General features: G+C 41.4%; 1 protein-coding gene across 5 annotated transcripts; it reads left to right on the top strand.

Moving 5' to 3' along the window:
- Window positions 1-76,410: 76,410 nt before the first annotated feature.
- pik3cb (phosphatidylinositol-4,5-bisphosphate 3-kinase, catalytic subunit beta) lies at window positions 76,411-287,609 on the top strand. 5 transcript variants are annotated; one of them, XM_063045913.1, is made up of 24 exons: window positions 105,398-106,243; window positions 177,434-177,613; window positions 192,646-192,832; window positions 193,562-193,790; window positions 195,429-195,652; window positions 199,807-199,989; window positions 203,995-204,162; window positions 209,065-209,154; window positions 217,764-218,009; window positions 222,219-222,315; window positions 222,414-222,544; window positions 224,090-224,143; window positions 227,011-227,199; window positions 241,144-241,265; window positions 243,868-244,011; window positions 249,109-249,208; window positions 261,814-261,992; window positions 262,896-263,005; window positions 274,200-274,278; window positions 276,628-276,795; window positions 280,387-280,510; window positions 281,819-281,964; window positions 283,093-283,225; window positions 283,771-287,609. In XM_063045913.1, exons 3-24 carry the CDS (start codon window positions 192,677-192,679, stop codon window positions 283,906-283,908), a joined length of 3,210 nt encoding a protein of 1,069 aa, XP_062901983.1. In that variant the 5' UTR covers window positions 105,398-106,243; window positions 177,434-177,613; window positions 192,646-192,676; the 3' UTR covers window positions 283,909-287,609. The 5 variants fall into 5 exon arrangements, with proteins under 5 accessions (XP_062901984.1, XP_062901983.1, XP_062901982.1 ...); XM_063045914.1 differs by lacking the exons at window positions 105,398-106,243; window positions 177,434-177,613 and adding an exon at window positions 76,411-76,427; XM_063045912.1 differs by lacking the exon at window positions 177,434-177,613.
- The last annotated feature ends 749 nt before the right edge of the window (window positions 287,610-288,358 follow it).

Here is a 288,358-nt window from a genome sequence, read left to right as displayed (position 1 = left end):
TCTGTTATGATTGCACTGCTCCTGGGAAACGCTGTCTCATTCTGCCCTGCAGAGCTGATGTACGGTTAGAATGACAATAAAGTTTTTGAATCTTTGAATCTTGAATCTTTGAATCTAAATCAAAAAGAGGTCTATCAGGTTGGATGAGCAAAGAGCTTTGATAAGGAAGTAGGTTTTGAGAAGCTTAATGAAGGAAGCAGAAATTTGTAGGAAGAGAATTCCAGAGCTCATAACCACAAAGCTGAAAGCATGGTTGTCAGTGGTAAATCGTCATGTTCAACATTCTAAAGATTTATAGGATGCTGCAGAGTTAGAAACAGATAACCTATCATTTATCCCCTAGACTACTAAAACTTTTTATTCTACAAATAACTCACCTAGGTACTAAATGCCACTATAGTCAATTACATTTGTTAATTGGAAATGTTGAAATTATAAATAAAAGAACAACTAATTATTAGCATTCTGATCATTTAGAAAAGAAGTACATAAATCTATATTCCATGCAATCAGGAAAGCTCACCAAGCCTCTACTTTCTGCAGAGGCTAAAGAGAGTTGGACTATGCACATGTATACTCACTTCATTCACTTCATGGCAGTAGAGACTATGTTGACAGGCTGCTTCACTGCATAGTCTGGAAACTGCACTGTGGCTGCAAGTTCTCTACAAAGGGTAGTCAAAACGGCCCACTGCATCACTGGCAGCAGCCTACCTGCCGTCAAGGACATATATACAGAAAGGTGCTAGAAGAGGGGCAGTAACTTTAATAAGGATCCCACCCACTGTGCTCATCAATAGTTTGTCTCACTCCCATTAGGGAGGAATATATTAGCAATGGCTACAGGACCACCAGACTCAAGAACAGATATTTTGGCCACACCCCCAACCACCGCTACTTTATTATTTCCTGTCAGTCACCTTATGTACAGATATTCCTGTGCCTAGAGTCACTTTATAGAGATGCAGTCAATCTATGCATAGAAGATACCTTAAGTATTTATACTTATTGTTTTTTTCTTTATTATTGTGCTCTTCTTCTTATTGTGTTTTTTTGGTGCCACATCAGATCTGAAGAAAAAATTATTAGATTATGAGGACACACAGTCCTCTTTTATTGTCATTTATAATGCATGCATTAAGAAATGATACAATGTTCCTCCAGAATGATATCACAGAAACACAAGACAAACCAAGACTAAAAAAACTGACAAAAACCTCATAATTATAACATATAGTTACAACTGTGCAAAGCAATACCGTAATTTGATGAAGAACAGACCATGGGCACGGAAAAAAAAGTCTCAAAGTCTCTCAAAAGTCCCATCATCTCATGCAGATGGTAGAAGGAAGAGAAACTCTCTTCCTGCCATGAGCCTCCAGCACCACAAACTTGCCGATGCAGCATCCTGGAAGCACCCGACCACAGCCAACTCTTGAGTCTGTCCGAAAACTTTGAGCCTCCGACCAGCCCTCTGACACCGAGCACCATCTCTTCCGAGAACTTTGACCCTGGCCCTGGCAACAGGCAATAGGCAAAGCCGAGGATTTGGGGCTTTCCCCTCTGGAGATTCTCGATCGCACAGTAGCAACGGCAGCAAAGTAGGCATTTCAGAAGTTTCTCCAGATGTTCCTCCATGCTTCTCACATCCGTCTCCATCAAATCAGGCATCCTACTTCAGAAATACGATATCATTTCGGAGCAGCCGCGCGCACTGCATCGCGCCGCCATCTTCTTCTCCCATTATTTAGTTCTCCTTGCACTTCTGTACTGAAAGGACATTACACAATCTTGTTTAATGTCAAATCCTCACAGCAGTCTTCGAGGAGAGTCTTTTAGACTCAGTAGAAGAATAATACAACTATTAATAATTTTTATAATGATGCTGTTTCTGAAAAAGGTGGCATTATCAGCAGAAAAGGAACTGCCAGGAACAATTTCAGTAAAATTGAAAGAATAAGAAACAGAAACATAGAACTGGCAATCTGCCATGGAGCACCAGTTCAAACTCCAGATGTGGGTGCTGCACTCTTTGTGCATAAAGGAATTGTAGTTTAGTAAGCATTGTAGAAATATTGTTATTTCAATCATCTTCAGTGCAGAGTCAGGGCACTCCTGAAAGTAGGAGGCTTCTGGAAGAACAAATACTCAAATAACTGTATTTAGATACTGAAATTGCAGAATATTTTATCAGCAGCACAACAGTAAATTATACCTTTGAAGCAGCAAATCGTCCCAAGGAGCATTACCAAACAAAATTTGTAACGAAGACTTGAAAGAATACATCATTGTATATAGCCACAAGTTAAGATTTTAAGGAACTCCTTAAAGGGGGAAGAAGTGGGGAGAGGTGTAGTGATCTTAGGGAATAGCAATTGAAGGCACAACCATTATCAGAGGAGTGATTAAATTTAGACGTGGTTAAGCACCTTTGTTGCAGAAGTGCATATCACAGAAGATTGTATTTCTTCTGAAGACTAAGGGGACTGAAATCATGAAGGGATTCGGAAACAAGGATGAAAATTAAAAAAGCTTGCTAAACAGTTCACTTTTGCTCAGCTAGCATGGAGTTGGAGCTGATTTGGGTTATGATATGGGGAACAAAGTTTATAGAAAACTGAGCAAGATTGCCATTTGGAGGTGTGCATTGCAATGGTGTAGAGGTAGCAAAAATATGAATGAGGATTTCAGCAGCAGATGAGTAATGCACCACATTTGTTATGAATATCACATTGCACACTTTCAAAGCATTGATTTTTACCATTTACCAGAAATGATCTGTAAATTAGAGACAGCTGAACAACCAGGTTTCAGTAACCATCATGCAACTAAACTCAATCTTGTTGTGGCTAAGTCAAAGCAAGAATACATACTTGCAAAATATTTTCAAACAATAGAGTTGTGCAAGCAGAATCTGAAATGTTTAAGTGCTGAATCTGATTAAAAGATAATATGACAGAGAACATAATTTTGTAAAATGTAACTGATGTGTTACAGTAGATTTGTTTCTCATGAAAAAGAATTGCTACATGAAGACTTCAAGAAGGCATTGCCTTCTCGCTGTGTATTTGTTAAAAGTCTAAGACAAAGTTTGCACAGTGAATGGCAGGACCCTTAGGAGCAATGATGGACAGCAATGGGAGACAAAGGAATCTCAGGATTCAAATCCGTAGATCCCTGAAAGTGGAAACACAAGTAGATAGGATGGTAAATAAGTCATGTAGCAATGTGTCTTCATCAGTCAAGGTATTGAGTATAGTGGATGGAAGTCATTTTCCATTTGAATAAAATTTTGGTGAGGCATTTCCAGTTGTTAAATTGCAAAAAAGTTGAAATTTAAAATTATGGAGTTTTTGTAGAAAGTACAGGGGTGTTGCTGAGCCCTCACCTGGGTTACCTGCATACTTTTAGATCCCTTTACCTAATCAAAAGGTAAAATCACATTGGAGAATGCCCAGGCTAATTCCTGGGTTGTGGAGTTTGTTATATCAAGAGAGATTAAATAGTTTGGGCCTGTATTCCTTGTAGGATAGAAGAATGATATGTGATATTCACAAAGGCGTTCTAAAGGCAATGCCCCAGGAAGGTGGCATCTATCATTAAGTACCCTCACCATCTAAGATATGCCCTCTTCTCATTATTACCAGGGCAGATGTACAAGAGCCTAAAGACACATGCTCAACATTTTAGAAACAGCTTTACCCTTCATCATCAGATTTCAGAACTGTTCATGAAGCAGCAAACACCACTGCACCTCAGTAGCCCTCTTCTGTATTATTTATTTATTTATTATTGTAGCTTAATGGAAATTTTTCAATATCTTTCACCATATTGCTCTCACAAAACAACAAATTTCATGACATACGTCAATGCAATAATAAACCTGATTCTGATTCTGACATATAAAATCCAATGAGACTTGCGAGGATAGGTGCTGGGATGTTTTTTTAACCAGTGGTCGAATCTCAAACATAGCTCCAAGATAAGGGATTGGTTATTTAAAACACAGGTATGGTGAAATCTCTTCTCTCTGAGGGTAGTGAAGCTTTGGAATTCTCTGCAGCAGTTAATGTTGGAAGGTAGATCATTATAAGTATTTAATGTGGAGGGGGTAAATATTTAATAAATCAAGGAATGAAATGGTACAGAAAAGAAACTGATGCCTGCTCAGATTAGCCATGATGATATTAAATAGGGAGGTGGGCTTGAAGGCCCCAATGGCCAACTCCTGCTCCTATTTTCTTCAGTCCTTGTGTTCTGGTGCAAAACATTCCCGGTATATCCCACAGACCCAGCTTTGTGCCAACTCTTAATGTCAGTAATGGCTGCATATGTTAATTCAAGTGAAAGGTGTCTTTGCCTGCACTGACTTCTTCTCACTCAGGCTAGTCAATGCTTGGTTATTGAGAATTAAAAACCTTCAAAGTCAGGTTGTGGTGAAGAGAAAAAGGAAGTCAGAAATTGCCTGCTGCCACAAATCACTTTCTCATCTTCCTTCTTCTCTTCACCACAACCTGACCTTGAAGGTTTCTATTTTCGATAACCAAGCATTGACTAGGCTATGCCGGAAGAAGTCGTTGCAAGCAAAGACACTTGAGGACATTTACCTTTCAGAAGACATACATTTAGTTTCTGAAAGCTTGACTCCTGGCACTGACTGCTACAGCTATCGATTTTCAATGCATTTAGATTGGTTCCTTGTTGATAGATCACACATCTCTTTTAATTTCCATTTCTGCACCAAGGCCTACAGGAGAAAATCAGTAAATCTTGGAATCCAATCCTTTCTTATTATGCCACCATTTAAATGGGTACAGAAATAAGACCATAAGACATAGGAGCAGACTAAGGCCATTCAGTCCATCAAGTATGCTCTGCCATTCGATCATGGCTGGTTTAGAAATAGAAACATAGAAATCTACAGCACATACAGGCCCTTTGGCCCACAATGTTGTACCGACCATGTAACCTACTCTCGAAGCTGCCTGGAATTTCCCTACTGCATAGCCCTCTATTTTCCTGATTGATTTTCAACCCCATTCTCCTGCCTTTTTCCTGTAACCCTTGACACCCTTACTAATCAAGAACCTATCAACTTCCACTTTAATTATACCCAATGACTTGGCCTCCACAGCCATCTGTGGCAATGAATTCCATCGATTTCACCACTTTCTGGTTAAAGAAATTCCTCCTCATCTCTGTTCTAAAGGAAAGTCTACAAAAAGTGGTGAATACAGCCCAGACAATCACTGGAAGAGCCCACTCCACCACTGAGCGCATCTACAAGGAACACTTGCAAAAAAAAACAGCATCCATCATCAAGAACCCCCACACCCCACCATCTAGGCATCTCATTTTTTTTTGCTGCTGCAATTGGGAAGGAGGTCCAGGAGCCTTAGGTCACACACCACCAGGTTCAGGAATAGTTAATTACCCTTCAACCACCAGGCTCCTGAACCAGTGTGGATATCTTCACTCACCTCAACATTGAACTAATCACTAAACACAATGCATGTTTTCACTTTCAAAGTTCTACAACTCATGTTATCAGTATCATATATTTACTTATTCATTATTATTATTATTATTATTAGTTTTTGTATTTGCACATTGGTTGCTTTTCAGTCGTAGTTTTGCATTTATTCTATTGTATTTCTTTGTTCTATTGTGAATGACTGAAAGAAATTGAATCTCAGGGTAGTATATGGTGACATATACATACTTTGATACATTTACCTTGAACTTTGAACTTTGAACTTGAAATGGTAAATGGTAAGGCCTAATGCACAAATGGTTTAAATTAATCCCAAATTAAAACCTCTACACATATTTAAAGATGCAAATCCACTTCAGTTCTCATAAATTCTGATGACTGAGGTAAAATAGAGGTCAGTTATGGAGCTCTAAAGTTATGTTTGAAATGCTTAAAACAAAAAAGGGGGATGATTCATTCTAAAACAATGATCAATTGTTTTGAGTTCTCTATGAAATACCTAGAGTGTTAAACATCACAAGACTCTAAGAATTACTTTAGGTGAAAATATCATGGAAGATCAGGAAGTACCAGATGTGTTAAATAAATTCCTCACATCAAACTAGATCTGGAATCTAAATCAGATGTTGAGTTTAGCAAAGCATGTGGAGGCAAAAATCTCAAAAACATTGAATTGTTCACAGGGCACTGAACCAGATGGAATACAACACAAAATTCTTATGGAAATAGGTGAGACTCGACTAATACTTCCCGCTGACTTTTAAATATAAATGTTAGGTTGTATGCATATGAAATTGATAACAATTATTGTAATGTTATCAACCCTTTAGGGATCATGTCATGTGATGATCTCCTCTCTGAGATGTGTGCAGAATGCTCCAGAGGTATCCATATAAAAGGAAGCCACGTAGGAAAGCTGTCTACTTAGTTTAAGTTACTTTTATAAATCAAGTACCTTTGTTCATAATTTGAATTACTGACTATTTTCCAGAACCTTAGAGAACGAACAAGTAAAATGGTGTGATGGGTTAGTGTATCCAAATAGCAAAGGGCAACTCATATGGCTTTTGTAGTTGAAAATGGAATGAAATATCACAAGAACTTAGAGACATATGTTTCAAGATTCAATTCCATAGTGGCTTTGCATAGGTGCTGTGGGTGTGTGGGACCTGGTACACACATGTCGCGTGCAATTTTAGGAGCATAAAGACATAAGGAATGGTAGCAAGAGTAGTCCACACAGCTCCTTGAACCAGCTCTGCCATCAAGTCACTGAGCTGCAAAGTAAAGCTGGTTTCACTGAATAAACTTGAAAAAGGAAGCCCTATTTGCCTGTACACTGCCCCACCTACCACTGCAGTTTTTCTAACATATATTTCATATTTCAATAATATTTGAGTAAATATATTGTTTGATTACACATTCTTTGTTTACATAACTCATTATGGCTTATTTGTAAGAAGTACATGAATGGCCTACAATAAGTCATTACACCACCACATTGTATGTGAGCACCTCACTAATGTAAAACTAAGTAGACTTGTTACCCCGCGCTCCCGTGATTTTCTTATGAGTAGTTTCTGGGGTTACAAAACATAACAATGGCAATGAGGATGTTTGAAAATGAACCCGAGATGATTACCTACCAGTTGAAATGCAGCACATTTTTCTTTTGAAAGGGAGAGATTGATTCAATTGCACAACAGGTAAATGGATGATGTATACTAAACAAATTAAGCAGTATTTTGAAGCCAATAAAATAGCCAATGAAAAATGAATCCCAGTGTGGCTGAGTGCAATAGGGCAATAGGTGTAAAAGCATACGGTTTACATAGAATTTTAACTACACCAACCAAACTGGCCGAAATGAGCTTTGCTGATATCATGAACTTAACGTAGGAACATTTAGAACCAAAACTATTGTTGATTGCAGAACGCTTTAGGTTTCATAAGTGGAATCAAAAGGAAAAGGAGTCCATACTGGTTTATGTGGCTGAATGAAAGAAATTGTCTGAGCATTGTCAGTTCATTAATGGGCTTAATGATGCACTGAGAGATCATTCAGTTTCTGGAATCTTACAAGAAAGCATTCAACAACAGGTCCTAACTCAAGCACAGCTCACATTTGAAAGAGCAGTTGAAATCACTGGAAACAAAAGCCAGAAATATAATCGAGTTGCACTCAGGAATGAAAATCAGCATAAAAAAATAGCAACGTCTAAATAGAAGCCTGCCTGTCAGAAAAAAATGTGTTACTGTTGTGGCAGGGACTGACACAACCTAGTCCAATGCAGATTTAAAGGCGAAACTTGCACAAAAGGCAACAAGGGAGGACACATAGAAAGAACGTGTTGGGTAGCCAAAAATAAATGGACTGCACAGGAAAGAGAAAAAGATAAAAAGACAAGTTGCAGTTTCTAAAAGAGAACTAATCTGCATGCTGTTGATAAAAAATCTAATAATGATGACAGTGACACAGAACAGGGTAGCCTTGAGATTTAAAGTGTAAAAACTAACACTAGACAAGCAACACACAAAATGCTGAAGGAACTGGCAGCATCAATGGAAAAGAGTACCATTGACATTTCAGGCTGAGACCCTTCATCAGGATTGGAAAGGGAGGGGAGAAAGAAGTACAGGTTTGCAGGTGATAGGTGAAACCAGGAGAGGGGGAGGGGCTGAAGTTAAGAGCTAGGAAGTTGATTGGTGAAAGAGATAAAGGGCTAGAGAAGGGGGAATCTGAGAGGACAGAAGTCCACGGAAGAAAGGGAAGTGGGAGGAGCACCAGAGGGAGGTGATGGGCAGGTATGGAGATAAGATGAGAGAGTGAAACAGGAATGGGGGCTGGTGAAGGAGAGGGGAGTGGCAATTACCAGAAGTTAGAGAAATTGATGTTCATGCCATCAGGTTGGAGGCTACCCAGATGATATATAAGATTTTGCTCTTCCAGCCTGAAAGTGGCCCCATCATAGCAGTAGAGGAGGCCATGGACTGACATGTCGGAATGAAAATAGGAAGTATTCCCATTCTTTGCTGAATATCTTTGCTCCATCCACCAGGAAATCTCTCTATTTGTGGTGGGTGGAGCAAAGGTGCTCAGCAAAGCGGTCTCCCAATCTACGTTGGGTCTAAACAATATACTGGAGGCCACATCGGGAGCAGCAGATACAGTAGATGACCCCAACAGATTCACAGGTGAAGTGTTGACTTGCTTGTAAGGACTGTTTGGGCCCTGAATGGCTGTGAGGGAGGAGGTGTAGGGGCAGGTACGCCACTTGTTCCCGCTGTAAGGATAAGTACCAGGAGGGAAATCAGTGGGGAGGGATGAGTGGACAAGGAAGTCACGTAAAGAGCAATCCCTATGGATCGCAGAAAGTGGGGGGAGGGAAAGATGTGCTTGGTGGTGGGATCCCACTGGAGATGGCAGAAGTAATGGAGAATTATGTGCTGGATGCAGAGGCTAGTGGGGTGGTAGGTGACTGATGAGGGCAGATGTGTGTGAAATGGAAGAGATGCAGGTGCGGGTGGCGTTGTTGGTGGAGGAAGGGAAGCATCTTTCTTTGATGAAGGAGGACATCTCCTTAGTTCTGGAATGAAAAGCCTCATCTGGAGAGCAGATCAGGCAAAGATGGAGGAACTGAGAGAAGGGGATGGCATTTTTATAAGTGACAGGGTGGAAAGAGATATAGTTCAGATAGCTGTGAGAGTCAATGGGTTTGTAAAAGGTATCAGTAGATAGACTGTTTACAGAGATGGAGACAGAGAGATCGAGAAAGGGAAGAGAGGTTTCAGAAGTAGACCGAAGGACCAAGTAAGTTTGAGGGCAGGGCGAAAACTGGAGGCAAAGTTGACAAAACTGACGAGCTCAGCATGGATGCAGGAAGCAGCACCAATGCAGTCATCAATGTAGCATAGGAAGAATTGAGGAGTGATGTCGGTGTAAGCTTGAGACATGGACTGTTCCACATAGCCGATGAAAAGGCAGGCATAGCTGACCCCCATGCAAGTGCCCATGGATGCATATTTGGTTTGAAGGAAGTGGAAGAAGCCGAAAGAGAAATTACTGAGGGTGAGGACCAGTTCCACCAGAGGAGAGTATTGGTGGAGGAGAACTGGATGGGTCTGTTAGAATGGAATTGGATACTGACTCAGCAGTTACAGTCATTCCACAAAATGAGTTTGAATGACATCTCAAAGATACTGAACTTATACTGGAGAAAAGATAACTCCTGTGGGAATGACATTCTTAACAGCGAAATACAACCAACAAGCCACATTGGGCTTATATGTGGTAAAAACAGGAGGGCTAGTAATGTGGCATCATGATTGGAGATTCATGCAGCATTTGCATGCCACACCCCTGCAATAGAGTCAACTGAAAGCAAATTACAAGAAGTACTTGTCACAATGGCAGGGCATAGGGAGCAAGGGTGGACCCAAATGCAAGACATATCTTTGAGGTTAATTAAATTTAGTTTATTGTTCGATATCAGGAGAGCTAGGCAGGAGCAGGAGTAGTGAACTGGACAAGGACTGAGGACTACGACTAGGCTGGGACTGAGGGTCTGAGCTAGGACTCAGAATTGGCTCCCAGAACTAGAGGAGACACTTAAAGGATTGATGGTGGATATGCAATGGCAAGCATTTAAGGATTGCATGGATGAACTACAACAATTGTTCATCCCAGTTTGGCAAAAGAATAAATCAAGGAAGGTAGTGCACCCGTGGCTGACAAGAGAAATTAGGGATAATATCAATTCCAAAGAAGAAGCATACAAATTAGCCAGAAAAAGTGGCTCAGCTGAGGACTGGGAGAAATTCAGAGTTCAGCAGAGGAGGACAAAGGGCTTAATTAGGAAGGGGAAAAAATATTATGAGAGAAAACTGGCAGGGAACATAAAAACAGACTGTAAAAGTTTTTATAGATATGTGAAAAGGAAAAGACTGGTAAAGGCAAATGTAGGTCCCCTACAGACAGAAACAGGTGAATTGATTATGGGGAGCAAGGACATGGCAGACCAATTGAATAATTACTTTGGTTCTGTCTTCACTAAGGAGGACATAAATAATCTTCCAGAAATAGTAGGGGACAGAGGGTCCAGTGAAATGGAGGAACTGAGCGAAATACATATTAGTAGGGAAGTAGTGTTAGGTAATTTGAAGGGATTAAAGGCAGATAAATCCCCAGGGCCAGATGGTCTGCATCCCAGAGTGCTTAAGGAAGTAGCCCAAGAAATAGTGGATGCATTAGTGATAATTTTTCAAAACTCGTTAGATTCTGGACTAGTTCCTGAGGATTGGAGGGTGGCGAATGTAACCCCACTTTTTAAAAAAGGAGGGAGAGAGAAACCGGGGAATTATAGACCGGTTAGCCTAACGTCGGTGGTGGGGAAACTGCTGGAGTCAGTTATCAAAGATGTGATAACAGCACATTTGGAAAGCAGTGAAATCATCAGACAAAGTCAGCATGGATTTGTGAAAGGAAAATCATGTCTGACGAATCTCATAGAATTTTTTGAGGATGTAACTAGTAGAGTGGATAGGGGAGAACCAGTGGATGTGGTATATTTGGATTTTCAAAAGGCTTTTGACAAGTCCCACACAGGAGATTAGTGTGCAAACTTAAAGCACACGGTATTGGGGGTAAGGTATTGATGTGGATAGAGAATTGGTTAGCAGACAGGAAGCAAAGAGTGGGAATAAACGGGACCTTTTCAGAATGCCAGGCAGTGACTAGTGGGGTACCACCAGGCTCAGTGCTGGGACCCCAGTTGTTTACAATATATATTAATGACTTGGATGAGGGAATTAAATGCAGCATCTCCAAGTTTGCGGATGACACGAAGCTGGGCGGCAGTGTTAGCTGTGAGGAGGATGCTAAGAGGCTGCAGGGTGACTTGGATAGGTTGGGTGAGTGGGCAAATTCATGGCAGATGCAATTTAATGTGGATAGATGTGAAGTTATCCACTTTGGTGGCAAAAATAGGAAAACAGATTATTATCTGAATGGTGGCCGATTAGGAAAAGGAGCAACGAGACCTGGGTGTCATTATACACCAGTCATTGAAAGTGGGCATGCAGGTACAGCAGGCGGTGAAAAAGGCGAATGGTATGCTGGCATTTATAGCAAGAAGATTCGAGTACAGGAGCAGGGAGGCACTACTGCAGTTGTACAAGGCCTTGGTGAGACCACACCTGGAGTATTGTGTGCAGTTTTGGTCCCCTAATCTGAGGAAAGACATCCTTGCCATAGAGGGAGTACAAAGAAGGTTCACCAGATTGATTCCTGGGATGGCAGGACTTTCATATGAAGAAAGACTGGATGAACTGGGCTTGTACTCGTTGGAATTTAGAAGATTGAGGGGGGATCTGATTGAAACGTATAAAATCCTAAAGGGATTGGACAGGCTAGATGCGGGAAGATTGTTCCCGATGTTGGGGAAGTCCAGAACGGGGAGTCACAGTTTGAGGATAAAGGGGAAGCCTTTTAGGACTGAGATGAGGAAATACTTCTTCACACAGAGAGTGGTGAATCTGTGGAATTCTCTGCCACAGGAAACAGTTGAGGCCAGTTCATTGGCTATATTTAAGAGGGAGTTAGATATGGCCTTTGTGGCTACGGGGATCAGGGGGTATGGAGGGAAGGCTGGGGCAGGGTTCTGAGTTGGATGATCAGCCATGATCATAATAAATGGCGGTGCAGGCTCGAAGGGCCGAATGGCCTACTCCTGCACCTATTTTCTATGTTTCTATGTTTCTATGAAGAGGCTAGGGTATGGACTCCGAGCCCAAGACTGGGCAAGGACCCAGTACCTGGGTCTTGCCTCGGGCTCAGACCCCAGAACCAGGCATGGACATGACATGGGCTAGGGAGAGGAGGAACATGGGAACACAGAGCCTCGGTCTCGGGAGAGCAGGTACATGGAACCATGGACACATACACAGAACACAGAGTCAGGATCCCCCCCTTGGGTACGGGACATAGGGCCGGGACTCGCACACAGAACACAGAGCCGGGACTCCTCCTTGGGTACAAGACATAGGGCCGGGACTCATGACCCTCCACGGGGCAACGGCAAGACGGCCTGACTTACCCCCCGGAGGCGAGGACAAGACAAGACAAGACATAAACCCCCGCGGGCAATGGCAAGATGGCCAGACTTACCACACAGAGGCGAGGACAAGACAAGACCAACACAAATGAACACCAGAGAGTACCTATCTAGCTCCGGTGATGGAACTAGACCGAAGTGCAGGTGGGAGCTGCAGATGACGGCTAGAGGCGAGAGGGGCAGAGAAAGGATTCAGACAAGGGGGTAGGACAGGAATCACAGACCACCAGGGCCAGGACTTGACTCAGAACTGGGAAGCTGCCGGGGCCAGGGCCAGGACGTGGACGTGATACTTAGGCGCCACTGGAGCCAGGACGTGGACATGGTACTTGGATGCCGCCAGGGCCAGGACGTGGACGTGGCACTTGGACGCCGCCAGGGCCAGGACGTGGACGTGGTACATGGATGCCGCCAGGGCCAGGACGTGGTGCTTGGAACCTCTGGGTAGTGCCGGGCTCTAGACTCAGCCCAAGAACAGTAGACAGCGGCTCCTGATTCTCTCCGGCAGGTTAACTGACGGACCCACCTTAATGAGGAAACTTTGCAGGCTCGCTTCGGCGAGGTAACTGGACAGGATTGCTCCGGTGAGGAAAGGTGAATTACTGGAACTCGCTTCGGGCAGAGACAAAGCTCGCTTCGGCCAGATGACATTGGCACGCCGTGACTTTGCAGGCCTTGCAGACGCTCCCGCACCGAATGGCTGAAAGCCAGAGACTATAAACTACCGGTTCAGCCAAGTGTTAATTGCCTCTAATCACCAAAGTCGAGGGACACGGGAAAACAGGGAATCAACGGTCCGGATCGTAACATAAACAAGCTAAATTTAAAGGGACCCCGATCCGGACCATGACAGTACTGGATGAAGTCACAGAAGTGTTCAAGGATGGCACTGGAAAACTCAGACATACCAAAGATAAAGTAGTGTCAAGTTTTTACTGGTGAAGATGACAAGGAAAATCTCCAAAATATCAAGACAGTGTTCAAAAGGTTAGACTATGGCTCAGAGCATGACACAACAAGCATGAATTTTTTAAATCGAGCATCACTTACTGTTGTCACATCATTGACACAAAGGATTATACAAGTGTGCTGAGAAAATTCAAGCAGTGGTGGGTGCCCCAATAGCAAAGGACATGTCATAGTTACGGTCCTTTTTAGGATTTGCCAATTCCTATTACAGGTTCCTGCCAAACCTTGATACTTTGCTCCACCTCTTGAACTCATTATTACAGATTGGGAAGAATTGGCCATGCGCAAAGCAGTGTGAGGTGGCTTTCCAAAAGGTAAAGGAAATGATGATGTCAGATACTGTACTCGCACATTATGATCCACATCATCCAGTGAAGCTTTCCCTGTGATGCCTCACCTTATAATATAGGTGCTGTCAGGTCACATGTTATGCATGGTACATGTGGCGCTCACAGACTTGGCATCATGTTCTCTGATCACTGCAGAGAAAAAATGTAGATTGACAGAAGGGCGTTGAGCCTGGTTTGGGGTGTAAAGTGTTTCAAACAGCAACTGTATGGGATAGTGTTTGCCTTCATTACTGATCATCAAACACTGTTGTCTATTTTCAATCCACAGAAGGATGCTCCACTAACAGCAGCAGCAAGAATGCAGAGATTGGCACTGTTTCTTAGAGGACACAGTTACAAGACCAAATGCAAGAGGACAACTAATCATGGAAATGCTGATGGTTTGTCCTGTTTACCCTTAGAAAAGAAACAGCTGAAAAATTTACAAAAGAGGACACTCCTCTAGATGTGTTCTCCCTACAACGGTAAAGATGATGTAAAGGGAAACCAGAAAAGACCCTACATTGTCTCAGATCTACATGGCAACCCAAAATAGTTGGAATGTGCAGCAGAAATTCACGATCCCCCATCTTTACCAGTGCTGGGATTAACTTGCCCTTGGCGGGCAGGTGAGGGTGTTGCCTTATGTGGGAATTGAGAGTTGTACCATCCAAGCTGAGAGCTAAAGTGTTGGAGGAGTTATATGCCAATCATCTAGGCATTGTCAAAACGAAAGTGTTGGGTCAAAGCTTTGTCTGGTGGTTGGGAGATATCCACAGATCGAGCAGCTTACCTTGCATTTTTTGGATTGCCAATACGTCCAGAAGTTGCCAAGAGCAGCATCTCTCCATCCCTGGGAATGGCCTGCATTGCCCTGATGGGGGATTTATGTGAATCTTGCTGGACCATTCACAGGCACAAACATCTTGGTAGCAGTGGATGCAGCTACAAAATGGCCAGAAGTGTTCCTAATAGCCTCCACTACAGTCTTTCACACTGCTGATGTGTTGAGAAGCCTCTTCTCAAGGACTGGTGTTCCAGAACACTTAGTCAGTGACAATGGACCACAGTTTGTTGTGAAACAGTTTCAGTCATTCCTGAAAATGAATGGAATAAGACATTTTACATCTGGACTACACCACCCAGCTGCAAACGGCTTGGTGGAAAGGTTTTGTCCAGAATCGAAAGAACACACTGCAAGCGTTGACACGGAATCAGAAGCTCACTGATTTCCTCCTTGCAGCACACTCCGCAACTAACAACTTACTAGCTATGCTGATCTTGAGTCGTTCCTGCATTCACGCTTAGATCTCCTCAAACCCAGTCTCAGAAGGAATATGCAGGACAAACAGCTGAGACAAACTGAGGGCTCCTCAAACAACTGAGGTTCGATATTTCACTCCTAGACATGCAGTCCTGGTGAAGAACGACAGAAGTGATCAAAAATGGAAAGATTAAGGACAGAACTGGACCACTCTCCTACACAGTAGAGATTGTGTCTGATGTTATCTGAAGTTGACACATCAAACATTTGAGGAGAGGAGAGTCAATTATTAGAGAGCAAGATGGCCAGAGCTATCAAAATCATTCCTGCAATCCCAGAGTCAACTCCTACAACTACTACTATAGAGGAGCCAGAAGCAGAGATTGTTTCACAGTCACAAGTCTCACCCCCAAGCAGAGTGACTCCCTTTGTCAGGAAAGATATCATCCCACAAAATAAGAAATCCTCCACAGCAATTAAATCTTTTGTCCTGAATGGGACAATTTAAAAACTACTATGCTGTGGATGTCTATATTGAGTTGGAGTTTATAACTAAGCAGGAATGAGTGTAGTGTATTTAATTTTTTTCAGTAATATTTAAGTAATATTGTAAATATATTGTTTAATTCAGCATTCTTTGTTTACATAATTCATTATGGGTTATATGTAAGAAGTATGTGAATGGCACACGTCATTACACCACCACGTCATATGTGAGCACTGCTCTAAAGATAAAAACTAAGTATCCCAACTTGTGTGTTTTTCTTTTGATTAGTTTCTGGGGTTACCGTTCTGTTCTGAGCTGGCCGCAGTAGGATTCTCATGCACCCTTTTGCACAAGCAAGCGAGCAACTCTCCTTTTCCTACTCTGAAAGCAGACCACTCCTGGCATCTCAAAGATCTGCATCTGAGCTTCATCCTAATTTACACACACCATCTTCATCGGAGCTGGTGACTGTGTTAAAGCAAGTGACAATATTCCTTTCACTGCAATAATTCTTTGCTCTGCTAGCACTGGCAGTTCTTGACTATCTGAAAAGAAATCGGTAAAGGTCTAACCTTGATTTCAAAAGCAAGGAAAGTGAGAGGCACTAGGCTACGTAATCTGTGACTTAACTATATTAGGTGGCCTAGGGAGAAGGTGAGGTGCAATGTGAGAGGAGGTCAATGTATGAGAAAACTGCTATTTTTTAATATTTTAGCCACACCTGCAACCAGAGACCTTATCATGTGGTTGTTATTATGGTTCCCATAAGTACATAGTCCAACCATTATCTATATATTTTCAATGATTAATCCCCTACAGATCCCTAGGGCAGAGGGTTCCAAAGATTCATCCCAATTGAGAGAAATCCTTTTGAAGTAGCTCATTCTCCATAATTACCTCACAATCAAACCCACTCAATCTTCAGTAAACTCATATTTCATTCTCAATTCCACTGACTGCAGGCCCAGCCTACTCTTTTGGTTCCATAAGACAAACTTATCAACATAGTGCAGCTTGTTTGAATGGCCCTAATGCAAGAGCATCCTTCCTCATATCAGCATGTGTGCAGCACATATTTGTGATCTTGTCCAAGTCCTATACAACCCTAACAGGATTTCCCTACTTTTACATTTCATCCTCTTGTAATTAACATGCAGAATGATAACAAACCTCGGAAGTATGCAAATCAATATAAAACTGATTCAATTATAGTGCTAGCAAATTGGACCTCAATTCTTAACCAGATGTTAGATTTACACACAGTTTATGTGCTCAACAGAGGACTAATGTAGTTTAAGAGAATAATAAGCCACAAGCTAAAGAAACTTGTTCGGACTTTGAGGATCCTGTTATGGTTGCATTAGTAGGGATTCCTATTGAAGAGCAGAACAACTGGGAGTATGAGCACTGGTCAGGGAGTTTAAAACCATTTTTTGAAGAGGAAGGAATAGGAATGAGAGAAAAATACCAGGTGGAGGCCATACTTATTTAGCTTCTTCAAGGAGGGCTTTTGTTTTACTCTGACTAACACAGGGCCCTGATGAAGGGTCTTATCCCAGTACGTCAACTCCATAGATGCTGCCTGACCTACTGAGTTCCTCCAGTATTTTGTGTGTGTTGCTCTAGATCTTCACCATCTGCAGAATCTCCTGCATCTCTTACTCTGACCCATGTGATCACAAGGCACCTGCACTTGGGTATAGATTTCTCATGGAATTGTGTGACTTCTTCCAGCCATAGATCTAATCTTCGAGCAGCATTATGGACCACTGACAGTTTCACATGTGTAGCTAGATGTAACCACCAGTCTGTCATTTGATGCTGAAATCAACTTGCACATTACAAGTACTGCAGATGTTCTAAGCATGGTGACAAGAGGACACTATACTGGAGACTACCTATTTTCTGAGGTCTAGCCGACACTTACCAGGGTAGATAAAGGTCAGCAATTTCTACTTGCCCTGCCGTAGAGGAATCCTACTTAATCCCTGGCTGGACATGGGAACAATGCCCACAAACTAAGGGTTCTTGAAGCATGGCTAAGTCTATTCATAAATCATTGATGGATTGATCATGTTCACTGGCCTCACAACTCCAATAGCAAGGTTCATTTCTGACCTTCGATGCCATCTGTGCGGAACTTACACTTACACATTCTTTCTTGACAGTGTGGATTTCCCCCAAGTGCACCAGTTTCCATGTGGGGAGGAGTTGGCCAGGAACCAACCCCAGCCTGGGATAGTTGAAGGGGGAATGGAGGGAGAATAATATAGGATGTATAGAAATGGTATATTTATATATTTCAGAAATAAATAATACTGGCACTTTTTAATTCATTAACTACTAGTTGTGGGCACCACTGGTAAGGCTGAAAATGATTGTGTTTCCTAATTGCCCCGAGGAAATATTAAGGAGCAGAACAGCTACAAGTAGATTAGACAGAGGAAGGATATCAGATTTCTATCCCTGAAGGTCATTGTGTCAAAAACAGGTTTTAATAATCACTTGGTAGTTTGATGGTTACCATTACTGATGCAGCATGTTTATTTAATTTCAGAATCATTTAATTCTCCAGCACTGTGGGTTTCGACCCATGTCACTACGTCTATGGTCTAATCTAGTAACCGAAGATATTGTGCAGAACAAGCTTTACTTAGTTTAAACATTTTAAGACTATCAGTTAACGTATATGCCTTTATATTCACTAATCCTCACTGAATTTAGTTGCTGACCCCCAACATGACACATCAGCATCAGACTTGCTTCCTGTATCAATTCCAGCAGCCCTCAGACTTGCTTCCTGTGCATCTGACCAGTAAGTCGTTATGTCAATTGCATCACTGCTTTAAAATATTGACTTCCAGAAGCTCAAAATACCACTGACAGGGCATGAAATATCACAAAGTCTAGAAGTGCTTCACAGCTTCCAATAACATAAAAACATCCTCCTCCTCGGAAATAATAACTGCAACAATAAAGCAACTTAATGAGAGAGAATAAAGATAGAATTTCTAAGAATGAGGTCAGGGCAAGAGATCAGCTTGATTCATCACAGGGCTGACTTGTAAGATATTGAGCTGAAATTTACATGACTGCAGAATGCAGAAGGCAGCAATTTGATTCTTGTGTGGCCAATCGGTAGTCAATAGCTCATCCTCGTCACTGGTCATAGAAGTGGGACTGCTTCCCAGAAAGTCATGCACTCAGCAATGAAGTTCATTGCATTATTTTGGTAAATGTCAGCATAACCACGTGGCCGTTATCTCCTTCAAGACAAAATCTAACATCATAAATGGCAGTGATGCTTTACTACACAATGAGCTGATAACACCTTCTTATGCGTGCTTTGTAAGGGAAAATAAAACTACACCTTACGAATCTCTGCAGCACCCAGCAACCCTGTGATATCTGTCTCAGAAGTTGACGTCAGAACATCTTTCAAGAGGGTGAAAACTCACAAGGCATCAGGCCCTGATTGTGTACCTGGCTGGGCACTGAAAACCTCTGTAACTCACCGGCTGGATGTTCATGGACATCTTTAGTACCTCATTGTTGCAGTCCAAAGTTCTCGCCTGCTTCATATTGGTGCCCAAGAAAAGCAGGGTGAGCTGTTTCAGTGACTTTCAGGCAGCAGCATTCACATCTACTATGATAAAGTGTTTCAGAGGGTGGTCATGGCTAGGATTAACTCTTGCCTGAGCAAGGTCCTGTCTGTACCACTGCAATTTGTCTACCAGCTCAACAACTTCATTGGCTTCTCCACTCAACTTTGGACCATCTGGACCACCTCCACTATCATATTTCTGAATAGTCTGTGAATTCACAAACACATTCTCACTGTTTTGCTTTCTTTATATATATATATATATATACACACATACATGGAAAATTCAAGATTCAAGTTTATTTATCACATGTACATTGTAGCATACAGTGAAATGCATTGTTTGCATTAACAACTAACATACTGAACTGTGCGCTGGACACAGCCCTCAGGGGTCGTCACACATTCTGGTGCCAACACGACATGCCCAGAACACTTGGCAGAACAACACAAAAAACAACAGCACAAAACAAGTACTATTCCTACTTCCCAGCCACACACATACCCAGACCTCTATCCCTTGGACAGGCCATATTCTTTGGCTTCCAGCCTCCAACAGACTCAGAATTGGACACAGACACATAGAAATTGGACCTCCGGCTACCCCAGTGGACTCACCGAGATTTGCAGACTTAGGCGTCTGGCCAACAGACCTCAATTTGACTTCCAATTCGATCCTTGGGCCTTGATCATCAGTCACAGGACCCCAAGGCTCATACTACGGATTCACCAACGATGGGATCCCAATTACTAGGCCTCAAAGTCTGATCTTATTGGTTTGCGAATCCAGGTATTCACTGAACTTTGTTCCTCCTGCTCACATGGAACTTTAATTCCAGAATTCTGCCGAAAACTCACTGCTACTAGGGAAGGCATCTGTGCTAGTCTGTTGGCTGGACATCCCAGTCCGGTCCATGGATATCCCCCATCTTCAAACACAGAGTGGAAACGTAAGACTTAGAACTCCTTTCTGTCCTCTAATTCCTATAATTCCCAAATAACCTTTTACCTAACCCTTTCCTGACCCCTAACTCCCCTCTCTGTCCCCAAAACATCCCCACGAACCCAAAAAAATACTAAGAAACCAGTAAAACGAATCCGTAATCTTAACTGAGGTCACAGCTCAGTGCCACCTTGAGCATAAAAACTAGATGACAATTATCCTAATGCCTTATCACACGTGGTACCTAGATTCAACTGTACAATATAAACAATATAAATGCAGATTCTGCTGCTAAAAGTCTCATGTGCAATGTGTTAGTACGTTCATGTACATAACTTAGGTGTCAATCTTATGCCCAAAATCTATCCACTAATTGAAAAGCTATTTCAAAAGAGACAGAAGTGTCTATTTGAACTTTCTGAGTACTTAATGGTTAATGGGATCAAAGTACAAATTTATTATCGTTATGAATACTTTAAACCATGATTTCATTTTTTTCTAAACAGTAGCATCAGTGTAAGAAAATGCAATATGCAGCTTTAAAACATTTTTCTGTTGAATCGCCACAGTCATTTAGAAGTGGGTCAGACTTGTGACATCATACAAGTATAGATCTAAGCAAATCATTGTCTTGGCAGAAATGGCACATTTGCTATTTCATTGGTTGCATGCACTGCCAAAGTATTTACATTGGAAAATGAAAGCAGAAATCCAAATCCCCATGTGAAGAGCAAATGCACAATGCTGGCTTTCAACAAGTGTCAAGGCACCAGGCAACTTAAACACCCTGAGGTCACAGGTCACTATTTGACCAAGTCTCCCATAGCCTTTTAGTAAATATAACATGCCAAAATCTATGTACACAATCTAAACAGCCAAGGCCACTAAATCACACTAAGTACACGCACACACAAAGTACAACCTGTAAAAGAAAACCAAATCCAGACAACCATCTTTGCAAGTGTCAATGAATTATTTGTTGGCAATGTTTTACTTTTTGTTAATAATTAATATAAAAAGGGTAGTAAGAACCAATAGAAAGTGCAGCTTAGAATCAGATGTTACATAGCCATCTTGCTGCTGCCTCCTGAGAGACAATAAGCAATACTCATATGTCCAAGTTCTACTTACTTGAGTAATACAGAAAAGAATGTTTGTTCTTATATTCACTGAAATACTTTTCAAAATTCTAAAGCTAAGGGAAATGATTTGTTAATATTCATGAGCTTAATAGTATCATGAGTATTTTGAATCACAACAAGTTGGACGTTAATTTTGTGTAAAGACCATCCCGGTTATGAATGCCCATTTTTATGCACACTTACACCTCTATATACAAATGAGTTCCCACAATATTAAATTCAAAAGTTTGGCATGTATGCAGCACTCACGACATGCTGGAGGAACTCAGCAGGTCGGGCAGCACCCGTGGAAATGATCAGTCAACGTTTCGGGCCAGAACCCTTTGTCAGGACTGAAGAGGGAAGGGGCAGAGGCCCTATAAAGAAGGTGGGGGGAAGGCTGGTAGGTTCCAGATGAAAAACCAGTAAGGGGAAAGATAAAGGGGTGGGAGATGGAAAGCAGGAATAGGCAGGAAAGGTGAAGAAGGAATAGGGGAAAACATGATGAGTAGTAGAAGGAGCCGGAACCATGAGGGAGGTGATAGGCAGCTGGGGGAGGGGCAGAGTGAAATAGGGATAGGGGAAGGGAGAGGGAGGGAATTAACGGAAGTTGGAGAATTCTATGTTCATACCAAGGGGCTGGAGACTACCTAGATGGTATATGAGGTGTTGCTCCTCCAGCCTGAGTTTAGCCTCATCATGGCAGTAAAGGAGGCCATGTATGGACATATCCAAATGGGAATGGGAATGGGAAGCAGAGTTGAAGTGGGTGGCTACTGGGAGATCCTGTCTGTTGTGGCAGATGGAGTGGAGGTGCTCGACGAAGCGGTCCCCCAATCTGCGTCGGGTTTCACCGATGTAGAGGAGACCGCACCGGGATCACCGGATGCAATAGATGACCCCAACAGACTCACAAGTGAAGTGTTGCCTCACCTGGAAGGACTGTCTGGGGCCCTGAATGTTGGCAAGAGAGGAGGTGTAGGGACAGGTGTAGCACTTATGCTTACAGGGATAAGTACCGGGTGGGAGATCTGTGGGGAGGGACGTGTGGATCAGGGAGTTGCGGAGGGACCGATCCCTGCGGAAAGTGGAGAGGGGTGGAGAGGGAAAGATGTGCTTAGTGGTGGGGTCCTGTTGAAGGTAGCGCAAGTTGCGGAGGATAATGTGCTGGATCCATTGGCTGGTGAGGTGGTAGGTGAGGAGAAGGGGAACTCTGTCCCTGTTGTGGTGACGGGAGGATGGGGTGAGGGCCGAAGTGCGGGAAATGGAGGAGATGCAGGTGAGGACGTCATTGATGACAGCAGAAGGGAAACCACGATCCTTAAAGAAAGAGGAGATTTGAGATGTCCTGGAACGAAAAGCCTCATCCTCGGAGCAGATGCAGCAGAGACAGAGGAACTGGGAATAGGGAATGGCATTTTTGCATGTGGCGGGGTGGGAAGAGGCATAGTTGAGGTAGTTATGAGAGTCAGTGGGCTCGTAGAAGATGTCAGTGGACAGCCTGTCTCCAGAGATGGAGACCGAGAGGTCGAGAAAGGGGTGAGAAGTGTCCGAGATAGACCAAGTGAATTTGAGGGCTGGGTGGAAGTTTAAAGTAAAGTCGATGAAATTGACGAGCTCAGCATGGGTGCAGGAAGCAGTACCAATGTAGTCCTCAATGTACCGAAGGAAAAGTTGGGGAGCAGTACCAGAATAGGTTTGGAGCACAGACTGTTCCACATAACCAACGAGGAAGCAGACATAGCTGGGGCTTATGCAAGTGCCCATAGCTACACCCTTAGTCTGAAGAAAGTGACATATATGCATTCGTTCATTTGCACGAAGAGCAGTATTCTCTCTCCCTTCGCTTTTAGTAATTTCTCTTTCCTGTAAGCCTCATGTGCTGCTGATGCCATTCATTACAATCCTTTGGAGATATGGTTACCATATTGAGTGACCTGTGTATTTTCGAAGTTGAGCATAAAATCAATCTATGGGTGTCTGTAAAAATGGAACCCATTTGTTTCCCAGGGATCACCTTTAAACACATTTAGCTTTGGGCTGAGATAAAAATTGGCAGTAAAAGAAATGTGCAGTGGTTTCTATGTGAAGAAAACTTGTCTCTGTACCTGGGAGAATGCTTGTTTTTTGCCCTCCAAAGTTACTTTTCACTTCTTCAAAGGCTAGGTAAAATATTATTTCTTCTCATAAACTGTGAAATTCTAGTAAAATAAGACAAGTAAAAAGGCCACTAAAGCCAGCTTACATAATAAGTTCCACCAACCTCAACTTTGTTCCTGTTTGTCATTCTCTTGAGCAATAAATCCAAGACATAAACACAGAGTGCATTTTTAAACTCCTTACAAGGAATCAGTAATCTTATTGCACAACTTTAGTTCCCTGTTCCCCGGGTCGGACAGAGAAGTATCCCCAAAGTAGCAGCATAGAAATAGAGGAACTATTTCCAATCGATTGCCGTGGGAACGATAAAATATTGAATCATCTTCCACTTGCCAGTGAATAGTGGGGGCAACAATTTTTCAGAAAAAATCTCAACTTCTATAGTCTGCTAAATTAAACAATCTGAGTCAGAAGACAACAGGGACATTTTGGTCACAATGGTTTTGACTTCCTCAGAAAAATAATCAACAATGATTTCAATATTTGATCACTTTATTAAAGAAATGCACTTAAATGGGAATAGTATTCAAGGTCAAAAATCATGGAAATTTGTGATTCACTTTGAGCTGAAAGCCTGTCTAACCTCAAATGTGAAGTATGGTTACTTCAGTGCAACATTGCAGTTATAATGTAACCTTGTGGAAGTGTCAGTACCAATGAATTACAAGTCCGTTGGAGTCAGTAGGAGGTTTTATGTACATACATAAAGTACTCTTCTCATATACAGCACGTATGCAATGCAGGATTATACGCATGCAAATATTAAATGAGGCGGAACTGTGCACTTTAAGAATTTATGGCTAATGTTATATATTCTGCAGTCATTGGAAGGGATTATATTCCTTTTAGGTTTTCTCAGTTCTTTCCACAGACTATGGCCAAATCAGGATTTGTGGATTTCATTCAAGTGTTTTATTCCATTATTAGTAAATAGTGCAGGAATGATGTCCCAGTCTCTAAACGTAATGAGTTTGAGACCATCAGTCACAATATTCCTGTCACTGAAAGGGGGTTGATTTAAGTTTGCAGCGTTATCTGGCTGATGTATACGACAAACATAGTTTATCCCATTAAATGTTAATAATATAAATCAAAGAGATGCTATACCTGTCAAGTTAGTCATAGTCATAGTCATTCTTTATTGATCCCGAGGGAAATTGATTTTCGTTACAGTTGCACTATAAATAATTAAATAGTAATATGTAAATTATGCCAGGAAATAAGTCCAGCACCAGCCTATTGGCTCAGGGTGTCTGACCCTCCAAGGGAGAAGTTGTAAAGTTTGATGGCCACGGGCAGGAATGACTTCCTATGATGCTCAGTGTTGCATCTCGGTGGAATGAGTCTCTGGCTGAATGTACTCCTGTGCCCAACCAGTCCATTATGTAGTGGATGGGAGACATTGTCCAAGATGGCATGCAACTTAGACAGCATCCTCTTTTCAGACACCACCGTCAGAGAGTCAGAGTTAGAACACTATTCTGTCATCCAAATGTCCAGACCTCTAAGACTAATCTTGACATTTACATTTGCAACCAGAGCCTGTACCAATTGACAAAAAAAAGCTGGAATAAACTGGTTCCATAGTTCCCTCTCCCTGATAACTTTTATAGAAATACCCATGATTTTGACTGGTATATCTCATTTAAGAGATTTTCATTTAGGGGGGAAGGTGTTTCAGTGAGGAGGCATTATAACCAGAACAATAAAGGTCTTGGGAAGATAAATACGTGTATTACAGAAAATTATCTCAATGAAGACTAATTGAAAAGTTAATTTTATGTTTAACTACAGTTTTCCTGAACTGCAAGATTTCAAACATCCAACTGTAATTTGATTCGAGTTCCTCACTGGAAGACCATTGTCAGTGCAGGTCAGAAAAAGCATCTCCTTTTCACTGACAAAAAGACTGGTGCACTTCAAGGATGCATGCTTAGCCCACTGTTCTACTCTCTCTACACCCACAACTGTGTGGCTAGGCACAGCTCAAATGCCATCTATAAATTTGCCGACAACACAACTACTGTTGGCAGAGTTTCAGATGGTGGAGAGGAGGTATACAGGAGTAAGATAGATTCGCTGGTTGAGTGGTGTCACAACAATAGCTTTGCACTCAACATCAGTAAGACCAAAGAATTGATTGCGGACTTCTAGAAAGGGGAGTTGATGAAATACACACCAGTCCACATTGAGGGATCAGTAATGGAATGAGTGAACAGTTTCATGGGTGTCAACATCTCCGAAGATCTATTCTGGGTCAAACAAATTGATGTGATTGCAAAGGACACTCATCAGCAGCTGTATTTCATTAGAGGTTTAAGAACACTTGATGTGTCACCAAAGGCTCTTGCAAATTTCTACAAGTGTACCGTACAGAGTATTCTAACTGGTTGCACCACTATCTGGTATTGAGGGGCCACTGTACAGGATGGAAAAAAAGCTGCTGAATGTTGTAAAATCAGCCATCTCCATCAAGGGCACAAGACTCACCAGCATCAAGGACTCCTTCAAAAGTTCATGCCTCAAGAAGGTGACATCAACCATTAAGGATCCCCATGACACAGGATACATCCACTTCTCATTGCTACTATCAAGGAAGAGGTATGGAAACCTGAAGACATGCACTCAATATTTCACAAACAAGGTCTTCTCTTCTGCCATCAGTTTTCTAAATGGACAATGAACCCATGAACACTACATCACTGTTTTTTTCTCTCCCTTTTGCGCTACTTAATTATATACAGTGGCATGCAAAAGTTTGGGCACCCTGGTCAAAATTTTTGTTACTGTGAATAGTTAAGTGAGTAGGGGAGGTCTTGGAGCTGCAAACCGGAGACGGCAGTTCTGTAACTAGGGATCTCATCATCTGTCTGCTGTGCCTCTGCCAGCGCTGCATAGTCCACCCCCTGGGACAGGGCCTGTATGGTCGGTCTGGATAGTGCGTCCGCCACGACATTGTCCTTTCCCAAGACATGCCGGATGTCCGTCGTGTATTCGGAAATGTAGGACAGATGTCGCTGCTGGCGAGACAACCAGGGATCGGACACCTTAGCAAACGCAAAGGTAAGCGGTTTGTGGTCTGTGAACGCAGTGAAGGGCCTACCTTCTAAGAAGAACCTGAAATGCCGGATTGCCAGGTATAGTGCCAATAGCTCCCGGTCGAAAGCACTGTATTTGAGTTCAGGAGGTCGTAGGTGTTTGCTGAAGAATGTCAGGGGTTGCCAGCAACCCTCGATGAGTTGTTCCAGCACTCCACCGACTGCCGTGTTGGATGCGTCCACCGTGAGGGCAGTAGGAACGTCCATTCTGGGGTGCACTAGCATCGCGGTGTTTGCCAAGGCTTCTTTGGTTTTAACGAAAGCGGCTGCGGCCTCTTCGTCCCAGGTAATGTCTTTGTCCTTACCTGACATCAGGGTGAACAGGGGGCGCATGATTCGGGCTGCTGAGGGGCGGAAACGGTTGTAGAAATTCACCATACCCACAAATTCCTGCAGGCCTTTGATTGTGTTGGGTCGGGGGAAGTGGCGGACCGTGTCTACCTTGGCGGGCAGAGGGGTTTCCCCGTCTTTAGTAATCCTGTGGCCCAGGAAGTCGATGGCGTCGAGTCCGAACTGGCATTTGGCTGGGTTGATTGTAAGGCCGAATTCGCTCAGTGGGGCGTAGAGTTGACGGAGGTGGGACAGATGCTCCTGATGACTGCTGCTGGCTATGAGGATGTCGTCCAAATAGATGAATGCAAAGTCCAGGTCACGTCCCACCACGTTCATTAGCTGCTGGAACGTCTGTGCGGCATTCTTTAGGCCGAACGGCATTCGGAGGAATTCGAAAAGGTTGAGCGGGGTGATGAGTGCTGTTATGGAGATGTCCTCCGGATGTACCGGGATTTGATGGTATCCACGGACGAGGTCTACCTTGGAAAAGATCCTTGCGCCGTGTAGGTTTGCTGCGAAGTCTTGAATGTGCGGCACAGGGTAGCGGTCTGGTGTTGTAGCCTCATTCAGTCTGCGGTAATCACCGCATGGTCTCCAGCCCCCCCGTTACCTTGGGCACCATGTGCAGGGGGGAGGCCCATAGGCTGTCGGACCATGGTATGATCCCCAATTCCTCCATCTTCTTGAATTCCTCCTTCGCCAGTTGGAGCTTGTCCAGGGGAAGCCTTCGAGCACGGGCGTGGAGGGGTGGTCCCTGGGTTGGGATGTGGTGCTGTACTCCGTGTCTGGGCATGGCTGCCGTGAACTGCAGTGTCAAAGCTGATAGGAAATCCGCCAGGACCCTGGTGAATTCGTTGTTGGACAACGTGATGGATTCCAGGTGTGGGGCTGGCAACTTGGCTTCACCCAGGGAGAATGTTTGAAAAGTCTTGGCGTGGACTAGTCGCTTCCCTTGCAAGTCGACCAGCAGGCTGTGAGCTCACAGAAAATCCGCCCCCAGGAGTGGTTGGGCCACAGCGGCCAGTGTGAAGTCCCACGTGAACCGGCTGGAGCTGAACTGTAGCCGCACCGTGCGGGTGCCATAGGTCCGTATTGTGCTGCCATTTGCGGCCCTCAGGGTGGGTCCCGGTTCTCTGTTGCGGGTGTCGTAACTCGTTGGAGGTAAAACACTGATCTCCGCTCCGGTGTCGACCAAAAAGCGGCGTCCCGACTGCTTGTCCCAGACATACAGGAGGCTGCCCTGATGGCCAGCCGCCGTAGCCATCAGCTGCGGCTGGTCCTGGCGTTTCCCGGGAATTTGCAGGGTGGTCTGCAGCGGCGGGCCTCTGTGCCCCACCGCTGGTGGTAGAAGCACCATTGTTTGTTAGGCTCCTCACTCCCTTCGCCGGGTTTTGTAGGCTCTGCTGTCGGTCCTGGTCTGGTCTGCCGTTGGGTACGCGGCTTGGTGATCTGTGCGATGGACGCCCCTCTCTCCTTCTTTGCATTCCACAGCACATCTGCCAGGGCCGTCACCTTCCGGGGGTTGCTGAAATCTGCGTCAAACAGCCACAGGCATATGTCCTCGGGCAGTTGCTCTAGGAACGCCTGCTCAAACATGAGGCAGGGTTTGTGTCCTTCAGCCAGGGCCAGCATTTCGTTCATTATTGGCAACGGTGGCCTGTCTCCCAAACCATCCAGGTGCAGTAAGCGGGCAGCTCGCTCGCACCGTGAGAGTCCAAAAGTCCTTATGAGCAGGGCTTTGAATGCTGTGTATCTGCCGTCCTCCGGGGGCGACTGTATAAACTCCTCAACTTGTGCAGCAGTCTCCTGGTCGACGGAGCTCACCATGTAGTAGTAACGAGTGGAATCTGAGGCTTTTCCCCCTGTTGGTGAAGATGGCCTGGTGCCCTTTTTGGGGCCGGCCTCTCTGCCGGCGCACGCCGTTTTGTGGGCCGATTTGAGTGCGCTGAAAAGTGGGTCGCCACAGAACCACTGATTTTGGAAACAAGTCCTGTGGACTGATGAAGTTACAATAGAATTTTTTGGCCGCAATGAACAAAGGTATGTTTGGAGAAAAAAGGGTGCAGAATTTCATGAAAAGAACACCTCTCCAACTGTTAAGCACGGGGGTGGTTCGATCATGCTTTGGGCTTGTGTTGCAGCCACTGGCACGGGGAACATTTCACTGGTAGAGGGAAGAATGAATTCAATTAAATACCAGCAAATTCTGGAAGCAAACATCACATTTTTACAGATGCTGAAGATGAAAAGAGGATGGCTTCTACAACAGAATAATGATTAAACACACCTCAAAATCCACAATGGACTACCTCAAGAGGCGCAAGCTGAAGGTTTTGCCATGGCCCTCACAGTCCCCTGACCTAAACATCATCGAAAATCTGTGGATAGACCTCAAAAGAGCAGTGCATGCAAGACGCCCCAAGAATCTCACAGAACTAGAAGCCTTTTGCAAGGAAGAATGTGTGAAAATCCCCCAAACAATAATTGAAAGACTCTTAGCTGGCTACAGAAAGTTTTTACAAGTTTTACCAAAGTGGGTGTTACTAAGTACTGACCATGCAGGGTGCCCAAACTTTTGCTTCAGGCCCTTTTCCTTTTTTGTTATTTTGAAACTGTAAAGGATGGAAATAAAAAAGTAATCTTGCTTAAAATATTAAAGAAATGTGTCGTCTTTAATTTTATGCCTTTTGGAACTCAGGTCATCTTTTACTTGCTTAGCTATTCACAGTAACAGAAGTTTTGACCAGGGTGCCTAAACTTTTCTTTTGCATGCCACTGTGTGTGTGTGTGTGTATATATGTATATATGTATGTATGTGTGTATGTGAGTGTGTATATATATATCTTTTGTAATTTATGGTTGTTTCTATTATTATGTATTGCAATGTACAGCTGCTAGAAAACAATAAACTTCACAACATATGCCAATGATATTAAACCAGATGCTGATTCTGGCTGAATTGTAACTGTATTGCTGGTTGGTCCATGTACCACTTGCAGATACATGATATGAGCAGCAGAGGGAGTGGGAAACGTTCAAATAATTGCTGATAACATCAGCACAATTCAACATTACAGCCAAGCAAAAAATGGAGAACTTAAAGTAAATGGAAATCAGTAGGACAGTCACAAGCTAAAATGACATACGTATTCAATTTGAGCCAAATATTCTATGTGGCTCGAACTCTATTGCTGTCCATATGAAGTTTGCATGCTTTCCCCTCAGTACAGATTGTACTGACTCACTGAGTTTCTCCAACAGTTTGTTTTTTGCTCCAAGTGATGACAAGATATTTCCTTAACTAGTGAAACTTAGTGATTGGGAAATAAACAGAAGGACTTAGAATGCTGATGGGTTGAAGTGGTAAATTCAATGGTAAATTAGGTATAAATAGAGGGATGAACTTAGAGAAACATCAGATGATGTGGAAGAGAAAACTAAAGCTATTTTTGTTATCCAAGAGCTTGGTTGATAACTTACAAGCATTTCATAGAAGGGTATTTCCATTTGTAATGACTAGCCCCAAATGTCAGTGGGAGGTTTAGTTGTATCCATTATGCAAAGGTAGCAACAACAGTACATGAGATGCCACCCCTGGGAGTCAGTCAGAGATAAGTATTGAGAGCTCAGGGCAACATGTTGCCATCATGGTAAAAGGTAAGACCAACAAGTTTAAGGAACCCTGGCAGTCTATGGATATTGATGGTAGGATAAAACGACACTTAAGGAAGGTCAGGAGGACTGTAAAGAAGAGAAGGTGATTAATTAAAAATACTCAAGTACCTGCAGACATTGGACTGGAGACTAGCAAATATGCTTTGTTCAAGAAAACAAATAGTTGTAATCCAGGAAATTATAGGTCAGAAAATCTCATGTCGGTTGTAAGAAAGCTATTGGATACTGAGGATAGGATTTATGTACATATGGAAAGGTGTGGCCTCCTCAGGGACAGTCAGCATGGCTTTATGCAGGGCAGGTCATTCCTTAAAAAACTTAAATGAGATTTCCGAGGAAGTAACAAAGGAGCTTGATGAGGGTAAAGCAGTGGACATTTTCTACATAAATTTTGGTAAGGCATTTGATGAGGCCCCTCCAGGTGGGTTGATTCAGATGATATACCTGTATATGTATGAATCCAAGATAAATTGCAAGTTTATATTCAGAATTGGCTTGCCCATAAAAGACAGGGAGTAGGAGCAGAAGTTTGCTATTCTGGCTGGTGGTCCGTGACAAGTGGCACTCTGCAAGGTTTGGTGCTGGGAACCCTGTTGTTTATGCAATAGAGTATATTAATAATTTGGATGAAAATGTAAACGAGATTAACAAACTTGCAGATGACACAAAGATAGGTAGATGTGTGAAGGACTAGATGTGCAAAGGACTATCAAAAGATACAGTGAGATATAGATCAGTAACAGATATAGACCGAGAAGTAGTAGATGGAGCTTAATCCGGGCATGTGTGAGATGTTACACTTAGAGAAGTGAAAGGAAAGGAGAAAGTAGGCAGTTAATGATAGACCCCTTATAGCAATAAGGTACTGAGTGATCTTGGGACCCAGGTCCACAGTTCACTGATAATGGTGACACAAGTGAATATGGTGGTAAACAAAGCATACAGATGGTACACAGGAAGAGGAAATTTAGTATAAATTGGCATCAAGATTGGCACAACATTATGGGCTGGATGCTGTAATGCTCTACATTTTGTATTCTAATGATACTCGGATGCCAACATGGAGATAGTGGCCGAAGTGCCTGATTCTGTGCTGATCGATTCCTTGACCTTGCACATTTTAATGGTGTAGCAGCTCGCAAACCCACACTTGCAAAACTAAAGCTCCACAAGCAGCAGATAAAAAGCAGCTTTGGAGGCATAAACTAAATTGATATATGCCCTACTCTTCAAGTTACTGTTATGTTTAAAATACAAGATGTTAATATTAAATATATTTCTGGATGAATTTTATGATATCACTTTGATACATCCTTATTCAGGTATATGTAATTCAGTAATTAAAAAGGTTAAATTTTCATTTTCTTTAAGTTGCACACCATGTGTTTTCAAGCCATGCCAAAGTGACTCAGAACCATAAGACATCAGAGCAGAATTAGGCAATTTGACCCATCGGGTCTGCTCCATCATTCAATCATGGCTGATCCTTTTCCTCCCCCTCCTCAGCCCCACTCCCCGGCCTTCTCTCCGTACCTTTGATGCCATGTCCAATCAAGAACCTATCAAACTTGCGCTTAAATATACCCAATGACCTGGCCTTCCCAGCTGCCTGTGGTAATAAATTCCACACGTTCACCACCCTCTGGCAAAAGAAATTTCTCCACATCTCTGTTTTAAATGGATGCCCTCTATCCTGAGGCTGTGTCCTCTTGTCCTAGATTCCCCTACCATGGGAAACATCCTTTCCACATCTACTATGTCTAGGCCTTTCAACATTCAAAAGGTTTCAATGAGATTCCTCCCTCATCCTTCTGAATTCCAGCGAGTACAGATCCTGAGCTATAAAATGTTCTTCATATGATAACCCTTTCATTCACGGAATCACTCTTGTGAACCTCCACTGAACACTCTCCAATGCCAGCACATGTTTTCTTAGACCAGGAGCCCAAAGCTGTTCATAATACTCAAGGTGCAGCATCACCAGTACTTTATAAAGCCCCAGCATCACATCCCTGCTCTTGTGCTCAAGACTTTTTGATATTAATGCTTACATTGCACTTGTCTGCCTCACCACTAACTCAACCTGCAACTTACCCTTTAGGTTGTTGTGCATAAGGATTCGCAAGTCCCTTTGCATCTCAGATTTTTGACTTTCTCCCCAATTAGAAAATAGTCTGCACATTCATTTCTTCTACCAAAGTGCATGACAGTGCATTTTCCAACTTTGTATTTCATTCTCCAATTTCTTGCCCATTTTTCTAATCTAAGTCCTTCTGCAACTTACCTGTTTCCTCAACACTACCTGCCCCTCCACCAATCCTCGTATCATCTGTAAACTTGGCAAAAAAGTCATCTAAATCATTGACATACACCATAAAAAGGAGAGGTCCCAACACCAGCTCCTGTGGAACATCACTGGTCACTGGCAGCCAACCAGAAAAGGATCCTTTTATTCCCACTTGCTGCCTCCTACCAATCAGCAATGCTCTAACCATGCCAGTACCTTTCCTGTAATATCATGGGTTCTTAAATTGGTAAGCAGCCTTATGTGCGTCACCTTGTCAAAGGCCTTTTGAAAGTCCAAATATACAGCATCCACCGCATCCGCTTTATCTATCCTACTTTTAATCTCCTCAAAGAATTTCAACAAGTTTTTCAGGCAAGATTTTCCATTAAGGAAACCACGCTGACTTTGTCCTATCTTGTCCTGTGTCACCAAGTATTCCATAACCTCATCCTTAACAATTGACTCCAACATCTTCCCAACCACTGAGGTCAGGCTAACTGGTCTATAATTTCCTTTCTGCTGCCTTCCTCCTTTCTTAAAGATAGGAGTAATAGTTGCAATTTTCCAGTCCTCTGGCACCATGCCAGAGTCCAATGATTTTTGAAAGATCATTGCTAATGCCTCCACAACCTCTACCACTACCTCTTTTAGAACCTTAGGGTGCAGTTCATCTGGTGACTTGTATATGCTTAGGTCTTTCAGCATCTTCTCTTTTGTAATAGTAACTGCACTCACTTCTCTTCCCTCACACCCTTCAACATCTGGCACACTGCTAGTGTCTTCCACAGTGAAAACTGATGCAAAATACTCATTTAGTTCATCTGCCATCCCCTTGTCCCCTATTATTTCTCCAGCCTCATTTTCTAATGGTCCTATATCCACTCTCATCTCTGTTTTATTTTTTGCATACTTGAAAAAGCTTTTACTATCCATTTTGATATTGTTTGCGAACTTGCATTCATATTTCATCTTTTCCCTCCTAATGGTTCTTTCAGTTGCTTTCTGTACATTTTTAAAAGCTTCCAATCCTTTGCTTTTCCACAAATTTTTGCTTTGTTGTGTGCCCTCTCTTTTGCCTTTACCTTTGATTTCTCTTGTCAGCCATGGTTGTACTATTTTGCCATTTGAGTCTTTCTTTGTTTTTGGAATACATCTATCCTGTACCTTCCTTATTTTTTTCCAGAAGCTCACGCCATTGTTGCTCTGCTGTCATCCCTGCCAGCATCTCCTTCCAAGTTACTTTGGCCAACTCCTGCCTCATGCCACCGTAATTTCCTTTACTTCACTGAAATACTGCTACGCCTGAATTTACTTTCTCCCTTTCAAATTTCAAGTTGAACTCAATCATAAAGTTCTTTTACCTTAATCTCCCTAATCACTTCTGGTTCATTACATAACACCTAATCCAATATAGATGATCCCCTAGTCGGCTCAACAACAAACTGCTCTGAAAAGCCATCTCATAGGCATTCAGCAAACTCGCTCTTTTGAGATCCATTACCAACTTGATTTTCCCAATCGACATGCCGTTGAAATTTCCCATGACGATCATAACATTGCCCTTTTGACACGCTTTTTCTATTTCCCACTGTAATCTGTGGTCCACATCCTAGTTACTGTTGGGAGGCCTGAATATAACTGCCGCCAGGGTTCTTTTACCCTTGCAGTTTCTTAACTCAACCCACAAGGATTCTGATCCTGTGTCACATCTTTCCACTGATTTGAAGCCATTCTTTACCAACTGAGCCACACCACCCCCTCTGCCTATCTTTGTATCTCTCTGATACAATATGTAACCTTGGACATTCAGCTCCCAACTACAATGATCCTTCAGCCATGATTCAGTGATTGCCACAACATCATACCTGACAATCTGTAATAATGTCAACATGATCGTCTATCTTATTTCTTATACTCCATGCATAGTGATGTAACACTTAGAGTATTGTATTTGCTATTGTATTTGCCTTTTTGATTAAGCATTCCTAATGCACTGATACTCACCCTGCTGGCTGCAATTTTGTCCTATCATTTGCCTGCACTTCCTGACAGTCTGACCGCACTCTATTGTTGTTTTAACCATCCGTAACTCAAAGGGATTTCAACGATCCAAGAACCTGAAGCCCTGCCCCTGCACCAGCCTCTCAGCCAGGCATTAATCTGCCATTTCGTCCTGTTTCTACCCTCACTGGCATGTGGAACAGGCAGCAATCCAGAAATTTCTACCCTGGAAGTTCTGCTTCTCAGCTTTCTACCAAGATTAAGATTAAAGATTAAAGTCTGTCATGAGCCTTGTGGCCCATCAGGCCGGTGCTTATGCCAGTTTCCGTGGCGTGAAGCGACTGAGAGTACGAGACTCCCCCCAGGATAGGATGCCAGTCTATCGCGAGGTTAACCCCCAGCATTTTTGCCGGTACCCATTCTCAGCTGGGTAGCTTTCTACCTAGCTCTCTAAAATGTCTTTTCAGGACCTCTTTGCTTCTCATTCCTACATCACTGGTACCAATATGTACCAAGACATCTGGCTGCTCTCCCTCCCTCTCCAAAATGTTGTGGACGTGATCTGAGACATTCCTGACCCTGGCACCTGGGAGGCAACGTACCATTTGGGTGTCCCATTCATGCCCACAGAATCTTCTGTCTGTTCCCTTGACTATTGAGTCTCCCTCATTTCATTCTGCACCAGGACCTATGCTCAGTGCCGGTAACCTGGTCTCCGTGGCATTCTCCGTGGAGGTCATCCCCCGCAACAGTATACAACGTGGTACACTTGTCATTGAGCAGAATGGCCACAGTGGTGCTCTGCGCTAACTGCCTATTTACGTTTCCCTTTCTCCTGGCAGTCACCCAGCTACCCATCTCCTGCAACTTAGAGATGACTCCTTCTCTGTAACTCTGATCGGTGATCTCCTCACTCTCCTGTACAAGCGGAAGGTCATCCAGCTGCTGCTCCAGATCCCTAACACGGTCTTCAAGGGGCTGCAGCTGGATGCAGTTCACACAGATATAGTTCCCTGGGAGACTCTCGGTGTCCCAGGACTCCAATATCCGGCATGAAGAACACACAACAGCCATTTTCTACACTACGTAAAGTAAGAGAAAAAGACAAGGAACCTTACCAGAAGCTTAACAGAACATATGATATCATTCAAACTACCGCAGAGGGTTTGCTCAAACCACTTGGCATTTCTTGCAAAACCAACAAAATGCTTAGAATTCTTTTATCCTTTTATTAGATGTGGAAAAACATTTCCCATCATCTTTCCATATTGAGAAGCAATCATTGCAGACATGGTTCACTCCCTGTGCAATACATGCAGCTGAAATAACCTGCCATGACCCTACAAAAGGGGGAAGAGTGGCCCATGGCCAGAGGCAACAGATTCCAGGGCTCCACTCCTGGACAGCTCCTTCTGCAAAAGGCTTTTTCACCTGTTTCAAATGTGTCTGATAATAGAGACTTTAAAACAATTTAACAGATCAATTTAACTAATAAATGATTAATGAAAATATATAAATATAAAAATAAATGTATTTAGAGCATGTTTGATATATACTAATACATCTGAACAGCAATTACAATTAATATTAAAAAGATGCACCATTCGAATGGAAATTCTCTGGCTGGCATAAGGCTGTGAGATCTCACGCAGTGTGTCCCGCTGGCAGCTTAGCTCTGTATCCAGTGGCAGACAGAGTGGGAGCCCTATGCATTGGGATCCAGTTCAAAGTGCAACCCCAACTTCCATGTTACTATTGCCAGCTGAAAAACATGGATTAGTCCTTAGAATTACGTTGCACTTCAATCACAGACATGTGGTGAAGGGAAGGGCAGGACTGGCAACTCAGTGTTCCAGGTTATAGAAGTTTCAGACAGAGAAGGATGCAGTACAGAAGGAGGAATTGCACGACTGATGAGGGAAAACATAATGATCATATGTAGAGAGGATAGCCTGGAGGGATAGATTGTCTAATATGACCACAGGAGGAGAACAAAGGAATAAGGGAGCAGTAATCACTTCACTGGGGTTGTACTACAGGCCCATCAATAGTCAGCAGGAATTAAAGGAACAAATTTGAATGAAACCCCTCTTTACCAGTCGTCTCTAGAAACACGCTGGTTAGCCCCTTACTAACAAGGCAATGGACTCAGTGGTGAGAAAACCACCTTTCTCGAATTCCGTACATCTAGGGTCAATATGACTTGGGTCCCACCGGACTGGGAGAGCTGGGATGTTTCGACCACCCGCACCCCAATCTGAGTGAATACAGTGGAAGTGCTGCCCACTTGCAATTACCCGTTGGCAAGAAATAACGGATGGTATACGGAATACAATTATAAGGAAAGTATATTTACCAATTTCAGCTTTATTGAACAGTTAGTAGGAAAAGAAAAAGAAAAAAAAAATAAAGGGCCCACTACAGTTAAGGCAGTCCAAATGTGCACATAAGTCGAAGCTCATCTTGAAGTTGTCCTTAACTCATGTACTGGACCCACGGTCTGCTTGAAAGCACACACCACGTTCCAAATGTTGCTCGAAATCCATTTCATACAAATAGACTCCCCCACAGAAGTATTGGTCCTTCCTCCTTGAAGCCATTCATCTGCACAAAGCACCTTGTGCAACAGGGTCGGCATCCTCAGCCATCTTCCCGCTTCTTCCAGAAGACTTCTCAGTCTTCTTCCAGCTCCCGTCAAAAAGACCTGGACCCACGCCAGTTTCTGTCACAAAAACTTTCTCTGCCCAGGGTTCTCTAGAACTTTCTCCCAATTCCATCATCCTGATTGGATGACACAACAGAATCAGAATCAAGTTTATTATCACTGGCATGTGACGTGAAATTTGTTAACTTAGCAGCAGCAGTTCAATGCAATATATAATCTAGCAGAGAGAAAAAATAATAATAAATAAAATAAAATATAATAATATTAAATAAACAAGTAAATCAGTTATGAATACTGAACATTCCTAAACATAAACATCTCAACCCCTTATCTTTAGCTCAAACCCAAACACGCTGAAAGCAGAACAGACTGTTCTTACAAAACTGCTAAAATGAAATACCTACAGCATAGCAGTAAAAAACCTTAACCAGGGCATTACAAATATATAAATCAGAAAAAGATGTAAGGGCCACAGGGATTTAGTAGTGGGGGATTTAACTTTCCCAGTACCAACTGGGATTGCCTTTATGGAAGGAGTTTAGATGATGGTGGTGGGGAGTGGAATGTTTTTAAGTGCATCCATGAAAGCTTTTTGAGGTAACATGTCAAGAATTATACTACAGCCACGACTACTCCATTTTAGGCAATGAAACTGGGCAGCTGGTGGAAGTGTCACTGAGAAACTACTTTGGGAACAGTAATCATAGTTCTAGCACATCATTCTCCACAGTTCCACCATCTGCAATGCGATCCTACCACCAAGCACATCTTTACCTCTCCCTTCCCCCACTCTCCGCTCTCCTTCCGTGATTACTTTGTCCACTCATCTCTCCCCACTGATCTCTCATCTGGCACTTATCTATGCAAAGTGGTACAAGTCTACACCTGCTCGTTCACCTCCTCCCTTACTACAATTCAGGATCCCAAACAATCCTTCCAGGTGAGTTAACAGTTCACCTGCGTGTCTGTCAGAATCATCCACTGTATCTGATGCTCCTGGTACAGACTCCCCCAAAATCATTCAGAGTCTTCCCCAACCAGAAGCCATGGATGAACCATGAAATCCATAGTATGCTGAGAGCCAGATCAGAGACATTCAAGTCTGGGGACCAAGAAAGTTAGAAGAGGTCCGGGTACGATCTCCGGAAAGCTATCTCATGAGCAAAGTAGAAATTCCAGACTAAACGTGAATCTACAAAGGATGCTCAACAGTTGTGGCAGGGCTTGAATACTATCACCTCTTATAAATTAAAATCAAGAGACATAGGTGACTACACTTCCATATGAGCTGAATACCTTCTATGTTCACTTTGACCTTCAAAACATAGAGGAATGATCATCATCTCACACAGCCCTCGAGGATGGTGTGATTTGAGTCTCTGAGGCCAATGTGCAAGCAGCTTTCAGGAGGGTGAACCTATGAAAAGCTTTCGGCCCATATGGGCTAACTGGCCAAGTACTAAAGAGCTGTGCTGATCAGCTGGCCGGAATATTCACTGAGATCTTTAACCTCTCTTTTCAGCAGTCAGACATATCCAACTGCTTCAAGCAGGCCTCACTTAGGCTGGTGTTCAAAAGGAATATGCTAACCTGCTTCAATGATTATCATCCAGTAGCACTTACATCCACATTGATGAAGTGTATTGAGAGGTTGGTGATGAAACATATCAACTCCTGCCTCAGAAATGACAGATTCACTCCAATTTGCCTACCAAAGTAACAGGTCCACAGCAGATGTCATCTCATTGGACTTTCACTCAACCCTGGAGCAGGAAACCAGAGGTCCATGAACCAGTCCTCATCGGAAGGATCAGAGGTGGAGAGGGTCAACAACTTAAAATTCCTCTGCATTATCATTTACGAGGACTTGTCCTGGGACCCGCACGTTAAGTCCAATTAAGAAGAAAGCATCACAGCACCTCTGCTTCCTCAGAGTTTACAAAGATTTAGCATGACATCTAAAACTTTGGCAAACTTCAATAGATGAGTGGTGGTAAGTATATTGACTGGCTTCATCACAGCCTGGTATAGAAAAACCAATGCCCTTGATCAAAAAATCCTACAAATGGTAGTGGATACAGCCCAATCCATCATGGGTAAAGCCCTCCACACTATCGAGCACACCTACATCTACAGGAAAGTGGCATCTGTCATCAGGGACCCCCACCACCATGGTCTCTTCCCACTGCTGCCATCAGGAAGAAGGTACACGACTCACGCTACCAGGTCCAGGAACAGTTACTACCCCTCAATCATCAGGCTCTTGAACCAAAGGGGATAATTTCATTCAACTTCACTTGCCCCATTATTGAAATATTCCACAACCAATGGACTCACTTTCAAGGACTCTTCATGACATTTTCTTTAAATTTGTATGTCTTTTATTACTTGTTCCTTTTTGTGATGGCACAGTTTGATGTCTTTTGCAAACTTGTTGAAAGCCCAGTTGGTGCAGTCTCTCAGTGATTCTATTATGGTTATTATTCTATTATGGATCCCTTTAGAATGCCTGCAAGAAAATGAATCTCAGGATTGAATATGGTGATGTATATGTACTTCATTAATAAATTTACTTTGAACTTCAAAGTTGGGAGGATTTCCTGGTGGCCAACTATTTTAATTCCACTCCCTGTTCCTATTTCGATACGTTGGTCCACGGCTCATCTACTCTCACAATGAGGCCACTCTAAGGCTATAGGAGCAACACCTTGTACTCTGTCTGGATAGCCTCCAACATGATGGCATGAACATTGATTTTTCCAGCTTCTGGTATTTTCTTCCACTTCCCACTTCTCTCATTTTCCATTCCCCACTCTGGATCCTTTCTCACCCCTTCCCTTTTCCTCACCTGCCTATCATCTCCCTCTGGTGCCCTTTATCTTTCCCTTTCTTCCATGGTCCTCTCTTCTCTCCTATCAGCTTCCTTCTTTTTCTGTGTTTCTTCTTCTCTAACCAATTCACTTTATAACTATATTAAAAACAACAGGGTATTCACCCTGGTAAAATGACATCAATTACCTACGGTGCACCAGTACAGACTTTGGCCAACAGAAAAAAAGAGTGTTTGAAGATCATAACCTCTAAACCAGCACAAATCCCATGGTCAACCAGGCAGAAGTGAACACATTTCTCCTACATGCTTCTGTGACTGGGGAAGACAGCAGATACCCCAAAGCACTTTACAGATGACAATAACATTGTTACTGAATAATTCTCCATATCCACTGGGAAGAGAAACAAACAAACATCTGTTTCTCTTCTCTGGCTAATGCTCAGACCATTGAGGCCTTAGTTACATTCAGTCATCTCTGCTGGGTAGGCCATATGGTCACTAGGCTCAGAAAAACACAGACCACTTCTGTGCATTGTCATGGGGGCATAGAAAAAAAGATTCAAGGATGTTATCAAATCCACCTTGAGAAGTGTAACACCTGAGGAATCTGTGGCCCAAGACCCAAAGTACCAAAGGAATATTCATAATGCCACTGACTATCTTAGTGCATTGAGGTCTGCGCATTGGGAATGCACAGAATCTCAGAATAATTGGCCGGAGATTGACCACACTTTATAATCTATCTATCCGCCTGCCCCATTTAGCCCTATCTGTATTTAAACAGACCTCATCAGACACCTCATGATCCACAGAATCAGACTCATAGTAGGTCATCCTTGATTCCAAAGGGCCAGCTAAAAGGCAGAAAATGACAAGGTAGCTGATCCTAATTATATGGCAATGTTACAATTATTTCTGGGATAGGAAGAAGAGAAAATAACAAGAGTTCCAATTTTTTGACGATTATATCAAATATCATCTGATCTTAAAAATGGGGAGAGGAGAGTGATCCTTCTGTTTGGATGCACGATAGGTGATTCTGTGGCCGGTGGAATGCACCCAACTCCCAGTCTTTGTTATGACTATTGTGGAGCAAGGGAATCAGCCACACAGGCTGTTGTCTGGTCAAACAGAAATCTATTTACTTCATCAAGCTTTCACCTCGGGGAGAGGCAGAGAGCGATTTATTCCCCTTACTGATGTGGTCTACACTACTTCTCTCCAATTAGACAAAGCATGGCATTCTTAAGCATATGTGGAAGTACAGTCAAACTTCTCCAGCAATGCACAGACACTCAGCTATATCTTCTTGACTAATCCATGATGAGAGCGTATGTGATCAGTTACTTCTGACATTATCATTCTTGCATGACTATCTTGTTACAGACCCCTGGTTCAATGGCTTAGTGCATAAAAGTACCACTTTTTCAGTTCAGACACTGTTACCAGGATTGAACCTCCTATCTTCAATTACATTCCTCATGGGGACTTTCTGATAACTCTTATCTTGTACTCTGTTGCAGATATCAAGTCTGATTTTATTTAAAATGCAGAGATTCTCTGCATGTAACAACATATACCACTCTTGTAACGGCCAGGACAGCCTTTTTTTTGCATTCTGAATCCACAAAGAAATGGAAGTTAAAGATATCCCTGGGCAATTTTTTTCATCAACCTCCAGTGAATCATTTTAAGGATCAGATTAGGGTGCTTAGTAATAGCACAAAAAATAAACATCTGTGAAGCACGGTTCATCCACTTATTCTTGCTTTTAGTCAAGGTCTCATCTGTAAATAGTTCAATTCAACCATGATTTGAACTTTACCAAGGTGGACAAGGACCAGAGCATCATGTGCTGTTGGATCTATGATCCAAGTGCCTCAGTACCAGCAGGCTATGCAAAGGTTGGTATTTTAATTAAATATACTCCAGGCAAGATGGCAGGGTGTCAGGACCAGATGCAAGAGTCGGGCCGGTTCCGTTCGTGTGTCGCGAAGTTTACTTGGCTCTGCACTGAACTGAGACTGAACCTGGGGCCAGGTTTCGTGTCTGTGGACTCACTTTCATTCTGAATGCTAGTTACTTACTTTTATTGTTTGCACGATTTTCTTGTGTCTCTGCACCTTTGATGGTCTTTTTATAATGGGTTCTTTGGGGTTTCTTTGTTTTGTGGCTGCCTGTAAGGAGACAAATCTCAAGGTTGTATAATGTATACATACTTTGATAATAAATGTATTGTGTGAATGAAGCAACTGGAGAAAGGTACTAGCAGAAATGAATCAGCCTCTTTATTCGACAAAACAAGATATGTCAGGCATCATATTGAGACGCTTCAGTGGAAAGGTCTGGTTGGCCCATGCTACCCAATATTTTATGTGCTAAACATCAAAGGACAATTCCATATTTACAATGTATCCACAATGCTTTCTTTGAAACTACATACTAACTTCACACCTCTTCATTCACACCAACACATTTAAATGAATTTTAAACAGTATTGTCTGGCCTGTGATTCAAGGCTTTTAGGAACCTATTGTTTAAATTAAATTTACAGTCAGTCAGTCAGTCAGTGGGTGCCGTCCCGAATCCGGGGTTGGCGGTTATGCACTCCAACTTCTTCGATCTTGCGACAGCACAAGTACAGCCTCTCCTCCAGTTTGTTCTCGCTGGCCGCCTTGGCACTGCCTGCTGCCATCCCCGCCGAACTCGAGCCCATGGCTGTGTTGGCCTCCAGCTGCGGCTGCTTCTTCAAGCTCGGCCCTTCCTTAGGCGGAGGCCTTGGGCAGGTCCAGGCACACGGTGCAGCGCCCAAGTTCATCATATCTCTTCTAACTAGGTGTATAGTGTACGATTCTTAGATACATGGTGAGGCTTTAATCTCTTCCACAGAAGATGGCCGTTGGCTCACAAGGAGCTCATCCGCCCTTTGTCAGGTCTTGTTCTTTTTGGTCCTGCTGGGTGTCCTCACACCCTCCTCACGAGACTAAGTCCGGTGGGGGAGCCAGCCCAAGTCACTGACTACTCAACCACAGCCCCAGCCGAGCGCCGTGTGCCAGCCCCCTGCCGAATCTCTCCGAGCGTCCGGCACCTGACCGAAAACCATAAATTTACAACCTATATTTGAATCTGAAGGCTAGTGGCCAAAGCCAGTTAAGTTAATTTCTACAGGCACTAAACCCAAAATTGCACTAACAAATGTACTTTGAACTTTGTAATATACATAAATTGCTGGACACTAGAGCCAAAAGTCTGTTACTAGTGACATAGTTCTATACCATTTGGTAGAATTTGCTTTTCCCTCTGATTTTGGATCAACTGTCCTGAGGCCAGATGTTTTCACTCCAAACAAGTGAAATGATACATCATCCTATGCTACTGTTATGCTGTTACAGTTGTTGGATGGATAGAGCTTTTCCAGATGATCAGCCAAAACAAAATGCTGAGAGTTCTTTTAAAATAAAAAGGATAAAGAGAAAATGCTAAATATTTGACCTCCAAAATATGAATTCAGCTTATGATTCTGATAACCCTAGTGCACAGAAAAATATATCGTTCAATTGATCTCTAGCCTTTTCCAGTAAATTATTAAGTAGAATTTCTGTTAAAAAAGAAGGTTGGTATAGAAATGTCCCAGGAGTCTGAAAATACCATTGATTCATATTTTTATCACTTTGCTTGGAAAACATGGTTTCAAATTTAATGCATTCAATAAGTGCATTAAATTGTATTTCTACTACTGAAGATGTTTTCATAAGTGTGCTGTTGTTAGCTACCTACAAGCATTTATTATACTTTTAATGGCTTTTACTTCTAACTGTTCAAAAATTTATATATATATAAAACATACAGGAAATGTATTCGATGAACAAATCACGCAGATGATCCATAAGCCTCATTAAAGGAATGGAAGTGAAGAAGGTCAGTAGCTTTAAGTTCCCTGGCATTAACGTATCAGAAGATCTGTCCTGGGACTAGCACATAATTGTCATCTCAAAGCAATAACAACAGTACTTCGACGTTCTTTGAAGTTTGCATTCACTCGGCATGTTACCAAAAACTTCGACCAACTTCTAGAAGCACAGTAGAGAGTAATCTAACTGGTTGCATCACAAACTAGTATGGAAACACCAATGTCCAGGAACAGTAAAGGCTATAGAAAGTGATGGATACAGCCCAGTCCATCACAGGCAAAGCCCTCCCCATCATTGAGCACATTCACAAGGAGTGCTGCCACAAGAAAGCAATATCCGTCATCAGTCACTCTCACCATCTAGACCATGCCCTCTTCTCATTACAAACACTGGGCAGGAAGTATGAGTGTTTAGTCCCACACCACCAGGTTCAGGAACAGTTATTACCTTACAACCATCAGGCTTCAATCACTGCTTCTAAGAACTGATACCATGACCCTAAGACTCACTTTCAAAGACTCTTTACAACACATGTACTCAGTTTTTTTTATTTGCACTGTTTGTTTTCTTCTGCACATTGGTTTCTTGTCAGTCTTGTCTGTTTATACTGTATATAGTTTTCATAAATTCTATTGTATTTCTTCTTGTCCCTGTGAATATCTGCAAGAAAATGAATTTCAATATGGTAACTTATATGTACATTAATAAATTTACTTTGAATGATCCGTACCCTTTATTATATACTTATATGCATCTTCAATTATTGGAAGATGTTTTGCACAGCTGGCATTGCATAAGAAAATGGCTGGTTCAGCAACTTATTTGCAGCCTATTTTTATCCTACTTAGTAATCAGTACTGTATCTAAAGGACATGCTTAACTTTCACTTCCTCTGTTGGATCACTGGTATAATTCAGAATCAGGTTTAATATCACCAGCATACAACATATGTAGTGAAATTTGTTAACAGTGGCAGCAGTACAATGCATTACATGATAATATAGAAAAAAGTATATAAGTAAATCAATTACCTTAAGTATATATATGTAGTTAAATTCAAAATAGTGCAAAAAAATTAATTTTTAAAAGTGAGGTAGTTCTCATGGATTCAAATCTGTTTAGGAATCAGATGGCAGAGGGGAAAAAGCTGTTCCTGAATTGCTGAGTGTGTGCCTTCAGGCTACTGTACCTCTTTCTTGACGGTAACAATGAGAAGACGACAGGTCCTGGGTGATGGGAGTCCTTAATAATGGACACCGCTCTTCTGAGGCACTGCTCATTAAAGATGTCTTGGATACCTCGGAGTCAGGTACCCAAGATGGAGCTGACTAATTTTATAACTTTCTGTAGCTTCTCTTGATTCTGTGCAGTCACCACCTGCCACCCCACCCTCCCCGCCATCCTATACCAGACAGCGAGGTAGCCTGTCAGAATGCTCTTCCAGGTACATCTGTAGAAGATTTTGAATGTTTTAGATGACAAACCAAATTTCCTCAAATTCCTTATGAAATATAGTCACTGTCTTGCCCTTGTTATAGCTGCATCAATATGTTGGGACCAGGTTATATCCTCAGAGATCTTGACACCAGGAACCTGAAGTTGCTCAATCTCTCCACTTCTGATCCCTCTATGAGGACTGGTTTGTGTTCCCTCATCCAACCCTTTCTGAAGTCCACAATCATCTCTTTGGTCTTACCGATACTGAGTACAAGGTTGTTGCTGCGACATCACTCAACTAGCTGGTATATCTTACACCCTCTCATCTCCATCTGAAATTCTGCCAACCATGGTTGTATCATCAGCAAATTTATAGATGGCATTTGAGCTTTACCTAGCCATACAGTTGTGGGTATTGAGAGGGTAGAGCAGGGGGCTAAGCACTCATCCCTCTGGTGCATCAGTATTGATTGTCAGTGAGGAGAAGATATTATTACTAATCCCCACAGATTGTGGTCTTACGGTTAGGAAGTCAAGGATCCAATTGCAGAGGGAGGTACAGAGGCCCAAGTTCTGTAACTTATTGATCGGGACTGTGGAAATGATGGTGCTAAACACTGAGCTATAGTCAAGAAACAGCATCCTGACAAAGGTGTTTGTATTGTACAGGTGATCTAATGCAATGTGAGAGCCATTGAGACTGTGTCTGCCATAGACCTATTGTGGTGATAGGCAAGTCGCAGTGGTCCTTGCTGAGGAAGGAGTTCAGTCTAGTGACAACCAACCTCTTAAAGCATTTCATCACTGTAGATGTGAGTGCTACCAGACAATAGTCGTTAAGATAGATCACCCAGCTCTTCTTGGGCACTGGTATAAATGTTGCCCATTTTCCAACCGTAGCAGTGAGAGGTTGAAAATGTCCATGAACACACCTGCTAGTTGGTTGGCACAAGTTTTCGGAGCCTTACCAGGTACTACATTGGAGCCTGACACCTTGTTAGGGTTCACCCTCCTGAAAGACACCATGACATCAGCCTTCAAGACAGAGATCACAGGGTCACCAGGAGCAGCAGGGATCTTTACAGCTGTAGTTATATTCTCCCTTTCAAAGCAGGCATCAAAGGCATTAAACTCGTCTAGTAGTGAAGGATCACTGCCATTCATGATATTGGGCTTTGCTTCGGAATCCCAGTAGCGTGATTCAGAATCACTTCTAACATTTCCTTTTCAGCATAAAGTCAAACATCAGAGCTAAACTTCAGCATTCAACCTTAGGGTTCCTTAACATTGACACTCTGATCAGAAGTTTCAATTTCTCCCAGTGGATCCAACAAAAATGCTCATAATTTTGATCACTTGTTCAATCTCCTTTTACTCTCCTCCAATGTAAAGTATTTACCTTATTTCAACTTCTAATTCTCCTCTTTGCTGCTATGCTACCTGAAATTGGCATCCACTTCTCATAGTCAAGGTATGGGTAATCATAAATCTTAAAGACAGGAAAATTTTATTCCTTAATTCAGGCCATCTTCTGCTAAAATAATGTTCAGAAGGGCTGAGAAATTTGGTTTATTCAGGAGAAATTGGAATGGGGTGCAAAAAGTAAAAAAAAGGCTTTTGTTCCAAATGGAGATTGCATGTGAAAAAACGTGGAAGAGAGCAATTCTGTAAAAGGTAGATATTCAGGTTTTCCTGAAGTTTTTACTACTTGTTTTGATCTATACTGTTTGTAATGATATTATATTCATGCATTTGAGGAAAAAAGGATTCAGAATTTAGAAATGTCCAATAAAGCCCTAAGTCGTCTATAACACATTAGATTTTCATCTGGCTTTGCAATAATGTCCCATCTGTTACTAGTTTGTATACTCAATTTCCAAGGAATATACAGACAGTCTTTTAGGAGCAGAGTTATATTTCAAGTGCAAGTCTGTCAGTGGGAACAGATAATGAAGAGGAACAAGTAAACTGAAAAAAACGGTTCCATTCTGTGAGAAATAGCTTAAATAGACAAAAATGTTGTATACAGCTAAAAAATTAATTACCGAATGGAAAATTCAAGCAAACATTGGTTTTGATGTGATATTGTCTGATACTGGCTAACGAATGTTATTGAGTTATTCAGCTGTATTGCTACTTCTCTGCTGAAGACTATTGGGTTCCGCAGGGATCAGTCCTTCCGCGACTCCCTGATCCACACGCTCCTCCCTACAGATCTCCCACCCGGCACTTATCCCTGTAAGCGTAAGTGCTACACCTGTCCCTACACCTCCTCCCTTGCCACCATTCAGGTCCCCAAACAGTCCTTCCAGGTGAGGCAACACTTCACTTGTGAGACTGTTGGGGTCATCTATTGCATCCGGTGCTCCCGTTGCAGCCTCCTCTACATCGGTGAAACCCAACGCAGATTGGGGGACCGCTTCGTCGAGCACCTCCGCTCCATCCACCACAACAGACAGGATCTCCCAGTAGCCACCCACTTCAACTCTGCTTCACATTCCCATTCAGATATGTCCATACATGGCCTCCTCGACTGCCATGAAGAGGCTAAACTCAAGTCAGAGGAGCAACACCTCATATACCATCTAGGTAGTCTCCAGCCCCTTGGTATGAACATTGAATTCTCCAACTTCCAGTAATTCCCTCCCCCTCCCTTCCTCTATCCCTATTTCACTCTGCCCCCTCCCCCAGCTGCCTATCACCTCCCTCATGGTTCCGCCTCCTTCTACTACCCATTGTGTTTTCCCCTATTCCTTCTTCACCTTTCCTGCCTATCCCCTCCCTGCTTCCCCTCTCCCACCCCTTTATCTTTCCCCTTACTGGTTTTTCACCTGGAACCTACCAGACTTCTCCTTCCCACCCTCCCCCCACCTTCTTTATAGGGCGTCTGCCCCTTCCCTCTACAGTCCTGATGAAGGGTTCCGGCCCGAAACGTCGACTCATCGTTTCCACGGATGCTGCCCGACCTGCTGAGTTCCTCCAGCGTGTTGTGAGTGTCGCTTTGACCCCAGCATCTGCAGATTATTTTAGGTTTTTTAAAAAATTTTTCTCCTCCCATGCCAAAGATATAAAGACCAGTTGTAGTTCATTTAGTGGAGTTAATCCTTTGTCAAGGTATGCAAAGTCAACATAGATCAGCAACAGATATGCTGATAATTGGGCCATTCCCAAGTGGAAGTTAAGTTTGCTATGCAGACTGCCAGGTTTATGACACCTGTAATGTGTTTCAGGATTCCTTGTGAAATCCAACAGGACAGTGAACACAAAAATATCCTGCTCACCGGCTGGGAAAGATACTAACCAAGTCCTCGCTAGATAAGCCTGCTACAAGTAAGGCAGTCCAGTTTAAATGCTGGAAGAAAGATAAGTTAATCATGTGCACAAGAGATTCTGCGGATGCTGGAAATCCTGAGCAACACACACAAAATGCTGGAGGAACTCAGCAGGTCAGACAGCATCTGTGGAGGGGAACAAACAGTCAATGTTTCAGGCTGAGACCCTTTATCAGGACTGGAAAAAGGGAGCAGAAGCCAAATAAGATGGAGGTGAGGTGAAGGAGTACAGGGTAGCGGGTGATAGATCAGACAATGTGAGAGGGAAAGTGGGTGGGGGAGAGAGAGGAGGTGAAGTAAGAATCTGGGAAATGATGGCTGGAAGAAGTAAAGGACCAAAGAAGAAGGACAATGGACCATGGAGGAAAGGGAAGAAGCAGGGGAACCAGAGGGAGTTGGTGGGCAGGAAAGGAGAAGAGAAAGGGCAACCAGAATGAGGAATAGGAAAATAGAGCAGAAGAGAGGAGGAAGAAATTAACGTAAATTGGGGAAATGAATGTTCATACCATCAGGTTGGAGGCTACCCAAACCGAATATTAGGCATCGCTCCTCCAAATGGAGTTTCTCCTCATCATGGCAGCACAGGAAGCCAGGGACAGAGATGTCAGAATGGGTATAGGAAGTCAAATTAAAATGGGTAACCACTGGGTGGTCCTGCCTCTTAGAGCATACAGAGCAAAGGTGCTTGACAAAGTGGTCCCCCAATCTGAAATAAGTTAATCATTTTATTTGATTTAAGCTAATTAGTTTAAATTTTGAAAATTAATTTTAATTATGTGTGCATTTTTAAACTTCTTTTAAAAAATAACCTCTTTATTTTTTAAGGCCCTACTGGTTTGTAATCACAAAAGTATTTGCAAAGGTCTAATTAAAATAGCAGTTTTAGCCGCTTTTGAGTCTGGGAGTGGGACCTCACTGTCAGATGTTGCTCTTCTGTAAGCATAGTTGCTGCTGTTCAGGAGAAATTCAGTTGTACAGTTGTGGTAATCTTTGTTTCAATATTAAGACAGGGAAATTGAACTTTATAATTAAAATTGAACACTGTACTGCTGTTACAAAACAATAAATTTCAGTGATAATAAACCTGATTCTGAGACTCTTCTCCTGAATGAACCATCGATGCAGCTTCCATATCAGGTGCCCATGAAGCACCCACAGAAATTAGTTCACATTTTCCCAGCAATACTTGTCATCAACTTAATCTTCAGAATAGTCACAATGAAACTTCATTCAACTAAAGCAGTAGCTCCACAGATGCTGCATGACCTGTTAAACATCTTCTGGTTTTATTATGTAACCAACCTTGTTCATCTTAATGTTGTTTGTGGGACTTTACTGTGCAGAAAGCATTTACAGCAATCAAGAATGCAATTGTTAGTAGACTTCAATTTCAATAAATCTACATTGTTTAGAGATGATTTTGAAAGAAGTAGCAATGTACTTTATGCATGGAAATATTTCCTTCTTGCTATTACGGATATTGGAATAACAATTGCAACTAACAACATTACAAATTTTGTATACATTTGTAATGCTTTCATTAGTTTAATTTGATGATTGTAGAGCTAAGTCTACCATGGAATCAAGTCCATTCTGTACGTGAAAGGGCTATGAAGTATATTTTCTAGACCACTTGGAGACTATCAAAAATTACACAAAACATTAGGAAATCTTAGGAGACATTAGGGGTGGCAAGGTAGCATCGTGGTTAGTGCAATGACTTTACAACACCAGCGATCACTGATTGGGGTTCAATTCCTAGCATTGTCTATAAGGAATTTGTACGTTCTCTCTGTGACCATGTGGGTTACCTCTGGGTCTCCGGTTTCCTCCTACATTCTAAAGACATACGTTTAGGGTTAGTAAGTAGTAGACATGCCTTATAGTAAGCACATATAAAATAGCAGTAAAATACAGTATTAAAAAAAAAGTATAGTCAAGTCCCTGAATCCATGAGCATTGCAGCAGTCTGTAAATTAGAGTGGAGTTAGGGGATGGGGAAACTTTTAAAAAAGCAACGGAAGGAAACAAAAAAAGGATAAGGAAAGAAAAGATTAAATATGAAGCTAAACTAGCTAATAACAAAATAATATAAAAGAAGATTCCAATTTTTTTCAGATATATAGAGAGTAAAAGAGGGGCAAGAGTGGATATCATACTGCTAGAAAATGACACTGGAGACATAGTAATAGGGAACAAAGAGATGGCAGATGAACTTAGTAAGTATTTTGCATCAGTTTTCACTCTGAAAGACACTAATAGTGTGCCGGAAATTCAAAGGTGTCAGGGGGCAGAGGTGAGTGTAGTTGCTATTTATAAGGAGAATGTACTGTTGGTGCTGAGAATGTTGTTTACTTGGATGTTCAAAAGACCTTTGACAAGGTGCTGTACATCAGGCTGCTTAGCAAGATAAGAGCCCATGACATTACAGGAAAGATACTAGCATAGATAGAAGATTAGCTGACTGGCAGGAGGAATAGTGTGGAAATAAAAGGGGCCTTTTACAGTTGGCTGCCAGTGAAGTGTTGAACCACAGGGCCCAATGTTAGCACCGCTTCTTTTCACATTATATGTAAATGATTTGGATGTTGGAATTGATGACTGTGTGGCAAAGTTTGCAGGTGATAGGTGGAGGGGCAGGTAGGGTTGAGGAAGCAGGGAGTTAGTCAGGTTAGTCAGAAGGCTTAGTCAGAGAATGGACAAAGAAGTGGCAGATGAAATATAGTGCAGGGAAGTATGTGGTCAATCACTCTGGCAGAAGGAATAAAGGCATGGACTATTTTCTAAATAGGGAGAAAATTCAAAAATCAGAGGTACAAAAAGACCTGGGAGTCCTTGTGCAGGATTCCCTAAAGGTTAACTTGCGGTTGATAATAAAGGCATAAATCGCTGGTAATAAAGGCATATGTAATGTTAGCACTCTTTTTGCAAGACTAGAATGTAAAAGCAAGGATATAAAGCTGAGGCTTAATAAGGCATTGGTCATACCGCACTTTGAGTATTATAAGCAGTTTCGGGCCTCTTATCTAAGAACTGATGTGCTGGCATTGGAGTGGGTACAGCAGAAATTCACAAGAATGATTCTGGGAATGAAAGGGTTAACATATGAGGAGTGTTTGATTGCTCTGGGCCTGTACTCACTGGAGTTTAGAAGAATAAGGGGGAATGTCATTGAAACTTATCAAATATTGAAAGGCCTAGATAGAGTGGAGGTAGAGAGGATATTGTCTGTAATGAGTGAGTCTAGGACCAGAGGGCACACTTGGAAAAGAGATAGGGAGGAATTTTCTTTAGCCAGAGGCTGATAGATCTATGAAATTCATTGCCACAGATGGCTTGTAGGCCAAGTCATTGAATATGTTTAAAGTGATGGTTGATAGGTTCTTGATTAGTAGGGCATCAAAGGTTACGGGGAGAAGGTGGAGAATGGGCTTTCAAATCTCTTACTAGCTCTTCCTTCAGTTAGTCCTGACGAAGGGTCTCGGCCCAAAACATCGACTGTACCTCTTCCTAGAGATGCTGCCTGGCCTGCTGCGTTCACCAGCAACTTTGATGTGTGTTGCTTGAATTTCCAGCATCTGCAGAATTCCTCGAGAATGGGGTTCAGATGGAATGGCGGAGCAAACTCAGCCAAATGGCCTATTTCTACTCCTATGTCTAATGGTCTTATGGTCTATGTTTCTTCCTCTCTTAAACTCTGAGTCACTGAACCTGACTTAAGAACCTTGAATCTCCCCTAAAGCTGCACCAACTATATTTACAGAGGCCCCGAACTTCCTTATCTGCCAGCACAACATCATATATCAAAATCATGTTTCTTTTCTGAGATGAATATACCACTGTTTCCAAAAGTACTTTCCTGAAAACCTAAAACTCATTTTCTCATAAATCCTTAACAGTACATTTTCTATTCAAATAGAGTTACCTCTGGTAATTTAATGCACTTTAGATCTTTGGTGTTTGTCTTTTACATTTACATGCAGGAGATATCATTTAAGTACACTAATATAATTAGGCTTGCTTTTGTTTCAAATCACAGTCAGTCTGAATGTCTCCACTGAGATTCACTTTGGCTTCATGTTACCAAGTCTTCGAAGTAAACATTCCTTTCTATTTTTTTCTTACCTCCAAATTGCTGATGTTAACACTCGCTTTTCCATATTTCTAGATATATTACAAAGTGGTCAAACTACCCGTAAAACAAAACAATGAATATGGGCAGTTCTCTTTATCAAAGTGTAAACAATACAATCATATCCTATGACTGCCGCATAATGGCATGAATCTATGGAAATGATATCAAAGTTATTAATTAATGAATTAAATGTCTTCCTACCTATGGAACGTCAAAACAAAAATAACGTAATCAATATCGGGTATGTGAAAAATGGATCAGACAGCTGCATGCGCACAGTCTGACTGCTTAGATAATATACTTAGAAATGTAGATAAGCAAAAGTCAGCATCTTCAGCGATCAAGATAAGAAGGAAAAAATTGAGAACGGAATGTTTGTTTTACTTTCAACTAAAACTAGTTTGCTTCTTTGTTTGATAATGTGTTTCTTTTGAGACAGAAGATGGCAAATTCAGTTCTCATTCCTGTATCTTAATCCATCTCAACATGTCAGAGCATTGATGAGGGAGCACTGCATTGTTAGCAGTCTTTCTCACTGGTAAGGTAATAACTTATCTGGTACAACGCATATCACTATTGGAAGAAGTGTGCTGGAGCCAGGGGGTGGGGTTGGTTCCAATGTGCTAATCAGCACCATCACTAAAAATATAAACAATACTAATCTCATTAACATTTTTAGAATCTAAGTACACATTTGCTGCCACATCTATCTACACAAGTCATAGAGAGGCAGAGTCAATGGAATAATACAGCACATAAACAAACCTCTTTGTTCAACAAATAAAAATAAATCACTGGAAGGTATCATCTTTGAAAATGATTTTAATTTGGAAATACATATCCAATTGTAGACTTCTTCAGCTGTATCACAGAGTTCATAAAGAAAGAAATAACTATGAAATTTCTGTTTGGAACATTATCAGGATGTCTCCGAAAACTTCATATTGATTAACTTACTTTATGGAATGCAGTTATTGTCCATTGCAGGAATGTGGAAAGAATAGTATGGATTAGGGTGGGATTTGTGAAAGCAGGCGTTCTTGAAATGCTGTTTTTCTTTTACCGTTACTGAGCTTCTGGCTTTTCAAATCCAAGTTATGATGAAGAGGCGAGGGTGTCTGACAATAGAGCAATAATGATGTCAGTGACATGTGATGTCCCACATCCACTTGCCTTTCTGGGGTTTATTTGAATGCTGTCAGCAAGCAGTGGGTGTCAACCATGTGCTAGATCGTCATTCCACTACAGCTCACCAGTTTTGGGAAAGCTGAAATTCTCCCTGATCCTAATTTGAGTTGAATGGTTTGCCAGACCTATTTAGTGAAAGGTATGCTTAGAGGTGAGGGACTACAGCCAAATCATGTGATTTCAGAAAATTAAGGAACATGGTGATGAAGGCCCCAAATGTGAAGTGATCACTAAGTAGGCTTCCAGCTAACTAGACAAATGGGTAGAACTTGCATGGTGAAACCTGTTAAAGTTATAATTCTAGATTACAATAAGGTCCTGCAACATCTCAGGTGTCAACTGGACATTCATCCATGAAAATTGGTTGGCATGCACTGTATTGTACCTGACAGGTCTTGGACATCTAAGAATCACATCAGTTGTATCCTTTCCTGAGCATACCTTAGCATGTTATTAGTTGCAGAAAACAGATCACATTAATTGTGTTCAGTATATATCAAAAATAGTCCGGTTGGTGGCGCGGCGACTTCAGCGCCGTACTCTGGATCGAAGGTTCCCAAGTTCGAATCCAGTGGGGCCACTCCTGGGCACACTTTCCATCCGTGCCGGGTTGACTATCGAACTCGCAACTCGGCCTCGTAAACAAAAACTGCGCTGTGAGAAGGACGTGGGGGGGCCACTTACAGAATCTTTCCTCCAAGACAACCACTTGAAAAAGTGGTCGTCAAGGCTCTGGCAGAGTATGGCACACAAAAAAAAAATCAAAAATGGGACAGCTGGAAATATTTGAGGCACTTTCCTTATTTAAAAATAATAGCTTGTCTAAAAATGAAAGTAATTATTATTTTATGGGAATTATACTCTTCTGATAAAGGGCCTTCAACCTGAACATAATTCTGTTTCTCTTTCTGTGGATGCTGCCTGACCTGCTGAGTGTTTCCAGTATTTTCTGTTTTTATATGGAAATCATCTTCCCAGAGCATCTTAGTTCCTAAATCATTATACATCTCTCCACACAACCAGGATGGGTGACATATCATTGCCTGGGATCATTGTGGGCAGGAAGTAGTACAGTCTTCAGCCTAATGATCTGATGAAGGTCTTCAATAGAAAGTTTTCCTTAATTCTCTGATTTGTTTGCTAGCATACTTTCCAAATTGAGGAGAGTCTGAGATTAATTGGAATTGGAACTGGTAAATTAGTTTATTATTGTCAAAGGCACCAAGGCACAGAGAAAAGCTTGTTTTGTTTACTGTTCATACAGATCATTCGCTGAGGTAGAACAAAATAAAACAATAACAGAATGTAGGATAAAGTTGCAACAGCAACAAAGAAATTTCAGTTCTGGTAGACGATAAGGTAGACGATCATAACAAGGCTGATTGTGAGGTCAAAAGGCCAGCTTATTCCACTCAGGAAACATTCAATAGTTTTATACCTCTAGATGAGATTTTATTATCAATTTTGCAGTGTATCTGACATCTGGATATGCAGTTGAACAGGAAATGGTCCGGAACACTACTCCTGCCAAAGTGAGGTAAGACCAACCTTCATGAGCAAGCAACAGAAACCCAAGTTTAACGTAATGAAGTAGAAATCCAGAATGACTGATTTTGGCAACAATGGAATATACATCCCCAAGATAGCATGGCTGCGAGTGGGGTGAGATGTGTCTTCATAGAGATTATTTACAATAATAATTAAACCAACTGGTCATGCTATATTTAAATTAGTTTAAATTTAACAAAGATCATTTTTAATTCTCCTGTGCAATTCATTGCTGTTGTGATAGCTCCAGGCTGAAAACAAAGTGTTCTGAATAAACAGTGCTCTGACGTTTTTCCTCTTCATTGTTTTAACCTCTGTGCATACTTTCGATTATGTTTTTGTGTTCACCAGACTAATTCCTTGAGATTAGATTAACTAAGTTTGTATTCACTAGAGTTTAAAAGAAACATAGACACTCTAATCAAAACCTGAAAAATGATGATGGGTTTCAATGTTCTGGATTTCTGTTTCCCTTGCAGGAATATCTAGAATAAAGGGGTCATAGTCCTGGCTTGAAGGGAGAGATGTGTATGACTGAGATGAGAATTTTCTCCTGTCAGAGGGTGATAAACTTGCATAATTTACTACCAAAGAGGGATGTAGAGACCAAGCTGCTGAAAATATTTAAAAAGGAGACAGATAAGTTTCTATACACAAAATACATCAGATGGTATTGAGATGGATGATCAGCCATGGTTGTTTTGAATAATGAAAAAGCTCAAAGGTCTAATGGCCTTTCCCGACAACTATTGTCCACATGTTTTTGTGCTGTTCCACAGAGATCATTGGACAATGATGTGAATGAGATAGGAAAGTAATTTCCAAAGATAGCAGTAATTGGATGAGGTTGTAAGTCTATATTCAAGACCGTTGAAATAATATCAAAAATATCTTTCCAATATTTTTCCAACAAAGGACGTGACCAAAACATGTGGGTTAAAGAAGCTATCTCGGAATGACATCTGTCACATATTGGATTAATATAAGAATAATAAGGAGATAGTTTATCTTTGGACATATGAGCCCTGCGCACTACTTTAAACTGTATCAACATATGTTTAGCACATACAGAGGATGAATTCACCAACTGAAGAACTTTTTCCCATTTTTCAGTCCAATGATAGATTTAAATAATTTAACCTCTTCATCATGTGGGATGATTGCATTTCTTACTTTAATGGCTCGAAGATCCATTTTGTTGAATTGGAAAGAGATTAACCCTCCTACTGTATTTCATTGGTTTTCACAAACTATGGTGTGTTTGAATTTGGAGAAAATTAGAAGTGCGGTTTATGACTCTTCCATTAAGTTTGAAGAAACTTGGAGGCCATTCATTCAGCATTTTCATTTGATGTAATTTGATCATTTCCAAACTTGTTTTATCTTTCTGTACTGTTGGTGGAGAGGAATGGAGTCGTCGACACTAAGGTTTTCTTCTTTCCCATTTTTAAGTTGTTAGTACTGCCCAAGTCTTTTAGTTTAGTCGATTAATTCTGCTTTTCTTTGGGGATGGGGTTTGTTTTTTTTTGTTTTGTTTTTTTTTCTTTTTCATGTTTTTTTTCCAGTTTTTTTTTGCTTTGTATTATCCGTTGTTAGTTCTATATGATTGGGAGATTTGTTAATTTACACTATTTGGTTTTGCAATTACTTTTTTAAGTGTAACAATATATCTCCTACTCTTTGTATTATTGCTATGTTTTGTTTCTATGTTTTGAAATTTATAAAAAGATTGAAAAAGAAAGAAAAGTAATTTCCATCTCATGCTAAAGGCCATTTATTCCCATTCTATTTCCGTATCTGCTGGGCAGCCAATATCATTTAGCATAGGTAGGGGATCAAACCTAGTACCTAAACCAGCCTGAGAGCATTTGTGTGTGTATCACAAGCAACAGATATCCTAGCACCAATTCTTGTGGAATGCCACTGGTTATAGACCTCCCATCAGAATAATACCCCTCCACCAGAATCTGATTGCTAATTTAAAAAGAGTGGATTGGATCTTGGGCAGTGCATTTCCTGACTAACCTTACAAGGAATAAGGAAATATATATCCTGAACAGATAATATTTTATTTGGATTTATGGAACAAACTGGGATGGATTTTACAGGATGTCCCTCCTACATTCACTCAACTTGCTGTCAGACAAGTGACTGATATTGTACCTTTGAACCTGGTGAGCAGTGTCAGAGACCAGCTTGAGGCTGGCAGCTAGTTCAGTGAAGCCCAAAACGTTGACTGTTTACTCTTTTCTATAGATGCTGCTTGGCCAGCTGAGCTCCTCCAGTATTTTTGCCTAAGCTACTTGGATTTTCAGCATCTGCAGATTTTCTCATCTAAGGAATCTCAAGTCCCTTTGCTCCTCAGATTTTTGAATTTTCTCTCCACTTAGAAAATAGTCAACCCTTTTATTTCTTCTATTAAAGTGTATGACAATACTCTTCCCAACATTATATTCCATCTGCCACTTCTTTCCCAATTCTCCTAATCTGTCTGTCCTTCTGTAGCCTCTTTATTTCCTCAAAACTAGCTGCCCCTCCAGCTATCTTTGTTATGTCGGCTAACGTTGCAACAAAGCCATCAATTCCATCATCCAAGTCATTGACACAACGTAAAATGAAATGTCCCAACACAGGCCTTTGTGGAACACACTAGTAACCAGCAGCCAACCAGAAAAGACTCCCATTATTCCCACTCTTTGCCTCCTACCAATCAGCCAATGCTTTATCCATGCTGGTATCTTTCCTGTAATACCATGGGCTCTTAACTTGTTAAGCAGCCTCATGTGTGACACCTTGTCAAAGGCCTTCTGCAAATCCAAGTACACAACATCCACCGGTCATCCTTTGTCCATCCTGCCTGTTATTTCTTCAAAGAATTCCAACAGGTTTGTTAGGCAAGATTTCCCCTTGAGGAAACCACACTGACTATTTTATCATGTGCTTCCAAGATCCCCGAAACCACATCCCTAACATTCAACTCCAACATCTACTCAACTACTGAGGTCAGACTAACTGGTCTACAATTTTCTTTCTTCTGCCTCTCTCCCTTCTTGAAGAGTGGAGTGACATTTGCAATGTTCCAGTCTTCCAGAACCATTCCAGAATCTAGTGATTCTTGAAAGATCATTACCAATGCCTCCATAATTTCTTCAGCTTCCTCTTTCAGAACACTGTGGTGTACAAAATCTGGTGTAGGTGACTTATCTACCTTCAGACCTTTCAGTTTCACAAGAACCTTCTCCCTAGAAATAGCAGCTTCACACACTTCTGACTCCTGACATTCTGGAAACTTCCACCATATAGCCAGTGTCTTCCACAGTGAAGACTGAAACAAAATACTTATTCAGTTCATCCATCATTTCCTGGTTTCCCCATTACTGCCTCTCCAGCATCATTTTCCCACGGTCCGATATACAGCCTTGCCTCTCTTTTACACTTCATATATCTGAAGAAACTTTTGACATCTTTTTAATATTATTGGCTAGTTTACTTTCATATTCCATCTTTTCTTTTTTAGTTTAGTTACCTTCTGTTGGTTTTTAAAAGCCTTCCAATCAGAATCAGGCATGTGTTGTGAAATTTGTTAACTTAGCAGCAGCAGTTCAATGCAATACATGGTATAGAAGAATGAATAAATAGATTAATATATAAATCAATCAATCAATTACAATCCCCTATGTTCCCACTAATTTTTGCTCCATTGTATGCCCTCTCTTTAGCTTTTATGTTGGTTTTGACTTCTCTTGTTAGCCACGATTGTGTCATTGTGCTTTTAGACTACTTTTTCCTCTGTGGGATGTGTACATTCTGTGCCTTCTGAATTGCTTTCAGAAGCTCCAGCCATTGCTGTTCTATTGTCATCCCTGCCAGTGATCTTTTCCAATCAGTTTTGGCCAATTCATCTCTCAGGCCTCTGTAATTCCCTTTACTCCACTGTAATACTGATACACACATAAAAGTTGCTGGTGAACGCAGCAGGCCAGGCAGCATCTCTAGGAAGAGGTACAGTCGACGTTTCAGGCTGAGACCCTTCGTCAGGACTAACTGAAGGAAGAGTGAGTAAGGGATTTGAAAGTTGGAGGGGGAGGGGGACATCCAAAATGATAGGAGAAGACAGGAGGGGGAGGGATGGAGCCAAGAGCTGGACAGGTGATAGGCAAAAGGGATACGAGAGGATCATGGGACAGGAGGTCTGGGAAGAAAGACAAGGAGGTGGCGGGGGACCCAGAGGATGGGCAAGGGGTATATTCAGAGGGACAGAGGGAGAAAAAGGAGAGTGAGAGAAAGAATGTGTGTATAAAAATAAGTACCAGATGGGGTACGAGGGGGAGGTGGGGCATTAGCGGAAGTTAGAGAAGTCGATGTTCATGCCATCAGGTTGGAGGCTACCCAGATGGAATATAAGGTGTTGTTCCTCCAACCTGAGTGTGGCTTCATCTTTACAGTAGAGGAGGCCGTGGATAGACATGTCAGAATGGGAATGGGATGTGGAATTAAAATGTGTGGCCACTGGGAGATCCTGCTTTCTCTGGCGGACAGAGCATAGATGTTCAGCAAAGCTGTCTCCCAGTCTGTGTCGGCTCTCGCCAATATATAAAAGGCCACATCGGGAGCACCGGATGCAGTATATCACCCCAGTCGACTCACAGGTGAAGTGTTGCCTCACCTGGATGGACTGTTTGGGGCCCTGAATGGTGGTAAGGGAGGAAGTGTAAGGGCATGTGTAGCACTTGTTCCGCTCATACGGATAAGTGCCAGGAGGGAGATCAGTGGGGAGGGATGGGGGGGACGAATGGGATGGGGGGTAACAATCTATGTTCCGTGCCTATTCTGGTATCTGTCCCCCACTTTTCCTTCGCTGCATCGATGACTGCATTGGCGCTGCTTCCTGCACGCATGCAGAACTCGTTGACTTTATTAACTTTGCCCCCAACTTTCACCCTGCCCTCAAGTTTACCTGGTCCATTTCCGACACCTCCCTCCCCTTTCTAGATCTTTCTGTCTCTGTCTCTGGAGACAGCTTATCCACTGATGTCCACTATAAGCCTACTGACTCTCACAGCTATCTGGACTATTCCTCTTCTCACCCTGTCTCTTGCAAAAACGCCATCCCCGTCTCGCAATTCCTCCGTCTCCGCCGCATCTGCTCTCAGGATGAGGCTTTTCATTCTAGGACGAGGGAGATGTCTTCCTTTTTTAAAGAAAGGGGCTTCCCTTCCTCCACTATCAACTCTGCTCTTAAATGCATCTCCCCCATTTCACGTACATCTGCTCTCACTCCATCCTCCCGCCAACCCACTAGGAATAGGGTTCCCCTGGTCCTCACCTACCACCCCACCAGCCTTCGGGTCCAACATATTATTCTCCGTAACTTCCGCCACCTCCAACGGGATCCCACCACTAAGCACATCTTTCCCTCTCTCTGCATTCCGCAGGGATCGCTCCCTACACAACTCCCTTGTCCATTCATCCCCTCCATCCCTCCCCTCTGATCTCCCTCCTGGCACTTATCCATGTAAGCGGAACAAGTGCTACACCTGCCCTTACACTTCCTCCCTTACCACCATTCAGGGCCCCAAACAGTCCTTCCAGGTGAGGCATCACTTCACCTGTGAGTCGGCTGGGGTGATATACTGCGTCCGGTGCTCCCGATGTGGCCTTTTATATATTGGCGAGACCCGACGCAGACTGGGAGACAGCTTTGCTGAACATCTACGCTCTGTCCACCAGAGAAAGCAGGATCTCCCAGTGGCCACACATTTTAATTCCACATCCCATTCCCATTCTGACATGTCTATCCACGGCCTCCTCTACTGTAAAGATGAAGCCACACTCAGGTTGGAGGAACAACGCCTTATATTCTGTCTGGGTAGCCTCCAACCTGATGGCATGAACATCGACTTCTCTAACTTCCGCTAATGCCCCATCTCCCCCTCGTACCCCATCTGGTACATTTTTATACACACATTCTTTCTCTCACTCTCCTTTTTCTCCCTCTGTCCCTCTGAATATACCCCTTGCCCATCCTCTGGGTCCCCCCCCCACCTCCTTGTCTTTCTTCCCGGACCTCCTGTCCCATGATCCTCTCGTATCCCTTCTGCCTATCACCTGTCCAGCTCTTGGCTCCATCCCTCCCCCTCCTGTCTTCTCCTATCATTTTGGATCTCCCCCTCCCCCTCCAACTTTCAAATCCCTTACTCACTCTTCCTTCAGTTAGTCCTGACGAAGGGTCTCGACCTGAAACGTCGACTGCGCCTCTTCCTACAGATGCTGCCTGGCCTGCTGCGTTCACCAGCAACTTTGATGTGTTGCTTGAATTTCCAGCATCTACAGAATTCTTGTTGTTTGCGTAATACTGATACATCTGACTTTATCTTCTCCTTCTCAAATTTCATGGTGAATTCTATCATATATGAACAGTTTCCCCTCAGCGTTCTTTTACCTTAAGCTTTTTAATCAATTCTGCTTCACTGCACAACCCCCAATCCAGTACAGCTGATCCCCCAGTGTGCTGAACCATGAGCTGCTCTAAAAAGCCACCTCATTGGCATTCTAGAAATTCTCCCTCTCGGGATCCAGCAGCAGCCCGATTTTCCCAATCCACCTGCGTATTAAAATCCCCCATGATTATTGTAACATCGCCCTTTTGGCATGCATTTTCTAAATCCCGTTATAATTCATAACGGGAGATAGAAAATGCATCCTTACTAATGTTTGGGGGTCAGTCTCTAACTCCCATCAGGACCTCTTTACCCTAGCGGTTTCTTAGCTCTACCTACACAAATTCAACACCTTTCAACTCTATGTCACCTCTTTCTAATGATTTGATTTCATTTCTTACCAATGGAGGCATGCCTCCCGCTCTGCCTATCTACCTGTCCTTTTAATACAATGTGTATCTTTGGAAGTTAAGCACCCTGCTATAATCTTCTTTCATCCATGATTCAGTGATGCCCACAACTTCATACATGCCAATCTGTAACTGTGCAATAAGTTCATTTACCTTCTTCTGTATACTGCATACATTCAAATGTAACACCTTCAGTCCTGTATTCACCCTTTTCAATTCTGTCTACTTTTTACATCGCAACTCATCCTGTTGACTGCAATTTTGCCCTGTCATCAGCCTCTCTTTGCTAAGAGTCTCACTACATATTGCCTCTGTTTGTAAACCAACTACCTCATCCTCAGCACTATCACACTGGTTCCCATGCCCCTACCAAATTAGTTTAAACCGTCCCAAACAACTCTAGCAAAACTGCCTGCAAGGATATTCATCCCATTAGGTTCATGTGTAACCCATTCCTTTAGTACAGGTCGTACCTTCCCCAGGAGAAATGCCAATGATTCAAAAATCTGAACCACTGACCTCTGCACTAGTTCCTCAGCCATGCATTCAACTACCAAATCATCCTGTTCTTATCCTCAATGGAATAATTTAAGGTCTTTCAAAACAGTAGTTATAAAATTCTGCAGATGTAATATCCACAAAATGCTGTAGGAGCAGCATCCATGGAAATGAACAAACGGTCAAGGTTTCGGGCCGAGACGCTTCCTCAGGATGGTTGTCTAACTGGTGTCAGTTTTGCCACTTACATATACTTAGCATAATATTCATACAGAACAAGGTGAGTGCAACATTATAATGTGAAGAGAGTACAAACATGTTACTCACAAAGGTGAGCATCAGCCTTTACCCACGGAATAGCCACAATGCTGTGCTAAGATTAGGATTCCATACTTAGTAAAAGAAATACAGTATCTTCATGGAAGTTATTAAAAACCATAAAATAAATGACTTCCACTCATATATTTTCCTCCCTGGTGTTCTTCTGTATCATTATTAAATTGCTGATGATTTCACCATTTCACAAAGAGGAACTTACATATATATCAAGCAAGTCCCAACAAAAATTGGATCCTTGCTACAGCAGTCAGGGTTGACATCTGCAAAACTGTTTTAAACTTGGCTGGATCTTCAAGAAGTCCTTGGCCTACAGCAAAATACACATAAAAGTAACTCCTTGCCATTGAAGAAATGCATTTATATTTTATTGTGGTTGCAAAATCTTTTTTTCCAATTTTTTCCAAACTTATAGTTGCAAAATCAACATTGAGCCTAATCCCTGAAATCCTCATTAGCATTTTTTTCCCCATTGGAAAAACTTGATTTCTGGGACAGAGCCAATCCCAAATGCCAAGCTCAGTATAAGCTAAAATCACATTTATAACTTTTCCACTTTTAACTTTAAAAGTCTCGGTTGTTTTTGTACATATAATGTGCATTACATCAGACTCGATTCCCGTATCTATTGGAAGTCTCAGGTCCCTGACCTGCATTTATGGGTAAGACTCTCCTCATTGTTCAAACCAATAAGCAACCAATTTCAAAATATGGTAGACTTTTATATAGAGATTGAAGAGTATTTAGTTCAATTGGGAACAAGAGTCTTAAATATGAACAAAACAGGTTCTGAAGGCAAAAGGAATGAGATACCCATGGTGATTGGGAAACCGGATTAAAAGGTATGACACTAAATCAGCCAATAACTTTTCAAGAATCAATATATAATATACAATTATTGAATATTCCATTAAAAATAGGTAACAGGAGAAGTAATCTAGCCGTGATAACTGAGAAAGATTAAGGATGGTATTACATCAAAGAAAGAGAATTCTAAAAATGGTCACTGGTAGACAGAGCGGCTATGATGGCTCCCAATAGTGATGCTAGTTTAGAATTCTTAGATAGTCTTTCAAAACTTCCTGTTCAGGGATTTCAGTCAACTAAAGCTTTGTGAGTGCAGCACCACTGAATTACTTGTAATCCATTGGCAGAGAGTTATGCTCAACAGACAAGGGATTGTACGGACACCAAGCCTGGCAACAGTGACCTGTGCTGTCTGTTTAATATTTCAATAATATTTGTGTAATCTTATGTATATATTACACGATTAAGCATTCTTGTTTGTGTAAATAATGAATTACGGGTTATATGTACAAATACATTAATTGCATACACCATCACGCAACCACATGATACATGTGTGCCTCACTTAAAGTAAAGATGAGGTCAGACCCATATTCCTGAAACTTAGTGTTTTCCTTTGACTTAGTTTAATGTTTTGTGGTTATAAAACATAACATTGGCGATGAGGTTTTTTAAAGCGAATCAAAGATGTTTCAAACATTCAAACTTTTAAAAAAGCAGTGGAACATCAAGTAAAAGGTGCAGTCAAGCACATGCAGCAAGGCAATCGACTTTTTAAAAAATAGTAGCATTCTTCAGAAGGGAAGAAGTTTAAAAAAAACTCAATCGAGTTTAAAAAGAAGTACAGAAACAGAAGAATTCAGGCTTCATAAAGAGTGAGTAGTGGATGATAATAATCATATTTAAAAAATCGGAAATTGCATGCTACATTGGAAAAATGGATGAGTTCAATTATACAACGGGTAAGTGACTCAGTGTGCTGAACTGATGGAACAATATTTAGAAGCAATTGAAATAACCAGTGAGAAGCGAGTGCCAATTTTAGTGAGTGCATTTGGTTTAAAGGCATACGGTATGCTTTGAAGTTTGACTGCTCCAACCAAACCATCAGAAATGAGCTTTGCTGCTATCGTAAAAGTGATTCGAGAACACTTAGAACCAAAGCCATTGTTGACTGCAGAATGCTTTAGTTTTCATAAACGGAATCAAAAGGAAGAGGAGTCCATTTCAACATGTGTGGCTGAATTGAAGGAAGTTGAGCATTGACAGCTCAGTAATGGTCTTAATGATGCACTGAGAGATTGATTTTGTTTGTGGAATCTTAAAAGAAAGCATTCAAAAGCCGCACCTAATGGAAGCACAGTATATTTAAAAGAGCAGTGGATCACTGTTTCAATGGAAACAGGAGACGGAGACGCAATTGAGTTGCAGTCAAGAATGAAAGTGAGCGTGAATAAAATTGCATCGTCTCAGCAGAAACTGGCCTGTCCGAACAACTTGTGTCAATGTTGCGGCAGGAGCTCACATACACCAAGTAAATGTAGATTTAAAGGTAAAACTTGCAGAAAATGCAACAAAGTAGGACACATACAAAGACCATGTTGGGCAGCCAAAAATAAACGGACTGGGAAGAGTAAAAACTATAAAGTCAAGTTGGAGTTTCAAAAAGAGCACTAATCTGCATACTGCTGATGAAAAATCTGGTAACGAAGAGATTGGGTAGGACTGAGTAGCCTTGAGATTAATAGTATGAAAATTAATAATAGACAAGCAATCTGGCTTATGCCAGAATGAATGGCAAATTAATTAAAATGGAATTGGACACTGTCTCAGCTGTTTCAATCATTCAACAAAATGAGTTTGAAAAGCAGCTCAAAGATACCATACTGAAGCACACAGATATTCAACTAAAAACTTATACTGGAGAAAAGATAACTCCTGTAGGAATGACACCTGTAGCTGTGAATTACAACCAACAAGCCTTATTGAGCTTGTATGTGGTAAAATCAGAAGGACCAGCGTTGTGGGGGTGTGATTGGCTGAGACAACTACATCTTGATTGGAGATCCATCCACAATTTGCAAATGCCACATTCCCTGCAATTAAGCCAAATGAAAGGGAATTAAGAAAGGTACTGGATGATGCCACAACTGTCTCCGTAATGAACACCATGAACCATTCTCCAACAGAGGACAAGCTGACATTGGTGCCAGTCTCTGTGCCTCTTGTTGGAAGGCATATAGGACCAAGGAAGGACAATGCTGCTCAGAGGAATTATGAAAGTGACAAAAGCTGTGGTCCAACTAGAACAGTTTTGTAGACAACATATCTGAGGAAATTTCTGATATGTTAACCTGGCAGTTACTTATGAAATGTGACTTAGCTTTAAGCTGGATGAAAGTTCAAGGAGCTTCAGGGAAGTTGCAAATATTTGGCTTCTGTGAGTATAAAGAGCCAGAATCTACACTGCGTCCATTAAGGTTATTGCATAAACTTCAATTGGGAGACAAAAAGCTATTTGTAAAAGTAGATATAAAGACCAAAGCCCAGCTGGATGAATCAAAGACCAAAAAGAAATGAGTCATTGGAGATACAGAAATAGAGGATACATCAGATGATCTCTCCAAGAGGAGAGATCAGACCGTAATCAAAGACCAAAAAGCAATGAGTCATCGGAGATTCAAAAATAGAGGATACATCAGATGATCTCTCCAAGAGGAGAGATCAGACCGTAATCAAAGACCAAAAAGCAATGAGTCATCGGAGATTGAAAAATAGAGGATACATCAGATGATCTCTCCAAGAGGAGAGATCAGACCGTAATCAAAGGCCAAAAAGCAATGAGTCATTGGAGATACAAAAATAGAGGATTCATCAGATGATCTCTCCAAGAGGAGAGATCAGATGGTAAAGGGAGCAATAGAAGGATAGAGAATACTCCAGTGAACTAAATGCACCTTCCCAAGATCAATATGCACAAACTAGAAGAAGAAGAAAAAAGAAGGCAGGTGTCCAGAGCTGTCACTCTGCTTCCCACTACTTCCTACCATCTCAGAGTCAACTCCTACAGCCACCACCAGAGATTGTTTCACAGCCACAAGTCTCTCCTGCCAAGCAAAGTGATTCCCCTCGTCAGGAAGGACATTATCTCACAAGAGGAAGACATCCTCCACAGCAAATAAATCTTTCAGCTTGAATGGGACAATTTAAAATTTACTATGCTGTAGTTGTATTATATAGTATACTGTCTATATAGTTGAGATGCATTTTCTATTGTTGGAGTTTATTGCTAAACAGGGAGGAGTGTTGTGCCTTTAATATATCAATAATATTTGTGTAATCTTGTGTATATATTGTTTGATTAAATATTCTTGTTCATTTAAATAACTAATTACGGGTTACATGTAAAAATATATTAATTGCATACATCATCATGAAATCACATGATGCGTGCATGCCTCACTTTAATTTAAATTAAAGACATAAGTCAGACCCTTATTCCTGAACTCCAGTGTTTTCCTTTGAAATAGTTTAATGTTTTGAACTTACTATTTGAGGGAGCAGCAGACGCAGCGGTGCAACAGGAAGCAGAAATGTGTCAAGAGACCTGGGCCACTTGCTAGACTGAGAGCTAACCCGACACAGCCAGCAGTACCATCACTCTTCCTGACCATCATCTACCCAGCAGAAAGAAAAATGGACTGAGACTGAGAATGAATGCACAGAAAAGAGATGAGACACTGCTGCATTCTAGTTTTCACCAAAACATGGCTAAGCAACAATATGCCCGACTCAGCATTTCAATTTAACGGGATTACTCTGTTTTGCGTCAATAGGAACTCCCTGTCAAAGAAATCCAAAGGAGGTGGACTCTCTGTGTGTGCATTAACAAAGGCTGGTGTGTAAATTCATCTGTAGGCACCAGAAACTGTCCTGTGGCATTTGAACATCTTACAATTAAATACCGGCCACATGACCTGCTTAGGAAGTCTACTGTTTGTAAGTCCGAAACATAAAAAGAATTGAGAGGAAACATGGATCCAGGAATCTGTGTCACAGTTTCAATTTTATTTTAGCAACGCACACACGTATGACATGGTGGCGGTATGACGTATGTCATTCACATACTTTAACATGTAACCCGTAATGAATTATGTTAACAACAAAGAATGCTTATTCGAACAATATATTTACAATATTACTCAAATATTACTGAAATATTAAATACACAAAATTCCTCCTGGCTTAGCTATAAACTAAGCTTAACTTAACTTGATAAGATGCAAAACTGGGCTGAGAAGTGGCAGATGGAGTTCAAGCCAGATAAGTGTGAGGTGGTTCATTTTGGTAGGTCAAATCTGATGGCAGAATATAACATTAATGGTAAGACTTGTCAGTGTGGAGGATTAGAGGGATCTTGGGGTCCAAGTCCCTAGGACACTCAAAGCTGCTACAGAGTTTGACTCTGTGGTTAAGAAGGCATATGGTGCATTGGCCTTCATCAATCGTGGAATTGAGTTTAAGAGCCAAGAGGTAATGTTTCAGCTATATAGGACCCTGGTGTGACCCCACTTGGAGTACTGTGCTCAGTTCTGTTCGCCTCACTATAGGAAGGATGTGGAAACCATAGAGAGGGTGCAGAGGAGATTTACAAGGACGTTGCCTGGATTGGGGAGCATGCCTTATGAGAATAGGTTGAGTGAACTCAGCTTTTTCTCCTTGGAGTGATGGAGGGTGAGAGGTGGCTTGATAGAGGTATACAAGATAATGAGAGGCATTGATCGTGTGGATAGTCAGAGGCTTTTCCCCAGGGCTGAAATGGCTATCATGAGAGGAAACAGGTTTAAGGTACTGGGGAGTAGGTACAGAGGAGATGTCAGGGATAGGTTTTTCATGCGGAGAGTGGTGAGTGCGTGGAACGGGCTGCCGGCGGCGGTGGTGGAAGCGGAAACGATAGGGTCTTTTAAAAGACTCCTGGATGGATACAGGAAGCTTAGAAAAATAGAGAGCTATGGGTAAAGCCTAGACAGTTCTAAGGTAGGGACATGTTCAGCACAGCTTTGTGGGCCAAAGGGCCTGTATTGTGCTATATGTTTTCTATGTTTCTATATTACTATGTTAAGCTCAACTTATATATTCTGTATACTATACTATACTATACAATATAACTACTATATAGACGTTCACAGCATAATAAATTTTAAATTGACCCCTTCAGGCCTCAAGCTTTATTCACTGTGGAGGATTTTTTATTCTTGTTGGATAATGTCTTTCCTGACAAGGGAATCACTCTGCTTGGCAGTTGAGACTTATGGCTGTGAAACAATCACAGATTCTGGGGCCTCCTCCATGCCAGTTGTAGGAGTTGACTCTGGGACTGCAGGAGGTGGTCCTGACAGCTCTGAACACCTTTCTTCTGAACGTGTTGGCGTCCCAAACAGTGCATGCCAAGCTGCTTGATAGGCTGATCTATCCCAGACCACTAGACAAAGCTTCAAGACAACACTCTCATTTTGACTACACCTAGATGGCCAGCCTGTAGGTCCTCCAACATTTAGCTCTAAGCCTGCATGGTACAATAACTCTCAATCCCCACATAAGTCAACCTCCTTCAAGGGCAAGTTCATCTCGGTACTGGTAAAAATGGGAGAGTTTCTGCTGCACATTCCAGTCATTCTGGGTGGCCACATAGACCTGAGACAGTGTGGGGTCTTTTCTTGTTTCCCCTTGGATTATCTCTGCTGTAATAGGGAGACTTTCAATTTGTATTAGGGAGAATACATCCAGCGGAGTGTCCTCTTGTGTAAACTTTTTAGATATTTCCTTTTGCAAGGTTAAACGAAACAATCCATTAACATTTCCATGATTAGTTGTTCTCTTGAATTTGATCTTGTAATTGTGCCTGTCAAGAAAGTGAGCCCATCTTTGCATTTGTGCTGCTGATGTTAATGGAACACTGCTATGAGTACTGAAGATGGACACTACTAGTTGATGATGAGTAATGATCAGACCAAAAGCACTTCTGTCAATATATGCCTAAGTTTTCTCTGCAGCAGGAAGAGAATGTGATGCCAAAACTACAGGCATTTACTTCCATCACTCATAACGTGATATGACAGTACCTATACCATAAGTTGAGGCTTCACAGGCAAGCTTCACGAGACTAAAGTGTGAGCACAGTGTCTGACCTCACAACTTCCTTTGTCTTTTGGAAAACCACCTCACACTGTTTTGTCTATTGCCATTCCTTCACAATATGTAGCAATGAGTTCAAGCGATGGAGCACAGTAAATTTGGCAGGAATCTGTTATAGCAATCGACAAGTCCTAAAAATGACTGCAATTGTGACATGTCCTTTGCTATTGTGGCACCCACCACTGTTTGAATTTTCCCAGCACACTTTTGCAGTGCAATGGTGTTACCACTGTAAATGCTGCTTGGTTTAAAGAATTCCCACTTGTTGCATCGTGCACTGAGGCCATAAATCTTCTAATATTTTTAACACTCTTTTAAGATTTTAGAGATGTTCCTTGTCATTCTTGCCGGTAACAATGATGTCATCCCGGTAGCATGGGCAGCTTTGCAGCACCTGGCCCATAGCTTTCCATCAGAGTGCAGGTGCAGATGCTACTCTGATTGTAGCACTAAGGCCTTTTGTGAGCGTTTATGGTGAGGAACACTTTGGACTCTTCTTCCATCTCCATCTGTAGGTAGGCCTCAAATAAGTCCACTTTTCTGAAGAGTTTTTCTCCAGAAAGAATGGCAAAGGGATCCCCTATCCTAGGCAGAGGATATTGATCTAGTTTCAGTACTGGGTTGATGGTGACCTTAAAATCACCACAGATCCTGACAGACCCATTCTACTTGGCTACTGGGACCACTGGCATTGCCTTGGAATTCCTTCAACCTCCATGCGATCTAGCTCACTGTATACTTTATCACAGGTGGTATAGGGAACTGGGTGGGCTTTGTAAAACTTGGGTGTGGCATTTTATTTAACACTATTTTACCCTTGATATATTGGAGGCTTCCAAAGCCATCCTTGAACACTGATGTGGCATCATCCAGTACCTTTCTTAATTTGCTTTCAATTGACTATTTCAGAGGATGTGGCATACAAATGGTGGATGAATCTCCAGTCAGCTGTTTTGATCACATACAAGCCCAATGTGGCTTATATTTCTCTGTGTCATTCCATCAGGAGTTATCTTTTCTCCAGTATAAATTCTTAGTTAGATATCTGTGGGATTCAGTTCCGTATCTTTCAACTGCTGTTCAGACTCATTTTGCAGAATGACTGAAACAGCCGAGCCAATGTCCAATTCCATTTTAATCTCTCTCTCTCTCTCCCCCTCTTTGAATTACATATAATTTTCACACTTCCTTCTTCACACTCACACTCCAGACACCAAAAATGAATGTTAATCAGTATTGTCTCGTTTTCAATTAACTAATGTCCGCAGCTCCAGGAAACTATTGTCCAGGGCTGCATTTAAAATTTAATCTACAATCCTCATTCAGGTCTAAAGATTGGTTGCTGAAGTTAATATTTGCTATATACCCTGATTCCAGAATACTTTCTAATAATCCCTCCTCTTGTCCCTCCTGAACAAAAATAAATTTGTTCTAGGAAAAGCCAAACCTTTAGGAGGATTGAATCAAATAGGGCAGCAAAAATGCCCTGTACTTTGGAACCCCTTCCTCAATTGTCCTCTGTGCATCTATATCTATGCTATCATCCCTAATGGCTACCCACAAGACTCTAAACAGAGATTGTTCCAGAAATTTGACCACTAATCTTTAAAATGCAGCTTCATCATTTGCATGGCTAACAGCTCTTTCCCTGATGGCCATCTGCGGTTTAATCACATTCTTTAGTGTCACCCTTTCATTTTATGATAGCTCAAATTCTGCAGTGGCTATCAGTGGTTACTCTTTGGTCAGGAGCACCAGCAAGGTAAATATTTCAGGCTCACAGGACCAGCTATCAATGAGGTCGCTATTTGAATGACTGCAAGGACATCCTTCCAGACTGTCTATTTGATCACTGGCCCAACCACTGAAAAAGCCCAGCTCATTTGTATTCACTCCCCATTCATGCTGGGGTGGCTGCCTTCAGACGCTGCATGCATTTTCTTTCCTTTCTCGGTCTGCTCTGCCATCAAAGTTGTGGAAATTGATGTTTCTGCTGTAACCCAGATTCCTTCGCATATATTTCCCAAATGTTTTTCTATACTGTGCTATACAACTAATCGTCTGCCTCCAGCAACCACCCTTCATTACAGAGTACCATTATCGATATACAGGTGGCCCCCGCTTTTCGAACATTCGCTTTACGAAACCTCACTGTTACGAAAGACCTACATTAGTACCCTATTTTTGCTAACAGAAGGTGTTTTCACTGTTACGAAAAAAATCAGCGTGCGATAAAAGGCAGCACGCGCCCCGAGCAGCCGTTCTCCCTCGGATTCGGAACAGCATTGCTTTAACACGTGCTTGAGAGCAGCCGTTTGCAAGATGAGTTCTGAAGTATTGGAAAAGCCTGAAAGAGCTCATAAGGGTGTTACACTCAGCGTAAAACTAGACATAATTAAGCGTTTTGATCGTGGTGAACGAAGTAAGGACAATGTGAGTTTGGCTTGTGGAAGCTGACGAAGATGATGTTGAAAAGGTTTTGTCATCCCATGACCAAGAACTGATAGATGAAGAGCTGATGCAATTGAAAGAGGAAAGGATAACAATCAAAACCGAATGCAGTAGCGAAATGAACGTGAAGCAACTGCGTGAGATTTTCGCTGCAATGATAAAGTAGGACTTTAAGTTTGAAAGGGTACGTATGTTTAGGGGATATTTGCAGGATGGTTTGAGTGCTTACAAAGAACTGTATGATAGAAAAATGCGCGAGGCTCAGCAGTCAAGCAAGCCTTCCACATCAGCCACAGCAGACAACGAACCTCAACCTTCGATATCGAGGCGGGCAGTCATAGGAGAAGATGAGCCGCCTGCTCTAATGGAAATAGACGACAATGAGATGACACCCCAGTGTCCCACCACCCCAACCCCTGGGCCACAGTCAGCAACCGATTCGTGGAGAATGCAGCGGTAGCCGGGAGGCACACAGCACATCTTTAAGAAAAAAGCCGAAATAAACATGCTAATTAGTTAGGTGCTGCCTGACACGTAAATGTCAGCCCAGATCAGAGGCGATGCAATCGACAGTCGGCACTGATCTGGGCCGACAATTATGTGTTGGGCGGCACGTAATTAATTAGCATGTTAATTTCGGCTTTTTTCTTAAAGATGTGCTGCGTGCCTCCCGGCTACCGCTGGACCTCTGCATGCTTCATGGCAATGTATCGGTTGGCGGCCTGGAGGGTGGGGGCCACTGCACCACCCCAGCCTGCGACGACTCAGTCTAACACAACATCATCAGTGTGCTCGGTACTGTCCCAATTCCGATAACTGATACTACACTGTACATACATTATTTCTACTTTATATAGGCTGCGTATTTTTAAGTGTTATTTGGTATGATTTGGCAACTTTATAGCTTAAAGGTTACTGGAGACAGTGTTTTTGCCACCAGTGCTTGCATGAGATTTTCTACCAAGAGCGTTTGCGTGAGATTTTCACTTTGGAGAACAGTGCCGGCAATGATTGTGGAAAAGTATTTCTACTTTATATGGGCTGTGTATTTATCATATGATTCCTGCTTTTACTATATGTTACTGTTATTTTAGGTTTTATGAGTTATTTGGCATGATTTGGTAGGTTATTTTTGGGTCTGCGAACGCTCATAAAATTTTCCCATATAAATAAATGGTAATTGCTTCTTCGCTTTATGACATTTCAGCTTACGAACCGTTTCATAGGAACGCTCTATCTTCGGATGGCGGGGGAAACCTGTATTTCAACATGCTATTCATGGCTTGCTGTTGCGCTTTCTCAGTGTCTTCTGCATTTACGTTTCCTGTGGGCCTGCTTCCATCAACTGTGGTCAGGTCTGACGCAACATGGCTGGGGGTGGGTCACAATGACACTGTTACCAGGTACACTTGATCTCTTGCTCTGTCTGAGAGGGCGACAAGAAGGTGGGTCATATGATTTACCCTGAGTCCAGTGTTTCCACTGCCTCCTCACTGGGATTGTACACCAACACAGGCATCATTCACCCGGAGCACCAACTGGAAGTGAAATCTATTGTTTCAGCCAGCTCCCTGACCATGACTTAATGACCTGGCTCTGAGGGGACTATCTTTTCTCCCTCTGACTGTCTCTGATCCATAACATGTGGCTGCTGCTTTGCTCGATCCCTCAATGTGTTACTCTGGTTACAGTGGTCCCTTACATCTCCATGTAATCTTACTAAATTGACAGCTGTAGCTTCTTCCTATACACTTATAATTTCTGTTGCTTCTTGTTCTTCTGCTGCCCTCCTCACACAGCTGTCTGCCCACTCGTTTCCTTTTTACTCCTCAAATTCCCCTTTCTGGTGAGCCTTTACTTTAATCACTGCTACCTCCTCAGGCAGCTGTCCTACTTCTAACAGCTCCTGACTGTTCCTGGCCCTTCCCCTTGGGACCTCCTGGCATGATTTCTACACATTGCACTGTCTCTCCTACCTTTTTGGGGCTGGTGTCTCTCTGTGGGCCATGTTAGCTGCTTTGAAGATCACACATGTTGACCGTCCCTGTCTTGATCATGTTATTTCTCCTTTTCCTGGGTCTATGATAGCTCCTGCCTTGTTCAGTGTATCTATCCCCAGGATAGTACTTTCATTGTTTGGGCACACACAGAAATCTACAGGAAGCTGCACTCCCTCAATCTCAAGTACCCGGGGATGACTTCACCTTGCCCCCATTGTTTCACCTCCTGCTCTGGTCATGTAAATTGTCTTTCCAGTCATAGGCAAGGGTAGATCAGTTATCGATACTGACAACCCCGTGTCCACTAACACTTCACATTGCTGATCCCCTGATTAACCACTTGTGTACATCCGTGGATTACCACCACTGGTAGTAGAGGCTGCTGTCAGCTGTTTGTTTGACCTCTCCAGTTCTATAATCTGGTCAGCAGTTAAACTGGATAGAGAGGACGCTGCTGTGGATTCTGTCTGCTTTGGTGAGTGATTTTCATACTTCCCACTCTTTTCAGGACGCTCTCTCCAAAAATGGCCTGAGAAGCCACAGCTGTAATAAATCATCTCCTTGATCCTCCCATATCTATTCCAGCAGTTCCTTCCTATGTGCCCCAACTGCTGGCACATAACGCAAGTTCTCTATGACATCACAGCAGCTACATTCACTACAGCCACTCTATGACTTCTCTTCCCCTTCTTCTGTTCTATTTCACCGGCCCATGATACTATCACAGAGTAGGTCAATCTCACCACTATCCTCAGATCTAAAACGTCCTGGTGGGCTGAGCTCAGGTCTTCTTCCATCATTTTCAGGAACACTGGGTCATATGTCCCTGGATTATCCAACCCTGAATACTCATCATACACTCAATATTTACATTCTGCGCAATCCACGGCTGCATCATCAGGTCTCTGAACCACTGACATTATCGTTCCCCAGTTACTCTCACCTTCCCTAGCCGCTGCCTCATTTTCCCTAGAAAGAAGTGATATCTCTTATCATTGCTGACGTTCCCTATAGTTACCCACGAACTATCCTGCATTCCCTGGGCCATACTGTCCTTCATATTCCTTGGGCACTTTACTTTTATCAGCACATGCATACCTTTGAATTTCAACCAATTCCTCAAGCTTGCACCAGAGTTCCGAATTCCCATATGCAACTTTGAGTGAGGGCATCTCCGCAAAAATGCTCTGCTTCTCGCTGGGGCTGTAGGGCTTATGGATGGTTGAAACAGTTCTATTTCTATCTTTGATATCTCTTCTTTTCCTTTTCAAGGTGCTTTTGAAGACCCTGACCTGGAGTTACACTCTGACTTTGGTTCTTTGCGGGAATGGGACCCGCTCTCAGGGCCTCACACAGCCTGGAAGGTTAGTGTGCTTTCAGGGTGCCGGATTTTTGCGACTCTGGAGACGGGCTGATTCAAGGTCGGTGCCCCTGACTGAGGCATTCAGGAGAACACGGAACATTGGGAGCAGCAGGTTAGCTGTGTGTCCAGAGACCTGAGCCCAGGGGCTGACACTCTGGGCACAGAGCTCGGAAAAAGCAACGCAACAGACTTCTAACATCATAAATCATCGACTTATTTGTTATGTCTCCCCTTTCGCTGTGAAACGGAAACACCTCTTTTTTCCTTATTAGGGGGAGAGAGAGAGAGCCTGTGGTATATTGATTACTGGGTGAACAAGTAGCCTTTGGGGGACTGCAAGTCTGTGTCTTTATTGATGCTTTGCTGCACACTTGAGTGCTCGGTGGGAGATGCCGATGCTTTTTTGTTAGTGGGGGAGGAGTCGTTGCCTTGCTGCTTCTTGTGAGTGAATGGGGGGAGCTGGGGAAGCTGGGTGGGCTTTGGGGTTCTAACACTTAACTGTCATCCATTCTTTGGGGCACTCCTCCGTTTTCGTGGATCTTTCCAAAGATAAGGAATTTCAGGATGTATATTGTATACATTTCTCTGACATTAAATGTACATTTGAAACCTATTGAAAGCCATTGAATTAAGATCAGGGACTGGCTTGGGTCATCAGGGTTCTCAACCTGATGTTGCCTGATCTCAATAGGTGCCATCCCAACAGATATACTGTATCTGGGTAAAACCTCTCCCTCAAATATTAGTGCTGAAATAAGTTGCTGAAGTTAATATTTGCTACATACCCTAATTCTAGAATGTGCCCTAACAGCATCCATGCCAGGACCACCAGGTTCAAGAACAGTTATTCTCCCCAAGCATTAAGGTTGTTCAACATCCCCACCTACTAACCCACCATCACTACTTCAACAAGGATATATGGTGCTGAGGGGGATCTGGGATCAGCCATAACAGGAATTCTGCAGATGCTGGAAATTCAAGCAACACACGCACATCTGCTCTCACTCCATCCTCCCGCCACCCCACTAGGAATAGGGTTCCCCTGGTCCTCACCTACCACCCCCACCAGCCTCCGGGTCCAACACATTATTCTCCGTAACTTCCGCCACCTCCAACGGGATCCCACCACTAAGCACACCTTTCCCTCCCGCCCCTCTCTGCTTTCCGCAGGGGTCTCTCCCTATGCGACTCCCTTGTCCATTCGTCCCCCCCATCCCTCCCCACTGATCTCCCTCCTGGCACTTATCCTTGTAAGCGGAACAAGTGCTACACATGCCCTTACACTTCCTCCCTTACCACCATTCAGGGCCCCAAAGTCCTTCCAGGTGAGGCAACACTTCACCTGTGAGTAGGCTGGGGTGATGTACTGCGTCCAGTGCTCCCGATGTGGCCTTCTATATATTGGCGAGACCCGATGCAGACTGGAAGACCGCTTTGCTGAACATCTATGCTCTGTCCGCCAGAGGAAGCAGGATCTCCCAGTGGCAACACATTTTAATTCCACATCCCATTCCCATTCTGACATGTCTATCCATGGCCTCCTCTACTGTAAAGATGAAGCCACACTCAGGTTGGAGGAACAACACCTTATATTCCGTCGGGGTACCCTCCAACCTGATGGCATGAACATCGACTTCTCTAACTTCCGCTAATGCCCCACCTCCCCCTCGTACCCCATCCGTTATTTATTTTTATACACACATTCTTTCTCTCACTCTCCTTTTTCTCCCTCTGTCCCTCTGACTATACCCCTTGCCCATCCTCTGGTTTCCCCCCCACTTTGTCTTTCTCCCCGGACCTCCTGTCCCATGATCCTCTCATATCCCTTTTGCCTATCACCTGTCCAGCTCTTGGCTCCATCCCTCCCCCTCCTGTCTTCTCCTATCATTTTGGATCTCCCCCTCCCCCTCCCACTTTCAAATCTCTTACTAACTCTTCCTTCAGTTAGTCCTGACGAAGGGTCTTGGCCTGAAACATCGACTGTACCTCTTCCTAGAGATGCTGCCTGGCCTGCTGCGTTCACCAGCAACTTTGATGTGTGTTGCTGGGATCAGCCATGATGGATTGGCAGAGCAGACTTGATCGTCTGAATGACCTAATTCTACTCCCATGTCTTATGGTCCTATGTCTAGTTAGAGTCACCTTATGTTCAGACACACCTGTACCTGGCTCCAGTTAATGTACGTATATACAATCAATCTATGTATGTAAGCTATCTTATGTATTTATATTTATTGTGCTCAGCGGTCAGTCTTTGTGAGAGGCTGCACCGCTACGTCGAGTGGTCACGCTCTACAGAAGGCCATGCCGCTCTGTTTGACGGTTGCTCTTTATGGGAGGCCGATGCTGACAGAGGATGTCATCAGAATTCTGAGATGTATGTTGTCATTGGTGTGGACTGTAGTTCATATTGGTCTCCTTCAGTTTTATGTGTCTTCTTTCTTGTTGCCGATTGGCATGTTGCCAGTTGGGGACTGGGGTTTGATGTCCTTATTGCCGTTTTGTGGATGGACAATTTGTTAGTTTTTTGTGTCGGGGGTTTGGGATTTGATGCTGTTGTTGGTGCTTTTTCTGTGTGGGTGATCTGTTAGTTTCTAGTGCAAGAGATGGGGTTGGGGGTTTGAAGTTATTGTAGCTGTTATTTTTTCTGTGTGGCCAATATGTTAGTTTCTTGTGTGTGGGAGAGGGGTTTGGGTGTTTGATGTTATTGTTGCAGTCTTTTTTCCGTATGGGCAATATGCTAGTTTTCATGCGAGGGAGGGGCTTGGGAGTTTGCAGTTTGTGAGTTTTCATTTCTCTTTTTTTGTGCATGAGTGGTAGTCCATGAGCCAGGATCCCAAATCTGGGCCACCGGTACCATCTGAGGAGAATAATTCTTATAGTGATTTTTGGCAAGGTATACACCCCTCATGCTAGAAAATATGTGATAGCATTGCAGCTGTGGTAGCTTTCTGTGAGGGGGACTGGGAGTTGCACCTCCATGCTATAAGAACCATGATCCCATGGTGCTTTGCCTATGATAAGATGAATTATGCCAGATACCTGTCCCCTTACTTTGCTCAGATGATGAACCTCCCAGAGAAGAATCCTTCTGTGTGTGAGGCCTTCAAGACAGGCCAATTCTCAGTGCAGCTGTCAAGTAAAAACCCCTTTGGGCAGATCCCTGTGGACCAGGCTATTGAAGCCACAGTGAAGAAAGACACACAGACTCCTGGAGGCACATCACGGTTCAGCCTGAATGCTGGAGCTATCAAGCGTTACTACATAACAGCTGAGCTCCACAGAGCATTCCTGGGACAGTTAAGGGAGATGGTGCAAGGCAACAAATCAGAGCCTTGTCATGCAGAGCTACAGCGGCCAAGAATCCAGAAAGATGAGGAAGCAGTTTCAGCAGTGGTAAGCCTCACACATGAAAGGGTCAATCTATTTACAGAGAAGCAGGACCTCATTAGCATCTCTATGGCAAAAGCAGCCCCGAAGGACACTGCTTCCGACCTGAAAACCAACAAGTTTTCTCCCTCTGTCCCTCTGACTATACCCCTTGCCCATCCTCTGGGTTCCCCCACCCCCTTGTCTTTCTCCCCGGGCCTCCTGTCCCATGATCCTCTCATATCCCCTTTGCCAATCACCTGTCCAGCTCTTGGCTCCATCCCTCCCCCTCCTGTCTTCTCCTATCATTTTGGATCTCCCCCTCCCCCTCCCACTTTCAAATCTCTTACTAACTCTTCCTTCAGTTAGTCCTGACGAAGGGTCTCGGCCCGAAACGTTGACTGTACCTCTTCCTAGAGATGCTGCCTGGCCTGCTGCATTCACCAGCAACTTTGATGTGTGAAGCTGAAAACATCCAGTGATATGTGTAAGAAGAGAGAAGCGAAATCAAATGGGAGGGCGATCATCTTGAAAGCAGACAGGTCTTTGCTTGGACACATCATAGTGATGGTAAAAGGGCGCAGTCTACGTATGGAGGATATCCTTTCTCATCTCCTTGGACCATTGCCCTGGGCCCTGTCCACACCAGAAGGACTGCTGAGAAAGACAAATAAAGTTACTTTAGCCACAACCTTGCAGAAAAATGTAGCAGTAGAAGAGCAACTCCCAGGAAAATCTGCTGCAGTGGTTGATGGAATGAAATTGGTCCAAAGAGTGAAAGGTGATCAAGTTACTTTCAGAGATGTTGCCACAACAGTTCTAGGCATGGGTCTGAGGGAAGGCAGTCAGAGTAGCAGAATAGATGTTGTGTTCGACACATACAAGAACTCTATCAAAAATAGTGACAGATCTCTACGGGGTGAAGAGACTGGTCATGAGTTTCAAGGTATCACAGGCACACAGATGGTGAGGCAGTGGAGGAGCTTCCTGACCAAAGTCAGTAACAAAAATAGTCTCATTATCTTCATAGTCCATGAATGGAGGAAGGCAGAGTACAGAGCAAAGCTACAGGAGAAGATTCTGTATGCAACTGTGAATGACAAATGTTACAGAATCACATCTCAAGACAGTGAGGAGGTGTCAGCTCTTCAGTGTCAACAAGAAGAAGCAGATGGCCGCCTACTTCTCCATGCTGCCCACGCCACAAGAGGAGGATTCCAATCTATAGTGATCTGCTCAGAAGACACAGATGTCTTTATCATGTCTTTAGCATTTTGTGACAAGATTGAGGCCCCATTGTTCCAGAAGTATGGCACTAGAATCCGTACAAGGCTTGTAGACATCAGGTTTGCTGCCACTGTTGGCATAGAGGTTTGTAGGGCTCTCATCAGGTTGTACGCATATACAGGATGTGACACTGTAAGCGCTTTTACAGGCAAAGGGAAGACAAGTGCCCTAAAACTTCTGACCAGCAACAGGGAAACTCAGGACACATTCTTAGAGTTGGGTCAGGAATGGGACCTCTCCCCAGAACTGATGGACAAACTGTAGGCATTTACATGTCTCCTGTATGCCCCAAAAGCATCAACCACCAAGATCTATGAGCTCTGGTATTACCTTTTCTGTGCCAAAAAAGGTGAAATCGAAAGTCATCAACTCCCACCATGCAAGGACTGCTTAACAAAACATGCACAGCGACCCAACTACTAGGCTGGTATATGGAGAAGATGCTTGGAGAAGGACCCACAAGTGCCAAGCCCTGTTGGCACAGGATGGAAGATGGAGAGAGAAGAGGAAGCTGAACAGTTCGTGGTGCACTGGATGAAAGGCCAGCCAGCACCCGATGCCATGCTGGATCTACTGGCCTGTAACTGTCCCAAAAAAATGTTCACTCCCAAGATGTATGTGTGTTGCTAATGGCCTCAGGTGTACTGACATGTGTAGACTGACAGACTGTGAGAGCCAGGCATCCAGCTCAGAGAGTGTGGAAAGTTTAGATGAAGATGTGGAAGACTTGGAAAATTATTATGATTATTAATAGGTTATGAAAGTATGGAAAACAAAGTATGGAAAGCAGTCTTTGATTAAATATATTCATTTTACAACCAAATGGGGCCTAGGTTATGGCCGTGTGAAACCCCACATTTGAATTATTGTACTGTAATTCTATATGCTATGACAAAAAGATTGTTTTGATTTGATACAACAATATGAAAAATATCATGACATTGATAAAACTCCAGAAATCTCTCCAAATGAGGCATTTTACCTTTTGGGGGGTGGGGTAACATTTTCTGCTGTACTGATATTAATATGGAATATATACAAAAAGTGATTACTTATTTGAAGTAATAAAGCTACCACTGGTGCAATGCTATCCAGGACATGATTCTTGATTTTCAATAAATCTCCAGGACCTAGTAATCCACATCCTACAGTTTTGAAGGTGGCGTCTATGGGAATAATGGACACACCGGCTGGTAATTTCGAAGTTCAATAATTGCTGACATCTATTATTGAGAAAATTGTAGTAGGGCATTTAGAAATTACTAAAGTCAATGTAGGTTTAGGAAATGGAAATCATGTTTGAAAAAGTTGCTGGCATCTTTTTGTGGCTGTACCTGGCAAGGCCTTTGATTAGTAAGATGCCACAAGGGAGATTATGAAATAATAATATACTTGTCTGGATTGAGAATTGGTTTATAGTTGAAAACAAAGAGTGGTAATCAACAAACCTTTGTCAACGTGGGAGGCTGTGGCCCCTCACATCACAGGAAGTGGCTCAGGTGGCCCAGCTATTCTCTATCTAATCACGGAACACACATCAAAGTTGCTGGTGAACGCAGCAGGCCAGGCAGCATCTATAGGAAGAGGCGCAGTCGACGTTTCAGGCCGAGACCCACGGGAGTCCTGACGAAGGGTCTCGGCCTGAAACGTCGACTGCGCCTCTTCCTATAGATGCTGCCTGGCCTGCTGCGTTCACCAGCAACTTTGATGTGTGTTGCTTGAATTTCCAGCATCTGCAGAATTCCTGTTGTTTGCCTCTATCTAATCACTATCAGCCCCATTACTGTAACAGATTACTGCCAAGCTACCTCAAATATCCTTCACTTCTTTGAAACATTTCCATCATTTATTTCAAGAACAAGTAGTCATGGTGGAGCACTTCTCAAAGCAATCAAGCAATCAGATTTTTGAATAGCTTTCAAGCACACAGCTAGCTTCCTGATAGTCCTTGACAACAAAGTGAGGGTTTGCTTAAACAAATACATTCTCAGTCTCTGCTACTATGTATCAATACTCTTTAATTATATATGCATCAATACTTATTGTAAGACAATTCAATCTTTATTAAGGTGACTGTGCTACAAAGGTTTGGCTCTGGTTATTCCTAACTACAGTACCTGAAAATATTACTTCAAGCAGGACATTTCTTGCTAAACTGGTTATGCAATTTGATTTAAAGAAATATTTAATTTATCACATATCAGTTGAGTGGCTATAAAGAATATCATCCAATGTATGAACCTGAAGGCATTTCCTGGAAAGTGGGCCAACGAGCTTTCCACTGCAGCAGGTAACTATATTAAACTTCAGAAGATAAACACGTAACTTATTCTGTCGCTTTACTGCTTCCACAGGCACACCCAACATTATTTATGTGATCTCACAGAGCAGTGAGATCATAGCTCTGTTTACAGAATTATCTTGTTAAGCAGTGCTATTGCAGGTTACATCCATGCTGTTAAGGCTTACTTGCCGCTGAGTACCCTGTACGGTGTTAATAACATATAGGGACATAGTTTCACAGGACAGCCTCCAGCTCATGCACTCTATCCTTTCAATGCTAGTATATAAATAGAATTGTCCATAAGAACTATGGTTTAGGTAAGAAACATTTTATTTTATTGTTCTTGGATGAATTAAGATTCAAAGAGTATAGTTCCTGAGTCAGATTCTTGAATATAAAGCAAAACTCAGACAGACCTCTAGAGAGATCTCAGGTAGCCAATAAGGAGCTTAAGGAGCATTTTTTTAAGATGGCACCTTTAAGAGGCAACTTTTATGTGCTGCTCTGAAGGGAAACATCAAATATTCCTCATAAACTCTTCTCAGGATTCCAGCTGGGTACACGTGTCAATTTTAACTGACATTTCAATGACAAACTCCACCATCTTCATCAGGGATGGTGCCTTGGCACATGTAGTTCAATGGTTTTCCTGATTCATCCAGGTAGAAGAGTTTGTTCCAAATCAAGCCAACGTCAGGCAGGCACGAGAGAAACTAAGCTCCGTAATCAGCAGTCATGAAACAGCACACCCTGATGTCTTCCTTATCATTGCGGAAGATTACAACCAGGCCAGGTTGAAGAAGTCTATGAACAAACACCACCACCACATCACCACTGACCGCTTGACCACTGTTAAACCACCATCAAAACATGCTATCCCATGCCCATGCTTTGGGAAGTCCGATCACCTGTACCTCTACTCTCAGCATACAGGTAGAGAGTAAAAACTGCAGTACCAGTGGTGAGGACCAAGAAGGTATAGTCGAAGGAGGGGGAGGAGCACTTACAGGACTGCTTTTAGTCAGTGGACTAAACAATATTCAGGGGTTCATCTTTGAGTCTGAATGAATATGCCACAGTTGTCACCTAGTTCATCACAACCTATGTGGATGAGGTCCCTTTGAGAACATACCGGACATACCCAAACCAAAAGACATGGACGAACCAGGAGATTCATAGTCTGCTGAAGGCTAGATCTGTGGCATTCAGAGCTATACAAGAAGTTCAGGTATGCCTTACAGAAGGCTATTGTAAGGGTGAGAAAACAATTCCAGTTGAGGTTAGAGTTGGAATTGGTTGCCTATCAGCTCTGACACTGTTTGCAGTCCATTACTTCCTATTAAAGCAAAACCTGACATCATGAACGGCTATGATGCTTTAGTCCCAGATGAGTTCAATGCCTTTTATGCTCACTTTGAAAGGAAGAATAAAACTACACCTGTGAGAATCCCTGCAGCGCCTGGTGACCCTGTGACCTTTGACTCAGAGGCTGGCACCGGAACATATTTCAAGACGTTAAACCCTAGCAAGGCGTCAGGTCCTGATGGTGTACCTGGTAGGGCTCCGAAATCCTGTGCCAACCAATTGGCAGGAGTGTTCAAGAACATCTTCAATCTCTCACTGCTGCCGTCAGAGATTCCCACCTTCTTCAAAAGGGAGACAATTATATCCGTGCCCAGGAAGAGCAGGGTGAGCTGCCTCAATGATTAACACTCAGTGGCACTCATATCTACTGTGATGAATTGCGTTGAAAGGTTGGTCATGGATAGAACAACTCATGCCTAAGCAAGGACCTGGACTCACTGCAATTTGCCTATCACCACAATGGGTCTGCAGTGGATGCAATCTCACTGACTCTCCACATGGCCTTAGAACACCCGGACAATAGTAATATAGGCTGCTGTTCATTGATTACAGCTCAGCATTTAACAAAATCATACCCTCAGTTCTAATCAACAATCTCTAAAACCTGAGCCCCTATACCTCTCTCTGCAACTAGTTCCTCACTGGGAGACCACTGTTTGTGCATATTGGAAATAACATCTTCTCATCGCTGACAGTCAACACTGGCACACCACAAGGATGCATGCTCAGCCCACAAATGTCATCTATAAATTTGCTGAAAGCACAACTATTGTTGGCAGAATTTAAGATGATGACAAGGAGACATTCAGGAGTGAGCTAGATCAGCTAGTTGAACGGTGTCACAGCAACAACTTTGAACTTAACGTTGTAAGACCAAGGAATTTATTATGGTCTTCAGGAAGGGGAAATCAAGGGAATACATATCAGTCATCTTCAAGGGATCAGAAGTGGAAAAAGTGAGCAGCTTCAAGTTCCTATGTGTCAACTTCTTAGAGGATCTATTCTCGGTTAAATATATTGATGCAATTACAAAGAAAGCACGGCAGCGGCTATATTTCATTAGGAGTTTTGAGGAGAAATGTTTTGTCACCAAAGACACTCACAAATTTCCACAGATGTGCCACGGAGAGCATTCGAACTGGTTGCATCACCATCTGGTATGGAGAGACCACTGCACAGAATCGGAAAACATTGCAGGAAGTTGTAAGCTCCGCCAATTCCGTGTAGGCACTGGCCTGCCCAGCATCAACGATACTTTCGAAAGGTGATACCTCAGAAAGGTGGCATCCATCATTTAGGACCCCCATCACCTAGAACATGCCCTCTTCTCATTGCTACCATTAGAGAGGAGGTACAGGAGCCTGAAGGAACACACTCAATGTTTCATGAATAACTTCTTCCCTTCTGCCATCAGATTTCTGAATGGACAATGAACCCATGAACACTACCTCACTAATTTTCCTCCTTTTTTGCTCTAGATTAATTTATTTAAAAAAACATATACTGTGTAATTCTCAATGTATTTATAGTTTTTATTATTAAGCAGTGCACTGCTATAAAACAACAAATTTCGTTACATATGCCAGTGATATTAAACTTGATTCTGATTCTGAAGGGTCTTAGGAGAGATAGATCACTTTGGCAGGTAGGATTAAAGAAAACTACCAAGGTGTTCTACAGGTACATGAAGAACAAAAAGATAACCTGAGTGAGAGTAGTGCTGTACCAAGAAAAGGGGGAAACATGTGCATGGAAGCAGAGGACGTAGGAAGGTCCTCAAATAAAATTTTACTTCAGTGTCCACTGTGGAGAGTGACTCTGATGATATGAGGTCAATGTAGAACAACTAGAGCATGTCGAGGTTGAGAAAGAGGCAGTGTTGAAGCTTCTGAAAAGCATTAGGATAGACAAATTGCCAGGGCTAAAGAGGATATATCCCAGGTTACTACAGGAAGTGAGGAAGAAGATTGCTGGGGCATTGATCATAAGACCATAAGAATCCAAGACAAAGGAGCAGAATTAGGCCATTCAGCCCAATGAATCTGCTCTGCCATTCGATCATAGCTGATTCATTATCCATCTCAACCCCATTCTCCTGCCTTCTCCCCATAACCTTTGATGCCCTGACAAAACAAAAACCTATCAACCTCTACTTTAAATATGCTCATTGACTTGGCCTCCACAGCCGTCTGTGGCAATGGCTTCCATAATTCACTGCCCTCTGGCTAAATAAATTCCTCCTCATCTCTGTTCTAAATGGACATCCCCATATTCTGAGGCTGTGCCTTCTGAATTCTCTCCATATCCACTCTATCTAGGCCTTGCAATATTCTATAGGTTTCAATGAGAACCTGCCACTGTTGATGAAAATTGTTGCTAAAGATCATTAATGATGATCCTTATGACTTCCTTGGCCACAGCAGTGGTATCAGAGGACTGGCTGATAGCAAATATTGTTACATATTTCAAGAAAAATTAGGGATAATTTTGGGAATTATAAACCAGTGAGTCTGATGACAGTGGTGGACAAGGTAATCGAGGGAATTCTTAATGAGCGGATGTATGAGTATTTGGAGAATCATAGTCTTATTGGAGATAGTTAGTATGGCTTTGTGAGGGGCAGGTCATGCCTCATGATCCTGATAAAACATACTGATAAAAGTGGAGCAGTGGATGTGGTATATATGGATTTTAGTAAGGCTTTTGACAAGGTTCCCAATGATAGACTCATCCAGAAAGTGATTAAGCATGAGATCCATGACTGCTGTGGATTCAGAATTGTCTTGCCCACAGAAGACAGGGAGTGGTAGTACATGGAGTGTATTGAAGTCAGTGACATTGGGATCTCATCTGGGATCCCTACTCTTTGAGATTTTATAAATGACTTGCACGAGGAAGTGGAAGGCTGGGTTGGTAAGTTTTCAGATAACACAAAGATTGTTGGTATTGCAGATGGTGTAGAAGGTTATCACAAGTTACAACAGGATATAGACAGGATGCAGAGCTGGGCTAAGTGACAGATCGAGGCTAATTCAGAAAAAATTAACTTGAAAGTGGAGTTCAAGGTTAATGACAGGATTCTTAGCAGTGTGAAAGAACAGAGGAATCTTGGGATCCAAGTCCATAGATCCCTCAAAGTTATCACATGAGTTAATTGGGTAGTTTAAAGGCAAATGGTGCGCTGGCCTTTATTATTCAGGTGATTGAGTTCAAGAGCCACTAAAACAGCTCTCTAAAACCCTTGCTAGACTACACTTGGAGTATTGTGTTCATTTCTGGTTGCCTCATTATAGGAAGGAAGTGGAAGTTTTATAGAGGGAGCAGAGGAAATTTACCAGGATGCTGCCTAGATTAGAAAAAAATGCCTTATGAGGAAATGCTAAGCAAGCTAGGGCCTTTCTCTTTAGAGCAAAGGAGGATGAGAGGTGAGGCGACTTGATAGAGGGGTATAAGATTATGAGAGACATGGATACCATAGACAGTCAGCTCGTTTTTCCCAGGGCAACAGTGACTGACACCAGAGGACATCTGTTTAAGGTGAGTGGAGTAAAGTTTAGGGAGATGTCAGAGCTAGTTCTTTTTACAGAAGGAGTGGTAGGTGCCTGAAATGTACTGGTAGGGTGTTGGTTGGGGCTAATACAATAGGTGCATGCAAGAGACTCTTAGATAGGAGAGTGGATGTGAGCAAAATGGAAGGTTATGAGCTATGTTGGTGGGAAGGGTTATATCGACTGTGAAATAGGTTCATATAAATCAGCACAATATTGTAGAGGAATTGCCCATTTCATGCTGTACTGCTCTATGTTCTATATTTTATGTTCTAAGTTTAACATGCCTTGCTGGTTTGTATTCTGTCACATTTCAGCCTACTATAAGGAAGCAATAGTGGGATGTAAATAGAGATAAATGTATTTTAACAGCCTAATCAGTTTTGTGCAGAACACAATTTCTCTTATTGTGATTAAAGTGTTGACTAATTTATAAAGAACTCTATGCTACAAAGATTTGGTTCTGGCTAGTCTTAACTGCAATATCTGGAAATGCTGATTCAACACAACTATTTTCACTAAACTACAGTAGTTCGGCATTTTGTCTGCAAGAAAGTTGTTATTTATCACATACCAACTAATAGACTAAAAAAAGATCATACAATGAAAGAACCTGTTGGCATTCCCTGAAAAGTGAACCAGCTAGCTTTCCATTGCAGCATACCCTCAGGGAAAAGAACACAATTTTCACTGAGCTATAATGTTTCCTGGTCAGTGAAGTGCTTTCATTTACAACCTCTGCACTCAGTGTTTTAGTGCACCACTTAACACGATGCAAATCCAACTGGGACAAAAAGAACATAAGGTTAAAGTCTGTTTTTTACTCGATTAGATTAAGTCAAGCAGAAAGATAATGGAGGTTATGCAAATGATTAAATAGTCCTGGAGCTCAACAAAGCCAAGAATTTTCACTTTTGATTGCTGTGCAGTACTGTGTGTGGCAAATTAGTATAAGCACCTGTTGGGTGGATTAAGATGGTGTGATGCCTCTTACAGTTAAGAAGTTGTTTGTCCAATCCTCGGCTTTTCTTAATGCTGTAGTTTATAAATAGCAGATTTTTGCAGCCTGTAATCCAATGTTGTGAAGCTAGTTCCCCACGTAGCTGCAGTTCAAAAAATTCACTGCTAATACAAGTGAATATTCGCAGTCAGGAAACAAGTGAAAATTTAGAGATAGGAGTCAATTAAAGAACACAGTGAACAAAATTGCTCAAAGCCTTTGGAGCTTCTCAGAAAGAGTATCAACCTAATAGCAACCCTTAGCAAAGATGAAGTCAAGATATCTACAAAGCATTGGCAAGTGATGGAATAAGTCATGCCACATTGCTACAAAGTAAAGTTGCTTGTTCTTTCAGGTGGCCACAGGAGAACTTGTCTTTGTGCATTCCTTGGCAGCTGCCTTATAAAAGGATATTTGCAGGAAGGCAGGGCAATGTTTCAGTCTTCATTACACAGCCTTGGAATTGGAAGCACAACTCACCACTATCATTGCTAACACGAGGAATTCTGCAGATGCTAGAGATTCAAGCAACGCACATCAAAGTTGCTGGTGAACGCAGCAGGCCAGGCAGCACCTCCAGGAAGAGGTACAGTCGACGTTTCAGGCTGAGACCCTTCATCAGGACTAACTGAAGGAAGAGTGAGTAAGGGATTTGAAAGTGGGAGGGGGAGGGGGAGATCCAAAATGATAGGAGAAGACAGGAGGGGGAGGGATGGAGCCAAGAGCTGGACAGTTGATTGGCAAAAGGGATATGGGAGGATCATGGGACAGGAGGCCCAGGGAGAAAGAAAAGGGCGAGGAGGGGATCAAACCCAGAGGATGGGCAAGGGGTATAGTCAGAGGGACAGGCCCAAAACATCGACTGCACCTCTTCCTAGAGATGCTGCCTGGCCTGCTGCGTTCACCAGCAACTTCGATGTGTGTTACTATCATTGCTAGTTGTTTAAGCTAAGAATCCAGAAATTAGTGCTTATTAAGGTTACACATGAAGATTTGTCTCACAGATCTCAGAAATTTGCTTTTATGGAAGGTGTGGTTACCAAGTATAATTACTGTTCATAACCTCACCATGACTTCCTTCTTGTTGTGGAAGTGAAATTATAACGTAACATGATTTGATGCTTCTTGGGTAAACACCCTCTGATCTGTAGAGACAATGGACATCACTTTCTCATGTGATGTTGGTGGGTCATGGAGGCTGCCCTTCAGTCCTGAACATGAGCTTTCATACAGTGCTCCTGAGAGCGTCAAATAAAGCAATTGAAGGGGTGTAAAGGATTTCACAGAATCTTTCAATTAAGTTTATTGTCACTGACTTGTATGTTGAAACGTTTGTTGTTTTGTAGCAGATTTTAAACATTCAAGTTTAAGTTCAAGTTCAGTTTATGGTCATTCGACCATACACCCTGTAAACCACCAAATGACACAATGTTGCTCAGGGCCAAGGTGCACAACATAGTACATATAGCTCATACACAACACACATCAAGTACTGTTACCACAAGTAACTTTACAAATACTAAGGTGCATTTACACCACAAGTTAAAACGTAAACAGTATAATATCGCTGGCGCTTTATGCACGATGAGACCTGGGTGGTGGCAGTGAGTTCAGTAGTCGTTGAGTTATAGAACACTGCAGCACAGAGACAGAAGCTTCAGCCTATCTGGTCCATGCCGAACCATTGATCTGCCCAGTCCCATTGACCTGCCCTCTATACCCCTCCCATCTATGCATCTATCCAAATTCCTCTTAAATGTTGAAATCAAACCTGCATCCACCAGTTGCATTCGCAGCTCATTCGACACGCTCACTATCCTCTGTTCCACTCATGGTCCCTTTAAACATTTCATTTTTAACCCATAACCTTGACTGTAGACTCAGCTAATCTCAGTGGAAAAAGCCTGCATGTTTACCCTATCTATACCATCAAAATCTTGTATACTTCTATTAAATCTCCCCTTAATCTTCTACGTTCTAGGGAATAAAGTCCTAACTTATTCAACCTTCCTATAACTCAGGTCCTCAGTTCCCAGCAATATCCCTGTAAATCTTCCCTGCACTCTTTCAATCTTTTTGACATCGTTCCGCAGGCAAGCGACCAGAACTACACGCAATACTCCAAATTAGGCCTTACCAACAATTTCAATATAACATCTCAACTCCTGTATTCAATACATTAATTTATGAAGGCCAATGTGCCAAAAGTTTTCTTTATGACCACATCAACCTGTGACGTCACTGTCAAGGAATTATGGATCCGTATTCCGAGATTCCTCTGTTCTACCGCACTCCTCAGTGCCCTATTGCTCACCATGTAAGACCTACCTTGCAAAGTGCAACACCTCACACTTGACTGCATTAAATTCCATCTGTCGTTTCTCAGCCCATTTTCCCAGCTGGTCCAGATCCAGCAGTAAGTTCTGATAGTCTTCCTCAGTCCACTAGACCTCCAATCCAGTGTTATTTGCAAATGTGCTGATCCAGTTTACCATATTATCCTCCAGATCGTTGATATGGATGATCTGGTTGCTGACGTGGAAACTGCTTCACATCTTGACAATTCTTGTCCTAATGTTACCATGCCCCCTGCCTGATGATAGGGGGGGGTCAAAGAGATTGTTGGACACAAGGGAGGAATCATTGATGATGCTAAAGGCTTTGCATACACTGCGCTCATGATGTATATCTCTGTTGGGTGGAAGAGAGAACCTGATAATCCTTCAGCAGTCCTCACAATCTTTTGTAGGTTCTTACGGTCAGATGCTTTACAATTCCCATAACAGACAGAGATCCAGCTAATCAGTTCGGTCTTGATGGTGCTCCTGGAAAAATTGGTTACAGTGGTGGTGGGGGGAGCCTCACTCCACTCAATCTCCTGAGGAAGTGGAGACTCCACTGTGCTTTCTTGACCCAAGGTGAGTTTGTCTGTTTTGTGCACTCCCAGGAACTTGGTGCTCTTAACTGTGTCCACGGAGGAGCTATTTATGTACAGTGAGGAGTGGTCATCCTGCACCTTCTTAAGGTCCACAGTCATCTCTTTAGTCCTGTCCACACTGAGACTCAAGTTGTTGTGCTCGCACTATTCCACCAGTTGTTCTACCTCCTCTCTGTACGTCATCTCATCATCATTGTTCCTGAGGGCCACCACTGTTTTGTTATCAGTGAACTTGACGATCCAATTTGAACTGGATCTAGTAAAGCAGTCATGTGTCAGCAGTGTGCTGAGCATGCAGCCCAGGGGAGCGTCAGTGCTCCGTGTGACAGAGTCAGAGATATTTCTGCCAACACGGACTTACTGTGGCCTTTCTGTCAAGTCCAGGATCCATGTACAGAGTGAGGTGTGGAGACCCAACGGGAACAGTTTACCCTCCAGTGTTAAATGCTGAGCAGAAGTTGAGACTATTTCAAGGTGGTTCCAGAGGCCAACATGACTGCTGGCGATGTCCTGCAGACAGCTCACAAAATTACTTCTTTTTTAAAAAATATACTTCTACTACTAACCTGAGTGTGATTGGAGCCGATAATTTACATTTCCATAATGTGGATTTGGGCCAGCTGACAGATCTGGCTCTTTTGCCATCTCCAAAGGAATTCAGCATGGTTGAGAGCGAGGTTGAGAACAGAATACGCAGCCTCATGGTGCAGCGCAAACCCATGATCATCTCCATTACTTGCCGATCTCACCGATCAAAGCGTCAAGCAAGATTGAAATCAATGAAGATGAGTCCAGAAGGCAAGCGTGTGTCCAATTTGTGGATTGGACTCATTTTTAGAGGGCTCTGCTTTTCATATTATATGTGGCTCTGGTTTCGTATTGCCATTTTGTGGGGTTTTGATGTGGACTGGATCAGCAGCCTGCATTCAAGTACGACAATGCTAAATTGAACTAAACTGAACTACACTTAACATTGACTGTTTGTCAGGGTGCTGAAGCAGGAACCCAATCGCAGACCAAGTACTGTGCACACTGTGATATTTACTGAGCAGCAAATCCAGAGGGGCAACAAAGTCAGTGTCAAAGTTCAGGTGGAGATCAAAAATTCCAGAGAAATCCAAAAACCAGAATCAGAAAACAGGCAGAGTCAATATTCAGATGAACAGAGTTCAGATACACATGCTAGAAAGGCTCAGGAAAACTCAATAGCACAATCTGGCAACAAACAAATGAAAACACAGGACTAAAATACACTGAGCAATAAACAGAGAGGCAGATGATAGGCAGAGCACAATGAGACAGAAGTGGCAGCAAAACAGGTAATAATGAGAAACAAGTGAGAGGCAGAGTACTCAGTAATACAGGGGCTGGAGTAGAGCAGGAGCAGGGACAAGAGCACATGGGGGATGAAAACAAACAAGAGCACATGGCAATACAAAACACAGACTTTCAGCTAGGGGGAAAACACACAAAAAGACGAAGTTCAACTGGAGGTACTGATAGTACCCCTCCACCCCCACCTACAGACGCCTCCTGGCGCCATGGCAGGTAGAGCTGGGTGCTGGCATTGAAAGTCTGATGAGAGAGGGGTCCAGGATGTTACAGGCGGGGACCCAGCACCTCTCCTCAGGACTGTAGCCCTCCTAGTCCGCAAGCTACTGGAGGCCATGGCCACAGTGACGAACGTTCAGCAGTTAATGCACTGTGAAGGCCTCTGGCACATTGATGAGCCATGGGGGGTAGGGAGGGAGGTGTTTGGGGACAGGACACAGGGAATGGCTCATGAAAGGCTTGATGCGGGACACATGGAAGGTGGGATAAATGAGATGGAGAGTGGAGAGGAGCTTGAGACGGACAACAGCAGGGCTGATGACTTTACCAATGAGAAAGGGGCCGATGAAGCGGGGGGATGTGGGGGGGAGAGCTTGCGGGAATCCACCTTGAGGGTCAGGTCTCAGGTTGAAAGACACGCATGCTGTCCCTGGTGGTAACATGGAGCCTTGGAGCGATGGCGGTCAGCTTGACGCTTGATTCTAACAGAGGCATGGAGAAGGGCAGAGTGAATGCGCCTCCACGTCCGCTGACAATGGTGAATGAATGCCTCGGCAAATGGAACGCCAACCTCCTCCTCCTGGGTAGGAAACAGTGGAGGTAGGTAGCCAAGGCAGCACTCAAAGGGGGACAGACCGGTGGATGAGGACAGATGAGAGTTTATGGCGTACTTGGCTCAGGGTAGCTGCTGACTCCACGCGGAGGGTTTCAGGAAACCAGACACCGCGATACTACCTCCATCTGTTGGTTGACCCACTCGGTCTGGCCATTGGTCTGTGGGTGAAATCCTGAAGACAGACTTACAGAGGCACCCAGAAGATTACAGAATGCCCTTCAGAAGTTGGATGTAAATTGAGAGCCCCTGTCTGACATCTACAGGTAAACCATGCAATTCAAAAACATGCAGTACAGTGAAACCCCATTATAACGCGATCGTTTGGGTCCATAAAATGTCATTGCGAAAAAAGCAGGGTCACGCTAAATCAGGGTTGTTGTTACTGTAGAAATTAAAACAAATTCATTTTTAGTAAAGCTTTTTAATACACAAAACAACAAACAAAAACATTCAAGAATATTAGTAATGATCATTTACAGTTTATTTCTTAAAAAAGGTGATCGAGTGTTCCTTGCTTGAATGTAGCATATCGCTGGCTTCGAGCGAAATCTAGAATGCTTCTGAGTTGGAGGTTTTTTTTAATATGTGGTCTACCTCCTGGGTCTCCAGCCAATAGAGACTAGCCTCGAGTTGTTCAATGACTTCAGACACTTTTGCGGGTGGGGGGAAAATCCTGCGACGGCATTTAAACTGGTCTAGCCATCCATTGCTAGCTTTGAACTGTGAAGTTTCTCCATCGATCTGCTTGTCAAACTTCTCAGCTTGAGCTTTGAGAATAGGGCAGGAAATTGGAAGGCCTTCTGAGAGAGCTTGAACGAACCATTTGTGCAGGGAGTCATTGAGGCTGACATCTTTGGCTGTCTTCAGGCGTTTGGCTTTTAGTCCTGCTTCTTCTTCAACTTTGCAAAGCGACGCGCAAAACTTTTCTTCATGAGATTTCCAGCCACGAAGTGTTGATTCCGGTATCCCGAGGTCTCGTGCAACTTGAGTTTGACTTCTAGTCTTGATCACGTCACGCTTATCTTTCACAGAGCAAGATTTTCTTTTTCTAGCAGTTTGTTCCATTTTGAACAAAAAAGGACCAATGACTCACACAAAATGCTGGTGGAATGCAGCAGGCCAGGTAGCATCTGGTCGAGACTCTTCGTCAGGACTAACAGGAGAAAAAAGAGATAGAAAGAGATTTGAAAGTGGGAGGGGGAGGGAGAGACCCGAAATGATAGGAGAAGACAGAGGGGGAGGGATGAAGCCAAGAGCTGGGAAGTTGATTGGCAAAAGGGATACAAGGCTGGTGAAGGGGAAGTATGGATTGACATGGAAATGGATGGAGTCCAATGACTCATTGCGTTATATCCGAATTCGTGCTAAAATTGGGGCGCGTAAAATCAGGGTTTCACTGTACTAGTAATTTGGCTGTTTCTTTGGCAGAGCAGAGTTTAGGTAAAGGAATGAGATGTACAGACTTGGAGAAACGATCAACTACTGTGAGAATGGTGGTGTTACCATCTGATGGGGAAAGGCCGGTGACATAATCCAGGGCAATGTGGGACCAGGGTCTCTTGGGGATAGACAGGTGTTGCAACAGACCAGCGGGTGAGCAGTTAGAGTTCTTGCCTTGAGCACAGACCAAGAAGGCTGAGACGAATTTGTGGATGTCACCTCCCATGGAGGGTCACCAGAACTGTCGACTGATGAAGACCTGAGTACGCTTGGTTCCAGGGTGACAGGATAACCAGGAAGAATGACCCCACTGTAATACCTGTGAGCGGACAGAACTGGGAACATAAACACGGTTAGTGGGGCATTGACTAGGGGCTGCCTCGTTCTGTTGAGCAATTTGCATCATGGCTTCAATGTCCCATTGCGCTGCACCCATGAGACGGTGAGCAGGGAGGATGGCATTGGGGACCTCAAGGGTCTCAGAAGAGGGAAATCTTTGGGAGAGGGCATTGGTTTTCCATTCTTGGAACCGGGGTGGAAGGACAGAGTAAAATTGAATCTTGAGAAAAACAGGGACCGAGCTTGACAGGAGTTGAGATGCTTGGCCGTACGGATATATTCCAGATTCTTGTGATCAGTCCAGACTAAAAATGGCACCTTGGCTCCCTCCAGCCAATGCCTCCACTCCTCCAGAGCTAGCTTCACAGCCAGCAGCTCCCGGTTTCCGATATCATAATTCTGCTCTGTGAGAGTGAGACAGCGAGAGAAGGCAGCGCAGGGGTGTACCTTCTCATCCTTGGCTGAGCATTGAGAGAGAACAGCTCCTACACCAATGTCAGATGCATCCACCTCCACAGTGAACTGCCGGTTGATGTCGGGTTGAATCAGGATGGGGGCAGAGATGAAACGTTCCTTCAGGTCAGAGAGTACTTTTTCAGCAGCAGGGGACCAGGAGAATCTGACAGCAGATGAGGTAAGAGCAGTGAGTGGTGCAGTCAGTGTACTGTAATTTCTGATGAAGTGGCGATAGAAGTTAGTGAAGCCCAAGAAGTGTTGCAACTCTCAACGAGTCGAAAGTTGGGGCCATTCAACCACCACTTTGTCCTTTTGTTGGTCCATCTGAATGGAGCCGCCTGTAATTACATACCCCAGGAAGGAGACTGTATTGCGATGAAACTCACATTTCTCAGCCTTCGCAAAGAGCTGGTTCTCCAGAAGGCACTGGAGAACTCTATGGACGAAACCTGTGTGTTCAGCAAGGGACTTATAAAAAAATCAAAATGTCATCAAGATACACAAAAACAAATTGGTTCAGCATGTCCCTGAGAACGTCATTTACCAGGGCTTGGAAGACAGTGAGGGCATTTGTGAGACCGAATGGCATGACCAGATACTCATAATGTTCTGAGGTGGTGTTGAAGGCCATCTTCCACTTGTCTCCTTTGTGGATGCGGACAAGATGGTAGGCATTACAGAGATCAAGCTTGGCGAAAACTGAGACTCCTTGCAGTAGTTCAAATGCCAAGGTCATGAGTGGAAGAGGGTAACTGGTCTTAACTGTGACTTCATTCAGTCCCCAGTAATCAATGCATGGACGCAAGAAGCCATCCTTCTTTTCAACAGAGTAAAAACCGGCACTAGTGGGGAAGGAAGCCGACTGGATAATGCCTGCAGCCAGAGACTCTTGAATGTACTCATGGTTTCTGTTTCAGGTACGGACAGGGAATTAAGGCCGCCCCTTGAAGGAGATGTGCCAGGCAAGAGGTCAATGGCGGAATTATATGGACGATGAGGCTGTAGGGAAGTGGCCCAGGACTTGAACACAGCCTTGAGGTCCATGTATTTAGGAGGGATGGCACTAAGGTCCAAAATTCATTGGGGGGATCTGGGCTTGGCGGAGGCAGTGAGAGTAACAGAATGGGCTCCAGCCTACAATCTTGTGACTGAGCCAGTGAATGTGGGGGTTGTGTTTAACTAACCAGGGATGGTCCAGGACAATGGGAGCTTGAGGAGAGTCAATAACAAAGGGTTAACTGTACATGGTGATTGCCTGATAAACTAAGACTCACCGGGACCATGACATGGGTGATGTTAGCCAGTCTCTGACCATTCAAGGCGTTGGCCACCAATGGTGACTGGAGAGCAGACATGGGTAATCCCCACTGGGCAGCCAAGTCGGAATGAATAAAACACCCATCCGCACCAGAATCGACAAAGACTGAGACTGCTCGGTGCTGGACGCCCCACTCCAGAGAAGCAGGTATGAGAGTGAGTGGCATTGAGTGGGGCCGGACAGGGGTCACGCTCAACAGTACTCCTCGTCCTACTGGTGAGTGTTTGGCTTTTACAGGGCGGGTGGAAATGAAGTGGTCTGGTTGGCCACAGTACAGACAGGAACGGGTGCTAATTCTCCTTTGTCTTTCAGTTGGCGTCAGGCGGGTACAGTCAACCTTCGTAGTTTCGGGCTCTGGAATGGGAATTGTAGACGGGGGGCAAATGGTAGGGCAATGTAGACTGGCGAGGAGCTTCGAACTTACCCAGTGTCCCCAGGGACCCTCTGGAACCCCTCCCTCTGTGGCTGCTGAAGGCGAACATCAATACAGATGGCCAAACCCACCAGGGCTTCAAAGGTGGCAGGAAGGTCCTGGGTGACAAGCTTATCTTTGATGTCTTCAGCGAAGCCATTCAGGAAGGTGTTGTACTGTGCCTCCAAGTTCCAGCCACTATAGATGGCTCAGGTTCAGAACTCTATGGCGTAATCTGACACAGATCTGCACCCTTGGTGCATGTGCTGCATTTCACAGGCAGCCTCTCTCAAAGCTTTGGAGCGATCAAGCACTTTTCTCATCTCCTCAAAAAATAACTGAAAACTACTGCAGAAAGAGGAACCTGCCTCCCAGATGGCTATTCTCCATTCTCTCACCCAGTGATGACGTGGCCACCTTGGCTTGACAGGGCTCTTGGACAGGAGGAGTAAACGAGAATGTGGAGGGCAGGGCAGAAGATGCCGTTGCGAATGTTGATGGGCGCTCTGGGACAGCTGGAGTGACTGAATCTGGGCCACAAGATTGGTTACATTTACATCTCCATTGGCCTAAACAGAGTCCAGCTGGTTCTGGCGTCTCCCCAGCATCACTCCCTGTTGTTCTAGGGCAGCTCTCAGATGACCGGGGTCTGCTGGATCCTTTCTGGCCAGATTGTACAGTCAGGGTGGTGAAGCAGGGACCCAACTGCAGAACAAGTACTGTGCGCACTGTGATATTTACTGAGTATCAGATCCAGAGGGGCAACAAAGTCAGTGTCAAAGTTCAGGCGGAGATCAAAAATTCCAGAGAAATCCAAAAACCAGAATCGGAAAACAGGCAGAGTCAATATTCAGACGGACAGAGTTCAGATACAAATGCTGGAAAGGTTCAGGAAAACTCACTGGCACAATCTGGCAACAAACAGGTGAAAACACAGGACTGAAATACACTGAGCAATAAACAGAGAGGCAGATGACAGGTGGAGCACAATGAGACAGAAGTGGCAGCAAGACAGATAATAATGAGAAACAGGTGAGAGGCGGAATACTCACTAATACAGGGGCTGGAGTAGAGTAGGAGTGGGGACAGGAGCACATGGGACATGAAAACAAACAAGAGCACATGGCAATACAAAACCACAGATTGATGGCTAAGGGGAAAATACGCAAAAAGACAAAGTTCAACTAGAGGTACTGACACTGTTTCAAGGACTCTGCAGATTGATGTTTAACATTCTAACATTAACGTTCATTATTTACTTGTATTTTGCCATTTGCGTGATTTGTTCTTTTTTTTTGCACGTTGGCTGCTTGATGTTTTCTGTTTACGGGTTCCATGGTGTTTCTTTGTTTCTATCTGCAGGAAGATGAATTTCAGGGTTATATACTGCATACATACGTTGGTAATAAATCTACTTTGAACTTTGAACTTCAATAAACAGCACCTTGGCATATGAGGCACTACTTTCCAGATGGGACAGGATGGAGTGGAATACAGTGACTGCGACTTCATCAGTTGAACAATTTGAGTGATAAGTGGAACTGGAAAAGGTCCAAAGTAGCAGGAAGATGGATTTAATGTAATCCATAACCAACTGGTTGCAGCACTTCATTATTGTTGAGGACAGTTCCACTGGATGATAGTTGTTGAGGCAGGTTACTGCCTCCATCTTGGGCACCAGGATGATGGTGGCTACCTTAAAGCCTAAGGGGACAGTGGACATTTCCAGAACGATGTTGAGTTTGCTATGCCTTCAATCCTGTTTTGGAAAGATGAGCCTCCCCATGCACCAGAAATAACAATGAAGTATTTGAGTTCCTGTAGCTGTGCACGCCCTCCTACTCCACCAATGCCCGCTTCCTATTCCAACACACATGACATTCCCATTGGAGAACGTAATCATGTGGTAATGAAGCAGTAGTATGGATAAATGAAACCACAAAATGTGAGAAATGCCAGTTGAAAATGAAAAAAAAGCACACACACACAGAAAATATTGCCTAAGTGGTCAGAACTTACTGGAATACTATGATTCTAGGGTGCTTTTTTGTGCCTTTTAGACTGCCACTAAGGCTGATTCCCTAGGAACACCATACAACCATTTTGTATGGATGCCCTAAATAATATCCAATACAATTGAATGCTATAAACAGGATACAGAATGAATAGATCTTTATTGGGTGTTTATGTGAAGCACCCATCATTTCAGATGTTAATTTCTCTGTGTACTGGTCTCCACTGCTACAAAAGCTGCTTTGTTGTGTATCATGAACAAAATAAAGAGATTGTTACTGGATTTTGGAAGTACTAGGTTAGAAATCACACATCTTTCTGTTTTTCTAAGGTGTTGCAAAATTTGTGTAATCATCACTCTCATTTTAAGATAATTTCATGCATTGCAAAATCTGCAGTTTTTATTTACCTGCTTGTTCTATCGATTTTGGTCAGTTATATCAAGGAGATGTTGTTGGAGTTGTTGATCCACTCCTTGGTATTTTGCATTAGGGCATCAGTTCTATTATTTACAATTGGAGCTAAAAGCTTAATTTCCTTCGTGGATATCTTTAAAACAATTCTTTATACTATTTTACTTTATAATTTTGTGCTTTATAATTTTTTTTCAGTAGTTCGAAGCAATATTGGTTTCCACAGCTGTCTTACGGACAAGTGTTGTTTTATTTTCAGCAAGCAAGTTTTGGTGCATGGTAATTCTAGTAGACAGTCAGGCCCTTCAGTCCAATGGTTTGTGCTGTTTTTTTAACCTGCTTCAACCATTTCTTCTCACAGCTCATTCCACATATATGCCATCCTCTGTGGAAAAAAAAGTTGACTCTCAAGTTTCCATTAAATCTTTTCACTTTCACTTCAAACTAATGCCGTCTAATTCTTAATTTTCCATTACTGGAAAAAGACTAAATGCATTCACCCACCCTGTTGCCCTCGTGATTTTATACACCTCTATAAGATTACTTCTCAGTCTCCTCTGAGGATCTAACCTGGTCCCAACATATTGATGTAGTTATAAAGAAGGCAAGACAGCAGCTATGCTTTATTAGGAGTTTGAAGAGATTTAGCATGTCAACAAATATACTCAAAAACTTCTGTAGTCGTACTGTGGAGAGCATTCTGACAGGCTGCATCACTGTCTGGTATGGAGGGGCTACTGCACTGGACCGAAAGAAGCTACAGAAGGTTGTAAATCTAGTCAGCTCCATCTTGGCCACTAGCCAACAAAGTACCCAAGACACCTTTAGGGAGCAGTGTCTCAGAAAGGCAGCATCCATTATTAAGGACCTCCAGCATTCAGGGCATTACGCTTTCTCACTGTTACCATCAGGTAGGAAATACAGAAGCCTGAAGGCACACACTCAGCGATTCAGGAACAGCTTCTGCCCCTCTGCCATCTGATTCCTAAACAGACATTGAAGCTTTGAATGCTACCTCACTTTTTTAGTATACAGTATTTCTGGTTTTGCAAATTTTTTAATATCTATTCAATGTATGTAATTAATTTACATAGTCCTGACGAAGGGTCTCGGCCTGAAACGTCGACTGCGCCTCTTCCTATAGATGCTGCCTGGCCTGCTGCGTTCACCAGCAACTTTGATGTGTGTTGCTTGAATTTCCAGCATCTGCAGAATTCCTGTTGTTTATGTAATTAATTTACTTGTTTATTTATTATTATGTTTTATTTAATTTATTTTTTTCTCTCTCTGCTAGGTGATGTATATCATTGAACTGCTGCTGCTAAGTTAACAAATTTCACGTCACATGCTGGTGATAAAAAACCTGATTCTCATTCTGATTCTGATATTCTCCAAGTAGTCCAAGACTGCCCAACCTCTCCTTATCCTCAATATCTCAAATCCTGGCAATGACTTTGTAAATCTTCTGTGTGCTCTTTTCAGCTTAATGGTATCTTTCCTAAAGTGGGCTGACCTAAACTGAATACAGTACTCCATGATTGCAGTATTCTTGATGAAAGGCCTGAGATGTCAACTGTTAATATCCTTCCATTGATGCTGTCCGACCTGCTGAGCTCGTCCAGCACTTTGTGTGTGTTGCACCAAATGATGCCATTTGGTGGCACCCTTACCAACGTGATCATAGTCAGAAGAGTCTTTAGCAATGGATTGCCATGTCACACCAGCACTATTAACTTTTTAGATTCTAAGTATTTTTCTGGACCCCTCTTGTTTTCATCATCCATGCAGTACCTCACAGTGGCCTTCTCTAGAGATAAGAAGACAGTTCTAAATGTGAAGGGTGACCTTATGTTACCTATACTCCCTGCTGCCATTACCAAGCTGCTGTATTCACCTTCAGCACATGCAAGAAGCTGTGCAGGAAGAGACCTAGTGCAAAATACTGCAAAGTTTTTAACCATTGAAATGTCTTAAACTTTAAAAATAGGAACTAGGAGATTGTTGTAATTTTAAACTGAAGATTTATCCATTTTTTCATCCCTGATGCTCAGGATCATGGATGGTTTTGCCAACTGTTCAGGCCAATGTGGGGAATGCAGACTTTTTCACAGAAGGGGCAGGAGATGTCTGATGAGGCGAATGCGCAGGTGGATATTTTGAAAGTTCGTGAACGTATTCAACTACTCTGCCCATGGGAACTCCCCTTCAATGCATGTACAAACGTTTGTAGTTGCTGTGCACTCTGTTCTGGTTTTCTGGATGTTGAAGATGTCCTTCATGTTTCTATGCTGATGTTGGACAGGCAATGCTGCACACTTGCAGAGTGGTCTCAGTGTTTTTAAGGCTTCCATTATATTCTATATTCTTCTTCATTTCAAACCCCACTCCACCCAAACACACATGCACAAACCATGAATGGCTCTAATCCTGACAGAGAGACTTGATTAGGGAAAGCACTCTTCGTTTGCTCATTCCAACTGTCTTTCAGGTTATTTGTTTGCCTTATTTATGTCCTGATGTTCTTTTCTTGGGATTTCTCACCAAACCAGACTGTCTATATCAGCGGTCCCCAACCACCGGGCTGCGGACCGGTACTGGGCCGCAAAGCATGTGCTACCAGACCGCGGGCCGCAGGCCGCGAGGAAACAATATGAAATGATATGAGTCAGCTGCACCTTTCCTCATTCCCTGTCATGCCCACTGTTGAACTGTAATGCATGCGAGGTCATCAGTGACCCGAGACGCAAATGATCCAAGATGTACAAAGGACTGTGTCCGTGACCCATTTGTGAATGTCCCCGGTGAATCTTCCATGTCAGAGCGGGAAAAAGGTCAACTCCTTGAGCTTGCAAATGACGGTGGGCTGAGAAGTATGTTTGACATAACATCTCTGCCGGCATTCTGGATCAAAGTCAAGGCTGAATATCCTGAAAACTAAATTGCGGGATTGACTGGACATAAGGAAACCCTTTCGAGTATCGCTGTCTTCCATCACCCCTCGATGGGACTGTCTTGTTGCAGGGAAACAAGTTCAGGGCTCCCACTGATTCAGCGATATTGGTGTGTTGCAATGATTTTATATGTTCATATGAGGAAAATATGCGCTGTGTGTTTAATATCCAAAAGTTACTTAAAATGTTATGATGCTATTGACTTATAATTCAGTTGTCCCCAACCTCTGGGCTGCGAAGAATGCAGTGGCAGCCGGAACGCACCCAGCACATCTTTAAGATAAAAGCCGAAATAAACAAGCTAATTAATTAGGTGCTGCCTGGCACGTAAATGTCGGCCCAGATCAGAGGCGATTGCCAATTGCGTCGTCTCTGATCTGGGCCGGCATTTACGTGCCAGGCGGCACCTAATTAATTAGCTTGTTTATTTCAGCTATTTTCTTAAAGATGTGCTGGTTGCGTTCCGGCCACCGCTGTACCACTGCATTCTTCGCAGCAATGTATCAGCCCGCGGCCCGGAGGTTTGGGACCACTGTTATAATGGACTTATCACTATATTCATGTGAGGAAAATATGCACTGTGTGTTTAATGTTAACTTTGTTAGATAAACACCTTTAGAAACGAAATTGAGTGTATTAGCCACTTATAAGTGACATCACCTATATTCCAGTGGTGGTTAACACCCCCCCCCCCCAGTCTGCCGGTCCGCAAGAATATTAGAATATTGTCAATATTAAACCGGTCCACGGTGCAAAAAAGTTTGGGGACACCTGGTCTATATTGCCTAAAAGTTGTATAAGAGATTGTAGAATTTGGAATGTGGAAAAAATTCTCACGAGACAGTTCCTTCATTATTTATGGTGCTCATACCTTAATCTCAGCAACTGCGACTTTTATTAAAAAAAGCACAGAATGGAGCTGGTGGACAGATTGCAAATGTAAATCCAATACATGACCCACTCCTGATAGAGAATATCTACATTTTACCAAGTGAGATTGAACAAGAAATCAGAAAACTAAATAATTCAACATTATTGCTCAACAAGTATACAAGTTTTCCTTAGTAACGGTTCAATTACTTCAATTCCAGCTACTTGTAGGGCTCATGCTGAATTTTAAACACAAGGGATGCTGCAAATGCTGGAAATCCAGAGAAACACAGACAAGATGCTGGAGGAACGCAGCAGGTCCTGGAAAGGAGTAAACAGTCAATGTTTCAGACCAAGACCCTTCACAAGCTCTGGAAAGGAAGGGGGAAAAAGCCAGAATAAGAAGGTGGGATGAAGGGAAGTAGTACAAGCAAGAAGGTGATAGGTGAAGTCAGGTGGATGAGTGCGGGGAGATAAATTGAGAAGCTGGGTTTTGAGAAGAAGAGAAAAGGTAAGAGGGAATTAGACTGAATATTAATTTCTCGAATATCCAGTAATTTTCCCCCTCCCTCTTCTTCCATTCTCCTCTCTGGCTCCCCTTTTACCTGATTCATTACAGTGATGTAAGGAGAACAGCATTTATTGTTCCTCTTAAATTATCCTTGGAAAAAGTGCTTATACCTTACACATCACTTAAAATTGTGGCATTGCTAGAAATATATAAAGAGAAAGGAAGTCATAAACATGAGATTCAATAGATGCTGGAATCCTTGAGCAACACACACAAAGTGACTTTCCAGTTCCGATGAACAGTCTCAGACAGAAACGTTGACTGTTTATTCCCCTCCAGAGATGCTGCCTGGCTTGTTCAATTCATCCAGCACTTAGCGAGAGATAGAAAGTGAATCATTTTATAACAGATTATTTTGATCTAGTATTAGAATTTACACGCACCTGTAATAAATTTAATAATTTCACCTTCCTAAATGGTACAACTTTGTTTTTGGCAGTTACGGTTAACATGCCATTATATTCCACCCAGGTAATTAAATGCCCGAGAAATCTGTTTGACTCCAAAAATAATGCTATAAAGTAAACTTTTACGCATTAGCTATCCTCAATACACGCTACATTTATTTTATGAACTGTGCATACTAGAAACCCTTCCGCTTGGCAGGAAGGGAAATGCGTGATAAATACAGATGATATAATCTGTATTTTTTTTCTATGCATCACGATATTAGCTCTATATGCAATTAACTATTAAATTGGCTTTAAAAAAATGACTAGTTCTACCGAAGGAGGGCCCTGCGCAAATGTATTTCCGGGTGAAATCTCTACGGATTTTCCCGGTTTGGACTCTGCCTGCACCAAGCCGGAGTTGTTCTCGCCATCCTGGCGGTGTTTCTCTGTTACCAACCTCGTCAGAAATTACCCTTCAAGCCGTAAGAAAAGTTACAGCGTGGAGAAAAAATAAATAGCCACGGCATACCCGCAATCTGGCTGCCTGAACATTTAACAGTACAGAGACCCAATTAGAGTTTTGCTTAAAAGTAGCGGCAAGGCTATTGAAAATATCTGAAGCTGGATTGATTCAACCACTGCAGATTGACTATAGATCGACGCGGACAAGCATTTCTCTGAAAGGTATTTTTATCGAAGAATTGTAGCGTTTCGGAGACTGCGTTTTTAAGCGAAGAGCTTGCTCTTTGTAGTAATTCAGTCCTTTGTAGTGGTAGTAAAGGGTTTCCGCATGGGCAGTTTTGGCTTTATGAAGTTCAGGTTGTTAAAGTTTTCTTGTTTAGACTTTGTGGGGAGTTTGTTTCCTATATGTATATTTATTTCGAGTTGAAAGTGTATAAACGTTTGTTCTGGGAGCGGGTTCCGCCAGGTAGATAGAGTCGTGCTCGCTCTGCTGGGTTGGGTTCCACTGGCTGGACGGGGAACTGACCGTGTCGCTGGGGGTTTCAGCGCCTGATGCACCCATTGTCTATTGAACGACGTGTCTCTTGGGGCCATCTTAATGAAAACAAATGGTTGTCCGTGGTACTGTTTGTCTAAAGGCTCGATAACCTGCGTCAATTCTGCGTACTTGTTCAAGGGAGGCGGACAAATCGGCACTCTGTTCAGATAAGGTTTCTGTTTTTGTATTGCATGTACAGGCGGGGCGTCATTCATAATCTGTACCTGCGGGGTTTTTCTTGAAGCCCTGAGGAAGGGTCTCGGCCCGAAATGTCGCCTGTTAATTCATTTCCAGATAATGCTGCCTGACCTGCTGAGTTCCTTCAGCCTCTTGTGCGTGTTTCTCGAAGTAGTTTGTTTTCGTACCTTAATGTTTTCAGCAGTGGGCAGTGCATTTCTGAAATTGTGGGATGGGTGCCTCTTGTGAGCAATGCGTCTTAATTTGGTAGCTAGTTGACAATAAAGTCTGACTTCACCGTGTGAGCGCCAACGGTTGGGTGGCGATTTGTGTTTAGTCCATTCAGTCTGATGTCATTTTAGGCCAGTCATAAATTGAGGAAGTAGGATTCGGCTCTACACGGGTGCTGATCTCAACTCTTAATCGCTAGTCATGTTAAACAAGTGGAAAAAAGGAGGACGTGCTAGCAGACTGCATTGGTCATCTTGCCCTTAGTAGCTTACCGATGAAAACAGAATACCACTTTCTTGACAAGTGACTCGTATTCTACGTCCGGCTCTGGTAGAACATATTCGATTTAAAAGCTCACTTTTTAGTTGTGACAGCCTTACTTTAAAATTCAATTAAGATAAAGCTAATTTTATTTAAAAGCGATCAGGCACACACTAATCTGACTTTGATATTTGAGAAAATATCCTTGGATTTGTATAGTATGTTTTGGGGTACTCTTCAGCGCTGTCGTGAGAGTCTTTGGACTGGTACTTGAACTCCGAACAAACTGGCTTGGCGATAGCGCTATGTTGAATGATGTCTATTTTTGTGGTAGTTTCTTTCATTAAGTTCCATGAATATGATGATGTATTGTTGCTTCTTGTGGATTTTCTACGAATTTTGACGTTGAAATGTATGACGTGCATTTGAGGAACTGTTCATCTCACTGGGGGGTGGGGGAACCTGACTGCTTTTGATTCCAGATTGAGCAGGCATTTTGAGAATCAATAATTTTTTTTGACCTGAGTGTATTTCCACAGTTTTGAGATCTGAATAGGACTAGTGTTTTTCACTGACAAAAGAAAAACAAAACCTTGTTTCTCAACAAAAACATGCATTTCAAATTGTTACATACTTGAAGATGAAACACATATTGGTTTTCAAGGGATAGTGGAAACTTGGTTTGGAAAGAAGGGAGGGATCTACAATAAATATGGGCAGCTTGGAGTAAATGAGGTGCTTGAGGAATATAAAGAATGTAAAAAGAATCTTAAGAAAGAAATTAGAAAAGCTAAAAGAAGATATGAGGTTGCTTTGGCAAGTAACGTGAAAATAATTCCAAAGGGTTTCTACAGATATAGTAATAGCAAAAGGATAGTGAGGGATAAAATTGGTCCCTTAGAGAATTGGAGTGGACAGCTATGTGTGGAACCAAAAGAGATGGAGATTTCGAACAATTTCTTTTCCTCGGTATTCATGTGTAAGATTGTGTAAGATAAAGGAAACAGGTAGGGAAGTTACAGAAACTATGATGATTAAAGAAAAGGAAGTATTAGCGCTTTTAAGGAGTATAAAAGTGGATAAGTCTCTGGGTCCTGACAGTGGTGGGTAAATTGATGGAAAGTATCCTTAGAGATGGTATATATAATTATCTGGATAGACAGGGTCTGATTAGGAACAGTCAACATGGATTTGTGCGTGGAAGGTCCTGTTTGACAAATCTTATTGGATTTTTTGATGAGGTTACTAGGAAAGTTGACGAGGGTAAAGCGGTGGATGTTGTCTATATGGACTTCAGTAAAGCCTTTGACAAGGTTCCACACGGCAGGTTAGTTAGGAAGGTTCAATCGTTAGGTACTAATATCGAGGTAGTAAAATGGATTCAGCAGTGGCTGGGTGGGAGACGCCAGAGAGTAGTGGTGGATAACTGTGTCAGATTGGAGGATGGTGTCTAGTGGTGTGCCACAGGGATCTGTACTGGGTCCAATGTTGTTTGTCATATATATTAATGATCTGTATGATGGGGTGGTAAATTGGATTAGTAAGTATGCAGATGATACTAAGATAGGTGGCGTTGTGGATAATGAAGTAGGTTTTCAAAGCTTGCAGAGAGATTTAGACCAGTTAGAAGAGTGGGCTGAAAGATGGCAGATGGAGTTTAATGCTGATATCTGTGAGGAGCTACATTTTGGTAGGACTAATCAAAATAGGACATACATGGTAAATGTTAGGGCATTGAAGAATGCAGTAGAACGGAGGGATCTAGGAATAATGGTGCATAGTTCTCTGAAGGTGGAATATCATGTGGATAGGGTGGTGAAGAAAGCTTTTGGTATGCTGGCCTTTATAAATCAGAGCATTGAGTATAGGAGTTGGGATGTAATGTTGAAATTGTATAAGGCGTTGGTAAGGCCAGATTTGGAGTATTGTGTACAGTTTTGGTCACTGAATTATTGGAAAGATGTCAATAAAATTGAGAGTGTACAGAGGATATTTACTAGAATGTTGCCTGGGTTTCATCTCCTAAATTACAGAGAAAGGGTCTTTATTCTTTGCAGCATAGAAGGTTGAGGGGGACTTGATAGAGGTATTTAAATTTATGAGGGGGATAGATAGAGTTGACATGGATAGGCTTTTTCCATTGAGAATGGGGGAGATTCAAACAGGAGGACATGAGCTGAGAGTTAAAGGGCAAAAGTTTAGGGGTATCATGAGGGGGAACTTCTTTACTCGGAGAGTGGTAGCTGTGTGGAACGAGCTTCCAGCAGAAGTGGTTGAGGTAGGTTTGATGTTGTCATTTAAAATTAAATTGGATAGATATATGGACAGGAAAGGAATGGAGGGTTATGGGCTGAATGCAGGTCGGTGGGACTAGGTGAGAGTAAGAGTTTGGCACAGACTAGAAGGGCCGAGATGGTCTGTTTCCGTGCTGTAATTGTTATATGGTTATATGGTTACACTGAAAATTTAACTTGAATGAATATCACCATTTAAATCAATACAGTATTGTGAGTTATTTGTGTATTTCCCAAGAAGTTTGATTTTATTATAAAAGGTACTGAATACTTAATTGAACTCAGTTATGTCTAAATTTTAACAAACTCAAAGACAGAAACACAACATCATGAGATATGAGATATTTAATAATTGAAGACTTGGGAGTTCTTAATATGTCAACGAAATGGAGATTTGTTTAAAAAAATTCTTGCTATCTGCAATGACTACAAAATGTCAACATTTATTTAAAACTAGGATCACTAATGTACTTTTAGGAAAAGAAATTTGCTTTCCATTCCCAATAGAATCTATTTGTGATTTCGCGCAAAGTTCTAAATGCTCTTCAAAACGACATATAAAACTCAGAAGCATGAGCCGCTGTAATGTCAATAACAAGGGGGCAAAAAAAAAGCAGAAGAGCAACCCAGCATTAGACATGTTAAAGTACATCCAGTAAGTTGATCCTGCTTGTTGACCGCTGAGACCTTGTCAAAGTAAGAACCACCGTGTGGCAATGCATACAAAGTGCTGGAGGAACTTGGATTGTGCAGCATCTATGAACATTCGATATTTCAGGCTGTGACTCTTCATCAGGACAGGACAGGAAGGGGGAAGAAGCCAGAATAAGAGGGTGAGGGGAAGGAATACAAGCTAGAAGATGTAGTTGAAGCCAGGGTGGGTGGGAGAGGGATGAAAGAAATAGCTGGGAGATGATGGGTGGAAAAGGTAAAGGGCTGGAGAAGAAGGAATCTGATAGGAGAGGAGGGTGGACCATGGGAGAAAGAAGGAGGAGGGGCACCAGGAGGAGGTCGTAGGCAGATGAGGAAGAGGTAAGGGGGGGTGGCAGAGTGAGAAATGGAAGAAGAGGGAAGCAAGAGGGGGAAAGAATACCGGAAGTTGGAGAAATTAATGTTCATGCCACTCTGAGTCAGAGACACCCTATGGACAAATTAAGCAACAATCTTCTGTAGTCATACAGTGTCATACCTTATGACATCCCAGTCTCGTCAGTTACCTGAGTTTTCCTTTACCTCACTGATAACTGCTTTCAGTGAGTCAATCAGTCTAATTACCACCACATTCAGCAATACCTACCAGTCATCTGTTCACTAATGTGCACTTATAAATATAAGGTCGAGAGTTTAAATATAGGTCGAGATTTAAATTCTAGAGATGAGTGTGAGTTACTGACACCAAGGTAGCTTTTGACAACATGTAGCATGTCGGAGCTCTATTAAGTATAATACTTCCACCAAACACAGGAGAAGCCCTGGCTCATGACCACCAGTCTGTAGAAATGGAGCATTCAGGCTCCATTAAGATCCTTGAGTCCATGCACTGAAAGCACAAAAGCCCTGCAGCAGTTGTGGAAAGACGACAGCATTAAGCACACATCCATCTCCAACAGCCACGACCTTTTTTACACAACGTTTGTGGAAAAGTCTGTGGTTCCCTTTCTAGCCTCACCATCTCTGAAACAAGTTAGGGGTGTTGTTCAATGTAGTCTCTTGTCTGTATAACAATCCAACTTCTATTACTTATTCACTACCTTGGCCAGTTGTGCACAGTAATTTATCTGCAAGTTGTAATACTGCCAGTTCTAGGTATCAGAACTGTAGTAGAAGCAAATCAACCTTGTTTCTGAAGGACACAGGAGACTATTTAGAAGGGTACTGGATTTTTGACCTCACAATCTGCTTTATCTGGCCTTGCACTTATGACTGGCATTGTACTTTCTCTGTAATAGAAACACTGTATTCTGCATTCTGTTATTGATTTTTCCCTTGTACTACCTCTAATACTGATATGGTAAAATGATCTTCATGGATGTGACATGCAAAACAAAGCTTTTCACTGTACCACAATACATGTGACAAAAATAAATCAATTTAATTTAACAAATTGGAATGCCTGTAAATGTAATTTAATTCTAGTTGTGTGTCAATCTGAGTGTGATGAATATTGTTGGGTCAAAATCTTGGAAGTCCCTCCCCAATGGAACATAGAGTACAGGTACTGTCATGGTATGGATAGCAACAATTTAAGAAGGTGGCGCAATATCATGTTCTAGAACTGTTAAGGTTGGTCAGGAATGGATGCTCTTGCCAGAGATGCCCATGTATTTGGAAAGGAGAATAATTAATTTGATGGTTTAAATTGAGATGAAACTTTATATTTAACCATTTCCCAAGTTGACTTGGAAGGTTAATCAATTCTTGCTCAGCAGCTGAATTTAGCTATTAGAGATCCCAAGGCACCAAATGTCATGTGGTTATTTAAACTTTGTTTCTCATAGCTATTAATTAGAATTGTTTGTGTTTGCATGATGTTTGTCATTGCTATTTGTGAGAAGGGTATTTCAATACAAGTTCTTCCTTAATTACTTCCTGCTCTGAAGAAGGGGGACTCTAATAGGAGAGGTCAGAAGGCCATGGAAGAAAGGGAAGGGGGAGAATCACCAGAGGGAGGTGATGGACAGGTCAGTAGATAAGGTGAGAGAGAGAAATGGGAATAGTGAAGGAGAGTGGGGTGGGGCATTACTGGAAGTTCAAGGAAATTAACGTTCTTGTAGGTTGGAGGCTACCCAGGTAGAATATAAGGTGTTGCTTCTTCAACCTGGGTGTGGAGCAGTGGAGGCCGTGGGCTGACATATCAGGAGAATGGAAAATAGGATTAAAATGGGTAGCCACTAGGAGATCCTGCTTTTTCTGATGGACGGAGCATAGGTGCTTGGCAAAGCTGTCTCCCAATCTATGCTGAATATTATTGGAATAGTAATATTATTGGAGTAATAAATCATTCTCCCATTAGCTCCTCATTTATCTTCAAATATTGCAAATTATATTTGTGAAAGCCTGAAGTAACTAGATTATTTAATTTAGATTGGGCATCTATTTGTATTATTTAATTTAGACTGAATTGCTTTTTATTATATCATACAAATTTAATATGATTTCTTCACAGAAAATGTTTTTCACAGAAGTTGATAGTAAAGTCAACAGAAAAATGACTTCTGTGCATTATAAATTTCTAGCGATTGAGTATTAGATTGGTTTTTAAAAAAACTTCCTTGATCCCTAAGTCAGGAAATGCAGGTCATCTTATCAAAAAGGCAGAGGAGTAAATAGGTCCACCTCAAGCTGTCAGTCTATGATTAGGTTTGTACCATTGGAATCAGTGGTCATTCTGAAGTATCCACAAACAATATTGGTCATTTAGCCAAAGGTGCTAAACAGAACCATTCTAAGTTCAAGTCTAATACAAAACTAAGTAAGAGCAAAGAGGTTTCAAGGGGATTGAGTGATTGGAAAGCAGAACAGATAGAGTACATTGTGGGGTAAATGTCCAAATTTAGTTGGTAAAAAGAGAACTACTGTGTTTTTATGTCGAGAGATTATGAAATGTTGCTGTTCTTATGCATTAGTTATTAGTCAGATCAAGTGGAAAGAAGATTTGCAAGATTGATTCCTGGGATGAAAGTGAGTTTCGAAGAGAGATTAAGACTTTCGACCTACAGTGCTTGGAGCTGGAAGAATGAGAGGTGATTGTATTGAAATAGAGAATATGTTGAGTATGTTTCCTCCAGTGGAAAAGTAGGGAATTTAGTTCATGTTAGGTTAAGTCATTTAATTTGAAGAAGAGGAGAAATTCCTTCCTTCCATTCAGAGTTGTGAATCTTTGAAATGTCTCTTCACTTTTTAAGAAGGGAGTGAGGCAAAAGACAAGAAGTCATAAACCAGTTAGTCTGACTGACCAGTGGTTAGGAGGAAGTTGCAGCCCATTATTAAGGGTGAGGCTTTGGGGTACTTGGAAGCACATGATAAAATAGGCTGAAGTCAGCATGGTTTCCTTCAGGGGCAATCTTTCCTGACAAATCTGTTGGAATTCTTTGAGGAAGTAACAGACAGAATAGACAAAGGTGTGTCAATGGATGTTGTTCACATGGATTTTCAGAAGGTCTTTGACAAAGTGCCACAGGAGGTTGCTTAACAAATTAAGAGTCTGTGGTATTACATGAAAGATGCTAGCATGGACAGAAGATTAGCTGACTGGAAGGAGGTGAAGAGTGAGAATGAAGGGAGCCTTTTCTGGTTGTCTGCTGGTGACTCATGGTGTTCAGCAAGGGTTGGTTTTGGGACTGCTTTTCATGTTTTATGTCAGTGATCTGGATGACAGAATTGATGGATTTATGGCCAAGTTTGCAGATGATACAAAGATGGGTGGAGAGGCAGGTAGTGTTAAGGAAGTAGGGAGGCTGCAAAAGGACAGATTAGGAGAATGGGCAAACAAGTGACAGATGGAATATAGTGTAGGGAAGTTTATGGTCATGCAGTTTGGTAGAAAGAATAGAGGAGAGCAAATTCAGAAATTGGGAGTGCAATGGACTTTGGGCTGCTCATACAGGATTCTCTAAAGGTTAAATTGCAAGTTGAGTTGCTGGTACGGAAAGTAAAAACAATGTTAGCATTCACTTCAAGAGGAAAAAATATAAAAGCAAGGGTGTAATACTGAGACTTTATAAGGTTTTAGTCAGACCACATTGAATCAGAATCATGTTTAATATCAACGGCATATGTCATGAAATTTATTAACTTAGCGGCAGCTGTACAATGTAACGCCTGATATAGAAAAAGGTAAGTAAATCAATTACAGTAGGTATATATATAATTAAATTAAAAATAGTGCAAAATCTCAAATTTTTTAAAAAAGGTGAGGTAATGTTCATGGGTTCAATGTCCATTTTGGAATTAGATGGCTGAGGGGAAGAAGCTTGGAATATTGTATAGAGTTTTGTGCCCCTTATCTAAGAAAGGATTGGAGATTCTCAAGAATGATCCCAGGAATGAAAGGTTTAATGTATGAGGGAATTCTTTAGCCAGAGGGTGGTGAATCTGTGGAATTTATTGCCACAGGTGGCTATGGGGGCAAAGTCATTGGCTATATTTAAAACGGAGGCTGATAGAATCTTGGTTAGTAATGGGGTCAAGGTTTGCGGGGAGAAGGCAAAAGAATGGGATTGAGAGGGATAATAAATTGGGTATGGTGGAATGGCAGAGGAGACTTGATGGGCTGATTGGCCTTATTGTGGTGTTGTGTCGGTATGTCTATTTGTGTGAAATTTTGTCGTTACCAAATGAATGATGTGTCTGTTAGAGGAAATTCTGCAAAGGTTCACAAGACTGACTCCTGGGGTGTGAGGGATGTCATGAGGAGAGGTTGCATAGTTTAGGCCTCAGTTCTTCAGAAATTAGATGACGGAGAAGTGGCTTCATTGATGCATGGATAAAAGTAGCAGGTCCTCTCTGGATTATGGACGCCCCAAGCTTGTAAATGAGCATTTGGGAGGCAGGTGGGATGAATATGTTGGCTGCTGTGGAGTTGCAGGCATTTTCTGGTGGGTGGGAATTGGTCATTTCAGATTCATTTATTTATCACGTATATCGTAACATACAGTGAAATGCGTTATTTGTGTTAACAACCAACTCAGCGTAAGGAGGTAATGCGGGTAGCCCACAAGGGTCACTGCACATTTTGACACGAAAGTCCAGAATGCTCAGCAGAGCAACACAGAACACAGCAAAATAGGCACAAGCAACAAAACAACAGCAAAACAAGCACCGTTCTTCGCTCCCCCACCCCACCAATCTTTGCACACAGAGTCCTCCAACACCAGGGCAGGCCATCTCCGGACTCCCATCTCCAACCTCCAGTGGACTCAGAGTACTGGCTGTGAGGCCTTGACTAATGGAATTCCAATTGACCTTCAGAATTCAGTCTTCAGTATTTACTCCAGGACTCTTCGATAACGATGAATGAGGAACTCAAACGCTAGGCCTCAGATGCTGGGCTCTCTGATATCTGGGACCCCGAACTCTCGGCCTCTGATTTCCGTGTCCCTTTTCTCCTGTGCAGCCCACCTCCCTAAGCTGCAACAACTGAAAGGTGAAGCCAAGCTGATCTGGGAAAGCTGAACGGACATGCTGGGTCAGTGAGAAAGGCAGGCGGCTGTTCTTTCGGTGTGTGCTCACTCTCCCAGTACAGTATTTGCGTGATCCTCTCCCAAAAACTGCTCGATTCCAACTTACAAAGTTTTCTCGGAGATGGAACTCTCATAACCTGAAGACTATTGGTAGAGTTTCAGTAAATGAAATGGAGGTTAGATTTTCTCTTGAAGGTATTTAGGACAGGAGAGTAAAGTTTAATTTGAAAACAAAGGCCATTCAGGCCTGATATACAAGGAGAAAGGTCCTCACTCAGAGGGTAATGACTCTTGAATTTCTATCTAAGAGAATTAGGTAGGCTGTCATTAATTAGAGTGCAGTTAAGAGATCAGTTGGTTTTTTTTGATATTAAAGGATTCAAGGGACTTGAGTAGCATAAAATTAGTGACAATGAAGTTGTTGAATGGCAGAGCAGGTTTGGGGCGGGTGTGGGGATGAAAGGCCTGATCCTGCTCCAATTTCTTTTGTTATGAAACAAATAAGGTGTAGGTGTTTATTGAGGCAGATGTCCTGGCAGTGGGATATGTGTTACTGAGCTTCTGTTGGGGAGATTTCATTTTGTGGATTCAATGCTTAACTGGTCAAATTTAAAAGGCAGATTTTTTAAAAAACTCTGTGCTAAAGGCAGGATAATCCCACACCGGGCCTTTCATTTGCATGCTTTGAATAAACCTTTCCTAGCTAAGAATTTTGTCGGATTTAGCACTTTATTTTGACCTGCATACCAAGGGAATTAAAAATCAATCTTATGATCATTGATGTAATGTATCTTGTTGACAAACCATGTCATTGTGAGTCTTTCTTCAAAGTCTGTAATCTGCAGTAGCAGGATTACATACTTGGCAATTCATGAAATTGTTTTTGACTAATCAGATTGGAATGACTGTTTACAGTGTTTGGTTAATCAAGAATGAGCCTAGGTGACTTCCTCACACATCTAAATTTAAACTTTCATTTTCTGTTTTCAGTTATTAGGGCTATTTGATTATAAATATAAAGTCGTTCTTCATTTTCTTTATTTAAAAAGTGATGAAGTTAAATGGTGGCTGTTGTAACCACTATGTCTCATACGTTTGAATCTATCAATTTTTTCGGGTTTGGTTAAGTATGGTGAAAAATATTTTGGGGATATTGGGAATAAATGGAATGGGATCAATTCAATTATCCTTTTGAAAAACGAGTTATTTGCGGGCTGTATGGTTTTACTCTGGCTTTGTTATCAGAATAAAGGGTGTTACGGTAGCATGGCAGTCACTGAAACACTTTTCAGTGCCAGGGATCCCCATTCGGGATTCAGTTCCCACCGTGTCTGTAAGGAGTTTCTATGTTCACCCCATGACCACTTGGGTACCCTGTGGGTGCTCCAATATCCTCCCACGTTCTGAAAGATGTATTGCTTCCAGTGCCATCTTGTGGGTTACCCCCAGCAGGATTGGTCAGCTGTTTTGGACATTGTTGCAAATGATGCATTTCACTCTGTCTTGATATACAGGTGAGGAATAAAGTTAATCTCTGGGAGTCTAATGTTGGATATGCATATGATATCCAGGGCAATAACTTTCCCTGTGCTGCACAATCGGGAGAGCCCTCTATAGTTACAGCAGTGGGATGTCTCACCTTTCCTGAAGATGTTCACAATTATACTGTCCCTAGCAAGTTCTCCTTTCCTAAACGTTGGAGATACGGCTATGAGCCTGTGACTGAAGTTCCTCTCTACCAAGTATCATAAACATAAGCACGAGTATCTTAAACTTTAACCCAGCATCATAAACATAAACACAAGAAATTATGCAAATGCTGGAAATTCAGAGCAGCAAACATAAGATGCTGGAGGAACAGCAGGTTAGGCTGCATCTGTAGAAATGGATAATCGCTTTTGGTGGATGCAGCAGAGGTGCTCAAAAAAGCAGTCATCCAATTTACTTCGGGTCTAACCAATGTACAGGAGGCTGAATTACCTGGAAGGACTGTTCGGGGTCCTGAATGGAGGTGAGTGAGGAGGTGAATGGCAGATGTAGCATCTCTTTTGATATATGAGGCCACACTGAGGGTGGAGGAGCAACATCTCGTATTCCATCTAGTTAGCCTCCAATCTGACAGCATTAACATCAATTTCTCCTTTCAGTAATTTTTTCCCTCCCCTTCCCTCTTCTATTCCCCACTCTGGCCTCTTGACTCTTCTCCTCATCTGCCTAGCACTTCCCTTTGGTACCCCACCTTTCTCCCTTTCTCCTGTGGTCCACTCTCCTCTCCTATCAGATTCCTTCTTCTCCAGCCTTTTACTTTTCCCACGCACTCAGTTTCACCCATCACCTTCCAAAATGTCTTCTTTCCCTTCCTAATCACCTTTTTATTCTAGCTTCTGCCCCCATCCTTTCCTGTCCTGATGAAGGGTCTCAGTCTAAAACATCGACTATATATTCACTTCCGTAGATGCTACCTGACCTGCTGAGTTCCTCCAGCATTTTGAGTGTGTTTAGCAGAGAGTATCACTTGCTTTCAAGGCCTTGTTTTTGAGGTGACATGTACTTTGGCTTTTTGTCAGTCAGTTAGCTGTGACTGTGAGTTTGGACCAGATGTGTGCTTTGGGATGGACTTATTGACATCTATGACCTGAGAGGTTCTTCAAAGTATTCTTTCTGTTGTTTGCCTCTTTGTCCTCTGTTCCCATCCTTTTGGCTTTCAGCAGGGTAGGCATTTTGGTGTTTGACTTGCTGTTAGCCTATCTAGTCCTGAAGAGTTTCCATGTTTCATAGTTATCGGCAAGGTTCTGGACCTTCAGTCCTTATGCCAAGTACTCTCTGCTCTTCAATCATTGGTTTTCTGTTCGAACATAGCCTGTAAGTGTCTATAAACCTGTTAATTTCTTTCCAAAGTGGCGGAGTTTACAACCTGCCATTGGTGATTAGTTTCTGGACCTCCAAATGAAATCATCCAGTAAGTCTTTCTTTGTGTGTGGCCAAGAATCTCTTCAAATTGCAAAATATGTTGGTCTTCAGAAACTATGTAGAAACTATTGATTAGGGGGTTGTCAGGTTATATGTGTGGCTGTCTGAGGAGAGCTTTTATTTTAGGACCCTTAACATTTTCAGCATTTGATGTTTTTCCCCAACACTTGTCATTAATATGTTGGGGTCAGGATAATGGAAATAACAAAGTGGGATTAGACAGTTATTGGTTTTCTGTAGCTGTGGTGTCATGGTTAATGTGGACATCATTGCAGTTTTTTGATGAGTCACTGTACTGGTGTCTAAATCAAGGGTGTTGCTATGTTGTAATTTGCCTTGGTCTCTGAAGAAACAGATAAGTTATGATAAGTTCTGTGGCTTCAATTATTTTATCAAGAGGAGAATGTCATGTAAGTTTTTCCTATTTGATGTGTCAGCCATTCCTTACCAGAATTCTTCTTGTTTATTCTTCTGACCGTTGCATCTAATCAAGAGGATCAGTTGTGTCTCACTGACATGTTGATTAGAGCTTTCTCAAGGTCAGAGTAAAAGTCCTTCTCAATTACCCCTTTCCTTCAAGATTGTGTCATATACACTAATGACCAAGGCAAACTGGTCTGATTTAAGAGTCAACCAAAGAGTCATAAAGCATGCACATAGGGGAAGTCACTGTCTAGCTCATTTTTGAAAGGGAATCTTACTCAATAAAAATGGCGTTCCATTTCCAGTTTGCTCTTTCACAAAGTGATGTACACATGATCTCTTGTCCATGGTATTCACTTGGCTCAACAGTGTCAATGTTGCCTTGTGACAGTGGAGTGGAGTTCAGATCTGTTCCAGGGGTTCCCAATCCTTTTTTTTAATGCCATGGACCAATATCATTAAGCAAAGGGTCTATGAACCCTGCTATATTCCAAGCTCTGTTACATCAAGAGATTACCAGATGGATAGAGGAAAAGATTCAATTGTGTTCACACATCCTCTTTGAAAGAGTGTAACATTTCTGCAGTTTTTTTGTGAATCCCCGACCAATAAATGCTGAAACCTCAAAACTAATATTTGAAATAATGCAGAAAACTGTGAAAATCCCCAGTTGTCCTGAAGTAGAAAATTTAAAACGAAACAAACAAAATTCTGGAGCCACTGGGCAGCTCAGGCTGCATCTATAGAGTGAAGTAGACAGTCCTCTTTTGAAATGCCAAAGACTTTAAGGCAGGGGTGTCCAACTCATTTTAGGTCACGGGCCGGGTTGGGCAAAATGCGACTTCATGCGGGCCGGATCAGTTGTGCACACGTGCGTTCTCCCACAGCTTTCGTTGCCTTCATTTTTTCAACCTGCTCTCATGTGTCTCGGTCTCTGCTATAACTACAAAGTGTTTCACCTTACGAATTTCGTTTCTTATGAAGAAGATTGCCTAGCAAGCATTATTTTTATGATATTAACTTACAGTCGTAGGCTACAAGAAAGTTGTGATGAGAGAGAGAGAAAAAATGATGCTATTTTGGCTAAGATTGTTTTGGGAGCCACACCCTTTCCATTAATAAACCTTTTGAAATCGAACATTAGCAGACACAAATGTAGACTTAATTAAACAAATTGAAAAGGTGGGCTATACAGCTGCACCTAATTATTATTAGCCTGCTTCCAGCAATCAAACTCAGACAATGAACACAGTTAGCCTCTAATTTTTATTGAAGTGATCACATTTACAATAATAGAATAGTCAGAAAATGAATGAATCACAATATTATGACACTTAATATTTCATAATGCATTTTGCTTACAGGTCACAGTGCATCGAACAGTGTCACTCATTTTTCACTTGCTGCTTCCAGTCAACCCGCAGTCTGTCCAGGGCCTCGACAAGGCTGAAGGAAACGTCGTTCCCCACTGTGGTGTTTGTCATGGGCACCATCTCCACAAACTCCTCGGAGACGGTCAAAGATGCATTAACACCACGACTAAGTATTCCCAATTGAGCTGCATCACGTCAGTGCTCTCATCAATTGCAATAGAGAAGGCAATAAATGACTTCACTTTGTCTATTAGTTGACTGTTCAAATCTCCTGCAAGGTCCCCGATTCTCTCTGCCACAGTATATCTTTACAAGCTGATATTAGCAAAAGCCTGTCTCTTCTCAGGACACACCGGCTTAGCCGCCATTAGCATGCATGCTTTGATGAACTCCCCCTCTGAGTATAGCTTCAACGCAGCAGCTATTTTGTTGGCAATAATATAGCTGGCCTTGACAGCTCCATCATGAGTCTCTCAACTTTTGGTGAACACTGATTAGTTTTTTCAGAGCTGCTTCAAGCTCGTTTACCTTTTGTGTTCTGAGTCGTCCTGCGACTTGTCATATTTTTCTCCGTGTGACATCTCAGTGTCATTTGATATTGTACTCTTTTGCCACAGCCATTTGTTGCGAGCATATCAGACACACATGTTTGCCGTTGACCTCACAGAAGAAAAAACGATCTTTCCAATTATCGTTGAATATCCGACCTTCGATGTCAACTTTTCTTTTCTTGGAAAGCATTTTGAACCACAGCAGCAAACAGTCTCAGCCTTGCTACAGGTGTTACTTACCTGAGTACTCTGTGTGCTTATACTGTGTCTGATGACGTAAGTGGGGCCCTCAGTGCAGGGCGGTAGGTGCTTATGCACAGCGGGTGGTTAACAGCCGCCTGTTGTTTTCTAAGCACACACGACAAGCTGCCGGTGCAGCGGGCGGCACAGACAGCGGTGGGGGAGAGAGCGGCTGCCGTACAGATACATAGTAAATAGTCATGAATATACTTTTTTTCTCTCCCCAAATCATCCTGCAGGTCGGTTTGGACCCCTTCGGTAGTTTGACACCCCTGCTTTAAGGCCTTTGCATTCAGAAATTCTTCCTTAACCTAGAGATTTTCACATTTCAGAGTGGTATGGATGAAGTGATAGGGTGCTAATAGAAGGGTGAGACTTTGCTTATCTTGATTACTCCTAGAAGTTTGTCACTGAATTAGGACTATTAGATAATTTGCAATAAACTAGTATGGAAAACATAGGCTGTTTTGGCTGCTACATGTATCAGTAAAAAATAGCATGAATCCATCGGGTATTATCACCAACATGTATGTCATGAAATTTTGTGGCAGAAATATAGTGCAAAGACCTAAAATTACTATAAATTTTAAAAATGAATAATGCAAAATGAGGAATAGTCTATACAGACTCTTCAGGAATCTGATGGTGGAGGGGATGAAGCCTCCTTTGCAGATAATAGAAATTCCTGGAATTCTTGAGCATTCACGTAGGTGTGAGCTTTCCAAACTGTTTCTGAGTGAGCCCCATGAGAGAAATTTGTTTTTATTAGTCCTCACTCTGATCTCCAGTCTAATTTGTATAACTGAATGTAGTAGATTTATAACCGTGACCTTTTTTTTTAACTGCACTCCTTAGAGAGTCCACCCCCTCTAAAAAGTTAAAACATACAACTTGGGTTTGAAAACCAAAGTATATTTAATAGCTACACACATAAAAGTTGCTGGTGAACGCAGCAGGCCAGGCAGCATCTCTAGGAAGAGGTGCAGTTGACGTTTCAGGCCGAGACCCTTCGTCAGGACTAACTGAAGGAAGAGTGAGTAAGGGATTTGAAAGTTGGAGGGGGAGATCCAAAATGATAGGAGAAGACAGGGGGGGGAGGGATGGAGCCAAGAGCTGGACAGGTGATAGGCAAAAGGGATACGAGAGGATCATGGGACAGGAGGTCCGGGAAGAAAGACAAGGGGGGGGGGGTACCCAGAGGATGGGCAAGGGGTATATTCAGAGGGACAGAGGGAGCAAAAGGAGAGTGAGAGAATGAATGTGTGTATAAAAATAAGTACCAGATGGGGTACGAGGGGGAAGTGGGGCATTAGCGGAAGTTAGAGAAGTCGATGTTCATGCCATCAGGTTGGAGGCTACCCAGACGGAATATAAGGTGTTGTTCCTCCAACCTGAGTGTGGCTTCATCTTTACAGTAGAGGAGGCCGTGGATAGACATGTCAGAATCTCTACTGTAAAGATGAAGCCACACTCAGGTTGGAGGAACAACACCTTATATTCGGCCTCAAGTGCACGTGACTGCTGCTAGTTAGAAAGAGCAAAATCCTCTCTCCTGCCGAAGGGTTTTGGCCCGAAACGTTGACTGCACTTTTTTCCATAGATGCTGCCTGGCCTGCTGCGTTCCTCCAGCATTTTGTGTGTGTTGCTAGTTAGAAACAGTTCGGCAGGTCTCCTGTCCCAGTTAAGTGATATAGTGTCCCAAATATATGAAGAGACTCTTAGAGCCATTTTGTTGATTTGCACTTGTTCTTGAAGACTGATTAAAAGATGGCCCAGTTAACTGGAATTCACTGGTAGTGATTCTTCAGCCTGAGTATGATAGGGATTTCACACTTCTCCATCTGGTAAATGTAATTTCAGTACATACCCCAGAGTTACTGACAAGAAGACTGCTTGAATCCTGAACGAATGTGAAGTAGCTGTGTTGCTTAATCGACGCAGATGATAGAATCATGATATTGAGTCTAACACAGCACTCTTCCAGTTAAAAGTAAGTTGGAGTTTTGTTAGAAAGCAGTTCCATTCTCAAAAGATAAGACCTCTCCCATTTCCGTGGTCTAATAATGGCCCAGTATTGAGTTTGACAGATATTGACAGATACGTTTAATCTTGTATTGAGGTAAACTGTCAATTCCAATGTAACTAATTGAAGAAAATTAACTTTGGTGAAAAATTAAAGCAACACACACAAAATATGGAGGAATTCAGCAGGTCAGGCAGCATCTATGGATAAGAGTACAGTCGACGTTTTGGGCTAAGACACCATCAGGACTAGAAAAAAAATGAGGAGTCAAGAGTAAGAAGGTGGGGAGAGGGGAGGAAGAAACACAAGGTGATATGTGAAACCAGGAGGGGGGAGGAGTGAAGTAAAGAGCCGGGAAGATGATTGGTGAAAGAGATACAGGGCTGGAGAAGAGAGAGTCTGATAGGACATGGAAGAAAGGAAAGGGGAGGAGCACCAGAGGGAGGTGATGGGCAGGTAAGGAGATAAGGTGAGAGGGAATTGGAAATGGGGAATGTGAAGGAAGGGTGGGAGCAATACTGGAAGTTCAAGGACTATACCTCTTCCCACCCTGGTCACTTGTAAAAATGCCATCCCCTTCTCTCAATTCCTTCATTGCCACCGTATCTGCTCTCCAGATCAGGCTTTTCATTCCAGAACTAAGGAGATGTCCTCCTCCTTCAAAGAAAGGAGCTTCCCTTCCTCCACAATCAATGCTGCCCTCAACCACATTTCTTCCATTTCATGCATGTCTGCCCTCACCCCATCCTTCTGCCACTCCACCAGAGATAGTGTTCTTCTTGTCCTCCCCTACCTCCCCATCAACCTCCATGTACAGCACATAATTCTCCATAGCTTCCACTATCTCTAACGGGATTCCACCACCAAGCACGTTTCGCTACCCCCCACCCCACTTTCTGCTTTCCACAGAGATTGCTCCCTATGTGACTCCCTTGTCCATTTATCCCTCCCCACCTGATCTCCCTCCTGGCACTTAACCTTGCAAGCTAAACAAGTGCTACACCTGCCCCTACACCACCTCCCTCACTACTATTCAGGCGCCCAAACAGTCCTTCCAGGTGAGGTGACACTTCACCTGTGAGTCTGTTGGGGTCATCTACTGTATACATGCTGGAGGAGCAACACTTCATATTCCGTCTTGTATTTCTCCAACCTAATGGCATGAACATCAATTTCTCAAACTTGTAGTAATGCCCCCCACCCTGGTTTCACCCATCACGTGTGTCTTTTTCTCCTCCCCCATCCCTTCTTGCTCTGACGACTCATCACATTTTTTCAGTCCTGATGAAAGGTCTCAGCCCAAAACATGGACTGTACTCTTTTCCATAGATGCTGCCCGGCCTGCTGAGTTCCTGCAGCATTTTGTGTGTGTTGCTTGGATTTACAGCATCTATAGGTTTTCTCCTGTTTGTGATTAGTGAAAAATCAACCTGGATGATGAATGGAACGTATTCTGAAATTTATTTCTGTATTTCCCTATTGCAATTGCCCCACAATGTAAACCTTTGTGCTTCAGGAAAGCAATTTTCTCTTTGTACTCCACCAGTGCTCTCTGAGAAACAAATTAACCAGGGGCGTGGCTTTTTCCTTGTTCACTCTGATCTGAGGTGTAAAGCTACAATGGTCAGCCTTTCTTTTTGCACAAAATTTTGTTTGGCCTATCGAGGACACCAGATGGGAAATTAGCAAAGGCAGGTGGACAGAAAATGTTTCCGGATGCAGCTACAGTAATGCAAACCCAGGTGCAGTGGAAGGAACATTGAAAACTTGGAGAAAAACCTTTAAATGACAACTCTATAATAAGCAGCATTTATGGGTATTAAGAAATGGAAACTTTCAAGGACTCCTTACAACTCATGTTCTCAGCAATTTTTTTTGTTCAGTTTGTGTTTTGTACATTGTCAGTCTTTGTTTTTGTATAGTTTTTCATAAACTATTGTATTTTTTCCAGTAAATGCCTGCTAGAAAATAAATCTTAAGGTTGTACATGGTAACATATTCATACTTGGAGAACAGATTTACTTTGAACTTTGTTAACTTATCTAAATGTATTTTCGGCTGACAGATGTTCAATATCCTGCCCTACATAAAGATGCAATAAAAAGTATATGTTGTCCATATTAAAGATTTGTATCCGGTCTGTTTAGTGTTGGCATTGTCCAGTGAGTTAGACAGGATGGACATTGTTAGATATAATATTAGTAATGTGGCATGCATAATCTCATCAATATTCTCGAGACAAGTTTGTGAAAATGAGTGTTGCCACTAAAAGGTAAAACAATTGGACTCCAATTCAAAGATTAAGGAAGTATGGCTAAAAATAGGTACAGGGTCATGCTAAATACAATGAAAGCTTTGGGGACAGGAATAGATGTCTGGGATTTGTAAGGTTTATTTCCTGATGTTTATCATACATTCTGAAGCATGGGACTTGTTGCAACAAGCCTTCATCCTGCTGCTGATGTAATTTCAGTTGATTTTTAGATTCATTTAACCCAGGCTGAAATTTGGAGGTAGTTCTTTGTAGGTTTCACTGCATTTGATCATGCAGTACCATTCCATGTTAACAGTTCTTAATATGCCAAAATAAAACTTTTCCTACTTTCAAAGCATTTACCTCATTCACAGTTTGACTGCACATTGGCTTTAGGAACAACGGGATTGTGGGTGTTGGCATTCCTATAGACTTGAGCATCGGGTCAATGTGTTAGAGGATGAGAAACCAAACTTTGTGAAGGCCTCTAGGGATGTGCTTTGCCACCTAATGTGTTTACAGTGTTGTCTTAGTAGCACAGGAGCAGAATTCCACTGTACCTACAAGGCTACAGCCAGGCTTGGCTGAGGGCTGACACCCCCACACCCAAATGTTTGCTGAAGTTCATTCGCGATCTGGACCAATGCTGCAGAATCCAAGTTGATGGTATTCAGGTTAGTTTATTATCATAGTGCAATGAAATTCCTTGCTTGCAGAGTAAACAGGGGACGGGGGAAAAACAGTAGAATGGTGCAAAGTTTGTAGAACGGTCTGATGTAATGCCAAACAAAATGCTGTACTGTCAATAATGGAAAAGCTAAGCGATAAAACTGAAAGTCAGAATGTGTCAGCATTCTCAGGAAGGAGATGTGAAAGAGGTAATTGGTTAAGAAATCCTGATGACAGTGGAGAAGAAGCTGTTTTTGAGACTGGTCATCTGGGCTTTCAAGCTCTTCTATCGTCTCCCAGAAGTTAGAAGAGAGAAAAGTGAATGGCAAGGCTGGCATATAATCGTCATGTGGATGGGCTGGACGAAAGGAAGCCTGTGATGGACAAGGCTGTGTTTTCCACTCTCAGCAGGCTCCTCCATGAGAGATCTGTTCAACCCACCCCACTCTTGCCCGACCCACCCACCTCCCTGGACCATTCATAATGTACTCGGATGCAATCGTTGAATTATTTGAATCCAGTAAGTCATTCTATACAAAGATGTCAGCAGAAAAGAAGTTGCTAACACCTGGCAAGGATGAAAGGGTGTTGAATGTTGCTATTGTTGTTGGACTTTGGACTTCTAAGGCAACAATGGTGCAAATGATCTAGAATGATTGTTGAGTTGTAATGTCACTGAGGGAAATCAATTGTGACTTCCCACAAATAAAAATTGGCAGCGTTTCAACAAACAAATGTGGTTGCATCCAGCTCAGTGCAAGTGCCACAATCCTGCTTACATGTTTTTCTAATTGATACTTCCTCTCTGTGGAGCAAGCTGGTTGCAAGGTCAGTTTTCTATGATGGAGCGGCAACTGAGCATTGTACTGTTCTCCTGGCCTACGAATGACTTCACCAAGCAGAGGGATTACTGATTTAACTATAGTCTAATTTCTGAAATGACAGTAGTTGAAAATTACATGTAGTTAAAAAGTTACTTTACAATTAATTTGACAGCAGAATTATTATTGTGTTTGTTTGAAGTAAATTTATTATCTAAGTACATATATGTCACCATTTACAACCTTAAAGTTTATTCTTGCGGGCAATCACAACAAATACAAAATAGCATCAATGAAAGACTTCACACAACAGGACGAACACGCAACCAATGTGCAAAAGAAGCAGTGCGTAAATACAAAAGTAAAGAAAAAAGAAATAATAATAAATAAGCAATAAATATTGAGAACATGAGCAGAAGAGTCCATGAAAATGAGTCCATGGATTGAGGGAAACAGTTCAGTGATGGGGTGGGTGAAGTTGAGTTGTGAGTTGTATCCTTTGTAAAGGTAAGCTAGTGCATTAAGTTCAATTTAGGCTGAAGTAAGTAAAATTTTCACCCCATTTATTAAACAGATTGAATGTATGATATAATGGAGTTTGTTTCTGATCCTTCTGCAGAGTGATAAAGTAATGCCAAACATGAGACTGGGATGTTGATGCATAATTGCCATTAAAAGATGTTCTTGTTCTTGAATTCAGAGATGTATTTGAAAATATTGTGCATTAATCAAATTTTTCCTTGCGATAAAGGCCATTTGGCCCATTAGGTATATCTGAATTCTCCACAATCCTGTCAACTGTATTCCAACTTATTTCTCTGTATCTGGACAACAAATTTGCACTACCTAAAGGAAATACTTGTTTTAAAGATTCTGTGGTACCAGTTCAAAGATTAATTATAATTTTCAACCTCTTAATGATCTTTTATTGCTTTGTCACCTGTACTCAGCTCAGAGTGGATTGTTGTTTGAAAGATAGGTCTGGTGTTCATGGTGGGCTGTGATGGAGTCCCAATTTATATTTTGAATTGAGTCCACTCTACACATTGATTAAAGATAATATTCCAAGTCATATATGCCTCCAAAGAACTGAGCTGGAATATTCTGCTGTGGAGGTGTAATATGAATGAATGTCTTTATTATACAGATTCTATAGTGTTGTATTTTCACATTCTTTTGATCACAATTACATGTTACAGAATTACAACTATTTGTAAATGCAAATCAGTCATACTGTGGGTGAATAGTGCAATCTAATTGGCATTAATATGAAGAAAAATGTAACTTTGGCAAACTCAAATTTAAGAATCCACTTAAATTGTGTTTATTCAGTATTTGGTTATGCTAATACTGGAAAATACATCACTTATAATTCTTTGTTCTTCATTGGTCTGGCTGATCTCAGCTTGCAAAACAAATGCAGCAATTGGCTTAAAATTTGGAAAAATTTGAATGGAAAAAATTGCAACTAGGTCACTACTTCTGATTTCTGGTTGATACAAGTTTCGAGACCTTGACATCAATACCGCCTTTTACAAATGGATCTTTGATTTCCTCACTTCCAGATGTCAGTCAGTTCGGATTGGCAACAACACCTTCATGATCTCCACCTGCACATGTACACCAAAGAGCTGTGTGCTTAGCCCCTTGTTCTACTCACTTGACACTTATGAGTATGTGGCTAAGCACAGCTCCAATACCATATTTAAGTTTGCTGATGACACTGTCCTGAGCTGAATCAAAGATGGTGATGAATGGACATAGAGGAGGGAGATTGAAAACCTGGGTGAGTGGTGCCACAACAGCAACCTCTCACTTGATGTCAGCAAGACCAAGGAGTTGATTATTGACTTCAGAGAAGAAAACCAGAGGTCCATGAGCCAATCTTCATTGGAGGATCATAGGTGGAGAGGGTCAGCAACTTTAAATTCCTCATTGTTATTATTTCGAAGGACCTGTCCTGGACCCATCACGTTAGTGCGATTACGAAGAAAGCCAGGCTGCTCCTCCGCTTCCTTAGGAGTTTAAAGTTTTTGCATGACGCCTAAAATTTAGACAAACTTCTATAGATGTGTACTGGAGAGTATATTAATTGTCTGCATCACGGCCTGGTATGGAAACAGCAATGCTCTTGACCAGATAATCATCGAAAAAATAGTGGATGTGCCTCAGTCCATCATGGGTAAAGTCTTCCCCACCATTGAACACATCTACATGAAGTATTATAGAAAAGCAGCATTCATCGTCAGGATCCTCCACCACCCTGCTCTCTCCTCACACCACCAGGCTCAGGAACAGTTACTACCTCTCAACTATCAGATCTTAAACCAGAGGGTAACCTCACTCAATTGCACTTGCCCCATCATTGAAATGTTACTGCAACCAATGGACTCATTTTCAGTGACTCTTCATCTCATGTTCTCAATATTTTCTGCTTATTTATTGTTATTATTTCTTCTTTTTGTGTTTGCACAGCTTATTTCCGACTAAAGTTACGACTAGTTTTCTTACTTTTTTCTTCTTACTTTTTAAACTTGCGTTATTTGTTGTATTTTTTTTTCACAGTAACATGTTGAAGCTGCACCATCTCTAATGTGCTGGTGGAGAGAGTTTAATTTGGGTTTTTAGCGCTGGAAATAGTTACATTCGGACACGTCTCATTAGCGGGGCAGCAGTATGATCGCATTGTTTATTCCAGGGACCAACTGATTGTGCTTATGCCGGCCGGTTTAGCGAACAGAGCGGCGGACACCCCTGCTGAAATCTGGAGGAAAACACAGAGGATGCAGAAGGGGAACACAAAGGCGAGGAAAGAGGACCGGGTCGAGACAACAGAGACTTATGGAGAAGAGGAGTTCGGTGCGTAATAAAATGGATGAGTTGACGGCGCTAGCCAGGAGTCAGAGAACATTTCAGGAGAGCAGGGTTATGTGTTTTACTGAAATGTGGCTGCACAAGGACATACCCGACCAAAACTTTTCCATGGAGGGCTTCCAGACCTTTCGGGCTGACAGGAAGTGCACTGAGAGCAGTAAGCATAAAGGAGTTGGGGGCTTGCTGTTCTGGTTAATGGATGGTGCAATCCTGGTCATATTACGATCGAGGAATGTGTTTGTAGCCCGGATATTGAATTTTTGCTGTTGGACTCCGGCCATATTCCACCGAGATACAACACTGGACATTATGGGAGGTTGTTCCTGCCTGTGGCCATCAAACTTTGCAGCTCCTTCCGTGGAGGGTCAGACACCCTGAGCCAATAGGCTGCTCCTGGACTTATTTCCATCTGGTGTAGTTTGCATATTGTTGTTTGATTGTTTGTGGTTTTTGTATTGCTATCTTCATGCTCTATTCTTGGTTGGTGCAGCTGTAATGAAACTCAAATTCCCTCGGGATCAATAAAGTATGTCTGTCTGTTATTGTCTTTTGCACACTGGTTGAATGCACGTTGGTGTGGTCTTTCATTAATTCTGTTATGGTTATTCTATTATGGATTTGTTGTGCGTGCACACAAGGAAATGAATCCCAGTGTTGTATTTGGTAACATACATATGTACTTTTACTTTGAACTTTGATACACCTCCAGTAAGAGTTGAGTGATTTGGGCATCAGGTGGGAATTGGATGCAGTGTCTTCCATTGTCAACTTATCCACTCAAAATTCGTTGTTAAAGGTTGTGTATAAATATTTGCACTTATGCTGAGGTAGCACTTACCTCACAGGAAGAGAAAGATCTACAGGGAATGATGGTTTCAGTTGTAAGTTGTAATACTCCTGATATTTATTTTTCTTTAAAACTGTGTTGTGGTGTTAATGACACCAATGTCATGTAATATGATTGTCAATTAGGATTTTCTCTACCTGGGGTAGTTTACTGTCATGTACATTAGCATTGCTATATTTAAAATATCAATGAATATTAGTACATTGTGAAGTTTCTGACAGCATAGTCAAGACTTTAGCTGGTCTAAAAGGCAAAATTGTAATTGTCTTCTCTTTTAGACTAATCTGAAGTGTAGGCAACTTGAGATGCTTTGGAGATAATTCATTTTGCTGTCAGGCTTCAGCCGTCACAAATGTTCATGATTTTCTTGGCTTGAAATTGCACATGTAGTGAAGTGGTTATTGTTTTGGCTTATTAGTAACGGTGAAAATAATCTGAAACCACTGGTTTAATTCCAAGATTATATACAGTATAAGATGAGGTAATCATGTGATTTGTGTGAAGTGACATGCTGACATTTGGCTTTAATACATCTTGAATAATAAAATTCTGGTTTGAATGTTTCTGCAACATCAGTGGAAGTATTGGGATGAGATTTTTTTTAAAGTTAATTTATACCTGTTTGTCTTTCTCATTAGATCTTTTGTCTTTATGGGTGACCACAGTTCTCCAATGGATGTCAATCCATCTTGAGTGTAATACATTTATGTCTTCATTAATGTGTATCTAGTTTTGACCCCTCTATACCACTGCCCCCTTTATTTTGGAGTAGCTACTCAAAGATTGAAGACATCACCTTCAGTCCATTCCCAGCCTTCAGATTTCAATTCTCTGAAACCAAGTAAGTTTGTGCTCTGGATGTCATCTTATTTCAGGTGACGTAAACTTGCCATCACAATTGAAAGTGTGTTTTTACTACTTTCTCTATCTAAAATACATCAAAGCTTTTGGTCATCTGCTGTAATATCTTCTTATATGGCTAGTGTTCATTTTTGTTTAATAATACTCCAGCTAAACACCTTGGGACATTTTTGTTTCTATATTGTGAATTTACTTTATTACATCATTTGGCCAGATAGATCAGGAAGGTAATGTTTCCTTATGGATAATAAGCAAACAATGTAGGCAGGATGTTCAGAGTAAAGGAAAAAGATCAATTTTGGACACAGCTTGGTTTGAAAAGCATGACAGCCACTGTTTTGATATAGTTGCTTTTAAACTTGATTCTGCTTCAAGTTTTAACCAGTGTGACTCTTTATTTGAAACAATAAAGAATTAAAAGTCACTTCAAGTTTTTAACTTTGCTTTTAGGATGATAAACTCCTACCTGTACCAAATTGTATTTGTTTTAGTAGGTGAGGGTTAAGTTCTCTTCCCCCTGTACCTGCTTGTACCGCCTTCTGTTTCCACCTTTTTGGCTCTGTTTCAGAGTTATCATGAGCAAGTACAGTCCTAATGCAGCAAGTCACAGAGCAATTGTTCAGCGAAGGACTGGAGTTATACATGTAATCCCACTTTATGAATGGATATTTAATAATATTTAATGAATCTGCCATAGTAAACAACAACTCTCTCTTTTAAGTAACTTAAAATCGTCCGGCATTGCAACAAGGTGCAGGAGCTCCACATGTTAAAATGTGTTAACATAATGTACTGAGTAATACAACTGCTATAGGAAAATCATAACTATAGCTGTATCGTGTTGTATTGTCTTGCTGAGTTTGTTTAAACAAAATTAACCATATTCTATGGTTAAATCTAAAGTGGCTTTGAATTCCAGTTAGTTTGTTTTTGTCTGCCTTGTGTTACAGCACAAGTAGCCAGAACTGGTTGTTTGCTTCCTCTACCAGCATTGTGCTCTGTGCTCAGACTTTTATTTATTTATTTATTTATTTATTTATTTATTTATACCTATGGCTTTATTAATTGTTGAAAGAGAGGTAGCTTCTCAATTCCGGCTCTTGCAATGTTGTTCGCTTGAAAAGTAGATCCACAAAGATTTCTCAACTCCTTTTTATGTTTGAGACAGCTAATTGTAAAAGGTATAATAAATGATCTGATTTACTTCATTCTTGTATAAAAGGATTAACAATGTTCACAGATACCCCTTCATCCTTATTTCATACATTACATTTTAATTTGTCTTATTTACGATGCTGGGAAGCAAGTAAAGTTCTATTTTGTGACCAGGATTTATTTCAAAACTTTAAATGCCCCAGACCATCAGCACAATATTCTGTGCAACTATGAAAAGTGAAATTTAGTGTTGTGTGTGAAACTCTAATGCATCAGCAAAATGGAAGTACTGCTCTGCTCATTCCTTCTTTGGAAGGAGCCAGCTGTGGTTGAAAATTTATAATCTATCACTCAAGATGTTGCTCAAATAAGTTAAAATAGTAGGCTTAACGAAAGGATGAGGTGGTTTTTTTGGCTGTATGAAATCGATAGACGGCCGCAAGTGGAGCTTGAATGGATGGGAAGCCTTGTTTGGATTGGGGTCCATTGCTTCTCTTTGTGTTTGGAGTCTAAGTGATCCCAATGGAGAGACACTAATTGCTTGGATTTTTCCCAGATGTTTACCATGTGAGCAGGGATTAAAATTTACATGTTACAATTTTCGAAAAATGTTTGGAGGCTAGACTTGCATCATTTCCCCTCTCCTCTAGGAAATCTTTTGCTGTGATAGGGCTCTGAAGAGTGTTTTCTTAAGAGATTGCTTCAGGTTTGTGGATAATATGAATTGCAACTTGAAGGAAGGAGAAAGGTAATGAATTTTTGGCAACAGCCAAATTTGAAAAGCATTCTCTATATGTGAAGGATATTCAGTTTCCAGGGCCCAGGAGACTTATTGCCAACCTCAACTTTCTAGCACAGCAACATGACCTTTCTAAAGGGTCAGAGTTGTTTGTGACAAAGTTAAACCTCTAACCAATATTTCTTGCTCAGATTCTTGTTGTAAACAAGTGAGGTCTTGTAGATCCAATTTAATCAACCCCCCCATTTAATCAACGTAAGACAATGGAGTAATGTTAATTCACCTGCATCAAGCCAGACAACACTAGCTAAGTTATTTGCACCATTGTGACTGAGTTCAAAGAAGCTTGTAGACCAGACTGATACTGTCACTGAGCACATCAAAAATGGTCACGGGTATTATTGATCATCGGTGGTTGGGATATTTATCTACTCAGCGAGTCAGCCCTCACAGCATTACTTGTTATCTGGGATCTGTCTCCAGAAGCCTTTAGACAAGTGTGTGTATTACTTTGTCCCAGCAAAGATATTTGGAAAAACATCACATGCAAATGATGTCAACTTGTGGCAAACAGTGTAAATGTTAGGAATGTTAGAATGCATTGGGGACTGTTGGCTGGGACAGAATGACAGAAAAGATTTAGAATTCATTCCTCAACATTGGGTTTTGGCAACAGATGACTCATTCATTGCAACTCATTGGCTGTTCTTTTAGTTCATAAGAATTATATCTGTGTTTGGAGATCCTTTGTATTTTATAAATCAGAAATCCTCAAGTTTTAAATGTCATGAACTATTTGTCCAAATTTAAATATGTATCATTACAAATAAAATGGTGTTTAAACTAATCACTGGAAATCAAATGTATGTTGCAACATCAAGTGCCCTAAGAACCCTGTTGTTGTATCATTTGCAGCCCTAAGGTTCAGAATAGCTAATACTGAAGGAGGCCATTTAGCCCATTGTATCCTTGTCTTTTCCCAGGAGAACAATCCATTTGTCCTACCCTTCCCTACTTCCATGTTTCCCTGTAATCCATTCTCTCTTACGTGCTCAATAAATCAAGAGGCACCTGTAACACACAGCAACGCTTTGTGGTCATCTTAAAAAAAAACTAAATATTCTTGTGAACTTCCATCACTGCAATCTGCAGCCTGTAATTTCTCATTAAATAACATACATATGAACCAGCTAAATGAGCTAGTGATGTCATGATCTTCTGAAGGATTCGGTGGATTCAACTCTCAGGAATGAAGATATGGCACCTTATGCAGACAGAAGTTCACCATGGTCAGAAGAGAGGGAGGAGGGGCAGACTCCAAGCCAGACTAAAATGGCGAGGTGTAAAGGTTCCTCTACCCTCTATCTTGTTAGCAAATGTACAGTCACTAGAGAAAAATAAGATTGAGTACCTAAAGGCAAAATTGCTATATTGGAAGGAAATTAGAGATTGCTGCATTCTGTTTCATGGACACATGGCTCATTCAAGACACAAAAGATGTGAAGGTCCAGCCCAAGGAGTTCTCAATCTACCTAATGGATCGGTCTGTAGAACATTTAGGGAAGGCAAGAGGTGGGGGGTTGCATTTCATGATAAACACTTCATGGTGCTTGGACGTGGTGTCTTGTTGCACTCTTGTTTCCCTGATCTGGAACATCTACTGATTGTGTTGTCCTTTGTATGTACTTAGCAAGAGAGCTCTTCTCCATGATCATTACCACAGTTATCTATCACTAAAGACAGATGTTAAGCAACTACTCAATGTATTGAGTGCAGCAATTGTTAAACAAGAAACAGCCTACCATGATACCTTCCAAATCAATGTTGGGGACTTCAGTCAGGTTCATTTGAAGAAATCTCTGACTAATTGTTACCAACATATCACCTGCAGACTCAAGGATCCCAACATACTCGACACTGTTACACTATGATTAGGAATGCCTTCTGTTTGATCCATGGACCACATTTTTGGAAATCTGCCACTTTTTAAAAAAGGAGGGAGAGAGAAACCGGGGAATTGTAGACCGGTTAGCCTAACGTCGGTGGTGGGGAAACTGCTGGAGTCAGTTATCAAGGATGTGATAACAGCACATTTGGAAAGCGGTGAAATGATCGGACAAAGTCAGCATGGATTTGTGAAAGGAAAATCATGTCTGACGAATCTCATAGAATTTTTTGAGGATGTAACTAGTAGAGTGGATAGGGGAGAATCAGTGGATGTGGTATATTTGGATTTTCAAAAGGCTTTTGACAAGGTCCCACACAGGAGATTAGTGTGCAAACTTAAAGCACACGGTATTGGGGGTAAGGTATTGGTGTGGGTAGAGAATTGGTTAGCAGACAGGAAGCAAAGAGTGGGAATAAACGGGACCTTTTCAGAATGGCAGGCGGTGACTAGTGGGGTACCGCAAGGCTCAGTGCTGGGACCCCAGTTGTTTACAATATATATTAATGACTTGGATGAGGGAATTAAATGCAGCATCTCCAAGTTTGCGGATGACATGAAGCTGGGTGGCAGTGTTAGCAGTGAGGAGGATGCTAAGAGGATGCAGGGTGACTTGGATAGGTTGGGTGAGTGGGCAAACTCATGGCAGATGCAATTTAATGTGGATAAATGTGAAGTTATCCACTTTGGTGGCAAAAATAGGAAAACAGATTATTATCTGAATGGTGGCTGATTAGGAAAAGGGGAGGTGCAACGAGACCTGGGTGTCATTATACACCAGTCATTGAAAGTGGGCATGCAGGTACAGCAGGCGGTGAAAAAGGCGAATGGTATGCTGGCATTTATAGCGAGAGGATTCGAGTACAGGAGCAGGGAGGTACTACTGCAGTTGTACAAGGCCTTGGTGAGAACACACCTGGAGTATTGTGTGCAGTTTTGGTCCCCTAACCTGAGGAAAGACATCTTTGCCACAGAGGGAGTACAAAGAAGGTTCACCAGATTGATTCCTGGGATGACAGGACTTTCATATGAAGAAAGACTGGCTGAACTGGGCTTGTACTCATTGGAATTTAGAAGATTGAGGGGGGATCTGATTGAAACGTATAAGATCCTAAAGGGATTGGACAGGCTAGATGCAGGAAGATTGTTCCCGATGTTGGGAAAGTCCAGAACGAGGGGTCACAGTTTGAGGATAGAGGGGAAGCCTTTTAGGACCGAGATTAGGAAAAACTTCTTCACACAGAGAGTGGTGAATCTGTGGAATTCTCTGCCACAGGAAACTGTTGAGGCCAGTTCATTGGCTATGTTTAAGAGGGAGTTAGATATGGCCCTTGTGGCTACAGGGGTCAGGGGGTATGGAGGGAAGGCTGGGGCGGGGTTCTGAGTTGGATGATCAGCCATGATCATAATAAATGGCGGTGCAGGCTCGAAGGGCCGAATGGCCTACTCCTGCACCTATTTTCTATGTTTCTATGTTTCTATCTGGCTATTGTTCAGCTACCTGCATACAGGCAGAGGCTAAAGAGCAAGGCTAAAGAGGTAAGGACAAAGAGGTGGTCACAGGAGCAAGAGGAGTGGCTATGGGTTTGCCTTTAATCAGTGGTCTGATTCAAGTACTCATCAATGGACCTGAATGAATATCCCACAGTTGTCTTGGACTTTATAAAAGCAGCTATAGATGAATGTCCATGAACTCCCACAGATCTTGGTGACCCTGTGAGTTCAGTCTCTGAGGCTGATGTGAGAGCTTTCCCAGAAGGGTGAACCCTTGGAACGCATCTGTCCCAAAGGTGGGGGTACCAGGCTGAGCAAGGAAGATCTTCACTATTCAACTGGAAGATGTGTTTACAGTTATCTTTAACATATTGCTTTGGCAATCTGAGGTACTCACCTGCTTCAATCAGGCTTCCAATTACACCAGTGCCCATAGTAACCTGCCTCAATAACTATTGTCCTATAGCAATTACATCCACTGTGTTGAGGTGCTTTGAGAGGTTGTTGATTAAGCATATCAACTCTTGCCTGAGGAATGACTTGGATCTGCTGCATATTGCCTATTGTCACAATAGGTCAACATTGGGTGCCATTTCATTAGCTCTTCATTGACTACAGCTCTGCATTCAATACTGTCGTCCCCTCAAAACTGGTCAATAAGCTTGTGCAACTGGATTTCCAATTTCCTCACTTGCTGATACCAGCCACTTTGGATTGGCAACATCTCCTCCACAATTACCATTAGCTCAAATGTACCACAATGTTGTGTGCTTAGCCCCCTGCTCTATTTGCTTTATACTTATGACTGTCAGGCCAAGTACAGCTCCAATGCCATATTAAAGTTTACTGATGACACCACTGTTGTGCCCCAAATCAAAATTGATGACGAATCACCGTACAGGAAGGAGATAGAAAATTTGGATGAATGGTGCAACAACAACAATCTCTTTCAATGCCATCTGATTATTGACTACAGGAGGAAGAAACTGGAGGTCCATGAGCTTGTTCTCATTAGGGAATCAGAGTTGGAGAGGGTCAGCAACTTTAAATTCCTCAGCATTATCTTTTCAGAGGATCTGCCCTGGGTCCAACTGCCACTACAAGGAAGGCACAACAGTGTCTCTACTTTCTTAGAAGTTTGCACATGTTTAGAATGTCATCTAAAACTTGGACAAACTTGTATAGATGCACAGTGGAGAGTATACTGACTGGTTGCATCACAGCCTGGTATCAGCACCAGTGCCACTGAATGAAAAATTCTACAAAACGTAGTAGTAGATACAGCCCAGTCTATCACAGGTAAAGCCCTCCCCACCGTTGAACACGTTACAAAGAGTGCTGTCGCAGGAAAGCAGCATCCATTATCATGGAACCTCACCATGCAAACCATGCTCCCTTCTCGCTGCTGCCATCACAAAAGAGGTCTAGAATCTCAAGTCCCATACCACTAGATTCAGGAGCAGTATTACTCCTCAACCATCAGGCCCCTGAACCAAAGCGGGGGGGGGGGGTTAACTTCACTCACCACAACACAAAACTAATTCTACAACCAATGAATTTTTTTTTTCTTTATGTATTTGCAGTTTGTCTTTTGCACATTGGTTGTTTGTCAATGTCTATCATCCATGGAGTTTCTTTGACTAGTCCTCTTTGATAATTTCTACCGTTAACTTATGATGAGTGTTAATTTAACCCATCAATGATTTTGGGCCTTGGGAGGAAACCAGAACACTCAGGAAATTTTTGCATTCACAGGAAGCGTGCATACTGCGTGCAGACAACACCCTGAAATTAGCGTAGAGCTCAGGACCTTGAATGTGAAGCAACTGCATCCACTTGTTGTGACACACATACTGTGTACAGCTGTCTCATCAAATACACATCTAGGATGCACTGCCTTCAGAACGATTCATGACGCAGTGAATTATGACAATGCAGTTAATTAAACTTTGACTGTCTGACAGTGCATTATTCACATAAACTCAATGGGCTGAAAATTCAAACTATGTCAGATGCTTGAAGACATGATCATTAGATTTGAGGTGGGTGGTAGAGGAGTGGGAGATGGCTGTCATAATATCTGTGTGTAGTACTAGATAAGTTGTCATTGAAGTGAAAAAAAACACACTATTTTGGCAGTTTTGAGAATTATTTAAGAAAGCAAAAAAAAAGATTGCTCGAAGGCATGAGCAGACAGCCGTCAAACCTGGAAGGCAGTTCACAAAGACAAGTTTTGGAATTTCGTAATTTTGTTGAACTAATAAGATTGTTAAAATTGAATGGAATTAAGGAACAATTGATGTTGGTGATGCTGTTGATTGTGAGTTTAGGAAATTCAGATTAGTTAATTGTCCTATGCACCAGTGTGGAATGAATTTCTTTGCTTGTGTGAAGCCCACAGAATACATGGCAATAATAAATACATCAATTAATATGGAAGTGAGTGTAAAACAACAGTGGTACAAAGAGAGTAATGCAAAAAAAATGCCAGAGTGTCAATACCAGAATTACTGAGAGAGGTAGAATTGAGACTGAAAACATGGCAGTGGTATCGGGAGAGGGATACATAAGCGTTAATTTGTCCAGAATTCTGATAGCAGTGAAGGGGAAGTTGTTCTTGAGTGTGCTCATCTGAGCTTTCAAACTCCTGTACCTTCTCTCAAAAGGTAGAAGAAAGAAAAGTGAATAGCCAGAGTCATTAAAGACACTAAATCATGGATCTTTGTACAATAGAATCTGATAGTACCTACATTTAAAGTCTCATCAAAATATAATTTCATTAGTGTCACATGGTATTTCTTGAGAAGAGTTAGTGTTCTTTATTCTTTGGTTATAGTAATTTTGTCTCTGATTTGGTTAATTAATGGTTTTAAAAATGTCCTCTTGCTATTGGAAGGGTTTGAACCAATACCACTCATCTTCTAACTTTTCCCTAGTTCAGTAATGCACTCATGATAGGTGATCTGGGTCTCAAATATCAGCAATTATTTGGGGATTTTTCTCAATACCTGTCTATATTGTTAATATTGTTTTCCCTATGTTGTCTGAACCTACATGACTGTGATACTACTGCAGGCTACTAGTTTCATTGTACTTTTCCGTACTTGTGCACATGGCAAGTGTGTGATGGTAAGATCTTGCACCAAGTTAACACTGAGGATATGAAAATTCTCTCAGCAATGACTTTGGGACTTGGGGAGAAACCAGATACTTTGAGCGAACTGTGTGCAGGCAACACCCTGAATTTAGTGTGGAGCCCAGGACCTGGAAGGTGAGGCAACTGCATCCATCTGTTATGACACGCATACTTTATACTGCAGTCTCTTCAAGTAAACATCTAACACTGCCTTCAGAGTGATTCATGATGCAGTGAATTATGACAATGCAGATAATTGAACTTTGAGTGTTTGACAGTGCATTATTCACAGAAACTCAATGGGCTGAAAATTTACACTGTGTCAGATGCTTGGAGACATGATCATGAGATTTGAGGTGAGTGATTGAGGAGTGGGGGATGGCTGTCACGATAACATTCTGTAGCACTGTATAAGTTGCCATTAAAGTAAAAGAGAATACACTATTTTGAGAATTATTTAAGAAAACAAGAAGAAAGTGATTGTCTAAAATATGCTGGAAGGCATGAGTAGGCAAATGTCAAATGTGGAAGAAGTTGCACATGGCAAATTTGTGATTGTAAGATATTGCACCAAATTAACAAAGAACATATGAAAATACATATTAGAAGGAGTAGGTGATTTGGTTCCTTGATGGCTGATCTGATTGTGGCCTTTAACTTTAGGTTTCTGTTCCTTCATCCTTTTGCTCGTCAAGAATTCTCCTTTAAAGTATTCAGGGCACTCTTGTTTCCTCTGACTTTTGTAAGGTAAGAGTTTCAGAGATGAAAAGAAACGACCTGTGAGCACATCAGTTTACCGTAGAGGGGGGGAATCAAGCAATCACCAGACTGGACCAGGATTAGCTGGCTTGCAGAATAAAGGGATAGAATATACTGTATTTGCTACAGTTGGAATGAGTGGAAATCTCATTAAAACATAAAATATTCTTTAGCAAACAGATTAGAAAAAGCACTTCCTTATTATTTCGAAAGACCAAACGAGTTTTATTAAAGGTCGTTACTCTTTTTATAACATTCGCACACTGTTAAACATTGTTTATTCCCCCTCACATAACGATCCTGAGTGCGTCATTTCCTTAGATGCTGAAAAAGCCTTCGACAGAGTCGAATGGCCTTACTTATTTAAGGTGCTTGAAATGTTTAATTTCAGCCCGAAATTTATATCCTGGATCAAACTTATATCATTCTCCTATGGCTTCAGTTCGTACTAACTCTTTAAGCTCACCTTTTTTCCCTCTTTTTCGAGGTACCAGACAAGGTTGTCCTCTTAGTCCTTTATTATTTGATATTGCATTAGAACCTCTTGCAATTGCTATTCGAGAATCTCCAAATGTTATTGGGATAACTCGGGGTTTAAAGTCCCATAAAGTATCACTCTATGCTGAGACTTATTTATATATTTCTAATCCTCAAAAATCTATCCCTGCTGCTTTAGATTTATTAGCACAATTTAGTCTTTTTTAAGGTTATAAGTTAAATCTCAGTAAGAGTGAACTTTTCCCGATTAATAAGCAAGTTCCCTTGTATCAGAGCCTTCCGTTTAAATTGGTTAATAATCATTTTTCATATCTTGGGATTAAAATTACCTGTAAACATAAAGATTTATTTAAGACTAATTTCCTACCCTTAATTGATCACATTACTCAACTTTCATTTAAATGGTCTCCATTTTATTTAACTTTGATTGGTCGTATTAATGCTGTTAAGATGTTTATTCTGCCAAAATTTTTATGTATTTCAGGCACTACCGATTTTTGTTCCAAAATCCTTTTTTGACAAAGTTGGCAAAATAAAAACCCGAGATTGGGTAAAATACATTTACAGAAAGCTAAGAGAGATGGAGGTTTGGCATTACCTAACTTTAGATTCTATTATTGGGCAATTAATATTTGGTATATGAAATTTTGGTTACTTGATCAAGATACACTATCCATTCCTAAATGGGTAGCATTGGAATTACAATCTGCTCAAGGTTATGCACTTGGCTCCATTTTAGGTTCTTCTCTTCCTTTTGATTTGAAACTCCACAAACAGGTTTGTAACCCGATAGTTGTAACCTTACGTATTTGGTTTCAATTCCAAAATTTTTTTGATCTTAATCAATTTGGGCTTGCGATCCCTATTTTAGGCAACATATCCTTTCCCCCCTCTTCCGCGGACCGTGCCTTTCAAATTTGGAAGACTAATGGTATTTCACGGTTTTTGGATTTATTTTTAGTTGGTTCCCTTATGTCTTTTGAACAATTATCTAACAAATATAACTTGCCAAGAATACATTTTTTTAGATATCTCCAAGTTAGAAATTTCCCAAGTACTATAATCTCTTCCTTTCTGACGTTACCTCCTACATATATTTTAGATACTATAATTAACCTTAATCCATGTCAGAAAAGTGTAACGGCTATTATTTATAATACTATTATGAAACTTAGGAAAGCTCCATTCGATAAGATTAGGTCAGATTGGGAAAAGGAATTGGACTTTATTATTTCGGCGGATGACTGGGCACATATTTTACAACTAGTCAATACTTCCTCTATCTGTTCTAAACACTCCCTAATTCAATTTAAAGTTGTCCGCAGAGCACATATGTCTAAAGATAAATTAGCTCGTTTTTATTCTCATATTAACCCTCTTTGTGACAGATGTCGTGGGGAGATAGCTTCCTTAACTCATATGTTTTGGTCCTGTCCTACTTTGGAAACTTTTTGGAAAGACATTTTTAATATTATTTCAAAGGTATTGAATACAGATGTTTCTCCCCATCCTATTACTGCTATCTTTGGATTACCTAAAATTTCCAGTAATCTTTCCCCCTCAGCCCATAGAATGATTGCATTTCTTACTTTAATGGCGAAAAGATGTATTTTACAACATTGGAAGGAGATTAATGCTCCAACTACGTTCTTTTGGTTTTCCCAGACGATACTATGTTTAAATTTAGAGAAAATTAGAAGTAATCTTTATGATTCTTCAGTTAAATTTGAACAGACCTGGAGATCTTTTATTCAACATTTTCATTTAATATAACTTTTTTTCTCTCTCTGTCCATATTTACATTCCCTTCTTGCTTTTTAACTTTTTAATGGAGGTCGGGTTTGAGGACGTGATTGTTTTAAGTTGTTTAACTCTACTTGATACCTAGCTAGCCCATTGCTTTGCTTTGCTTTTTAGATTAGTTGCACGGTGGGTTTTTTTGGGGGTTTTTTTTCTTTTCCTTATTGATATGTATGAAAATTAGTATACTATTATATTGCCTTGGTATTTTATATCTAAACTGCACTGTTTGTACTAGCTTCTTTTTGTGTATTAATATCTCTTGTAAAGTTATACTGCAACAGTGTATTAGTGCCTACATGGTTTACCTTTTGTGTACTAATTCAATAAAAAGATTTAAAAAGAAAGAAAACATAAAATATTCTTGAAGGCTTGACATGGTGGATGAAGTCAAGGAGTTTAGGGCCAAGGACTAGAATTTGAGAATGATGGGTAAACTGTCAAATTGAAATGAAGACAAAGTTCATGCAAATGGTGATTAAGTACCTCAAAGACTTTTGGAAGTTCAGGCTTAGTATTCATTCAATATGAAGACTGAAAAAAATTTTAAATATCCAGAGAAATGATGTAGATCAGCCATAACTTTGTTGAATTGAGGACCAGACTCAGAAGACCAGAAGACCTATTCCTTCCATTTCTTATGTTCTTCTGACCTACCATCCTGTTTAGATGAGTACCCTATCACAGGGAACAACATCTTGATATCATGTGGGCAGAGTTCACTGGGCAAACCTTTGGCCCTTTTTCTGCACTCCTTGCCACTGAATTATGGTTTGAGCAGAAATGTGCAGAGCAAGTTACTTGATTTCTCGCAGCACCTTCAACAGCAGTATTTTGTTTTGTGTACCTGGATTCAGAGCTGTGAATGGGGTCTTTGGTGTCAATTTGATTTTGTTACCAGCATCTGTCAATAGAACAGGCAGTCTGGAATCTGATCAAACAATCGGATTGAAAGATTCTCAATGATGATGCAGAATTGTATAATGAGTACTGCTTGAGTAATTGTACAGAAAACCAGGTAAAGATTGGAAACCATAAATGGGATATGAAGAAAGGGTTTAACAGAACTGAGGTTTTTTTAATAGGAAATTTGAATTTATGTTTTAATGAATGAGAAATAGCATTTCTGTCTTTTTCCAATCCTGTGAGGCTGTTTTAGCAGGTATTATCACTCAGCATTATTACTTTCTTGGGATTGTGGTTGACAGTTTAAGGAGGAAAATATTTTGTAATTTTATTCAAACTCACAGTTTATCTGTGCTGATGCTACCTAGAAGTGTAGATTAAAAAGCTTCCCAATTTCTCTGTAGTTGTACATTTCCTCATGCCAGTAATTGTAAATTTAACCCATAAATTGTATGCATTTATAGCAAATTCTGATTTGTGCAGTTAACTGTTTTAAAATGTATAAAGAGTGTTTTATGATTGTACATGCTTGTATTTTCAATGGCATTGATCATTGTTCAGATTACAGATCCATTTTAGCAGCTGTGAGGTAGCTCATTCAAAGATGATTGAAAGGAAATGTCTATTCAGGCTCTATTCAATATACGTATAATGTTACTGATTTACTTATTAAATTTCTATATTATGTAATGGAGTGAAATGCTGCTGCTAAATTAACAAATTTCACATCAAATGCTGGTGATAATAAACCTGATTCTGTTCATCAAGCTCTTCCAATGTGCCCTCCTGAAACCTCAGATACAGCTTCACATGCCTGAACTCTCACAGTTCATGATCATTTTCAATTTTCATTGCTCAAGCTTGTTCGAAGTGGCTACTGCTCCTTGCTGCTGCATTTGGAGGGTCAACTAAAGCCATGCTGAAGACTGTCTACGTTTCCTTCAGCTCAGAGGATGAGACAGATTGAGCACAAGGATTTGCTAGTAAACAAGCTTCTCACAAAAGTACAAACATTGGAAGAGCATACAGAGGAAGTTTCTCCCTTCTCTGTTCTCCCTACCAAGCCAGATATACAAGACTCCATTATATGAATCATCACTTAAAATAAAAATCCTCCAGTTCCCTTCCCTCTTGTACCTTTGTGCCAGCCATAACTCACGTAGTAGTTTTATTTGTAGATTGTGACAGTGTTGAGTATTCCCTTTAAGGTCAGGTCCCAAAGATCTGAGATGCAAGGCTGAATGTTGGCACCTATGTGATGTTGCTCTTTAAGTTCAATAATAAGAGCTTGATGAGGCAAATCTTGCAAGGAGCCTCATAATAATGATTTTTAGTAATGGCTGCAAATTCTGTATGTGACTCACCAGCACAGTGATGTTCAGTGCTCCACAATTGGGAGAGTTTTTCTGTCGTATCTCTCTGAACATAGTGAAAGTAGATGGAGTGGACAGAGCACTGGAAGTGAGACATTTTTACTGATTTAAGAACTAATTGGTTGCTACTGGGAAGAAAGTTAGTTTAGGATCTCTCTGCAAAGATCAGGCAAAACAAAGTCTTACTACAATTTCCTCAATGGCAGTTGGCAGTGGACCAAATGGATTTGTACCATTGTTGTCTGTGATCTTGCAGGATTGTGGTTTTGGAAAGTCAGAGGTTAAGGATATCTTTAAAAAATTACTTAAGCATTTCTGTAGTAGATTTAATGGAAACTTAATTTGTGTCCCGACCCTAGGCCCAAGCACTGTTATAAAACTATCAAATAATTCCCTAGTATAAGATGGACTCTTGATCTCACAATCTACCCCATTATGAACTTGCACCTTATTGTCTACATTCTGTTACTGTTTTATCATCTACTACCTCAAAGCAGTTTGCAAGACAAGCTTTTCATTGTACCTATGACAGTAATAAGTGATTCCAGTTCTAATTAATAAGATAATTCTTGTGTTCTTAAGAAACTATGAAGATCTGTTGTACTTGCACATTTTCCTTCATGAGCTGGATGAGCAAAATTTTTCTGTCCATAGTTTTCAACAACTAGAATTAGTTACACCATTTATAGTGAGTATGCTTTTTCGGAATGGATTAGCTGGAAGGATTCTAGATAAACAAATGACTGAAAGGTTATATGGATAATGTGGCATGGGAGTTCAGGTTACAATCAGATCAAGCATGATCTTATTGAACTTTGTTCTTGATGTCCTCCTGCTCCTAATTTGTATGTTTGTGTATGGTTAAATAGATACCTGACATACTTCAAGACTATTTGACCTGCTGCAGTAACAGCCTTTTAGTAGAACACTTCAAAAGGCAAAGTGTTGAAAGGATAATAAAATTAAGGGTAAGATGTTATCCTTTTACAGGATTACAGCCCATGTGTTTTATTTACTTTTTCATTGTGTTTTTGTGTTCCTTGAGATTATTTCTAGAAATTTATTTCTTCCCCCGTTTTCTCCCCCCCGCCCCCCCCAGCCCACATCCCAAAGCCTTGACCTTCCTATCCAAGTCCTCGTAGAAGATTATTTCATGGTTCTCAATGAGGGGCAAATTGATGTGCAAAATTTCAATCGGAACTGTTTTGTGCCTGGTGAAACATTAATAATTTCCAAGTTTTTTAATTTAGTTTTTCCTCCAACTGATGGCGTCAGATGTACCAGATATTTTGTCCTCCCACCAACCTGAAGCTGTTTTCTAGTTAAATTTCCACATGGCAAAGGCTTTCAATGGTTCATTTAAATGTTCTGTTTTCTAAAAAGCTTTACAGTCTGAATTAATGGCATTTTTTTGTTCATCTTTTGTGATTGACATCAATTTGCTGGAAGTTTCCTACTTCCCTTGTAGTATTATCCTCGGGAGTCCGATAACATTCTGCCTGAAGCCAGTGCCAGTTTGGGTTACACAAACACAAGTAGCACTGAGTTTGCGTAATACATTGGGTGTCTTCTTGAACTGTTCTCCTCTCATTTCGTATCAGGAGATGTCTGTGATTGCTCTGGATAACCTTATGAAGAAATGCAGATCAAAGCTAGTGTCAGTTTCAACTTGGCATTTCCTTGTCCTGAAATGAAATACGAAGTTAAACTTTTAAATTTGTGAAAACGTTGCAAGAAATCTGGCTTCAAAACTAGTTTGTATTGGTAGAAGAAGGAACAATGATGTTCAGGACCTTGTCAAAAGACTTGCTGATGTATGTCCCATCTACTGATTTCTCATTTTTTTTTCTAGTGCTGATGAAGGGTGTTGGCCCAAAACATTGTTAGCTGCTGCCTGACTTGAGTTCATCCAGCATTTTGTGTGTTATACCATATTAAATGCATTTACTTTAATAATTTTCTTAGCAACCCTCCTCAAAGCACTCTTAGTAACCCTCAAGGCTCTCAAATCAATTGTGAAGCAGGATTTTGCATGCACTAAACTCCCTCCGAATCGGTCCCAATTTAATCAAGTGATATAGTATTAGATTATATTAGATTATGAGGACACGCAGTCCTCTTTTATTGTCATTTAATAATGCATGCATTAAGAAATGATACAATGTTCCTCCAATATGATATCACAGAAACGCAAGACAAACCAAGACTAAAAAAACTGACAAAAACCACATATTTATAACATATAGTTACAACAGTGCAAAGCAATACTGTAATTTGATAAAGAACAGACCATGGGCACGGTAAAAAAAAGTCTCAGTCTCTTGTAAGTCCCATCATCTCACGCAGATAGTAGAAGGGAGAAACTCTCCCTGCCATGAACCTCCAGTGCCGCGAACTTGCCGATGCAGCACCCTGGAAGCACCCGACCACAGCCGATTCTCGAGTCCGGCCAAAAATTTTGAGCCTCCAACACCGAACACCAAGCACCATCTCTGCCAAGCGCTTCGACCCCGCCCCGGCAACAGGCAATAGGCAAAGCCAAGGATTTGGGGCCTTCCCCTCCGAAGATTCTCAATCGCACAGTAGCAGCGGCTGCAAAGCGGTCATTTCAGAAGTTTCTCCAGATGTTCCCCCATGCTTCTCACGTCTATCTCCATCAAATCAGGATTGTGCACGGTACCTACTTACAAATACCGATATCATTTCAGAGTGGCTGTGCGCACTGCGTCGTGCCGCCATCTTCTCCTCCCCATTCCTATACTTCAAAATTTTTCAGCAGTTCCCTACAAATAAAGTAAGACTCGCCTGTCTGTGGTTTCCGGGTTTATCCCTACTGTCCTTCTTGAGTCTGGGACAACATCAATAAACCAATTTCCACAATCTTCCCTGGAAATATCAGGATTTTGGTTAACCATAACTCTAGAAAGAAGTGAACTTTATCTCCAAAATCTAAATGTCTGAGGGTGGCTGAATGTTAGTGAATAAATTTACATCACAGTTGTGTAGGTAAATTAACTATATTAATCTGTGATATATTTTTGGTTAACTGTTGAGCCATTATATCCACTATCAGAGAGAAAAATGCATCAAAATCATTTTTAGTTTCTGGATATCTAAGTGTATCAAAAAGTGATGGAAGTATTACATTGTGAAATATAATTAATTTGTATTTTAGCAATTTACTAGATTTGCTTAAATTTAGTGAATGATATTTGAAAATTTGACAGCTTTGAAAGTTAGTATGTTTAATGTTGTTTGGCAATTTAATTGCCAAAAAAATCACTCTTTTATATGTGTCTTTTAAGACGGCATGGTCAAAGTTTCATGATCCAAGGGATTAAAATAAGGCAATTCTCAGCTCTGATAATTGAAAATAACTTTCACTTGCCACACAATTGGACACGATATAATTCCTAGTGAGGAATCTGATATCCATTCTGAGGATTAGGTATACTGGAGGTCTGTGTGGAACACTATGCGTTTGCCCTCTGCATTTAGTTTCAGCACAAATGATGGCACCTATGATTAAAGATATAGATAGAATTTGAGTAGGAGTATTCTGTCAAGCCCCACTTACAATGGCTGTTCTGCATTATAAATGAAATTGACATAAGCGGAACATGCAATTTTAATTGCATGTATTAAATGGTATGATAGTTTAAAACAATTTTGTCAGCGGAATGATTTCTCATGACTGAGGAACCTCCGCAGAATAAAAAAGCTATCTTCCAGGATACTAGCTAGAAATTCTGGATGCCTCAGTAATTGCACAACAGCTGTTTTTTTTAAATATAATAAGAAAAGTAGGACACAAATGCACAAATAGAAGTTTTGGCTTGCTGCTTAACTTTGATTGCACTGTGCTGAGTGCCTTCCGTCATGTTCTTCCCTGATGTTAGAAAATTAATTGAAAAATACACTTGTATGATCTGCAAACAAGAGGAATTCTGCAGATGCTGGAAATTCAAAGTTGCTGGTGAACGCAGCAGGCCAGACAGCATTGATAGGAAGAGGTACAGTCGACGTTTCAGGCCGAGACCCTTCGTCAGGACTAACTGAAGGAAGAGCTAGTAAGAGATTTGAAAGTGGGAGGGGGAGGGGGGAGATCCAAAATGATAGGAGAAGACAGGAGGGGGAGGGATGGAGCCAAGAGCTGGCGAAAAGTTGAAGAGCCGAAGAAATTACAGATGGGGAGCAGTGAGAGATGGTTTCACTGAACTCCCGTCGAAGAGAAGATTTAAACTTCCTCCCCCTCCCACTTTCAAATCTCTTACTAACTCTTCCTTCAGTTAGTCCCGATGAAGGGTCTTGGCCTGAAACGTCGACTGTACCTCTTCCTAGAGATGCTGCCTTGTATGAACTGGCTTGGAAATGTAATGAGCAGTAACTGGTGATTAGGTGTGAAATACTAAACTGATTGGTTTGGATGAAAACATCTTAAGTTAATCAGGAGTGAAGTTGTTTGTATTTTTTCTCGTGAATTCTGTGGCTTTGGGTATTTTTTAAATTAAAATTCAGGAATGCCCAGAATGTTGTTTTGAATTTATTGTTCTTTTTATCAGAATTCTACTTATAAAGTGTAGGTGACAAGTGAAGAAGTGTTTCTAGAAAGTGAACATGGCAAATACCATTACTGGGAAATTTATCACCTAAGTGTAGCATTGGCTGAAAAACCATATGTTAAGCCTCTCTATATTGGTTCATTGTTTAGGCTGCATAGATCCTACAGAAGCTAACCCTGCAGAATTAAGATATCGGTGCCAGTGGTGTAGATATTATTATATTTTTATTGAAGAAAGTTATTTTTGTTGCACCTCTAATTTCCTCCATTTGGTTTCCACTTTTAAAACTTTTTAGCCCTCTTCATGTCATTCTGAATTTTAAACTTGGAACAGTTAAAATAATTTGCTTTGAATGTCTCTCAGATACAACCACGTAATTTAGAGCTGGAATATATGCTGGATAAATTGACATCACTTCTTGAAAAGCTTCCAATAAGCCAGCTATGTCTGTCTGTAGCTCGAGTGCAGCCAGGTTCAAAAGCCCATGTGTTGTACTGAACCCATGACACTTAACTGAGTGGAAAAGCAAACAGTGGAGAATCGGCAGAGAGATACACATAGGTTAAGTGCATGGGTAAGGGTCTAGCAGATGGAGTACAATGCTGAGGTCATCTACTTTAGAAGGAAAAATACAAGATCAGATTATTATTTAACAAAGGCAAAAAGTCTTTGCCCAAAACAGCAACTGTTTATTCTCTTCCATAGATGCTGCCTGACTTGCTGAGTTCCTCCAGCATTTTATGTGGTTTAGAAAAGATTTGGTGGTTTTGGAGATGAGAGATTGAGTTGCCTGGGGCTATACTTGCTTGAATTCAGAAGAATGAGAAGGTGGTCTTATAAAGCATATAAAATTATGAAAGGGATACATAAAACAGAGGCAGGAAAATTGTGTCCACTCATAGGTGAGACAAGAACTGGTCAATCTAGCTCTAAGATTAGGGAAAGTAGATTTAGGATGGAGATGAGGAGGAACTGCTTTTTTTATTTCAGAGAGTTTCCTCTTCTCAGGGAAGCAGCAGAGGCCACCTTGTTGAATGTATTTAAGATGCAGTTGTTTTTTTTTGCATAGTAGAGGAATTAAGGGTTATGGTGGGGGGGCAGATAGGTGGAGCTGAGTCCACAATTGGATTAGCCGTGATCTTATTGAATGTTGCAGCTAGCTTGATAGATCAGACCACCTACAAATACTCCTAATTAGGTTGTTCTGAAATTAAATGGAGGTTCTGTGATCTCAAGAATTGATCACGATTCAGTGATGCCCTATTGAGTAGAATTATCTATGACTATGTTCCCTGCAGTAATGTATTTATATATTTTAATTCACAAATATTGTTTGTATAGCTCTTTGATTAATGTGGTCTTAATGTAGGGATAGTATCAATTCCAAAGAAGAAACATACAAATTAGCCAGAAAAAGCGGCTCACCTGAGGACCGGGAGAAATTCAGAGTCCAGCAGAGGAGGACAAAGGGCTTAATTAGGAAAGGGAAAAAAGATTGAGAGAAAACTGGCAGGGAACATAAAAACTGACTGTAAAAGCTTTTATAGATATGTGAAAAGAAAAAGATTGGTTAAGACAAATGTAGGTCCCTTACAGTCAGAAACAGGTGAATTGATCATGGGGAACAAGGACATGGCAGACCAATTGAATACCTACTTTGGTTCTGTCTTCACTAAGGAGGACATAAATAATCTTCCGGAAATAGTACGGGACCGAGGGTCTAGTGAGATAGATGAACTGAGGGAAATACATGTTAGTAGGGAAGTGGTGTTAGGTAAATTGAAGGGATTAAAGACAGATAAATCCCTAGGGCTAGATGGTCTGCATCCCAGAGTACTTAAGGAAGTAGCCCACGAAATAGTGGATGCATTAGTGATAATTTTTCAAAACTCTTTAGATTCTGGACTAGTTCCTGAGGATTGGAGGATGGTTAATGTAACCCCGCTTTTTAAAAAAGGAGGGAGAGAGAAATTGGGAAATTATAGAGCGGTTAGCCTAAAATCGGTGGTGGGGAAAATGCTAGAGTCAGTTATCAAAGATGTGATAACAGCACATTTGGAAAGCGATGAAATCATCAGACAAAGTCAGCATGGATTTGTGAAAAGAAAATCATATCTGACGAATCTCATAGAATTTTTTGAGGATGTAACTAGTAGAGTGGATAGGGGAGAACCAGTGGATGTGGTATATTTGGATTTTCAAAAGGCTTTTGACAAGGTCCCACACAGGAGATTAGTGTGCAAACTTAAAGCACATGGTATTGGGGGTATTGATGTGGATGGAGAATTGGTTGGCAGACAGGAAGCAAAGAGTGGGAATAAACGGGACCTTTTCAGAATGGCAGGCAGTGACTAGTGGGGTACCGCAAGGCTCAGTGCTGGGACCCCAGTTGTTTACAATATATATTAATGACTTAGACGAGTGAATTAAATGCAGCATCTCCAAGTTTGTGGATGACACAAAGCTGGGCGGCAGTGTTAGCTGTGAGGAGGATGCTAAGAGGATGCAGGGTGACTTGGATAGGTTAGGTGAGTGGGAAAATTCATGGCAGATGCAATTTAATGTGGATAAATGTGAGGTTATCCGCTTTGGTGGCAAGAACAGGAAAATAGATTATTATCTGAATGATGGTCGATTAGGAAAAGGGGAGGTGCAACGAGACCTGGGTGTCATTATACACCAGTCATTGAAAGTGGGCATGCAGGTACAGCAGGCGGTGAAAAAGGCGAATGGTATGCTGGCATTTATAGCGAGAGGATTCGAGTACAGGAGCAGGGAGGTACTACTGCAGTTGTACAAGGCCATGGTGAGACCACACCTGGAGTATTGTGTGCAGTTTTGATCCCCTAATCTGAGGAAAGACATCCTTGCCATAGAGAGAGTACAAAGAAGGTTCACCAGATTGATTCCTGGGATGGCAGGACTTTCATATGATGAAAGACTGGATTGACAAGGCTTATACTCGCTGGAATTTAGAAGATTGAGGGGGGATCTTTTGAAACGTATAAAATCCTAAAGGGATTGGACAGGCTAGATGCAGAAAGATTGCTTCCGATGTTGGGAAAGTCCAGAATGAGGGGTCACAGTTTAAGGATAAAGGGGAAGCCTTTTAGGACCGAGATGAGGAAAAACTTATTCACACAGAGAGTGGTGAATCTGTGGAATTCTCTGCCACAGTAAACAGTTGAGGCCAGTTCATTGGCTATATTTAAGAGGGAGTTAGATATGGCCCTTGTGGCTAAAGGGATCGGGGGATATGGAGAGAAGGCAGGTACAGGGTTCTGAGTTGGATGATCAGCCATGATCATACCGAATGGCGGTGCAGGCTCAAAGGGCCAAATGGCCTGCTCATGCACCTATTTTCTATGTTTCTATGTGTTAATAATAATGGTTGGTGAATTGGTAAGTCCAGAATGACACAACACTGAATAAGGTTTAGCAAGTTCTTTGATAAGGTCCTACATGGGCGTTTGGTCAAGAAGGTTCAGTCACTTGGCATTCAGGATCAGGTAGTAAATTGGATTAGATATTGGCTTTGGGGGAAGAAGCAAGAGTGTTAGTAGATGGTTGCCTTTCTGACTGGAAGCTTGTTATTAGTGATGTGCCACAGGGATTTGCGCTGTTTGTAATCTATATCAACGATCTGGATGATAATGTGGTAAACTGCGTCAGCAGATTTGTAGATGACACCAAGACTTGAGGGCTCAGAGTTTGCAGCAGGATCCGGACTAGCTGGAAATGTGGTATATGGAATTTAATGCAGACAAGTGTAGTACTTTAGGAGGATGAACCAGGGTAGGACTTGCATGGTGAGCAGTAAGGCACTGAGGAGTGTGTTAGGACAGGGGGATCTGAGAACGTAGATCCGTAGTTCATTGAAAGTAGCATCACAGGTAGATGGGGTTGTAACGTGAACTTTTGGCAATTTGGTCTTCAAGAATCAAAGTACTGAGTACAAGAGTTAGGATGTTATGTTGAAGTTGTATATTATGTTACTGCGGCCTGATTTGGAGTATTGTGTCCAAGTTTGATCATCTACCTACAGGAAAGATGTAAATAAGATTGAAAGAGTGCAGAGAAAATTTACAAGGATGTTGCTGCAACTTGAGGACCTGAGTTATAGGGGGAGGTTGAATAGTTTTAAGAGTTTATTCCCTTGATCGTAGGAAATCTGATAGAGGTATGGTGTTGGGAATGGAAGAGATGAAAGGTAGATGTTGCATGGGAAACTGCAGTGAGAACGTGAGGAGTCGGTAGGAATGAATGTGTTCAGTGGGCTAGAGCCTTTCACATTGCTTAATCCTTTAAGTGTGCCATGCTGAGGAATGAAGTCATAACTAGGCGGGCTATTATTCAACGTATGCAGAATGGGGATATCAGAAATACAGAGTACGTTGAGTGATAATTTTGCTGAAAATAGTTAATTTATACATACACTGCTCATGAGAGGCACGGACCACTCATAAAGAAGCCAGTCAATGGAAGCTTGCTGCTTTGTTATTTAAAGGGAACCACCAACGTTACCTGATCTGCTGATCTCAGCTTGTGGTTCCTTTTGAATGTTCCCCACAAGCGGAACCCTCTGATGGAACACACCAACAAAATCTGTGCATCATCGGTAAAATATACCTTTTTAATATGTAGAAGAATTTCAAAGGCAAGAAATCTAACAAGGTGGGGTGAAGTTCAATTAAAGGCAACACACATAAAAGTTGCTGGTGAACGCAGCAGGCCAGGCAGCATCTGTAGGAAGAGGTGCAGTCGACGTTTCAGGCCGAGACCCTTCGTCAGGACTAACTGAAGGAAGAGTGAGTAAGGGATTTGAAAGTTGGAGGGGGAGGGGGAGATCCAAAATGATAGGAGAAGACAGGAGGGGGAGGGATAGAGCCAAGAGCTGGACAGGTGATAGGCAAAAGGGGATATGAGAGAATCATTGGACAGGAGGTCCGAGAAGAAAGACAAAGGACTCAGAGGATGGGCAAGAGGTATATTCAGAGGGACAGAGGGAGAAAAAGGAGAGTGAGAGAAAGAATGTGTGCATAAAAATAAGTAACAGATGGGGTACGAGGGGGAGGTGGGGCCTAGCGGAAGTTAGAGAAGTCGATGTTCATGCCATCAGTTTGGAGGCTACCCAGACGGAATATAAGGTGTTGTTCCTCCAACCTGAGTGTGGCTTCATCTTTACAGTAGAGGAGGCCGTGGATAGACATGTCAGAATGGGAATGGGATGTGGAATTAAAATGTGTGGCCACTGGGCAAATGGATACCACTGCAAATTAAGGGCCATTAGTTAACAATTTTCATTCCAATGTGTTTTGTGGAATTTTACAAGCCTGTATTCTGAGTGTTTCTGAGGTCTCCAAGACCAAAGCTTGGATTGTTTCTCATATCACTTGAAGAATGGGCAGTCACGTTTCTGCTTAAGATTGCTGAATCATTGTGTGACATTTGGTGAACAAACATCTAAATTGTGGTTTAGCAGAACTCAGCTGAGGTTGACTTTACTACATTTATATTCAACATAGATAATTGCTGCTTTATTAAGGGCGATTATGCTGGAGATACAATAGACTACTGATGTTGAAATCTGGAACAAAAAAAAACAAGATGTTGGAGGAACTGAGAGGGTCAGACGGCATCTGTAGAGGGAAATGGGCAGTTGAATATTAGGGTCAAGACCCTTCATATCGACTGAAAGCTGGAGGGGAGGTAGCTTATATGAAAAGGTGAAGGGATGGAGTAGAGCAAAAGCTAGCGAGCAATAGGTGGATCCAGCTGAGGAGTGTGTTTGACCTATCACTTGTAGGCTAATGTTGGGCTACGATGAAGAATGTCTTTGGATATCTTTCATTAACCTTTTTTGTTTCCAGGACTTGTATGGATTGAGGGCAATGTACACATTAGGCTTTACTGTTTCCAATTGTACTATCTAAGGTAGTTAGTTAATACGCTTCAAACAAAACACATTCAAGTTTGGGAGAAAGCTCTGATCAACATGAGTAGTCCCTTCCTTCCTTCAGCTGCAGCTCCTTCACAGCTACTTGCTGGCCTGGGGGTGTTGAATTCTTTGCTGTTGCTTGGCCCTTATGATCTTAATGGTATTTTGTCCTTTGGTCAACTTACATGCCAGAAAAATACTGTAACTAAACACTTATTACTTTTAATACTGGTCTGTATTAGTTGCCCATTAAAAACAATCATTAGTTTAAAAGACTTTTCGCTTGGGTATGGATATTACTTGATTTAAGAGGAACTGACCTGACAGAAATTATGTTCTAACTTCATGTACAAGTTTGCAGATGCGATCACCATCATGAACTGTATCTCCAATAATGAGTTGGAGTACAGGAAGGAGATACATGGAGACATGAAAATAGTCTTTCACTCAATTGTCAGCAAACAAAAAAAACCCTGGATATTGATTTCAGGACGGGAAGCAGTGAGCATGCTCCCTTCTACACCAATGGTGTTGAGCTTGAGAGGGTTGAGAGCTTCAAGTTGAGGTGAAAATCACCAACAGCCTGTCCTGATCCAACCACATTAACAACATTTCAAAGACAGCTCACCAGTGCCTTTACTTCTTCAGATGGTTAAAGAAATTTGGCATGACCTCTTTGACCATCAGCATTTTTTTGTTGATGCACCATGGAAAGCATTCTATCTGGATGTGTCCTGCTCTGGCAGGAACTGCAAAAACTGCAGAGTTGTAAGCACATCATGAAAACCAGCCTCCCCTCCAAGGACTCTGTCTACAGTCCTTAGTTACCGTGGTAAAGCAGCCAGCATAGTCAAGGATTCTGCCCAGTCCAGTCACTCGCTCTTCTCCCCTCTCCAATTAGGCAGAAAATACAAAAGCCTGTACCCCAGCCTCAAGTCAGCTCCCACTGTTATAATGCTATTGAGTGGTTTCCCTAGTTTGATAAGATGGATTCTTGACTTCATAATATACCTTGTTATGTTCTTGCAGAATCAGAATCTGGTTTATTATCTCTGACATCTATTGTAAAATTTGTTTTGTGGCAGCAGTATAGTGCAATACACAAAAAATGCTTGGATGCAACAAGAAATGTAAAATGTAAATAGTGCAAAAGTGAGTTAGTGTTCATGGTCTGTTCAGAAATCCGATAATGGAGGAGAAGAAGCTTTCCTGAAATATTGAGTGAATGTGTTCAGGCTCCTGTAGCTCCACCCTGATGGTAGCAATGAGAAGAGGGCATGTCCTGGATGGTGAAGGTCTTTAATGATGAATGGCACTGCCTTGAGGCATCACCTATTAAAAATGTCCTCTATGGTGGGGGGGGGGCAGGGAGGGGGATAGTACCCATGATGGAGCTGGCTGATGTCACAACCCTCTGCATCCTTTTCTGATCATGTACATTGGTGCCTCCATACCAGACCGCGATGCAACTTGTCAGAAAACTGTGCATGGTACATCTAGTAAAATTTGTAAAATGAGTCAGGTGAGGTGGCATACCAAATCTCTTCAACAATCTAATGAAATATAACCACTGGCTTGACTTCCTGGTAATTGCATCAATATGTTAGGCCCAAGATAGATCTTCAGAGATATTTAATGATACAGCACAGAGCAGGCAATGAAACAATTTACAGTTAACTTACCATGCTCACTTCAAAGTTTGGAAAACAAATAAAGATGTTAATGCTGGAATCTGAAACAAAATACTGGAAGAATTTGGCCATTTTGGATGAGGGTCACTTACTGTGGAAAGGATCTGCTTCTGTTCCAGTTTCACCCAGGGGACTGTTGGTTTGCTCTTCCAAAGATTGTTGCTCTTGGGGTTGTTATTGACCTATCTTTTATATCAAGGCTGCTCTTTGAAATCATGAGCTCCTGAAACATTCTTGCATGGATTATTATCTCATTTCTCTGGAGCATCCTTGCCTGAGGCCTCTTCCTCTAATTCATTTTAAATGTCATCGATACCGCATTATCTCCTTTTGTCCTTAGTCCCAGTTTTTGGGTTGCTAGTTGTAAGATTCTCGCACCTCATTATTCTTTTAGCTGTCCTTTATTTCATTCGGAATAGAATGTCCTTTAACAGTACAATAGATAAATGTTCATTTAAAATTGCCATCTTTTTTCCCTGCTGAAGGGTTTTCGTCTGAGGTGTCGTCAGTACTCTTTTTTTCTGGTGCTGCCTGGCCTGCTGAATTCCTCCAGCATTTTGTGTGTGCTGCTTTTATTCCCCCCCCCCCCCCGTAGCTTGTAGAAGTTAAAATGCTAGCTGAACAGCTACATTATAACGCAGCACAGTCCCGGTAATCCTACAACCAAATTTGTAGAGGTGGGTGGGGGAGTCTCTTTCATTGGCCTTGATCTGATCCCCAGCTGAGTATGAGGAATACGCAGTGCTATCTCTAAGCACAGCTTCTTTGATTGTTTTATTTTAACTCATTGGAAACTTTTTAGTCATTCATTGGGACTGTGTACAGCCTGCTTCCATTCCAGTTTTGTAGGTTCGGAGATGGATAATGTGAGAGCCAAAGAGTCTTCTACAGGTAGCCCATACCAGAGAATGATTTGACATTCTTCTTTGCATCAGTTCATTTTGTGGTACCCAGAGGAATGTCTCCGGAGATGATCTGCCTTCATTGTTATACCATCCACATTTTCCATCATATTTTGCCTACAGCCAACCATGAATTTCTGATCTTGGTATTGGTGAGATATGGCTTGAAGTGAGGATTAATTATGATAGGAAGAAATGAGTCATTTTCATGTGGAAAGCAAAAATAATGGGGTGCCAGTGGAAGAGCCCCAACTGTTCCATCGATATCTCAAGGGTGTTGAGTTTGGTGATGACCCAAAACAGGGTGGCAGTCTAGGAGGATGCAACGAGGCTTCAGGGGAACATAGTCTAAATGAAAAATAAGGTCATCCTTTTTTTAACAGGTAAGTTGACCTGTGGCTGGGATCCAGAATCAGATTGATCATTGACTTGTTTGATGTAAAATTCATCGTTTTGTAAAGACAAAAAAAAATTGTTTTGAATCACAAAATTAGTGCAATTAAGAAATATAATAAGGTAGTGTTCATGGGGTGAGAAAGCTGATGACGAAAGAGGAAAAGCTGTTTCTGAATTGTTGAGTGTGTGGGTCTTCAGGCTCCTGTACTGCCTCCCAGAATGCGTGTCCCAGGTAGTAGGGGTCCCTAGTGGTGGATGCTGCCATCTTAAGGCAGCATCTCTTAAAGATGTCCTTGGTGGTGGGGATTGTTGTACCCATGCCCGAACTGGCTGAGACTACAGACCTCTGAGAACTGTGATCCTGTGCATTGTGGCCTCCATAACACGATGACCAGGATGATTCCGTCCGACAGATAACAAGCATTGTATATAAATGCTGGAGGAACTAGGAAGAGGGTACAGTCGACGTTTTGGGTCGGCTGAGAGGCCTGGCCTGCTGAGCATCCCCAGCATTTTGTGTGTGTTGCTGCAGATTTTTCTCTTGATGGTGATTAGATATCAAGCATTTCTGCAGAGCAATCATCTCTCTTCTGTGTTCATTACCATTGCCTAAAACTTGTTAAGTAAACTACCAATGGCTTCATCATATATGCCAGTATCATCAATTGTGAATATGAAATGTTCAAGTTGGGTAACATGACTGGAGCACAGTTCAAATTCTGATTTTTATTTGTGGACTTCAGAACACAGACATCTGCAAATGGCTCCTGGCCAGACTGGAGCAAGAACCTGCTGTCGCACAAGAATGTCAGCAATTGATCAGTCTGAAACACAATTCCAATTTGGTTCAATAGAACCATGTCAATGCAGTTTCCAATGCTGAGTGTGTACTGGCTAGGCACTGACGAAGCTATCACATCTATATCCAAGCAGTATGCTTGGTGCTCTATGACAGCAAAGAATCCAAGTAGAACTGATGCACAACTATGGCCTCAGGCTACCAGACCTTGGAGTCAAGTATATATTGACTTTGTGGGTCCAATCAATATGTGTACTTACCTTGTCCTGGTTGACGCCAATTCCAAATGGCCAGAAGTATTATCTATGAAGTTCATAATGACAGAGGCTACCAATCAACAGCTGCTTGGGATCTTCAGCCACTTCGGGATGTCAGAAATGCTCTTTTCTGACAATCACACTCAGTTCAGTTCACAGCAGTTGGAATTATCCACATTTCCTCACCCTTGTATCATCCACAGTCCAATAGCCAAGCAGAGGGTTTTGTTGGATACCTTCAGACAGTCACTCTGAAATCGAGGGGGAAGGAGCATCAGCCAAGGCTCTCAACACAGTTCTGCTGACAGATTGAGTTACACCGCATCCAGGCCTGGAGGGGGAAGTCTCCAGGTGAAGGTCTATCTGGAAGAGAACGGCGCATGGTGTTGGATGCAATGCTGCCACAGCTTTCAACATCCGAGGCAACAGATGGCAGATGCACGAAGGCAGCCACGCAGACATTGGTTGATGAGTAAAGTCATTTTAAACCCAGGGATGCAGCGAGGGCCAGATGGTATTGCAACGGGCAAGACTTCTGGGTACCAGGTCAGATTGTCAAACGAATGGGGAAATAGCTCTACAAAGTTATATCGTAGACTGACATCACTGGCATGGCCACATCAACCAACAGAGGCTATGTGCTACAGAAGACACAAGATCATCGAACAGATCTAGACCTTCACCTCCTCCCGGAAGAGTTTGATTTACCCTGACCAAACCAATGATCAGCACCAGGACAGCTGCAAGCAACAGCACTACAAGTAACTTGCAATCACTAAGAAGGACTGATGCTAGCATAAGTCAGTTGTTTCTATCGAATCAATCCTTGGCTCAAATCCTCTAGGTAATCTTCTTCAAGAGGGAAGCGTTGTGGTGCGTCAAATGGGCCAATGCTTGTTGTTTAGCTGACAAACAATCCCAGGTCGACTTCCACTGGTTAGTTATCGTCTCAAGTGTTCTTTAGGTAAACCATTTAAATAGTCGTGCTGTTGAGTTCTGAGATTTTTGTAGTTGCATGCTTTTACAGAATACAGGTTTATTTTGTGATCTGGCTTTGTTCTATCTCCTGGGTTTGGTTCTCATCAGTAGTTATAGATGAGTGCACACAACAGTATTGTTTAACATTATGGATATTCATTGTTCAGTGTGTTTTGTACTACTCTCTTCAAATGACTTGGCTAAAAGGATCAACCATTTTGGGAAAAACAAGTAACCTTCATTATTCCCAAAAAGTAGAATCTCCCAACTGCGTCAGTCAGTAGAAAATATCCTCAGCAACTGGCTCTTAGTTCAAGTTGAAGTTTATTGTCAATCAACTATATACACGTATCCCAGCAAATGAAACAATGTTCCTCCACAACAAGGTGCACAACACGGTACATATAACGCATACGCAGCATATAAAGTAAGTAAATAATAAAATAGATTCCAAAAGATTGACATTCAGCATTAGGTCTATTTGTGACGCAAGTTAAAGAGTAAACAGTATAAATCTATTGACATTTCATTTGTGATCAGACCTGGGTTGTGACAGGGAGTTCAGTAGTCTCATGGCATGGAGGAGAAGCTGTTTCCCATCGTAGCTGTCCTTGTCCTGATGCTGCAGTGGATCCTGCCTTATGGTAGGGAGTCAAGGAGAGACTGGGATGGATGGCAGGGATCCTGGACAATGCTAAGTCCCTGTGTACATAGTGCTCCTATTAAATATCTCAGATGGGTGGAGGAGAAACCCCAATGATCCTCTCCGCAGTCCTTGTATTCCTTTGTAGAGTCTTGCAGTCAGATGCCTTGTAATTTCTGTACCAGACAGTTCCAGTAAGATAGCTGTGCACTCGGACACGCCGGCTTCCCTGAGTCCAACCAAAGGTGTTATTGCCCTTTATCTGCTGGATATGAATATATGAAGAATTTTAAATACTGCAGGTCTATCCCATCAGTGAGTTGGTCGATAGTGGGGGAGCTGGATTTGCTGCGGTCCATGTTGCTGCCTGCCAGAGAGAGAGGGTCTGGAGTTGAGGCACGAAGGTGGTGCACAGTCTAATAGTGGTTATTGTAGATGTTTTCTTGTGATCACAAAGCCACGTTGGACATGGGTAACATAGGATACTTCACATCCAGTTCATTGGTTTGCTGGCGAGTCTGACAACAGGGGAGCAGCGCTGCCTCGGCTGTAACGCAAGCTAGGCCTCGTGCAGCGGGCTGTCCTGTTGCAGCCACCTGGGAGAGGAGTTGCTGGAGGCAATGTGGTGTTCATGCTGGGTTGCAGGCTGGCCTCTTCCATTGGTGCTATTCTCCAGTGTTCACTCAGTGTAAGACTATATGTTAACTGCTGTCTTGTATCTGCTGTATATGCCTTGTGCTGTGTATGACTGCTGGTAGTCTATTTTGCACTTTGACTGCAGAGGATCATTGTTGTTTTGTTTGCCTGTATTTATGGGTATTCATGTATGGCTGAATGATAATTGAACTTTATGCAGCTGGTCAGGACACTCTCAGCGGTGCTCCTGTAAAAATTGGTTAGAATGCATGAGTGGAGTCTTGCTCACTTCAATCTACTCAGAAATTGGAAATGCTTTTTTCACTAAAGAACTGGTTTTGAGGGACCAGGTGAGATCGTCCATTATGTGTGCTCCCAGAGACTTGGTGCTCCTAACACTCTTCATGAAGGAGCCATTTTTTTGCAGTAAGGAGTGGCTTGCTTGCGCCTTCCTAAAGTCCACAATCATCTCTTTAGTCTTGTTGACGTTGAGACTCAAGTTGTTGTGCTTGCACCATTCTACCTGCCACTCTACCTCCTCTCTGCATACTGTCTCGTTGTCATTGTTGATGAGGCCAATCACTGATTTGTCATCAGGGAATTTGATGATTCAGTTTGAGCTGAATCTAACAGTATATTTATGCGTCAGCAATGTGAACAGCAACGGGCTGAGCTCGCGGCCCTGGGGAGTGCAAGTGCTCAGCGTGATGGAGCTAGAGATGTTACTGCCAACACAGACTAGACACTCTGTGGTCCTTCTGTCGAGAAGTCCAAGATCCGGTTAAAGAGAGGTGCTAAGACCCAACGTGGACAGTTCACCCACTAGTTTCTGAGGGATGATCGTATTAATTTACTGAACTGTAAAACCCTCTGGTCAAAATCAGTATGATAAGTACAAGGTCAGCAATGTTAATGTGACAAATCTTCAGGGGTTGAAAATCACTGTCTCACCCAAGTTAATTTCAGTGAAATTAGTTTAAAATGAGCCTTCTCATATTTTCCTTGATTTTTAGTCTGCATTCACCAACCACTGAATGAAAGGAAAGCTTGGTAAACACACGGAAGTAATTTGCAATAAAGGAAGTGACCAGCTTATTTACATTTGCACCTGCAAAATGTTCAATTTACATCTTCCTAGATTTCAAATAAATTATTAAAATAAGATTGCAGGAGGCCATAAAAGACTGCTTAGATAATGGTGGGGGTGCGGGGCGTAATAGTTCTTGGTTCTATATCAGTGCATTCTCCATAGGTGAGTAGTCCAGACTAAACTGAATGAAGTTCAACAATGCCCCTCCGTGTTCAGCTTTGCTGAAACTGTACCCGGTTAACAATTCAATGGCATCAGATGAAAATTTTCAAGGAGTGGCAACAAACCCAAAATATCTGCACAAAAATAGTTTTATAATTGTATACAATGTCTTTTTTGAGAAACAAAAGAGTGAATTTCTATGGCTAGAGGATCAAGTGTTGGTTCTTTCAGTGCTCAGCTGTTTCCACACAACTGGTGCATCTAGATTTCTGGGCTATTCTCCATCTCCGTTTGAAAGATGAATTCCTTTTCATTTAATTACAACCGCATACATTCAAGTTAAAACTTGTGGCTTATGTAGTGATCTGAAACATCTGCAGGTTGTTCAGACAGGTTTACTGAAAAGGCAGAGACCTTTAAAAATGCAGTTCTCAGCAGCAGGATCTCTGGTTTGGTGCAGAAATTTTTATCTCTTTTCCACTCCCTTTTCCAACCCCAGCATATTATTATTTTTTTTTTTTGAAGCATGATCTGTACTGATCCTGTACTCTTAACTGCCCCTGTTTGCACGTGAAATCTATAAACATTAGTTATTTAATGTGGATCTTTACAGCTAATATTTTAATAATCTGTTGAACCAATTCACTTTATTGGAAGTGTTGTAAACACTCATGATCGTTATCGTTCTTCACATTATTTTGGTTCTACTCCTCAAAGTGTTATCTCCCTGAATGTGACTGCCAGCAGAACCCAAGTGGTATGCTTTAAGTGCAAGCCTCAACAGTGACTCCTTGGAGTATCACAGCATGCCCACTCCTGTCCTCCTTGAAATACATATGTTACTCATTTCCAGCAAGGGATACTGCAAAGTGCTCAAATGGGAATTTTGGTTGATTTCTCTATCTGTAATTCAAAGTGACAGTAATAAGGAAGTTATGTGGTTACTGACATGGTATTTCAAAAACCCTTCTAGTTTGCATTGTTTAGCTATTGTCTGGATAAATTAACTTGGACTTTGGCCTTTACCTTCTAAATACCCAAAAGAATAGAGTTGAAGAGAGCATATAGTTAATGAAGTTTGAGTTTTGAACCATATCATCTGCCAAAGATGATGACTGCACCAGAGTCAAAAAAATATATATCTGTCTCTAGTTAACAGTGATCCCTTCAATTTCATGGTTGCCTTTTAAACAAGGAATGGACATTGTTAGCCAGGATGAAAAGACTCGAGTGGATCAATGCATAAATATGATAACATACGTCCATGCTTAAAAATTAGAATGGCTGCTCTATGCTTGACTGTTTATTTAGAAATTATTGGTCTAGAAGGTGCACCTTTGGACAGGAGCTTTCCTTCTAAATAAACTACCCTTCAAATGACACTAACGTGGCTGGCTGGTTATCTGTAAGATTTCGTCATTTTAAGTTGACACCAGTGTGGTAGATGCTGCATTTGTCAATGGGTTTTTTTTTGCTTCAACTCTGAGAAGCTGATGCTGATGACTAAATCGTTACAGAAGCTGAGTTGTATGTGTATGTTTCTTTTGACTGGGAAATATGGAAATTTGCTTTATTTAACTGGGTGATGATGACATGAAATGCCACCCACAGCTCCGGTGACCAAAGTTTGATCTCTGATCTCCATACAGCATTTGTATATTTTCCACGTGGTCTTGTGGGTTTCCTTTTGGTTCTTTGGTTTCCTCCCATGTTCAATAGATCTTCGCTTTAAGTTGCAGTGCCTTGAAAAAGTATTCAGCCCCCCCCCCAACTACTTTCATATTTTACCAATTTTTTTACATTTAAAATGTATTGAAGTAAGATTTTTTGAGTGAATCTACAAAACATTGTGCATCATGTCAAATCAAAAGAAAATTTCCAAAATCTGTCAACAATTTACTAAAAATTAAAGACCAAAATTGTGAGGCTGAGAAAGTATTAATTCCCTTTGTAAGTACTCTAACTTTCCTCGGGTGCAATATACAGTATTATCTTACAGACTCACCCAATTTGAAAATTGAAGGATCACCTGTTTTCAATGAATTCATCAGAATAAATGACCTCCTCTCTCTGTAAGGTCCAACAGTATGGTAGATTTTCAACAGACCAAACCAAAATGGAGACAAAAGAGCATTCAAGACAAGTCAGGGAAATCATAATAGAGAAGCACAAATCTGGGGGAGGGTAGAAGACCATCTCAAAGGCACTGAATGTTCCTCGGAGGTCAATGCAGTACATCGTGGAAAAAGTGAAAAAATTATGAAACCACAGCCACATTGCCTAGATCAGGCTGCTCCTCCAAACTCCTTTGCCAGAGACTAATGGGACTTGTAAGAAAGGTGATGCCAGCGGTCACTCAGAGTGAGTAGCAGAAGTCAGTGGCCACAACTGCAGATGAAGTTCATGGCTGTCCGATCTCAAAGGCCTTGCACAAAAATGGTATTTGTGGATGAGGATGGAAGAAAGAACCCCTTGGAAAAATAAAAAAGCATATCTTTGCCCATAAGGTCCTCTGGCTTGCCCATGTAGTATAAATCCAATAATGTGAATCGGCCAGGTAACACCATCCCTACTGTAAAATATGGTGGAGGTGTAGGGTAATGTAATTGATGGAAATGTACATAATTCACAACCATCGACATTTGAGTTGGGGTTCACCTTTAGGCTGATCTGACTTGATGATGTAATTACAAAGTCTTTTTTAACTCTGCTTTGTGTTCGGTGTTTAGAGTACAATAAATGAATTGTCACTATTATTCTTAAAAATAAAAGTCCTTGCACCGTTTTATTTGTGAAAACTTATGGATGTAGCATCATGCTACGCTCTGTCCACCGGAGAAGACTGGGGACCCGCTTCGCTGAGCACCTACGCTCTGTCCTGTCCGCCAGAAAAAGTGAGATCTCCCAGTGGCCATCCATTTTAATTTCACTTCCCTTTACCATTCCGATATGTCCATTGTGCTGAGCCCACACTTAGGTTGGAGGAACACACCTTATATTCCATTTGGGTAGACTCCAACCTGATGGCGTGAACATCAATTTATCAAACTTCTGGTAGTGCCCCGCCCCCGCTGTTGCCCATTCCCCTTCTCTCTCTCTCACCTTATCTTCTTGCCCACCCCTTGCCTCCCTCTGGTGCTCCTCGCCCCCTTTCTGTTTCGTCCATGTCCTTCTGTCTCTTTTACCAATCAACTTCCTGTCTCTTTACTTCATCCTTCCCCCTCCAGGTTTCACCTATCATCTGGTGTTTCTCTTTCCACACCACCCCCCCCCCACCCTTTAAATTTAAATTTACTCTTCGGGCTTTTTTCTCCAGTCCTGCCAAAGGGTTTCGGCCCGAAATGTCAACTGTACCCTTTTCCTAGACGCTGCCTGGTTTGTTGAGTTCCTCCAGCATTTTGTGTGTGTTGGTTGGATTTCCAGCATCTGCAGATCTTCTCTTGATCATGCTATGGGGATGCCTTTCAGCAGCATGGACGGGAAATCTGATCAGGATTGAGAGGGAAGATAAAAGCTGCTAATTACAGAGAGATCCTGGATAAAAACCACTGCCAGCACACTTAATCTGGGGTGGAAGTTTGTCTTTCAGCAGGACAACAACCCAAAGCACACTGCCAGAGCAACCTTGGAGAAAACTGAGTGGCCCAGTCAGAGTCCTGAGTTTAACCCAATCGAATATCTCTGGCATGACCTCAGGATTGCTGTCCACTGCCACTACTCCAGCTAACCTGGCATAGTTTGAGCACTTTTCCAAGGGAGCCTGTTTCTATGCTGAATAACTGTTATCTATGGACTCAACTGACCTTGAAAGAGCAACACGGTAATTGCTCATGACTAAACTTACAATGAGTACATGGAAATATCATTTTATGAGACGGATGCATTGTATAGGTTGCCTTCTTTCAGATTTGGGATGAGTGAGTCGATGGGGTGGGGGTAAGAGACATTTATTGAAGCTGTTCTTTCTTCACTGACATTCTTGGCAAATGGAATAAGCAAAGTCGTTCTGCATGTCATTGCAATCTATTTTTGAAGACCAATCCCTTTACAGTGCCTTTCTGTTTCATCGTTTGCGTTGAGAGCTATGGTGTATGTAATTGCATTGACATAGTTTATGCAATGCAGAGGTCAAAGGAAATGTATCATGAAGGAGGTACAGAGGCCTAAAGGCACACACTTAGCAATTCAGGAACAGCTTCTTTCCCGCTGCCATCCAATTTCTAAATGGACATTGAACCCCTGAACACTAACTCACTACCTTTTTAAAATTTCTGTTTTTGCTCTACTTACCTCAATTTAAATATTTAATATTCATATACTTGCAGTAATTCATTTTTTTCTATATTTATCATGTATTGTGCTGCTGCAAAATTAACAAATATCATGACATATGCTGGTGACATTAAACCTGATTCTGATATATAGAGCCAGCTACCAATATTTACTGAAGCTTCTCTAGGTTCACTGGTATTCTTAATGGATAAAGTGATAGCAAAGGCTACTAATCTGTGCAGCAACCACAAGCAGGACTATAGACTCTGGTTTATAGCTAAACTCTCAGTACTGTTGTGTTATATTTCACCAAAGTTGTTAGGTTAGTTAGAAGTCTGCTGCATTAAAAGTTATGTAAAGCACATCACATGATATGTGTATGCGACATATTGATTATCAAAATTGGCAGCCTTAAGTTTGATTTTGTTACCATTTTTTCTTCACTTCCCAAGGGTAGCTGATATGCTGTGTGAAGCAGCTATGCGTGGTTCAGGAATGAAGGAAGACCTGCATTTACATAATCTTGGCACCTTTCATAAATTGAAAATAGCCTTAAGTGCTTTAGAGTATTAAATGCAAATATTTTTAAAAGGTAGTCACTCTTGGAATGTATGAAATATAATATCGAATTTGCACACAGCATGCCCTCAGTGTGAGAATCCCACTTTACCTGAATTTAGCTGGAGTTATATACAGTGCCTCTAAAAAGTATTCAACCCCCTCAGAAGTTTTCATGTATTATTATTTTACAACATTGAATCACAGTGGATTTCACTTGGCTTTTTTTTGACACTGATCAACAGAAATAGACTCTTTTGTGTGAAAGTGAAAACACGTTTCTACAAAGTGATATGAATTAATTACAATTATAAAACAGAAAATAATTGATCACCCCCCCCCCCCTTCGCATCGGTACTTTGTAGATGTACCTTTGGCAGCAATTACAACCTTGAGTCTGTGTGGATAGGTCTGTATCAGCTTTGCACATCTGAACACTGCAATTTTTCCTCATTCTTCTTTAGAACATTTTTCAAGCTCTGTCAGATTGCATGGGGATAGTGAGTGAACAGCCCTTTTCAAGTCCAGCCACAAATTCTAAATGGGATTGATGTCTGGACTCTGACTGCCACTGCAGGACGTTAACTTTGTAGTTTTAAAGCCAATCCTGTGTAACTTTGGCTTTATGTTTGGGGTCATTGTCTTGCTGGAAAACAAATCTTCTTCCAAGTCTCAGTTTGCTTGCAGATTGCATCAGGTTTTCCTCCCGGATTTCCCTGTATTTTGCTGCATTCATTTTACCCTCTACCTTCACACCTGTTGCAGTGAAGCATTCCCACATGATGCAGCCACCGCCATGCTTTACGGCTGGGATGATGTGTTTTTGATGCTTGCTTACACCAAACATAGCGTTTAGTCTGAGGGTCAAGAAGCTCAATTTTGTTTTCATCAGACCATAGAATCTTCTTGCAGCTGACTACAGTCTCCCACATGCCTTCTGGCAAATTCTAGCCGAGATTTCATGTGAGTTTTTTTTCAACAGTGGCTTTCTCTTTGCCACTCTCTGGTAAAGCTATGACTGGTGAAGCATCCAGGCAACAGTTGTATTGGCAACACACATCAAAGTTGCTGGTGAACGCAGCAGGCCAGGCAGCATCTCTAGGAAGAGGTACAGTCGACATTTTGGGCCGAGACCCTTGGCCCACTGTACCTCTTCCTAGAGATGCTGCCTGGCCTGCTGCGTTCACCAGCAACTTCAATGTGTGTTGCTTGAATTTCCAGCATCTGCGGAATTCCTCATAGTTGTATTGGCACTCTCTCCCATCTCAACCACTGAGCTTGTAGCTCCTCCAGGGTTGTCATAGGTCTCTTGGTGGCCTCCCTGACTAGTCCCCTTCTTGCATGGTCACTCAGTTTTTGAGGATGGCCTGCTCTAGACAGATATACAGCTGAACCATATTCTTTCCATTTCTTGATTGACTTAACTGTACTCCGAGGGATATTCAGTGACTTGGAAATTTTCTTATATCCATCTCATGATTTGCGCTTTTCAATAACCTTTCGCAGAGTTGCTTGGAGTGTCCTTTTGTCTTCATGGTGTAGCTTTTGCCAGGATACTGATTCGGCAGCAGTTGGACCTTCCAGATACAGGTATATTTTTACTATCATTTGAAACCCCTTATAAAACCAATTGGCTACACCAGTGATGATTTGGTGTGTCATATTAAAGGGCAGGGGGTGAATTCTTATGCGGTCAATTATTTTGTGTTTTATATTTGTAATTAATCTAGATCAGTGTAGAGATTTGTTTTCACTTTGAAATGAAAGAGCCTTTTCCTGTTGATCAGTGTCAAAAAAGCCAAATTAAATCCACTGTGATTCAATGTTGTAAAACAATAAAACATGAAAACTTCTGGGGGGCGGGGGGCTTTGAATACTTTTATGCACTGCATTGGTTAGGCTTTGAAGGATAACTCCTTTTGTAATGGGACCATAGGTTCTTCACTGCCACCTGAGTATTGCAATTTATTGTCTCATTGGCTAGACTGCTGGCATCAGGAATTGTGGTCAAAATTTCACATGAACACATGACATCACGGTGATAGCTTTCAAGGGATTTTTGAATCTACATCACACTAGCATTTTTTTTTCTTTTTTGTGAGCTACAAGTTTGGCACATGCAGGCCTGGGAGCAGAAGATATGAGAAGAGGGTTCTACAGTTAAATGTGTAACTTCCCTAGCAGGTGGGAACCCACAGTTTTGCTGAGGAAGTGGAGAGTACATTGTATGACAATATAGCCAATAGCAGCAGTGAGGATGTACAATGGAGCATGGGAACCTGACATTGCAAAAAATTGGTTTGTAGTAAGAGTAGGAGATATCAATAGAGAATATATCATCTATGATATATTTAAGGTTTTTGGAGTGTTTTGGATTTGCACCCAACACCTGTGTGTTCAGGTGTCAGTTAAAACAGCTGTTAATGGGATAAATGGGATGTCGCTGCAGCCAGATTGTAACAAGGTAAAATGAAAACATTTGAGAAGAGCAACACATGCAAAATGCTGGAGGAACTCAACAGGTCAGGCAGCATCTATGAAAAAGAGTGAACAGTCAACGTTTCAGACCGAGATATATCTGGTCTGGAAAGGAAGGGGAGATGCCAGAGAAAGAATGTGGGGGGAGGGGAGGAAGAAGTACAAGGTGGCAGGTGAAAGGTGAAGCCAGGAGGTGGGGAGGGGGTGAAGCAAAGAGCTTGGGAAGCTGACTGATGAAAGAGATAAAGGGCTGGAGAAGAGGAAATTGATAAGGGAGGACAGAAGACCATGGAAGAAACGGAAGGGGAAGGAGCACCAGAGGGAGGTGATGGGCTGGTAAGAAGAGAAGGTGTGAGAGCAAAGTGGGAATGGGGAACAGTGAAAAAGAGGAGGGGGGGCAGTTACCAGAAATGTGAGAAACTGGTGTTCGTGCCATCAGTTTGGAAACCACCCGGATGGAATACAAGATCCAACCTCCAACCTGAGTGTGGCCTCATCCTGGCAGTAGAGGAGGCCATGGACTGGCATGTCAGAATGGGAAAGGAACAGAAAGCCCAGGAAATAATCAGGCAATGAAAAGTCAGAGGAGAAGGGAAGCTGAAATGCACTTCAGGATACAACATTGACTGGAGGCACAAAGCAGAGTTTCTTAAGTAATAGAAATAGGGTTTATATTCATCTGTACACTTACATGTATGCACAGATGCATGGACAAATTTACTTGCAGTATCATCATAGGCACATAGCTTTTGTAGAGATAGTATCTAATGCTATCAAAATAGATTATTGTGCTTTGAGTTCATGGTATGCAGTAATATCAATTACAATGCATAAGTACAACTCCCTGCTTTAACTTTAAGCAAACAGTTGATCACAATTATGAAAAGCATGTTGAAATAATCGTCACACAAATCTTGATACATAAATAATTTTAAGTGCAGGTTACGACAAAATGTTTTGTAGTCTAAAACCAAAAAGATTGGATTAAACATATATGATGTTTAATAGCTGTGTCATTTCATTTAAAAAGTTAGTTGTAATTTGGGTTATACAGATTTATTATTCTGAAAAGGAAATCAATGTAATTTATTAACTGAAGGTGTACCTTTTTATAAAGTGTACTTTTAGTGTGACTTGGTATTTTTGTACCAGCCACTACTGTTAAGTTTCTGCCTTCAATAAATGATATTGGTAGTTTCATTTTGGTTGCTTGCTAAGAAATATCACTGAAAATCAGCAGGCGCTACAAGATACTTAAAACTAGATTATGTAACCCTTGTGAATTTTGGCAGGAACAGACAAATACTGCATTTCAGCAAACTTTTAATCCCAGGGTATATTGGTAGCCTTGCCACTCTAGGTATCCCTCACTGTTACATCGCATCCAATGGGGGAAAAAAAACAAGACTCCTGGGTTTTATGCTTACTGCCTTTGAAACACGAGCCCAAGCGTGATTGAGGTTTAATAAGGTGAGCTGGTTAAATGTTCAGCTGCTATTGCTCATATTCTTATTTCGGATGTTTTTCTATAGGATTAAAGTAGCTTAATGACCAGTCCGCATACCGTAAATAAAAAAAATAAGTGGAGGCTTGAATCAGAGATCATCAAGTATAATAATAGACGTGGTACAGTCCAATTGGGGAGCTAGTAATATATGACATTTAGGATACAGCATTCCAAAAATACAGCATTCTGAAGACCAAGGGTTTATATGCGGTTATTTTCTTTCTCTCCTCTGCAGTGTGTTTACCTTGCCGGGGATACACGCCCAAAATCATTTGTGGTGCACAATCTATTCTCTACTTCCTTTGTAATCTATATTCTGTATTTTCTTTGTAATTTCTTGCATTCCACAGGCACATGTTTAGCTGCTCTACATGTGTGCTATCTTTATCTGTGCTTAAGGGCAAGTGTAAGTATCTTTTGGGTTTTCTTGGCATCATTAATATTGAAGTGAAAGATGTGCCTCATTTATGTGTTTCTAATTTTCAATCAATTTTTATCCTGTCTTGCCCAAGGATGCAATGACAATTAGCAACTTTTATCCTTATAAAATAAAAGCTATTTTCTTTATATAAAATTAAGGAAGAAGTTTGAGGTAGTTTAAAGGATTGAAAAGAAGGTATCTTACGATCTCTAAGAATGTTTTTTTTGTTGACTTCTAATAGCATTGTCCACTGACCTAAGAGTTTGAAGTTGGTTGGCCCTTAATGGTTTCTCGATCCTACTGATGGAAAGTAACTGAATCAATGAGGGAAAATCCCAAATGCTATTTTAAGTTTCATAAGGATTGAGCTTTTAAATATTGGTACCCCAGGAAATTTGAAGAACTAACAAATTTATTGTAAATAAGATCCAAATTTTTAAATTAGCTTCTACATTTTTAAAAACAATTTTAAATATATGCAGTTGAAATACTTAAAAAATCACCTGCCTTTCCCTCTGTCTCAGAGTCCTTTGCCCTACAATCCCCATTTCTGGCAAGATCGTGCCAGTGACTAACAACGATATCTTGTAGTCAGCTTACAAAAGTACTGGATGCTCTTCTGCTAAATATATATCTTTTTCTGAACTAAGATTGAGCGTGGCCTGTAATTTTCCTGTTAAGAATTGTATTTTTGGGCCAATTGAACGATCTGGGGGATTCAGCAGGGAGTGCCGCCATGGCTGTCACTGTAGATGGCTGCATTGATTCCTAATGACAGAACAGAACCACAGGGTCCGCACCATTACTCCGCGCTGATTAAAGCGCCAAGCAAGATTAAAATTGACAAGGATGAGAGTGGAAAATGAACGGGTGTTCAGTGTCGTCTGGCTGCATTCGACCAGTCTCCCTCTCACTGCTGCTGGCTGAAGGTGCAGCAGCAGTCTTGGGTCCCATGCTGCAAGGTTCGATCGCCTCAGTGGCTGATGGCCATGGGCTCACTTTCCTCTGCGGCTTGATGCTTACTGTCCTCAGCACTGAGCGCTCTTTACTATTTGTGCAATTTGATGAGCTGCTTTGGTGTGGAACTGGATCTGCAGCTGTGGCCTGCCGCCATCGACAGACACAGCACTGAATGAACTGATTTGGTGGCTGCGGCTGCAGCTGCAGTCATCAACTTCACTCGCCTTGGCGGTTCGTGGCTGTGGGCTCACTTTTGGAGACACTGCAGTTTGATGTTTAATGTTCTGTGTGTTGTTTGTTTTGCAGGATTTGTTTTTTTTGGGCGTGTTTGATCATCTTGTTGTGTAGGGGGGTTTTCTTCAAACAAGTTTAATGGTATTTATTTATGTGGTTGCCTGCAAGAAGATGAATCTCAAGGTTTTGTACTGTGATAGCAAATGTACTTCCAAATTTGAAATCAGTAGAGTCTTAAATCCTGAATCAGGTCTAACTTTATTTGGCTTTAGAAAGATTTAATTCTTTTTACTTTTTGCCACAGCATCATGCTGTGAAATCTCAACAAATGCAGTTCATGTTTTACATGATTCTATCAAATGTATTATCTTTTTAAACGGTGTGCTCTTTTCCTAAGGGTAGCATAGTAAATAAGCAGCTAACATTACAAAGCTCAGCAATTGTTTCATTACAGGCAACTATAAACTCAAATCCGTTGTCTGCAAGATTTCCAGATGATGCAATTTTCTTTAAATCCTGTAAATAATGATGTCTGAGATGGTAATTAGGTGATCAGACTGGGTTCTTTATTTGCATTCAATACCCTGCCATTGTTAATAAAGACTTTTATTCAGTACTGAATAAGGAGGTTTGTTCTTATAAATATATTCAGGATTATTCACTTAATGGTTTTGATTTGAATTGGGACAAACAAGGAGGTGTTCACAAGGACAGGTCCCAGCTTGGGAAAGTAGGAACTGAAAGCAGTCTTCTAGGAAAAGGCAAACAAGAGAAAATCTGCAGATGCTGGAAATCAAAGCAACACACACTAAGAGATTCCTGGATAGGTACTTGGAGCTTAGAAAAATAGAGGGCTATGGGTAACCACAGGTAATTTCTAAAGTAAGTACATGTTCGGCACAGGCGAAGGGCCTGTATTGTGCTGTAGGTTTTCAATGCTCTGTTTTTCTACACCACATTGCCAGTAGCATTGGTGCTGCTTTAGACACTTCTACAGAACTTAATAACAGTTCTATCACCATCGCCAGCACCTACCACCCTGCCCTCAAGTTCACTTGTCCTGTCTCTGACACCTCCACTTCACAGGCTGCATCTCAGGAGGAAAAAACACTGTTCACTGATGCTTCCTGACTCTAACAGCTACTTTGACCACATCTCCACCCACCCCTATGTTTTGTAAAGGCAACATCTTTTTCACAGTTTCCCCATCTACTCGGGCTTTCTCTTGTAGGACTTTGGAGACATCCTCCTACTTCCAAAAATATAGCTTCTCCTCTGCCATAATTGATGATGCACTGACATGCATTTCTTCCATTCTCACACATTTGCTGTCACTGCACCCTTCCAAGAGAGAACAAGGGTGGTGTACCTTTTGGTCCTAGCCTTACACCTTACTAGTCTCGGCATTTGGCAATGCTGTATCATTTCAACCAGATCACCAGTCATATCTTCCCCTCTTTGCTCTGCCTCCTCCCTCCAACCACTCTCTTTTCCTACTTTCTGCAGGATCACTCTCGCCGTGAACCTCTGGTCCACTCGTCCCTGTCCCCGGTACTTCTGCTTGGAACTGCAGGCAGTGCAGCACACATACCTTCCCCTCCTTGCCATCGTCCAGGGTCCTATACAGACCTTGCAGATGAGGCAGAGGTTCACTTGCACTTCCTCTAGCATGGCCTTTGTGTTCAGTGTTGGAGATCTCGTCTCCTCTGTGTCAGCAAGATAAACCATAGATTGAGCAAATGTTGTGCAGAACACTCGTGCTCTGTCCTCTGAGTTTCCAGTTGCATGTTACTTCAACTCTGCTTCTCATTTCCACTCGGATTTGACCAGCCTTCACTGCTGCCACAGTAAGACCAAAAACAAACCAGAAGAACAACAACACATGTAGTTTGCAACCCAATGGTGTGAATATTAATTTCCTAGTTTCAGGTCACCACACACTCTGTATTTCTCTCTAATTCCCACCAGTCCTCCCAGATTCTGCAGCATCTATGGAGGGAAATGGATAGGCAACAGTTGAGACTCTTCATTGGTTTGGGTGGACATGTAGCAGCCCAGATGAAGGGTCTTGTCCCCAAACATTAGCCAGCACATTTCCTTCCATAGATGGAATCTGGTTGCTGAATTCCTCCAACATCTTAGCTGTTGTTTCAGGTTCTAACATGTCTCCTTTGCCTCACTGGTTCTCTCTCCCTTTCTTTTTTTTTAAATATCCTGTTCCTCCACCCTTCCTCCAGGTTCTATTACTCCACCCCCCCCCACCTCCAACCCAGCCAACCATCCTGGTTCTTCCTACCACCTGCAAGCTACTGTTTCTTCACTATTTCTCTATACTGACTGTCTTTCTCAGTCAGCTACTCAATGCAGATTAGATCAGGGGCTAAGTGAGTTAAGAACCTTGCCCATCCTCTGGTTCTCCCCCCCCCCCCGTTCTTTCTCCTTAGGCCTCCTGTCCCATGATCCTCTCATATCTCTTTTGCCAATCAACTGTCCAGCTCTTGGCTCCATCCCTCCCCCTCCTGTCTTCTCTTATCATTTTGGATCTCCCCCTTCCCCCTCCCCACTTTCAAATCTCTTACTAGCTTTTCTTTCAGTTAGTCCTGACGAAGGGTCTCGGCCCGAAACGTCGACTGTACCTCTTCCTAGAGATGCTGCCTGGCCTGCTGCGTTCACCAGCAACTCTTGTGTGTGTTGCTTGAAATTCCAGCATTTGCAGATTTTCTCATGTTTGCGTAAGAACCAAACCCATGCTCATCTCCTATCAAAGCACAAAATGCATTTAGCAGCAGTTCATAGCTGTGGTAACTAAGCATTCTGTAAAGCAGTTAACTCTTTTTTTTCCATGTAAAATACATGCTCTATGGAAATGTCTTGTCAATTTTAGAGCTAATGGAGTTAAAAGGTCATGCCAGAAGAGTAGAGTGAGGAGATTTTTCTGGGTTTGAATGTTAATTGGTGCTAAATTGTGAGTTTAGACAACTACATGGCAATATTTTGAAAGAGGAAGCAAGATTCATTGCCCTTGTTGATTTGTGTATTGTACTGGATTACAGCATGAGGTCTCAGCTACTTCCCTGGCAAGTAATCTTGTTGGCATTTAAGCCGTCTAGCGCTGTACTTATTCACACATTTGTGTATCTTTTGCACATTTTTAGTTGTAGCTTCTAGAGCCTATAAATTCTGAATAGTTGCTTAAAGCTGAGAAACTCTCTTCCTTATGGGTGTTTTTATTTTGTAGCACAGGAGAGGGTGTAGGAAGGAAGGAAATTCTGTTCCTCATTCTATATATGTTTTTAAAAGTGATGTATGAGAGTTTTGCAATTTTAGGATATAAGTACATTGGTTTTCTGTAGCTTCTAGAATGTCTTGGCTTGTCAAGGGTGGAAATATTTCAAAGAGTCGGGGTTCATGTATAAAAAATTATAACTGCAATACTGGATGTGCAGTATCACTTTTGCTCGAGTGGTTTATGATTTCAAGGCTATTATGATATAAGAAGTGATCATGATTGAGATTTACATTTTTTAACTTCAGAATCTGCAGCCTGGTACCTTCCAGAAGATGGCCACCTAAAAATAAAGTTAAAGTGAAAAATAAAGTCCTGATGAAGTGTCTCGGCCCGAAACGTCGACTGTACCTCTTCCTAGAGATGCTGCCTGGCCTGCTGCGTTCACCAGCAACTTTGATGTGTGTTGCTTAAAGTGGAAAAGATGGGTAGGCAGCAAATGTGAAAATAGAAACACAGTTTAATAATTTAGATTTAAGGTCCTCTTGTCAGAAGCTCCTACTTGGACTCTCACTGTTGAGGTAGAACTGAAATCGAAATCATAGGATTGCTATAGAGCAGAAGAGTATCTACCACACTTTCGTTCATTCAAAGAGAATGATGTTCGTATCTTATCACTAATGTTCGTCATCTGTGGAAAAGAGCAGTGGACAATTAAGACCTCGTATCCAACTCAAATTAATTAGTTTAAGCCAGCAACAACTTCTGAGGTGTAGATTTGGAAGTATATATCCATCAATCATTTATCATTGTTAAGTCTAAATCCTGGAATTCCCCACCCCGGGCACTTTTGTCTTAAAAGAAACTATTACAGCAGCTTAAGAAAATGAATTACTACCTTAAATTGTTAACCCATATTGTTCAATTTATGGTGGGTGTTTTATTGATGCATGACTATATATTTTCTTCACACCTTTTACTAGGAAGCCACTCCTGGTGTCTCTATAAACCACTTTTGGTGTGCATACCAATCTATAGAATAAACTAAAGCATGCACTGCCGATGTCAGTTGCCAAGTTCGAATAGGCAAAAGGTGAAAGTGAGAAGCTTTCTAAGTTATAAATGCAAAGTATGCATGCCATTTCATCATTAGTATTGGTATAAAGCCAAAGGTAGAAGAACATAAAAAGGGAATTTTTAATTGCAGCCTATATAGTTTAAAAAGTTGAAGGAGATTGGGTGGGGTGGGGGGGGGTGGGGGGGAATCATGCCAACTGCTAACAAAATGTTATAACTCAATTGTTTTTTCCATTCCACTTTCACTCTTTGACCTTTCTGAAATTGTAGCACTCCAATCACAATGAACCAATCAGCACTGCTATTGTTGTCAGACCAATCCACAAGAGTGAACTAGCACCTGACCTCTCCCTCAGATGCCAGCTTTTATCCTCGTACCTCCTCCTAGACAATGTTCCCATTATTAAACATCCAGCCACCGTCTCCCGGACATGAATAGAAGTATTTCCATTGGGTACCTTTAATGGAGTCCTGCCATGAAAAAGCAACATCCATTATCAAAGACCCCCACCATCTGCACCATGCCTCTTTTCTTGCTACTACCATTGTGCAGGAGGTTCAAAAGCCTTAGGTCTTGCATCACCAGGTTCAGGAATATTTATTATCCTACAACTATCAGGCTCCTGACCCAGCAGAGTTTTCATTCACCACTACTTTGAACTGATTCTGTGACTTACCGATTCACTTTCAAAGACTTTACAACTTGCGTTCTCGGTATCTTTTTACTTGCAGTTTGCTTGCCTTTTGCACATTGGTGTTCATCAGTCTTTATATATCCCTGCAAGTTTTTCTTAAAATTCCATTGTATTTCTTTCTTCCTATAGTCCTCGCTTCTACCACTTGCACAAAATCCAAAGTAAGCAGCACTCTTGGGCAGACCCCCTCATTCAGACTTCCTCCTTGAACAGCAGCCTGGCTCGTTCCCCTCCACTACTGCACTCATTTGCCTAGCTGAGATTTTTCTCACAGTAAACAACATGTTTAACTCCACTCTTTCAAAACACGAGGGGTAGCTATGGGAGCTCGTATGCATGGATCCAAGCTGTGCTTGACTTTTTGTGAAATATATGGAACAGTCTCTACGAATTCTATTTGGACCCGTTTCCTCTCTCTCCGGTTTGTATATAACTCAAACTTTGCTATAATTGTTATCAGTCATGTTTGTATTTTATTGGCGTAAACAAGCCTTGGCTTAATATACTTCATTTATCAGCTATCTATCTTTAACTTACTTTGGTGCACTCTACAAGTGTTTCTTCCCTGACAAACATGAATTAGAACATAGTACATAGAAATCTACAGTACAATACAGACCCTTCAGCCCACAATGTTGTGTCAGAATTTGACAAAAATGCCGCTGAGTTGCATCAAGATTAAGTGCATTCATTTCGCGTTCAGAATTTGCTACTCCTCTGCAAACCATGAATTTAGCAGAGTAAGTTTTAAGAGATAGAATTACAAATATGCAGGAAGTTTCAAGTGGCTCAGTTTATTTACCATGGCTGCTGATCACCAATCATCTCAAGTGTGGTTCTTTTGAGATTGTTTTACAATGTGATAATAGTTTTGGGGAACAGGGAGAGAAGGTAGAAAGCAACTTCTCATCAGATTTAATATGGATATATCTGTTGGGAGTGTTGCATGGAAGAGCACAGTACTTGTATGTCTCTAAATACTCAGTGGCTCAGACATATGGGATTTGTTACCGAACCCTGCAGACCAGTAAGTGGCAATGCCATTTGTGGTGGTAGTAGAGGGTTATGTTTAGCTAGGGATGGATTATGGATTAGCCATAGCCCCTGCTTCTGATTATGAACAGAAAGATGCTTGTATTCCTGGTAAAATGAAGTACCAAAACCAAAGCTCAGCCCAGAAGATTAAATACTTCCCTTGCAGCTTATAATAAGAGCAAAAGTTCTGTTGCTTTATTAAAATAAGATAATTTCTTGTGTATTGTGGAATTGAAGTGCTCATTTTGGATACTTGTGTGCTTACTTCCATGTTCTTTCTCAGCATAGGAAGGGTTATATTCTTCTTGGCATCATAACAGAGTAAACAGGTGGACTTTCCAATCAATTTTTCGGGCTGCCAATGAATGTAGTCCCAGGGCCAGAGTGAAAGCTTATACGTAACTTATTAGTGATGTTATGGAATCTTCCCCCTGTAGAAAGGGAATATATTTTGGAGCAGACAGAATAAGTGCCTGAATGATTCAACATATATTATTAAAAATATTCTAGGAAAACTGCAGTTGTTTGCTTGCTCTGTAATGAAAGACGTTCTTATCCGATGAATGAAAGGTCATGTGAGATGTTATTTTTTTCCTTGTTTAGGATGTGGCTGTGTTTTGAATGGAGAGATCGAAAGAGCTAACACAAACACCTCTGACTTTATCAGCCTCAAATAGTGGTTCATCTGTTTTTTGAAGCTGATTGAAATTCCTGTCATGTTAATCTTGAAAGTCCAGATGGGTCTGTTGGCACTCTTACAGAGTCGACAGTAGTGAGAAGCATTAGTCATTTAACCACATTCTTGCACCCTGGCACAATTTGGCTTGTGAGTCAGGCTCACAGCTGCCCTTGCTTGTGACCAAGCTATTTTTCTCCAATAATCATGCATGAGATAATCAGGTTGTCATTTTAATGTAATGGTTTACAGTATAATTAAAACTAAAGTAAGAAAGTGAACAATTCACTGTCTGCAGGCTGACTTCAGGCTCTATAACTGCTTCACTCTAAATCTGAAAAGTTAGCAATTTTGTTTCTGCAACTCTATCTGAAGCTTGTTTTACCTTCCAGTCTGTCTCATTTGACCTTGTTTATTCCCAGTGAAAACTGTTATGTCTGTTAGATAATGCCCACACCCCTGTATCAAGTTCCTGGTCCCTCTCTAACGGATGACAAAATATTCACGTGCTGTGCTCTGGACTCCTGAAGCAGGTACTCTATACTCCAGACTTCTCGCAACAAGAAAGCTTCGGGAGCTCAAAGCAATTGTTCCTAGGATGTTAAAGTGTCCTTGTAAACAATGAAACATCCTCACTGATACATAGGAATTCTTGCCTTTTGATTAAAATGGAGAGGGAGCATCCAAGAAGGCAATAAAAACCTTGAGAGTCTTTACAAGGAGCACAAAATGCTTCAAATAGCCCACTGCTAACACAGAAATAGATTGGAAGCATCTCATCCTCGACCCTGACTTCCTAAGAGGAAGAAAAAAATCTGAAAAGTCATTGGTGGCTGTTTTACTAGAGACATTTGAAACTTTTTTTAAACCATTATGACAACTAATTTCCCTACAGGCTAGTGATCGCGTCTCAGAACTATTTTATGCTTGTTGCAAAATCTAACCGACGTTTTATGAAGATCAACCGTTAAAGTTATATTTGTTTTTTTCTTGCTACAAAACAAATTATTTTATAGAGCAGCACCCAGCAAAGTGTTCACTATTGATCATTTGCTGCTTTGCAAAGTCTCTGAAGGCAAAATAAGCTGTAGCAGAACAACGCTGGCATCAATTAAATGCCCAGTGCTGCTATTGACCACTTTAGATAGTTTTTGTATACATTTCTTACAGTAAATATGCATTCCTGTATATCTAAGCTGTATTCAGTCCCCTGCTCATGTGCTCTGGAGATTACAGCACTCATCAAGCAAGACGATGTATATTTCAGACATCCCACCTCTCCCGGAAGTTCCGGGAGTCTCCCGCATATCGATAGTGGCTCCCTAACGCCTGGAAATTATATACAATATCCCAGAAATAGATTTTTTTGAGAGGGAGAGCGAGCATCCTCACTGGTCTCTCTTCCTGCTAAGAGTGGTCCCCAACCACCGGGCCACGAGGAAACAATATGATTTGGCGATATGAAACGATATGAGTCAGCTGCACCTTTCCTCATTCCCTGTCACGCACTGTTGAATTTTAACGCTCGCGAGATCATCCAGTGACCCAAGACGTGCAAAGGAATGGGTCCATGACCCATTTGTGAATGTCCCCAGTGAGTCATCCATGCCAGCGCGGGAAAAAAGATCAACTCCTCAAGCTTGCAAATGACAGCAGGCTGAAAAGTATGTTTGACATAACATCTCTGCCGGCCTTCTGGATCAAAGTCGAGGCTGAATATCCTGAGAAAGCCACGAAAGCACTGAAAACGTTGCTTCCCTTTCCAACGTATTTCTGCGAAGCAGAGTTTTCTGCAATGAATGCAACGAAAACTAAATTGAGGAATAGAATGGACCAGATCTGAGGTGATTGCCGACTGCATCGTCTCTGATCTGGGCCGACATTTACGTGCCGGGCGGCACCTAATCAATTAGCTTGTTTATTTTGGCTTTTTTCTTAACGATGTGCTGGGTGTGTTCCGGCTACCGCTGTACCGCTGCATTCTTTGCGGCCCGAAGGTGTGGGACCACTGTCATAATTTACTTATCACTACATTAATGGGAGGAAAATAAGTGCTGTGTGTTTAATATTAAATTCGTTAGATTAAACCCCTTTAGAAACGAAATTGAGTGTATTAGCCACTTACAAGTGACTTATAGTTGACTTATCACCTATATTCCGGTCGGGATTAACACCTCCCCCCCCCCACCCGCATTGGCCGGTCTGCAAGAATATTGTCAATATTAAACCGGTCCATGGTACAAAGAAGGTTGGGGACCCCAGATTTAAACTAGCTGGCTAGCTGCCAAGGAGCTACGCTATTGATGTCCTATGTGATGAGGCCAAACTCCCTGTAGACTTGCTTAAAGTTGTAATAGAATAAACTTGATAATATAAGTACATATTTTAATGTCACATTTGCTGCATATACCCAGCTTGGTTTACAGATTAGACAAAATCACTAAATAAAGTATTACATTCACCTTTGGAGGTCGACCGGGGGGGGGGGGGGAGGGGGGATGCGGGGGTCGGGGGTGCTACCTCCCTGAAATGAGTTTTTGCAGGGTGGGATGTCTGATATTTTTAGATCTGTAATTAGAATGTCCTTATAGTGGAAAGAATGAACACTTAGCTGTGACCAAAAAGCACTGTGTGTTCACTGTATCTCTTAATGAATATGGACCAAGAAAGAAGACTTGGTGTTGTTGAAGCTGGCTCAATTTGAGAAAAACCTTAGTGCACACCAATTTCACTGAGAGCAGCTACAACAAAAGTTTGCATTTGTACAACCTATCCCCAGATGGTCCTGGAAGCCCCATCAAACAGAATCTAGCCCTGGGCCAAAAAATAACTTCAGTTGTGGATAAAGAGATCATGGTTTAAGATTTTATGTGTGTAGCAGCAAATTACGATAAAGATCTTGCATGATGAAAGGTGAAAGTTGGTCTGTCCATTAGACAATAATGGCAAGGGTTAAGGGCCAGAGGTAAGCAGGGTTGAGGCAGGTGACATAATGGAGGTGTGGGTAAATAGTCTATATTATAGAAAGGCTTTAGCGTCAGACTCAACAAATACCATTGGAAACAGTTGTCCAGGAAAAAGCGAGAGAACCTGTTGAGTGAAGGTGCTGAAGTTACCTTCTTGCCATTCATTTTCTGTGATTATCCCATAAATTCCTCTAACCTGACAGAAGTATCACTTGGCTGATACTGATAAGTAAATAGTCATATACAAAGGTGTAGACCTCTGCCTGTCTCCTTTAGCCGTGATCTGTGGCTTTACTGAGCGTGCATTGTATTTGTGTATGTAAGTGCAAGAGAGCAGTGTTCTTATTTCCAGTTGTCCTGGACCTATTTGCCTTTGTTGAGCTCAGGTGGAAGGTGGTGTTTGCTAAACAATCCATAATAAAAGGAATCATGCACAATCAGTATAAACTTGAAGATTTAAGAAAGCACCTGTTTGTTTGTTTTGGCTTCATCTCTGGATTTTATGAGCCTAACAATCTCATGAAGCGCAGGACTGGAGGGCGTGTGCTGGAGGGTTGGTGTTGTAAATAATTCACCTCTAGGGAGGGAGGAGTGGCCAGGCAGTGGAATAAAATACAGAGGCTGGGACCTGTTTGAGAAAAATCTCTCGACAGTAGCTGGAGATTTTGATCTAGGTTATTGGTCTAGCAGCTTGTTAACTCTCAATGTCATTTTACATGACTGCACAAAGCTCCACTAACCTCAGTACTGAGCACGAGTTTGCATGTGGAATTTGCTTATTACGCAGTCAGAACCACAGCGAGTAAGCAGTCACACTCTTGGGTTTCATTAGTTCGGTAGCATGTGCTCTATTTCAACCTTTTCAGCTTTTTTCCTGGTAAATTCTGATAGAGGTTATGGGTTTTTAAAAAAAATGGCTACCGTATGCTTTTTTGATCAGCACCTGCAATAGTGTCCAAATTTTTGTACCAGTCTGCTTCAATGATAAATACTTCTCATATAATACATTATCTAGGGTGTTTTTGCAAGTATCACACCGTAAAGGACAGATCCTGGGGGGATATTCATGTTTGAAGGAGTATTTTTAAATATAAAAGAACAAAGTAATATATCTGAAGGTGTGAAACTTAATATTTTCAGACAAACAGGCATAATCTGGAATATTGTAACCAATATGGTTGAAAATCTGGGGAGGAATGAGTTTTGACTGTTGTGCAGTTGGGTGAGCAAGATAGCGGAGGAGCTGTGCTGGAATGAACACATTTCTCATGCTATAAGCGCACAATATTACCAGATGGACTTAACTCATTCAGGTGTATGTGAGGAACTGTCAAGTTCTATATTAAGAGGAATATCATTGACCTGCACTCTTTTCGGTGCATCGTTCAGCATTGAATAGTGTGGAATGGAGGAGGAATTAACTTTGGCCAAGAGATTGGAACATTGGTTTGTTATTGCCAAGGGTACAAACCCTCATGTAAAACAGGTATGATCTTAACTTTGAAAGCACATTCATCAATTCTTCCCCACCACAGATGAACTTGAAATATTAATGAGACCTTTGGTCAGATTTTAATTATTCATTGATAAAGCTGGTACGGACTTGCATCACGAACTGAGTCAAAAAGTGTGTGTACATCTGAAATAAAAATGAAAAATGAGGAAAAGACTTGCAGCTGGCAAGTATCAATGTGGAAAGATGTGTGTCTATCTGAAACAGAATAGAACATTGTATTCTTTCTCTGAAATTCCTTTTGTTGACTCTCGTTTCCAGAAAATAGTTTGCCTACTGACCCATTTTATAAAATCGTAGTACATTGTCAGCCTTGTCAGCCCTTGCCAATGGAAGATGCTTTCCAAATACAGGACAATTACACTGACTATTAAGTTCAGAATAGTCCATAGACTGAGAATGAATTTTCTGGGCAAGTGTGTTGGCTTATGTGAGGAACATTACTTGGCTTTGACTCTTAGTTGATTCAGAGTTCTTTAGACAGGACAAGCAGCAGAACATCTCAGTGAAACTATCAATTTTTTCAAAAATAGGTACTTTATTCCCATAGGTATAAACCCTTCAGAGCTTGATTTTTCCCATTATTTGCTTTGATTTCTTGCACATCCTCCTACTTCAGTCTTTCTCAACAGAGAAAAGATTTTGGTTGTATGAACATGCACCAAATTGAAATATGTACAAACTAATCAGTAATGTTGATTGCACAATTTTGCAGAATATCGATTACAGGGTAGCTTTTGTACCTCTTCTTTTGTAAATTAATTTAACTGGGAATACATACTCCGAATCCTGCTTTTATATTTTACCTTTCCATTGTATTTAACTGATAATATTGTACAATAGAGTTGTGAAGTTTGTGCAATAAGTTGTTCCATTTCCTATCAACTCATTAATTCCCTTGATCAATTCTGTGACCTCTCCTATTATCTTTCACAAACTTCTGTAGAATTTTGCTTACAGGCAATTGATGCGAACTGGTATCAAAAGTCATCAATACATTCTCTGTGTCACCTCGTTATAGATTTTAAAGAAACCACGTATCTGATATTTTACTACACCACATTGCCAAGAGGTAATGTTGCAGCTATAGAGGACCCTGGTCAGACCCCACTTGGATTACTGTGCACAGTTCTGGTTGCCTCACTACAGGACGGATGTGGAAACCATAGAAAGGGTGCAGAGGAGATTTACAAGGATGTTGTCTGGATTGGGGAGCATACCTTATAAAAACAGGTTGAATGAACTTGGCCTTTTCTCCTTGGGCGACGAGGGATGAGAGGTGACCTGATAGAGGTGTACAAGATGATGAGAGGCATTGATCGTGTAGATAGTAGAGGCTTTTTCCCAGGGCTGAGATGGCTAACATGAGAGGGCACAGTTTTAAGGTGTTTGGAAGTAGGTACAGAGGAGATGTCAGAGGTAAGTTTTTTTTTACACAGAGTGGTGAGTGCGTGGAATGGGCTGCCGGCGACAGTGGAGGAGGCGGATACAATAGGGTCTCTTAAAAGACCCCTGGATAGGTACATGGAGCTTAGAAAAATAGAGGACTATGGGTAACCCTAGGTAATTTCGAAAGTAAGTACATGTTCGACACAGCATTGTGGGCTGAAGGGCCTGTATTGTGCTATAGGTTTTGTATGTTTCTAAAACAAAGCTGGCAAGTCAGGACAGCACGGTGGTGCAGTGGATTGCATGTCACTTTACAGCACCAGCAATCTCCAATCAGCATTTAATTCCTGCCATTGTTTGTACGGAGTTTGTATGTATATTCTTCCCATGGATGTTGTCCAGGTGTCCTCGTTTCTTCCCATATTCCAAAGACATTTTAGTGAGCTGAGGTCTATGTTGTAGTCAAAAGTGTGGTGACCTGCTAGCTGATTTGATTTGACCTTGAATGACACATTTCTCTGTATGTTTTGATGTACAAATAAAGATAATCTTTAATCTTTATAAGCTTTAATATTTTACCTATTCACCAGCTTCACCTAAGTTCAATCCAAATGTTGCAAGGACTTTGAAACCAAATGCCTTGATTGGCATATGGGTTTGATAAAATCAGTTTTTGAACCATTAGTTTCAAAATATGTGTACCAGGTCCACACCAATGGCAATCATGGCATTTACTATTCTAGCGAAGGCCGTTAGCCCATTGGTATGATTAACATCTGCTGAACTTGTATTGTGCAGATAGATGACTAATTATTTCACTCAATATGCAATGTTAAGTTGCTGAAAAGGTGGAATTCAGTGCTACAGATTATACCCTCTCTTAACTTAACACATCTATTCCTGGCAACTTTACATATTACTATTTAACTATTTATGGTTTTATTACTATTTAATTATTTATGGTGCAACTGTAACAAAAACCAATTTCCCCTGGGATCAATAAAGTATGACCAAGTATATGAAGATGATGTAACCCACCAGGTACTGTTTAAAGAGGATCATGAGTTGTGCACAGACTGTTTGTCTAACTGTTCCTGCAGTAGTTTGGTGCAGTTCCAAATTGCAGGGAGTGAGCTAGACTTGGCAGATCTGTGGTATGTAATTCTGTCTTCCAGGATTCTACACGAACCATTTACTCCCAGATATTTATGTATTAGTGGGCACTAGTAGGCATTGTCACCCAGTATGTAAATTTTCTCCTCAAATCTGAGCAATGATAAACTTTTGAAATGTATGCACTTTAGTATAAGGAATAGTTGCAGCTACAACTCCAATTTCCAAGTAATGCAAGGAATGTTTTGCCAGAGCTTGTGAAGGTAACGATAGCTATAATCTTGTTTGTATCTGGTTCCTTTAGATCTGATGCTGGAATTATTAGTGACATCTTAGACTGTGCAATGCCTGGGTCCGCTCTATTTTTCACTCCTCTTACCTGAGATGAACCAACAGTGTTGGTGCAAAGCTCTGCCAGAATTTCAGCCTTCCATAATGATGTCCCTTAAAGATGTTATATGCCAAAATTGCCACCAATTGAAATGGAAGGAGGTTCTATTCCTTCAGCATGTAGTTGGTGTTCACCCATAGCTGGCCCATTGTACAAGTCAAGATTCTAATGGATATGTTCATTTATTTCTTCTATATTTTAGCTATCATGACTGGCCATAAATGACAATGGCTATATAGTAATTCTGACTCCTAAACCGCATGCGCACGCTCTCACGCTTTCTCGCTCTCTCGTTCTCACATTCACTCCTCATTGAGTGAATGGTTGTCACAATTTTAAAAAAACATAGAAATCTACAGCACATTACAGGCCCTTCAGCCCACAATGTTGTGCTGACCATGTAACCTACTCTAGAAACTGCCTAGAATTTCCAACAGTAGACATGATTAAACAAACGATTTCTATACTGAAGCATTCTTTCACAGTAGACATAATGGAAGAAGCCATTCCAACACTGAAGCAACAGACTCAAAGCTGTAGGAATAAACCAAATAACTGTTGTCAGTTGAGCCAAGCCTCACTGGTGAGAAGGTAGCTGGAGGAGATTCTGATCAGGATTTTCTGGATTTGGAAAAGCAAGGACTAATTAGGAATGATCAGCATGGCTTTATGCATGAGAAATCTTGTCTTGTGAAATTGAAGTTTTTTAAAGAGATAACCAAGAGGATTGATGAGGGCAGGCCTTGTAGACATCTTTGTAGGCTTTGAGGCCTTTGACATTGTCCCATGTGGTAGGCTAGTCGGGAAGCTTGGATCACATGGGATCCAGGCTGAGTGAGCCAACTGATACAAAATTGGCTTTGTGGAAGCAAACAGAGGCAGTGGAGGGCTGTTGTTCACATTAGAAGACTGACCAGTGATGTTGTACAAGGAGTGGTGTGTGTCTACTGTCATTTGTCTTCTCCATTAATGATTTTGGTGATGGTGTTCACATATTTAGAAAGCTTGCGATGCCTGAAGTGGCAGTAACTAAGTGAAATGGCAGTCAAGGAGTACTTTGGCCCTAGTGACCATAATTCTACTAGTTTTAAGTAAGTGATAGGAAAGGTTCACAGGTTAAGGTCCTAAACTGGAGCAGGGCTAATTTTGGGGGAATTAGGCAGGTTCTAGCAGGGGTTGATTTGGTGAGCCTGTTTAAAGAGGAGGGAACAGATTGTATATAAGAAGCATTTAAGAGTGTGATATTAAGAGTTCAGGAACAGCACATTTCTGTTAGGGTGAAAGAAACTTGGCAAATTTAAGAAATCTTGACTGTTGAGAGAGATTAATGAGCTGGTTAAGAGGAAGAAGCATACATTATGTTTAGGAGGTTTCGGTCAATTGTATCCTTTCGTTATAGGAAGATTCTTAAGAGGCAAATCAGAAGTGCAAAGGGGAAGGTTTGAGATAGATTTGGCAGGTAGGGTTAAAGAAAATCCCCAAGTTCTATGGCTATATTATAGGTAAAAGGATGGCAAGAAGAGAGTAGTTCCTCTTTAGAGATCAGCACGAGACCAACTAGCTGCAGGAAATGGGTATGATTTTTAACAAATATCTTTCCTCTGTTTACTGAGATGCAAATCATGGTCGCTCAGGTGATGAGGGAAACAAGGGCTGACGTTTCAGAGAACATTCATTAGCAGAGAGGAGGTATTTGCAACCTTATAGTTCATTAAGTTGGATTATTTCTCCAGAGCCTAACAAAGAGTATCTTAGGACTTTGTGGGAGGCTAGAGAAGAAATTGTGGAGGCCCTTGTAGAAGTATTTGCCTTATCATTAGCCACTGGTGAAGTTCTGGAAGATTGAAAGGTGGCTAAAGTTGTTCTGTCATTTTAAAAAGGATAGTAAGGACAGCAAGTGAAGTACAGACCAGTCTGCCTGACATGAGTAGTAGGGAAGTTACTGGAGGAAATTCTGAGTGACAGGATCTACCAGCATTTGAATAGACTGAGTTTGATGAGGATAAGTTAACATGCCTTTGTAGGTGGAAATTTGTGCTTGATGAACCAGTTAGGGTTTTGTTTTGAAGAAAGAGCCAAAGAGGTATGTTTGGTACACCAATGGATGTTATCTGTGTGTACTTTAGCAAGGCTTTTGATAAAGGCCTGCATGCTAGAGTGGGCTGGAAGGTTTGTTCTCATGGAATCCAAGGAGAATTCGTTAGGTGGATTCAAATTGGCTTGGAGGTAGGAAGCAGAGGGTGTTATTGACGGTTGCTTCATACAATGGAGGCCAGTGACTAGTGGCGTGCTGCAGTGCTGGGACCTTTATTATTCATAATTTAAATAAATGAATTGGATCTAAACGCGCAAGGCTTGATCAGTAAGTTTGCAGATGATACATAATTAGGATGCCCTGTTGAAAGTGAAGAAGGTTACGGAGGTTAGAGGAATGAGTCGAGGAGTGGCAAATGGATTTCAAATCAGTTAAGTGGCAGGTGATACAATTTGGAAAGTCAAACCAGCATAGGACTTGCATTATGAATGGTAGAGGACTAAGGAGCAATGTTCCCTCTGTATTTTTTTTAACAGGTGTATGGACCAACCATTGTTCTGGGCAGGAAATTTTCACACAGCCTGAAAACTGTGCAGCAGTATAATTTTGTTTTAATATGCACATCAAACACAAACCACAATTCACAACACAAGTAAGTGATGTCAGGCAGTCAAAACAGCTGACAGGTACCATGGGAAAAGTAAAATGTTTTGACTGGACAAGTTTATTAACAATGAGCTATCGACTTCCATTCTGTGTTTATTGTTAAAATTTGTAACAGTGTCGTAACTTGAAACACTGACAATAAAAATAGGGTGAAGCTCCAAAATGTTTCAAAGTAAAAGTTGTTTATTATTTAGAAAATTTATAAATTATATTCATTAACACATCATTAATTACATGGTATTTCACATAACAGATTTCAAAAATATATTAACATTTACGTAAAAGAAAATTCCATCTGCACAGCAACAACGGCATTGTGCGTAGGAACATTTCAATTACTGCAAGGCTGTGCACCCACATGGCTTGTAGGGAAGTGCATGGGTGTATAATGATCATGGGACCTCTGAGTACAAATGCATAGTTAACTGAAAGCTGCATCACAGGGTGGTGGGAAAAAATGCATTTAGCACACTGGCTTTCATCAGTCAGAGCATTGAGCATGAGGAGCTGGTACATTATGTTGCATTTTGTAAAGTTGTTGGTGAGACCACGCATGGAATGCTATGCACAGTTTTTGTCACCCTGTTACAGGGTAAACTGGAAGGAGTGTAGAAAAGATACACGAGGATACTGTCAAGAGAAGTTGGTTACAGGAGGTGTTTATTCCTTGGAACACAGGAGAATAAGGGATGACCTTGCAGAAATTTTTTTTTTAAATGAGATGCATAGATTAAAAAATCTAACATCATTTGGAGTCTGATTATAAGATGTCTGCGGTTCAGCCATTGTGTCACATTCCAAGCACTAATTCCAATTACAGAATGCTCCTGCTATTTTAGCTGCAGTGCATCTCTCTTTGAGGTGAATGCTGGCTTTAACTTCTGTAGGCTAACTTTAAATAAAAGTAGCAGCCAATGATTTTTGTGCCCATTGTTCAAAACCAGCAGTTCAATTAGTACGGGCTGCTGCAGAAACTGTAAAAAGTTTGCAACAAGAAGGTGATACGTTATCTGTTTGATAGTAGGTAAGTGTAGGGTAAACAAGCTGCCCCCATAACCAACACCTGGAAATTTCCAGTTTAGCCCCCAAGAATTCTTTGTGGGATAAGAACAAACCAAATATTATTTCCTTCATGAAGCATTTTGTGTTTTAAAATAATTATCCATTAGGGATAATCTGGCACATCTTCTCCATGACCAACTGAATAAGCAACGGAGCTCCCTTTGGAACAGACTCGTTCGGCTCCGCTGTCACAAGGATTGTTACAGAAAATCCCTTTCCTACCAAGCTCAATAAGCATATACAACAGTTCATCTCGGTGTGACAGGAGAGCAAACATCACAGTGCAATAGTCTCTGTTTTATTATTTTTTATACATTATGCACGTTATTGCAAATTATTGCACGTTGGTAAATTGTGTATATTATTATTCTGTATTTTATTATTTGTTAAGTCTGCACACTGCTAAGTGTAGTTTTAAATGCTGCTGTGTGATGAAAGAATTTCCCACTTGGGATCAATAAAGTTATAAAACATGAATTTGGAATTTGTGATTATTTTAATAAGTAGGTTTCTAACCATGATGACTTTATAATATTTCAGCATTTAATATTGACTTACATATACATTTTATGTGGTATCCTTGAAATAATGGAATATTTTGCCGGCTTCTGTGCGATCTCCTTTGGGACTAGTGTAGGTAGCTCAAAAGATGCACAGACTTTGATTATGAGTCCATTAGTGTGAACAGTGGCTACCTAAATCAATCTCAATAGAATCCTGATCCTGTTAAATTGTTTATCTCTATATGCTCATTTTGTGGTGTGTTCACGTGTGCCTGTCACTCTTCCTTTTCTGCTCATCTCTCTCTCTCTCCCTCTCTCTCTCTCTCACTCTGGAATGGCTTAAGTTTTAAATCTCAACAAAATATCCTATAATTGAAATACTGTATTGTTTCTTTCCAGGGTCATGATGTCATTATAGCATTAACTTTTCATGATGCCTCCTGCTATGACAGACATCTTGGATATCTGGGCAGTTGACTCCCAGATCTCAGCAGATAACAGCATCACTGTAGACTTCTTGCTACCAACAGGGATGTACATTCAGCTGGATGTCCCGCGGGAGGCCACTATTGAACATATTAAATCGGTAAGTGAACCCGCCATTTTCTGCTTTTCAACCACTCCTCACAAGTAGAAATGGCAAAGGAATTAATTCAGCATACCTCCTCTTCCAATGGAGTATGTTTTACTTTTTTCCCATCCCATTCTCAGTTTGATAAAGTTCCATTTTCCAATAAAAGGCAGTAGTATTCTTTTGTATTCTTAATACCATGTGTGAAAACAGTGGAATAGGGTCATTATAAAGCAGCATATCAAAATATAAGTATTTATATTTGATTGCAGAATTCCATCATTGGAAATGACTGGATGTAGTGTTGTACTCTGCTGCTACTGACTTGGTGAATTGGAGACATTCTTTTCATTTTGGTTTCGGTTCTCTTTCTATGCCTGTGTACCTGGCAGATGTTCTGAGAAAGAGAAATAGCTGAAACAACTAGAAATGTTTATTTTTGTTCCATTAATGGTCCAGACAAGACCCAGTGAGTAAACCACAGTAAAAGCTCTGGTTAATCAAATATGTCCGTTAACCAAGAGTGAACTTCATTGCTGCTTCTGTATCAGTTTGTCCCTGAACAACATATATTGACAGTCCACTCAGCAGATCTAGCACCATTGGTTTTGGCTTTTTTTTTTGTTTACCAAACAGATGGATTTTTACGATCATCACTTGAGTGAGCTGGATTAAATTTAGGTCTACAAGTTTAGTTAACTTAAGCTTGCATTTGAAGTTGGTCTCTCTCTCCTTGTGTTGCAGCTGTTATGGAGGAAGGCACAAGCTTATCCACTATACAGTGTACTTGGCGAGTCCGATTCCTATATGTTTCAATGTGTAAACCAGTCGGCAGTTCACGAAGAGCTGGAGGATGAGTCGCGCCGTCTGTGTGATGTCAGGCCTTTCCTCCCTGTTCTGAAGCTTGTAGCTAGGAATTGCAATAGGTCTGAAAAACTACTGGATTCAAAAATTGGTGTTCTTATTGGGAAAGGTAAGGTCACTGCTTTGAACTTTTATTCTGCTTCTTCTCTTAATGTGCATATTTTAAATGCCAGTGGTGTATCTTTATGTGATCTGATCTGACTCACTTCATTGAAACTATTGACTGAACCAAACCAAAGCTGGTTTCAGCTTACTGAATCAGATGATTTAAATGAATTTATCTAGTTTATAAATTATAATGCTTACTTAGACTTGTCTACTTTATATATTAAGGCTGACAAAGTTCAAATAATTCTCTGTTGAAAGTAAATGCATTAATTTGATCTATCTGCTTTCCACTGCTACAACAAAAGTCCTGGTGATTTAACCCAGATCTCTGTGTCTTATACATATGTACTCCTTTAATCCTGTTAACAGTGGACTGATGTAAATTGACTTGGTTTCGTTTAGTCTGCAAATTACTTTATTCCACAGTATAATGAAAGTCAGTTGGCATAATCAGCTCGCTGCCTATTTGGGACCTGAGTTTTCTGGCCCCTTATTGTGAGAGAGACAGTGGAAATGGAGGGAGGGATGAGGACTGAGGTTAGCAGGCCTTTAATACATCAAACATTCCTTATCTTGGATTTACCTATCTAATCTTACATACTGAAACCAACAGACAGACTTCATGACTTCTATTTTCTCTGCTGAAGGGCTGAATAAAGCCATTAACTAGATTAATTATCAATTATTACTCCACTCAAATTTCCTCTCTGCAATCAACTGAGTAATAGAACTGACAAAGACTAAAATCATTGGTGTATTTCATTATTCCACATACACATTAAATAGCAGTATTGATCGCTTAATTGAAATTGCAGATGCTAGAAATATGAAATAAAGACAGAAATACTCGAAACATACATTAGATAAGGCAATGTCTGTGGAAACAAAAACAGTTAATATTTCAAAACTTGTAGCAAAATGTAAAACTTGCAGTCACTACTGTAGGTTTTCGCAAATAAAACAAAGAGAGGCAGTTTACGTTTGAGAAAAACATAACACATTTTATTGAACTCCAAAATCTGAACACAAAAGCCCACTAATAGCGCTTTACATCATTATGTCATCATGTCAAACTAGTCTCTTAAAGTGAAACCCCAACTCAATGTTGCTGATTGTGAATTATGTACATTTCCACCAATTATATTTCCCTACACTTCCATCTATCTTGGAGAGGGGACCCAATAATTGTTCATGCGCCACAAAATGACATTTGTGTCACATCTATGTGGTGATTATATGAATTTAACAGATACCTACAGGTTTTCTGCAAGGACTCATTATGTCTTTCAAGTCTGCATAAATGGAATTATTGAATTGGATCTACTGGGCTATTGATAACTATTTTGTTGAACAAAATCATAATTCAGTATGTGATACACCTCATTGAACGGGAAGAAGAGGACTTACTTGAAAGGTTGCTGCTATGAACCTTACATCAGTAATCAAAGGCTGTTATGTTCTTAAGAAAAGATGAAATTCTAATCCTGTCCTAAGAGGAGTACTTTTGACCCTCTTGTTAGATTCTTGAATCTAAAAGCAGCATACTTCAACTTGAGGACAAGGATTTCAATTGATATACTGAGTAAGGAATCAGTCCAATTAAATGACAGGTTTGCATAATGTTTGCTGCACATTCCAGGTCTTCATGAATTTGATGCACTGACAGATGCCGAGGTGAAAGAATTTCGCTGCAAAATGCGCAAAATCAGTGAGGAGAACATGTTGAAATGTCGGGGGCTTTCCTGGATGGACTGGTTGCAGCACAACTTTCCTCCTGACATTGATGCTACCAGTGTTAACAGTGCTGAAGACAAGCTACATAAGGAAAATTTCCTTGTAGTCATTCGATTTGACGCTCATCACGTATGTTGCATTAAAATGCATAAATCTTATGAATGAAAATGTTTACTGTCCATGGACACATTGTATTTGTTATAATAATGATGGAAGAAGCACAGTTGGAAAAGATTTTCTTTATTTCAATTTCTTGCTTTGCTACTGTACATAGCTCATCCTTCTCGCTTAGATAGGCTCTTTGAAGCTGTCTTCCATTCTAGTTTTGAGTTCCAGAGATACCAGTGTTGGGTTGAAAGACTAGATCATAGATCGGACAGGATTGAGGTGGGCATGTGTTGGGTTCTGTGAGACGATGTCTTTCTTGTGCCATTTATATTTAGCTCTGTGTGCTTCCAATGTGTGGACTTGGATCTCCTGTGTATTTGCCCTCCACTTCAAATCATCATGGCTCAGGGATTTTCAGGAATCAGTGAGGATGTTGCATTTTCTTAAGGTGATCTTGAAGATGCCCTTGAATAATTTCCCCTGTCTTCATGTAACAGAGTTGGCAATAGAGTATCTTCTTCTCAGGGGTCTTGAGTCAGGCAGGCAAAACTGCATCCTACTCCTAGGTGTTATTGAGGCTACATTGTTGAGAATGTTGGCATGAGAGAGAATGCTGGCAATATTTTGCTTATCCTGCAAAGAAGTTGGAGATTTGTGCAGATTCATTGTTGGTGGTATCTTTCCAGAACCTTAGAACTACCTATTACATGTAGTCGAGGATATTGTCAAACTAGTTTAAAACAAACCTACTGGAAGAGCATTGTCATTTGGGCTTCGTGTTGAATGTGTATTTACTTAACATAACGTTTTTCACCATAGCTTCCTTTCAGAATGTACTCACAATATCTGTTGTTATTAAAGTTTTGAAATCTGATGCACAAGACAAATGTGGCAAATAGCAGAGCCCCAGGTGTCAGATAAATACAGAACTACACCATGGCAAATGGTTATTCTGGATAATACAATCACCATTAGACTCCTGGAGTGGAGAGGAGTGTTGGCTCGCGATATTTTGAAAAGTTGATTTGATTCACTTACGCAACACACATCAAAGTTGCTGGTGAACGCAGCAGGCCAGGCAGCATCTCTAGGAAGAGGTACAGTCGACGTTTCAGGCCGAGACCCTTCGTCAGAACTAACTGAAGGAAGAGTGAGTAAGAGATTTGAGAGGGGGAGGGATGGAGTCAAGAGCTGGACAGGTGATTGGCAAAAGGGATACGAGAGGATCATGGGACAGGAGGTCCGGGAAGAAAGATAAGGGGCAGGGGGAACCCAGAGGATGGGCAAGGGGTATAGTCAGAGGGACAGAGGGAGAAAAAGGAGAGTGAGAGAAAGAATGTGTGTATAAAAATAAATAACGGATGGGGTACGAGGGGGAGGTGGGGCATTAGCGGAAGTTAGAGAAGTCGATGTTCATGCCATCAGGTTGGAGGCTACCCAGACGGAATATAAGGTGTTGTTCCTCCAACCTGAGTGTGCTTCATCTTTACAGTAGAGGAGGCCGTGGATAAACATGTCAGAATGGGAACGGGATGTGGAATTAAAATGTGTGGCCACTGGGAGATCCTGCTTTCTCTGGCGGACAGAGCGTAGGTGTTCAGCAAAGCGGTCTCCCAGTCTGCGTCGGGCCTCGCCAATATATAAAAGGCCACATCGGGAGCACCGGACGCAGTATATCACCCCAGCCGACTTACAGGTGAAGTGTCGCCTCGCCTGGAAGGACTGTTTGGGGCCCTGAATGGTGGTAAGGGAGGAAGTGTAAGGGCATGTGTAGCACTTGTTCCGCTTACACGGATAAATGCCAGGAGGGAGATCAGTGGGGAGGGATGGGGGGGACGAATGGGCAAGGGAGTCGCCTAGGGAGCGATCCCTGCGGAAAGCGGTGGGGGGGGGAGGGAAAGATGTGCTTAGTGGTGGGATCCCGTTGGATTCTGACATGTCTATCCACGGCCTCCTCTACTGTAAAGATGAAGCCACACTCAGGTTGGAGGAACAACACCTTATATTCCGTCTGGGTAGCCTCCAACCTGATGGCATGAACATCGACTTCTCTAACTTCCGCTAATGCCCCACCTCCCATTCGTACCCCATCTGTTATTTATTTTTATGCACACATTCTTTCTCTCACTCTCCTTTTTCTCCCTCTGTCCCTCTGAATATACCTCTTGCCCATCCTCTGGGTTCCCCCCCCCCCTTGCTGTCTTTCTTCCCGGACCTCCTGTCCCATGTTCCTCTCGTATCCATTTTGCCTATCACCTGTCCAGCTCTTGGCTCCATCCCTCCCCCTCCTGTCTTCTCCTATCATTTTGGATCTCCCCCTCCCGCTCCAACTTTCAAATCTCTTACTCACTCTTCCTTCAGTTAGTCCTGACGAAGGGTCTCGGCCTGAAACGTCGACTGCACCTCTTCCTAGAGATGCTGCCTGGCCTGCTGCATTCACCAGCAACTTTGATGTGTGTTGCTTGAATTTCCAGCATCTGCAGAATTCCTGTTGTTTGATTCACTTACGTAAGTTTACTGGAATCAAATCTTGATTAGTGAACTTTATGCACCCCCCCCCCCCCGCCCCGGCCAAATAGAATCGATTGTCCATTAATGATCAATTTGATTTCATGAGCTACTTAGAAATATTAAGTAAAATACTAACATTGGAAGGTTGCCTCTTGCTCCCTGGCCTGGATTCAACATCTCCCTCTTACCTCTTCACGGTAGCTTCCTTGTACCTGCTGGACCCCATTAGATGCTTACACCTAAACAGTACTTTTATATATGTAAGTTTTTTTTTTAAATCATCAAGACCAATTTATTGTGAAGCATTTTTATGATTTGTTTCTATTGATAATAAGTTCTTCAGTTGTTATTTTTGTCAGGTAGTGAATCAAAAGCAGTGTGCCTGCTAAAGACCTGGCAATTGTTTCCTGGTTGCTGTAAAGTATGTGTTCTTATATAGTTGGGAATTGGTAGGTCAAAAATTTATGTTATTTTATGTTGGCTGGCTGTGTGTGGGCAGATGAAACCCTGAAATGGGCAGAAATATGATATTTGGCTCCTTGTGCATACTCTGTGTAAACAAGAAACCTTTCCTTTTGAACATTTTCTCTTGGCTTCCTTCCTTTAATTTCATTTCAAATACTTGATATTGCTCATTTAAAAATATAGCTTCCTAAATAACAACATTACTGCCATGATGTGAACATTTTCTTGATTACAAAAACACCAATAGACCTCAGTTTGATTTTCTACAATCCTTATGTTTCATTTTGAGATATTTAGAACAAAATGTCAGACTTTGTTTGAACTTAAGCCTGCCCTTTACCACGAGTGGGAAGAAAGGGAGCTGAGGTGCTTTTACCAAGTTCATTTTCATTATAATTGAAATTACCTAGATGAATATTTCAAAATAAATATTTATTTTTCATGGTATTTTTAAGGAAGGAGTTGCTACTTTAAATCAATGCAGCCTGATGCTAATGAAACAGTATCAGATATAATCTTTTATTGGCTGTAGTGATAGCAGAACATATCATTCTTTTTGTATATAATGACGATCATTGTATTCTTGCAGGTTTCAAGAAACAGTCAAATCCTTGGCTTCTCCAGTGACCTACTTTAGCTTAGTTTCTTTGTAATAAACAAGGTATATTTCCCAATTAAAACAAAGCAGATATTTTTAAACTTTCCATCAAAGTCTGAAGCATTTCTTTGCCTTCCTGCTTTGGCTGCGTAATGAGTTTCGCCTCCACCATTCTGCTCATGAATTTGTGATTACACGAGGCCTTTTGCTGAGTGCAATACTGTCCTTGTTCACTGCCTGTGTTACTGCAAGGTTGCAGTGTCATAATTAGAAACTGAAAAATCCTGACTCCACCTGAATACATTGGCCAATTATTGGTCACTGCCACTAATTCAATTAGATCAAAAGCTGCTTAAACTAATTTGCATGCAGGTAAGTTTAACTCAAATTAAGTGTTTATATGAAAAGCACAGTGTAGTGCAGAGGGACAGAAATAATGAAATGGGGTAGGCAGAAGGAGATCTTGCTGTCTTGCTATCACTCAACAGTCACCACTACAATCTTTAATATTTAAGGCAACTGTGTGTAAACCACAACTTGAGACCAAATAACATTCATCTCTTGGTCACAGAAAAGCTAAAACGATGTTCCGTCCTTCTAGGATAGCTTCAGTTTCCAGATTTCTCCCAATTTGAACCCTTTTGGCTTAAATGAACTTGCCATCAGGAAGCAGCTGACCATCCTCGGAAGAGAAAATGAGAAGTTCAATCCTAGAGATTTTGTACTGCGCGTGAGTGGAAAGCAGGAGTACCTGTTTGGAGAGCAACCACTGATTCAGTTCCGGGTAAGTCAATGGGGAAACTCTCATAATGGAAGTGATTTATTTTGATTCCTCTTCTGTAATTAATATGTAAATTTAACATTACATTGGGGAACAAAAGTGAAAACTGAATAAAATTCTTAAAGCCTTCCATATTTAAACTAAACTAGCTCTAACCAGTTGGTATTACAGTAGACCTTCACCAATCCAACTACCTGTAGTCCAGTTTCTTCGATAATCCAGCACTGATTATGCATAATGTGATCCTTCTGTAATCCTCATTTTCATTAATCTGACATTCCTCAGGTCCCAATGGTGCCGAATTAGTGAAGGTCAATCTGTATACGTGTGTTGGGTATGACAACCTACAAAACTTTATTTGTGTGGCTGGGGACCACAATAATTGTTCTTAATAGTCTTGGGATTTTAACAGGCTAGATTGTCTCATCTGCCATTCATTGGAATCTTATCTTCGAATTGCAGCAGCAACAATGTTAACTCACCACGATTCAGCTGCGTTCAGCGGGCTGCCCAAGAGTGAATCCTATTCCACAGCAGAACCAGTCAATATAAGCAGGAGATCACCTGACATACTCTTGCACGTAATGATGGTCAGCCTGAAAGGTAGTCCTGCCTTCCCCACCCCTGCCAAAAAAGGACTGGATTTTCCCTGTTCATTATTTGGTGAAAACTTTGCACCTCTACATGGGTGGTGGGTCAGGCAGAATCTGAGACTTTGCCATTGTAACTGAATATTCTGTGTACTCTCCAAGTCAAATAACTAGTCCACATATTCCCACTGAATCACATGATTTAAATGAGGCTGGCTTATCTTTAGAGCTTAAAAATTTGATGAGTTTCTACAGCTATAAATCAGGGCTATTTTTATGTTTCTTTAATTCTTAAGATAGTGGATGAACAAATCTTTTAACTCTAGTAACTGAGCTGCTTTTCTTGGCTGTGTTAGCCCACCATTTGATGATGTATCAGGCATTCAGGGTTGCCCATTGTTGAATTTGGAGACATGAAAGACTGCAGATACTGGAATCTGGAACAAAAAACGAACTGCTATGGGATATCAGCAGGCCAGGCAGCATCTGTGGAGGGAAACAGACAGTTGACATTTTTGGTTGAGACACTTTATCTGGAACAGTTGAAGGGTTTTGACTTGAAACCTGAAATAGTTGAAGGGATTTTCCTCATTGTTGATTTGGTTGTTTTCAGCCGTAACTGTGGTACATCAAGGATAGTCTGCCTGCTTTGTATCATCGGCAGGGACTACTCAACTGTTTTTGAAAAGAACCACAACAACCACTACTGATATTAATTTTTTTAAATGGTTCCTTATAGAATAGTTCTTCATTTGTCACCAGCAGAAATCTTTGCTTGTTGGCTATGCAAATTAATACTAATAAAAGAAATTCATGCAGTCTTTCCTGATTATACACAGTTGATAAGTAAGGCTGTGTACTTGACATTGTGTCATTTGTATTTTCTGCTTCTCCCTAATAACTAAGTATTAAAGAAGCAATAAAGTAAGGTATTAATTCAAAGGCAATTAGTACTGATGCCAGCCTGCACCCATCTCAAATTTCCAGCTGAGCCAATGTATTTTAAGGGTTTCACTCTCACTCAGTGATCCAGGATCACTGAGAAGTATCACTGGAGGCTGGGTCAATATGGCTGGAGGCTGCTGGCCAAGACAAAGGCCTGGAAGTTCCCTGCCTTCAGTGCTGTGGGAAGGGGTTGCAAAGATCTGGAATTCACTGCTTTGGGTGGGTACCACAGGTCAAGCCACCTCTGACCTGAAATGCAGGCAGTGTAACTGCCAGTCAGTGGATCTGACTTTCTGGTCTAATATCTTGACATTCCCTCTGATCCATTCAGACAAACATTTTACAAACTGTTCTTTCCCAGTGCATTTTGTGGTATCTTTAAGTTATTTCCAAATGAATGTTAGTGATCCTAGATTCTCATAGTTCCTATTGTTTGATTAAAAATATGTATGGATGCTTTTAGGAGATTGCAAATGGATTGGTGAAAAGCAGAATGGAAATGTCCTTTTTTTTAAAGAAAGGGGCTTCCCTTCCTTCACCATCAACTCTGCTTTCAAACGTACCTCTCCCATTTCATGCACATCTGCTCTCACCACATCCTCCCACCACCCCACTAGGAATAGGGTTCCCCTTGTCCTCACCTACAACCCCACCAGCCTCTGGGTCCAACGTATAATTCTCCGTAACTTCCACCACCTCCAACGGGATCCCACCACTAAGCATATCTTTCTCCCCCCCCCCCACTTTCAGCAGGGATCGCTCCCTACGCGACTCCCTTGTCCATTCGTCGCCCCCATCCCTCCCCACCGATCTCCCTCCTGGCACTTATCCATGTAAGCGGAACAAGTGCTACACATGCCCTTACATTTCCTCCTTTACCACCATTCAGGGCCCCAGACAGTCCTTCCAGGTGAGGCGACACTTCACCCGTGAGTCGGCTGGGGTGATATACTGCGTCTGGTGCTCCCGATGCGGCCTTCTATATATTGGCGAGACCCGACGCAGACTGGGAGACCTTTTCGCTGAACACCTACGCTCTGTATGCCAGAAAAAGCAGGATCTCCCAGTGGCCACACATTTTGACTCCGCATCCCATTCACATTCTGTTATGTCTATCCACGGCCTCCTCTACTGTCAAGAAGAAGCCCCACTCAGGTTGGAGGAACAACATCTTATATTCCGTCTGGGTAGCCTCCAACCTGATGGCATAAACATTGACTTATCTAACTTCCGTTAATGCCTACCTCCCTTTCGTACCCCATCCCTTATTTATTTATTTATCTATCTATCTATCTATCTTTATTTCCCTTTTTTCCCTCTTTTTCTCCCTCCGTCTCTCTCACTATATCTTCCTCTGGTGCTCCCCTCCCCCTTTCTTTCTACCTAGGCCTCCCGTCCTACGATCCTCTCCCTTCTCCAGCCTCGTATCCCTTTTGCCAATCAACTTTCCAGCTCTTAGCTCCATCCCTCCCTCTCCTGTCTTCTCCTATCATTTCAGATCTCCCCCTCCCCCTCCCACTTTCAAATCTCTTACTATCTCTTCTTTCAGTCAGTCCTGACGAAGCACCTCGGCCAGAAACGTCGATTGTACCTCTTCCTATAGATGCTGCCTGGCCTGCTGCATTCACCAGCATTTTTTGTGTGTGTTGTTTAAATCCTTTCTGTAGCTTCAGGTTTACTGAAAGTTTTCTTTTTAAATAAGTACATCTGTCCTAGTTCTCCCAATATATTAAAAACATCTATTCAGATTGCAGTTGTCAGCAATTTTGATTCAATTAATAACATTGTGTGCTATTTCTGCTGTTCAGCATTACACAAAAATGACAATTAATTATAGATGTCATTAGCTCTCGTTGAATTAGTTCTTCAAAGCCTGTCCATTTTACAGGAGTTTTGAAACCTTTTTTCTTAAATCTCAGACTATGGATTTAATTTGTGTACTGAGCTTTCTAACTGATCTTTTAGAAGAAAAGACTCATCTGCTGAGAGTAAAATGGAATACGTTTGGCAGTTTTACATTTAAATAAACATTTAGCAAGTGTTCAAAACCTACTAAATGTAGATTTAGAGGTGTTTTCAAAATTGTTTTTCTTTGGATTATTATGCCAATAAATTCAGGCAAACTGGAAGTCTGAATTCAGTAGCAATGCTTAGCATAATAATTACCACATGCTCCACTGACCTTGCCATTTTCTAGGTTTTGGAGTTTTGTTACTTGTTCCAATTCTTTTCATTTAATTAATTATGTTTAAACGTTATAGTCTCAGCCCGGCTATAAGAATTAAACCCTTCTAAATTCCTGCTTGCAGGTTGTCTATTTTATTCATATTGTTAAATTCTCTAACCTGTGTTTATTGCTCTAACGTCTGCACACCGTGCACTTTGTGACTACTTTTGATTCTGTTGTGTATTCAAAGGTTTTCTTTGGATAAGAGAAAAGCATTCTGCTTACTTTGATTTTTATACTTTTCAGTATGTAAGGAACTGTGTATTAAATGGAATCCACCCTCAGTTGACTATTGTGGAGTGCAGCACCATCAAAGAGATGTGTGATCAAGAAATGTCAGCCATTGGCATTGCCTTGCAGCGTAAAATATCTTCTGCTCCTCTTCCTTTGCCGCCCAAGAGAAGGACCATTTCTGTAAGTAACTGAGATGTGAGCATGCACACTTAGGATTTATACGTCATTTAAAGTGATGTAGTTTCCACTTATGCTCAGATTTTAGATCCCTAATTTTTTGCCAACTTTTGAGTCTGGGGTAGGGACTAAATGGATATCAGATCTAGATTGATTAATTTATTTATCACGTGTACTTCAAAGCATACAGTAAAATGTGTGCTTTGTGTTAACAACCAGCACAACCTAGGATTGTGCTGGGGGCAACCTGCAAGTCACCACACATTCTGGTACCAATACAACACCCAGAGTGTTCAGCAGAACAACTCGAGTAACAACAGCAACGACATCACAGCTCAGTGCCATCTCAGCTCCAAGCTGGGCACGTTGCTCAAGGTCATCTCTGCTGTAAATTTGTTTGATGATGTCAGTTTGGAGCAGGGTGAGTGTGCTCCCTGTGAGATCAGAACAATAAAGATCCAGTGTTTTGCAGAGAGTGCGAACAGATGGAAGTAAATGTGTGAGTGTGCTGATGTTACTGAGCTCAAGTGTAGGCCGCAAATGCTTGACCTGTGCACAGCCGGTACGTATGACTGATCACTTGGGAGCCAACTGGATGGATTGGCTGCTGTTGTGAGGATGCAGGCATATTTAACATTCTATTAAACTGTAAAACAGAAGAGCAAAATTAAGCACATCAAGTCTCCTCCATCCCATTCCATTATGGCTGATTTATCATCCCTCTTACACCATTCTCTTGCCTTCTGGTAATCTTCAAAGGCCTAACTAATCAAGAAGCTATCAACTTTCACTTTAAATGCTTTGGATATAATATATTTGTCTTCTGCTGCCTGGAAAACATTGAGGACCTGCAAACTGTCTGGGTCATGAACAATTCACAGGAATGAAACCCTGCTGTAGGCTAGGGTGAATCTGTATAATTTTAGATTAAATTATTCCTATTATGTTAAGCCAGCTGCTCTAATTCATTATGTTCAAGACCAAGAGTACAGGGCTGGTTCACGTGCTGTGACCTTGCAGTCAGTGTATCCATGATGGCTGTGGATCAGTTGGTAGCCTCTGACTCAGAAGAGTACAATACAAAATTAAGCTGACAAGGCAGTACTGAGAGAGTGAGGCACAGTCATGAGGTGCAGCTTGGAAAAGCCATTTTTGAAAAACCAGAGCTAATAGAATCCAGAGGAGAGCTGGGGAGCTTTCCTTGCCTCAGCGAATATTTTTTTTAACCCTCACCCAAAGATACTAAAATAGATTTTGACTATAACATTTTCCTGTTTGTGGAATCTTAAAAAAATACATATGACTGTGAAGTGTATTGGGGAATCAGTCTCTTCAAACTCCTGCTGAAATATAGCAGAATTATGTTTTCTTGGTAATCGCATCATTATGTTGTGCCCAGGATGGATTTTTCAGAGAGTTCTTAAGTTGAATCCCAAGAGCTTGAAGCTGCTCGCCCATTCAACTGCTGATCGCTCAATGAAGACTGGAGTGCATTTCCTTGACTTCCCCTTTCTCCAGACTATAATAAATTCCTCGGTCTTACTGATGTTGAGTGTACGTGGCTGTTGCGACATCACTCAACCAGCTGATCTATCTCGCTCCTGTATCCCTCCTCAACACTATCTGAAATTCTGCCAACAATAGTTGTGTGATCGGCAAATTTAGAGATGCTGTTTCAGCTGTGTCTAGCCACACATTGTTAGATTATGAGGACACACAGTCCTTTTTTATTGTCATTTAGTAATGCATGCATTAAGAAACGATACAATGTTTCTCCAGAATGATATCACAGAAACACAAGACAAACAAGACTGAAAAACTGACAAAGACCACATAATTATAACATAGTTACAACAGTGCAAAGCAATACCATGATTTGATAAGAACAGACCATGGGCACGGTAAAAAAAAAAGTCTCAAAATCTCTTGAAAGTCCCATCATCTCACACAGATGGAGAAGGAAGAAAAACTCTCCCTGCCATGAGCTTCTGGCACTGCAAACTTGCCGATGCAGCATCCTGGAAGCACCCGACCACAGCCGACTCTTGAGTCCGTCCGAAAGCTTCCAGCCTCTGACCAGCCCTCCAACACTGAGCACCGAGCACCATCTCTGCCGAGTGCTTTGACCCCGGCCCCGGCAATAGGCAAAGCCGAGGATTTGGGGCCTTCCCCTCCGGAGACTCTCGATCACACAGTAGCAGCAGCAGCGAAGCGGGCATTTCAGAAGTTTCTCCAGATGTTCCTCCGTGCTTCTCACGACTGCCTCCATCAAATCAGGATTGTGCACGGCATCCTACTTACAAATACGATATCATTTCGGAGCGGCTGCGCACGCTATGTCATGTCGCCATCTCCTCCTCCCCTCCCATTGGGTGTAGAGTGAGTAGAGCAGTGGGGAAAGCACACATCCCTGACGTGCGCCAGTGTTGATTCGGCAAGGAGGGGTTGTTAATTTTTGATCTGCACAGTTGTGGTCTCCTGGTGAGAAAGTCAAGGATCCAGTTGCAGAGGGAGTTACAGGGGCCCAGGTTTTGGAACTTTTTGTAGTACTGAGTGTATGATTGTACTGAACCCTGAGCTGCAATCAATGAATAGCAGACGGACGTAGGTATTACTATTGCCCAGATGATCCACTGCTGAGTGGAAAGCCAGTGAGATTGCATCAGCTGTAAACCTATTGTGATGAAGGCAAATTGCAGCAGATCCTGGTCCCTGCTTAGGCTGGAGTTGATGCTAGCCATGACCAAGCTCTCAAAGCACGTCATCACAGTAGATGTGAGTGCCACTGGGCAATAGTCTTTGAGGCAGCTCCTACTGCTTTCTTGGGCATTAGTATGATTGTTGCACTTTTGAAGCAGTTGGGCACCACCAACTGCAGCAGTGAGTGACTTGAAGATTACCTTGAACACTCCCACCAGTTGATTGGTACAGGTTTTCAGAGCCCTACCAGAAGTACCATCAGGGCCTGACACCCTGAGGGTTCACCCTCTTTAGAGATGTTCTGACTCTGTCTTCTGAGACAGCAATCTCAGGGTCACTGGATCCTGCAGGGATTTGGACAAATATGGTTTTATTCTCCCTTGACCATACCTTCTTGGTCCATGCTGCTGGTGCTGTGGTCTTTAGTTTCTGACTATACTCCAGAAGTTGAAGTACAGCCAGGTGATGGGATGACATGGTAGATGTTCTTGATGGTATAACAGTGGGCAAGTGTGTGGCTCCTCTGGTTCCACAGTTGATATATTAGTCGTAAGTTGTTCAGAGACTTCTTCAAGCTGGCCTGGTTGAAATCCCCATGTAACAAGCGGGAAGTCACCAGTGTATGCTGTTTCACACCAGATTATTACAGAGCTTAGCTCCTTCAGTGGTCTCCTCATGTTGGTGTGAGGTAGCTACTAGGATGATGGTGGAAATCTCCCACAGCAGATAAAAGGGATGAAATTTGACTGCCAGATGTTCCAGGTCAGATGAGCAGGCCAGAAATGAACCATCACCACGATGGGTTAATCACAAAGCATCTCATCCTCTGCCTTTAAAAGGCCAAGTTGCCCTCTCTTTGTGGAGAATGGTGAAGCAATCATGCTGCAGCACTACATCCAAAATGGCATGGGATAACCATGTATCCATGAAGCAAAGTACACAGCAGTCCCTGATGTCCCTGTAGTACGTCAACCTTGCTCTGAGGTCTTCAGTTTTGTTTTCTAGAGAGTAAATTTGCCAGCAAGCAAGGCAGGAGTTTGTGTGTGTGTGTGTGTGTGTGTGTGTGTGTGTGTGTGTGTGGGTGGAGGTGGGGGGGGGGCTGTAGTTCTAAAGCCTCCGTGTTTCAATCATACCTGTATTAAATGTAATATCAGTTTTCTCTCTAATGGTTAGATCTCTAACATCCAATAGTCTGCACTGATGGTTGGTCAAAGCAGTTAATTGTATTAGACAATGAGATAATTGAACATGGGTTTCTGAATGGAAGGAAATGTCTGTAAATAGATTACCTCCATTCTGTGATGAATGAAGTTAGGTAATTGTCCCATTGTATGCAGAATTAAATGCCAGGTGCTCAACCATGACCTTGATGATTTCTATGGTGTATTTGTATGTATTTTTAAAAACCAGTAAGGTGCTGTAAAATTGGTTTACAGATAAATGCTGCCCACAGACTGTAACATCAAAACCTTCAAAACGTAATGTGTACCTATCTCACCAATTTATCCTTTTCCTTCCCTAAGCTGAAACTGAATTTAGATTTAATTTCATTTTTGCAGACACAAGTTATTTATGACTTCCTTGTTAACAGCAAAATTATGGAAACCATTTTAACAGCTGTGGTAACAATAAGAAAGAAGGATACTGCCATCCACTTAGGCCATAACCGATCCTCTACCTTTGCTCCATTTCCCAGCATAATTTCCAGATTAATTAATCCTCTTAAAATGCAGAAATTTATTGGTCTTGATTTTGAATGAACACAGTAAACAGATTTCAGGAGAAGAGAATTACAAAGGGTTCAAATGAAGTGCCTAAATTCCTCTTCCACTCACTTTTAAATAGCCTCCTCCGTTTTTGCAAACCCCAGCCAGGGGAAACGCCTTTAGTGTATCTGGCCTGTCAGACACTTTAAGATTCTTGCAAGTGTTTTTGCGTGGTTCTTGAATGATCTTAAGCATACCTATATATTAACCCAAAGCTGAAATTGGTGTCACGCAATTAACTGGAATGTTATTTATACATCTTGAGATTGTAGTATTTTAAATGTGACCGCAGTACCTTGAGCTTAATTGTTACAACTTTGAGCACGTGGTTATGTTCAGCACAAAATAAAAATGCTGGCAGTGGGCAGAGGCAACATTGATTTATTGTAAATAGAATAAAAAACCTTATGAATTATTGCTGTTGTCCCTTTTTTTTCAGGAAATGACAAATAGTATTTGGGATATAAATGCTCCTTTTAAGATTATTCTTGTCCGAGGGACCAAAGTAAATGCAGATGAAGCTTTGCGGGTAGGTAACCGTTAATGAAATGCAAATTCCAAATCTAAGCTATATGAGATGGTGGTTAGGTACATTACATGTGACATGCAATGTTTCAGAATTGTCCCTTTTTTAAAATATATTTTCCACACAACTTCTCCCAACATTAAGAGTGTAAGATCACCTTCAAATGTATCCAGGCTCTTAAAGGATTTCCTGGGTTTTTTTTAAAGGCTCACTTTGTTAATGTGAATGAAAGCTCAAGGAAATAGTGTTAACAGTGTTTGAGGTTACCTTAGCAGAGTCTGGGTCACCCTAACTGTGCTTGGAAAGTTCGTCGAGAGAACTTCAATCGCTAGGTTCACTGAACACTGTCAGGATTCCTTAAGCAACATTTTGTTGGTTTCGGCATGGTGTTCCACCTGGTGTGTTGCCAGGTCTTATAGCTGTTGTAATGTGATGCAGTAGGACTGACTTGTTTACCCTAAGGATACATTCTACATAGCTGGGAAAAATCAGGAAACAGTGTTTGACCAATATGGGAGTGTTATTAATGGAAGGCTGGAATCCTGTCTGATGAAGGCAAATGGGAGATGCTCCCAGGGAACTGGGGCACTGAAGGCACTGAACCAGCTAGTGTGTTATTAGCATAATGCTATTACATCATCAGCGACATGGATTCAATTCTGCCACTGTAAGGAATTTGTATGTTCTCCCTGTGATGGTGTTGGTTCCTCTAGTTTCCTCTCGCATTCCAACGATTTACAGGTTCATAGTTTAATTGGTAACATGGGTGTAATTGAGTGGCCCTGGCTTAAAGGGATGGAAGGACCTGTTACCACACTGTATCTCTAAATAAAATACATTGATTAGCTTTATTTATCACATCCTCCAAGAGGAGCACAACCTTGTTGTTGTGTTTTGGAGGCTTGCAATCCTCAATGACCCGGAGGGCTGTGGTGGGTGGAGTCAGGGTCAGGGCTTTATGCTTTGGCTCTTGTTAGGGTCTCCCATGCCAAACAAGTCAAAAGGTAGAGTTCAGACTAAGAGAAGCCCACTGGGCATCCAGGTTTGGAGGTTCAGTTCAGGGCTGACCAGCCTGACTGGTAAAACAAAGTTGCTACAGAACAGCAATGAAGAATCCTTCTGTATCTGAGTGTGACAGTCTTCCTGAGTCTCCATCCGTGACTTGCGTGGCTGACAGTAGTGAAAACTGAGAAGAAGCTACTGACATGATGAAGGAAGGAAGCACTGAACACCAGCAGAGATGGAGGAGCTTCATTGCTGCCCTGCACGGCCGTGGTGTAGTGGACAGTAAGTGAGTATCTATCACATGTATATCTAAGCATACAGTGAAGTACATTGTTTTTCATCAGATCGGCAACAATTGTGCTGAGCAGCCTGCAAGTGTTGACACACTTCCAGTGCCTGGGTGGTATGCCTGCGACACATTAACCCTAGCTGTCCACCTTTGGAATGTAGGAGGAAACAGGAGCACCCGAATGAAATCTGTGCAGTCACAGGGAGAACCTGCAAACTCAGGAATTGAACCCCCCAATCAGTAAATCACTGGTGCTGAAAAGAGATGTGCTAATCATTATGCTGCCCTTACATAAATAAATAAAACCATTTTTGTTGGGTCTTCAAGATTTCCAGTCCTTGATGGTGGTTGCTAGAGATGTCGTTTAATGAGTTATATTATCTAGTACAACTGATGAATGCTTGCACAGTGGGCAAGCTTATAATGCAAACAAGTCCCTCTGTGTCTTTACTTTCTCCTGTGACTGTGAGGAAACTAGAAGTTTTGCCTACTTGATAGGATTGATAATTAATAAAGCAGTGAGCAGTAACTTGGATTTGGAAATAGTTTCACAAACAAGAGAAAATCTGCAGAAGCTGGAAATCCAAGGCAAAACACACAAAATGCTGGAGGAACTCAGCAGGTCAAGCAGCATCCATGGAAATGAATAAACAGTTGACATTTCAGGCCAAGACGAGAAGTCAGAGTGAGAAGGTGGGGGTAGAGGAAGAAGAAGAACAAGGTGGCAATGGATAAGACCGGTCAACTGTATGTAAGTACCTGGGGTCCTCAGAGGGCCCAAATCAAGAAACTTGAAAATGGATCTGGAAGCCTTGTGGCACAAAATGGTGGTGAAGACATATTCCTAAGAAGGATACGCAGCTGTGGTAACAGGTCCGGGTCCATCACCTGCCACCTTGTGCTTCTTCTTCCACTCCCCCACATTCTTGCTCTAACTTCATTTTTTCCAGCCCTGATGAAGGGTCTCTGCCCAAAACATCGACTGTTTATCCTTTCCATAGATGCTGCCTGACTTGCTGAGTTCCTCTGGCAATTTGTGCGTTTTTGCTGTGGAGATAGTTTGCCTGGATTTAAAAGTGACAGTTCGATACTTATTTAATTAGTTTTGTGTTTATTATAATGATTTTCATTCTATGAGGATAATTTCTGACTTCACAATCAACATAGAGAGTCAGCCACCAGCTTAGTACATAGAATGAGGCTACAATGGTGGGCCTTGATCTTTCCAATCCACTAGCAGGCATCTGTCCCAGGAATTTTACTTCATAAGATGCTCTAAAGAATAGAGCAGCCACGTAACATGCCAGCTAATGCTTGGTGTTCATAATTGGCTCTCTGTACATGGTCATTGTACCTTCTATGTTCACAACAGGAAGTGGTATTTGCAACGGTTACTCAGCTTAAGTGAAATACACATTGCTAAGCAAAGTTAGTTTTCAGGCATTGACACAGCTGTAATATAAAGTCACAGCATATATTTAGGCTGGGAGAGTGAATACAGCTCTACGTGATTCCCACATTCAGATGAGAAGCTCTCATTGTATCCCCATTATTGTTTGTTTAATCTCTGTGTGAGGCAATGTGGTGGTTTAATCTTCATTTATATTCAGATATAAGCCGTATTCAATTCAAGTGAATTGGCTTTGTTTACTTGGTGGAGGGATACAGCAATTGGTTGTATGACTTCAATTGAACTGCATTTCCTTCTCTCTCATGTTCGCTCTCTGCCGTTTGTATTTTATCACTAAATTTTATTTATCTCATTTCTGCCTTCCTTTAAAGCTGACTTTTTTGTAGTATTGCAGTCCTAGTGTTGCACACCAACTAGTTCCTTCTGCAGCTCCTTTTAAAAAAAAACCACACACTATGATAAAAGACCTACTGGGCCCTTCACCCCTGCTGCAGCCAAAGTGTGCAGTCATGCGCGTCTGAAGGGTTCCTGTGTGACCCTTCAACAAGCTCAACTGGGAGCTGCTTGTAGGGGCTAATGCATTAGTAAACTGAAATGCAAAGAGGAAGGAGTTCTGAAATTTCAAAAACAGAAAATATTGAGTGTGCAGGGCAGGTTGAGCAGCATCCGTAGAGAATCAGAGTTAATACATTGGGTCAATGACGACATCAACACACTTAGTTGTTACTTATCTGTTGTGGTGTAATACCCATATTACAGGTGTCCCCCGCTTTTCAAATGTTCGCTTTACGAAACATCACTGTTACGAAAGACCTACATTAGTACCCTGTTTTCGCTTTCAGAAGGTGTTTTCACTGTTACGAAAAAAGAATCAGCGTGTGATAAAAGGCAGCGCGCGCCCCGAGCAGCCGCTCTCCCCCGGAACTGCATTCTCGCCGGCATTGCTTTAACACGTGCCTGTGAGCAGCTGTTTGCAAGATGAGTGCTATGGTATCGGAAAAGCCTAAAAGGGCTCGTAAGGGTGTTACACTTAGCGTAAAACTAGACATAATTAAGTGTTTTGATCGTGGTGAACGAAGTAAGGACAAAATGAGTTTGGCTTGTGGAGGCTGATGAACATGATGTTGAAAGGTTTTGGCATTCCATGACCAAGAACTGACAGATGAAGAGCTGATGCAATTGGAAGAAAAATGGATAACAATCGAAACCGAATGAGTAATGAAAAAGTACGACTTTAATTTTGAAAGGGTACGTCAGTTTAGGGGATATTTGCGGGATGGTTTGAGTCCTTACAAAGAACTGTGTGATAGAAAAATGTGCGAGGCTCAGCAGTCAAGCAAGCCTTCCACATCAGCCACAGCAGACGACGAACCTCGACCTTCGACATCGAGGCAGGCAGAGATAGAAGATGACCTGCCTGCCCTAATGGAAACAGACGATGATGAGATGACACCCCAGTGTCCCACCACCCCAACCCCAAGGCCACGGACAGATACCGATTTGCGGAGAATGCAGCAGTAGCCAGGAGACACACAGCACATCTTTAAGAAAAAAGCCGAAATAAACATGCTAATTAATTAGGTGCCACCGACACATAATTGTTGGCCCAGATCAGAGGCGATGCAGTCGGAAATCGGCACTGATTTGGGCCGACAATTACGTGCCGGGCGGCACCTAACTAATTAGCATGTTTGTTTCGGCTTTTTTCGTAAAGATGTGCTGTGTTCCTCCCGGCTACCACTGCACCCCTGCATGCTTCGCGGCAATGTATCGCTCGGTGGCCTGGAGGGTGGGGGCCACTGCACCACCCAAGCTCCGACTCAGCTTAACACACCATCATCAGTGTGCTCAGCGCTGCCTTCCCGATTCCAGTAAGTGATACTACACTGTACATACATTATTTCTACTTTATATAGGCTGTGTAATTTTACGTGTTATTTGGTATGATTTGGCAGCTTCATAGCTTAAAGGTTACTGGAGAGCGCTTGCGCCGTGTTTTTGCCAACAGCGCTTGCGTGAGATTTTCACTATGGAGAACAGTTCAGTAATGATTGTGGAAAAGTATTTCTACTTTATATAGGCTGTGTATTTATCATATCATTCCTGCTTTTACTATATGTTACTGTTATTTTAGGTTTTATGTGTTATTTGGCATGATTTGGTAGGTTATTTTTGGGTCTGCGAATGCTCACAAAATTTTCCCATATAAATAAATGGTAATTGCTTCTTTGCTTTACGACATTCCGGCTTTTGAACCGTTCCGAAGGAATGCTCTACCTTCGGATGGCGGGGGAAACCTGTACTGTATAGTGGTGGATGCTGCTGTGAGTGTCCAGCATCTGCATTTTCTTGCCTTTTTGGCTATTGAAATCTCAAAAATCCAGTGCATAACGCAGGTGCTCTTGCAGTGGGGCTCCCACTTGAGGTTACACTCGTAGGAAGGGGCTGCTGCTGGCAGTGCTGCCTTGAAGTGCTCATGACTGGTGCAAAATAGCATCTTGAGCCAATGTTTTTATAAAGGGCTATCAACTTGAAATATTTTCCTCATAAACCAGAGAAAATCTACAGATGCTGGAAATCCAAGCAACACACAAAAAATACTGGAGAAACTCTGCAGGCCAGGCAGCGTCTATGGAAAAGAGTAAACTGTCAGCGTTTCGGGCTGAGACCCTTCATCAGGTCTGGAGAAAAAAAGATGAAAAGTCAGAGTAAGAAGGTGGGGGGGAGGGGAGGAAGAAGTACAAGGTAGTAGGTGATAGGTGAAACCGAGAGCGGGGGAGGGGTAAAGTAAAGAGCTGGGAATTTGATTGGTGAAAAGGATAACAGGGCTGGAGAGGGTGGATCCGATAGGAGAGGAGAGAAGGCCATGGAAAAAAGGGAAGGGGGTGGAGCACCAGAGGGAGGTGATGGGCAGGTAAGGAGATAGGTGATGAGGGAAATGGGAACAGGGAATGGTGAGGGGGAGAGAGAGGGTCATTACCACAAGTTCAAGAAATCGATGTTCATGCTATCAGGTTGGAGGCTACCCAGACGGAATATAAAGTGTTGCTCCTCCAACCTGAGTGTGGCCTCATCGCGGCGGAAGAGGAGACCATGGACTGACATGTTGGAATGGGAAGTGGAATTAAAATGGGTGGCCACTGGGACATCCTGCTTCTTCTGGCGGATGAAGCAGTCTCCCAATCTATGTTGGGTCTCACCGATTATACAGGGGTTCATTCGTCCCTCCCCACTGATCTCCCTCTTGGCACTTGTAAGTGGAACAAGGTAGTAGGTGATGGGTGAAACCGAGAGTGGGGGGGCGGAGGGGTGAAGTAAAGAGCTGGGAATTTGATTAGTGAAAAGGATAACAGGGCTGGAGAGGGTGGATCTGATAGGAGAGGACAGAGACCATGAAAAAGAAGGGGGAGGTGCACCTGCTCCTGTACCTCCTCCCCCACTACCATTCAGGGTTCCAAACAGGCCTCCCAGGTGAGGCAAAACTTCACCAATGAGTCTGTTGGGGTTAGCTACTGTATCCGGTGCTCCTGATGTGGCCTCCTGTATATCAGTGAGACCTGGTGTAGATCGGGAGACCGCTTCACCGAGCCCACCAGAAAAAGTGGGATCTCCCAGTGGCCACTCATTTTAATCCCACTTCCCATTCCCACTCTGACATGTCAGTCCACGGCCTCTACTGCCGCGAAGAGGCCGCACTTGGGTTGGAGAGCAACACCTTGTATTCCATCTGGGTAGCCTTCAATCCAGTGGCAGGAACATCAATTTTTTGAAGTTCCGGTAATATCATCCCCGCCCCACCACCATTCCCCATTCCAGTCGACTTGCCAGCTCTTCACTTCAACCCTCACCTCCCCCCCCCCCGCGGTTTCACTTATCCCTTAGTACCTTGTATTTCTTTCTCCCCTCCCCCCTCCTCCTTACTCAGACTTCTCATCTTTTTTTCTCCAGTTCTGATGAATGGTCTCAGCCCAAAACGTCAACTGTTTACTCTTTTCCATAGATGCCTGCTTAGTTCCTCCAGCATTTGTGTGTATTGCTTGAAATGTTTCTGTCTCTGTCTGATGTGTCTGTCCCAGCTTTTAGGTTTTTCAGTTTTAAGAGCACTGTGCAGATAGACAGTTGGTTGAGAAGTTAATTCAAGACAAGTTTGCATTTGGCATGTAAATTTGGCACATTTGTCTGCTGAGTTTTGTTATAAAAGCTTAAGAATCTGCATTGGTAGGAAATTATTCATATGAAAGGTAGTTGGCTTTCTTCAATTGGCCTACATTTGCGTTCCAGAATGAATGAATGGTGCTTGCTGTTCATTATGCTTCCAGATGCCCACAAACATTTCGCGCAGGTGCTTGTGGGAGTTTGAGAGTCGTTTATTACAGCATCTTTTTAGTGATTCTGAGACGTGCAAACAGTTCAATTATTTCTTTAACCAATCTGACTGAATCCTCAGACAGTGGCTGAAACAGTAAGCCTGAATGTTTAATCAATATAAAATTCTGTATTAATAGTTATAAAAGGAAAGAAAGCTGACTAAGTGAAGGAGATAAGAAGCAGAAAGTTAAAACAATTCTTTTGTCCTCCATAATCTTTGAATAAGTGAAAGATAGGACAGATTTTTTTTCAAGGTCGACAAATCATGAACAAGTGGGCAATGGCTTAAGGTGAAAGGCAGGAGTTCTAAAGGGAATCTGATGTGTAAGTTTTTTTAAAACCAAGAAAGGCTCTTTTTCTGAAACATGCAGCTAGGGGACGTGGTGGATCAGAGAGTAAGTTTAAGAAGTATTTAGACAGACACATAAATCAGCATAAGAAGGATACAGTTGCTTAGTTGGGCAAAATGGTCAGATAAATATGGTGAGCTAAAGGTCTGTATTTCTTCTTTATCATTATTTGCACAATAAATCCATATGATGCTAATTCATTGTACTGCTTTAAGCAATTTTCAATAAATCAATCTGGTAGTTTCCTTCAGTAGATTTTGCAAAATTTTATTTTACCATTCCATCAAGGGTCTGATGATTAATGGGGACATTTTGAGTATATTTATTTCAACTGTGATCTACTTAGTAAAATGATAGGTGGGAATCGAATAGGAAGTTAACTACTTCTGACCTATTAAGTTGGTACCTTGCTGGTACAATGCGTGGAAGAAACAGTGGGAAGGTGGTGGTGAGGTGAAGGCAGAAAGATGATTAAAATTCCTCCCTGATTTTGGACTATTAGTATTAATTTTACACGTTCTTCAGATCAAAATTTTCAACACTATTGAAGGACAAGATGGACTCCTTTGTGATATGGTATATATAGAAAGTAAATGGCAGACCATATTACAGGTGATTTATGTTGGATAATGTCTGCTCATTACAGAGTTAATCCCATCACTACTGCTGGTTCCTTCAGCAAAATGTTCTTCTGAATAAAGATAGGATTCCATATTCTGTGTCCTGAATCAACAGAAGAAATTTCACCTGACCTTTGTTGAAATCAACAAATTAGTTTTACTTAAAATCTTAATGCCCAATTGTGTATGGTATTCTGTTAGCTGATGCAGCTTAATAATTATAGGACCTGCAGGTGTTTTTAATTTTGCATGATTCAAGCCATATTTTTATATTGAATTGCTTATCTCAACTCTAGCATTCCTGTTCAAAAGTCATATGAGCATGAAATGTTGCAGCCAAATCTTACACTGGATGTTCGTTGTTTCCATTGTTTTTCTTGCTGTACACTGTCCCAAGGTAAGGGTTGGTGTAACTGCAGTGCTTCACCTTAGATAAAATCCAGGTGATCATTTCTGTCATAGGAGATGCATGAAAAATCTTCCTGAAATTGCATTGTATCCATTCTGAAGCAGAGCCACTGCGTTTTGCCACAGCCTGGCTGTTACTCATCTGCTTTTCATTCCCATAGGTTCAAGTCAGGGCCGGGATTTTCCATGGAACTGAGCTCCTTTGTGAACCTGTTGTAAGCAGTGAGATATCTGGAAAAAATGATCTCGTCTGGAATGAGACATTGGACTTTGAAATTAACATCTGTGACCTGCCAAGAATGTCTAGACTCTGTTTTGCAGTGTATGGAGTGATGGATAAAGTGAAAAAACAAAAATCGACAAAGAACGTGTCTAAGTACCAGACCATTCGGAAAGCAGGAAAAGTAGTTAGTATTATTAATTTTCCAACCGTATTTACATTTCAACTGCAATAGTTCTGTCAGTGGTTTGACTATAAAGGTGTTATTTTAAAAGTTCAGCCTGAAAGCTAAACTTGAGCTTCCCTTGACATCCAAATCTCCCAGGCACTCCCCTCTATAACATTCCTTGTACTTAAATAGCTGAACCAAGTTTAAGGTCACCTGCACTAATTTCTCCTCAAGAGGTTCGGTATCAGATTTTGAACTGTGAAGACCCTTGAGGTGACTTGCCATATTCAATCAGTTACATATTTTTGTCAAAATTATTACACAGTATATCGATTCCTGGTAGATGGAATTTTATTATCCTTTATGCCAGAATCAGCTGAGTCCTTCATGTTTTACAAACTTCAAGGTCAGAATTGGTAAGATGCTTAAACCATTTTAATTAATCACAAACAGGAGAAAATCTGCAGATGCTGGAAAACCAAGCAATGCACACAAATTTGCTGGAGGAACTCAGCAAGCTGAGCAGCATCCATGGAAAAGAGTAACAAGCTGGTGTTTTGGGCTGAGACCCTTCATCAGAATTTCAGAAAAATAGATGATAGCCAGAGTAAGAAGGTGGGGGGGGGTGGGGGGGAAGGGAGGAAGAAATACAAGGTAGTAGCTGAAACTGGGGGGGGAGGGTGAAGTAAAGAGCTGTGAAGTCATTTGGCTGGAGAAGCGGGTGTCTGACAGGAGAGGAGAGAAGGCCATGGAAGAAATGGAAGGGGGAGGAGCACTAGAGGGAGGTGATGGACAGGTAAGGAGATATGGTGAGAGAGGGAAATGGGTAAGCTGCGGTGGGGGAGGGGCGATTACCAGAAGTTCGAGGAATCGATGTTCGTGCCATCAGGTTGGAGGCTACCCAGATAGAATACAAAGTATTGCTTCTCCAACCTGAGTGTGGCCTCAGCGCTGCAGTAGATGCAGCCATGGACTGACTTATGGGAATGGGAAGTGGAATTAAATGAGTGTCTACTGGGAGATCCTGCTTTATCCAGTGGACGGAGCTTAAGTGCTCAGCGAAGCACTCTCCCGATCTACATGGGGTCTCACCGGTCTACAGGAGGCCACACCAGGAGCACTGGATGCAGTGGATGACCGCAACAAACTCATAAGTGAAGTGTCACCTCACCTGGAAGCACTGTTTGGGGCCCTGAACAGTGGTGAAGGTGTAGGACAGGTGTAGCACCCTTTTTCGCTTGCATGGATAAGTGCCAGGAGGGAGATCAGTGGGTAGGGATGAATGAATACAAGGGAGTCGTGTAGGAAGTAATCCCTGTGGAAAGTAGAAAAAGATGGGGAGGAAGATGTGCTTTGATGGTGGGATCCCGTTGGAGATGGTGGAAGTTACAGAGAATTATGTGCTGGACACAGGCACTTGGCGGGGTAGGTGATGACAAGAGGAACCCTATCCCTGGTGGGTTGGCAGGAGGATGGGGTGAGGGCTGACGTGCATGAAGTGGAAGGGATGTGGGTAAGGCCAGCTTTTATAGTGGAGGAAGGGGGCCCCTTTCCTTGAAGAAGGAAGACATCTCCTTAGTTCTGGAATGAACAGTCTATGTTTCAAACCTACATTGGCATCACTCCCCAACTTTTCCTATGCTACATTGACGATTGTTTTGGCGCTACTTCATGCGGAGTTTGTTGACTTCAGCAGCTTTGCCTCCATCTTCCACCCTGCCTTCAAATTTACCTGGTCCATTTCGGACACCTCCCTCCCCTCTCTCAGTTCCAACAGCTCTGCCGTATCTGCTCTTAGGAAGAGGCTTTTCATTGTGGAACTTTGGAGATGTCCTCCTTCAAAGAAAGGGCAGATTACCCAGTGGCCCCATTTTAATTCCACTTCCCAATCTCATCCCGACATGTCAGTCCATAGCCTCCTCCATTGCCGTGGTGAGGCCACACTCAGGGTGGAGAAGCAACACCTTGTATTCCATCTAGGTAGCCTCCAACCTGATGGCATGTAAATTGATTTCTTGAATTTCTGGTAATAGCCACCACCCCCCTCCCCCCCCCCCACCATTCCCATGCATTTCCCTCTCTCGCCTTATTTCCTTACCTGCCCATTGCCTTCCTCTGGTACTCCTTCCCCTTCCCTTTCTTCCATGACTTCTATCCTCGCCTATCAGATTCTCCCTTCTCCAGCCCCTACTTCCTTCACCAATCTCTTGGCTCTTTGCTTCACTCCCTCGCGCTGCCCTCCCTTCCGGTTTCACCTATCACCTATCATCTGCCACCTTGTATTTCTTCCTCCACCCCACCCACCTTCTTACTCTCACCTTTTTTACTCCAGTTCTGATGAAGGGTCTCGGCCCGAAATGTCGACTGTACTCTTTCCATACATGCTGCCTGGCCTGCTGAGTTCCTCCAGCATTTTGTGTGTATTGCTGCCATTTTAATTAATGTCTTTGTGAATTCACTGTTAATGAATTATGCCTATTAATGTAAAACATTGTTGTTGACAGCTGTAGGAATTGCATGGGTCTGTGAGCCTGTTGCAGAACCATCCTCACCACCTCAAAATTTACCACTTTCCTTGCTCTGAACATTTTGACAAAAGTTGGCCAGTTCTCCATCTAGTGGAAGAACCGTGCATTGCCAACAGTTGAATGAACAGCCTTCCAGGGTCAAAGTAAATTTATTATCAAAGTACCATATATGTTACATGTGCAGTACTGCCTTGTTCATTTTCATACAGAAAAATATAGAATTTTACAAAAAAAACTATGCATAAACAGGCAAAGTCTGACAAACAACCATTGTGCATAAGAAGACAAACTACACAAGTATAAATAATACCGAAGACGTGAGCTATGAATGTGAATTGCTAAGACGTAGAATGAATTCAGAGTAGTGCTGAAAGAAGTTATCCATGCCTTTCCCCACTATTTAATCTTCTGCATCTTCAATATCATTCTACGAAGTGAACATGAGGCACAAACAGGGTACTGGGGTCATTATTAAGACACTCTTAGTATTACCAATGCATAAGCTTTAGTGTCATCGCCACAACCTTCCTACCTCTAATTTCAAAGGTGTATATGCCAAGTTGGTTCAACTTCTTTTCATAATTTAACTCTACAAATCTTGTGACTTGTGCCTCCAAATCTAGGAAGATAATTGTCGTTCAACAGTTATAACCATCTCACTCAATGCGATCAATGCAGGCTTCTTCAGGGTGGTGTCCTAGCCCAGCGATCTTCATAGTTTCTTCAATATTCATCGTTTAGTCGTAATATAAAAGGAGAGAATGTTTGGTGATTGTACAGTGCTCAATTCCATTTGTATCTCTTCATTAAATGAACTAGTCTGTACCTGCAGCAACATCACGCCAATGTTCAACCATGGGTTGACTAGTGCTGAATCACACTTGCAGTGCAATAAAAGCCAGGTGATGATCATCTCCAACGTGAGAATATGTAATTGCCTATCCTTGACATCCAATGGTAGTACTGCTTCCAAGTTCCCCTCCATCCATATCCAAGGGACCACCACTGACCATTTGCTCAGCCAGACCAGCCACAAAATACCATGGCTACAATAACAGGTCAGGACTGGATATCTTGTGCTGAGTGATTGATTTATCTTCTGATGCCTCAAGGTGACACCACCATCAACGATGCACAGGTCTGCAGTATGATGGAATATTCTTCATTTACCTCAGTGAAATTCCAGTAACATTTAAGCTTGACAATTTAGAACAAAGCAGTACACTAAAGTGGTACCCAATACACAACCCTTAACACTCCTTTCTGACACACTGTGACTGCAGAGTGTACGACCTGTAAAATGAGCGGCAGTTACTGACTTTTGCTACTCTGGCAACACCTCCCAAACAGACAATCTCTACCATCTCTGCACAGCACTACCATTGCCTTCAGGTTCCCTTCCAATTCAAGCATTTTATATTTACTTAGAAATACCTTGCAAATCCTCCAATTTTCAGTCCCACAGCATTGAAGGCAGATTTTCACCAGAAGTTTGACAATGATTCAGGAAGGCAGTTTATCACCTTCTTTAATTAGGGACTGGTGCATTGCTAGCATGGATGCTAAAAAATTTTTGTTTTTGTAAAAAAAAATGTATATGTAACTACATATTAAAATTGTTCTTTGGCTAGGAATATTTTTGGTATGTTCTGTCTGGATGAACATCAAAATATAAAAGCAAATCCTTCCTTTCCATTAGCACTATCCAATTGCATGGGTGAATACGATGGTATTTAACTTCAGGGGTCAGCTGAAGAATGGCAGTCTCACACTGCACTGTTGGTCGTCTTTTCCTGGTATGTATTAGCACTCTTGAAACGTCTCTCCAATTAAAATATTCAGAATTTCACTCCCTAAATGTGAGTGATTTACACTAAATTTCCATGGGTTTCAGATGAACTGGAAGAAATGCTGAACCCAATTGGCACAACACAGACCAATCCATACACTGAAAATGCCACGGCCTTGCAGATCCAATTCCAGGAGTACAGCAAATCACCGATCTTTTATCCTGCTTTCGACAAGGTAGATAATTATTGTAAGCCACTTAACCAATACTGATACTTTATTATCAAACGCTTAAGTAGTGAAAAACTTATTTACCATTTATATTAGAAGCTTGTATTGTGTGCTTATCTCTGGATTTTTTGGTGAAGCTTTCTGCAGTCCAAGGGATTGTGAGAATGGATTACATGCCTTTCCTTCCCCTTGCCAAGGAGTAACACAGAGTAATCTCTACAGAGCCTCTTCATTCCAGACGTGTAGTGCAACACTTTCACTTTCAGTCCAGTCAAATTTTCAGCCCCTTTCTGGTGGGATATCTGACTACGAGAACCGAAAGAGTAATGTCATACCATACTGCATTACTTAGTCTCCATGCTTTACTGCTGGATAAAGCGTAAATGAGCTTTGCTCAGAAATAATTTTTCTTTGCTAAATTCACCTGGCTTGCAGCATTTCTTCTGCTGAAGTTGACATTACCACACTTGTAGGAATTAAAACTGTTGACCAGAAATACTTATTTTTATTTATTACAAAATGGGGGTGGGGGAGTTGGGGAAAGTACCTTCTCTAAAATAAATGATGGAAACAATTTCATCAGTCTTGGAGATGTTTTTCTGTTTTGCACTGTGTTGTCACTTGTTCAATTCAAACCAATTTAACAATTCCCTGAACTCTATTTGGTTGATAACTTGGAGAGTCAATTGTCTCGTCTTATAAAATCTAATCAGTTTTTACTCTATTGACCATCATTGCCATTCAGATAAAAATTGCCTGTTCTTTTATGGCAAAGAAGTCTTAAATCTTTTCCTTTATTCCCTGCCTCTACTACTATTGGAGTGTGAAGGTGGAGAATGCAATGATCAACAAAGGTTTTCTGCACAAAACGGACTCTCTTTAATAGGGAAAGTTCATTATCTAAATTTTAAGAGTAATTGTTAATCTTTGACTGTGAAAATAACTTGGATTGATAAAGAAGTAATAATTGTCAGCACCTAGGGGATGGCACGGTACCATAGTGGTTAGCACAACAGTTTACAGTACCAACAACATGGGTTCAGTTCCTGCTGCTCTCTGTAAGGAGTTTGTATGTTCTCCTCGTGACCATGTGGGTTTCCTCTGGGTGCTTCAGTTTCCACTCACAGTCTAAAGACTCACCAGTTGGTAGTTTAATTGGCTATTGTAAATTGTCCTGTGATTGAGCTGGGGTTAAATCGGAGACTGATGGGCAGTGTGGCTCAAAGGGCTGGAAGGACCTGTTCTGTGCAAATGTCTGGAGAAGAAAACACACAGTTCCTTACATGATGTGTTTGCAACTGACATGGGGAAAATGTTGAGGTCAGGTTGAGGGTTTGAATAAGTTGAGAAGCACATCTGTGTCCAGTGAAGGGAATTTAGATAAATAGCCAACAAATGAATTAATGCAGTAAACTTAATTGTTTGAAAGTACCTTTGAAAGAAGCTTTGATTGTGCTTGCATTGCTCTGATGCTGATGTGGAAATGTTTTGCTTTCGAATTTTGAATATTTTCTGACTTTTCTTTCTTTCTTTAAATGTCACTAATTAAAGATTTTGGAGAAGGCAGCCGAAATTGCACGAAGCAACGACACACTAAGTACAGCAGTAAGTAGAGCAAATGAATAACTGGAATAGCAGAGCATGCTGTAATGCCACCTAGTGGTCGTTGACCGATTATATGCACCCTGGTCTGTTGTGAAGTGACACTGGAAACTTAATGAGAATCTGCTACGTCCATGACAATCACTCTTACTCTCATTCAAAACATAAACTTCTATGGTTTATTTTAGATTTTAATGTGATACAACAACTAATTGCAGTAAGTACCACTATGCAACTTGACAAAGACTATTACATCAGTTCTAACTGTGGTAAGATTTGCAGTTCTACCTGAGCTGTTAAATATGATTGGCAATTTGACAGAAACTTTGCTGGTGCCTATCATAGCACTAGGGTAGAGTAAAATTCTGTGTTCTGTCATTTTATAAAGTTCAGTTCCAGTTAAGTATTTTTCAGAAGGGGGTTTCACTGTGTAAATTTCACTACTTCAGATATTAACCATTCGCAAAAGGACAAATATCTCTGCTTTATGGGTCCTTTTTTAAAAAATTCCCCAATGCAACTACACTCAGCAGCAGAGCCAGGGTATATCGCTTATCTATTAACTGAGTGAAAATGTTTTAAAAATAAATGCTACATGCTATGATTATACCACTTGTGTGAATGAAGTCACTGTAGAAAAATACTGGTAGATATGAAACAGGTTCTATATTCAATAAAACAAGGTACAGCAGGCATCATATGGAGATGCTTTCGGTTGAAAGGACTGGCTGACCCAATGTGGGGCTCGATATTTTATGTGCAAAGGACAACTACATATTTACAATGTATCGACAATGAAACTACACACAAACTTCACACCCACACCACAGACATCCAAATTAACTTCAATCAGCATTGTCTGGTCTGGGATTCACGGCTTCTAGGAACCCATTGTTCAGAGCTGCTCTCCAAATTAAATCCACAATTTATATTCAGATGTGAAGACTGGTAGCCGAAGTCGTATGCTAGATGTAAATGTGCTAAAAGCCGAAAATTGCTCTAACACCACTGATCGTTGATTTTACTACACCAAAAATTGTCTTGCACATTTTCTTTTGAATTGGAGATTGTAATTAACAGAACAATGTAGAACTTCACTTGATTAAAAATTCCTTTTTGAATAAGTATGGTTTTAACAGCAAATGGATTGCAAAGTGAATTTAACATTTTATCACCTTCTGCAGATCTTTGTGACAGTCATTCTGTGGTGACTTGTTAATTGTGCAATCTCTGAACTGTCACTCATGGTCACAGGTCTTTTCCTTGTCCAACAGTCTGAGTTTCTTGTTGCCAGATCTTTGACAGAATAGCTTGAGGAGCTTCTTGCGTACTAGTGGGAGGATCAGAGAGATCACTGATAGGGATGGATGTCATCAGTAGGCATCCATAAGACCATAAGACAAAGGAGCAGAAGTCGGCCATTCGGCCCATTGAGTCTGCTCCGCCATTTTATCATGAGCTGATCCATTCTCCCATTTAGTCCTATTCCCCCGCCTTCTCACCATAACCTTTGATGCCCTGGTTACTCAGATACCTATCAATCTCTGCCTTAAATACACCCAATGACTTGACCTCCACTGCTGCCCATGGCAACAGATTCCACAGATTCACTACGTTCTGGCTAAAAGATCTCATTTTTTTTTCAAATGCCAAGATTAGGACATGCTTGAGGGAAACGAAGAAGCTAAGCAGAAGTTACTACAACAGTCTGCAGATTGAGGTGTTCGGGGCAAAGCGGAAGATGACACAGAGATTGCTCTGGCCATGAGTTGAAAATGAGACAAATGAAGGCCACTTCTAGATGGTGAAGGAGAGGCCATGCTTTGCCTCTCATATTAGAAACTTCAGAGAGTAAAGTGTGTCTGTGAAAGTGAATAGCGGAATAAGCATTCAATTAAGAACATGAAATGATGAAGCAGCAGTAAACCATGCAAGGAGATCATGGTTGTTCTTTTGCTTTAGTGGCACCTGCTGCACTAACTTTGTATCCCTTGATTCCTTTATAATCAAAAATGTATATTTCTCTAAAATGACTGAGGCTCCACAGCATTCTTGGGTGGAGAAATTTCTTCTCACATCAACTCTGCATGGCAAACTCCCCATTTCGATATCGTGACACTTCCTTTAAGGAAAAGATTGAACCTAGGATGAAAAATAGATGATTAGATCAGGATTCAGATCAGTTCATTATCATATACACCAGGGTGCAATGCAATTCCTGTCTTGTGTGAGGCTCCCAGACACTAGAGCAATGAGAGGTATTTCCGTTAGGGATGATATAAAGCCCTGATGTTAGGACTCTGCTCTCCTCTACCACCACAGTGAGGCCACTCTCAGATAAGAGGAGCAACTCCTCATATTCCGTTTGGGTAGACTCCAACCTGATGGCACGAACATCAATTTCTCCAACTTCCGATAAGTTTTCCCCATACTCCTTCCCGCTTCAGTTTCCTTCTTGCCTCTTTTCCTCACTTGCCTATCACCACCCCTTGGTGACCCTCCTTCCCTTTCTCCTCTCCTCACTTTCCTTCTTTAACCCTTTACTTTGGCCGCCCAGTTTTTTTTTCACTTCATTCCCCCTCCCCACCCACTTGGCTTCACCTGTAACCTAGCTTGTACTCCTTCCCACCCCTCCCCCCACCTTCTTATTCTGGATTCTTCCCCCTTCCTTTCCAGTCCTGAAGAAGGGTCTCGGCCCGAAATGTTGACTGTTTGTTCATTTCCAGAGATGATGCCTGACTTGGAGAGTTCCCCCAGCATTTTGAGTGTGTTGCTCTGGATTTCCAGCTTCTGCATAATCACTTGTGTTTCTGGTGTTAGGGCCAGGATTGGATATTTAATCTGTAACCGGTGACCAATCCTTCATTTAGGGCCGAGGATGGAAGAAACTGCATATCGAACTAAAAGAAATCATGGAGCGGGATGCATTGTCTCAGCTCTGTGAAAATGAGATGGATTTGCTATGGACTCTACGGTATGACTGCCGTGAAAACTTTCCACAGTCTCTACCCAAGCTGCTACTCTCAGTGAAGTGGAATAAGCATGAAGATGTGGCTCAGGTATGGCTTTGAATTTTCCCTTTCCCATAATAGGATAAGTGCTTTAATAGTACTTCAAGATAATCAGCCATTCCTGCTGACAGCTGCAAACATTCCATTGGTTTCACTGTATTTTACTGAAGTTTGCTATACTCTTGTTGTACTGATTTCCTCTTCAAGGTTTCCTCCTCATTTGCACAACATGTCCATCAGTGTCATAAAATAATTAGGCCTGTTGTTCCTCAGAGTCTATGGCAACCATCAAGTACCCAGCCATGTAATAATCTCATACTATTCTCCACACAATCCCATCAACTCTCTCCAGATTCCGCCACTCTCCTATATGCTAGAGGCAATTTAATACAGCCAGCTAATGTACCAACCAACATGTGTTTGTAATGTGGAAGGAAATCTGAATACTGGGAGATCCTGGGTTTATGGAGCCCAGGTTCATGGTGTCATAAATATTGAAATAGTTCAATGGTTTTAATGTCTGAGAATGTATACAAAGGAGATGGGTGATGGACTCTAGGAAGACTAAGCCAGCATTGCTCTCTGTTACTATTGACAATGAGTACATGGTACATGACTACAAGTACCTGGGGGTCACCTGGATGACAGACTTGAGTGGAGCACCGACAAGAAGGGCCAGAGTTGCCTCTACTTGCTGGGGAGACTGAGGTCCTTTGGAGTGTGCAGGCCTCTCCTTCACATGTTCTACCAATCTGTTGTCTCCAGTACGATCTTCTATGCGGTGGTGTGCTGGGGCAATGGCATAAACGCAGATGATGCTAACAGGCTCAATAAACTGATTAGAAAAGCTGGTTCTGTTATTGGAGTCAAACTGGAACAAAAGACTCGATAGAAAATCCTGGCAATTCTGGATGTTTCTCACCCTCTGCATGCCACCTTGGCTGAACAGAGGAGCACTTTTAGTAATAGACCAAGACAACTGCGCTGCTCCAAAGAGTGTTATATGAGGTCATTATTTCCCTTGGCCATCAGGCTCTATAATGAGTCAACCTATAGCTGGGGAAGTGTTAGACTGTGGTAACTTCTCTTCTAATATTTATATCTGTGCAGTTGTAATGCTACTGAGACACTGTAATTTACTTTGGGATCAATAAAGTATCTATCAATCAATATACAACCTGAAATTCTTGCTGCTCGCAGACATCCACAAAAACAGAAGAGTACCCCAAGGAATGAGTGACAACATAAACGTTAGAACCTCAAAGCCCCCTTCTCCTCCCCCCATACACAAGCAGCAGCAAGCATCACTGCCCCCCCCAACTTGTTTCAGCAAAAAGCATCAGCAGCTACCACCCACCAAGCAAGAAATAGCACAGCCCCCAAAAGGGAGAGACCACGATCTGCATTACAACAAAAGCTAATTGTTTACCCGACATGCCACAACCTCTCCCTATTAAAGTGACAGACATGTGTCACTCAGCGGGGGGGGGGGAGGGGGAGACAAAAATAAAAAGAACACGCTGGTTTTGCTGTTAAAGTTTGCCACGTCACTTTTTTTTTCTCCCCTGAGTTCTGCGACTCGAAAATTGGCAGCAAACTTCCCCACCAATGAAAAAAAGGGAGAGCGGTTTGCTGAGTACCGAGACCTCCGGAAGCTGATCTGCTTTTCCTGATATTCCGTCTTCTTCCATGACACTTCACTCAGTGATGCTGGCCAGGAATCAGCTCCTCCAAAGGGCCATGAACTCAGAACCCTGAAGGCATGCTCATCTTCTAGGCCATGCCCTTGGAATATCGAAAATGGTCAGTAAGCCCCAGGAACGGATCCCATCACCGTAAAGGACCACAGTTTGATTGTAGCTGCAGGTTAAGGGCACTAACAGAACCCCATCTACTCTGAAAATTTCTTAAGATGGCATGGGTTGTGAGTTAAGTGTTGTCCACGATGTTCCGAGCGATCCTCTGTAGAGAGGACTTTTAATATTGGAAGGATGAGACCTGCAGCAGTGAGTACTCCATCTGAACTGCGTTCTATAATCAGACTTAATCAAAAGCTACAGGTTCTGCGGCAAGTTTCACACCAGAAAAAAAATACAAAAAAAATCCAGTGCTATTAAAATGATGAAAATTTCTGTGGTTTTGGAGAAAGGCTCCAGAAAATTATTTGCTGTAAAATACAAAAGTTCTTTGTCATTGGACCATGAGCCTTCCTTACCAGTTTTCGTTTTAAGCAGTGTCCACAATCTTGTTGAGAACTCTCCAAGAAATGTGTTGAAGCTGGCATACTTTCCTTGTCACTCATAAAAATTTGTTTATAGTGCCTTGCTTTTCAAGGGCTTCTGACCATTGCTTTCATCTCCCAATCGGGAACTCCATTGAGACCAAGTTTGTGCAATCAGCCACTACAGGCACAGTCATCACTGAGATGCAGGAACCGTCACTCAAACACAATGTGCTTTTCAAATAAAATGCATTTCATCTCCAGTGTTTCTTCAAGATAAAAAAAACTACAAAGCCCTAGGGTCTCCTTCCTCCATGTCACTGCTATTTGGCTAGCAAGCCAAAACTGACAATAACAGGAAACTACTTGTAAAATGTTTTACTATAAGATACTGCAGACAGAGATGACTAAGAAGATTCCTTGCTAAATTTAAATTACACTTTCCAGTGACTTTTTTAATAATAATTTTGTTGGCTTTCTTGCCTTTGATCTCGATCACTTAACTCCTTTCCTATATAATCATCCATTGTGGATGCAAGCTTCCCAAGTGTAATATGCAGAGTAATACAGATTTTTAGCGTCTCTTTCTGCCCATGGCCTTAAAGCAGGTTCTGTAAAATTGAATTTCGTTTTGGCAGCAGACCAGGTCTTTGTGTCCATTTTGCAAAATTCAGTGCAATGTCTGGGTGCAATGGTCAGTTGTATGGATACTTATCCCTTTTGGATTTGAGTGATAAAGCCTATATTTAGTATATATTTCACTCCCATGTTATATCTGCTTGATTTCCCTTCTGTCTGGAAGTACTGGCATTTTCCCATGTAATTGTATATAAATTTTGGACTCTGATGCAGAAGCTATAGTTCTGAATCTCAGAGTTCCTCGCTAGGAATTTGTTTTTGTCACTCTAATGCTGGACTTCTCATGGAATCCAGGGAGAGAATGCCAAATTCCTGCGGTTTCTTAGAGGTTGCGAGGGAAAGTCTGTCCTCCAAACCTGTGCTGGTCCAATAACTACTTTCATTTCAAAGGAGAGCAGCAGTTGCAAGGGACAAAATTAAGTAATTTACATTTTTGAAATTACATTGCGCCATTGGCATTTAGGGCAATGAAGGTCCTCCATCTCTGCTTCCATACAGTCTTACACAGATATAGGAGGATTCTTCAGTGCTCTTTCCGTAACCATTTTTTTTTATCAGTCAGTGTTGTTAGCCCTAAGCTGAACCCCTAAACCTGATGGACTACTGTTAGTCTGGCCTCTACCCCTGGACCTGTTTGGCGTGGGTGAACCTACCAAGAACCAAAGCACAAGCCCCTGACTCCAGCCAACATAGCTGTCTGGTATACAGAGAGTAAAGGAATCCAAACAGACCACTGAGATGAAGTTGTAGATGAAAGCATTTGGAGCAGGTAACAAAGCAGTCAGAATGGTCATTCATCAATCCCAGATCTGTGTCATTATCAAACATTTGATCATTTAGTGAGTAAGCTGGTGAGAGTCTGCCTTCACAATTTTTATTTCTCTGTATTAGTTTTCTTCTTTCTCTTGAAGTTACTGATGTGTTTGAGGTGCAGCCTCAGCTTCCCCAAATGGCTGTTAGTTATCTCCCCCATCCTGGAGCACTCAGGTGAACTGAGAAGCCTTTACTGGCACCCAGTATCCTCGCTTTTTCTCTTCAAAGACCAGTGCAGAAACATTCAGTGCAAAAGCAAGAAAAAGTGGAGTGAGCTCAGTTGTGGTTCTCTTCCTGGTTAAGCTGTTACCATAGATTCCTTGTTAGATGTTCTCACATAATATGAGTGGGGTACCAGAGGATGCACCACGGAAATACAATTTATTAAAGATTTTTAGTGAGGCTAGGAGAAGGAGGATAGAGAAGTAAGTGGTATGAGATGGTAGGATGGAAGGTGGGCAGGCAAATGTATGGTGGCAGAGAAAATGTGGCAATAAAGTTTATTCTTTTAATGCATCTATCATTGGTGAGTAAGTCATGAAGGTCCTGTCTTTGAACTTTTCAAACCTGTAGCTATCTGGATTTGTTTCTTTACTTACTGTTAAGAGAGCTACATGATAGAATAACGGAAGGTACATATTAGCCATCTGCACTGGTGTGTTCCTTAGCTCTGCACGCTGTAGACTGCCACACATGGACTGTTCCATCAGCCTGCTCTCTTCTCTATTAGAAGGAAGCTGGTTCTCTCGGTGGAGGCCTAGCTTGTGTTCTTGAACCTTTCTCAATGAAAACTGCAGAAGATGCTACAGGGCCTGACTAAATTATCATCCGGAACGTTACTGGTACTGGCTGGTGTCCCAGGTCAGAATTTCCAAGGTGTATCTGATAGCTGGCAAATTAGTGATGACAAATATGAGGAATAATCATATATATGGTTATGGTCTTAGCATAGCTTATCATGAGGCAGTTATTTTACAATATTTTGATATTTAATTCTTACCAGAAACATTACAGCATTATATTGCTCTCTAGTTTAATGGCTGCACCTCTCATAATTAAAATTTTTTAAAGGAGTTAACACTATTAATAGGAATGTGAAAAACTTGTGTTAAGATGCTAAGAAAAGTTTATTCTTTAATGCGTCTATCATAATGTCATGGAGGTACTGGCTTTGAACTTTTCACACCAGTAGCTTTACCTTTACTGAAAGGCATATAATGATAGACTTCTCTTTGCCATTATCAGGGTTAAGGAGCAGAGAAAAATTAGCTCAAGATCACTATTCTGCTTTGCTGAAATAAAATTTTGTGTATCTGATTCTTGAACAAGAGAAACTGGTGTAGTTATTTCTGGATCAAGCCTGCTGTTCTCTCTACAGAAGTGTGCAGTCGAGCTCAGTGTGGTTTTAGCCTGTTGCTTCTGCACACCTTTAGGTAAAGGGGAATAAATCTGTCCAGTTATGCTTAGAATGGGATCATAGCATTTGTTTACTATTATGGCCAGAATTCAGAATTGAGACAGGCTTAGGGCAGTGAATCTTGAAGCAATTCCAAAACGGTACATAACCTAGATGCGTTGGAAACTACTTAATGATGAATAATCATCTGCAGACTAAAAATATTGAGTGGTGAAAAGGCCATCACCAACCAATCATGCCAATATCTCTGATGTCAATCCAACTGTAATACTTTCTGAAATGCTGTGCAAGTTCCTGGGCTCTCTGTTGGAACATTGCAGGAATGCTAGAGATGTTTTTGAACGTGCCCTGGAACTGCTGTGTAATTTAATAAGCTATGAATCGGAAGACTAACCAGTGCGCAGTGGGGATTCTCCGAAGTTTGTATGTTGCTAAACCCACCCTAAAGAGGAGTTTGAGGGTGTTATGCATAAAATTTCATTCTAAGGTTTGATGTAACTGCACTGGCCAACCTGGTGCTTCGAGTATCTACTCCCCGCTGAGCTAAAGAGAATGTCATTCCTAAGCCCTGTTCTGATACCTTCCAGCATCCACAATGAGCATGTTCCAATAGGAATCACATGTGGTGATTAAAAATGTGTCATTGGAGAAATCCAGATCTCTCTCTCCTCCATATTTCTATGGGCACACTGGAACTTCACCTTCATTCAAAATTTTTAGCCACTTGTGCCCGTGAAGTTTTCAGATATAATTTCAGGAGAAGAGGGCAGCCCACTTAACAAGATCCCCTGCACCCAGGGCTGGCCTGGGTGTCTGTCAGTGTCCAGCCTTTCTTGCACGCACACAGCAATAAATATTGCTCACAGTTCTCTTGCAGCATTTAAATTAAGCCCCAGACCAAATTAACTTGTAGCCTCAGTTGTGTAAATGGGCACCTGGAACAGTATTTCTATTGACTTCTTAGGTGCAAGATAAGTTTCTCTCAATATTTGGGTCAGATGGAGCCAAGTACCATATAAAATGAAAACACAAGAGACTGCAGATACTGGAAATCTGGAGCAACACACAAAGTAACTAAAGAAACTCGGGTCACATCTATGGAGTGTACTGAATAGTTGACATTTCAGATCAAGACCTTTCATCTGGAATCAGAGTCTGAACCTGAAGCATTGACTGTCCATTTCCCTCTGTGGATGCTGTCTAAGCTGCTGAGTTCCTCTAACTTATTTCTGTGCTGCACCATTTAAAATAACTTGCTCTTTTGTACGAGCAACACTTCGCGTGCCTTTGTAATAGTAATGCAGAGGGCATGGGATTTGTTTTCTGATTGTAAGCTATGCAGTTGCCCCAACGAGTGAACTGTATTTCTTGTAAAATTATAATGTTATTGAATTTGTCTGGTAACTGAATCCCAGCTTGCTAGTGTACGTTAAAGTTTGGGAGTCAACTGCCTACAGGGACGAGGCCCAGCACCTGGCCACGTGGTGTGCCGACAGCAACCTGGCCCTTAACACCCAGAAGACCAAAGAGATCATTGTGGACTTCAGTCATGCTAGGAGCCACACTCACATCCTCATCTACATCAACGGAGCTGTAGCGGAGCATGTATCAAGCTTCAAATTCCTTGGTGTCCACATTTCCGAGGATCTCACCTGGTCCCTGAACTCCTCCATCCTGGTCAAAAAGGCGCAACAGTGCCTTTATTTCCTGTGGAGCATCAAGAAAGCTCACCTCTGTCCCAGGATACTGACGGACTTTTACCGCTGTACCATTGAGAGCATACTCACCAACTGCATCTCGGTGTGGTACGACGATTGTCCCTTATCGGACCGCAAAGCACTCCAGCGTGCGGTGAAAACTGCCCAGCAGATTATTGGTACCCAATTGCCCACCATTGAGAACATCTACCATAAACCCTACCTGGGCAGGGCGAAAAGCATTATCAAGGATGCATCTCACCCTAACCATAGACTTTTTACTCTCCTCCCATCCAGTAGGTGCTATAGGAGCCTCCGCTCCCGCACCAACAGGCACAGGAAGAGCTTCTTCCCTGAGGCTGTGACCCTGCTGAACCTCTCATCACAGCACTAAACTGTATTGCACCCATATTGTACTGTCTCAGTACTTTTATATTTGTGTGCTGTAGCACTTACTTTTTATTCACAGTTATTTTGTAAATAACACTATTCTTTGCATTTCTGATTAGATGCTAACTGCATTTCATTGGCTTTGTATCTGTACTCAGCACAATGACAAAGTTGAATCTAATCTAATCTATATCTGGTCAACCAAATGCAAGCACATTTTACAGTGCTTTTATGACATTGGAAAGCACGAAAAGCTGAACAAAAATAAATTAGAAGCAAGGATAGTTATAAGCTAAGTATTTATAGGCCTATGAATTTAACATCCATGGTAGGAAAATTATTAGAATAATTTCTGAGGGACAGGATTAGTTTTAGAAGGCAGGGATTAATCAAAAATAGATAAAACTGTGACATCCAATCTGACCAATTTGATTAAACTTTTAGAAGAGATAATAAATGTATTGATATAGGCAGTGTGGTAGATGTTGACCACAATGATTTGAGTAAGGATTTGGGCAATGTATGTGGGAGACTGATCCAAGAACCCGTGGGATCTAAGGTATGTGGCAAATTAGAATCAAGATTGGCTTGGTTACAAGTGACAGAGGGTGATTGTAGATGGTTGTTTTTCGGGTTTGGAAAGTGTTACTAAGGGTGTACCACAGAGATCATTACCGGAAACCCTTGTTGTTTGTAAAACTATTTTCACAATTTAGATATGCACAGCAAAGATATGATAAGTAAATTTGAAGATAACTTCTGAAATGGTGATGGTGTTGATAGTGAAAAGGATAATTGTAGGCCAGAGGATGATGTTAATCAGTTGCTGAAATGGAAAGAGTAATGGCAGATGGAATTTAATCCTTAAAAGAATTTGTCATGAACTTCCATTCATTGAACCTTGGGCTATCCCTACATCTATTAGAACACACTAATGTTTTCAAATATGGTGCTCCAACATAGTTCACTTAGGAGGTATCAGTCATGGCCTGTTTTGGACCTCAAAGCAACAGCTCCTGCTAAACTTGGGCAGAAGTGAATGCCAGGGAATGTGGAATCTGGATCTGCAATGTCCTGGTATTTTACAGTGGAATTTGCGACAGGGTGAACTACATATGAATCCAACACCAAAGTGAGCTGTTGGTCTGAGTGCCCATTCAGTTTATTGTTACTTGTAGTAATATAAAAATTGTGTATGATATGCTATCAGAACAAATGGAAGGGAGGGGTATGTTTAATAATACAGAGTGACTATATTTGTTGGAAGGAAAAAGGAACAGGAGTGACTTTGCTAATGTGGTTATTTATTTATGTTCAGTTTCAGTGGTTAGCCAAGGACTTTTGTTCGACTTAAGATAATGAGCTGACCCAAGTGGATTAGGTAGCCTGGGTGAAATATTTGGTAAAGGCTCTGTGGGTAGAGGATCCTATCCCAGAAAGAACAGTGGGTTTGTGCAGCTGCAAGGACACACTGTAATCCAACACTGAAGCACATTGTGCAGCTGCATCACTGAGAAAGTAAGAATGCTTCAATTGTTTATACAATGCCTTAATTTTCTGAATCACATTCTCCTGAGATGAACTGATCAGCATTCAGAATCCACCTGAACACCAGTGTGACGATATCATACAAACTGCTGCAGTTCATTACATAACTGTGTGATCTGCCAATCTTACATTCACAGTGCATGCTTACCTAGATTCCTCTGCCCACTTTTGTGTAAATTTCTGGTAATCGTAAGACACATAATATCAAACAACATGTCTAAAGACAAAAGTGAATAGTGCTAATTGAATGCACTGTTTTACTCTCCACAGTCCCAACCACAGCCAAATTCTTGATGGAAATTTCTGTTTTCAGGACTTTAGAGGATTTGTAGCATTTCTGCAGTAACAAATTTGATCCAGATGCAGTAATATACACTGACCTGCTGTCAAAACAGCCCTTCTGTTAAGCTTTTGACCTCTGATTGCCACTGCCAGGTACCCATCCTGGTCATCCTATGCTTCGCATCTGAAAAGAATGACCAGAGAAATATAAATAAACTATCCCCAGTACTTCAGGAATTTCTTTTGCCTGTTTCTTCCTTATCTGAATGATCAAAGTTTGAGCTCACAGACCAAAGCATTTTTTTTCTTTTTCTGATTGTATGTTCAGCTAGAAGAAAATATTGCTGTACTCTTTCTCTTGCAGCTCAGATACTGTTGAGCATGAAATTGGGTGGAATATTAGGAATGTCAGTAACTTGGGTTGTGATGTGAATCTCAGCTTCACAGTGGGTTGGCTAAAAGTGCTGGAAATCAAATGAAAAACACCTTGGGTTGTAGTCTTTTACTGGGTAGCTGTGGCATTGCTTTACAAATCTCCTGGCTGACTGAATGCCATTCTTGAGCTACTGCAGATCTATTTCCCTTCCCTGTCCTAGAGACCTCCACCACCAAGGTGTTCATTAGAGGTTAACAACCAATACCTTGTGCAAGGAATTGCTGACAACGAAGTGCTAAATCAAATCAACACATGGCCAACTTTAAAACCTCCTGATAATTCCATTGATTGAGGTTTAGTTACATGGTGTTCCTATTCCCTGAATTCTCTGTTCATTTTTTTTTCTTCTGGTGAATTACACTCCTGACAAGGAGTACAATTCACATGTTCCAGACACTTTCTGAACTTTCTGGCACCTTTCTTATTCTGCTGTCTGTAGACAGTAAATGGCTAATATAGGCTATCCCTGGGTTTTGAATGCCCGACCACCCTACATACAAATGAACTCCCATAATGTTAACTTCAAAAATCTGATGACCTTAATATACATTAATTCCTATGAGCTGCCCCTCTCCTTACTCTTTCCCCCCCCCCCACCCACCCCCACCTTAGGAATTGTTCTTATCAGGCTTTTATGCTTTTGCTTGTATGCTTGATGAAGGGTACGCGGTTGTTGCTATTCATTGCAATATTGTGGAGGGGTATTTCAGATATCAGGCAATTTTGTATATTTTACAATTTATGGACAAAATCAATTCATGAGCATCTGTAAGAATGGATCCAGTTATTTACCCAAGGATGGCCTATATTAGCAGAGAGTTTAATTGTGGGGTGGGGGGGGGGTTGCATTAAAATAAATAAATAACCGGAATTTCACACCATTGAGCGAGTGTCAGTGTGTAACAGATAACACAAGACACTTTATAGATCCACTATTTTAAATAGAACCTACTTCCTGCTCTGAGGACAGGGTGGCTAATTATATCTACATTGACTTGACTTAACTAATGGTAGCCTTGAAATCAAACAAGAATCTTCCTGCTTTGTAGTAGTGTGGTCATTAGTTTTTGTCTCATAATATCTGCTGGAGACTGGCAATAGCAAGATTTTTCTGAACATCAGTTATGAAGGTCTGATCTCTGGACTATAAGTAACTGATTACAGGCATGTATTCTGATATCTGGATTTGAGCAAGGTTTGTTCTGGATTAGATTTGAACCTGATCAAGTTTCCCTCCTCCCCGCCCCCCCCATCCCCTTTCCACCTCACCCACCTCAATATATTAATCAATGGTCAGAAGAACTCCAGTCATCAGGATTTTGAACATCTGAGTACTATTAAGTCAATTTGAAATTGTAAACCAACATCCCAAGTGGAAGATACCAAGTGTAGGGAAAAGTCTGAATAGTCCGGAGCTGAGAAGTTAGGGACATGGCTGTTCAACAACAGGAAAAACGAACTGTGTTGCGGTTCTCCTCATGGTCTTCACAGAAGCTACTGCACTGTGTTGGAGTGGACAGGCATTCTGTTTGCAGTGCTTTCACTTAGAAAAAAAGTAATGTTTCTCAATGATGAATATTTTCAGGGGAGAGCTGGCTGACTTATTTGTAAAAGAAGATTGTGTGGCACTTGATGGCTATTTGCAATGATATCTGCTTGTTTAATTTATTCAGTTAACTCATTTACATCAATCTATATGAGAGGAGGTCTCAGTTGTAGCTTGTAAAAACGAAACGTGCCATCTAATTAAAATGCTATGATAACAGATCAGTTAACAACTGCAGGAAACCACAGTGAGTTGTGGACGTAGCTGAGCTCAGCACATCACAGGTACCAGCTTCTGCTCTATGCACTCTGCCTATACTTGCTGCCTTAGTAAAGTAGTCAGCATAGTCAAAGACTCCCAACCAACCTGGACACTCTGTCTTCTCCCCCCCAACCAACCTGGACACTCTCTCTTCTCCCCCCACCCATCGGGCAGAAGAATCAAAAGCCTAAAAGCACATACCACTAGGATTCGAGGACTGCTTCTATCCCACTGTAAGACAATTGAATCTCTTCCACTGTTAGCAGATTCTTGAATGGAACTCTTGTACAATACGATGGGCACTTGGCCTCTCAATCTACCTTGTTATGATCTTACGTTTTATTATTTACCTGTATTGCACTCTTGGTTGCTTTTCTACTTTATTCTTAACTTTTATTGTTTTACTTTATTCTGTTTTAATGGACTGTGTAATGATTTGATCTGTATAATGCAAGACAAGTTTTTCTGCTGTATCTTGGTACATGTGAGAATAATAAACCAATTAGATTGTAATCTCTGTAACAGAAGCCACACACACTTAATGTCAACAGACAAAAGGAGTTTCAGTTTAGTGTCATATACTAGTTTATAGTGAAGCACAATTCTGTTTTAATCTTTTCAGTGATATGTAAACCAACCCACTACGTGACTGCATCTGGGAGCCATCCAGAAAGTGTCTTATAACTTTGGGGTGGGCGGGGGGGGGGGGGAGAGAGAGACTGCTTCTCAATAGATTCTCTGTTGTCAAAAGCTGCAGTACATCTTGATCTTGAGTTTTCCATTGGGGCATGTTAAAAGAATGAAATAATCTGGATTTTTACAGTGGTTTTAATGACCTTGGGACAGCCCAAGGTACTGCATAGCCAATGTAGTAATTTTTAAACGTATTCCATGTTAACTAGATAGGAAATTCATTAATTTTTTCAATTGCATTTATGTTTTGAGATGTATTATGACTGCCTTTACACAGAAAGGATTGGGATTTGGGGTTTTCATTGCAGATGAGGAAATAGTTTCTTTAGCAGCCAGCATTCAGATTGCAAATGTCACTCTGCTATTTAAGAAGGGGGCAAGGAAGCAAAAAGGAAATTATAGACCTGTTAGCTTGACGTCGGTGGTTGGGAAGTTGTTGGAGTCGATTGTCAAGGATGAGGTTACAGAGTACCTGGAGGCATATGACAAGATAGGCAGAACTCAGCCTGGATTACTTAAAGGAAAATCCTGCCTGACAAACCTATTACAATTTTTTGAGAAAATTACCAGTAGCCTAGACAAGGGAGATACAGTGGATGTTGTATATTTGGATTTTCAGAAGGCCTTTGACAAGGTGCCACACATGAGGCTACTTAACAAGATAAGAGCCCATGGAATTACGAGAAAGTTACATACGTGGATAGAGTGTTGGCTGATTGGCAGGAAACAGAGAGTGGGAATAAAGGGATCCTATTCTGGTTGGCTGCCGGTTACCAGTGGTGTTCCACAGGGATCAGTGTTGGGGCCGCTTCTTTTTACATTGTACATCAACGATTTGGATTATGGAATAGATGGCTTTGTGGCTAAGTTTGCTGACGATACAAAGATAGGTGGAGGGGCCGGTAGTGCTGAGGAAATGGAGAGTCTGCAGTGAGACTTGGATAGATTGGAAGAATGGGCAGAGAAGTGGCAAATGAAGTACAATGTTGGAAAGTGTATGGTTATGCACTTTGGCAGAAAAAATAAACGGGCAGACTATTATTTAAATGGGGAAAGAATTCAAAGTTCTGAGATGCAACGGGACTTGGGAGTCCTCATACAGGATTCCCTTAAAGTTAACCTCCAGGTTGAGTCAGTAGTGAAGAAGGCGAATGCAATGTTGGAATTCATTTCTAGAGGAATAGAGTATAGGAGCAGGGATGTGATGTTGAGGCTCTATAAGGCACTGGTGAGACCTCACTTGGAGTACTGTGAGCAGTTTTGGTCTCCTTATTTAAGAAAGGATGTGCTGACGTTGGAGAGGGTACAGAGAAGATTCACTAGAATGATTCTGGGAATGAGAGGGTTAACATATGAGGAACGTTTGTCCACTCTTGGACTGTATTCCTTGGAGTTTAGAAGAATGAGGGGAGACCTCATAGAAACATTTCGAATGTTAAAAGGTATGGGGACAGAATGGATGTGGCAAAGTTGTTTCCCATGATGGGGGAGTCTAGTATGAGAGGGCATGACTTCAGGATTGAAGGGCGCCCTTTCAGAACAGAAATGCAAAGAAATTTTTTTAGTCAGAGGGTGGTGAATCTATGGAATTTGTTGCCACGGGCAGCAGTGGAGGCCAAGTCATTGGGTGTATTTAAGGCAGAGATTGATAGGTATCTGCATAGCCAGGGCATCAAAGGTTATGGTGAGAAGGTGGGGGAGTGGGACTAAATAGGATAAAATGGATCAGCTCATGATAAAATGGCGGAGCAGACTCGATGGGCCGAATGGCCTACTTCTGTTCCTTTGTCTTATGGTCATTCAGGAGACCCAGGCCACGATTTTCCCTAATCCATCATCGATCATCATTGTGTTTAGCAATATTTTAGATTAAATTGTTTCAATTGATGCATTAATTCTCCATTTCATTTTAGCTCAGAGAGATCCATGAAACATTGTTACTATTTTCACTTTAATTTCAACTCTGTTGGTCCATGTATTCAAATATTTTGCACAGACTGTATTTTCCTATTTGATTCTTTTGTGACTGGACCTCTCATTTTTATGCAGCTCCAAGCATTACTCCAAATATGGGCCAAACTACCACCCAGGGAAGCATTAGAATTACTGGACTTCAACTACCCAGATCAATACGTACGAGAGTATGCTGTGGGATGCTTGAGAGAAATGAGGTTTGTTTGTTAGAGCACTTTGAGATCGTAGTTATGAAGATATTTAGATGTGAATTGTCTTTTGTCATGTGGGTGTTGTATTGATAGAGCAAATTTGCTTGGGTTTAAGCCTGCTTAAAATTTGACCAATTTTAAATGGGCATTGATATAGAAAAAGGTTATGAACAAAATAAAATTATGGTCCAAGATATGAACATATGGCTGCTGAATTTTAATATTCTTTGAAGAAGATATATTGTATTTGACTGGACAATATGTTAGCTCAGTCCTGTTCCAGTATGATTGACACTTGCTGGCTTGAAGCAGGCGAGTCAGATTAGTGTATCGTATGACTAACTCTTCAAATGCAATCAGGTACTCCAGAAGATTTTTTTTTAGAAAAAAAACTTTTAGACATTTGAAATCAATGATATTCTTTTAATCACAAACAACAGAAAATCTGCAGCTGCCAGGAACCCAAGCAACACACACAAAATGCTGGAGGAACTCAGCAGGCCAGGCAGCATCTATGGAAAAGAGTGAATAATCAATGTTTCGGGCTGAGAGCCTTCTTCAGAACTGGAGAAAAAAGATGAGAAGTCAGATTAAGAAGCTGGGGGGAGGGGCGGAAGAAATACAAGGTGGTAGGTGATAAGTGAAACTGGGATGGTGGAGGAGTGAAGTAAAGTATTGGGCAGTCGATTAATGAAAGAGATAAAGGGCTGGAGACGGGGGAATATGATGGGAGAGGGTAGAAGGCCATGGAAGAAAAGGAAGGAACAGGGGCACCAGAAGGATGTGATGGGCAGTTCAGGAGATAAGGTGAGAGAGGGAAATAGGAATGGTGCGGGAGGGGGCATTACCAGAAGTTCGAGAAATCAATTTTCATGCCATCAGGTTGGAGATTACCCAGATGGAATATAAAGTATTGCTCCTCCACCCTGAGTGTGGCTTCATCGTGGCAATAGAGGAGCCCATGGACTGACATATGGGAATAGGAAGTGGAACTAAATTGGGAGATCCCACTTTTAATGGTGACGGCACATAGGTTCTCGGCAAAGCAGTCTCCTGATCTATGTTAGGTCTCACTGATATACAGGAGGCCACACCAGGAGCACCGGATACAGTAGTAGACCCCACAAGTGGAATGTCGCCTCACCCAGAAGGATTGTTTGGGACCCTGAATGGTAGTGAGGGAGGAGGTGTAGGGGCAGGTGTAGCACTTGTTCTGCTTGCAAGGACAAGTGCCAGAAGTGAGATCAGTGGAGAGGGAGGAATGGACAAGGGAGTCATGTAGGGAGCAATCCCTCTGGAAAGCAGAAAGTTGTGGGGGGCGGGGAGGGAAAGACGTCCTTGGTGGTGGGATCCCCTTGGAGATGGCAGAAATTACAGAGAAATATGTGCTGGATGTGGAGGCTGGTGGGTGGTAGGTGAGGACAAGAGGAACCCTATCCTGGTGAGAAGGCAGGAAGATGGGGTGAGCGCAGGCATGCACGAAAAGAAAGAGATGCAGTTGAGGGGAGCAGTGATGGTGGAGGAAGGCAAGCCTCTTTCTTTGAAGATGGAAGACATCTCCTTCGTTTTGGAATGAAAAGTCTTATCCTGTGAGCAGGTGCAGTGGAGACACAGGAATTGAGAGAAGGGGTGGCATTTTTTTAAAAATTCTTATTTGAAAAGGTAAAAACAGTGCTAGCACTTTCTTTGGTATCACTAAGAATTGATAATAAATGCTGATCTTGCCAGCAATACCTCTTAAAACTTAATGAAAATTAAGTTATTGGCCCACTGACTAGTGTGTGGAAGAGGGAAGGCAAGAAGGAAGTGAAGTGTTGCCATGAGGGAACATTCAAAATGTTGCTAAAACAAAACAGGTTCAATAAAAGACTTTGGTTTGCTTTGTTCCTTCACATAGAGTGAAGACTGTTCATGACTCATGTATGTGGAATCACACCTCGAGGCTATTTTTGATATTGCTTGGTAGAAAGGTGACTTAGACTATAGCTAAGACTTAAGGCTAATTAACCAGTCTCAATGACTGCATCTGTAAATGGGGAAGTACATTCAGCAAAATGTGTAGGCTACAGTTTATAGTTTGCCAGCCAGGATAAAATGCTGGGGGATTTACCAATTTGTGCATGCTCCAAAACTCTCCTTGCCAAGGAGCTCTTTTGCTTTTAGAAGATTGGGAAAATATAGGTGACTATGTCTCTTTCTGATGGTTTATAAATCTCTGACAACGTACCAAACTCCCTGAATATGTTTGAAGCCCAGCTTCATGTCAGGCTGGGTTTATGTTATTCCAGTGCTGATTTCTGGTGCCCTGGGACTTGGAGATATGAGAATTAGACCACAAGATGAATGTCAACTTTATTGTCAAAGAAGTTTTGCACGAAGTGAAGAATATATAGCTGGATTTAACATTTACTACAAAATGCACACTTTGCAGTGTTTAAAGAAGTAGCAGTCAGGTTTTAAATCTTACCTGACTTTTATCAAATTCATGTTGAAAAAACAGTAGGGATTTACAGAATTAAAAACAGATAGCATCTGGACCATATTGTATGAAAATATTAGCATTTAAGCTACGTTTTAATTTAAACTGCCAATATTTTTTTTCCACCAGTGATGATGAACTTTCTCAGTATCTCCTACAGCTGGTGCAAGTACTGAAATACGAGCCATACTTCGACTGTGCACTTTCCAAATTTCTATTGGAGCGAGCACAAGCCAACAGAAGGATAGGCCACTTCTTATTTTGGCACCTCAGGCAAGTTTCATCAAAAGGATTCCATATGTAGTTGACAAATGAAAATGTAATGGTCACACTTACTAAGAGCTTGGCTAAAGGCCCATCTTCTGGTTTTATCTGTGTACTAAGAATTAAGTGATTTGTTAGGGCACCTGATCTATTTATCAGGATCCTTCACTTTGTTATTTATGTGTCTGTTAGCATTTTCAGGCATGATTGCACGACTGAAACCACAGATGATACATCATCTGATGTATGCAGAATATTGCTGAATAATGAATATTCATCCCGATTTAGAATTCTGAATCCTTTTTTTGCCATCCTACCATTGTTGTCTAATTGCCTTATGAGTAGCCAGCAATTTTAACAGTATTTAACATAAGACTGCTACCTCTGACTTAGGCAAGGGCTGTGACCCTTATTTATTTACCGATTGATTGATTTGTTGGTTGATTGATTGACATACAGCATGGAATAGGACCTTCCGGCCCTTTGAAACACGCCACCCAGTAACCCAAACATGAGGAAATCTGCAGATGCTGGAAATTCAAGCAACACAACAAAATGCTGGTGGAATGCAGTAGGCCAGGCAGCATCTATAGGAAGAGGTACAGTCGACGTTTTGGGCCAAGACCCTTCATCAGGACTAACTGAGAGAAGAGCTAGTAAGAGATTTGAAAGTAGGAGTGGGAGGGGGAGATCTGAAATGATAGGAGAAGACGGGAGGGGGAGGATGGAGCCAAGAGCTGGAAAGTTGATTGGCAATAGGGATACAAGGCTGGAGAAGGGAAAGGATCATGGGACAGGAAGCCTATGAGAAAGAAAGGGGGAAGGAAGCCCAGAGAAAGATGCAGAGCAGGCAAGGAGTTATAGTGAGAGGGACAGAGGGAGAAAAAAGGGAGAGAAAAACAGGGAAATAAATAAGTAAATAAGGGATGGGGTAAGAAGGGGAGGAGGGGCATTAACAGAAGTTAGAGAAGTTAATGTTCATCCCATCAGGTTGGAGGCTACCCAGACGGAATATGTGTTGTTCCTCCAACCTGAATGTGGCTTCATCTTTACAGTAGAGGAGGCCGTGGATAGACATATCAGAATGGGAATGGGATGTGGAATTAAAATGTGTGGCCACTGGGAGATCCTGCTTTCCCTGGTGGACAGAGCGTGGATGTTCAGCGAAACGGTCTCCCAGTCTGCATTGGGTCTTGCCAATATATAGAAGGCCACATCGGGAGCACCAGATGCAGTATATCACCCCAGCCGACTCACAGGTGAAGTGTCGCCTCACCTGGAAGGACTGTCTGGGGCCCTGAATGGTGGTAAGGGAGGAAGTGTAAGGGCATGTGTAGCACTTGTTCTGCTTACAAGGATAAGTGCCAGGAGGGAGATCAGTGGGAAAGGATGGGGGGGACGAATGGACAAGAGAGTCGCGTAGGGAGCGATCCCTGCGGAAAGCAGAAAGCGGGGAGAGGGAAAGATATGCTCGGTGGTGGGATCCCGTAGGAGGTGGTGGAAGTTACGGAGAATTATATCTTGGACCCGGAGTCTAGTGGAGTGGTAGGTGAGGACAAGGGGAACCCTATTCCTAGTGGGGTGGCAGGAGGATGGGGTGAGAGCAGGTGTGCATGAGATGGGGGAGGTGCGTTTGAGAGCCGAGTTGATGGTGGAGGAAGGGAAGCCCCTTTTATTAAAAAAAGGAAGATATCTCCTTTGTCCTGGAATGAAAAGCCTCATCCTGAGAGCAGAAGCGGCAGAGACGGAGGAATTGTGAGAAGGGGATGGCATTTTTGCAAGAGGCAGGGTGGGAAGAGGAATAGTCCAGGTAGCTGTGAGAGTCCGTAGGCCACCCAGTAACCTTTGTTTTAATCCTAGCCTAATAACAGGACAATTTACAATAACCAGTTAACCTACCAAACAGTACATCTTTGGACCGTGAAACCAGAGCATCCAGAGGAAACCCTTGCAGTAATGGGTAGAACGTACAAACTCCTCATAGGTAGCTATGGAAATTGAACCCGGGTTTCTGAAACTGTAAAGCATTTGTGCTAACTGCTACGCCATGGTGCAGCAGCTTTGACCTTTGACCATATCTTTGACAATCAAAAGTACGTACATTTCACTTGCATTTGGTAATTGTGCCTTTTCCAGTTTGATTTAATAGATCTGGAAATCAGGAAATGATTATTACTACTTTTGTTGTCATAATGATGGTGAAAAAATGCTTGCAGATCTTCAGGCACCGGCAATTTACTACTTAAATTAATGAGAACTTGACTTCAAGTTTATCAAACAGTCCATGTTATGTAGTTATTCGTGTATGGAAATAAATCGTGGGCAGCCCTTCTGTAGATATACTGGGACTCTCCTTTTATTCTTGATTATCATAAATAATAGCTGATGTAAACAACTCATTCTCCCCCAACATGGAGTTGCAGGAAGAGAACTGAAAAACCTTCTTGAACTTCATGGTGTCAGAGTCAGAGTTATTATCGCTGACTTGTAGAATATGTTTTACTGCAGCAGTACAGTGTAGAAACACAAAATTACTGTCAATTTTTTTTAAAGGTTTTTTTTGGAAAAAAAGGAATAATGAGGTGTTTATCATGGGCTCGTGGACCATTCAGATGTATCATAGCGGATTGGATGAAGCTGCTTCTGCATCAGAGGAAGTGGATCTTCAGGCTCCTATGCCTCCTCCCTGATGGTAGTACTGAGAAGGGGTATGAGGAACCTTGGTGATGGACGCCACCTTCTTGAGGCACGACTTCCTGAAGATGTCCTCGATGGTGGGGAGGGTTCTGCTTGTGACGGAACTGGCTTTAGTCCCCGGTATCCCGGCACTCGGCCGTGTAGGATCCTCCGAGGGAGGAAGAGGAAGAGGTGGAGTCGAGGAGGACTCAGAAGTTCTGGTGCAGCACACAACAGGGCCACTAGAGCAGGGGAACATTGTGCTGTGTGGACCAGGGAATATGCGATGGGTGCCATTACTGGGGGAGCAGGAGATAGACTGTTTGAAAACCCAGCAACAAACCAGCAAGGAATGTGTCCCCCTATATTACAGAGAATGGCCAAGTGGTGGATGCAATGGCCAGTAGTGGATACTGACAGCTGTGGCTCTGATGGTGGTCGGTATGAGATCCTACAACATGTTCCTATAGATGGCTTGGGAGCATTGGAACCACATTAACTTTTCGAACTCTGGAATCCGCTTGAGGGCGCCAACCCATGCTGCAGAAGGGGTGTTGCTGATACCAATCACCGAAAAGAACAGGACATTAGGAGGAATTTGTCCAGCCCTCTGTGGCTTTGGCATTCGGCTTTGGGGGGGGGGGTGGAGTGGAGGGAGTAGTTCATTACAGTCTACCTAGCCCCATCACATGTGAATGGCCATAAAGAACTTGCATCTCGTCTCAGTAAACCCCAGTGGAATAAGTGTTTTAAGGGCTGGTACTTCCCTACTTAAGGTTTGTCTAATCCCAAGGTCCCAGCTCCGAGAATAATCCCTCTGGCAACAAGGAAGGGGAGGGAGTGTTAGTACAGCCAGGTCCACCAGTTGCTATCCAGTGTCCACCAGTCTGTCAGCAGGGCACAGTGAGTGTAAGCAAAAGGGGCATCCTGGGGTAACTGTGACACTGAATGTTACTGTGAAGGTGGGTACTTCCTGGATACGTGGCTCCTGGGCCTACCCATGGCTGCCCACTGGATGGTATGGCTGCGGCAGTGAGGAGTACAAGGTGCCATACATACACCACCTTACTACGCTGGACGAGCACCCTACCAATGAGGATCAGTGCAGTAAGAGGCATATCACTGAGGCAGAAAGGTACTGGCTGGTAGCCTTTCCCCTTTATGGTATGGCCAGGCTGTCCCAGGAACTGATATGCATGACCTCTGTGATGGAGATGCTGGCCAGCGAGATGGCCACTGCACTCAAGCATACAGTGGATATACTAACCAGTGTCAGCTGAGGTGATGGCTGTTCGGATGGGGGCCTTGCGAAAATTGGATGGCTTTGGACTGCCTGCTCGTGGAGAAGGGTGGCACCTGTTGCTGTGATTGTTCAGGAGTGCTGCACCTACATGCCTGATGGGTCTCGGAACATTGCTCATTTGCCTAATCACGTTCAGCAGTCAGTAAAAAAGATCAGAAAAATGGGCGGTCAGCTCCATTACTACTATACCTCAGGTGGGGTGGGGGAAGAATTGGTAGCCTTTTGGGTCATTGGGAGGATGGTGTACTATAGTACACTGGATAACAACTGGTGGGCTGATAATTCTGGGTATCATAGTATTACCTTCTGTGTGTAGTGTAGAGGGGTGTCCGCTGGGGTTTTACTAGCCTACGGTGCTGCATCTGTTGAGGGGTAGATTGCATGAAGTATCAGTCTTTTCTGTTCATCGAAAGCCACTCCCTCTTTCTAGCTAGTGATTGGCCTGTTTAAGGAGCAGTGCAGTCTTTCCACTGACTGCTTTTTGGTGCCGCGGTGCCAGCTGATAATGTCACAGTGCTGGCAGAGTATAAACATACAGCACTGAAAGCACCTGGACTTCTTGCTTTGGGGCTCAACGATAGTCTGGGTCATGAGTAGTGGTGCAAGAACAGAAGAAGTGTGTTGCAGTGAGAGAGGACACACACTTTAGATACGTATTTGTGACTGGGTGTAACTTGAAGGATTTACTGAATGTTTAGTGACTTGTCCTGTAAATCAATAGTTAACTTGCTAACCAGGAGTGGGGTCTTCTGTCCCCACTAAATGAACCCTCAAACTTGATTTCACACAACAATACAACTCAACATTGTTGCCTGGTAGTGGTCTTGCAGATAAATGTGCTCCAGGAGGAAGGGCAGCCCAATGTGGGATGGTTGGCATCAGATCACCGACTCACCAAAGGGTCCCAGCAGTGTGACTGGCACATACAAGTGATCAGATGCTCAGATCCACGTAGAATAGGAATGGTGAATGATGTGTCAGGCTTACTTGGTTGATCCATAGACAGGTAAACCAGCGTGAGCCGAATTTGACTGAATCCATTGTGTTAGAGTGTTGCCTAGCCAGGCTTGACTTTGTTCTAATGCTTATGAATGCTGTTCTTAATGTGCAGCTTTTTGTTCCCCCAGGTCTGAAATGCATCTACCTGCAATTTCACTGCAATTTGGGTTGATCCTTGAGTCATACTGTCGAGGAACTATTACACATATCAAAGAGCTATCCAAACAGGTATTTACCTTGAACTGCTATCCTTTTTGAATGACCATTTTTGGTGTTGATTGAGTCTGTAAGTTCAATTTTTGAAGTAAGAAGTTCCTGACTGCAGTCAACAAGTATAACAAACTGCAGCGAAAGATTGAAGTTGGTAATGGAGACCCACACCCCTCAACAGCCTACATCCCTTTTCTTACCTCATGTGCAACTCCTGGTAATATTAGTTTTGTTTTATTTTCCCCAACCAAAACATTATGAATGTTATTTACCCATTGATTTTTTTTTACATGCACTATAAATAACTACCAGTCATTTCTGAAATAGCTTTATATATTGTCATGCTTTGCTGCCCAAATCCTGCATTGAATCCTGCTCATTCATAATCCCTTTATTCAACCTTTGTCTTTATTCAACATTCACTGTTAAAATATTAGAGGCTCCATCTTCTTGCTGTCAGGGCCCAGATTCTAGGCTTCCCTCCATAAACCTGCCTACTGTTCTACCCTATCTGAGAGCCTCTTTAAAGCCTATCTATGAATAAGATCTTAGTGAACACCCCTAACACCCATATTTTCACTTTTTCATTAACTACATAAAGATAACTTTCTACTTCAGAATGTTATTGTATTATTGTCAATTATTAATTACTTTGATGCAAGCAAAGTCGACTAACTCAGTAGTCAATACATACAGGCAAGATTCAATGTTAGACATAAGACATAGAAGCAGAAGGATGCAATTCGGCCTGTTGAGTTCCCTCCACCTTTTCATCATGACTAATCTGTTTCCCCTGCAACCCCATTCTCCTGCCTTCTCCCCATAGCCTTTCATGCCCTGACTAAACAAGAACCTATCAAACTCTGCCTTAAATGCACCCAGTGACCTGCCCTCCACAGCCACCTGTGACAACGAATTCTATATACTCAGCATGCTCTGGCTGAAGAAATTCCTCCTCATCTTTGTTTTAAATGGACGTCCCTCTTCTTTGAGGCTGTGCCCCAGAATAGTCTCCCCTACCAATGGAAACATCCTCTTCACATCCTTTTTATATAAGCCTTTCAACATTCGATAGGTTGCAATGAGATCTCCTCTTGTTCTTTTACATTCCAGAGGGTACAGGCCCAGAGCCTTCAATCGGTGCTGATATGATTACCCTTTCATTCCTGGAATTATTCTCTGAACCCACTCCAATATCTGCACAATCTTTCTTAAATAAGGGGCTCAAAACTCTCACAATACTCCAAGTGATACCTCACTAGTGCCTTGTGCAGCCTCGCCATTACATCCTTGCTATTACATTCTAGTCCAATTGAAAGAAGTGCTACCATTGCATTTGCCTTCCTCACTACTGATTCAACCTGCAAATTAAGGTTTAGGGAATCCTGCACGAGCACTTCCAAATCCCTTTGCACCTTAGATTTTTGAATTTTCTCCCTGTTCAGAAAATAGTCTATCCTGCTTGTTATTTCTTCAAAGAGTTCAACAGATTTATCAGGCAAGACTTTTCCTTAAGGAAACCATGCTGACTTCAGCCTGTTTTATCATGTCCCTCTAAGTACCCTGAAACCATATCCTTAACAATTGACTCCAACATCTTTTCCACTACTGAGTTCAGGCTAACTGACCTATAATTTCCTTTCTTCTGCCTCCCTCCCTTCTTGAAGAGTGAGTGACATTTACAATTTTACAGTCCTCTGGAACCATGTCAGGTTCTACTGATTCTTGAAAGATCATTACTAATGCTTCTACAATCTTTTCAGCCACTCTTTCAGAACCCTGGAGTGTTCACCATCTGGTCCAGGTGACTAGTCTATGTTCAGACCTTTTAGTTTCCCAGGTACCATCTCCATAGTAATAGCAGCTACACTCACTTAGTCATAGTCATACTTTATTGATCCCGAGGGAAATTGGTTTTCGTTACAGTTGCACCATAAATAATTAAATAGTAATAAAACCATAGATAATTAAATAGTAATATGTAAATTATGCCAGGAAATAAGTCCAGGACCAGCCTATTGGTTCCTAACAAACACACATCTGCAAACTCCAAATTTCCAACTGTATATCTAATTGCATGGCAAGCTATAGATACTGTCTCAGCTTCTGGCATATTAAATCCCACTTACCATTTTTGTAATTAAGGCATGTTGTGGGTTAAATATTCTGTTGCCCAATCTTTTTATAAAATTATATTTATAGCTTTTAATTAAAGGAATTTTTTTGCTGTGATGAGAATGCACTCTTTTGAATCCCTAACTCTTTTGCAAAGTGTGATACATAATTGTTTTAATGTGAAAAGTGGAGAGTACTTTAAAAGCAAAGAATAAACTGAACACTTTAGTTTTGTTTTTTTCTTTGCTGTTTGCCAGTAAGTATCTGAGATTGACTGCATTACTTTTTCAGATTTGTGGCAAAATGCAGAACTGATGTTTTCCAGCAGACACTAAACAATTCTTCATTTGTTCTTTGCAAATTGTTTCTTTTCATTTTGACTGGAATAAACATTTTCCCTTCTGAGTGAGGGAACGGTGTCCCTGAGTCCCAGATATCATTCGGTAGTTTGCTGTCAGAAAAGTACACACACTGAACATTTCAGCAACAGCTTCTTCCCCTCTGCTTTTCTGAATGGGCAATGAACCCATGAATACAACACCAGTATTTTTCCACTCTCTTTTTGCACTTTTTTGCACTACTTACTTATTTAATTTAATTTTATTTTATTTTACACATACTTATTGTAATCTGAATCTTTTATTTTTATATATTACAATGTACTGCTGCCACAAAACAACAAATTTTACAATATTCATACTAAACCAGATTCTGATTCTGTAATCTGATGGTGGAGAGGATGAAGCTGTTCCTACAGTGTTGAGTGTGTGTCTTCAGGGTCCTGTACCATCTCTTTGGTAGCCATGAGAAGAGGGCATGTTCGGTGTGATGGGGTTACTTAAAGATGGATGCCTCCTTTCTGAGGCATTGCCTTTTGAAGGCATACTGGATGCTGGGGAGGCTAGTACCCATGATAGAACTGGCTGAGTTTGCATCTTTCTGCAGTTTTTTTTCAATCCTCTGCAGTGGCCCCTCCATACCAGATGGTGATGGTCTCCATGGTGTGTCTCTAGAAATCTGCTAGGTCCTCAGTAAACTCCTCTCTTCCATCCCATAATTTAGGGTACATCTCCTCAAGCTGTGGGGATTCTATCCATGTCAATGTATTTTAGGATACCTAACACTTCCTCTCTGGTGATATTAATGTCCTTCATATTGCTGTTGCCTCCACTGAATTCATTAACTTCCATGACCTTCTGTACAGTAAATAAAGATGAGAAGAGCTGATTTAGAAGGTCTCCCATTTTCCATGGTTCCACACAGAGATTACTACACCGATCCTTAAGGAGACCCACTCTCCATATCTCCCCATTGCTCTTAATTTACTTATAAAGAGAATCTAAAACAATTCTGTCTTACCTGCCAGGGAAATCTATTGGTCACTTTTTGCCCTCCCAGTTTCCTTCTGGTCTACTTTTACTTTCTGCTGTTCAAGGAATTTGCTTGATCCCATCTTCCAATACCTGACTTGTGGCTCTTTTTTTTTTTTTGCTGACCAACATCTTAATATCTCTAGTCAGATAAGGTTCCCTAACCCTCCCAGACTTGCTCTTCACTCTAACAGGAACACGCTGGCCATGAACTTTTCTAGTCACACTTTTCAAAGCTTCTCACTTGCCAGGCATATGTTTACCTGGAAAATAACCTCTTCCAATGAACTTTTGAGAGTTTCTGATGTTATCAAAATTAGCTTTCCACTCATTTAGTATTTAAAGTTGAGGACCAGTCCTTTTCTCCATGGTTATTTTGAAACAAATAAAATTATACTCACTGGTCCAAAAGTTAGGCCCCAAATAGGATTGAAGAATGTTAATTATAGAAGGGAAAAAAAAACATGCAGTTTTTATTTACAATTGTAAATTTGGAAGAAATTTGGATCAAAAATCCTGATTTTTTTCACATTTTCTTCTCATCTAGTGCTTGTCCAGACTGCTGGACCACAATGGGTTTTGGCAGATAGCTAGCTGATTGGTTTCTGCTGGAATGGAGCTTAATTTCACAGTGTATCCTGCCTGTTGCAGCTGGTAATATCTGTAGAAATGCAGAATATCCAAGATCTTTATTTTCCCCTTTTGAACTTCCTTTCCATAATGGAGATGATGAAAGGCCATCAGCCTGAAACATGAATTCTATTTCTCTCCATTTCAGCATCTACAGTTTACTTGTTAATGAATAAATAATTTAATCATGAGCTATCCCTCCATTTATTTGCTGTTTGAAGTGGCAGTTTCAGTAAACACATATACTTGAACCCTAAGGGTAAATATATTTTCATTGATTAAGTACAAGAGGCATCAAACACTCTAGTATAGTCAGTTAGAAATTGAGGTTGATGTCAACATGTCAACAACTGCAATGATCAATTCTGCACATCATACTTGTAACTTATGATAATAGCAGAGAAACTCTGACACATATTTTACCTTATTACTTTTGGCCACTTACCTAGTCTCCTTAAATTCCTTCTCCACTCTTGCCTCATTGGTCCAATTTCTGATTGATTCTCATGGGTGGTTAATTACGGCTTTTCCATAAGCTCTCCATTTGAAAATCTTTGCAGAGAAGGCATCTTAGTTCCTAAATCATTGCTTCTTCCCTTAGTCCCTTTGTAAATAAGTAAATAAATACATACATACATACATACATACATTTTGGTTTGTTAACTTATTGCTTATTCACTGTTTATCACAGAATCTATCTGTAGAACATCCTTAACACTAGTATACCAATAACATTAAGCTCCAGCTGTGTCAACCTGATGAATTCCCTTTTGCTGTTAGAAATCAAATGAAGTTCAAGGTCAAGTTTATCATCATTCAATCATACACATGTATACAGCTAAACAAAATATTCCTCTAGAGCCAGGGTGCAAACACAGTACGTATAGTCACCCACAGCACAGACAGTTACGATTCGGCACATACAGACACCGATCAAGTGCACTGGACAGGCTAGCAAGATATGCAGACAGGTCAGGCATGTATATAAGTGGCACATATTAGAAGGAAGCATGGGTGGCATAATTTGACTAAGGATATCAGGTAAGGCAATGGGACAAGGTGTTCATATGCATAGAAGTTCTATGAGGGGGTGAAGAGAAACTTTACCTCCTACCTTTCCTTTAAACTTTACCCCTCATTTCAAAAGCTTTGCCATGTAGGATTTGCCATTTCCATTCTCAGGAAGGGAAAAAAACTTTCATAATTTGATTATGTTTTATCATTTTAAATACTCGAACTTAACATGGTCTGGACATTATGGCAAAGAAGCAAAACAGAGATGTTCCCCATGAGGGAAAAGAAATTGAGGGAGATTTGACAGAGTTGTACAAGTTGACATGTTTACATGTGCTGACCTAGATGAGTGTTACTATCAGTTTATGGCACAAGGACTACAGGAGGCACATTTAAGGTTTTGTACACAAGGGAAAACCTTGTTTGTTCAACAGTTGGAATAATAGAATATGCTATCTATAGCTGTGGTGAAGGTGAAGATGATCAACAATGTTGAAAGGAAATTGAATCAGCAACAGAGACAAATAAACTTGTAGATTGTTGATAGAACAGGGACTATGAGTGGCTCTGCAAAGAACTAATACGGACTTGGTGGCTTCTGTCGCACAGTTACGATTCTATAACTAATGAAAATATCCATGCAAATATAAAACTAGCTTGTACCTTCTGGGTAATTTTCAAAAGAGAAGCCATGCATGGAAGCAATTTCATTGTGTGTTCTGAGATGTTTGAAAGAAAGCCAATTTGAAGTGGAGGTGGGTACTGCATAACATTGACTGCCATTAAGTAATCAGCCTAGTTGTAGGTGTTTGTTAAATGGAGAAATTGGTCTTTAGTTGGCCTGTCTGTAGAATGACCAATCAAATCTGAACAGAAGTGTGCTATTTTACTGTATAGGACATCAGCTTGTAGTTACTGGTGATTTGTATCTGTCCACCTGTTATTGATTTCCTAAGTCACAGAGGACAATTGTAGCACCTGGAATCATCTTTTCTATGCAGTTTAGTGTTACATAAAACCATTTACAACATTTTAAACGTTTGCATATTAATCTGTTTGAAGGTTGCCAAGCCACAGATATTTCTGCAATGCACTCCCTACCATAAGAACATATGCATTCATGTTGTGATGGGAAATGCTAAACACATCAAATATAATTAAGTGTTGATGTGTGTTAATAGTGAAAAAATAATGAGAACTAAACTGCAGATGAAAATGGCTACCTGCAATTTGTTTCTGGAGCAGGAAGAATAATGTATAAATTTGTTGTTCCTTATTGCACCTTGTGACGCATCAGGCAGCATTTTTGTCATTTCCGTGGCATTTGACTTTTTATGAGGCCGAGTTGCTAGCTCAACACTCACCCCAGCATAGATGGAAAGCGTGCAAGGAGCCAGCTGAATTTGAACTTGGGACCATTAACTTTGAAGTCTGGTATTGATGCCACCACATCTCCAGCTGGCAAAACGTATAAATTTTGCTTGGGAGTTTGAAGCAAGTTGTGTCACTTTCTGCTGTAGTATTTGCCATCGGGGAGGCGGTGGTTTAAATACATGGTCAACTATGCGGCACCATGATAGCATTGTGGTTAGTGTGACGCTATTACAGCTTGATAAGGAGTCCTCCCTGTAAACACTGGGGTTTCTTCCCACAGTCCAAAGATGTACTGGTTGGTAGGTTAATTGGTCATTGTAAATTGTCTTGTGATTCATCTGGGGGATTGCTGGGTGGTGCAGCTTGAAGGGCGGGAGGACCTACTCTGCACTGTATCTCAGTGATAATTAATTGGTCATTGTGAATTGTCCTGTGATCAGGTGAAGGTTAAATAGGTGGATGCTAGGAGGTGCAGTTTATTGGGTTGGAAAGGGCTGTACTGCACAGTAGCTCCAAATAAAAAAGTAAATACTTCTGGAAAGACTTTCCATGCTTACTCACTAAAACCTTTGTGGGTGCAAAGGATTTCCAAGCAAAATTTGGATGTATCATTTTGGCTTTACTATCTTGCAGAGTAATAGAATTGTAGACATGTTAGATTTACACCCTACATTTTCAGTAGTTCCTTTCCTTATTCACTTTGACTTTGTCTTGTTCACTGTGCGGTGAAGATGAGTGGAAAGGCAAGATGAATATTTATGAAACTCCAAGAAAGAAATGTTAATTTGTAAAGGAATGAGTGTATTAAGTAATTTATAAATTGTCAGAAGTAAGAAGTCTGAAAGCTGCCAAGGAGCTTTTGTTTTACCCAATTAATGAAAGCACAACAAGGAGGTGTTTAATTGTTTAAATAACATTGTCATGTGTTGTGCAATTTGTTGTTTTGTGGCAGCAATACAGTGCAAGACAAAAAAATTGCTGTAAGTTACAATAAAAATAAAAAGTGCAAAAAATAGTTAGTGTTCATGAACTGTTGAGAAATCTGGTGGCAGAGGAGAAGAACCTGTTTCTAAAATATTGAATGTGGGCTTTCGGGTTCCTGTACTCCATAACGGTAATAATGAGAAGAGGTCCTAGGTGTGAAGGGTCTTAATGATGGATGCCACCTTCTTGAGGCACTGTCCTTTGAAGATGTTTTTGATAGTGGGAAGGATTATGCCTGTGATGGAGCTGGCTGGATTTACAACCCTCTGCAGGTTCCTTAAATCCAATGCATTGGTGATTCATACCAAGTAGTGATGCAACCACTCAGAATGCTCTCCACGGTACATCATACATTAATGAGTAAGCATGGAAATTTGTGAATCCTTGGTGACATAACATATACCAAATAATGAAGTTACATGCTCTGGAATTAATTCTGACCTTCCCACTCTTACCCATCATCTTGTGTTCTTTAATCTCCTTCTCCATTATTGTATCTCTTTCAATATAATTGCCTTATTGTCTTGAGACCTGATGAAGGGTCTCAGCCTGAAACATCAACTTTCTCCCCTCTCCATGGGTGCAGCCTGATTTGCTGAGTTCTTCCAGAATTTTCAGAATCAGATTTATTATCACTGGCACGTGTCGTGAAATTTGTTAATTTAGCAGCAGCAGTTCAATGCAATGCATAATATAGAAGAAGAAAAGTAAAAATAAGTAAGTAAATCAATGATGGTATATGTATATTGAATAGATTAAAAATAGTGCAAAAACAGAAATAGTATATATTTTAAAAGTGAGGTAGTGTTCATGGGTTCAATGTCAAATTAGGAATTGAAATTTGTTTTCCATGTTCCAGCATCCTTTTATGGGAAACAGTTCCAACTGAGTTGCCAGTGCCGATATCTAATTCCGAGCTTTAGCGATTATGACTTGGATATCGCCTTTATGTTGGGAGCGGTATAGATCCATAATGTGCACTTAATGAGAAGCTATTGTCAGCAAACACTTCAACAGAGCTTCTGCCTGGATTTCAACTAGGAGAAGCACATATGATACAAAAGCAACACAAATAAGAAATTTATATTGTGCTTTAAAATAGTTTGGAGCTGGTTACTGCACCGCCTTTGCTAATACAGTACTCGGCTATCAAGCATTTGCTTTTAGGGATTATGAAAATTTAATGTTCCCTGCTGAGTTCAGGCTCTCCAAAGCATTTTCCACACAAGCAAGAAATGAAAATATGAAAATACTATGAATTGTATGCTGTTTCCTTTTGGCAAATATCCATTGTTTGAGTGATTGTCAATGGGGTTGTTTATAACAGTGTCATTATAGGGCACAGTTTCTAATTGAGACCAACTGTATGTTCATTTTGCACACAGGGAATGTTCTATTCATACACCTTCTAAAATAATTATTGCATTCTACCTCGTAATACTTTCACATATTATTCTTAATGCAGGAGCATTTATATTTGTCAAATTCTAGCTCAGATAACTGGCACTTGGGCCGATTTGCTATAAATTCAATGTGATTCCAGGGGGATGTTCACCCACTCCAAATCCAGCCCCCTTGAAGTATTACACTGGTATGGTCAAAACTGGATATAGAAGCATTCTATATTAAGTGCTCTTCCTTGGGTTTCTAAGTTTTTAAGTATTAAAATGTCATTATTTTAGAATTTGAAAGTAGCTGTTGTATTTTGTTTGTCTGTGCTCTGCCTCTCTCTCTAGCATACACCCCCCTCTCTCTAGCACATGTGGGGCGGGGGGGGTAGGGCGCACGAGAGAGAGAGAGAGGGAGGGTGGGTAGGGTGAAGGGAGAGGAGGGAGGGTGCATGCATAACGGGGAGGTGGGTAGGTTGCGTGCATGAGAGGGGTGGAGGCGAGTAGGGAGCTTGTGTGAGGGACGTGCTGGGTAGGGTGTGCAATCAGGCAGGGCATGTGAGAAGGGGAGGTGGAGAGGGAGAGAGAGAGAGAGGGGAATATAAAAGCAATCTCTCACTTTATTTATTTGTGTGTATGTATATGTGTGTGTGTGTGTGTGTGTGTGTGTGTGTGTCCGTTAGTCTTGCAAGACCATGGATCTGCACCTGGAAATTCTTCACTCTCCAGGGCGCAGGCCTGGGCGAGCTTGTATGGAAGACCGGCAGTTGCCCATGCTGCAAGTCTCCCCTCTCCACGACACCAATGTTGTCCAAGGGAAGGGCATTAGAACCCATACAGCTTGGCACCAGTGTCATCGCAGAGCACTGTGTGATTAAGTGCCTTGCTCAAGGACACAACACGCTGCCTCGGCTGGGGCTCAAACTCACGACCTTCAGATCGCTAGTCCAATGCCTTAACCACCTGACCGTGTGTGTGTGTGTGTGTGTGTGTGTGAGAGATTGCCCCCCCCCCCACCACTCACGAGGGAGAGATGGGGTGCGGTAGAGAGAAAGAACGTTGTCTGTTCCCCTGCGAGCATGTGTGCATCCTGCCCCCCCACCCTCCCTGCACATACTCTCACTCTCGCCCTCTCGTTCTCCCTCCTGTTTCCTCTGTTTCAGTTGTATGTTGTCAGGGCTTAATGATTTACTTGGGGTCAAACATGCCAGATTTTACCATCTGGATCAATGATGTAGGAAGGGAATATTTATAAAGGCTGTCAGAACATGTGGCTCAAATTGTGGTATCTTTGGAACCTGGTTTCTGCCGTGAATGAAGAAAAATATCTTTTGATCGGGAGGGTCGTGGGTGGTGGTGTGGAGCTGGGAGAGAACAGTGGCAAGAGGAGAAAGCAATTACAGCACAATAAACAACAGGAGCTGAACTGTACTCGTGTGGTAATTATGTTATAATGAACTTCAGCAGGCAGGCTGTACTGTCATTCCACTCATTACTTTTTTTGCTGCCAGCTGCTCCAATTATGCGGTGCTTTCCAAAAAAATAGATTCAATTTATTTTGAGACATTTCTTCTATGTCTAAGGTTTCCAGTTGAAAAGTTGAACATGAGATACAATATACTGATAACTTTGTCATTCGTTTTAATCTATTGAATTTTTAAAAATTATCATCTTGGAGCTTTGTTAAAGTTAACTATTTCAAATGCTCTTAGGGCAATACAGCACCTATAAAAAGTATTCGGCCCTGCCCCGGAACGTTTCATGTTTTATTGTTTTACAACATTGAATCACAGTGAATTTGATTTGGCTTCTTTTGGACACTGATCAACAAGAAAAAACTCTTTCGTATAAAAGTGAAAGCAGGTCTCTACAAAGTGATTTAAATTAATTACAAGTATAAAACACAAAATAATTGATTGCATAAGTATTCACCCCATTTTTAATATGGCACACCGAATCATCACTTTTGTAGCCAGTTGGTTTTAGAAGTCATGTTAGTTGAATGGAGACTTCTGTGTGCAGTCAAGGTGTTTCAATTGACTGTGGTAAAAATACACCTATATCTGGAAGGTCCAACTGCTTGTGAGTCAGTATCCTGGGAAAAACTACACCATGAGGAACACTCCAAGCAACTCCACAAAAAGGTTGTTGAAAAGTACAAGCCAAGAGATGGATACAAGAAAATTTACAAGTCACTGAATATCCCTTGGAGTACTGTTAAGTCAATCATCAAGAAATGGAAAGAATATGGCACAGCTGTAAATCTGCCTAGAGTAGGCCATCCTCAAATACTGAGTTATGGTGAAAGAAGGGGACTTAGGGAGGCCAGCAAGCGACCTATGATAACTCTGGAGGAGCTACAAGCTTCAGTGGCTGAGATGGGAAAGACTGCACATACAACAACTGTTGCCTGGGTGCTTCACCAGCGACAGCTTTATGGGGGAGTGGCAAAGAGAAGGCCACTGTGGGGGAAAAAAAAACACGTGAAATTTCAGCTAGTGTTTGCCAGGAGGCATGTGGGAGACTCTGAAGTCAGCTGGAAGAAGGTTCTATGGTCTGATGAAACCAAAATTGAGCTTTTTGGCCACTAGACTAAACACTACGTTTGGTGTAAACCAAACACTGCACATGGAAAACACACCATCCCTACTGTGAAGCATGATGGTGGCTGCATCATGTTGTGGGGATGCTTTGCTGCAGCAGACCCTGGAAGGCTTGTGAAGGTAGAGGGTAAAATGGATGCCCCAAAATACGGGGAAATTCTGGAGGAAAACCTGACGCAGTCTGCAAGAGAACTGCGATTTGGGAGAAGATTTGTTTTCCAGCAAGACAGTGACCCCAAACATAAAGCCAAAGCTACACAGGAATGGCTTAAAAGAACAAAGTTAACATCCTGGAGTGGTCAAGTCAGAGTCCAGACCTCAATCCTGTAGAGAATTTGTGGCTGGATTTGAAAAGGGCTGTTCACTCATCCCATGCAATCTGATAGAGCTTGTGCAGTTTGGTAAAGAAGAATGGGGAGAAATTGCAGTGTCCAGATTTGCAAAGCTGATACAGACCTATCCAAACAGACTCAAGGCTGTAATTTCTGCCAAAAGTCTGACTAACTACTAAAAGTCTACTAAATACTGACTTGAAGTGGGTGTGTAATTATACATTCAATTATTTTGTGTTTAATAATTGTAATAAATTTAGACCAGTTTGTAGAAATTTGTTTTCACTTTGCCACAGAAGAGTATTTTCCATTGATCAATGTCAAAAAAGCCAAATTAAATCCACTGTGATTCAATGTTGTAAAACAATAAAACATGAAAACTTCCAAGGGGGTTGAATATTGTAAATAGAGATGAGTGGCCCGAATAAAAACTTTAGGTCAGACTAAATAGAATGAGACTTTATACACAATTCCCTTAGCAACAGCTATACTTTGTGTTTATACTGAACTCCTAAAGACGATAACCTGTTATGTGTTTCATTTTGGCATGCAATTACCTTTAATGTTCATTGAAAATCATCAATGATATTTCAAGTGTTAGTCATACACAGTGGGAAATTAAGAGGTGCAAGAGACTGCAGTGTGAGATTAACTGTATTACCAATAATTTTGTACAAACTAGTTGATGCCATTAAATCAGCAAATAGTTATATTGTTAAGGTGCTGTTTCCTAATATCACATATCACAGAGAAAGTTTGGTTGTTTGTATGAATTTTCAGAGGAAGAAACAGCTTGTTTTTGTTTTGTTACAGGTGGAAGCCTTGAATAAGATGAAAGCTATCAATAATCTAGTTAAAATAAGTTCCCTGAAGGTGGCAAAGAATAAATTAAAAGATGTGATGCATACCTGCTTAAAACAGCCCATATACAAGGAAGCATTATCTGACTTCAGATCACCACTGGATCCTAGTGTTATCCTTTCAGAGCTGAAGTAAGTTTGTTCATTTTTTCTACATAAGAGTTTGGAAAAAATGCTGTATTTGTAATTGTTCCAATTGCACACTGACCTTACTAGAATGCCATGAGCTTGTAAACTTGATTCAAACTGTGGGAGTCCATCCCCTCCCACGGATAAACCCATCATGAATGCAAAGTGTAGGTTGACTTGTGCAGTAGAAGGTTATTGAGAGAAATTATGGGCATAAATTTTCAATTACTCATGGGGTAAATAGAACCTGCTTATTTTGCTGAGCTATTCAGACCAAAAAAAATAACAGATTGAATCATGATCATAGCTGAGGCAGCAATTCAGGATTTAATTTGATGTCAGCTTTCCAGTGTAGAAATGTAATTAGTGATCTTACACTAACAGTCTTCAACTTCAATGTAAAACAAAGGTTAAAAGTTCAGGAAAAAATTTTTAAAATGAAGTTTAAAAAGTATTTAACTGAAAATTTGGAATAAAACATAAGCAAGGAGATCAATCCATACATAAATTAAATTTTCATAACCGGTGATGCATTGCTGCTGAAAACTATTAAAAAAATGTTTTGTGCCATTGGTAAATATCATTCTATTAAGTAGCTGTCCTTGCTATGGTTAGTAACAGTATAATAATAATTCACTTAGACTCAATCTCAGCACTTGGTTTTTGCTAGTTAAATTGATCTTACCTTGAGCTAGACAAGTTTGCTTCACATGTTTTATTCTGTCTCTTATTATCGAAGTGGAGTAACAGCAGTAAATCTAAATACGTAATTATGTTTGAATAAAATTGAGCCCAATACTGTAAAATCAATTTGCAAACAATTTGGTCATTAGTAGTATGAAGTGATTTGACATTTTAACAATATTCTGTTTTTTGCATTAATATGATCCTTCTTGACTTTAATAGCATAGAAAAATGCAAGTTCATGGATTCCAAAATGAAGCCTCTTTGGATTCTATATAACAATAAGATGGTGGGAGGAGAGCCGGTGGGGATTATCTTCAAAAATGGTGATGGTAAGCCTTCCTAATTTAATACCTAGTGTTATTATAACCGTTGTTGCAATGATAACATATATATGTAAAGATCATTGCAGGTGAAATAACATGTTTAATGTGATACTAAAACATGACAAGAAGGGATGTTGGAAAAAATAAACAGAACTGGGTTAAGAGCAAAGTTTAATCGATTCTTTGGCATGTTTCCCTTTCTGTTCAGAAATAACGCCCGGTTGTGCATCGGAGAACAGGTTTAAGTGTGATTTATGCTAATGTTTAAGATAGTGGTCACCAACCGGTCGATCGCTGAGACTTTCCCAGTAGATCCCGAAAAAAATGAAAAATAAATACACAAATACTGTTGTAATGTGAGCATTATAAAAATAAGGAATACTAATTAGGATAATGGTAATATAGCAATACTTCTGCTACTGAAAGCTGTTTGTAAAGAGAGATTGCTTCTGGGTTGTGGGGTTTCAGTTCCGTTCTTTCTGCCCAGTGCGCATGTGTGTAGCTCCCTCGCCATGCACCACGGTAGAAAAGACTGGAAGTAAAACCCCGCAACCCAGAAATACTATTGTAATTAGTATTACTTATTTTTATAATGCTCACATTACAACACCTTTAATTCTATGTTTCATTATTTAATTTTATTTCAACACAAAAAATAAATGAATACAAATTGATTGTTGCACTCAGTGTGATGACTGGGGCTGAATACTTTCTGCTAGTTCCCTGAAATTTGGCTCATAACTACAGACAGCCAGTTTGAGACAGTCTGTGAGGTGTCTGTCAGTAAGACAGCTCCTGTACTTAGATTTCATAATTGTCATCTGTTGCAGCACAGCGCCCTCGCAAACCTCCTGACAGACTGAATATTTGAATAGACAGTTTCCTTTGTTAGACTGAATGTTGAATCTGCCGTGTTTTTCAGATATTTTGTATTGGTAAACTGTTACTGAGACACTAGTATAAGTTTCAGAGGTACGCAAGATAATGACACCACTTTTTTTTGTTTCCCAGTTCTTTTACATTTGGGGAATGTTGGAATTTAAAGGGGGAGAATTGTTGTAATGTGAGCATTATAAAGATAAGTTAATACCAATTAGGATAATGGTAATATAGCAATACTCCCGCTACAGAAACTTGTTTGTAAACAGAGGTTGTTTCCGGGGTTGTGGGGTTCTACTTCCGGTCTTTTCTGTGCATGTGTGTATAAGCCCCTCCGCCGTATTGGTTTTGCCGTCCCAGATAAAGTTGTTCCTCTGGACATGAAGTTGTCGAGTGATCCTTTTTCAAAGTAGAAGTTACTACAAAAGGTATGAAGTATTGTAATATTCTTAAAGAAAGACAGCTATGGCCTGTTTGATATGCTAGTTACAGTGTTTTCTTGGTTGAATTAATTTGAAAGTTTGACAAAAGCATTTTATGTAATTCAAATACAATTAGCCCAAATAAAAGGCCTCAAGTTGGAAGTACAATCTGAGTTGTTTTTTCTCTAAACGATTCAGTGGGTAGATCTTGCCTTTCACTAAGGCCGAGGTAGGGGATCTTGGGCTTAAAAAGGTTGGTGACCACTAGTTTAAGATTTATAAAGTATCATTAGTAACAGTACTCTGAACATGTGCAGTGGGATAAGTTTGTTTCACAATCTAATGTCAGCATATACTGTATCTTCCTGTTCTTTTGTGGGTGAGGGTGCCTTAGGAGTCTTGATGTATTTAATTGTGTGTAGTATAAACTTAGTATCAGGCACATATCTATAATTGTTTGATTATCATCTCAAACTTTGATCTTAGTTTGTGACCATACTTCTGTAATAAGTTAACAGCATCATGACTTCCAAGCTTACCAGTCTGGATTGTTGACCTAGAATGGAAAAGGTACATTTGAGCAGTACAGCTGGATATAATAGAGGCCATTTGGCTTTGTTTTAACATTGTTAAGATTAATGTTTGCTTCAAAAGCAGAAGGAAAGTAAAATCCTATTGGATCTGTTGTTAATGAACTGCAGCAGTGACCTCTTCTGGTCAGAACCCAAATCCCTTTTCACTTAGTAACAGTGTGAAGAATGAGTTGGTTGCTCAGTTGTCCGTTAAGCAAAACTGATTTGACTGTTTAGCCTTTACCAAGAGGACAGAGCAAAACAAAGAGTTTTGTAGATAGATACAGTATGGTGCCTTTCCCATTATCCAGAATTACTTCACAGCCACTTGAGTGCTCAAAGTGCAGCCAGCTATCTGATGGAAACTGCAGCAACAAATTTCTGCACAGCAAGCTGCCACAACCAGCACTGTGATAGTGAGTGAATACTTATTTAAGACATATTGAGTTAGGGATAGCCATTAGTCAGGATATGGGAGAGAATTTCCTCCTTTGCTCTTCAGAACAGAGCCACAGAAACGTTAGCTTCCACCTGAGAGTACAGACTAGGCTAGGTTTAAGGTTTCATCCAAAAGACAGCAAACTCTCAATCTTTTCACAGTTGTATCAAGCTCAGATTTTTTTGCACAGATCCCTGGCTATCAGCATAAAAATTTGTGACAAAGTAAAAGGAAGCTTAACAATTTGCAGTATCTCATGATGAACCCAATATCTGGTTGTAAAGTGTGGAGGGTTTTTAAATTGGAGCTGTGCAGGGAATTCACAGGGACTGCTCACGCCTTTACAAGTAGTGTGTTGCACATTTACAGATAGTGTGACAATTGTGCTGAGTTTATTGTTTATGTCCATAGTTTTCTAATTAAATTGCTCTAGTATTATTAAGGCCTCTGTTCTGAGTTTTGGTGCGCCCACCCACCAAGATGGCTGCAGATCCAAGATCTGGCACCACTACTATGACTGAATAATAGAATGGAGAAGCATAGTGCTATTTGGCTGGTGACACCACCATTGTTCTTGCAAAACAAAACAGTTGGTTCTAAGGTATGGCTTCCAAAGCATGCTGTTGAGAATTGAGCACAATATTCCAGTTGAGGCCAAGTTAGTGTTGATTATATTTAATATAAACTTTCTGATTATTATTTAACTTCGGAATTGATTGCTTAGCTCCTTGTTCCACTTCTTTTCTCTTCAATTTATGTACCTGTTCAAGATTGCATAGTGATTATTCCTTGGCAAATAGTGTCTACTAAAATCAAATCGGGTACTTTTTTTCCTGCATTGTTCAGGTTAGTGCAGCCATAATCAGAAATGCATCATTATTCACACCAACATCTAGCTTTACCAACGTTAACTGACGATAGTAAGTGCAACTGATAACCATGGTGAACAGCCTTTGGAGAGCTAGGATTGTTACATTCATCGTTGAAGGGACATTCTGCTGACATAAGGAGAATGCTACAGGGCAGCTTCACAACTCACTGAAGGATGAAAAGCTCCAGGTCCTCAGACTGTGTTCAAAATTACAGAGAAAGCTTTCTCCAAAACATAACTGCTGATTCACTGGGAGCCTCAGTGGTGATACTTTCCTGCAACTGTCACACCATGTGACTTGCCTCTGCACAGTGAGAAAGTGATTTGCCCTGCAGGTATAGAGTGCTTGCAGGTTCAGAACAGATTAGAACAACAAAAATACCCAGTTGTGCAGAACTTTAACATTCTAGTATCTCATCAGTTTTGCTGTCTTACAAGGGTTTCAGCATTCTCACACTAATGGCCCCTTTGACGCTAAGAGTCTGCCTGCTTGCTGGGAATCTACTTCCTATGTGCACGCCCTTGATGACCCATCAGAGGTTCTTAGCTTCCATGGGTGGATTTCCTTCTTGTGCCTGAGATCAGTTAGAAGAATGGTGCAATAATTGACAGCAGGACACGTGTGAACATGCTGCCCAAGTAAGTCATGATGGAAATGTCTTTGCAGGGAGCACGCGGAGTGGGGCATCGGTGTCTTGGAACTGTGCAGATTGTGGCTGGTTCTTGCATTCTAGTGATCTGAGGCTTGGTGGCTCTTCGATCCATGGTCTTTGTTTTCAGGAATAAGTGCAGCATTCCTGTGGCATCTCTTGTGCACTGCCCACCCTCTTGTCCCTCACTGCCTTCGCCAAACTGGAGCTGATGGAGGACATTGTGCAAGTCCTTCATCGTGACCTTATTGGAGCCTGACCTCTGTGTGGGATATGCACACAGTTGCAGGTTGTAACACTTAGTGGCAGTGGAAGTATGTTTCTCACCATAGTTGATGGATCCTTAGTTCTACCTGATGCTATCCAAGCCAATTCTCCCAGGGTTTTCTAATGACAACTCCAGTGGATTTCCTGGCAACTCTAACCACAACTCCCGCCACTCAACTTATTCCTCAGCAGCAGAAACAGAATATCTATGCTATGACTTTCCTGAATAGGTGACCCACATTCTTCACCTCCAATCACGTTTCCTCCTTTATCTTTGAGAGGACCTACCCATTCCTTCATTATCCTCTTGCTCTTGATGTATGTATAGAACGCCTTGTGATTCTCTTTAATCCTATCTGCCACAAACTTTTTGTGAACCTTCCTGGTTTTCTAATTCCATTACTGAGTTCTTTTCTGGCTTCTTTATAATTTTTGAGGGCTCTGTTTGATTTTAGCTTCCTAAACCTCACAAATTCCTTTATCTTAACTAAATTCACCACCTCCTTTGACATCCAAGTACCAGGAATCTCAGAAATATGTCCATAAGTGAATGAGTTATTTTCAGTGTGTAACTCAAAGCTGATGGAATGTTTTATTGTAGAAACAGAACTGTCAAACACAAGTCTGCAGAAGCTCTGAAGGGGTTTCATGGTACATTGGTCAGACCACACTCAGAGTACAGCTCTGATCACCATTCCACAGAAGATATGCATATGTTGGAAGGGATACAGAAAAAGAAACAACACAAGGACGTGAACTATGAGGAAAGATTATAGAAATCTGAGACTTGCAGTAAAGTGGTTGAGGGAGGAGGGGAACTCATCTAGATAACTTCAAAGTCACCAGTGAAGAAGAAACGGAAGACTTAAATGGAAACTGGTGAAAACCAAGTTAAAACATTTAAACAGGAAGCAGTTCACTGTGACATGGTGCATATTTGAAAACTGCTTGAAGTGTTTGAGTTCATGTCATATGTTATTTGCAGAGTAGACTTGTCTTTTTTCTCCATCCACTTTCAACGCTGTTTCATCTCTCACATCAACTTCCTCTGCCTACACTTTTATCCCCCCCCCCCATCCCTCCATTCCCTCCTCTTCTTCATCCTTGCCTCTCCTGTTTGGCTGCCCTTTCAGGAGAAAGAAACTAACTGTAATCAGTTATACAGTGCAAAAGCAATCCCTTCAGATCACTGAGTCCATTACAGTCCATTATTAAGGCTGAAATTTTAGAGTACTTGGAAGTGCATGATAAAAATACGTTGAAGTCAGCTTGGTTTTGTTGGGGAAGATCTTGACTGAAGATACCTGTTAGAGGTCTTTGAGAAGGTAACAAGCATATTAGAGTGTCAGTGCATGTTATTTACTTCGATTTTCAGAAGGCTTTTGACAAGGTGCCACACATGAGGCTGCAAAACAAGATTAGAGAGCATGGTGTTAAAGGCAATGTATTGGCATGTATTGAAGATTGCCAGGCTGACAAAGGCAGAGAGTAAGGATATAGGAAACTTTTTCAGGATGGCTGTAGGTAACTAGTGAAGATCTGCGGGTTTGGTACCACAACAGTTCACTTTATGCATCAATGATCTGGATGAAAGAACTGATGGCATAGTGCTAAGTTTGCAGATGATACAAAGGGACACGGTCAGACTGATAATGTTGTGAGATCAGGTGGTCTGCCTTCTCCCTTCCTCATCCCCAAACCATCTTCTGCCCTTTTTCCTCGTTTCCCAGTTCTCCTACTTCGGTCATTTTCCATGATGGTATTTGCACTGAAGCCAAGTACAGTACCACATTCTAATCCAAGTCTAGTTTTAAAGGGTCACATAACAGGAGGTTAATTTTGAAATGTGTAATTGGGGGAATTCTAGAGTCAATGGCTCAGACAGATACAGGCATTGACACGATGGAAGGACATAAAGCCAGCGTTGAAGGAGGGCAGATCTTGGATGGTTGTAGTGTTGGAAGAGATTACAGGTCGGATGGAGCAAGACTGTGGATGGATTGGTTAAACTTTTAAAATAAAGGTGCTTGTATGTCAACCATATCCTTCTGTAAACACAACAGGGGCAAATAAGTATTACATTTGTACATTTAAAATTATTTTGCCTTAACCTACAAATGTAAATTCACCACTTTGAGCTCAGTGAATGAACGTATACAGTAAATCCAGTAGGAATCCACTGTAAATGGGACACTTTTCATACTTTGACTTCTGTGGAAAAACAATATGGAAAACAGAAAATGTCTGGAACATAGAATATAAGGGTTATTAAGCACAGTGTTTTAAATGTAAAGATGGTACTGCAAAAAAATCAAAACTCTAGCAGTTTGCACTATATTTTATCAGAATTGCTTCAAAACTTCAAAGGTTCCTACCTCAGGTTTCGGGCTTTACAATTCCTTGTAATTGACTGGTTACCCTAATTCTAAGTCTGCTGTCAAGGCAGGATTTTGGAATGTGTACAAAGCAGTTCAATGTTTTTATTTTTGAAAGAATATTTAAAGATATCACTCTCTCTTGGGTATCTTAATTCTACATTTAATTTAGTGATTGAACACATTTAAAATGGAAGAAAGCACAGTTTCATAAGTTGAATGTGCTTAAAATGCCTGATAGAGCTTGTACAAAGTTTGTATATATGAACAAGATGGATCATATAGCCTGTAAGAACTTGTAGGAGTGATCAGAGATTCATATTACACAGCCGTAGAATAGGATCAGGGCCTGCATTTTAAGGTGATATTTCAGCCAAATTAACCAATGTAAAAATTTCTTTCCATTCTCAAGCCAAGTTCAAATGAGCGACTTTAAACTGCTACATCATTCCCATGTGTACAGTTCTGAAAAACTGAGAGAAAGTTAGTGTTCAGGATTTATCGCACTTATATTAAAGGTGTGGATACCAAACAGCAAGTCAAGCATGGATAAACTTCAATATCATGGCTTCTAATGATCTCATGATAGGTACAAGCCATTATCAGCGGTTCTCATTCTAAGGTGCTAAAAAGAAACTTTGCAGCTTTGTTTTTACACTTCAATTATGGAAGCTGCACAAAAATAACAAAAGAAATTCCTAATTGGGTGAGTTTCAAGAAAATGAGATGGAGACTCACTTGCTTGGTTGGCGGCATCCGCTAACTGGATTGTAAAAGTACACTAACGTGAGATTGGACAGCATTTGTTTATGAATGTTAATTGTGTGTTTCTGTCTGTCTCTCCCCCTCTTTTCTCTTCTCCCTCTCCCAGCCCTGCCATTTACTTGTGGTTTTTCTTTTGTCTTATTTAATGGGGGTCGGTGATTAGCTGGAATTAATGGGCTGAACAGGCAACAATGCTGTGAAAGATTTTTTTTAAAAATCATATAACTGAATTAATATGTTTGGCTCTGTTGTTTGGGAGTAGAATGGAGGTGAAAGAAATAACCGTTAGTTTGTCTGCACATTTTTGGCTTCCTTATCACCACCCACTTCCCCAGGAAAAACTTTGTAATCACTGTTGATATTTTTTTTTGTACTAACACCATATGAAGCAATTTGTCAGTGGATTTTCTGTGGTCACAGTGACATGATGCGCAGAACCTTAAGATCTAAAATCCAGGAATGGAACCAAAATTCTGTGTGGCCTTAGAAACTATATTTTGAAGTCTAAGGAAGCAGGGTTGAACCAGTGTAAAGACACTTTATTTCAACAGATTTGCTGTTGAGGAAGAGAGGGTTGGATCAAAAAAATTGGCATAAATTTTTAACATAAATCTCAGTTTAACCAAGTTTGTCGATCTAAGTTTGAAGTTTTGTAGTGAGTACTGGCAATATCTTGTGTATCACGAAAGAAAGATGAATATCTTGCTTGCTCCAAGTGGCAAAATATTGTTAATGTACCCTTTTCGTAAGTTGTATAAATTACTCATCTAGACCCTGTCTAGATGAAGTGAACAAGAGGAAATTTCCTGGAAAAAAAGGAACAAAGCAGAGTCACATTAAATTTGCTTTGCTTATATTAAAGAAATGCTTGATTATTTCTTTGGTAAGGATAACTGCCAAGCCTTAGTTACCTCAACCAAAGTTCCTGGTCAAAGGAAAGATGTAGCACATGTTAGAAATATCATCTGTTCATTCAGCATTGAAACTGCTGGGATTGAAATACGGGGCAGTGGTTGGAAACTATGACGACACTCTTACAGCAGTTTGCCAGTGGAGAAGTGACAAAGGGAAAAGCCTAACCCCACACTGGATTATTTAATGGAAATATTAAGAATGGAATTAGAATACTCAAAACCAATGATATGTAGAGCTTTGAAAGTGTGGCCTTCAACAACCATGTTATGTTTCTCAAAAGTTGGTGAGCATTGTGCTGATGCACACTCATTACCCGACTGGGCTTAAGATATAAGTCAGTTAACAATTTGGTCAGCCATCAAACTTTATCAAGAAAGTCACCTAAGTTTTCTGCAGACATTGTCACTGTAGGGTAGTAAGTAACTTAAGAGTGGCTTAAAAAATGGTCAGAGTATTCAAAGGGCGACATATTGTCCTAACTGTAATTCCCTGGTTATAGAAGAATGTTATAAGAATTTAATTCTTGACTGCTGTATGGAGAAAAGAATGCCTGAAATACAGATACATACAAGATTTTATTGAGTGAACCAGTTCCCCACTGAATCTATGAGAAAAGTGCACAATTTACCCTTATTGATGAGCAGAAATGCATGTTTGGGATGACGGCCAGTACCTCCAAAGACTGTTCCTTCATTTCAGTTAATAAATGATAAATGGTTTAAGGATTTGAATTCATCTTGCTTATTCTATAATTGATTCTAGACTTAAATTGATGCCTTGAAGTGCAGTAGCTCTTGAAAATGGAGTTTACAGCTTGTTTTTTTTTTACCATTTCCACTGGCAAAGTCCCAGCTTTAATTTTTAAAGTCCAACAGACCAGTCATAAAATTTAAGAACTGTCTGATTCAGTCATGAAAGTTTCTAAAGGACAAGTTCAGTGAAATTGAGAAAATAGAAAGTACTGGTATATACATCGGTGTTCAGAGTGAGTGAATTTTAGAGGCTAAATGCTCATCTCACGTTCATGGATTTATCTTTGGACCCGAATGAATATGCCACAACCGTCACTAACTTCATTAGGACCTGCGTGGATGAGTACATGTACAGGAGGTTCACCGTCTGCTGAAGGCAGGATCTGTGGCTTTCAAGGCAGTCAATTCAGAACTACAAGAAGTCCAGATATGAAGTATGGAAAGCTATTGTGAGAGTGAAAAGGCAATTCTGTGAAGTAGAGACAATGAATACGCGACAGCTGTGGCAGGGTTTGCAGGCCATTACTTCCTATAAAGCAAAATCTAAACTATCAATGGCAGTGGCACTTAACCCCCAATGAGCTGAATGCTTTGAAAGGAAGAACAGAACTTCACTTGGTGAATCCCCAATTCATCCAGTAGTTCTGTGACTCTCTCTTGGAGGCTGATGTCAGAAAATTCTTGAAGAGAGTGCATCTTCGCAAGGTGTCGGACCCCAATACCTGGCCAGGTACTGAGAAGCTGTGCCAACCAACTGGCTGGATGTTCAAGGACCTCTCCAACCTCTCACTGCTGAGGTTCTCACCTGCTTCAAAGGGGGCAGCAATCATAACTATCACCCTGTAGCACTCACATCTACTGTAATGGAGTGCCTTGAGAGGTTACGGCTAGAATGAACTCTTGTCTGAGCAAGAACCTGGACTCACTGCAATTCGCCGGCCATTGCAACAGGTCTACAGCAGACTCAATCTCATTGGCTTTTCAACTTGTTTTGGAGAACATCGACAGCTAAAAGACAGATGTAAGGTAACTGTTTATCAATTACAGCTTGGTGCTTAACACAAGCATTCCCTCAGCATTAATAATCAAGCTTCAAAACTTGGGCCGCTGTACCTCTCTGTCTGCAACTGGATCCTTGACCTCCTCACTGGGAAGCCTCAGTCTCTGCGAATTGGAAATAACGTCTCCTCTTTGCTGACGATCAACACAGGCACATCTCGAGAATGCATGCTTAGCCCACTGCTCTACCCTCTCTACAATCATGATTGTATGACTAAGGACAACTCAAATGCCATCTGTAATTTTGCAGATAACACTACTATTGTTGGTAAAATATCAGGTGGTGATGAGGAGACGTTCCAAGAGAAATAGGTAGGCTTGATTGAGTGGTGTTGCATCAGCTAGCACTCAATATCTACAAGACCAAGGAATTGATTGTGGACTTTGGACAGTGGAAGTTGGAAGAATACTCATCAGAGTTCATTGATGAGCAGCTAAGATGCTGGGTGTCACCACCTTGTCAGTTCTGTCTTGGGCCCAAAACATCTATGCAGTCATGAAGAAGTCTTGCTTAACTTCATTAGGAATTTGAGATTTGGTATGTCACCACACACTCTTGAGAATTTTTATATTATTGTAGTCAAGAGCATTCTGACTGGTTGTGTCACAGCCTGGTAGTGAGGCTCACAAGGCTGTAGAGTCAGCCAGCTCCATCACGGTCACAACTCTCCCCACCACTGAGGAGATCTTCCAGAGGCAGTGCCTCAAGAAGGTAGTATCTATATAACCATGGGACTTCATCATCCAGGACAAACTCTGTTCTTGTTATTACCATCAGAGAGGAGGAACAGGAGTCTGAAGACTTGTACTCAAGGATTTAGAAACAGCTTCTTGCCCTCCCCCCCCCCCATCAGGTTTCTGAATGGTCAATGAACCCTTTACGACCGCATTATTCCACTTCTTTTGCACTGTTCATTTATTTTGTAATTTTATGTATATGCACTGCATTGCTGCTGCAAAACAATAAATTTAATGTCATATAAGGTAGTAATAACAATAAATCTTGACATAACATATTAATTGTCACCCAACATTCGTGATTTTGCTGTTATTATTGGAGTATGTTGAGGCAGTAGTAGGATGTGCTTGTTTATAATCAAGGTTACCTGTAGTTCATATGACCATGCTGTAAAACAGAAAATAAAAGTTTATAGTGCCATGCATTTTACACAGAGAATTTTGAAAAATCATAGTAGTCCACGGACCTTTGTTATTTCATTCCTTGTGTTTTCAGACTTGCGACAAGACATGCTGGCTCTGCAGATTCTGCACTTGATGGACATGCTCTGGAAGGAGGCAGGCTTAGACCTCAGGTAGGCCTCCCACAGTTTACTTCCTTCAGCTGCCTTTCAACTGGCATAACTTTACAAACCAGACTGTGACAGTGTGTGCATGAACGTTTCTAGTTATTCCATCTGAAAATTTGAAGCATATTGAAAGGAAAACACTGAGCGGAAAAAGGAGACAGATTAGGCCTTAAGGCACAGTTAGCTTAGAAGAGTGCATATGGGTTCATTATGTGGGATCTTAGTCTTTGATGTGTTCACTGAGTTGGAGCGTACTTTTTTCTGAAGTGATGTTACAGCTAGTACGCTAGTGCATTCTTCCAGAATTTAATCCATCCACAACAAAGCAGTCTTGACTATTGTTGATTTCATAGTTTTTTTCTTGAGTGGTGAAATAATTAAAAAGCAATAGAATAACAATTTAAAAGTTTTTTTAAAAGTTACACAGTTCATGTATCACTTTGGCTCTATAGCCTGTTTGTGGTCTGAAATGTAGGCTTTAGAGACAATGAAGAATAGGCCTGTTTAATGCAAAAGACAAATTTGGATGCAGCTTGTGTTACAAATTTCAGTAATACTACGTAATAGCACTGCAAAGGGAAACATCAGTAAATCATTTTAAAATCCACTTAAAGGAAGGAAAAAAGACATCTTATTGGCAAGAATTACTTGTAGATCTGTCAGTCATTTATACCAAATCTACAAAAATTCAGCAATCAAATTGTTGATAAAAAGGAGCAGGATGAGATGAACTACACCCTGAAGACATGTCCTCATCTTGACTCCTGTCAAGCTGTCTTTCTAACCAGGATGTTTTTTCCCCTTGTGTCAACCTCATTGACCTCTGGGTCCGAATAGCCTTTCATCACAGTTTGCTTTTCGAGGGGAAGTGGTTGGAGGTGTGCCCAGTAAGGAGGATAAGTTGGAATACTCTGGAATGGTACCAATGTACCCTTTGAACCTATTGTACATATGGGGTTCAAATGTTATAGGATGATAAGATGAGCAGCATTTCCCTCTTTCAATATTACAGGCAGTAATTGGCAAAATAACTTTATTAATTTTTCTTATCCACTCCCCAATCTCCCACAACAAAATGGACTATTTCTGGAACAGGATGCTTTTGTTCATTTTCTTTAGTGACTATTTAGTTTACCCTTGAGCACAGTTTAATTCCAGGCAATTATTTTAGAATATGTATAACTCTTTCCCGAAGCAGGCTGTAGAACAGGGAAATAAGAGAAGTGAAGTGAATCTGGAGTATTGTTTTTATCAACTAATGCAAATTCCCTATTCAGTTTTGAGCAATTTACTGCAAAATGTGTAGAAAATGTACTCCACAGCATTGATCTTTTTAAATCCATTAACATGCACGTCACTTAAGACAGACACTCGGGTTTTAAGGCACCCTAGCTATTGTTGTTTCACCTTCATTTCAGACACCAGCGATATATTTCCTTTCTAAGCAGGCGCATTAAACTTGTTAAAACATCAGCAGCTGTATGTAAACTGTGTTGACCAAATAAGTATTTGAAAATCCACGTTTTAATTGTTTTTGTTTTGCTCTAAACTGGAAGAAGCCACAAAATTACTTCTGCCAGAATATCTAGAGGAAAAAGTAGACAATCCTTTCAGCATCTGGAATCTGTAGACTTTCTTGGCCCTACTGAGATTTTTAATTCTGAATGAATGTGTGGAAACAATATAGCACCATCTGCTGGTCTTCTGTGGAAATCTACCAAAATTCTGAATTTAGCCAAATTCCAGAGAAAATATTTCTTTTATTGATGAGTTTTTTAAAATATAAGAACATCTGCATAGAAGCAAATCAAGAAGTACCATGCATGTTTGAAGATGACGGTGATGCTTTGTGTTTAAAGCGCAGCTTCATCACAGTTGTTGTTTGCAAATATCTCATCTTCAGTTTACTTGTTTCTGTACTACACAGTAAACTTGCCTGCTGCTTCACTGCCAGGAGACATCTATCAAGCAGGGTCTCTTCATCAGTGAAAATGCACTGGTGAGATTCCCACAGCACTGGCCTGTGTGGGATATGCATGTTCTCCCTGTGACCACAAGAGCTTTCTCTGGTTGCTCCAGTTTTCTCCCCCATCCCAAAGATATGCGGGTTGATAGTTTAATTGACCACTGTAAATTGGCCCCATTGTGAGGTCAAACAGTGCAACATGAGGAGAGTTGATGAGAAATTGGAGAAAATATAAAATGGGAAATGGTGTAGAATTAGCATAAATGGTGCTTGATAATTCACGTGCATGGTGAACTGAAAAATCTGTTTCTGTGCTGTATCTCTGACCTGAAGATAAAATGGCCTCCCCTTATCATCATCATTATAGCCTTTGTGTGTTCCTTTTTCAGAGTTATACCTTATGGCTGCCTAGCAACAGGAGACAAATCTGGTATTATCCAAGTTGTTTCTGCTGCAGAAACAATAGCCAATATCCAGCTGAATAACAGTAATGTTGCTGCTACTGCAGCCTTCAACAAAGATGCTTTGCTGAACTGGTTGAAAGAGAAGAATTCTCCGTAAGTTTTCATTCTTTGCTTGATGTATCCAAGGAACCTTTAGACCTTTTGTATGTGCGAATTTTCCCTCTTTCCATACTAATTTGCACCTTCCCTCCCATATAAAGGTCCTTGCTGGGGAATTTCCTGAAAATTATAGTTGTAATGTTTGAGCTCTCCCTGATTTCTCCACAACTCACAAGTCTTGATTTGAGTTACTGTTCACAGACTGTTGAGATTACTGTCCCGTGGGCTGTCCTTATCTAAATTCCATTCAGGTGCAAGCCAACTGGGTATTAGATTGCGGCAAAGTTGTATGAAAACCCGCCTGGTTTTCTGTTTCCCATCCTGCTGAGTGGCAAGAAGGCCATGTTTGGGAGAGATAAAGAAGATTTTATTTTAAAGGGTAAGAATTTGAATGCTGCTGGTGTCCTAATGGTACTAGGTATCCCTCTATATGCATTAGTGAAGCTGTGCAGTAAGACTTCAGCAGAATACTGAAGGGGACAGCACATTTTCATATGAGGAGAGGTTAATCAGTTGATGTATTTTATTCTAGAGTTAAATGAATGAGGGGAAATTTCGTTGAAAAATCTTGTGCAAGACATTAGTGAGGCTGCACTTGGAGTATTGTGTTTAGTTTTGGTCACCATGCAATCAAAACAATGCCAATAAGCTGGAACAAATGCAAAAAAGGTTTAAAAGAATGTTGGGGCTGGGTTACAGAGAGAGGTTGGTAAGTTAGGTCTTTATTTCTTGGAGCATGGGACAGTGAGGGGTGATCTTATAGATCATGAGGGGCATAGATAGGGTAAAAGCACTTAGCCTTTTCCCCAGGACTGGGGAATCAAGAATTAGAAGACACAGGTTTAAGGTGAGAGCGAAGGTATTTAATGGGAATCTGAAGGGCCTTTTTCCACACAGAAGATGATGGGTATGTGGAATGACTTGCCTTAGGAAGAGGCTGAGGCAGGTACATTAACAATATTTAAAAGATAATAGGACAAGTTCTTACATAGGAAAAGCTTAGAGGGATATGTGCATCTGGTTGTCGTGGACCAGTTGGGCTGAAGGCCACCTTCTGTGCTGTATTACTCTGTTCTGGGGTTTGATAGGATAAATGGAGGGATGGTGTTTCTCATGGTTTGGGTGTCTAGAATCCAATCTTCTCCTTAACTCAAGTCCGGCAATCCAGGCAGCATCCCTGTGAATCTCCTCTGTACTCTCCCCCAACATAATAACACACTTTCCAAAGTGGGATGACCAGAACAACAAACAACACTCCAAGTGTGGTCTAAGCAGTGTTTTGTAACGTTACAACATAACGTCCCAACTTATGTATTCTGTGCTCTGATCTATGTAGACAAGCATGCCTTCTTCACTACCCTAACAATCAGAACTATGGAGTTAACCCAAGGTCTCGCTGCTCATCAACTTTGTTTAACAACAGACCATTTACTGTACATGCCCTACCCTGATTTGACTTTCCAAACTGCATTAACCCACACTTTTTGTGATTAAATTCCATCTGCTAACACTTCATCTGTCTGTGATCTGTATTGTATGTAGCTTTAGACAACCCTTGCCCCATCCACTCGTTGTCAGCTGCAAGCTTAACTAGTCTTGCCTCCTACAATCATACTCAAGTAGTTATAATATGTCACAACAAAGTTCCCAGCATCGATCCCTACAGAGCACCTCATGGTCACATATCTGCTTATAGAGCAGGATTGTGTCAAATGCCTTAAGGTCCATTTAGACAAATCTGTTACTCTGTTTTCATCAACCTTACGTTACCTGGTGATTAGTCAGAAAATACACGAAGCACTATCTAGTCAGGTAGCATCTGTGCAAAGAGAAGTAGTAACTTCGCTATACATTGTCTCAAGTCAAACTCTTGTCACAATGTTGCATTTATTTAACGTAATATCGGTAAGTGAAATCCTTGTTGCTGTATTCTTCATTTCTCCATGGGTCATTGTTGTTACGTTTTTTGTTTTCCGATGAGGGCAGAGTATTTTATTGCTGATGTAAGACCATTGTGGTTAAGGGAGTTTACCAGCTTCTCCCCCAGCCAATTCATGTGGCTCCAGCTATTTTTAAAATAATGGCAGGTTTGTTCTATGGCCAATTACCACAGTCTGTGTGCAGTTAACATGCGCAAAGCTAAATTAAAATCATTAACTTTCAGGAATTCAGAGTAGACAAGAGCTGTTGTGAAAATATTTTGGACCATCTTATTTTTGGGATTGCTTGGATTTCTGCCTAGGGTTCTAAAGAAATTCTCGTGCACATCTGAGAAAAATAACTACAGCCATTGGAAGGAGTTAATACAGATCCTTTTGACAAATCTATTCATTCCATCCATGTCAAATTGTGACTCACATGGATTGCAGTAATATTTTCCACAAATGGATGCCTAACTAGCAGTTATACTGAACATTCTGTCCGTGGATAAAGCAGAATAATTGCCGAAATGTACAGGAAAGTTCTTGCTGCTATAATTATTTGTAAGGACTGCTATTTCTTTATGTCAGATCTTTGTGGATTTGCCTCAGTTTATTCGCAAAGAAAACCATTAAATTGATTGTATTGCAATAGGTAATGCATGGATGATGTGACAGTGTAATATCTGAATTACAAGTCCAGGAACATTCAACATATTAGCAATAGTAATTAACCAGCAACAGCAACAGTCACAAAGTTATTGAATTGTCATAGCAAGGTATTTGGTTCATTTGCGCCCCTTAGACAAGGAAATCTGTTGACCCCAGTCAGGTACTTTGTATCTCCAAAGGCAATATGATTGATTTTCAACTTCAAAGTAACCCACTGTGCTGGTCCAGGCTAAAATTTGCTTCCACAAATCAAAAATCAAATTTGGATGGACTACCTGGCATCGATCTGGGCACCAGGCAAGACCAATATCAACCCAGCTCATACAGTCCTGCAGAATTCTCCTCTCCAACTGCTGGAGATCTGTGCAAGATGCAAGTCAGTTAACAATGCAGCATTATTGTAAACAAAAATTCACACCTAGTCGCAGGCCACAGGTTACTGTCCTATTAGTAGTCTCGGGCAAGGATACAGTATCCGGTCAGGAAGGAGTGATCCTCCATATTGATTCCAGACCTTGTGAAGTCTTCTGCATCACGGCAAGCTTAGGCTGGAAAATTCACTGTTGATTGTCCTCCCTCAGCAGATGAATCTGTATAACTCCCTGTTGAATGGTAATTGGAAGCAGCTTTCGAGAGCTTTGGGATGGGTGGATCAACTCAATTGCCTAATCCTCAAGGAAGGAATTGGTGGATTTGAATTCCAGAAAACAGTAAGAGCCAAAAAGGGGGGTGGAGAAAGAAAGTACTTGCCATGGCTGATCTAACCTTTATCAATGCATATATTTATTACATTACTTTTAAAAATGACAGCTGTTCAGGTTACAAAAAGTGAATATTTACCTTCTTCATAGTTGTTGCCAGGCTCACTGTGTTGTCCCATTCACTTCTATTTTCCGAAAGCTAAAACAATTGTACCATACTTATTATCAGTGCTTTACCAAAGACCAACGGAAAGCATTAAGTGATTTTTTTTTCCCCTCCTTTTTAACCACAGGGATGCCCTTGAGCGAGCAATTGAGGAGTTTACTCTGTCGTGTGCTGGCTACTGTGTAGCAACCTATGTACTAGGGATTGGGGACAGACACAGTGACAACATTATGGTCCGAGAATCTGGTCAGGTATGATGCTATGGCAGTTGTAAAACTGTGACTTGGGGGTGGGGCAGAGGAGGAAAACATTAACATCAATCTCAAACAATTTTATTCAAGTTTTAAATGATCAGCTGCTTATCTCGAAACTGTGTCACCTTGTTCAAAACTTCCCCTACTGAAAACAACACTTGCTGTGTCATGCCCCCTTAGAATATTGTATGTCTCAATATAGTCAATCCACATTCTGCCAACCTCCACAGAATACAGACCCAATCTGACTTCATAGGATAATCCCCTCATCCCAGGAATTAGTCTAGTGAATCTCCATTGGACTACCTACAGTACCTCCAGTACTGCTATACCTTTCCTTGGAAGCATGGCCTCACCAGCACCCTCGTAGCAAATCAGTTGTACAAACGTAGTTTTATTACACTAATAGTAAAATGATTATTGCCAATAGGAAAGAAATCCAAAGAAGTACCACTTATAGTGGTTGCTGATGGCTGTGTTAACTTTGTATTTCTGCCCACTAACCATGGGCATGCCGAGATTTGTTTCAGAGCTGTCGTTTATAGTCTACTGTCAGAATTGAAACTATTAATCTTCCATTAGCAAGTAGTCTTGCTTACCTGTGCCCTGAAATTGGTTTCAAATTATGAATGACATATTCCATTGCAACAGGTTTCTTGACAGTAATGCTTCAAATAAATATTCACAGTAACCCATTATACCTCTCAGAGGAGCGGATTGAAAGATACATTGGAGTTAGCACTTAGCACAATGTCTCCTTTTCCAGGATTTAGGGTTGGATATTACTTTAGATCTGGAACTTAATGAAGTCCCAACACATGCACAGCAGGTGAAGTGCAATGATCATTTCCCAAACCCATTTTGACTGTGGATCCCTCTTGGGATGCAGCAGAGGGGCATTTCCCAATGCTTGTCCTGGAGAATAGCATTTTATTTCACAGGCTATAAGAGACCCAGGCAAAGTTTAGGTATTTTACCCTTGTTTTTAAAATGGAGCATTTAGTCATTTTTAAATGCCAGATACATTATGAAACAGTCATTTTCAGGTTTTTCATGGGCAGAGCATATTATACCCTCACCTGCTCCCAAAGCCAACAGCATTACATGTGGAAAATTCTACCATTATGAGGACTTAATCACAACGGAACTGGCCAGTACTTAATAATAAGTTGATAGCTCTGGGTCTGTAAACTGTACTCAATACAAAGTCAGAAGCAAAGTTGGAAACTCAGAGTTAGAAGTAAGTTTTAGTAGGTTACAGTTTTGCAAGAGTGTGATCCTTCTTCTCCTTGCCTCTTTTTAAAGCTCTTTCATATTGACTTTGGCCATATCCTCGGAAATTTCAAATCCAAGTTTGGGATTAAGAGAGAGCGTGTGCCTTTCATTCTTACCCATGACTTCATCCATGTCATACAACAAGGAAAAACTGGAAACACTGAAAAATTTAACAGGTAAGTAAGTAATCAAATTGATGTTATGTTGTGTTCATGTGAGAATGGAAATTATTCTAGAGCTATTGCTAATAATTTTTATTCAGCATTCTATCAACTGGTATATTCACTTAAATGCACTTCCCTCTTCCAGTTTTTAGTACATTGTCAAGCTGACCATTTTACTATGACTAAGAAACTGCACAATAAACATAGAACATAATCTCACTCCATAGAGAGAGGTAATCGGTTATATGATATAACACTTTAATAACAAAACTTCTATAATTAGATAAATATTGAAGTTAGACACTTCAAAACTTCAGATTTGGCTATCCATTATATATTGATATTGTTAATATTACAATCTATGCATTGACTTACTGAGGTTTACAGTTCACTTTTGCCTTGTCATTTATTTCTGAGCAATTCAGAGCAACCACACTGATGACCATTGGAAATATACCCTTGAGATTGACGGGTGTAAATTTGACTTCACTGGTGCTAGCATAAAATTCCTAGTGTTGTTCCTCCAGAGGAACAGCACTAAGGAAAGGCTAAACACTTCAGAGAAGCAGTGGGCAGATGTGTGAGCTTCAAGATTAATACTGGTTTGGACCAGAAATTGGTAGCTCAGTCTCTGTTTCAAAAGGCATTGTCAAGAAATGCAGCGAGTGCAACAATTGATGTCACGGTAAACACATTTAACATGACGCCGTGGAAAATGTCAATAATCAAAACTTTTTAAGTAATTTGACCATAATTTTGCAGTGTTTCATAAATGATGACAGAACTCTGGTTTACTGGCCCAGAGCTTAGTTTTTCTGAAATATTCTACCCAGAAAAACATTCTTCCTCATAATGGATTAGTATTTCTTAAATCAGTTTTAAAATTTTTTCACGTTTTGCTGCAGTTGAAACTAACATTTATATTCAACATTAATGAAAAAAAATCAGAAATAATTTTAAAATTACTATTATTTCTTATGAGGTCATTAGCTTGAAGGGCTGTGTCAAAAATCATAATACACTGAAAGGGAGAAGAGAGCTAATTTAACACAAAGCAATTGGTTGCAAAATATACATTGATGTATCATATAAGCTACAACTTTCAGAACATTGAGATGTGAAATATGCTATTTTTCAAAGGTTTCGTCAGTGCTGTGAAGAGGCATATTTAATTCTACGCAAGAATGGAAACTTGTTCATAACACTGTTTGCGCTCATGTTGACAGCAGGACTACCTGAGCTTGGCTCTATCAAAGACATCCAGTATCTCAAGGTAAAACCATATTTCCACATGCCCCTGCAATCCTCCTCAGTTGCCACCTGTCAGGGAGGAAAACAAATATCATGTACTCTAGTTGCACTGGACTTCTTCAGCCATGAGTTGACATCTATCCATTTCTTTAATTTGGGGTTTTTGAAAGTATACTTTCATAGCACGATAGCATAAAGGTTAGCACCAAAAGGGTTCGATTCCCACTACTATCTTTAAAGAGTTTGCACATTCTCCCTGTGACTGTGTTGGTTTCTTCCAGTTGCTCTGGTTTTCTCCCATATTCTGAAGGTGCACAGATGGAGTTAGTGAGTTGTGGGTATGCTATGTTGACACCAGAAGCTTGAGAACCCTTGTGGCTTGCAGCCAGCACAGCATTAGGATTGTGGTGGTTGTTGACGCAAATCAGCGTATTTCACTCTATGTTTTGATGTACATGTGACAAATAAAGCTAATCTAACCTAAAGTCAGTCGTCCTTTAAAGTTCATTTTTAAATTGTGTTGATGTTCCTGCAAAGGTTTTACTGATTCCCTCCTATTGTCACCAGGACTCGCTGGCTTTAGGAAAAAGTGACGAGGAAGCATTGAAGCAGTTTCGACAAAAGTTTGATGAGGCCCTTCGCGAAAGCTGGACAACTAAAGTGAACTGGATGGCTCACATTGTGGCCAAAGATGGGCGGTCCTAGCGGAAATGAAAATGTTACAGGCTGTTAAATTAGTGAACATCTGACTTCTGGCTCAAATTACAGGAGAATTCCCAGTTGTTGCACTTCATGCCTTCCAGCACAATTAGAACATTGCCTAACATTGCAGGACCTTGTTGACTTTGCACACTGCAGGCTACTGGTTGTTTCATTTTTGGGCTTTTATTGGCATGGTACTAGTGTAAGAGGTGTACATTTTCCAGATGTCAGTGATGACAGATGCACAAACATTGCTACTACTACAGATATTGTACTGGCATTGGTTGTTCTTTTTAGTGTCTATTTATACTAGAATTGTTGTTTTAAAAAAAGTTTTACAACTTTTAAAGTTTTATTAAAAATGGTTAAGATGTCATGGCAGGATCCAATGAATGGGAATTGAGTATTTATTATTTTGGAGCATTAGTTTACACCAATCCATACAATTGAACAAGTAATCTGTATCAGTCAATCTCTTCTTGAACAACCAGAGCCAGGTAAATGTTGCTATCATTTAAGTTGAGAAAAACAATTCAATTTAAGCTTGTAACTTTGAAACATGTAGCTTGATGTACAGATTGAGGAAAGAACTGGGTATTTTATACTGAGAACATCTACCCATGACACTATTCTGAAGTTTGTTATTTTATACATGATTTATTAAGGCTGGAAAACCTCTGCTGTGTAACTCAGCACTGAATAAGGAACACATTTAGCAGCAGATTGTCTTTTAACTTTCTAATATATCAAGTCAACTGCTATCTTCAAGAGTGATTCATTTCCTCAAAAGTCTTTTTTTTCCTTGATTTACAACGGTTTTTGCTGTTAAGTTTTCACTCTGCCATTTACCTGAAAAGGCTAGAGAGTTCAATGGAGTTTTACATGGTGTTTGGATATGTGGTTAGATTTTAAATCAATGGAAGGCAACTTACTATCTATAATTCAACCAAAGGGTTTAAACATCCCTTGATATCTTTATCATTTTCCAAGTTCAGTTACAGATGAAATGAAGTTTGGTTTGAAGTTCTATTCTGAAGTGTAGCAATCTACCTGCCCATGCTATCTGCATACAGGGAGGTATATTCAGCAGAGGTAAGGATTCTGAAAGCACCATTATGAACTTCTCAGATAATTCAGATTGCACGTTCCTAGCATTTGGATTCCATGAGGCTTTGTATATACAGTATTTAGACAAACAAGTGTAAATACCCAGTTAATAAACTAATGATGAATTCCATGACGTGCCAAGTTCACCCACAGCAGTTCTGTTCTCAACTTATATTGGGAAAAACTATTTTGCATGTTTGATAATCCATTTTAGCTCAGATTTTTTGGAAATACTTCATGATTTACATGCACATTGACCCAAATGTACAGATCATTCAATTCAATCCAAATTTAGATGGTTCTGCCCGCCAGCAGCTGTTATTTAGGGCATTACCAATCTTACCTTTTTTTTTATTCATTTAAGATGCAATATCATCACCTTCTATTGATTTGTCTCTCTCCACTGCTGCTTATGGACGATGGAGCATGAATCAAGGAGCGAAAGGAGTTTTGTTGCACTATCTTGCTCCTGGTGCTGTGCAATACAGTGCAATAGAACGTGTTTGTGGGATGGAAAAAGCCACAGCAGCCATTCGAAGTGTTGTTGAATGAGCTACTCTGGTGTCTTCAATGAATGTATAAGATTGTAATGGTTTTCACTATGAAGCAACTTATCCCCATCTCAACTTTTAAGACAAATTAATAGATTTTTATTATGATCAAAGACTTGACATTGCTTTGAGTTTCACTTTGTTGAATAATAGTCATTGAGCACAGATTACTCTTTGCAAAATTTTTTGACTCCCAAAATTTCTGCCTGCAAAACGAACCATTTCAGTCACCATACTTTACCTTGAAGTGATTTTTATTTGCACAGTTTAACATAAATATTATAAAATAATTAATAACACCCGAGTGTACTTTAGCCAATAAATAATTTAAGTTTCTTAATGGAAGCATACAAAACTGAACTAGCAATCATATCTCTTTTGCAACCTGTAATTGTCATAATTATATACAGACTCATGTCATTACAACCTAGCTCCTTTCATTTTGGACAGCCAAAATCTATTGCATTAGACCTGGATTTTCTTAAAAGCCATCAATAGTAACAGATCGAAATCCACCTGTGCCAAGGAATCAACATGTAGCAGTTACCTGAAAAACAAACCAAAACCACTGAGACCCTGTGAAGGATTCAACACTGTGTGATGCTGATGCATTTCCAAATAACTGAGTTCCAAGTTGAGAAAAATATGTTTGATCCTTTATTACGAAACAAGCAAAGATGAGCGATCAAAATTAACAATATTAATAAAATTAAGGATAACAGAATTAAGTGATAGTGAACGTAACAATATGGGCATTCAACAAAAAACTATCCATCCAGGTTTTTCCGTAACTAAACTAAACTAATGGCACAAAAGGTGAATACGTGACTGTACTCATCCTTCTGCCATGACCCAACCTACGTGTCAAATTAACATAGCCCATAATAAAATCACGCAAATACAGACAGAAAATAGATACATGGCTCCTACATTCCAGCCTCTAATTATTATACTATGATAATTAAATCTACATACTTCAGAACTAGGAGACATGAAATCTTCAAGTATAAACATCTTGACACTTATGCTAACATCCTCCCTCCTCTTCAAGTCGTGTAACAGTCATCTAGGCCAGAGGTCAGCACTTAGCCCAGTACAGACTGATCTTCACCATCACTCTATCAAGTCAAAGTCATGAAGTCAAACAACCAAAATAAGTTAAACTTCTAGAGCTGTAGCTCCTCAAAACTCTGCCTCCTGATCTCGGTTACCAGTTCATGAATAGTTGAGCAAATGATAAGCAAACATGCAACTGACTGGAAAAAGTAGTGTAGACAGCCCAGTAAGTATTGTGGGAGCAGAAGAGGAAGATCTAATCGTGTTCAGTGTTCTAATGGTTATGCACTGTATCTCTAGGCTGTTTGTATGCCAAGTCTTACAGTGATTGTGAATGTTATTTATTTGTTTTAAATATATATTCGATGTCCCTTTCCACATCTCTACATTTCCCTTCACTTATTGTATCTTTTGAAAGTTTGTGGAGCAGGCTGCTCCTTGGCTACTGCCAATGCTGCTTTACCATGGTCCAAGATGTACCTGAGGCAGTGAAGTGTGTATCTATTCGTCTTCCCCACCTTTACAAACAGAGGTGCTGTTATAACCTTCTGACCAACTGACAGACATCACACTTGCCATCTGACAACTAAAGTGGTTGAATGTCTGAGATTAGGATTTGAGTCAGTAACCCTACTATTGGCGTTAAAAATACGCCAGAACCAGTGCAACTTTCCACTTTGTATATAGTTTATTGCTACTACTGATGTAAATAATATGGATTAATGTTTTTTTCATAGGCTTGGACAACACACACTGAATACAGCAAATATTACAGGTTAATTCCAAGTCTTCTCAATATGTACATTAAACAAACAGGAGTATTTCATAGAACTGTGCCTTTTTAAAGTTTGAATGTATTGATGTTACAAAAATGTTTCTGAATTCCTTTCTGGTATGATCATCCAAATGTTACATTTCAGATGGACGAGTGCAATGATGCACATTAAATGGTTGTTAAATGTATATTTTGCTTTTAAATAAACTTTTTTATGGAAAGAAAATGTTCCCTGGTTTCATAATTTCAGAATCAAGTGTAATATCACTGGCATATGTCATGAAATTTGTTGTTTGTGGCAGCAGTACATTGCAATACATAATAAAAACTACAAATTACAACAAATATATATCATAAAATTAAATGTGGTGAAAAAAGAGTAGTGAGATAGTGTTCATGGATTCATCGTCCTTTCAGAAATCTGATGGTGGAGGGAAAGAAGCTGTTCCTGAAACATTAAGTGAGTACCCTCCTGCTCCTGTACCACTCACTTGATGGCTGCAATAAAAAGAGGGTGTGTCCTGGGTGAAGATGATTCTTAATGATGGATGTGGCCTTTATGAGAGATCCCCTTTTGAACGTGTCCTCTGTGCTCAGAAGGCTGGTGCCCATGATGGAGCTGGCTGAGTTTACAACTTTCTGCAGCTTTTTCCAAGTCTGTGCTGTGGCCCCTCCATACCAGATGATGGCACAACCAGTTAGAATGCCCTCCATGGTGTATCTGTAGAAATTTGTGAGTGCCTTATTTGACATACCAATTCTCCTCAAACTCCTAACGAAACATGGCCACCGTTTATGACTTCTTTGTAAATGCATCAATATGTTGGGCCCGGGATAGATCTTCAACGATGTTGACACCCATTAATTTGAAACTGCTCACCCTTTCCATTGCTAATCCCTCAACTTCCTCTTTCTGAAGTCCACAATCAATTCCTTGGTCTGAAAGACATTATGGTGACCCCAC

Source organism: Mobula hypostoma, chromosome 4, assembly GCF_963921235.1.
Source record: "Mobula hypostoma chromosome 4, sMobHyp1.1, whole genome shotgun sequence".
Lineage (NCBI taxonomy): Eukaryota > Metazoa > Chordata > Chondrichthyes > Myliobatiformes > Myliobatidae > Mobula > Mobula hypostoma.
Note: the sequence above shows the minus strand (reverse complement) of the source record. Positions and strands in the feature narration are given on the sequence as shown.

Excerpts from the sequence above, each read along its gene's own strand:
- pik3cb (XM_063045914.1), top strand. The coding sequence starts at position 192,677 with ATGATGCCTCCTGCTATGACAGACATCTTGGATATCTGGGCAGTTGAC. Across the intron at positions 276,796-280,386 it reads TTGAAAGAGAAGAATTCTCC|GGATGCCCTTGAGCGAGCAA; the intron begins GTAAGTTTTCAT and ends TTTTAACCACAG. Across the intron at positions 280,511-281,818 it reads TGGTCCGAGAATCTGGTCAG|CTCTTTCATATTGACTTTGG; the intron begins GTATGATGCTAT and ends CTCTTTTTAAAG.